Consider the following 288,358-nt stretch of genomic DNA (forward strand, 5'->3'; position numbering starts at 1 on the left):
CAATAGTTCGGCTTATTTTCTTTTTCAAATTTAACGACTAGCTCCATCATCAACACTTTAAAAAAACATGCCTCTTCTTTGAGCATTACATAATAATATTATTTTTATGTGATTAACATGTTAACAAACATTTTAATGTAATCAGTTAGTTACAATTACTTTATTTGATTTACTGGTACTCTTAGAAATAGAAAATAATAACAAATGTTTGGATTTATAATTGTAAGTTATTGATGTGTAAACTTAGGTAATGCATTGATTTATTTTATATAAAATCCTTTAGATTTTTATTCAGTTTTAGAGGTCATGGGCCCAGTGTACACATCAATGACTATGAAACAGACATAAAAATCAATAAAATATTTAAATTTTATAAATAGATGTAATAAAGAATGTACTATATTCCTAAAGATTTGCGAACAGTTTTTGCAGCGATTTCTTCAAATTTCACCCTATTTTCTCTCCACGTTTTAGCAGCATCTACATTAGCAGCACTTTCATCATTAGGCTCTGAAAACAAAAATAAGATATATAGATATAGGAAGATGTGGTATGAGTGCCAATGAGACAACCCTCCATCCAAATAAGAATTTATAAAAGTAAAACACTAAAGGTCAAGGTACGGCCCTTAACACGGAGCCTTGGCCCACACCGAACAGCAAGCTATAAAGGGCCCCAAAAATTAGCAATGTAAAAATATGCTGTTAAATCAGTATTTTTTAGGTGAACTAATTTGTTTTTATAATATCTTAAAGATTGTGAGTATTCCATAGTTTGTACACCACAATACTGCATTAGTTGGTAATTCACTATTTAGAATGTTCTTGCATTTATTTGTACTGTAGTCCTGTCTGTAATGTTGTCATTTTAATGTTATATTTAACATTTCCATAAAAGCGTGAGGTTTGGCTAGCCGTAAAATCAGGTTCAATACACAATTTTTTCTTAAAATGTCCTGTACCAAGTCAGGAAAATGGCCAATGTTATATTATAGTTTGTTTCTGTGCGTGTTACATTTTAGTGTTGTGTTTCTGTTGTATCGTAGCTCTCCTCTTATATTTGATGTGTTTCCCTCAGTTTTAGTTTGTAACCAGGATTTGTTTTTTTCTCAATAGATTTATGAATTTCGAACAGCGGTATACTACTGTTGCCTTTATTTAAAGAATCATGGTGTATGATTTTGAAAGGATTACCCCAAAAAACATAAGATTTTGAAACGTTCATTTTTTACTTGTTCAGTATTGTCAAAGGTGCAAATAATCAAAATGTATATTGAGCAACTGTTTTGAAATCAAAGAGAATATTAACCACAATGTGAAAAATAACGAATACACAAAAAAACTTTGATGTATATGGCATGAAGTGTAACTAAGGTTGTGCAATGCACAGGGCAAGTTATCTATTGCTGGGCTATCCACATGGGAAATTAATCAGATCGTGCAATGAGCAGGGTTAGTTGACTCAAACCTAGGACACGATAAGTATTTCTATAAATACAATATATACAGGACCTGTAGTTCAGTGGTTGTTGTTTGTTGATGTGGTTTTTAAGTGTTTTTTGTTTCTTGTTTATTATATAGATTAGACGTTTGGTCAGGGTTCTCGCTAAGGATTTTTGAAGGTGAGTCCAGGGACTCATCATTTTTGGCCATAATGAGTCCAACAGCAAGATGAAAATAATTTATTGCAATATTATGTAATATTTTAGTCTCCATTTCCTAATAGAGCAATGAAATGACATTAAATTCAGATCACTTATAAACTTTTGCTATAAAATATTGATATTTGTGTTTAACTGTGTTCAGTTGATACAAAATATTTCAATCTTGATGCATCTGTGGACTCACCAGTTTTTAAAATGGTGAGTCCAGAAAGATTTTGATGAGTCCAGGACTCATGGACTCGCCTTAGTGAGAACCCTGTTGGTTGTCCTGTTTATATGGTTTTGCATGTTGTTTTTAAGTTTTTTTAAGTTTACCAATTTCAAAGCAATGAATGAAAAACTGGTGTAAAATATATTCCATTTATTATAACAGAAACAAATGTGAAATGTATTGCAATTTACAATAAATAGTAGTTAAATATTCTCTATGTTATCAATTACCTATAAAATAACTTCTCCCCAGAAATTTTGGATAGCATCACATTTGGCGTAAAAAAAAATGTATTTTTTTTTAATGTAATTTGTCGCATTGTGGCAATACTCTATTTCCATTATGATGTATGCATTATTGTTTATTACAAAATGTATTATATTTTTTGTATGCTATAGGTCCTTATTTGGTGAATAAAATATTCTTTTCAACCCTATTCTTTGTGTCAATATTGTTGAATTCATAACTGAGAATACAATTAAACTATAACCATGACAACAGTATTCTCAGTTTATGTTTTCTATATTTATTTATAGTTCCAGAATTATTTTTTCCTCTTGGGCCAAATAAAAATATATGTGTGGTTCCAGTTACCCTACCTTCCCAGTTAAAAAAAAAAAATCTTTATCATCTATGAAATATATTGGTTCATGGTATTCAATGAATCAGTCTCAGTTGTTTCTTTTTATCAAAATGATATATATATTCTACTTTCTTAACAAAGTTATCTAACAAAAAGTCTGTTAAGGTAGCACAATACAAAGATTTTGTTACTACCCATCAGACAACTTTAAACTGATGTAGTTCATTTCATCCTTCTTTATATTTTATGAATAAGGTACCAAAAGAAAGAAGAAAGATTAATCTTTCAAATTGTGATAATTTCATTATGACATAATTATTACATAATTAATTATTATGTAATTAGTTGCTATATTGTGATGTCCACACTTGAATGAATTTAGCTTCTTTGTTCTTCATAGCATCCCAAAATATTTTATATATTCTTGTACAACACAGCTTGACCTCCAAAACTGTGTCTCAGATTTCCAAAAACATCAATAGAACAAATTTTATACCCAATTGAATTTAGTGGTCTCTTATGAATTGATGTCGCAAACTTCATTGAAGATTTATGAGAGAATGAAATACAATAGGAAAAATCTGAGACACAGTTTTGGAGGTCAAACTGTGTTGTGCACGAATCTATGAAATATTTTGGGATGCTATGAATAACAAAGAAGCTAAATTCATTCAAGTATAGACATCACAATATGGCAACTAATTACATAACAATTAATGATGTAATAATTATGTCATAATGAAATTATCACAATTTGAAAGATTGGTCCTTCTTCTTTCTTTTGGTACCTCATTTATAAAATTTAAAGAAAGATGAGTGGAATTACATCAGTTTAAAGATGTCTGATTGGGGATGAAAAACCTTTGTATTGTGCTACCTTAATGCTTAGTTTTCTCTTTTATAGGTATCATTGTTTTCTGTCTACTGTGCCATTTGTGCAAATGTAGTTATTATCGTAAAATACAGATTTTTGTCATATCTGGTCCGGTTCTGACCAGTAGTTTACACTAAAATATTAAATGTCGCCACAAGCAATGAAAAATACGAAAATAAACAATGTTTGACAAGAGATTTGGAATTAATATGGCGTTTTTAATGCATAAAATGGATGAATCATAAACTAAAGCCAATTATGATCACTTTCTCAAGAAAGACCAAAACATATTTAGCTCATAATCAAACTTTTCACTCTCATTTTACAAAAAGTGATAGGTAGAGAAAGAAAGTAATACTACTGTAATATTTTGCAGACCATGTGATATTAATCATGTCACAAATGACAGCTTGGGGTATTCCTATCAAAACAGTTATCCCCCAAAGAGCAATTAACACCTATTCGATCACTCTTAATTGTCTATTGTCCGACTTGAAGAGATTAAAGGTGATACATTTTTTATGATTATAAGCGGTAATTAGATGAAAGTTCAAAATTTAGGACATGGCTTTGCCATATAGAAACAAGAAAAATAACATTCTTAAAATAATTATAGCGTTGCAGAAATAATTATAGCGTTGCGGAAATAATTATAACGTTTCGGGAAGAAAATATAGCGTCGAGGTACCGCGACGCTAAAACAGCCTGGGGAGAACACTGTAACTAATCTGTGAAGTTATATATATTCTGAAGTTCGTTTCTAAAATCCAAATTTGAAACTGACTATAGTCGACCTAGTTAACAAAGTGAATACACAATTAAAGAGCTGAAAGCTCTGAGGAAAAATGACGCCACTGTCTCTTATATTGGGATATTTTTTATGCAAGTCTTGATTTTCACATACCGTAATTAGTTTAGCAATGCAACATGTCTCGTTAGCATATAATTGATATTCGTATATGTGTGTGTGTGAAGTGAAAAAAGACAACTGTTTTTATTTAAGACAAATGAATAGGTCAAGACTACCTGAATTGTACAAATAAATACTGTAGAAAGGCTTGTATATTTCTCACTGGTACATAGTCCGAACCCCCTTCTCCCCACAAAATTTTAAGCAAATAATCTTTTTGTTACTGTTATCAAAGGTCTAATGAAACTCAGGTAATTTCAAAGAATTCTAGTCAAACTGGCACCTGGTTAAATTGGCACCCGGTATAGTCAAATCGGCACCTGGTTAAATCGACACCTGATATAGTCAATTCGTCACCCATGTTAAATATATATTTTTAACAGTATTTTAAGCAAAAAGAGTAAAAATAAGAAAGGGGTTGCCAGAATTTTGTTCAGTATTTAAGCAAAAAAAGTTAAATACCTAAGGAAGGGATTGTCCAAAAATATTAACTTTCACATTTTTGGAGGTTCATGTACATTTTGTATATATTTATTTTACTCAACTAAATGTGTATTTTTAATCATATATATGAGGTATTGGATATTCTTTATGCATTTTTTAACCAGTTGAGCATTTTACAGGATTGTTGGTTTAATGCTGTATAAACTTTCCTAAAAAAAACACCTTAAATTTGCTAATTATATGGCATGAAAGTTTGATTTATTGAAAGGGACTCATAGTTTTCCATTTTATTTTTCTAATTGTCTCATTGTTAAAACAACAGGGTAAGGGCTTCCTTGTTTACCTTTATACACAACAGCATATTTTAAACTATGTACTTGGTAAAGTTATTAATCAATTGAATAGAAAATGTTATAACAAATACTATTGGATGCTGAATTGACTTCAAATAGGTGCCGAGTAGACTAGATGCCGATTTAACCAGGTGCCGAGTTGACTAGATGCCAATTTAACCAGGTGCCGATTTGACTTGTACATTTCAAATCCTTTGCGATCGTTTGCGGTATTTTCTTGAGAAAACCTGTTTTCAATCATCAAACAGAAGTAGAAACTGCTTTAAAATGATTCTAGAATGCTTCATGATTGTTAAAATAAGTTTAATTCACTTAAAAAAACAATTCTGAAACTTGCGATGTTTAAACAGGAAGTTTAAAAAGCATGTGTAAAAGAAGAAATTAACCGGTGAGAGTCGAAATCCGTACATGACAGATATCACTATAAAAAGACTTTGAAAGTAAAACAGTTCCATCCTCTTGTAAAACAGTCTTTATTATACCTATCACATTAATGTTTGAAGGGTCTTAAGCTTATACAAACCATAAAAGTCGGTATGAAACACCAAAACGGAATAAACAATAACCGATTACGTTTTGTAGTTTACAAAATCTAAGCTGGTTTACAGTTGTCTTTTTTACTATGTTTGATCTAGCAGATACCAGTTTATTTCAAATGCATTGAAAAGAAATGAGAAATTTGTAATGAAAGGTTTAGTTTTTATATTAATCAGTTTTAATTTGATATTAAATAGAAATAACTTATTAATATGGATGAGTTAAAATTATTAGTTTGAAAAATGATGAGAGCGCCCTCTACAATATCAATGATGGCGGAATGTAAACAACCACCTCGCCGCGAAATTGAACTTGTTCTCTTATTTCTTGCTTATTGTACTCTATAGTCCGCACCCCCTCTGAAAGGTCCAAATTTTGAGAATAAAACCGCGGACTATACAAGCCTTTCTATGGACAGGTCAACATTTTTTTTGTAAATAAAATAAAGTATGTAAACTGGTTCCCTTCTGACTACAACACTTTGTTCGAGTGTAGCGGAATACAAGCAGATACCAGTTAGTTTGTAAAATAGTAAATATGAAACCGAGTGTGGTAGGCGGAGGCAATAATCGACTTCCTGTTGTTCTGGTCAATGGTATCGGAACAATGCCGCTAAAGCGTCATTTTCCAAAAATAGATATTCCCTACTTCCGGTTAACGGTTACAATGTAAACATGAACGCTGTGTAGCAAAAGACTACATTTATGAAAGATTATCATTATAAATGAATGTTTAAAAGGTAATTCCATACAACTTTAACATATCTAAATGATTTGTTATGCGGTTCCTACGAAAATTACTCCGCTAAACATCTGAGTAGCGAATGACAACATAAAATGTGCTACGAACTCCCGGTAAAATTATTACAAAAATATTGCGGGAATTATGAAATTCAAAAATGAACTGTACAAACTATTTGCATTAAACAACGTAATAACTTCTATCATGAAAGTAAATTAAGTTAAATAGCTTTGGCACAACACATGTGATCCAAGGCTCTGTGGTGAAAGCCGTACTTTTAAGTTTACTTTTTTACAAATTGTTACTTGGATGGAGAGTTGTCTAATTGGAACTCATACCACTTTTTCTTATATCTATACAACAGATCCCTAAAAATTGAAAATTTAACCAAGATAATACTACCTGCCAACATGCTGACAACAGATAATAATATTTTTTCCACACTCTGTACCGGACTCCATCGTTCAGCACTAGATTCATATCCCATTGGATCATCTCCAGGAGCATGTAGTATAGATATGCATACCCTGCCATCAGGATAAACTGTGGAATAGATCAAAAGTTAAAACATGATTGTATAGTCAGTAATCACAAATATAGGTTGGTTCTTTAAAAGGGCCTTGATGAGAAGTGAAGCAGCACCAGGAACCACTACACATAAGCATGTCTGTTCTGTACTGTTAGTTTAACAGTGAACTTTAAAACCCTTCCAATCAGCAGTAAACATAATGGGATCCATGCAATTATGGAATAAGGTTAGAGTTTCATGTTATGCTTTTGGTAAGGCTTAAAGGGAAACTTCGCCAAAAAATCAAAATATGATATTATGTCCATTCTGTATAGAAACGTTCAAATTCATAGATATTAAAGTTTTATTCTGCTAGATAAGAGATCACCATCGATTTTAAATTTAGAGTATCAATTCTCTGCGTTCGGCCATTTTGTCATCTTGTCCGATTTGAAACCACGATATGTCTAAGGACCAAAACGACAGTAACCTGATGTAGTCGTAATTGCGTGTCGATATCTTGTCAATCGTACGGTTGTTTTATCCGACTTGTTAACTAACTTGATACGTAAAATTTTCTTATTTTTTTTAAAATAACCATGGTCTGTTATTTTTAAACTGTTAATATTGGAAATAGTTAAAAAGTCAAAGTTCAAATCATAAATAAGTGTTCCGTGAAAATTTAATTGTTTTCGAAAATCTAATTTGTTCATAATTCTTTTATGTAATAAACTTTATTCAAATTAATTCTGATCTTCTCTCAACTGATCACCCGCATGGCTAAAGGTATTACTCCCAAAGGTATTGTGAGGGGTGTGAGGTGACACGTCCAGGTATTCAAGCGATTTCCTGTCAGGCTTGTAAGTTCATGCATCGTTTCACTTCTAAGGGTATTGATCAGTGTACACTGCCGAGAACTTACAACTTTCCATTTTGAACTATTAGGTGTATAATATACATCTCTGTCTTGCGTGTCCAAAAGTGATATAATATACTAGTCATTACTAAACGCATACGCTTGTTTATAAATAACATTTCTGGTGTAAAGAATATTATTTATAAGAATATAAATAATACAAAAAAATCCCCAGATTTGATGAAATAAAAATCTATATACATATTTTTTCCAAGGGTAAATTTGGTAAAATGTAATATATACTCGTTGTCAATAGTGAAGGACAGATTGGAACATACCAGAAATATTGATTTAAAAAAATGTACGCACTTGTCGACCATTCGTTTATACGCCTGGATAATAAGTTACGGAACTATAGCACAAATTGAAATATATACATGTATACATTGAACATAAGAAAGAAACATACATTTTGTGTAAATTGGGGTAAAAGTTTTGTAAATAGACTAGTCCACGTATGCCAACAGTATGTAATAGACTATTGTATACAAAAAGAAGAAGAAGAGAGCCAATTTGATTTAAATACAGGTCGATATATAACTTGCTTTCGCTCATTGAAGTTATGGATATAGTAAAATCACAGATTTATATACTGGTATCAATTAGATCGTTCTCGAATAAAGGAAGAAATTTGTCATCATCACAATTGTTCCGGCATGCATGTAATATATATGCAACTGGGCGTACAATAATGATCCCCAAGGAATGTGAATATTTTCCAGGGAAAACTATAGAGTATCAAAGTTTCAAATCAATTTCAGGATTTATTTTCTTTCTTGCTAATATTCAATGACAGCAATTTAAAGAATAAACTGCTTGTCCGCTTTAGCGGCCCCCGCTTTAGGGGTATTCTTGCCATTTAAAACAGACTTAAAATTCGTTCTGGTTTTTTTTAAACATCGTTGGTCAAATAGCTAAAGTATATACATTGTGAGACGAAGACTTTTTTTAATAAGGACATTCCCGATTATGCATAAATTTTGTTGATGTTTTTCACACTTGAAAAGAATATCTTTTCGATTCCATTCCAAGAAGATCCTTTAATTTCCTAAATTTTTTAAAACATCTTTTTTTTTCATATAGCTGAAGTATTCATGCGTTGTGAGATTTAAAATATTTTGATGAGAACATTTATTCCTAAATAGGTAAATAAAGATCGCCTTGGGTGGACTAAATTATATAATTGCAATTGTTAATGATCTGTTTGAAATATTTAAGGTTGCCGATTCTAATTTAAAATAGTACAATTTTTAGTTCATACACTCGTGTTTAGAAGGCTATTTTTATTTATAATAAATTTATTCAATTTAAATAATTCAGTATTTCATCGTTACAAAAGTAATCAGAAGTCATAATTCATTTAAAAGTGATCTTGTGCAAAATATAAAAATATACAACAGCTATCCAGTTATTGTGCGACCTTATTATTCCCGTTAATTAATTTTAATTCTTTTTTTTTACATTTCTATGTCTAAAACTATACCATTCCGATGTGAAATGTTGTTCACACCTGAAATGCCAGTGAACCGTGACGCCTAGATTTCACTGACCGAAGATCAAAAGATTAGAATTACATAATGCTAATCTTTTAATTACCTTGAGTTTAACTACGCATTCAACATTCACTAAGTGTCACAAAACAATACACATTTTATTTCCACCGTACAAGCAAGTGAAAATTTTTGCTGGAATGAAGCAAAAAGGTCAGAATACAAACATGTATTTTTAATACACTATCGATCATGTCAGTTTCATATGTTTGTTTAAAGTATTTGTAGAAAAAAAATCATAAAAATGTTCTATTGTATGATTTACTTTTATTATTAAAATTCGTTTAAAAAAATCCACACGATCTTATTTTAAAAGTTGCATGGCTTTCACTTATTTTTCGTAGGTTAATAGCTACACCAAAAGTCATCGATGCGCTTTAAATCACGTTATCAGATGGTTAACGAACAAGACTTAAATGAGATTAATTTCACTCCCGGCATGCAAAAAGACTTAAACTACGTCACATAAGTCAGGAAGTTTCAAGAAATAAAATTAATAATTCCGTATTTTCTTCTTTATTAGTTTTCATATCAAAATAAAACTTGGTGAATATGTTTTTTATGGTATTATGAACATAATAAGATAAAAAGTGAAAAATCGTGAATTATCCCTTTAATGTTAAGTGTTCTGGGTTCAGGTTGTTGGCTTAACGTTGGATTTTGATTAGGCAGTGTTCCAGCTAGGATTTGAAAATAGAGGGGCGCGTTTTTAAAAAGGGCACTTTAGTGCGTTCTCACTGAAAAAAATCAAATACTTAATATTACCACATAAAGACATATTTCTTGATGCATGGTGGGTCTAAGATGAATTTGCAATGCGATGCGATGCGTTGTTTTGTAGAATTATTTTTATTACACTTGTGAAATGAATTGTGCATGTCAGTTTAAAAACTTCACATAAATCTGCAATACAGTCAGGAACAATACTTAACATTTTCTCTGAAGGCCAGCCTGGATCCAAAAGTTTTTTCAAGGGCCCTATAGAATTTTTTTAGGCCTTACCAGGTTTGTTTTTACTGTAGGCACATACATATTAATAGTCTTGAATGTTCTTATATAAAAGCCAAAAATATATGTTTGAAATACCTTATACATGTAGCTTGTTTCTTATTATGATGGAAATAATAAAGGAATTAAATTAATAAACATGAGTTTTTCAGAATTAAAATCCATTTAACCATGTATTTTCAGACTGGTGAACTTTATATATATTTGTAATATTATTGAAAAAAAACAGCCCCCCTTTCCATACCCCTAGATGTAAATTATTTTAATAAAAAAAGTATTATCAGTTTCACCCCAAGAAATTATTATAATTTTTCATGAATAAATCTTATTAGCAGTTGTAATCAAAATGATTTCCAAAATGAAATTCCAACTGTCTATAAATAACAAGGAAATGTAACTGTTTCCTGTTAATACGGGGTTTCCCGAATTTTCCCGCCAAAAAGCACATGGCTTTCAACAATTGTAAACAAAGCATTCAATTTGTGATCATGGATTACAGTTTTAATTTATTTAATTTGGATATAGATATTCAACTTAAGGTACAGTCAAGCAATGTTTTTACTTTCTTCTGGATTAAAACTAGTTTGAAAGATCAGTTTAAAAAATAAAAACATCAAAACAAAAACGATCTGAATTGTGAATATTCAGTGACCCATAAATTTTTTGAACTCTGCTACGGAGGTCAAAGTTACATCATGTTTCATGCATTTTGCGTGTTGACCTATTGGAATGATTCTTTTTAAATGACATAATAAATAACAAATACAATAGAAATGAACACCGTTCACATTTATTTTATAAATTATATTTTGCATCGTCAGGTGTTTAAATAATCAATTCATTTAACTTCGATGTTTGGTGCTTCAGGGTAAAGGGATTAGACAGGGTCGTAAATTTCATCTGATTAAGTAATTGACTCTAATCAAATAGGTGATTATAATCAGGTAACAAGTGTCAACAATTTTAATCTGTTGTCTTAATGAAGTGTGTGTATAAAGAACTCAACAAAATGGCGACAATATGAGGAAAACAGATTGTTTTTTAAACTTTTTTCAAAAGGGCACAGAGGGGCGCAGGGGCGCTTAAAAAAGGCAGAGGGGCGCAAAATTTCGGGGGCGGGGCGCGGCGCCCCTCCATTTCATGCTAGCTGGAACACTGTTAGGGTATGGGTTAGGAATTAGATTGGGGTGAGTCCCCCTGTTGTGTATTATAAAATGGCATTGTAACATTTTGTTTTTCCCTCAAGTACAGTCAAAACTGTTCTTATCATGTAATTTTAAAATTAAGCACATCTTTTGCAAAGTTCAACCTAAATGATTTTCAAATTTGTTTAAATTCCCAGAAGTTCATAATGCCATTATAGTTATTTCATCCTATCATCAACAATATTACTACTTTGCTGCTTCAAAACACTCCCTTTTTCTTGAAGCTAGTGCTGAATTTTACCTATTCTATTTGCTTTTAACCCAACAATCATGAAGTGTGTTCATTTTACACATTTTTTTACACTTCCCCTGAAATCAATTAACTGGGGAGACTTTGTGGTTTTAAAAATCTTTTAAAAACTTGAAATCATGTTTTTGCCAGCAAAATTATATCCCTGACCATGGTATTGTTTAATGAATTTAAATTTATGATTTTTGTTGGCAGAGGAAGTCAGAAGGAAACCAGCACCTAGTCATTTAGGATTGGAGTCAGATGCACCTGCCGAGTGCTCACAACCTTAATGATACAACAGTTAAACTGCTTATACAACTCAGTCACTGCCGTTTTGTCCAACTATTTACTATAATGTTGTAATAATGACTTACTATTTGGATGAAATAATTCACAAGTAAACTTCATCTTTGGAGGATTGAGAGGATAATCTGGTGGGAATGCTAGTCTGGCAGGAAACACTCCTCCCTCAAAACATGTATTTTCTGGTCCCCTGTAAGAAAATTATAATTTACACAATGATGAATCTGCATGACAATAGATCCTTCTCACCAGTTGTTGTCTAAAGTTTGGGACGAAAATTTCCTTGTTTTCTTACAAGACTATTAAACATCTGACTTTAAATGGCCTTAAAAGTTACTTAACTGGCTGTCAAATGACTGATCATTCATGGATTATTTAAAAGTTTGATCTCCCACACAATAAAACATCATTTATTGAAATTCAAATTTTGGAAAACAGAATAATCATTGAAACAAGGTTTGCAACTACTTCAACTAACATGACTTACCGACAATTAATCAAAACCTACTTTCTGTAAGAGTTTTTTGTTTTGTTTTCAACATATAAATTCTTTATGAGGTTTAAATGTCTGTTGTTGAGTTGGTGTCTCATTGTTTTATACTTTAGATCTTCTGGAACATTTATAAAAAGTAAAATCACAAAAATACTGAACTTTGAGGAAAATCAATTCAGAATGTACATAATCACATGGCAAAATCAAATACCAAAAACGCATCAAAAACGAATGGACAAGAACTGTCATATTCCTGACTTGGTACAGGCATTTTCAAATGTAGAAAATGGTGGATAAAACCTGGTTTTATAGCGCTAACCCTCTCACTTTGATGACAGTCACAACAAATTCCGTTATATTTACATTGATCCGTTAACTAAACAGACACAATAAATAAAATAGTAAAAATATGGGTACATCAATCATCATCGTATAACAATTTAAAAAGGAACAATTTAACAAAAACATCTACCTACAAACAAATTCATTGATTTGTGTGTTTGACGTCAGAAAATTTTATACGTCACATAGATTTGTCGTTCAATGTGCATACAAACATTTTAAAATTTACATAGGCAATGTTAGCATATAAGGTTAAAAAATCAAAAGTATGTAAGAATAACTTTCAGAAATAGACCGAGATTGAAAATAGTCCAAAAGTTATATATAGAATTTATAAGAATCAACAAATAGTTAATTCATTGTAATTCTAGTATGCGATTGAATGATTTTGATGTTTATGGTTCAACTTATTTTGTAATTTATAATAGAAATATATCATAATGACATAAACTAGAACAATATCATACTGACGGGATCTTTTAAAGTACAGAGTCATGTTATAAAGTGAACATGTAAATACATACATAATAAGAGCTTCCCATTCAAAGAAATTCTCCTCATTGACAGGTCCTGCTATAATTCCTTCAGGTGGATTTAGTGTCAATTCTGAAAATAAAAATCTCTCATCAATACATTTGATTCAACTGATCATGAGTCAGTCGCGAGACTACCTTAAATCATAGATTGGTTATTTCATGATATTTCCAAACAATTTTCATAGGATTCATCAACTAAAATGGTCTGATGATTTGAGAGAATAAAATGAACTACATTCCAACATTTTATTAGGCCTACTAAAATTAATTTGTAGATTTTCATACAACTGATAATTGCTGATTCAAAATCAAAGTCGTAAAAGCTGTTGTGTCAATTTCTGCCTACATCATTTTGTTTTTGCACATGTAGTTAATGTGTTTGTGACTTTTATTTTTCATCCACATGTAAAATAATTAAACCTGAGAGGAGTCTTGTCCAGTGAGAAGTAATGATGATTTAACTTTATAATAATAAAATACTTATTTAGCAGAAAGTCCTTAGAACTATTATTTTTTTCTCTTTGAACTTCACAATTTTTGCCAAATGTAGTGACTCTGCAGCTTTTGCTAATCTAACAGAAGATGATTATTTGTGTACACCAATTTGAAGCATACTTATTGCCTGGTAAAAAAATGACATTATTTTTTGTCATCGGTACGGCAGATTTTTTTTAAGGGTATTATCTCCCCCTTTGGCGCGTTTTCTTCCCTGGAGGAATCGTCTCTTTTCGGTCATATGGCAATAAGACCAAATAATTGGCATATTGCCCTTTTGGTATACCTAGTAAGTAATTTCTATTACATATAATGAATCACTGTTGAATAATTATAGATTATTTCAGGACAGTAAAGAGCATGAACAAGTTTGTGGCAGTAGCCCAACATCAAATATCAGCTCAGAAAATAACAATATTTCATACCACGGAAACTTCTGAGCAATGCATATCATTTTAAATGCAATGACTCTTTAAAAGAATACTATTTAATAAAAACATACAAGAAATTAAAGAAAAATGACTTACATAATGTAATATCACTCAGTCACCATCGAAACCAATATAATTACGCAGAGAGAAGTCAATATGAAGTGGGATGAAAGACATAACGAGACAAGAGTAGGAGATATTTCAAAACATATAAAATCAGTTGTCATATTGGCAATTATACCACATCTCCTTCTTTGTATCCTGACATATCCATTTTAAATATGGAATAAATAAATCATTCATAAACAAGTTCTGAAGCTATAATTCTGAAACCGTGCATGTTGCACCACAGCCTCAAAGAGTTGCTAACTTTCAATTTAATTTATATTGAAAAACCACAAATTTCATGTTTGCATGAAGTTTGAGTAGACCTCCAAATAGCTATTGGGATTATGCTGCTGGCTTGCTGTCTCATTAAAGTTTATCCCAATGCTCATATTTGAAATACATAATGAAGAAAAAAATAGATTTATTTCAATTTCAAGCGAAATGTTTATTAAAATGATGACTCTCATTCTTTTTTCACTGCTGTTTCTTCTACTTCTACATCTACATGATCTGAAAAAACACAAAATACCAAAAAATAAAATTGTTGAAATTAGTGTGTGCTGTTAGAGTTTCCATATTTAAATATATAAAGCTTACTGGTAGTTTACAATCAAGACAACAAATATCAAAAGGATTAAAAAAATGTTATGAGTAGCTGTTAGCTGTTTTCATAGATTTTATGTTTTTTCAACTGTGACTCTTCCATAATTGCTATCTTGCAATTTGTCTAGTCTGTTTTGTAAAACCTGAAATATTGATCATTTTTTTGCCAGTCAAATGAACTAGTAAATTACTTTCAGTATAATTCTACAACATACATGAATACATCTACTTAGTAATTGTTAAGGCCATTTAAAGTAATTTTTTAAAATATTACTATCAAATTGTTTTTAATTTTGATTATATGAACATGTTGTTTGGTTACTGTCTCAACAGCATACATGTATGACTAATTTCAATGTTTTCTCAATGACATATTTGTTTCATGATATGTATGAATAACCACCTACCTGATACATTTCCCAACCTAATCAAGATCTCCAAGTTCGACATCGGCATATCTATCATATCAGTAGAGCCTGGTCAACTAGGTAAGGATAATTCTCCATTCTACTTCAAAAATAAAAAAAAAATACTCAATTGAAATAATTCATATATATCAAATGACTTTCAAAAATGTATATGAGGTTTTTTTTATGTGCATGATTGTGTGTGTTCTCATATACATGCAGGTCACAAAAATAACCATATAAAAATAGAAGAAAAAAATCAATGATGGGTTAAATGATATAATACACCAGTAATTAAACAATACAAATCTAACAAGAATGTGTCAATAAGTACATGGATACCTCACTCACACTATCATTTTCTACATGTATGTTCAGTGACTGTGGACCGTGAAATTGGGGTCAAACATCTAATATGGCATTAAAATTAGAAAGGTCATATCATATAGAACATTTGAACTATATATTTCAAATTGCTTGGACCTCAATTTCATCAAAAACTACCTTGACCAAAAACTTAAACATGAAAAGGGACACACAGACAATCTATCAAACGGACGATCAGATCAGAAAACATAATACCCCTCTACTATCGTAAGTGGGGCATATAAATTCTTGGTTTTTTTTTCTTAGTCAAAAATAATGTACGTGCAAAGCACAAACAAATTTATTTAGTTTTTTGACACGATTAATCAGATTATTTTTATTTTTATTCTATATACCACTACTCTATTGTAATGGAAATGGGGAAAAAAAAGAAAAAATCGGAGCATTGAGAATAGTTTTTTTTTCAAATTGGGGATCAGTATACATTGTAAACAAAACACCCCCGCTTTCTTCAATTTAGTCAATTGTTCAAATTAATTTAAAGTTGATTTAGAAAAATATATTGAAGGCGATTTCAGAGGTTTTTCTATACTAGGCTGTTCTTGTAAATGAACATGGTTTAATAAATTGAGAATGTGTTTTTGGGCCGCAAATACCCGGCCTGTAACAATATGCACCAGAGGCAGTCAACTTCCAAATACAGATGCAGGATTAATTTCATTAAGGCTCTTATGTAATTATAAGCATTGTGTATAAATTTCATAACATTTAGTTGAAACAAACAAGAGGAAGAGAATTAAAGCAACATATTAAGTAATTGCTTCATTTAAAAAAGAACATACGGTAAGTCATGAATGGTAAAAGTGACGCCACCCAATTTTGAACATGATCTGGTTTTTGTGGTAATAGGCATTGTATACCTATTCGTTTTATAACATTTGTTTGCGGCAAATTAAAGTAAGAAAACGGAAACTCAGCAATTTTTTATTTAACTTGTGCTATAGATAAAGACTGCATGTTTTTCTATGACATATTGTTGTGTAACTGTTTCATTGCAATTGGTTTCAGTAGCCAAAATGGTCTTAAGTAAATAACTTCTCTATCACTATCCTGTCAACACAAAGGTTGTGAATTTCAAAGCCTTTCAGTTTGACTATAATCTTAATTGACTTAGTTAACCTGTCAATTTTACTATCTTGGATCTTGGTTCTCTTCAAGCATTATTTTCTCACTCAACCAATAAAAACCAACTACTACGAAATAGTACATAATGCTGAAAGTGGCATTAAACACCAATTAACCATTGACATAAATCACACATGTGACAGAATAATTAAAAATTTGACACCTTTAAATGTTGTGTTTTTTGCACTCTGGGACTTGCTTTTAATATAGTAAATATTTGATACATGTATTGACAAAAATATTTATATTAAGCATATAGTATTACTTAATCAAATAGCATCATCATATTTTCTTAATTCTTGTGCGTTTTGTACAGCAGCTGGTATTAAATCTAAACAGAAATTATAATAATTTTTTCTCAAGATTAGATTGATAGCATATGTAATAAAAAATTTAAAATCTAAAAGCCCACTTTTTCTTGTTATAACATATTAAAACTTGGCCTTTGTTTTCACTTGCTAAGAGCTATATATATTTGTTGGGTTGCTTTTCATCTCTAATAATCATACGACCATTAATTACTGGCTTATTGACAAATCATTAGTGTATCATTATACATTAAATGAAGTATTTTTTTCTGTAGCAGTATCTTTGTTTATTTGGTCTTTTTTTTTAATTTAGTTGTTTTTCTGGTCTCTTTTTAAAAGTGCACGTTTTTAAAATATTTCTTTAATCTTAGCAATTCATCTAATTTCTATAAGGATAAACAAATACTTGTTTATTTTATCAAAAAGGAGGACACTTCATGAAAACGAATGTATTTAACAAATACAGCTGTGTTAAATCTGAGTCTGATGATGTTTTCTTGACGAAAAAAAATGCCTTCAAAATATTTTTTTATATATTTCTTTTGTTGGTAGTTCTTTCTGCATTATCAGTGGCGCATCCAAAGGGGGGGTCCAGGGGTTGGAACCCCCCTTTGTTTGACGATTAATGCATTTGAATGGGAGCATATAGTTAGATTCACCCCCCCCCCCCCCTTTACTCTGGGTTCGGAACCCCCCTTTTTAAAATGGCTGGATCCGCCCCTAATTATATAGCAAAAAATTGAAGGTGGCATATTTAACTGTAGTGTGTTGTAGTATGAGGTCCAACATTCACGGTCTCAACTCTTTGGTGATTCTCGTAAAAATAACGCACATCCCCGATAAAGACTCGTAAAGTGAAAGTTAAATAAGAAATAGACTATAGTTTCTCGGGATATAAATAGACAGACCCTAAATAGACAGTCTGACAAATAACTCGGCCGTCTCCGTTTCAATCAGATATTACATAGGCTCATACAGTATGCTGTTTTAATTTGGCATAGATATTTCTTTATTACTTTTAACAATTCAAAGTAATACATATCAAACATACACGGCTTCTTTGGTGCCGGGCTGCCATACTTTTTGCGATGATTGTTTACATTTTTTGGCCAACACAAATGCCTTTCATTTTCACGGAATTACACAAATCGTCAAATGAGGAAACGTTACAAAGCACAACGTGACGTTGTAGACTAATTCCGTAAAAAGCATCAACATCTATCGTTTGCCTGGTTCGCGCTGTGCATTAGAAAGCCAGATCAAGCTAAAAATTTGGGATCATTTCAACGAAGTTCTCAAGTATGTTCTCTGAAAAGCTCCAATCTATTTACGTACGTTTTCAAGAGAAAGATAACATTTTACATTTTAAACGTACAGGGCTAATGTATTTACCTACCGAACGATAGGAGCATCAGACAGGACAATCTCTGAAACTTTTCCATCACAATAAGTCTTCTGCTATAAATATCTGTTGTTTATAGATGGCGCGCCAGCTTAATAAAATAAAGTCTATTCCGATAAAATAAACGAAAAGTGTAACGTCGTCTAAAAATTGCCGTTTTGTTTGACAGGACGCAAATTTCATTTATTGTGTATCAATAAATATAAAACCATGTAAAAATTCTTTAAATATTCATTTACGTTTGCATCTAATTTATTTCTAACTCAACCCAGTAATTCTATTTGCAATTACGATAACAAGTGGCAATACAAAACGAAATATTGTATGACGGCAGATCGCAAAATTACGACGTTACTTTAGGGGACAGAGTGCCTACCAAATGTCATGCATTTGCTTCATGAAAAGTTGGCAGAAGCCAGAACGGCACCTATAGCAGTGTGTAGGTTAACATGACAATATATATTATAATATATGTGTATGTATGTAGTGGTTAATGCCTCAGTTATTCAAAGAACCCCTTGAAAGATGCGATGGTACAGTGGCATCCATGTGCACTCTCTATCGGGATAAATGGAGATGAGTCACTAGCGTATATATATACTACAATTATTTTTACAAGGACATTCAATCCCAACCCAACAGAAAAGGAGTGCTAGGACACTGGAAAGTCTGTTATTGGGGTGGAGGAAGCAGAAGTACTCGGAGAAGACCACTGGGCCACTCGGTGGAAACAAACAAACAAGAGAGATATCAGAAGATTGATCTCCATGTCAAAGTAGGGGGCAACTTTGACCAACTGAGGCTCCAAAAGTACCTGTTCTAGTTTAAACTCCGGTCTGGGTACCAGAGATGTGTGGGAGAGTATGAAAATTACCATTCTGATGTACTGATATTTTTCGTGGGAATCAAACTTGGGACCTTCAGCACTGAAGCAATTGATCTTGACTTAACCACTAGACAATGAACTCATGTTTTTTTTGTCAATGCTACTGTATGTTAATCACAGCCCTGGGTTTGTTACAATTGTTGGGTTTTCTATCCATACAAACCCCTGTTTTTTAGGGGTTTGTATGGATAGAAAACACGGCAATTGTAACAAACCCGTGTGTTAATATGGGGACAAAGTCCCCAAAAACAGTAGAAAAATCAATAAAAAAAATTTTTTTTAAAAATTGGGAAAGTTTTCCTGAAAATTTCATTGTGCTAATGAACTCAAAATCTTTCACTTTTTTTTATGTCATGTTTTGAATTCCCGCATCTGTGCAGAAATCTACAATGTACTTCCTTTTTTCGGTCTCGTTTGTATGAAACTTTGAGTAAAATATATATTTATCAGTCTAGTATAAAATAGGAAGGAACACAATACCAATTTCATTTTTAATAATTCCTTGATATGAAAAAACGTTACCTCATTATAGTGTTTATTTGTTTACATTGCATATGAGGTCATAACTTTAGTAACGTCACAACTAAAATCCCTAACAATAGAACCAAAATCGGAAACGTTACAGTATTTCCGTTTCTTTTTTTTAACAAATATTTAAGTTACAAAAAAATAATTCATACAGACTTTGTCTCCATTTACAGGTAATGCCTGCCTCATATTACTAAACAGGTCAAATTAGTCAATTTGATATTATGAACCCTTAGAACAATAAGAAGGATGTGGCCGAAACAACTATGTCTATAGCCGAACTGGTTGTGTGGCAGAAATATCTCGAAAACTTTTATGCCAAACCGACACCCGAACAACAAGCTCTGTTGATTGAAAACACAATGAGATATTCATAAACATATCTGAAACTAACGTTTGTATTCTGCCATCAACCTTCTTAAGGCTGATCCTGCCATTTTGCATTATCAGTTATTATCAGACTTTTTTCAACTCATAAAATCGTGTTGTGATTCTTTTACGTGGAAGATAAAAACAGTGTTCGACTGAACGACGAAATAAAATAGATATTCATTGGTTAAAGTTTAAATTACATTGAATGGCGACCAATCAAATGAACTGTTTCGTTTTAGCAAACAATGGACATTTAACAGAAACCCGTTGAAAATATCAAACGATTCCGACAAGAATTAATATATTCTAGAAAACATGACATCTGGCTTTTAATTTTGGAAATATTTTCAAATTTAACAAATAGGACGGATTGCTGATTGGTGTCTTATGACAAATAAAAAATAGGGGCGACCGAAAAACTCTTTGCCAGTCTTGGATTTTGCGGATCGTTTATGTTAATTAGATTTTTATCATCTTATGTGCTTGAAGCAAGGCAACAATGGCACAGGCAAGCCTTGAATGGGTTGTAAGTATTTATGTTCCGATTAATCATTGACGATTTTTATCCAGGTAAAAATGACAAGTGAAGGGTCTGTGTTTATTTCATTATCTAGAGGTCATGAACTTCTAGACCGGTCATGTGATTGATCTATGTGATTTGATTGGTTGTTTTTAGCGCACTAGATTTAAAAGGAAAAGTAACATCACATTCAGCGGAGTGAGCTTTTAGATACCTCTAAGCCTTGCAATGGCTACAAGTCCTTTGAGGGTAAATTTATACCAGTCATGTCATACTGTTTCTGTTTTCAGATACATTTTGCAGTCATCTTTCATGCATGCAAGTTATATCCTGAACTTTGAAATATTTCTACTAAAAAAGGGGGGAGGGTTTTATAATGTGTTTACAAAAATTTAAATCATTAATATGAGGAATATTATATGAAGGCACATACAACTATCACCAGGTTTCATATGGTCGTTGATGATTTCCTGAGGACAGGCTGATTCTTTACAGTTTGAAATTAAGTTTTCCTTCAATTTTGATTTTAAACTATAGATTGTAAATATTGTTTCAGTGTTCTCCCCAGGCCGATATGACGCTGCGGTGCCGCAGCGCCTTCATAATATTTTCGTTAATCCCGCAGCGTCTTAATTGGTCGCTGTCCCTTACTACTTGATCCCGCAGCGTGTTAATTTTCACATTTTCATTATAAATTTGGTTAAAATTGTCAAGTTGCTGACATGCTGATCACCGCTTAGAGGTCGGTCAGTGTTACGCAATATCTGATAATAAAGTTTTACCTGAGCCACCCTTATCTCAGCCTTATCGGACTATGTTATCATGTAATAGCGTAAATGATCATCAAGAAGATAGATATTTTTAGAAGAAAATTAAAAAAATTAAAAACTTCAGTGCAGAAATTGAAGAAATAGATCACAAATACATTGTATTTAAGTTAGGCATCGTGTGTGTGATTACTTGACCATTTATATAACAAATTTTTTCATTGGTCGAGAAGAAGAATCTAAACACGACCAATGAACCTGTTCAATACCAGTCTTCACGATGAAGTATTAAATCTACAGACCCGAGGCTCAATTTTTAATTTTTTTTAGTTAGATTCTGTTGGCCTGTAGATATGATTTTTACAGGCCCGAGAGCAATTCTACTAGCCTGGGCTGCCAGGTCTGCCACTCAGCGTGAAGACTGCAATACACGTGATAGATTTGAATACACATTGCTAAAGATATTTACGATGAAAATTATGAATGAGAGTATTTGTAGTTGAAAAAATTAAAATAAACTTTGATTAAAGATAACGAGAAGTGATTTATTTTAATTGAAAGTGAAAAATGTTGCTTGCAAGGTAAATTTGTTTCAAACTGTCATATTTTTAGAAATAAAATGATCATTGAACATCGATCGTGAGTCCGTGCGTCGGGAACATTTTATGTGACAATCAACACGGGTACGGAATCGCCGCGGCTTCTGTATAATGTCACTAGTAAATAATTCCAATGGTCTTAACTTTAACGAAGTTTGGTTTATATCTACCTGCCAAAGATAGGTTTTAACAATAATGCACACGGAAGCGTAAATAAATGTCAAACTACGGAAACTTGTCAGCTGTTCATTAAAATATTTTTGTTTTAAAAAGTTGTATACCAACTATCTTAACTATATTCGATTTTATTAATTCTGAATGAACATGTTCTCTGCAAATAACAAAGGGTGAATTCTAAGCAAAAGACAGATGATGGAAGTAGAAGGTTTTTTTCCAGATCAATGACTTCTAATGAAAAGGGGAATTAATGCACCTCCCTCTACACTCAGCTGTCAGTATAAGCAGATGTTATAATTGCTTCTCCTAATCCCAACTGAGCTAAAGTTTTAGCAAGTGATAACAGCAATCACCATGTTTCTGGTTTCAGTGACAAGTGGCTGACTGAGTTTTCATGGCTTAGAAATGTAACTTTTGTTAAGGGGGGTATAAGCAAAAGTTATTATGAGAGGGGGTTTTCAACCCTGAAGAGGATTAAGACAACGTTGAGGAACAGATCGATCTAGACTGTCCAACAAAATAACACTATCTTGAAACAATATCCCTAGAAGCAGCAGAGAGTACAGAGATGAATATTTATATTTTGACTTCTTTAATTGACTGAATATAAATAGCTTTTGTGTTTAAAATCAATTTATTTTATATTTATATATATATATATATATGCTTGTATAAATTCATTAATACTCTGCATTATTAAACACATAACACAAAGCAATATTGCATGTTATGATTTATGACTGATTGATTCAGATCACAAAAGTTCACTATAAAAAAGGAGTTACGCGCCCTTGAATTTTGTGCCTTAAAAAATTCCTGGGGAGAACACTGTGTTTCAAAAGAATGACTTTAGAGGACTTTTTTTCTCAACAATGAACATCAAGACAAAAGGGTTACCAATAGTACTAAAGACTTATTAAATAGATGACAGTAAGAAAGATTAATTGTTCTTCAGCGTTGACAGTCATTGTTTACAGTTGGGGGGGGGGGGGGGGGGGCAAGGGGTTTAACTGTTATGCTGTTATGGGGCATTTTAATTCTTTGTTATCTGTTATTCTGAAAATATATTTACTGTTAGCTGTTATTGACTTATTCTTTGTTAGCTGTTATAGGACTATTATCTATTTTGTTATCTGTTATTGTGAGAATGTATTTGCTGTTAACTGTTATTGAAAACTGGAATGTTAGCATTTTGACAGCCAATCTTCCGTAAAATTTGAAGATAATTGAAAATTGTGATTTGAATGGATGATAGTCTCATTGGCACGCTTACCACATCTTCTGACAATGTATATCTATTGGGGTCTTTCTACTGGTAATATCGGGTGGCCCTGTATTTGCAGAAGAATTTCAGTAACATACATCACATAAACATATTAAAATCAATTGGACCCAGGACCATTCCAGTATATATTATTATTATACTTTGTATTAAATTCCATTGTCTGTGAACATGTAGCATTTTGTACAAATTATAATTCACTTATTACTTGTACAATAACTTATAGTATGGATTTTGTTATAAAAAAGCATTGGTACACCCTATAGATTATTTTTATTCAATGACCACATAATAATCTTTATGATGTACTGTTACACCACTGTCCCTGATTAGGGGAGGATTGGACACCAACTAGCATGCTAACGTTGACGCAATCACATTCTGTATGTGCCTACTTCCAAGTCAGGAGCCTGGATTCAGTGGTTGTAGTTTGTTACTGTGTTACTAAGTTTCTCGTTCACTATTTTGTGGATAAATTAGGCAGTTAGTTTTCTCCTTTGAATTATTTTACATTACTAAGTGGTATGGGTTTGAATTATGGCTTTTGAAATTATACAACATCTTTTTCTTTTAGCATTTATATTATAAGTGCTACTCCCTCTCTTTTCATTTACATAAAAGAGAACCCTGACCACCATATTTTTAAAAGTTTTTTAACTGCTTCACATGGCGAAAATTGAAGCTCTGAAACCATTGATGCAAATAAAGATGTGTCTTCAGTTTAATTTTTCGATAAATACCCTTTTTAAAATCCTACAGCTTCTCCCATGCTGTACCCAAATTTTCCATATTCTATAATTTCACATACATGTAAGAGGCATGATTGGTGTTTCACTTGGTGTCATCCAAATTTTCACTAGGTCCAAATTCTATTATACTATCAGAATTGTCACTTTAGGCAATTTTTATTATCAGAAGAACCATAACTGGCATGCATGTTTCAGTTACATGTCCTGTCTCAACTGATCTGGGTATTTTTGTATTTATAAGTAAGTTTGAACAGGAGGTCATTAAATAAAAAAAAATATATTGTGCATCAATTTTTTTTTTTATTACTTGTAAAGTATATCTACATGTATTGCTTTTCAGAAGAAAAAAATCTAAAAATCAAATTGATAATAAATTGTCACTGGCTGCACTATTTTCAAAAATTAAATAAAAAAACCGAAATCATTAACAATTGATCCCTCAAATGCCCTAGATTAAAAATATCCCTATATCAAAAACAGAAACTAGTAATTTCGTTCAGAAAAATTCAACAATCATACTATAACTTATTTAAAATTTTCTAGGTCCATACCACAAGTTATATACTAAGATCTACGAGTCATCTACTGGATTGGGTCTGGGCAGATTTATTTTCATATTTCATTTACTGTTATCTGTTATTATCCCTTTTCAATTCCTTGTTATCTGTTTTCAACCAAATCAATTCACTGTTTTGCTGTTATGGGGACCCCCATGCCCCCCTCTTTACACGATTGTCGGATTGAACTGTGTCTACCAGTGTAACTCATTCATGAAAAACACATCAAGTTTAGCGTATCCAACAAAAAGAGGGTAGTAACCAATTTTGCGAATAATTGTTTAGGTTTGATGAGGTGGGTCAGAGGGTTCCTGATCCCGAAATCTCGGGCTTAAAAACATTTAATCCTAAAGTACCAAATTTAAAGAAATTTAAATCCTGACAACCCTAAATCCCGAGCTTAAAAGCACCAGATCCAGACCTCCAGAAAAAGGTCCTGCCCTCCCCTCTTTGATGAACAGGTTAAGAGTTACCCAGGGTTCTCATTTAAGTAATTAGAAAGGACTTAACTTTTAGTCATGGCAGGTCCAGAAATTTAATTGTTATATAGAAATTAATATTAAATTCTTTATGACAAAGAAGAGCAAGGCAATCACGTAATTTATTTTACAGTTTGCTAAATGTTGCTACATGTATGTTTGCAAAATTCACCATTTTGATACATCTCTCTTAGGACCAGTCTGCACAGTAAAAGTTTTCATCTGCTAGTCGGCAAACTAAATATCAAAATTTTTCTCTATATGACTGTATAAAATTTTGAAAATTTCACTAGTCCGAATCAACATTTTCTAGTCTGGGGCATCAGACTAGTGGCTAATCGTGCAGAATATAGGACACTGACTTGTCTGTCAGATTTTGTAATTAGTTCAAACAAAACAACAGAAGTAATTATTAAAATGATATAGAATAATTTGTTTGAAGATAAATGTACATTGTATCTATAGTGTGTTTATATGCAATAGCAAAGACTATTAAAGTATGCTTGCTAAATACATGTATTTACTTTTTGTGTTGTCTGCAACATTTGTTCTACAAAAACAAGACACATGATAGCGATGCTGTTCAGCCTGTTGTTAACATATGTAATGTTAATGCTTCATTTAGGTAAACTCTGGTGAAAGTTTTTTTTTTAAACCTGTTTGGAAATTTATTAAAGTTGCTCAGAAGCTTTCCCCGATGTACATGTACCATCCCTGGGACTATTTTTAGCAGTTAAAACAAACTTTTAGTTTTAGTCACACTTATTTAATTCAAATTCTCAACATAACTTATAATTTTAAAATCCATTTTTATATCTTCCAGAATAAGGTCACAAAAAACTTCAACCTGCATATATGATACATGTAAAAAAAAAAAAGTACCAACCCTATAGAGTTAAGTACAGAAACTCTCAAAGATTATATTTTTTATTTTCATTTCTTGTAAATTTTATGTTTCAGACTTTGTTTGACAATATGAATTCTAAAGCTGATAAAAAGAAAATGGTTGAATCTGAGAACATGGACGAAATTCATTTGCCTGGTGGTGGAGATGCAGGCTCTAAAGCATCAAAGAAAAGATTGTCTGTTGAAAGAATTTACCAGAAAAAATCCCAGCTGGAGCATATATTACTTAGACCTGATTCATACATTGGTTCAGTGGAAACTTTAACACAGGTTTGTTACTTTAATGTTAATAATACATTGCTCCTTGGGAGAAAAGCATTAGGATATCATATGAGCTGCATCATGATCAATTACAAGTATATTTTCTGTTTGCTGAATATTCTTAACTGCCAAGTATTATATTGAAACAATTGAATATATTTAAGTCATTTTTTGACTTTTTTTAAAGATCTTACAAAAACATGTTCATGGCTATTGAAAGAATTTCCTTTTTTCAACAATATATTTTTATGAATCCTTTACAAATGTGAACACCTTTTTAATTTCCATTAACTCACCAAGAGAATGAGTTTAATTTGAACAAACGAAAAAATGTGGTTTTTTTTTCATCAAGATAAATAACTTATCAAAAAAATGGCAGAATGTTTTACAAATATTTTAAACAGATTGGATTACAAATATGTGTATCAAAATTGCTACAAAGATTCTTCAAGATTTGTCAAAGAATATATATGACATGCAATGATTTCAATGAAATGAATGGTTTTTGAAATAAATAAATTTTATAATGGTGTAAAATGACAAATTGAAAAGAGAGCAACATCTGAATATAACCTCATGATTTTAAATTTTGATCAATTTTATTACAGGCAATGTGGGTTTATGATGATGAAGCAGGGCATATGGTCAACAGAGAGATCACATTTGTACCTGGACTTTACAAAATATTTGATGAAATTTTAGGTAAATTTTCTGTAATTGCGCTTTAGTTTTTAGGCCCTACCTACGATAGTCGAGGGGCATTATGTTTTGCTGGTCTGTGGGTTCGTCTATCTGTCCCGTTTCAGGTTAAAGTTTTTGGTCAAGGTAGTTTTTGATGAAGCTGAAGTTTAATCAACTTGAAACTTAGTACACTTGTTGCTTATGATATGATCTCTAATTTTAAAGCCAAATTAGACTTTTTGACCCCAATTTCACGGGCCACTGAACATAGAAAATGAAAGTGGGAGTTTTAGGTTAAAGTTTTTGGTCAAGGTAGTTTTTGAGGAAGTTGAAGTCCAATCAACTTGAAACTTTGTACATATGTTCCATATGGTATGATCTTTCTAATTTTAATGCCAAAATATTTTTTACCCAATTTCACGGTCCATTGAAGATGGAAAATGATAGTGCGAGTTGGGCATTCATGTACTTTGGACATATTCTTGTTTTACTTCTCTTTTTGTAATTATTATAAAAACATAGATGTGGTATGATTGCCAATGAGAAAACTCTCCACAAAAAACCAAATGCGAAGTAGTTCACAACTATATGTCGCGCATTACTGAATTTTAAAGTTATCTCCTATAGCCCTTAAAACATTTATTTAAGGAATTTTAATAAATTTATCATGTTGTTTTTATTCTTCAGTCAATGCTTCTGATAACAAACAGAGAGATCCTTCAATGAACTGTATAAAAATTGAAATTGATCCGTAAGTATTAATTCCTAGAAAATAATGTCCGAATTCTGTAAACTGGTGATTCATTACTATTTGTGGATATGAATTCATGAACCACTAAATTAAAGTGTTCTAAGACACAAAAATGTTGAAGACTTGATGCAGAATTGGGATAACAATGACATCATGTACCCATGATAATACCATTCGTCTTCATTCCAAAATTATTGGTGCCAAAGACAACAATAATGAATTGTTCTGAAACTTAAAAAAAAAACATTTTAATTTCACATTTTATCAAAATTATTATAATTCCAATTTTTTAAACAACTATATTTGATTTTAAAAGATCTACTCTAATCGGAAGAGCAGAAGAGCCTCTTATTGAGACTTGTATGTCCCTTCACCATTGTGACCACATATACTTGACTTTGCTGTCAACAGGTATCTAAACGAGTATATCAAATATGAAGATGTGGTGTAATTGCCAATGATCAATATGAAGATGTGGTGTAATTGCCAATGATCAATATGAAGATGTGGTGTAATTGCCAATGATCAATATGAAGATGTGGTGTAATTGCCAATGATCAATATAAAGATGTGGTGTAATTGCCAATGATCAATATGAAGATGTGGTGTAATTGCCAATGATCAATATGAAGATGTGGTGTAATTGCCAATGATCAATATGAAGATGTGGTGTAATTGCCAATGATCAATATGAAGATGTGGTGTAATTGCCAATGATCAATATGAAGATGTGGTACGATTGCCAATGATCAATATAAAGATGTGGTGTAATTGCCAATGATCAATATGAAGATGTGGTGTAATTGCCAATGATCAATATGAAGATGTGGTGTAATTGCCAATGATCAATATAAAGATGTGGTACGATTGCCAATGATCAATATGAAGATGTGGTGTAATTGCCAATGATCAATATGAAGATGTGGTGTAATTGCCAATGATCAATATGAAGATGTGGTGTAATTGCCAATGATCAATATGAAGATGTGGTGTAATTGCCAATGATCAATATAAAGATGTGGTGTAATTGCCAATGATCAATATGAAGATGTGGTGTAATTGCCAATGATCAATATGAAGATGTGGTGTAATTGCCAATGATCAATATGAAGATGTGGTACGATTGCCAATGATCAATATGAAGATGTGGTGTAATTGCCAATGATCAATATGAAGATGTGGTGTAATTGCCAATGAGATAACTCTTCACCAGAGACCAAATGAAGTAGAAGTTTAAAACTATAGTCACCTGATTGAGCAATTCCCATAGCTAGCTGTAAAATGCCTCAAAATGACAATGTAAAACAATTTATTTACTATTTATCATGTTTATGTACTAAACAATAAAAGAATAACAAATACGATAAACAGAAAACAAATGACAAACATACACACACAGAATGTTGTGGAGTTATACATGTAACATGGGACACTGTTGTTACAGAACAATATATCAACATAAAATCAGTTGAAAAAGGCTATACTTGTCAGATCAATACATAACACAAAAAACAACTTAAAAAAGCGCAAACACGTAAAGCATCTCTCCAGTCATGAAAATGTTGTTATCATCAATTTTCATATCAAACATCTAACAAACAATATTTTTTTCTTTTTTTAGGGAAAACAATAAAATAAAAATTTGGAATAATGGAAAAGGGATTCCTGTTGTTGAACACAAAACAGAAAAGATGTTTGTACCCACTATGATCTTTGGTCATCTACTTACCTCCAGTAACTATGACGACACAGAGAAAAAAGTTACAGGTAAGATTTGGTCAATACAAAAGGGGGGGGTCCGGTTTTATTTGGTGAATTACTCTAAAATTAAATGACCAATGATTATAATATCCTTCAAATTAATTTATAACTTTGTTATATATTGTATGTCATGAACATGAAGACATCATAGTTTTTATTTTACTTTAGTTATTGTTTATTTGTGCTATCTTAATCTTTAGGCCAAAAAATAATTCCATGCTGGTTTTCCATCCCTGTTCTTCCCTCAGTATGTCTTTCTGTCTTATATATGCTCACTAGTCATGCTAACGACGAAAATGGGCAACATCTAAATGTAATGTTTTATTGATTTTAATCACTGGCTTAAAACTTACAGTATTTCTTTTGTTTTGATAGGTGGTCGTAATGGATATGGTGCTAAGCTGTGTAATATATTCAGTACGAAGTTCATTGTAGAAACATCATCAAAGGACTACCACAAAGCATTTAAACAGGTAGGTGTTTTACTTAATTGAGCACTTTTTCAAATTGATGCAGTTTTCAATACACCACACAATGTATATACTGAAGGATGCCAGGTTTTGAGTACTAGCATTATAAATTATACATTATTAAATCCTGGATTTTGAGTTTTCATAGAAAATGAAAGTTTGATACATGTATTAAAAATTATCATTTTATTTTAAATTCATTTTATTTTATTTTGTTTTTTTAGACGTGGATAGACAACATGGGGAAAACCAAAGAACCTACTATTACAGATTCCAAAAATGAAGATTTTACAAGTGTGACTTTCTACCCTGACTTGAAAAAATTCAAGATGTCATCGTTAGATAAGGATACAGTTGATTTGTTCACAAGAAGAGCTTATGACATTGCAGCAGCTTCAAAAGGAGTGAAAGTGTTCCTGAATGGCAAAAAATTACCTGTAAGTATCCGTCCAAGAACTCTAGCAATGTTGCAATGTCCAATATAATAACTCTTCTGGCGACTTATACTATTTAAATGGGGGTCCAATAGCATCTGGTTGAGGAATTATATATTCATAAATTTCTGGCAACTGTAATATTTCAGTTTATATTTTATTTTATTTTTTTTCTAAATATGTATTTTAATCAATATTTCTTGTGTGCACAATTTAATTTCTGTTGATTTTAACTTATATACTTAATCTGAGATCCACTGGAGAAATAGTGTTTCATTACTGACATGCTTTTATATACTTTTGATTTGTTTTTTCACAGATGATCATTTTGGGGAATTTTGATTTGTTGTTTTTGAAAAGGTTGTATATATACCAGTTTTATACTTTGTATCACACTTAAATTCTGGATCCTCTGTACTGAAAAAATCCCAAAGTTGTTATGGATTAATGAAGAATTCACATTCACAGCTGAAATAGATACAATCAAATGTCTTCTTGTAGGTTAAGAACTTCAAGGATTATGTAGACTTATATATCAAAGACAAAGTGGATGATAACAATATGCCACTTAAAATATGTCATGAAATTCCTAATGATCGATGGGAGATAGCAGTAACACTCAGTGAAAAAGGCTTTCAGCAAGTCAGCTTTGTCAACAGTATTGCCACAACAAAGGTAGGTGTCTGGTTATAGCTGATTTCCTAATGCTTGTAGAGTAAAACTTTGGTTGGCTTGCTTGCTTTGTTTGTATTAAGGTTTGCTCAAGCATCCAATAACATTCTAAAATCTGGAGCCCTGCCTATCTATTGATTTTGCAGATGGCAATTGTGATTATAATGCTTGAGCAAACATTTATACAAGCAAAGCAACCAAGCCAACCAATCTTTTAAAATACATGCATTAGGAAAATAGCTATAAAAACATTCTTAATTAATTATTTACAGTTGAGACATGGCATTGCAATTATTGCCAGGGAAGCCTTGGTCAATTTTGACTCAATTTGGGCACTTTCACACAAAAACTGGATTAATCCAGATTTCATAGAGCAGGAAATCTCTCAATCATAGCAAACCCCAAGAATTAAAAATCTAACAAATCTATATACGTAATATCCCTGCACATTGTAATTCTGAACTACATACATTTTATTAATAGGTTTAAGAATATTAGTTTTTAGTTTATAGTGTAAAATTTTTCTAGTCTAATTCAAATGGGTTCATGGAGTAGTTGATCCCTGAATATGTTGTATAAACTCTGATTACTAATATGAATTAAACATATGTGTGCTATTTATTTTTAGGGAGGAAGACATGTTGATTATGTAGCTGACCATGTTGTTACTAAGCTGATAGAAATTGTCAAGAAAAAGAACAAAGGTGGTGTAGCCATTAAACCTTTCCAGGTATGTGATATAGGAAATAAGAAATTTACCCACAAAAAGCACAGTCAAAATTGACAGTTCAAAATAACATTCTAATTACTAGATTACTTTTAGTTAATACCAAAATAACAACTGAGAGTTTTGCTTTTCACTCCCAGAGTATTGGAGGTAACACACATCTTATCTGATAAAATGGCTGCCCCACCTATAATGGTAGGGCAGAAATTTTGCCATATGTTTAGCCTGTATCAGATCAAAGTTTTGGTTACAGTTACATACAATGAAGTTGTTGTAACATCAACCTCAATTGTTGTTCATAAATAGATAATAAAGGCTATGTGATATGATTTCCAATTAGACAACTATCCACCAAATTTAAAATAAGGTGAATGCAAGAAATTATAGGCAACCATACGGCCTTTATTATTGAGAAAAATCCATACTGTATGGTAGGCTATAGAAGGTCCCCGAAATGAAGAATGTGGAACAATTCAAGAAAACTAATAACCTAATTTAAAACAAAACAATTTTCAAACGACAAATATGACAAACATAACGACAAGCCCTACAGGCTCCTAATTTGGGACAGGAATATAAAGAGCTGTTGAGGTTAAACATGTTTCTGAGTGCTCAAACCTCTACTTACCTGGTGTAACTGCTACAACAGAAGAAAATCTATAAAAAATGGTGAAGAATATAGCCATCTTGTTTTTCTTTATTCTTTGAACTTGAATAATTATGCAAACAGGATGTTTTTTTTGTCTTTCAGGTTAAAAATCACTTGTGGATATTTGTAAACTGTTTGATAGAAAATCCCACATTTGACTCACAGACAAAGGAAAATATGACTTTACAAGCCAAAAGTTTTGGATCAAGGTGCACATTAAATGAGAAATTCATTACACAGGTATGAATGTGAATATGTGTCCTTACAAGTTATAAGTGCAATTTGTACTCAAATTCATGCAAAATGAGAAGATTCATTGGTGAATTGCCTACATCTTATTATTTTGTATATTCTGTTCAGAATTTCAATTAATTTAAAACTTGGTTCAGAAGGGAAATATATATAATGTAATACAAAAATTGAGTTAAGGGAGATGAATTCATAATCTGCAGTGTGTTTATTTTTTTTTGTCATGGATTACAGATTTGAGTAGAATCCATTATCTGATCATGATGTGTAACCAATGGTCACTCAAATAAAAAAAAAAACATTACTAGTATATATACATCAGTAAGTTTGTTTTTTATGCCCCATCTACAATAGTAGAGGGGCATTATGTTTTCTGGTCTGTGCTTCAGTTCATTCGTTCGTCTGTCTGTCTCGCTTCAGGTTAAAGTTTTTGGTCAAGGTAGTTTTTGATGAAGTTGAAGTCCAATCAACTTGAAACTTAGTACACATGTTCGTTATGGTATGATCTTTCTAATTTTAATGCTAAAGTAGATTTTTTATCCGTTCACGGTTCATTGAAAATGGAAAATGATAGCAAGAGTGGGCATCCGTGTACTTTTGACACATTCTTGTTTAATTATGTGTTCATAGTGAATTAATTAAAAGTAATAATTATCTATTTAATAGGTTAGCAAGTGTGGTATTGTTGAAAGTATTCTAAGCTGGATGAAGTTCAAGGCTCAATCCCAATTAAACAAAAAATGCCATAGTTCAAAACATTCTAAATTAAAAGGCATCCCAAAACTAGATGATGCTAATGATGCAGGAACAAAAAATTCAAGGGACTGTACTCTTATTCTGACGGAAGGAGATTCAGCCAAGACGTTAGCTGTGGCTGGTCTTGGTGTAGTGGGGCGTGACAAGTATGGTGTGTTCCCACTGAGGGGTAAACTCCTCAATGTCAGGGAGGCTACTCACAAACAGGTATGATATCTTTTCATGTAATATTTAATGCAACCAAAGTATTTCAGTTATTCTTATATTTCTAAACTGCTTTTGTTGTATAGTGATTGCCATGAGCGAAGGAGTTGTTGCTTTTGATTATGCCAATTCAAACGATAGACTTGATAATTGGTTTTTGCTGCTTATCTGATAATATGAAAATAAGAAGATGTGGCCAATCAAAAAAGTATGTGTGTTTACTGTCACATGCTGGAAAAAACCAGAGTAAGTAGGTAGATAGGGATTTTTTATTTTTTACATTGAGTCTATGGGAGCAGCATTGTGACTTAAACAGTGCTTAATCAAAAATGGCAATACTTAAGGGTAGGTAAGGGTACAGTAAACACGCATACTCTTATTTTGGCCTTTGTTATATAAGCAAATGAGACAAATGACAAAAAATTAAACAACTATAGGGTTACCATAACGCCTTTAATAACAGGAACTGATATAACAAATGTTAAACACTTCTAACAAGAAAACTTACAAAAAGGGAAAACAAATATAACATTTAGCAAACATAATACAATCACTGATTTACAGGAAGTTGACATGGGACAGACACAGAATATAATAAGCATGTGTCATTTAAGAGTAAAAGTAGATGACTGCTCAAAGACCGAATGATATGGTGATGTCTTCCTTCAGACTGTTACCTAGTGAAATTACCTGTTTAAAGCCAGCTTGGGGTTACATGATGTTACATTAACAAAAATTTACAGACAGCCATCCATTATCATTATCATCATCTATATTTTTTTATAAAGTGAGGCTTTTTCAAGTAGTGACTTGAAATCAAATTGCCTGCATAAATTTAAAATCAACTTACGTATACTGTGGATTCATTAATATTCGTTGGATACCAATTTTCATGGTTTTCAAGAGTAAAGGTCAACCATGAATTCTAATGTTCAACAAATTACAAATTGTCCATATATAGAGTTTGCATGAAGAGATTAACAAAACCACAAATCAAATATCCACCTAAATGCTGGTTTTCCTCAATTCATGAAAATTGATGAAATGAAATGAATCCACAGTGAAAAAAATAAAATTGTGTTACTAGGGATAGTATTTGGATGAAATTTTCTAGATGTAGGGCAAAATTATTTTAATCTTGTATACACTTATTTAGATTATATATTTATTTGTTAGATTATGGACAATGCAGAGATCAACAACGTAATCAAGATCATGGGACTTCAGTTCAAAGAGAAATATGATAGTCCTGAGAAGTTAAAAACACTACGATATGGCAAGATCATGATAATGACAGATCAGGATCAGGATGGATCTCATATCAAAGGCCTTTTAATTAACTTTGTACACCATTTCTGGCCAAATCTCTTGAAGAATAATGTTGTGGAGGAGTTTATTACTCCGATTGTCAAGGTATGAATTTTACTAAATGATATTTTAAGTAAAAGTCTTAAAGGCTTCTGTGCATTTCCTGGTCAAATTAAAATCCGATCTGACAGTTTTGTCCCTTGCTACAATAGGTTTAAAAGTTTTGTTGAAAGGCAGTTTGATTAAAAGTTGGATAGATACGAACTACTTGTGTGAATTTTGTCTTTTTCTTTGTTAAGGTGGTATCCAACACCTTAACTAAAATTAATTTGGCTTAATTTTCATTAAATTTTGACAAAGTATTTACTTTGACCCTTTGACAAAAATATAAAAATTTCAAAACATTTTAACCAACTGTTTTATCAGAAAAATTACACTGGTTATATAGCAGTTTGACAAACACTTATTTTGATCATCGAGAAGCTTAATATTCCCTAAACAACACAAGGTAATTAAAATGTTTAGCTGATTTTACAGTTATCTCCCTGTAGTGTTAGGTACCACCTTAACAGCTCTTATCTTATATATAACTTACTAGATGCCATGGTATGATTCATGACTTGTCTATTGTGGAGTCACTAATGTTTGTTGGATACCAATTTTCGTGGGTATGGGAAACCATGAATTTAAATATTCATCATATTACAAATTTTCTAAGGGTATGTATACAGACTGTCAAAACCACGAAATTAAACATCCACAAACATTCAAGTTTGTCCTCAATCCACAGAAATTGATTGATCAGATAAAAACCAAACCACTATAAGAATAAGAAGAACTAAAAGTAATGACACCTGTTTTGTTTATATTGTAGGTGACGAAAGGAAAAGAGGAGAAATCTTTTTACAGTTTACCAGAGTTTGAAGAATGGAAAAGGGATACAGATAATTGGCACACGTACAAAGTCAAATACTACAAAGGTTTTTAATCTCTTAATCTTATGAATTAATGCTTGGTTTTATGCCCCACCTACCATAGTAGAGGGGCATTATGTTTTCTGGTCTGTGCATCCGTTTGTTCGTCTGTCTGTCTGTCCCACTTCAGGTTAAAGTCTAATAAACTTGAAACGTAGTACACATGTCCCCTATGATATGATCTTTCTAATTTAAATACCAAATAAGAGTTTTAAACCCAATTTCATGGTCCACTGAACATAAAAAATGATAGTGCATGTGTGGCATCCATGTACTATAGACACATTCTTGTTTTATTTATTATGAAAATATTTATTTTTATTATAAGAATATTTTAACATGTTTTTCAGTCTCAACACAGAATACTCACCCCATTTGGAGCCTTAGAGCTTGTATCCCAAACCAGTCTCTAAAATTGATAACTAATGTTTTTTTTGTAGAAGACTATTCTTATAGTTTGTTAAAAACTTGTTATTTCCTGTCCTGCAATTTTAAATTTTCACAAATATTTTTCTTTAGAAATAAGATATTGTCAATAATCCAGTAATTAATGGTTGTTCCATAAAAGCATTCATGGGTTAAGGTTGGGTGCCAATTGCTCTTTTGTAAAGTGAAAACGTATTGAGAAATTTTCTAGAAATTACCTTTATAGGTGGTTAGACTTTTGATTCAAAGTCTGGTCCCTGGATATGTTTTAATGGATCAGCCCTTACCTTTGTTAAAAACAAGTATCTTACTACTTCTAGGTTTGGGAACCAGCACAGCTAAAGAAGCAAAAGAATACTTCTCTGATATGGACAAACATAAGATTCCATTTAAATACCAGGGCACAGAAGATGATGCCTCTATTACATTGGTAAGCTATCAACATTGTGCATAACTTCAGTATACAAAGTCATTTAGTTTATTACAGCCGATTTCATTGAGTGTGTAGGGAAAAGTAGAATCCTTGGTTAGCTTGCTTGTTAGCTGAACCGTGAACTCATTATTAGGTTAGATAAACTACCTTCCTTTAAGAGTAGACTAGTCCAACAGATAACCAATCCATTTGTCTGTAAGGCTAGACTACTTGGAAAGGAGGGTAGTATTCCTTACCTTATATTGACTTCACGGTTCATATAACAAGCAATTTAACCAAGAATTCTATCTTTCCCTACACATCAATGAAATCAGCTGTAATCAATTCTACTGTTTTAGTGAGGAGATAGAGATGCCCATAAAATATCCATCTTGTAAATAAACTTCATGTTTTTGTGTTCAGTACTCTGAATTTTTGTGTAGTTTTATTTCAATACTATAAATGATATGCACAAGTTAACCGTAAGTAAATATAAAAAAAGAAGATGTGGTATGATTGCCAATGAGACAACTCTCAACAAGAGACCAAAAGACCCAGAAATTAACAACTTTAGGTCACCGTAGGGCCTTCAAGAATAAACAAAGCCCATACCACATAGTCAGCTATAAAAGTCCCCAAAATGACAATGTAAAACAATTCAATGGAGAAAACTAACAGCCTTATCAATGTACAAACATTGAACCAAAAACACAAAAGTAAATGTATATGTTAATTTTTCTATTTCAGGCTTTCAGTAAGAAGAAAATTGAAGAGAGAAAAGAATGGTTAACAAACTTTATGGTTGAAAGAAAACGAAGATTAGAAATGGGTCTACCAGAGGTAATACTTTTAACCAGCTTTGATATAGATGGTATTTAAATATTTTTATTTTTTGTGAGGAATATTTCAAATTTGACCATTGCTTGATTGAAGGATTAGCAATTCCATAGTAGCTCTAATAAGAACTTTTTAACTTGCTTAAAACATGAAGGCCTTTACATTCACTGAATCACACAAATGACAGATATTAAAACAATATAATTCAAGTGATGCATACAATAATGACAAACAAGAATACCTTTGAATCTTAGTACTGCAGCTTATATGGTAAATTCGAATTTTGCTGCATCAAAAAAAAAATTATTGCTTACCCCTGTTTTCATCTAAAAAAAAAATCCATAAAGCAAATAGCTTTAAAAGATACTATTTCTTTCATTATCCAACTAGGGGCCTCAGTGGCCGAATGGTCATAAGTAATTACAGCTGTCATCACTAGCCAGTCAACATTGAAGAACCCCACTTGTGTGGGAGCACTTGACGTCAATCATAATTGACTAGGATTGTTAGTTTACCTATTGAAGGTTGTGGTTTTCTCCGAGCACTCGGGCTTCCTCCACCAATAAAAACTGGCCAAAACGAAATAGCCCAAAAGTAGCGTTAATACACCAAAAATCAAATCAAATCATTATCCAACAAACAATCAAACATGACTTCATGATACATTAACTGTACTTGTACATTCTCAGACATATCAGCTATAGGAATATGTTTTTCATTCAGCTGTACATGAGCATTCTCATCCAGAAGAGCTGTAAATATATTTTTTTCCTTTCAGGTGTACTTGTATGGTAAAGAAACCAAACATATCTCCTACAACGAGTTCATCAACAGAGAACTGGTCCTTTTCAGCAATATGGATAACGAACGTTCAATTCCTTCACTCGTAGATGGTCTGAAACCAGGTCAGAGAAAGGTCATCTTCACATGTATCAAAAGAAATCTCATCAGGGAATTGAAAGTCGCACAGCTGGCAGGTTCTGTAGCTGAACAATCGTCCTACCATCACGGTGAAGTTAGTACTAATTGAAATATTTAAGTTTTTTATTTACGTTTTTGGGGGAATACTTATTAATTATTATTTTTTCAAAAGACCTAAATCCTGTTTTTAAACTTTATTTCACAAAAGATCTTTAATACTTGATACAATTAGAAACATGTTATAGGTTCTTGCATCGGAACTAAACACATTTATTTAAAAACCAGTTGTTGGCATGACACAGGTTATGTTCTTCTCATATATGTTATGATGGTATGATACTAAACCCCTAACGGGAAGGATTGTGCCTGATATTCATATGATGAAGACATAATCTTTCAATCAGTTTAATTGAAGTCTGGAGCTGGCATGTCAGTTAACTGCTAGTAGTCTGTTGTTATTTATGTATTATTGTCATTTTGTTTATTTTCTTTGGTTACATCTTCTGACATCAGACTCTGACTTCTCTCGAACTGAATTTTAATGTGTGTATTGTTATGCGTTTACTTTTCTACATTGGCTAGGGGTATAGGCCAGCTGAGGACGCCTCCGGGTGCAGGAATTTCTCTCTGCATTGAAGACCTGTTGGTGACCTTCTGCTGTTGTCTGTTCTATGGTCAGGTTGTTGTCTCTTTGACACATTCCCCATTTCCATTCTCAATTTTAAACAATGTAATGTAATGTATGAACAAATCTGTATACCAAATTGTATGTTGTTTGAAGGTTATATTATTACTAAAAAAAATACGCTTGTCTGATCCAAATTTAAACGAATCGGTGGAAAGGGGTTGATAGTCACTCAAATGGTTGAATTTTCATTCAAAATTTATATAAGTAGTGGTTGAAGTTTTAAACAAATGCCTCCAATTTGTAATTCTTCTTGGTAACAGAAGTCAGAAATTTTTCTGATTGGTCAATACGGAAAAAAAAACTGGCTTCAAAAGGCAGTTCATGATTACCATAGTTTAAATTGCATAAACTGTACATTAAATCAGGCGTAAGTATGTTAGAATAATGCTCTAAACCTAATTCAGATGTATATATTTGCCTTTTTAGACACAGATATAGATCTTGTTAACTCTCCTGTCAAAAGTGTTCAGGTTTAATTACAAAATATTTATACCCCCCGCTTTAAAAAAGGAGGGGTATACTGTTTTACCTCTGTCTGTCCTTCCGTCAGTCCGTCCGTCCCATGAATATTTTTCATCCCATTTTTCTCAGGAACTACAATACAAGGATTTCTGAAATTTGGTTTCAGGGTTTATCTAAGTCAGCTATACCGTGTGATGCGTTTTCAGATTGATCACTTGACAACTTCCTGTTTACCGAACACTTGTATGATTTTACACATGATAGCCAAGTTGAAAATTTTCGTCACATTTTTCTCAGGAACTACAATACAAGGATTTCTGAAATTTGGTTTCAGGATTTATATAAGTCAGCTATACCGTGTGATGCGTTTTCAGATTCATCACTCGACAACTTCCTGTTTACACTATTAATATTATCCACTTGCGGCGGGGGTATCATCAGTGAGCAGTAGCTCACAGTTTCACTTGTTCTAATTTTAGCAATCTCTCATGTCCACCATCATCAACTTGGCACAGACTTTTGTTGGCTCAAATAATTTGAATCTCTTGTTGCCCATTGGTCAGTTTGGTACCAGATTACATGGTGGAAAGGATGCTGCCAGTCCCCGTTATATTTTTACTGCATTAAGGTAATTATTGTGTAATAAATGTACCGGATTAAAGACAGATTAATGTGAGATGATGTTATCTCTATATACATGATATAAGCTAATGAACAGGAAGTCTTAAGTTTTAAAAACGAAATATTCAAAGAATATTTAAGCTGTTCATTGGTGATTTCAGACATATATACTTTTAGGTCCTGAATTTATTTTTGATAGAAAAAAATTCCAACATTTAAAAAAAATCAAATGTATCAAAAAGTCTAAAATACTATCCTTTTGTGGTTGAGATATTGTACATTTTTTAGAATCATATGCCTTTGGTGAACTCTGAAATTGTTTCATGTAACATTGTAATACTTTATTCTTGTAATTTTCATTAATAAATACTGTTTGAACTAAGATAATGTGTAATTGAGTATATTTTTATTTGCTGTACAGTTTATGCTTGGAAGGTCAGGGGTTCAAATTAACATTTGGTACTGGAAGGTCCAGGACCTTTGACACTTCAAACTGAAAGGTCCACAGCCTAAATTCCAGGTCCTACTTTTACTTGAAATATTTCATAACTCAGTAAGATACAAAATTTATGTGCTTTTGGTGTTAGGTTAACTTGTTTCATTGTCAGTAACTGTTGTAAAACATGTTTAATTATACATGTAATTGTCTAACAATTTATAATAAAATCACATTATCTTGTTTTTATATGGGGATGGTGTCACTGTTGGTGGGTGGGTGTTGTCTTGTAGTTTTCACTATGATATAAAGGGCTATATGTATCTCTTTTTTATATTGTTCATTTCGGAGTATACAATTTAAGTAGTAGTTCAACTTACGATTTTCGGTATAAAGATAGCGGTTGAACAAAATCAACATCGTTGTCATGAATAATAAAGATGAACATAAATATTGAGATCGTTTGGAAAACATTTTGGTTAAAAAAATCGGCAAAGTTAATGTTTACTTTCTTTCTATGCAAAGGTCCGTCGGGCGTAACTAGTAACCAAAACGAAGGTCCGATTGCAATACTGGAAGGTCACGGACCTCGGACCACCGCTAATTTGAACCCCTGAAGGTTAAAATTTTAAAACTGGTCACGATTCAAAATAGTTTTCTTGAATTTCATCTTGAATTTCAATTCAGAAATTTATCATTTCAGCCAAATGACTCGTCTAATCTTCCATCCGAATGATGATGCTCTCTTAGAAAGCAATTTTGACGATAATCAGAAAATTGAACCCGTATGGTATTGTCCTGTTGTTCCCACTGTCCTAATTAATGGAGCAGAAGGTATTGGAACGGGATGGAGCACAAAGATACCAAATTACGATGTTCGTGAGGTTGTGGCCAACTGTAAGAGACTGCTGTACGATGAAGATCCGATACCAATGGTTTGTTTCATTCTTTTATTTGACCACCAAAATAATTAGTATTGTCATTGTCTGCCTAAGTACTGTTCAATTAAAACATACATGGTACCCAGGGAAGGCACTTTGAAAACAGAGTGACCACCCATAGAAGCGATTTAGTCCTGCATAATTTTTAACCAGTTCAAAACAATATTTCGCATCCACCTAAAGTGGCAAATTTATGTTGCCTTCCCTGGGTCCCATGTATGTTTTTATGGAACAACCCTAAGGAAAACCATATAATACTTTGTCAGATTATATTTCAGTATCACATGGATGATGTATTTAAAGTTGTATAATAACAATTAACGCATCATAAATAACTGAACACCAACAATCAAACCTTATTTGGCATCTAACACCAACAATCAAACCTTATTTGGCATCCCAATTTGCTGTTTGCAGTGTGACAGGTTTCATAATGATGAAAGAAGAGGCAAGAAGACAAAGACAATAATCAAGTCATGCACTGTAAATTTAGAAATTTGTGTTTGAAACTATTATTGCTTTTATTGAATCGAACACAAAATGATTATTGCAATTTAGGGAAATGCTACATATAAATATTGCTATAAATTTTTTAACACAGGCTCTTATCCAGTCCATCACCAAACAAAAAAAATAGCAAAAATGTTTGAATTAACAAGTATATACCAAACAGATGTAAATTAAAAGGAAATTGAAATGTCCAACACCGTACAAATCCTACAAACAAAAAAAATGAGCATATAAAAAAGAAGATGTGGTATGATTGCTAATGAGACAACAAGAGACCAAAATGACACAGAAATTAACAACTATAGGTCACCGTACAGTATGTATATCATACTCTTAAAATCTTTTTTATAATTTCAATTTCTAGATTCCAAGGTACAAAAACTTCAAGGGATCGATAGAAGAAATCAGTGAGGAGAAGTACTTATGTAGTGGTGAGATATCCATTGTTGACGACCAGACGGTAGAAATCACAGAGCTGCCGATTAGGACATGGACACAGAACTATAAAGAAGAAGTCTTAGAGGTTATGTTGTATGGTAATGAGAAGACACCCCCTTGTATTACGTAAGTCTAATCTATTGACATTATATACTTTAAACCCAACTAATTTTCGAGAGCGCTTTTATTTTAGTGTTTTTTGCAAGTTAAAAAGTAACACGAATATGTGAAACTTCGATCTTTCCTCAATTAACTATAAAATAAAATCAAGCAAATTTAATCCATCCACATCATATACTGTAAAACCAAATAATTTTCGAGAGCAATTTATTTTTCGTGTCTTCACAAGTCAAAAAGTAAGATGAATATGTGAAACTTGGATGTTTCCTCAACTTATAATAAAATCAAGGAAATTTGAAAATTCCGAAATGAAAACACTGCAAAAAGGGGTAGTCAGGGCTAAACGTGAAATAAAGTATCCGCATCCGCAAATATAAGTTTCTTTACAGTACATGTGTACATCTTTTTAAAGATTTCTTAGGTAACCAGTGTTTGAATTAACCCAGAAGAGATAGGCAGCGCTCTTCTGGCCTGTTAGTTCTGCTTTATGCATTTTTGTTTTCTGATGAGGAAAATAAATACTTTTCAATTCAAAGAAAATCATTTAAACTCCTGGAAAAAAACCTTTTTATAACCCAACTAGTATGATAAATCCAGTAAAAATACATTTATTCAATCAATATACCCAGTCAGAGATATAACTCTATAGGGTTATTACAGAAAATAACTTGCGTGTGTTATTACAGATACTTTTCCTTAAATTTTCTAATTCTGTAATAACATATGTTTGTTATTTGTAAAATTATTTAATCTATAGTGGACTCTAGGGAACTCTTGAGACTTTACGCAGAAACTAAATGCATAGCCTTGATAATTAATTTTTAAACTGAATTAATACATTTTTGATTAACCATGGTAAATCAATGAGACAAGGCTATTAAGGAATTAACTTAGCTGTGATAACAAGGCTTAGTTATTAAAGGAATGTAACTTATTATATAAGACACTTGGGAATTACTGAGAAACTTGCGCAGAACCTCATTACATGCTCTGGTCATTATTTCTTACAATAAATTAAAATACATTGTAATTAAGCATGATTTATGTCTGAGCAAATGCTTTGAAGTGATATAGAGAAGCTGTGATAACACCCTTTAGTTATTACAGGCATATTTTTTCTGTAATAACATATAGGTGTACTATTCAAAATTGGAATACTATGAACTGTTACATCTTTCAATAGTTAAGTATACATAAAGACAATAGTAATATCAATAGAACTTGTATATATTTTAACTAAACTTATGGTGTATATTGTCCCTTTGAAACATGTAACATACGTATGTTATCACAGTTCTTTGATTTTTTAGTCCACAATGACAAATGTATGTCATTTTCCTGTAATAACCCTATAGAGTTATATCCCTGACTGATACCCTTGGGTTTTTTTTTTTTTAATTTAAATTTCTATCCTACTTTCAGAGATTACAAAGAATACCATACAGATTCAACTGTGAAGTTTATAGTGAAAATGACACCAGAGAAGCTTGCACAGGCTGAAGAGACTGGTTTACATAAACTCTTCAAATTACAAAGTACAATTTCTGCCACATCAATGGTAAGTCTCACTCTTTGTTCAGATATGTTTTATTAGGGCCCCGCCGACGGCGGGTCGCCCTATAGTGATCAGTCTGTCCGTCCGTCTGTCCGTCCGTCCGTCTGTCCGTCCGTCTGTCCGTCCGTAACACTTTCGTGTCCGCTCCATATCTAGAGAACCGTTATGATTTCATACTTAATACTTAACATGATTATTAACCAACACCAGAGGGTGTGTCATGTTGTATGTACAACTTCCTAGGTCAAAGGTCAAGGTCAAAAACTTTGGTTTCAGTTGACAACCCTGTGTCCTGTGGTGAAGATCGTGTCCGCTCCATATCTAGATAACCATTATGATTTCAAAGTTTATACTTGACATCCATTTTAACAACCACCAGAGGGTGTGTCATGATGTATGTACAACTTCCTAGGTCAAAGGTCAAGGTCAAAAACTTTGGTTTCAAGTTGACAATCCTGTGTCCTGTGGTGAAGATCGTGTCCGCTCCATATCTAGATAATCGTTATGATTTCAAAGTATATACTTGTCATACATTTTAACCACCACCAGAGGGCGTGTCATGATGTATGTACAACTTCCTAGGTCAAAGGTCAACGTCAAAAAAACTTTGGTTTCAGTTGACAACCCTGTGTCCTGTGGTGAAGATTGTGTCCGCTCTATATCTTGAGAACCGTTATGATTTCAAATATTATACTTGACATCCATTTTAACCAACACCAGAGGGTGTGTCATGATGTATGTACCACTTCCTAGGTCAAAGGTCTGTCTGTCTGTTGGTCTGTCCATCGCTAACAAATTTGATCCACATTATATTTTGAGAGGACAGCTGTTATTATTTCATACTTTATACCTGACAAACATTTTCAACTTAACATATATATTAACCAACACAAGAGAATGTGTCATAATGTATGCATCCTAGGTCTAAGATCAGTCTGTCGGTCTGTCCATCCGTTCGTTGTTCTTAACAAATTGTGTCCGCTCTACCTCTCGAGAACCATTAATATTTCATACTTTATACTTGGTGGGTCATAATATATTGAAGGCATAATTCTAAAAATATGTGACAAATATCAATTGGGCAGCACCTTTAAACATATTGTTCAAACATCAATCCATATATCCAGAAGTCACCTTAGAGTAGTAAACAATGAGTTCACATCATGCAGTCATATCACTATTATACTATGAAAGTAAGATGAGAATATTTATCAGTTTTAACTTAAAATCTTAGATCAAAATCACACATGAGACTATGTAATAACTTCAAATAATGCTTCATATCAGATTATCCATACAACTTATTTACCCCACGTTATTGACAGCGGGGCCCACAGAGATGGCTCCCATCTCAATGATATCTAGTTTGAATTTGAATTGGAATGTAAATTCTAGTTGCATTATTTGAATTGATATACAAAAAAGACTCCCTTATTTTCTATACACCATATCGCTATTTGTCCACCATTGCTTGATATCACACAGGTTCCCGTAAAATTTTGACGTCATAAAACAAAATATCTGACGCAACAATGGAAAAGTGATTGTTGTATGCGTCAAAGTTCAAGCAGCCAGGTCAGCCGGGATTAGCGATAAGGTGTATTAGCTTTGTATGCAGATATTGGCAAACCAGGAAATCAAACGTAAACAAAGATACAAGTTTTCTTCCGTCCACAAACATTGATATCCATGAATATAAATGAATCCACAGTATCAGTTTATATTTATTCCCAATTCATTTGATTTCAATTGAAATGAAAAGAAGTTTGAATATATTGAACAATCGCAATTTGTAATTTTGACTTACTAAATAATATATACTTATCTTATTATAGGTTTTGTTTGATCATCTTGGATGTATAAAGAGATATAATAATGTAGAAGAAATCCTCAGAGAATTTTTTGACCTGAGATTAGAATTTTATAAAAAGAGGAAAGCTTACTTGGTAGGCATGTTGGAATCTGAAGCTCTCAAATTAGACAATATTGCCAGGTTTATCTTAGAGAAGATTGATGGAACAATTACTATTGGTAAGGATGAGAACAAAATATCAGATAATTAATTAATACACCTAATATTTAATACTCTGTCTGTCTCGCTTCAGGTTAAAGTTTTTGGTCAAGGTAGTTTTTAATGAAGTTGAAATCTAATCAGCTTAAAACTTAGTACAAATGTTCCCTATGATATGATCTTTTTAATTTTCTATAGTTTTGACCCAAGTTTCACATTCTACTGAACATAGAAAATGATAGTGTGAGTGGGGCATCCCTGTACTATGGACTCCTTCTTGTTTAGGATTTTTCACGATAAAATTACATTGCCCTTCCTTTTTTGTATTTACTAATCAGAGGGTGTCAATTTAACTTCATGATCATTTGTTATACTCTTATTTTTTCCATCAATTTTTTGACAAATTTACTGAACTTGGTGAGAACTAAAGAATAACATGTATTAAATGTATGCTACCAGGTTTACTTGCATACAATCTCGAATTTTAAAATTTGAAGACGAGTAAACTGAATTTTTGGTATTATCTTGATCTGTCAAAACTTGCTGCATGTTTCCATTTTTCTTTGGTTGCAAGCTCTTAAAAAAATATTTTTTTACTTTTTTTTAGAAAATAAGGCAAAGAAGTCCTTGATTGAAACATTGATAAGAAAAGGATATGATTCAGACCCTGTCAAAGCATGGAAGGATTCACAAGGGAGAAAGGTAAGACTCAAGGGAGTTTACTACTCAGTTTCAAAATAATTAACTTTTCAAAACATTAGTATATATTTATAGGGGATTAATAAAGGCATCAAAAGAGCAAAAAAAATATATAAGTCAATATGCTTGTTTTCGAGATATAATCCATTGAAATTTTGGCCAGGAAATGTTCTCTCTTGACTTTTCATAGCTTCATCATTGACAAGTTTAAGTTCTCAAAAAACTATTAAAAAATAATTAAAATTTAATTAGACTTTTACAGATGGCTTTAAATCATTATACATGTGAAAGATTTATATAAAGAAAAATGAGGGTCAATGGGCAAATATTTTTAAGGCATTCAAATGGATTACGAATATCTGACAAAAATACCAAAACATGACAAGGGAACATCCTTAAGTACCTGACGTAGAAGGTTGTATTATAGTATTGTGGGAACACTGTCAATTAAATGGTTTTATCATGGTTGAATTTCTTACTTGAAAAAAAAAATTGTCTTATGAGTAATAAACAGCTAATTAAATACCTCTGAAAATAAAACTGTGTGTTCAGTTATTTTCGTTGATTTAGGAAAATTGTGTTTCATGGTTTTGCCACGAAATCCACAGAATATGACTAAAATATAGATTTCAAATTGAAGGCAGAAGACGAGGAGGTTGACGATGCAGATAGTGACGTTTCAACCAGCTCAAGTCATGATTTTAACTACATTCTTGGTATGCCTTTATGGAATCTGACAAAAGAAAAGAAAGATGAACTGATTAAACAGAGAGATAACAAGGTAAAGGAGTAATCGGTTGGTTTGGAATTCTTTGATAGTTATTATACTTGCCACTCTGGAGGCTTAGGGGGCTGGCTTTCATCTGTCCTTCAGTATGCCCATGAAATTATCAGGGTTTCAAATGAGTGCAAGTCAGAGCTACGGAACCTGTCTTTTCTTGGAGGAGACTTTTATTTTAAAATTTTAAATTACAAAAGTGCAAAGACCTAGCATTCTTTACACAGACTTGAATTTCAAATGGTAGAGCATCTTTCATTATCTAATGCAAATTTAACCCCTGAATAATGTCCTTTTATCATCAGGAATTCATAATAATAAAATTGGTCATCTTAACAGTCATTTTAGGCATGAATGCATAGATGCCAACAATTACGATTTTTCCGTAATTTTTCTGATTTTGCAATCAAAACGACGCTATTACGGTCAAAGTTGAATAGTTAAGGATTCCCAGTCATCGCCATTCAATTTTGTAAAACATGGATTTTTATCATTACTTTTCCGGCCTGGTTCGGTATCAAGAAAACGCCAATGTAATGCTTCCGGTTTCTCAGGAGTTATTGACCTATCGTTTGGTAACTAACTGACTTCCGAAGAGGCAAACTTGCATTTTATGAAGTAGCATTCCCCCTTTCTCTACATCTCCTTGACAAAACGAAAATGTACGAGACGAGAATGTTGGAACAATTGAATAATACTACAGATAAAATGTTAACGAATCATGTTGGTGCACATCAATTTGCAACCACTCGTCAGTAATTTTTTTTGGTAAATGTACGTTTTTAAATGATTACTGAAAACTTTTCAAAATTATGGAAAATTTGATAGATTGTTACAGATTGTGTCAAAAGGGGGTTGGCATCTATGTGAATGGCTTAAGCTAGGTTTTCATCAGTTAAAGTTCATATCTAAGCCACTTACCGTAGAGGAAACAATTGAGCCCTTTATGATAATATTTGTATCCTTAAACTATAAAAACAAACTTATTATGGATATTAATGAATAACTATTGTGTATGACTATTTATGTATTCATTTTGAATTGTTTGGTTTTTTGGTGTAAAAGAATTGGTGTAGCTAAAATTTGATATTATTGCAGAAAGACGAGCTAGAAAAGTTGAAGTTAAAAACAGACAAGAATTTGTGGGAGGACGATCTAGAATTGTTCCTGAAAACACTAGATGTAAGTAAATGTACAACAATGCAAAAAAAAAAAAAACGGATTGAGTTCCATATCTATGGAGATATTTTACTTTATCATTTTCATCATTTAGTCTTTCAGTTTACATTCAAGAATAAAATTGAGAATGGACGTGAGGAACATGTCAGAGACAAAAATTGAACAAAGTGCAGAATACAGCCAATGGCCACCAACTTGTCTTCAACAGGGCGAGAAAATTCCCCATCTGGAAGGCAGGTTTCCGCTGAACCCTAAACAAAAATGTGTACTAGTTCAGTAAAAAAATGAAGACATACTCAACTAAAAAAGAAAATATACATGTAAATGAACTAAAATTTAAAAAACCATAAAAGATCCAATACATAAGAATATACACAAGGCAGAAGTTTTAGGATTATTGATATACAATATTTTTTTTGATTTGGAATTATTTATTTCTGTTGAACAATCCCAAAAATAAATGCACAAAATCGTCTGATGAAAAAGTGTTCAGTGTTTTTGCCAACAGCTTTGTTCCTAAATACTGTCAGAAACTATAGTGGCTTGATGTTACAATGAATTGAACAAAGAATGTTAGACATAATATAGCTGCATTATACAGATTAAATTTCATTGAAATCTAGGGAAGTGAGCAGAAGATAACTGTCTAAATAACATATAATAAAATTGACAGTACCATCTATCTACTATTCGCCTTTTCAGAATCTTAAGGACTCTGGGTAATCTCATTGTTCGTACACCATAGATGCCAACCATTACGATTTTTCCGTATTTTTTCCGATTTTGCGATCAAAACTACGCTATTACAATGAAAATCGAATAGTTACGGATTCCAAATCATCGCCGTTTAATTTTGTAAAACATGGATTTAAATCATTACCTCTCCCTCCTAGTCCGGTATTTAGAAAATGCCAATGTAATGCTTCTGGTTTCTCGGGAGTTATCGACCTATTATTGGGTAACTAACTGACTTCCGAAGAGGCAAACTTGCATTTTATGAAGTAGCTTTCCCCCTTTCTCTACTTCTCCTTGACAAAACGAAAATGTTCGAGTCGAGAACATCTGAACAATAAATGAATGGAATACATACTACAGACAACATGTTAAACAACACATTTTAGTGCACATCACTATGCAACCACTCGTCAGTAATTTTTATTGGTAAATGCACGTTTTTTAATGATTACTGAAAACTTTTCAAAAATACGAAATATTTGATAGTTTGTTACTGATTGTGTCAAAAGGGGGTTGGCATCTATGGTACACCAAAAATGAAAATAATGTTACGTCATTGGATGGATTTCCATTGTTTAAAACGTTTTAAACCAATCGCAATGTTTTGGTGTACTCTTTAGAAAATATTACCCAGAATGCATTAGATTCTGAAACAGCAGATTCTTATACTTTATACAGGAAGTAGAGCAGAAAGAAATAGAAGATGAACAGGTGTCTTCTAATAAAACAGTGAAAGTAAAAGGCAAGGTGAAACCTAGAAAGGTCATGCAGTTACAGACAATGCCTTCACCAATGGGTAGGCGTGTTGTACCTATGATAGACTCCGCCATCCGTAATAAAGTCCAAGCCGCAGCTGCAAAGAAGATCAGGGATAAGGTAAACAAATATTTCCATTGATGATTATTTTAATATTTAATAGATATATTTTGTTTATCATGTATAAAATTACTAATAGTAAACTACACAGTAATCGGGATATCATCAGTAATAATCCACAGTATATGAAAATTCACATGGTTCTCTGTGGTAAGAAGGGGAAGGAAATTAAACCGGAATCATTTCATCCTCATCATCAGGTATTTGATTCCAATTTTAAACATTTGGGAAAATTGAAATGCAAACCTACTTCATGTTATGCTAGAAAAATACATTTGTTTGTTAATATTTATGATTAGAAGTTCATTGTGCATAGTTTATACCAAGCTGTGTGTACTATTATAAAAGATTTTCTCAATTCCAGATGAAGAAAGAAGGGAAGAACCTTAATGATGATTTTATTAAGAAGGAAGAGGTGGACGAAGAAGAACCAGAACCTATGAGTTTGTTTGACAGACTGAAGAAAAAAGACAAAGACAATAAAGTGTTGGATGAATTGTCAAGTGCAGAGAAAGCTGCTCCCAAGGAAAAGAAAAAGAGAGGTAACTAGAATGCTCTGACCTCTGCAAAAGATACCAAAGGGACATTAAACTCTCAAGTCTTAAAATAAACTGACAATTGTCATGACAAAAAAAAGAAAAAGAACAACAGACAAACAATAGTACACAAAACACAATACAGTAGACTCCACCTAATCGGATATCGGTTAAACGAATATATCGGCTATTGTAATATTATTTCAAAACACCGAACCATTCCCTATACATTTCAGTCAAAATACATCGGAAAATCGAATATCGGTTATTAGAATATATCGGCTAATTGGATAGGAATATTCATGAAAAATGTGTGAAAACCATGTACAATCGAATATTTTGAAATAATTTCGTATTTTTCTTCACAGAAAATGAAGCCGGAAGTTGCGCCATTACGAAGTTTAAGAAAACTTCTGTACAGAAATGTTTCATTTTATTAATAAAAACGATCTTTTATAGACAAATAAAACATATTTTTTCTTGTTGTCTTGTTTATTTTATGAATCTGATATTATATTTTGCCTTAGATGTGTTTGTTATGTGTTTATCCAAATGTGGTCGTTATCATTTACTTCACAAACAAGGACACGACAGAAATGATAAACTGTGCGTGATGTTCATCAATGTTTATTAAATATGAATGAAATGTACCTCTTTCTCAACAATTTATTAAAATATATATAGAAGTCCCGTGTAAAAATAAGGATTCGTGTGTCAATAGCATATCCCAGGTGAAATAGAATTATGTAACTTGTACACACGTACGCCATTTTCCTAATTTACATAATATTCAGCCTTTTATTTTGAGCCACGACAGATAAGATAGAAAAGCAAATTAATTTTACTCATCTTGATGTCCAATTTTATAATCATAAAAATAGTTGTATTACTCGAAATTGGAAATGTGTTTCATAAATAAAAAAACTAGAAAATTAGATCCGAGTTCGATTATAGTTTAGAGAATTCGTAGCTATTAATAGATTTACCTGTGGCCTACTTCCGAGAATTCATAGTTATTTTTAACTTTTACCTGTTTTAACACACAAATGAAACAAATCACGCAAAAACAACAAGTCTCATTATTTAAGAGGTACATATTTTATTCAGATAATCAACACATAATTAAAAAATCAATAGACTGACAGATAAACAAAATACATTATAATCAACTGATCGATCTATTTACTCAATCAATCGAATTATCCGAACTTGTACCTGAAAAAACATTGAGATTAGTTACAAATTTCCATTAATAAAGCAGCTATAATAGCTATTGGTATCTTAGGGTTGTGCCTGTCAATATTGAAAAAAAACTTGGAGGAATATACGTTCATCGGCTAATTGAATATATCGGACAATCGGATATTTTTAGCTGACATTTTGGGTATCCGATTGGCCGGAGTCTACTGTATAGAAAACTAAAGACTTATCAACACAAACCCGTCCAAAAACTATAGGTGATCTCAGGTACTCGGGAAGGATTTAAAATAGTTTTTTACTATAAACTGTTTACTGGTTTTGTTAGTAGTTAAGGTCATAACCCTGTGTTCATTATTCATGTTTCATTACCTTGCATAGTGCTTTTGAATAAAGAAATAAATGTTCACATCAGACTAACTTTCCTTGTAAAATGCCAACCCCCAAAATTTCCTTATATACCATACAATCCTGTAAATGTTTTTTTCTTTATTTTAAAGCCCCACGGAAGCCAAAAGATATCGACTCATCCGGATCACCAAAGAAAAAGAAAGGAGGGAAGAAGAAGAACCCCTGGTCTGATGATTCTGATGCTTCGGAGGACGATATATCGGATGATGATATGGATGGAAGCTTCTTAGAATCTGTAAAGACAGAAATCAGAATGCCTAAAAGAGCTGCTGGTATGATTTACATTTTTTTGTCTTTGCTCTTTTCTTTTGCAGTTCTAAATCATTTCTGAATATTTTAATTAGTACAGTATTAGTATCATACTCTTTTTTCAAGAGCTGGGTAATCCCGACACGCTGGGGGACCAGAAAAAAATGTCAGATTAAGCAGGGTGTGGGAATACTCGTTTTTTTTCAGCAAGGATTGGCATATTTTGGGACCATGAAAATGTGTTGGTTGAAGCAGGATGTTGGATTACTCAGGTGTCAGTTTGATTAGACCAGTTACACTGTAGATGCAAATTAATAATATTATTTCTGCAGAACCTAAGTATAACAAACAGGAGATAACTATCATAAAGCAGAGGGGAATAAATTTCTCTGTCAATCAATCTCTGACAGTCAAATGTCATTAAGGATGTACTAATATTCAATAATTTCAGCCTATTTTGTTCCTTAGCTTGTGCTCTTCTGACCTAATACAGTAATTTTAAGTTCTTACTCAGGGTTGTTGGCCATTTTTGATTTTATGTCCATTTAATACGAAAATATATTGGTAGAAAGTCTGATTGTTCAGGGTTTATGTTGTATGACCGACTACATCTGTTTAATGGAACCTCCCTTAAAATAGTTATTTGTTACTGTCAATGATATGGAAGTTCTAGTTTAACACTTTTGAGAAGGAAGGGAAATAATCTGTTTTACTTTCGTTTTAATTATCTTGATATTTACAGCTCGTAAAGCACAGACCCACTTCAAGTCTGATTCTGATGAGGAAGCAATAAAGTCTGATGATGGCGTGGATGATACCTTTAAACCAACAAACTTAGAAAATGGTGGATATGAGCCAGAGAAGATATCAGACAATGATTTTGGTGCTAGTGAGGATGATGATGATGATGACTTCACTGCTAAACCACCACCCAAGTAGGTTGTTGTGACCTGTGTGTTGTTTTTGTCGAGCCTGCAACTTTTGTTGCAGAAAGCTCGACATAGGGATAGTGATCCGGCGGCGGCGGCGGTGTTAGCTCACTTCTTAAAAGCTATATATTTTAGAAGGTGGAAGACCTGGATGCTTCATATTTTGTATATAGATGCCTCATGTTACGAAGTTTCCGTCAGTCACATGTCCATTGTCCTTGACCTCATTTTCATGGTTCAGTGACCACTTGAAAAAAAAGTTCAGATTTTTTGTAATGTTAAATTCTCTCTTACTGTAAGTAATAGGATAACTATATTTTGTATGTGCGTACCTTGCAAGGTCCTCATGCCCGTCAGACAGTTTTCACTTGACCTCGACCTCATTTCATGGATCAGTGAACAAGGTTAAGTTTTGGTGGTCAAGTCCATATCTCAGATACTATAAGCAATAGGTCTAGTATATTCGGTGTATGGAAGGACTGTAAGGTGTACATGTCCAACTGGCAGGTGTCATCTGACCTTGACCTCATTTTCATGGTTCAGTGGTTATAGTTAAGTTTTTGTGTTTTGGTCTGTTTTTCTCATACTTTATGCAATAGGTTTACTATATTTGTTGTATGGAATGATTGTAAGGTGTACATGTCTAGCGGGCAGATGTTATCTGACCTTGACCTCATTTTCATGGTTCAGTGGTTATAGTTAAGTTTTTGTGTTTTGGTCTGTTTTTCTCATACTTTATGCAATAGGTTTACTATATTTGTTGTATGGAATGATTGTAAGGTGTACATGTCTAGCGGGCAGATGTCATCTGACCTTGACCTCATTTTCATGGTTCAGTGGTCAAAGTTAAGTTTTTGAGTTTTGGTCTTTTTATTTAATACTATATGTCATAGGTGAACTATATTTGATGTATGGAAATATTTTATGATCTATATGTCAGTCGTGCAGGTTTTATTTGACCTTGACCTGGTTTTCATGGTTCATTGCTCAGTGTTAAGTTTTTGTGTTTTGGTCTATTTTCTTAAACTATAAGCAATAGGTCAACTATATTTGTTGTATGGAAGCATTGTTAGCTGTACATGTCTGCCTGGCATATGGTTCAACTGACCCTGACCTCAATTTCATGGTTCATATTAAGTTTATGTGACAGTCGTAATAAAGCTTTATATTTAGGAGTATCAACATATAATATCAATGATTAGTAAAGAAGGCGAGACATTTCAGTGTGTGCACTCTTGTATAATTTTCTTGTCATTTGCAAAATACCTGTAGCTGTCAAATTACATTTCTATGTTGCTGTTTAAATTGATTTATAAGCCTACATTTATATCTACAGATATCTTCATCCCCCAAAAATTGTATATTTTTCAATTTCCTTCATTAAAATTTTGCCTTTTTTTTCATTTTTTCTGTAACTAATAAAAGTAATACTTTTGTCAATATTTTCAAAGTAACCACCCATCTGAAAAAATGTCGAACTGTGATATATTTTGAATTTTATTTACAGAAAAGTATCTAAACCTAAACTCAAACCTGCCATTTCATCAGATGAAGATGATGCCTGGGATAAAATGATGGGAACAAAGAAAGAAACAGGTAAATATGCTTTTATTCACACACAAATGTATGTCTGATAAAAGTTTTACCTAAACACTTCGGAATCAACATTTACTTTGAACACTATGTATTATGAACTTTGTCATTTTGGGGCCTTTTATAGCTTACATGTGGTATAGGTTTTGCTCTGACATTACTGAAGGTCGTACATTGACCTATAGTTGTCAACTTCAATGCCATTTGGTCTGTGGTTAAGAGTTGTCTCTTTGGCAATCATACCACATCTTCTAATTTGTTATATGAAAATATTTCTAGAAACATTTGATGGCACACTGTTTTGGTCATTACGTGTTATACTTTTCTGCAAGCTTTTGAGCTTGACCATTGTTAATTAATGAACTTTGATTCAGCCAGTATTATTTTGGTAAAAAGTCTTGTTATGATAATAGTTTCTATTGTAGAATCTCAGCCAGTTACATTAGACAGTGGTAGTGACAATGAATTACAGGTAAACAAGGCACCAGTCAGTAAACCAGCTGCTAAAACAAAAGCACCTCCTAAGAAGAAAGCCCCTGCTGCAAAGAAAGGTGAGTGCTCTATTAAAATTTTGTGATCGGGAAAAATAAAGTCTATACAAGAGGAGGAATATTATCTTTGAAAGCATATTTTCAGAAACATCCATGGACATTTTATTATATGCTGAATCCTAAAAAAATAAATTTAGATGAACCTATTTAGAATTATGCATAACTTTTTTTTAATATTTTTTTTCTTAATTTTTTTACTGCTGTCTTTTATCGGGTATCACCAGCCCAGTAGTCAGCACTTTGTGCTGACATGAATTATCATTGATATGGTTATATTTATAAATTAACTGTTAACCAAATTTAGAATTTTTGACATACTAAGTAAGGCTTTTCTACCTCAGGCTTAGATTACCTTAGCTGTATTTGGCAAAACTTTTAGGAATTTTGGTCCTCAATGCTCTTCAACTTCGTACTTTATTTGGCCTTTTTAACTTTTTTGGATTTGAGCCTCACTGATGAGTCTTTTATAGATGAAACGTGCGTCTGGCTTATATACAAAATTTAGTCCTGGTATCTATGATGAGTTAATTTATATAGGTGCCAGATTCAAATATCTCTCAGATGCCACCAATTTTTACTGGATTCATTTATTTTAATATTTTGTTCATTTTTAATATTTTGTTCATTTTTTTTTAAACTCTGCATACTAATGTATTGAAAATTATATATCATTTACTTAGGACTATTCCAGAAAAAAATGTATAAAGGGGGGGGGGGGGGGGGGTTGGAAGGCAGTTTTTTTTCAGCACCTGCCACCCAGACAATTGTAATTGAAAATTATAGTGCATTATAGTGTGAAAAGTTGCTCTGATACCCATCACCCATGTATTAATACAATGTGCCTTCAAACATCCGACCACCCCACCCTACATTTTTTTCTGGAATAGCCCTTATTCCAATGAAATCCCTGAAAATAGGTATCTAACGAATAATATTGAATCCATAGTATAATTGGTTAATGTTCCAGTGTCTAAATCTGTGTTTTATTAATTAAAAAATGGAGGGATTGGGAGGTCATTATATGCAGTATATTTTCTGAGAAAATACCCCCTGATATGATTAAAAAAGAAAAGGGAAATTCTGAATATATACATATATATATTCTCCATCTCAAAGTATTTATGACTACAAATTTAGTTCATTGTGTCTGTCTAGTATACTGCAGAATACATACTTCATATCACATTAACATGTCCTCATACTGAGTGTATTTAACTTGTATATAGACCTGTCATCCATCACCAGTTGTTGCTAGATCAAGAGATTTGACTGTCAACTCTCACTTTTAGTTATTTTATTTGGATAAGCCTTAAAAAAATATTTATATCTGGTCATTGGTACATATGTGTATAAGAAGAACTCAAAATGTACGTTTAAGGCAGAAAAGTATACTGCATGACAAATATCTGTATAGCATCTATCACATATCATTTCTTTTCATTATTTATTTCCATTAATCAGTAGATCCAAAACAGCCGTCGATCTCTGATGCTTTCACAAAACCAGCTGCTAAAAAAACTAAGTTACTGTCATCCAAGGCAGCTAAACCTCTCATGATTGATGACTCTGACGAAGATTTCCCTATCCAAGGTGTGGTTCTGCATGATTTATTGTTATCTTTTGTTATCTCAAAATCTCAATACTTACCATTGTTACTTTTTGTTATCTCAACACTTCAATTTTTACCAATGTTACTTTTTGTTATTTCAAAATATCTGAATTTACCATTGTTACTTTTTGTTATCACAAACTTTCAGTATTTACCATTGTTACTTTAGTTATCACAAAATTTAAAATTTTTCCATGTTTTTTTTTTTGTTATTATAAAATTTCATTATTTACCAATGTTACTTAAGTTATCACAAAATTTCAATATTTACCATTGTTAGTTTTATGTCACACAATTTCAGTTTTTACCATTGTTACTTTTTGTTATCACAAAATTTCAATATTTACTATTGTTATTACTTTTTGTTATCACAAAATTTCTATTTTAACTATTGTTACTTACATTTGTTGTGTCCAATTATTATGAGTGGTTTTGGTGGTCTAGTAATCAAAATAGTTCATCTACAGCAATCACTAGCCTGTCAGCACTCAGATTGTAAGTTTGAAATTCCTTTTGACAAGTTGCAATCATTGACTGAGATTGCCCTGCATAAGGTCAGTGGTTCTGTCTGATTCCTCCACCAATAAGAACTGATCCCATGAAATAGCTGAGAGTGGTGAAAGCAGTGCATACACAACTCATCAATCTATTATGACATTGAGTCCCATTACAAAAAAATAATTCTGAGGCTAATTAAAGTGACCTGTCTTTATCACCCTATTTATTTATAAATCAAATTCACATTTGAAAATTGGATTTTTTTTCTCTATCGATTTATGAATTTTGAGCAGCAGTATACTACTGTTGCCTTTATGTAAAAGATAGTCTCTTAATTTTCACCATACCTTTTTTTTTTTTTTTTTTTTAAAGTGCTATTCCATGTATGTGGGAGGTAGGAATGGAATTCCCTGCAACCATGAGTCAATTTTTAGATAATTTTACGTTATGGTAATAGATGCAAACTGAAAAAAGACCCATGACCCACATTCAACAATTAAACTTCCCTTTCTAACCTCCCACATACATTTTAATGGAATAGCCCTAATGATATATTATAGAAACAACAGCATGAATCTTCTGATGAATTATTTATAAAACTGATTTTTGTATCTTTGCAGAAAAAGCTCCAAAAGAGAAAAAGCCAAGAAAACCAAAGGCACCACCCAAAAAGAAAAGTAGCTCAGATATGGATGATGACGATGATGATGTGAAGCCTAAGAAAAAGAATGTGGCAAAAAGACCTAAAAAGGCAGCATTCTCGGACTCGGATGTCTCAGAGGATGAATTTATGGCTGAAAAGAAACCAGCAGCCAAGGTAAGGGATAGATAAAGGCAACAGTAGTATAATACTCTTCAATTGTCATAAAGCAATAAAGCCAAAAATAAACCGGGTCACAAACCAATTCCGAGGGAAACACATCATCTTTAGGAGAAAAAAACCAGAAACACTGAACTGCTACAAAAACAAACGCCAATATACAGGAAAACAGACTAATTGACAAAAATCTTGAAATTCTCTTTCTCTGTGTTATAAGTGTATCAAATAAGAAGTCAAAGGAATATTGTTCAATTTATCTGCAATAGAGAACTGCACTTTATTGTCCTGTTTACAACAACATAAGTTTTAAATTTCTTAATTGGTATAAATACTGCTTGATTGCAGTAGAAGTGTTTGTTAAGAAAGCTTGTTTGTTAAAATATCACCCATGCAGAATTTTTTGATGTCCATAACAACATAAGAGTGTCTGGATGGGTTTATCATAATAGAGAAAACAGGCAACGGAAAAAAATCACCAAGAAAAATGACCAAAAAAATAAAGAATTTAAAAAAAAGCTCAATTGTTTAAGCAGACAGAAATGACAACAACCCCTATTCCAGACCCTCATAAAATGGCCCTGGAAATGATATTTTGTCAGTTTAATTTTGATAAGATTTTTTTAATTTTACTAGAAAAAGAAGACAGAAAGTGATGATGATGACTTTGGCTTTGATGATGCAGACATAAGTACTGAATATGTACCAAGGGCAACAACTGGCAGATCAAGAAACACTGTTAAATATACATTTTCTGATGAAGAAGAAGATTTTTGACCCTAAAACTGTTAATTGAATACAGAAAAATATATATGGAGTTAATACTTCCTGAAGATGTAATATTCATCAAAACTTGGGACAATTTCTGGTGAGATAGGTATAGATTTCAATAGGAGTGAAGCCAGTTGAAACTGAACACTGAAATGCTTAATATTTGTGTACTGGTAATATATAGTTGCCAAAATGACGAAGGTTACAGTGAAGTTTGAGTGTATTTATTGTATATTTGTATATGATTTTTTTCTAAAAGGAAAATTTTATTGTCATCCAATTTTTTTTAATTTTATTGTACTTGTTTAATTTTTAATGAAAACAAATATCATTTTTACATTGTATTGTAATATATTGTTATAAAAAAAGTCAACATATTTTGTGATGATCATACAATGACAAATGACAAGGTTGTAAATAGTCAATTTATCAATAACATTAAATATTCAACACTAAACAGCAAGCTAAATGTGCAAGTATTCATTCATAGGAAATTGATAATTTTAAGGTGTGAACATTGCATAATCTATAACGATTTTGTTTGTCTGAGTCTATTGAATGAAAGTGATTACAATTGTTTTGAAAGACTGCATTATCATCTTATGTCTACTTTCACTTTACCGACATTGTTTATCATCTACTTTCACTTTACCCACATTGTTTATCATCTACTTTCACTTTCTTTTCATTATGTATAAATCTGGAATGTGTGTCAACAATCATTTTGTAACATTGATGTGAACATTAAAGCCATTAAACATAAAAGTACCATTAAAACTGGCTTAAAAGATCTTTTTATTTGTCTTTTTTTATACTTAGAGTATGATGTATGACAGTAGTTGAAATTATATAGTCCAAGACTGGACTGTCTTTTGACAGCCTTGTAAGGACTTTTTGGGGCTTTTGGATAGCTTGACATCTTATGGTGCTCATATATCTCAACTTGTTTGATATGCTTGGGTATTTAAAGTTTTTGATTTCAAGGAAAGAAATTTCTGTACTGCTGAAAAAAATTTACACCGTGATTTGCGTTGTTACAAACTAGTCTTAAACTTTTATTAGTTTTATAATCTTAACAAGTTCATCATTTGTAAATATAAATCCACATGAATTCATTACACATTCAGGTATTTCGCTTAAAATTTTTTATGGTAACATTCTATTCAAAGCACAAAAATGTTATCATTCATCTTAAAAGCTAACCAAATCTTTAAACAGACTTATTAAGAAGGTATATAGTTACAATACTGTTGTCAATTCATTAAAAGGGCATATTTAAGAATTAATATTGATTCACACACAAGTTATTTAAATCCGTAATAAACCCATTTACTCTAAAACCAGTTTTTGGCATGATATGGGTTTTGTTCTCATATAGTTGATGATGATATGATACAAAATACCCAACAGGAGGGATTGTGAATGATTTTCACATTATGAAGACATATTCTTTCGATCAGTTTAATTGATGAATGTATCTGGCATGTCAGTAACTGCTAGTAGTCCTTTGTTGATTTATTTGTCATTGTCATTTTGCTTAGTTTCTCCTGTTATATAATCTGATGTCAGACTGGGACTTATTTATAGCCGAGTTTTACTGTGTGTATTTCTGTGTGTTTGTTTAGTATGAATTGGCAAGAGGTATTTGGGGAGGGTTGAGATCTCACTGAATATGTTTTAAACAACACAGCATGTTTGCGTCTGTCCCAAGTCAGTGGCCTCTTATCTATATTTGTCTTGCTTTGTTTGTTTTATTAGTTTTATTTTGTATATATGTTTTGAAGTTTAGAGTGACATTAATTTTCACAGAACTAGTACACAGCTGTGACAGATTTCTCTCTGAGTTAAGGCCCCATTGGTGGCCTTGTGCTGTTTTAATGCTCTTTGGTAGAGTTGTCTTAATGACACATTCCCCATTTCCATTCTCAATTTTACAGTTTACCGTACTGAAATCGATTGACTCCTTTATAAAAGTAAAGAATGAGTAATGACGTGCAACAGGGCTTGAAAAAAAAAGTTTTGTATTGCCTGGACAAAAGTCACTAAAAGCAAGGCAATTGGAAATTACAGTGCAGCAGAGTAAACTATTTAGCTAGAGCTTTATATTTCTAAAAGGTAAATCACCTAGATGATTTATATGTTGTAATCCAATACCTTATGTTACGAATTTTCCGTCTTTCATATGTCCATTTTAATGGTTCAGTGACTGCTTGAAAAAGATGGAGTTTATAGTTTTATCCAGTCATTTTCATTTCTCGATGCTACCTGCAGTATTTTGAACGCATTGTAACCATACTAGGACATTTGGTCATATACATGTATATATAGAGAAAAAAATCTATGGTTCTTGAGGTCACCAAGTTACAGGTCACATTTACTAAAGAGGCCCCTCATAGTGGTGTTTAAGTAAGCATGTAATCATTAATAAGTTTTTTAAACAAGATAATAAAAAACACAGTCCTAGATTATGATAACCATGGACTGTATTTATATCAAATATTGATGAAATGCGGCTTAAAGCATACAAAACCACAAACTTGGATATGAAGATATACACTACACAATATACATTAGGTCACTGCATGGAAAGGGAAGGTTGAAGTTACTTAAAGTAGCCTGAAAGATATGCAGGATAATGTTATGAGGAAACAAATTTGAGGTCAGTATTAATATCTAAGGTAAATATCCTACATGTTTGTACTTCATCAAAATGTATGTAAATTAATCATAATTATTGGTCAGTCAGGATGTAAACATTTTATATCACATAACCATACTAGAACACGAGATCGCTATTTATTTTGAGTTCCTTACATCGAAGGTCAATGTCATAGTAGCTACAAAATAGAAATAAATGTATGTGAAAACTTAATACTTTTATCGAATCGTAACCATACTTAATAATATCTGTTACAAAGTTTAAGGTTAAATACATTTTTGGAGCCCTTTATAGGGTGCAGTTTGGTGTGATCCAAAGCTCCGTAATAAAGACTGTATTTTGACCTATAATGGTTTACTGTAACAAATTGCGACTTGGATGTAAAGTTGTCTTATTGGCACTAATACCACATCATCTTATATCTACATATTAGTGGGGTCTGAGACATACATACACATACATGTCTCGGAGGGGGAAAATGTTTTTTTAATGCCTACTCCAATACCTCATATCAAGCTGTAACCATACACAGATAGAGTAACGAGAGAAAGATCCTTTTTGCTTATAGCCAACTACTTTAAAGGTGATAACCACCAAAAAATCTTTTTTAATTATAGAAGATACTATTAAATTATAAGCAAAAGATCATTTTCTGTAGTTACAGAATTCACATCAATCCCTTGAACTACAACTATTGTGAATGCGAAGTAAACTCTCTTAGGAAGAGATAGCGTTATACATAATCAGGAAATGTCATTTTCTGTTATAAACTCATTAGCCTTTGACTACTTGGTTTCGCTCCTGTTGTAGTTCTGGTCGTTATCAAATTGTTATCTGACATTGATTTTTGTCTTCATAATGGATTTGGTGTATGTAAAAATCGGCAAACTAATCGAACCTCTAATGTTCTATTGTCATGTTAGTGTAAAATCGGCAAACTAATCGAACCTCTAATGTTCTATTGTCATGTTAGTGTTTTGACGTAATTTACAGGAACCAGTAGTTTACTGATGTTTAATTTCGTCTATTATTTTTGAATATACCAACCAAGTCCATGTAACTGAACGAATCACATGAACTTAAAAATAGCCGAACATGGTGCATCATCAGGCGATGGTCTCCAGCTCATTTAAACTGTTCAGCCTTTAAACGAAAGTTGAAGACAATTTCAGAAGATAATTGGTTTTGAAACACTTGTATGCGAATGATGAAAACAACCAATGAATAATGCCCTAATTAAAATTTGCAATGGCTTACTAGTACTATAAAATTTCGTGTAAAAAACTTATAAAAGAGGCAGGTTTGGCATGCCATAAAACCAAGTTCAACCCACCATTTTTACCTTTAAAAATGTCCTGTACCAAGTCAGGAATATGGCCATTGTTATATTATAGTTCGTTTCTGTGTGTGTTACATTTTAACGTTGTGTTTCCGTTGTGTCGTTTGTTTTCTCTTATTTTTGAGTGTGTATTCACAGTACTATAAGACGTGTCACGGTACTTATCTATCCCAAATACATGTATTTGGTTTTGATGTTATATTTGTTATTCTCATAGGATTTTGTTTAATGATTAGTCCTTTTCTCTGTGTGTGTGTGTGTGTGTGTGTGTTACATTTTAATGTTGTGTCGTTGTTCTCCTCTTATATTTAATGCGTTTCCCTCAGTTTTAGTTTGTTATCCCGATTTTGTTTTTTGTCCATGGATTTATGAGTTTTGACCAGCGGTATACTACTGTTGCCTTTATTGCACATTTGAAACTCACTTTTTTATATTAAAACCTTTTCTATAGTGAAAATTTCTTGACAACGCCATGGCTAATAAAGAAAACGAAAAACAGACAAATAATAGTACACAAGACGCAACATAGAAATCTAAAAACTAAGCAACATGAACCCCACCACAACTGGGGGATGATCTCAAATTTTGTATGAGTTTTTGACTTAGAATAAATCGTTTATAAAAAGACCCCTTAAAGGATTTCAGTGTCACAACGGGATTCTTGTGTGGACCCATTTACAATAGAGACACGATCACAGTAGAACAGGAAAACAATATGTCTCTCGAGTTCCACATAACACTGACCATCAGGTAAGAAATCTACTTTAGGAAAAGTTATTGCAATCATAAAAACAGATTTTTCGCGAAACATAAGATTGATTTCGTCTACTCAAGATTGAAAAATGGCACTCAAAACAAAAAAGATGGAGGAGTAATCAAATAAGAGTATTAAATACCAAATCATATTCAAATGATGTGTGCGGTAAAGGCCATTTATGACTGTATTCGAGAGCAGATGCAAAAAATCATATAAAAAACAAGAGTAATAATATGTATTCGGTAAAAATGCATTCGTCGCCATTTCAAATTTAACGATATTTACCTTTTTTTCTGCACCAGATGTATATTTCGACAATCAATGTCTCTTCAGTGATAATCAATGCCAAAATATTTGTAACTCCAAAGCTAATTAAAAAAAATAAAAAGTGAGGAGCTTTTAATAAATTAAAGAGGACAAATATACTAAAAGGCAGGCCAGGAATCTTAGCTTTGCATGAGGGAGATATGTTCCTTATTTATAAAAAAATTTGTTTCAGAAAATTCTAAATACACACAATCCGTATCCTTATCCTTATCCCAATTTAGGAAATACCATAAAAAGCTAAATTTAGCTTCATGTTTCAATTAATTTCAAGTCATCTACACTGTCAGTTATAAAAGTCTAAATGGAATACAAATCTATTCAGAACATCAACACACTGTACTAAAGTACACACGAATTAATATTTGATGAGCTTTAAATTGAAGATATGATTTTCATTGATAAATTGTTTTTTGTATTGACGTCAATGAGCGCGAGTACAAAGCATTTTGAAAATATATGTTGTAATTAACCAAATCGCTATGCAATCTAAGCTATGGCACTAAAGAGAAACGATGCAATAAATTGTTGTTGTTTAGATAACTATCTACCAGAGTTAAAACCAATTGCATGTAAGCAACCATAGATAACCGTACGGCCTATTGTTATATTATAGTTCGTTTCTGTGTGTGTTTCATTTTAACGTTGTGTTTCTGTTGTGTTGTTTGTTTCCTCTTATATGTGAGTGTGACTTCACATTACTATAAGAAGTGTCACGGTACTTTTCTATCTAAACTTAATGTATTTAGTTTTGATGTTATATTTGTTATTCTCATCGGATTTTGTCTAATGCTTAGTTCGTTTCTGTGTGTGTTACATTATTATGTTGTGCCGTTGTTCTCCTCTTATATTTAATGCGTTTCCCTCAGTTTTAGTTTGTAACCTGGATTTGTTTTTTTTTCTATCGATTTATGAGTTTCAAACAGCGGTATACTACTGTTGCCTTTATCTATAGCAATGAGTAAATTGTTAAAGTCACAGATTTGTTTAAATTTGGAATATATAAAATATGTTCGTTATAAACTATAAAAAAAAAAAATAAAAAAAAATAAATGCATTATTATTTTTCTGATCTTTTTTCAAAATATATGAAAATGTGTATAGAAAACACATAAAATATGCGAAAAAGGCTCTTAAATTTGTCCTAAAATCATTTCAGGATGTTCGCTTGTCATGTTTTGGGATTTTTGTCAGATTTTTTGGAATCCTCTGGTTTTATCCATTTGAATGCCTTAAAAAATTTGCCCATTGACCCCCATTTTTCTTTTGACAATTCTTTTATATGTATAATAAGACTTATCTGTAAAACTCTTATAAAACCCTTGTTATTTTTTAATAGTTTTTGAGATCTTTAACTTGTCTAGGATAATGCTATGAAAAAACGAGAGAACACATTTTCCCGCCAAAATTTCAATGACAGTCAAATTGATACCGTTAATGTTATTGCTGGACTTGTATGGGTTCCTTGTTTTCCTAGAATACTAAAATAAACACATATTTCTTATAGTTCATTATAATATATCTTATGTTCATTAAACTAACTTGGGAAAAATTATATGTTGCCGTTTTTCGATTTTGATTTCATTAAAATAAAATGCGTTAGGGTGAAAGTAAAATAACAAAAATACCGAACTCCATGGAAAATTCATATCGCAAAGTCTTTTATCATTTTTTTTCAGTTTAGTACTTGTATCTCATAGATTTCAGTGAACTTGAGATGAAGGATACAACCATAAATAGAATGTATGCTGTCGTTTGTTTATGTGTTACATATTTGTTTTTCGTTCATTTTTTAGTACATAAATAAGGCCGTTAGTTTTCTCGTTTGAATTGTTTTACATTGTCTTATCGGGGCCTTTTATAGCTGACTATGCGGTATGGGCTTTGCTCATTATTGAAGGCCGTACGGTGACCTATAGTTGTTAATTTCTGTGTCATTTTGGTCTTTTGTGGATAGTTGTCTCAATGGCAATCATACCACATCTTCTTTTTTATATTTGTATATTTATCTCTTCTGTGATATTGAAATTGACAGGACGAATTATAAGTAGAATATATGACAGCATGACTATTTCAATTTTCAAATTCTCAACTTCGCATTTATCAACACTAGTATACCCTCTATCTCATTATATTGTGTTGATATAACACAACTAATACACACTTTGCTAACAAGGGTTGCTCCTAGCATCCCCCCCCCCCCCAACAACAACAACAACAACAACAAAAAGCCGTTCGAGCAGAGTTATGAGGAAGAATAACTAAAATCGACACAAAAAAGTTTTAGTCAACATGACAAATTGGGTGACCGATACCATCATTGCATTGTTTATCGAATTCATATTCACCGATTTAAGTCAAATCATCATGTTTCATTTTTAACCTACTAAAATGTATATCCAAATCATAAAAAAATTTAAATAAAAAAATAAAACTTAAAGGGATCTTTTATGTTATGTATCAACATTTTGTGTGTATTTCAGTCAAGACGCCATCTAATTAATTATGTTAACCATCGAGATGACCTCAGAAGACTGCCGACTGTAATACATAACCTGATTAAACATAGATACAGACACGAATAGATAGTGAACTCGTGGAATTATATTTCTACGTCTGTTTGATTTCATATTATACGTTAAAAATTATGTTAATCATCGTTTTTACCTATATAAGATTACGTTTTGTGGATCGAATCAGTCATTTAAATGGTTTACCCTCGTTTCACTTTCAAAGTTGACGTTATTTTTCTGTTCATAACTGAACACGCATATTTCATGCGTATCCCATTTTTAGCTTAGGGGTTAATTTGAAGTTCACATGGATACGGATTTCAAGTGAATAATTCATCATCGATGTATTTAACTGATTTTGCAAATTGAACAAAACAGGCTTCTAAAAGCGAATTGTTCTTTTACTATTTTAAATTCATAAATTATTTAACAAGAAAAAAAATCACATTTTTTATATATCTCGTAGCTAATGCCCATTTAATGCTTGAAGTAACTAAGTTCTTTTACTATTTTGCCTGACTGCGAAAACTATGAATGACCATATCTCACATATATAATGACTAGATATGAGAAGGTGGTACGTTTTCATGATTCATGACGTGCACACATTTTTTTTAATAATAAATATGATTGTAAAGCAGACAACAACTGGTTTCCAGTTTCAATAGATAATTCAGTAAATCAATTAGGGACCGGAGACGAAATTATCGGAATCGTCCTTTGTTCTATTATAAACCTACAACACATGAATGGTTACTTTAATGATTGCTATTCCACGTAAATAATAGGTAGAATACAATTCGATACTCAATACATATGTGTTATAATGGCTTACTGATAGATTACATAATTTGAATGATTCAACATCAAGTTAACGTTACTTAAGAGCCACGGAAACGAACAACATCAGATTTTTAACTTGGTTTCTTTTACTGGTGGTGAAAATTCGTTTTTAAAAAGACGTTTATGTATTGTTTAAAAAGTTCAATGTAAAACAAACAACAACATTGGAGTATAGATGGAAAATGAAACAATTAGAACTTTGGATGAATTTAATAATGAAGTAAGGATAAACCTGTTAGCTCCATTGGTATATCTCATAATACTAGCAACTATTGGAATTCCGGGAAACTTCTTCGTCATAGTCATTTTCCGATCGTACAAGACCAATGTTTACAGGACAATTATTTTGAATATAGCAATCATAGATTTGTTATTCTGTCTTATTGGGATACCGTTTAACATCTGTAGAATTTTATTTTATTATACGTTCAAAATAACATGGATCTGCCAAATATTAGCAGGAGTTCTTGATTTTGGTATTATGTATTCCACTCATTTGTTGATGCTGATTGCTTTCCATAGATACAGACAACTTTTCATGATGTTTAAACCACAAATTAGCACAAGCAATGTCAAATACTTCATCTTCTGTTGTTTTGTTATAGGAATAGCCGTAGCGACTTTCCAGATTGCAGTTTTACAACCTCTAGAAGAAATTCAGCTTAGAAATAATATTACAGGAACTATTTGCGCTGTTACTTGGAAACATTCGCCATTTTACTGGAAGGTGTACAATTTCTGTCTCACAGGCTTGTTTCTAACTTACGCTGTCATTTTGTTTGTAATTTATGGTCGGATAGGAAGGAAAATTATCGTTCGGCGTATTTTCGGAACAAAACAAAACTCGGGAATGAACGTTACTTCAATGCCATGTGGTCTGTCAAATAAAATGACAAAGATTTCTTTTGCTGTTAGCATTGTCTTTATTCTAAGCTACTTACCTCTTTATATCAATGAACTACTTTCTAAAGTTATATATGAACCTGAACTTAGTCCAATAGAATTTAGTGTTATGAAGATAGTGGAAAGATCGTATATTCTAAACCATGTTGCAAATCCATTTATATATGCCTTCTTTGACGTACGTTTTAGACAGAAACTATTTAAAGTTCTCAAATCATGTTGTTTAATCTGTAAAGACCGACAAGAAAATCAAAGGGGAGACGATGTTGAAAATAATATATATTCAGTTCAGACTTCCGAGATAACAAGCACTCCATTATAATGTAAGACATTTATTCCCGTATCAGTGGAAAGCACAAATGTATGATGTATTATATTTTCGTAATTATGGCAAGCAAACTGTAATATATAGTATTTTTTCTTATTTGTGACAACCACATATTTATGATGTATGTTATTTAGTATATGTGGCAAGCGCACTTTTATGCATGATGTTGTTTCTGTATCTGGGTCATCTTCAAATTTATGATTAATCAGAGTCTTGCATTTTCTCGGATTAAAACAACGTGTGCATATGTTGACCTATGCGTTTGTACTGCTGTTATAGCTATTGTATTATACTCATGGTATGATGTGATTTGTACATACAAATGTAGAACAGCCAAGAAGGGACAACCTTTAATTGATTGCTCAGATATTCAATTTACAATAAATGATCAGCTGTTCTTAAAAACATTAATGACAGAAATTAGGGGTAAACAATTTCCTTTGCATCATATAAAAAAAAGAAAAAAAGAAATTGGAAAATTCTTTAGTAAATGAAAATTCAAAAATTAGAAGAAAATATACAAACCACAGAAGCTCTTGAAGATCTCAATCAAAAGAAATCTGAATTACAAATTTTAAGACACGAGAAAATGCGTGGTCATTATGTACGCTCAAAAATAAAATGGGTAGAAGAAGGAGAAAGATCCTCAAAATATTTTTTCAACTTAGAAACTAAGAACTTTGTAAAGAAAAGAATTCCAAGACTAGTCAATAATGAAGGCTGTTTAATAAACAAACAAGAAAATATTTTATTGGAAGCTAAAAACTTCTATAAGGATTTATATTCAAAGAAAGATACAATAAATAGTGTTGATATAAATAAGGAAATTCCATTTTTAGACGTTCCCAAGTTAACAAATGAAATAAGGGATACCCTTGAGGGAAACATCTCCTATTCAGAATTAACAGCTGCTATTAAAAGAATGAAAAGTAATAAAAGCCCAGGATCTGATGGGTACACCAGTGAGTTTTTTAAATTCTTTTGGATAGATTTGGGTAAATTTGTTCTTAGATCAATCAACTATGGGTATAATATGGGTGAAATGTCAGTATCCCAAAAAAGAGGGATAATTACTTGTATACCAAAGGGAGATAAACCAAAACAATATATGAAAAACTGGCGACCAATAGTCTTTTAAACACAATATATAAACTTGGGTCTAGCTGTATCGCAGAGCGTTTCAAGTCTTTTTTATCACTTTTAATAAGTAATGATCAAACAGGGTTTATTCCTGGAAAATATATTGGTGAAAATACTAGACTGATTTATGATATTTTATTGTATACTGAAGAAAATGATATACCTGGTATTCTCCTCCTTATTGATTTTGAAAAGGCGTTTGGTTCAATTTCTTGGGAGTTTTATTGAAAATGTATTAGACTTTTTTAATTTTGGACCTTCTTTTAAACATTGGGTCACTACTTTTTATACCAAAATTCAATCTGCAGTAACTCAAAATTGCCATCTCTCAGATTTTTTTGAGATTCAAAGGGGCTGCCGACAAGGGGATACCCTGTCACCTTATATATTTTTACTGTGTGCAGAAATACTTGGTATACTTATACGGAATAATGACAAAGTTAAAGGAATCACTATAGATGACTCAGAGTATCTCATCTCACAATATGCAGATGATACCTCTCTTATACTTGATGGATCACCTGAATCTTTGGATGCATCTCTTCGTACTCTAGATAACTATGCAGATTTATCAGGTCTTAATATAAACTTAGACAAGACCAAGGTTGTTTGGATTGGGAAGAAAAAGTTTAGCCAAGAAACTATGTGTGTTAAGTGGGGATTGGAGTGGGGTTCCAGCAGATTTACACTTCTTGGTAATAAATTTCTCAGTGGATATTAGTGAAATTGAAAATTTAAACTATAACCCCAGGTTGAAAGAAATCGAAAACATTGTAAAAACTTGGACTAATCAAATACTCTCACCAATTGGAAAAATAACAGTGATAAAAACACTTATAATATCAAAATTAAACCATCTATTCCTGTCCATACCTAGTCCAAATAGCACAAAGCTTAAAGAATTTACTGAAAACATATTTTCCTTTATCTGGGATAACAAACAAGATAAAGACAATAGAGACACCTTAACCAAACCACACTGTTTAGGAGGACTAAAAATGATAAATATTGAAAACTACATAAAAGGTCTTAAGTTAACCTGGATAAGAAGAATTATTAGAAATAATTCAAAACTGGTGAAACTTTTCCTCTTTTCAGAAAATTTGAATTTTTTGGAAATGCAGTTTCTTGGTCCTTATTAAAAGTTAAAAAATCCATTTTGGAAAGAAGTGTTTGATGCTTGGCAAGATCTTAAAAATGTACAAAATAACTCTCAAATTAATACATGCCCTTTATGGAAAAATGATGAAATAAAGATTGTAACCATTCAATTTTATATAAAGATTGGGCTAAAAAGGGGGTTTGGCTGATCAATGACTTGTTACAGGAAGATGGAAACTTTATGACTTTTGATCAGTTTAATAAAAGAGGAACGAAAGATACCAAAGGGACAGTCAAACTCATAAATCTAAAACAACTGACAATGTCATGGCTAAAAATGAAAAAGACAAACAAACAACAGCACACACGACATAACATAGAAAACTAAAGAATAAACAACACGAACCCCACCAAAAAACTAGGGGTGATCTCAGGTGCTCCGGAAGGGTAAGCAGATCCTGCTCCACATGTGGCACCCGTCGTGTTGCTTATGTGATAACAAATCCGGTAAATAGTCTAATTCGGTAGGTCACATTCATGAAAGGGAAGGGGATTGTAGTTACGACGTAAGGAACATATCCGATATCATTTGTGAAACGGTTATTCCATAACGGTCAACCAACTCGTGATGGCGTCCGTAAAATTTTTACGAAGAGATGATTTCAACTTCACCATTTGGAACTCTTGGTTTTATAGCTTCCTTGTGAGCAGCAACCCTCTATCAAGAAAATCATGATAGGAAATGCAAGCACGGGAATATCGTATCAATTGGGAGATATATACCCCGTATGCAGGTGCTGCTGGAATGTTGCTACTTAGAAATGGAAAGTTCACAATTGGAAAGCTGAAATCATCTCTTTTGTCGTAAAGTTTTGTTTTCCATCGACCCTCAGTGTCAATTTCTAGATGTAAGTCAAGATATGAGGCCGACTTAACTGTATCTGTAGTATCCTTTATCTCTAGCTCGATTGGATAGATGCGTTCCACATAGTCACAAAATTTTGAATTATTTAGTGAGAGAACATCATCTATATAGCGAAAAGTGGAGTTAAAGGATATTGCTAACTTCTTATCTTTTCCTAAGAAGTTTCTGCATGAAGTCAGCCTCATGATAATAAAGAAACAAGTCGGCAAGTAGATGGACACAGTTTGTTCCCATTGGAATGCCGACAGTCTGTTGAAAAACACGTCCTCCGAACGTAACAAATATGTTGTCAATCAAGAAATGAAGCATCTTGATAATATCAGTTTCAGAGAATTTTTTGTTGGAATCAGAGTGATCCTTTACAAAGTAGGATTTATCCCTCCCTAAAACAAGATACTTGTATCTACGTTGGCCATTCTTTTTTACGAAGCAAAGCAATACCAACTCTTTCAATTTGTCTTTTAGTTTGGAATGTGGAATACTGGTGTACAGAGTAAAAAGGTCAAATGTTTTAATACTGTTACAAGATGAAAGAGAGTTAGATTGTATGTACTCTAAAAGATCTTTGGAATTTTTAAGTATCCACATCTGATTCACTCCCCCTCTAGAACAGGCAGTTTCACAATAACTTTGAAGGCCGTCTTTGATTGCTGATAAAATAGATGTTAATAATTTAGAAAGAGGTTTCGTGGAGCACTTGGAAGACCCAGCAATATACCGTTGTTTGTAAGGACACTTATGTAGTTTAGGTATCCAATACAGTGATGGCAGATCCAGTTCTTCATCTTTGGTTAAAATTCCAAAGGAACACAGAACAGACCTATGATTATCCAGGATTTCCTCTTTGGTAAGTGTCGTGAGGGTATATGTTGGGTTTCCAAGTGAATTGTCAATACCTAATTCGTTTATCAAGCAGTTAATGTGATGAGTTTTACACACAAAAACGATGTTGTTTGGGGCTTTATCTGCGGGGACAACAACATATTTGTCATGGAGGTAAGATAGGTGTTTTGCAACATTTGGGTCTTTAAAGATTGGCGTAGCATGGGCATTGATAGACCCATTCAGTTTCTTAATTATGATTTGTATCAACGACCTCACTGCCTTAATCCATTCGGAAAGAGTGTCTTCCTTCTCCCGCTTAGCCCATTGCCTGGCATAATCCTCAACTGAATCCATCAAAATTTTAAAGTTGTATTTCCAATTGATGGATTTAGGCTCACGATATTTCGGACCTTTCGATAATACATTTCGTAGAGAAGTGTAATTAACAATGTTGAGGTCACCGGTAATAACGTGGCCAGCAGGATTATATGTAAATTGGGAACTAGCACAAGTGAAATCAGGAGGTTTAGACTTGAAGTCGTCAATATCGAGATCCTGCAAAACGTGTTTGTAATTGAAAATTTTAGTTGCAATTAATAATGTATACAATATTAAAACTAATTTTCTCACATATCAATGTCTAATTTCGGCAATAAAAAAGTATTTAAAAGAATATCAAGTATGTCCAAATGACTTAAAGAGAGAAAACGGACCAGTTTTGCCATCAGTGTTAAAGGTTTTTTTTAAATCTCAGAAAGGTTCAAAAGATATGTATAATATTTTGAATGGTAAAAAGTCAAATCCTAAACAAAAATGTGAACAAATATGGTAATTAATTCTCAATGCAAATTTCAATTGCAAAAACATCCATGTATTGCCCTTTTATATAACAAAAAATTCAAAATTGCAGTGGTTTCAATACAGAATAATACATCGAATCTTAGGCACGAATGAACTTCTTCTTAAAATAAAAATTAAAGATACAAATATTTGTAGTTTTGGGTGTGGCGGGGTTGAAACAATAGAACATATATTCTGGGAGTGTCCATATATATTTAAATTATGGGAAGACCTTAACTCCTGGATATTTGAGAAAACAGAAATAGAACTAACTTTAAATATCGATTTGGTTTTATTTGGTATTCTAACAAAAACAGATAAAAATGATATAAGAAACTTCTGTTAACAAAATTCTACGTTTATAGAAGCAAACTATCTATGGAACAAACCAATATAATAGCACTTATTACTTAAAAGAAAACTTGTTAATAGAAAAAAATATATTCTATAAAAATAAATTACTCAGTAGAGCAGAAAACTGCTGGAACCCCTGGACTCCTTTACTTTCATAAAAACAAAAAACAAAAAACAAATAGACTCCATATATAATGTATACGAGTGCCTGGGTGAGGTTAACAGCAAAGATTATAATTTTTTTGTTGTATATCGTACTTTTTGTTCGTTTATCAGTTTTTGCATTTATCGGGACGTTTTTTTCTTGTTTGAATTGATTTTCAAGTGTCATTTTGTAGACTTTTATAGATTGGTATGCAGTATGGGTTTTGCTTAATGTTGAAGGCCATACAATGACTTATAGTTGCTAACCTTGTAAGTCATTTGATCTCTTGTGGTGAATTATCTAATTGGCAATCATACCACATACTACAATGATGTCTACTAGAAGGCGCACTTACTTAAAAAATGACCAAACAGAGAAACACTCTTCCAAAAGATGACATCAAACAGGGAGACCCTTACATGCTACAGAAACAACACTTCATTTGTCTCACTACTTGATTTTAAAACATCGTTGTGAGGATTCGGGTACATCGGAGGAAAATTAAACCACATCAAGATACGAATACCAGTCAGGCATAGGACAATCATTTCCATGTGCATTAACTATGTTTTCTGTTTTTTGTTAGATTTTTTTTTATTGTCGACAAAATCATATGGAAACGTGAGTTTTAGTTTAATTCAAATTCCACATTAAGTTAAATATAATATACCATCGCAAAATTTGAAGACATTGTTGATATGGTAATTTTTATAAATTAACTGGTTGCAAAAGTATGATTTATTCGAAATGCTTACGATTACATTAGCCGTATTTGGCTCTTCAACTTTATACTGGTTTGGCTTTCTAACTTTTTTCATCTGAGCGTCACTGATGAGTCTTATGTAGAGGAAACGCGCGTCTGACGTATCAAATTGAAAGCCTGGTACCTTTGATAAATATAGATACCAATGTTTAGTAGCGTTTGAGTCCTGGATTCTCTATTAGATATTGTTGTAATGCTTTTTCGTGAGCCCAATTCAATGTATATTTGGTCGCTAACATCAAACTAATTATCAAGCGGCTTTAAACATTTATGACATGTCAAGTTGGTGATACAATAGTTACAATCTACATCTAAATGTTTTAGCTAAATAGAAAAAAATATGGCATGAACAATTTATTTTGATCTGGAATATAAAATAAAACATTTTGAATTATAGAAAAGTGTAGTAAAAAGATTAAAATTGACCATTTCAAAAACTTTACTTGAATTAGCTGTTCTAAATTTATCTTTCTAAATTCTAAAAGTTTCGTGTGTTGACTATTTCAGTTTTAAAAGTAATTATTAAAGGGTAAGGGCGATATTTGAAGATTGAGAAACTGAAGTAAGTCGTGTTAATATATGAGTGCTTCTAAATGAATATCGCGTCATTTGAAATTTAATTATTTAATTATGAAGAAAAGATTCATTTGAAAACTATGACGCATTGTTTTATCTGATACGACAGTTTGAGAAATTAGCTGACTATAAGTATTTATTTTAATTAATTCACACTGGATACTATTAAAATTGCTGATTTACAATGTATTAAAGGAATAATAATTTTAGGTATTCTCAGAACATTTCAGGGTTCTTTGTCATAAAGTTTTGTGAGTTTCTGTTATTAATTGTAAATAAAGGAAATTAGAAATTTAAACTATCTCAACCATGCTAGAATGTATGATACACCAGGAAATAATTACTGATTAATATTTCGAAAGCTTTTTAAAAACTCATTTATAGAAATGAGTTCCAAATAGTTGTCCTCAATAAAACGTAGGTAAAAATGGGATGAACACTTTGAAGATGTCTGAGCGGGAGAAAATTAAACAACTAAACAAAAGAAAATTGAACAACTAAACAAAAGAAAATTATGGACTACACTAATGTATATAACACGACATTGATATCATCGGGAAATATTCTTATCTTGATGATATTTGATCGTTTCTAACTATAATGCCGGCATTTACCCACAGGAACTAACTTTGAATAAATCATATATTTACACCAATAACTGTTCTTTCCCAGATTAACATATTTCAGCTTTACACGAGAAACGTGACAATTTACTACATCAATTCGTTTGATTTGTTGGAGCTTTTGACTTTGCCATTTGACTAGGGACTTTTCGTTTAGAATTTTCCTCGGAGTTCAGTATTTTTGTGATTTTTACTACAAAAGGGACGATTTTTTTCCCGATTGTTAATTATCCTTTTTATGACGCTGATGTTCCTATCGCATGTTCTTATGGTGTTTATATATCACAACTTGTTGCTACGACTCTGTCTGTAATGACGTTTGGATTTCAGTGAGCTTAATACAACATATGCAAATGTAAGACTGGTTAATTATTAAATCAGGGATTATTTAATTCTTCCATAGAAACAATTTGAGTTGTAACTGGATAGAGCCATTACGTTTGTTTATGTTGTTTCATTGCGTTCCCATTTGTTATTTAAACTATTCGTTGACAGTTTTTAAATGTTTTTTTGTATTTAATTTGTTCTTTAAGTTATTATTATTTTTATTTACCTGCAAGAGCACGTGTGTTTACATTCATTCATCACGGCTTTCTCCCCGCATCTTCGCTGTGCGGTGGCCGATGTTATCATGAGCCGTCTCGTAATTAAGGTCAATGCATACAGGAAAATATCTGCGAAGAAGTGTCTGGGAAGTCGAGAATTCAATATTGGTATATTTATGCAGATTTTGATACTATAAAAGATTCTCTTTTAAAAAAGAAGCACGTTTGCTTGTTTTAGAGTTAAACTTAGCAATTCAAGTATACATGGTATAAAACATATTGATTTTTTTTTTAAAGATTTAAGTTTCATTTAAGAATTGAACGCTTCTTTTTGTATATTCATTGGGGGTGTGAAAGGGTTGACCGAAGTACATTTTGTATGAAGCGCGAAAGCCACATCTACTGAATTACATCTTCTTGTGGAATGGATTCTATTAAGTATTTATTTAATTTTCATGTACACTTTATTGTTGGAGTTCGTGTTATCATGAATGTTACATTTCATTGTGTAATGAATGTTAATTTCAGAAGGACGCTAGCTTGCAGTTAGCCAATCACAATAACGTACCAGAATGAAACATACATGTAATGTATTTGTTAAACCTTAATTGTTTGATATAAAAAGATATATGTCAATAGTAAGTTCAAGAAAAAAATCATTAGTACAATTAGGGCAAACGGGCATATTATAAAGACAAACAAGTGAACCCAAGACTGTGTAGAAAGCTAACAACAGAGCAACACAACTCAAATCAAAATCAATGGTGACTGTTTGATTGAAGAATTAAGAATACAGAAAAATGTGTAATGTAAAGAAGTGTATAGAATATTTAAAATAGAAAACTCAATTATTTTTACTAACAGTTCTGTGTTTGTTTTAAGAATGTAAAACTGCCAACAAAAAAAGTTTTTAATTTACCTTTTTAATACTTCTAAAGTGAGAATTTACAAAGATCATAAAACAGAGGGATATCATACACAATTTCAGTCTACAATATAAAATATTTTAATTATAATGGATATTTTCGAAGTTACATTAGAACAATGACAATTTTCTCATAAAACTGAACTGTATAGAATGTGAAGGGGGAAATTAATCTATTGAAAAAAAGATATAATGGCACAGATTGATTTAAAACAAGAGTGCACACGCTGAAATGTCTCGCCTTCTATACTAATCATTGATATTATATTGATAGTCTTAAGTATAAAGCTAAGTTTTATTACAACTGTCACATAAACTTAATATTAACCAAGATAACTAAACAAAGACCAATGAACCTTGAAAATGGGGTCAAGGTCAGATGAACCATTCCAGGCAGACATGTACAGCTAACAATGCTTCTATACAACATATATAGTTGACCCATTACTTATAGTTTAAGAAAAATAGACCAAAACACATAAACTTAACACTGTGCAATGAACCGTGAAAATGAGGTCAAGGTCAAATAAAACCTGGGCGACTGACATAAAGATCATAAATATTTCCATACACCAAATATAGGTGACCTATGGCATATATGACTAAAACTCAAAAACTTAACTTTGACCACTGAACCATGAAAATGAGGTCAACGTCACATGACATCTGCCCACTAGACATGTATACCTTACAATCATTCCATACAACAAATATAGTAGATCTATTGCATATAGTATTAGAAAAACAGACCAAAACACAAAAAATTAACTATAACCACTGAACCATGAAAATGAGGTCAAGATCAGATGACAACTGCCAGTTGGACATGTACACCTTACATTCCTTCCATACACCGAATATACTAGCCCTATTGCTTATAGTATCTGAGATATGGACTTGACCACCAAAACTTAACCTTGTTCACTGATCCATGAAATGAGGTCGAGGTCAAGTGAAAACTGTCTGACATACATGAGGACCTTGTAAGGTACGCACATATCAAATATAGTTATCCTATTACTTACAATAAGAGAGAATTCAACTTTACAAGAAATTTGAACTTTTTTTAAGTAGTCACTGAACCATGAAAATGAGGTCAAGGACATTGGACATGTGACTGACAGAAACTTCGTAACATGAAGCATCTATATACAAAGTATGAATGCATCCAGGTCTTCCACCTTCTAAAATATAAAGCTTTCAAGAAGTGAGCTAACGCCGACGCCGCCGCCGGGGATCACTATCCCCATGTCGAGCTTTTTGCAACAAAAGTTGCAGGCTCGACAATTACAAATTCTAAAGACTTGAAGGAAATAAAAAAACATTAGAATAGAGTTATGTGTAAATATCTCCCAATTGATACGATATTCCCGTGCTTGCATTTCCTATCATGATTTTCTTGATAGAGGGCTGCTGCTCACAAGGAAGGAATTAAATCAAGAGTTGGTGAAGTTGAAATCAACACTTCGTAAATTTTACACACGCCATCACGAGTTGGGTGACAGTTATGGAATAACCGTTTCACACATGATATCGGATATGTTCCTTACGTCGTAACTACAATCCCCTTCCTTTTCATGAATGTGACCAACCGAATTAGAATATTTACCGGATTTGTAATCACATAAGCAACACGACGGGTGCCAGATGTGGAGCAGGATCTGCTTACCCTTCCGGAGCAATTGAGATCACCCCTAGTTTTTGGTGGGGTTCGTGTTGTTCATTCTTTAGTTTTCTATGTTGTGTCATGTGTACTATTGTTTGTCTGTTTGTATTTTTTATTTTTAACCATGGCTTTGTCAGTTTATTTTCGATTTATGAGTTTGACTGTCCTTCTGGTATCTTTCGTCCCTCTTTTATGGTAAAAACCAAATAACAATGGCACTTTACGAATTGAATAGGATTTATTGATGTAATTTTGACATATGGACTTTTAGCAACGGTGTTAAAATGATTGAATTTTACTCTTTTACATCATGACATCTCTTTATTTGATTATCAGGTCTTTCCATCTTTTCATGGAGAAACGTTTCGATTTTCTTCTTATTAATGTCTTTAATATTCCAAGGGAAATACCTAATTGTTTTTCATTTTTTTTCCCCTGCAAACGTTGACGACATTATTTGCGTAGATTATATATCAATTGTAAGCCCTTTAAATACTCGATGGGGAAGTCTCAATCTCAATCTTAAATACAAAAAAATATATCAAATGTGTTCCGTCGAAGTTTTATTACAAAATTATTAAAATATCGACAAATTTTGACATGGCAAGCAATTCTCTTTATACCGATCATAGAATGTTGTAACTTACTTTGAAAAATTCGTTTTTTGTGGTTCAAATTTATAAATAGTTTCTCTGGAAATGAATGCATTTTGTTGCCAAGGAAACCTATGCATACGATTTAAATGTTGTTTCTTTTTCTTTTCTGTAAAACATGTCAACATTCTTGGTCTCATTTACTGTAAACCAACATATTTTCGCGGATACTTTAGAACTTTCTTTTTCACTTCGCAGCGATTTAATTTTTGCGATTTTCTAAATAACTTGAGGTATTTAAATAAGGAAAGACCCAAGTTATACATATTCGACATATTTTAATAGTGCGTGAACCTTTGGTACGATAGCTTCCGATTGTCAACAAACCTCCTTTAATGAAATCTTGATAAGAAACGCAAGCTATGAAGTATCGTATAACAATGGAGATATATAATCCACATATTCAGATGCTGCTGGAATGTTGTAACCTAGTTCACAAGTGAGAAGCAAATGAGAAGCTGAAATAGTTTATTTCGACGTATTGTTTTTCTCTCAACAAACCCTCATTGTCAACAACTAATTGTTAGTGAAAAAAGGCAGACTTCGGTATCCTTTATTTCTGAATAGAGTAGTTCGTCATAGTCACCAAATATAGATTAATAGAGAGAAACATCATTGATATAGCGGAACGTAAAATTAATCATAATACTAGTACTAGTTTTTTTGTTTAGTATTGTTTGTCTGCTTGTCTGTTTCCTTTTTAGCCATGGCGTTGTCAGTTTATTTTCGACTTTTGAGTTGGAATGTCCCTCAGGTGTCTTAACCTCTTTTTTCCACTGGAAACAACAATTAGTTCTCTTGCATGTGTGGTTTTAAGTCTTTACCGACATCTTTGATATAGATTGGATATTTCCTTTTTATAAGTGGTTGAAATAATTCGTTATGGTCTTCACTGTTTAATACGGACCCTGGGTTTGTTCTTATAGACTTTTGATAAACATTATCTATATCTTCCCACCTTTTAAGGCTAATTTTAAGCTGTGTATTTTCAGATATTTCTTCAAATTTGGGAGTGCTTGTCAATCTCGTAAACGTTTTTCGAGATGCAAAAGCAATGCATGCATTCAGGTAGCCGTTTAATTTGTACTTCTCTGCTTCAAGAATATTTATGATAATTTGTACTGATGTGATTTGATCTGATTTTGACATAACACCATTAATAAGGAACTTTTCAATCCTTTTCTTTAAATGATCAGTTTGATATTCATCAGCTAAAGGCAACATATGATGAACAGTGTCTTCTGAAACGATAATAAAGAGAGTGACTAAATGCAATTATGGCTATCAGACTTCATCATTATAATACTCGTATTTGAAAGAATGAAGAAACATTATTTTTCGAAATTTTTATCTTAAAAAAAGAACCCATAAACATATTATTGTGAAAACGATATGATTAACGTAGGTCTGTCGAGCATACGCAAATCATACAAGAAACCCGTCGACACAAATTATCAAAATACATCTCCTAGACAACATTAGAGTTTTTATAAAAGACAAGACTTAGTGTCAACCTCTTAGAGAAAGTTTAATTACATGCACTGACGTTTTATTAATTCTGATTAGTTTTTTGTTAACGACAACCGCCATATTCTTTACTTTAATAAAACTACAACTGGTTGTAAGAACCAAGTGATTGCTTTTACATTTTCCTAAGTATGTTGGCCAGGCGAGCAAATTGAGCAAATCGATTTTCTGTACTTACCATCTTCGGATTTGAAATGTTTGGCTTTGAGCGTTCCTGATGAAGGTAAATCCAGAGAAGCGTTTCGGACGCAACAAATTATTAAACGTGTTGTTTACCATTTTTTGACAGTCTACTCGTGTTTACCTGTTAGTTGATCTTCGAATCCTGGAGACAGATAACGTAGGAACTGAACAAAATGGCTTAGTTTTTTACCAGGTAGAGGTATTTCTTTTAAAGATCCTTCCAGAAATTTAGAACTGAACATTGCTTCAAACACAGGCGAAACGTCTATAAGATGGGCCCTTTGTACATAAAGCTTACTTGTACCAAAAACCAACGTGATATTTGGTTCATTGAAAGGTGAGGCTAACTTTTTCTCCCGACTTGTTAACTTTTCTAAATCTTCCACTGAGTCAGTCGACAATTCATCGTCACTACCAGATCTTGAGCTATCAAAAGGGGGAGGTATTCTGATGGGCGAGCGAGGCACTTCTTGTTTGGTTGACGAAGATCCGAAATTCATGGTATATTTGTTTTACTTTTGTGACAGATTACGTTACATATAGCAAATATTAACCATTCAGACTCGTTCTTGTAAACGACCTACAAAACAAATGTGTGGAAGTAGTTATAACACAAACATCGATGATAACATCATAGATTGTTGTCCTGTGTAATACATATATGAAGATCAAGTAGGAAAACTACAAACTGGAAATCAACGTAAACCTTTAAAAGAGGTATAATCATTTAACAAAGTACAAAGGCTGAAAAATAAATCAGAATTTTAATTGAAAAATATCAAACATAGATATTATTATACATTATATGAAAATGCAAATATCTAGCACAGAACATGATAAAAGGAAGTCGGAGTCCACGCGCAAAGGTCAATTGATTATAGCAAACCCAAATATAGTTCATGGATAAGTTAATGGAGACAAGTTGGGCTGTCATAGCTGCTGGTCCTCGAAACAGACTTTTATTCGTTCAATGTATATTCGCTTGTTTGTGTTAAGCCAATTCAACTGATATTTTATAGTGTTTCTCTTTATGTTGTGTTGTTTCATTATTGTTTGCACCTGTCCTAAATCAAGAACCTGATGTGCAGTGGTTGTCGTTTGTCTATGAGGTTCATAAGTGTTTCTCGTTTCACGTTTTTTATAGATAAGATCGTTTGTTTTCACTCATGGAATTGTAAGTGACATGGAGAGTTGTCTCATTGGCACTCATACCACATATTCTTGTATATATTGCAGTAATGTATGTCAAATCACACATTTTCTTTATCTCAAGAAGTGCTGTTGGCATATTTTTTTTTTATCTCATTTGTTAACAGGGAGTCGAACATTCTGCAATCAACAAGTATAATATATACTTGAAATATTTGTTACGTTAAACACTAATGATAGAAAGTACAAACATGCAAAGAGCACATTTGTTTCAGTGGAAAACATGTGGAAGTCTTTCCTTGTCTATGGTATTTGTGGAAAGGAACAGAACACACAGAGTTTGGGAAAATGAAAAACTTAATGTGAAGAATTTAGAAAACTTATACTTTCATAAATTAATGGCCGCATACAGACTTAGCTTATGCATCTTTATCGACTGGAAACTACCGTAGAAAAACAAATAGTGTACTGCTGTAAATGTATTAACGAACCATTGAATAAGGTATGCAAGTTATAAGTTTCAGATCCTTCAGATCTACCTGTAAAGTTTAAGAAAGAAAAAAAAAACCAAAACAAACAGATATACATCCAATCATTATTTGCATTGTATAAACGGAGAAACAACTATATTACAATTTGATTTCATGGATTTGTACAGCCTTTTTACTATTTACTTTTTTCAACTGAAATATGTTGCTCAACAGTTATTTGAAATATGCCTTTGGCCACCAATGCATAAGAATCTCAAGAAATGATTGATAATAATCTGCACAAAAGCAGAAATACAAAAGTCTTATGCCTAGTGACATTTTGTTCTGTGACCATCTGTCCGTCTACCTGGAGTAATAATTCAGACTTTTTTTTCAATTGCATTGATAACGATCAGACAAAGGCCATGTAAATTAATCATATCAATTTAAAAATTCTATTATTTTCATTTATTTAAATATTTTAGTTTGTTCGTATTTTGTTCTGTTACGCCACTGTCAGATTAAATAAGTGTCTTATAAGACACTTTAGTGTGTGGAAGGGTAGGGGTAACACCAGCAAAGTTATAACCCCGCCACATTACGCCTGCAATTCAGTGGTTTCGGTTTGCTGCTGTGTGTAATGTTGTTTTTCATTTATTGTTTTGTATATTAATCACCCTTATAGAACAAAAATGTTTGTCGCAAACTTTGAACATTCTATATATTTGCCAGAACATTGCAAAAGTGTCACGATATTGACTGGTCATGCCTAGTTGACACTCGGGTCATGTTGATTGTGTTTGATAATTGTTACATATAAGTGATCAAGGAGGCATTTTGGTTCAATAGTATTGGATATTTTTTAAGTACAAATTATTCATGGAATTATTGATTTAAAGAAATAAGTATGTCACCATCATACATACTAGTAATTAAGATAACAAATATGTTTTTGAAATACTGATTAAATGTATACTGTTAACGTTTAATCAATATAACTTCAATTCTGTAACGCAATTTTTACCTAGCTTTATACTCGATACACATTTCAGATTTATCCTTTTTTTTTTTTCTTAATTCCGGTATACGATAACATTTTGGAATGAGCCCCTTCCTTTTTGCAAGAATAAAATGCACGTATGTATTATCTTAAATATCATAACTTTGTATGTTTTCTTTCAAAAACTGGTTGTATATAGACAGGAAGTTCATTTTCAAAATTTGGATGTGTAATTCGAAAGAGTTAAATTGAATGCGTCTACACACATGACATTGGCATATGTGTAGTTCCTGCAAGTGTAACGCAAGTTTGCAGGAAACATTTGCGGCAAGTTTCCAGCAAACAATTGTCGCATGTTTGCAGCAAATCTAGTTTACATAAAAATCTAATGGTAGCTTCCTTACGAATTTTGTATTGTCCCCTTGGATCAGATCATTTGACGGGATAGGAAGCATTGTTTTCACATAGTAACAATCCAAACAAATTATTGGAGAACAACGAAATGATAAACATTATAGTATTGCTTGTACTAATGATGAACTGAAGCAATTGTACATAAAAACCAATGTTTTGAGCAATATACATGTACAAGCCTTATGTATTTTTTAAAAGCAATCAATACATATGTTAATATTTACCTCCAGAACCTTTTAGTCATTTATATCTGGAAATGTATTTGTTGATATGACACGTAGCAACAAACCAGGATGTTGAAAACATACCATATTGATTTTTACATCTTTTGTGTGGGAGACACTCACGAAGAGGAGACCCTGTAATAGCGAGTAACGAATACATTTGATTTACTCACCTTTTCTTTTGGCTGTGAATAAAAGTCAAAATATGTAAATTTTAATTTGTTAAAAAAATGCCTTGTATATATCATCTATAAAAATTAAGTAACGATCTTGATATTTCGATTATTTATTATCACATTCCGTACTTTTCCGAAACACTTTACTCAGCGTTCAAGTTTTATAACTATTAAAGAATGGCGGGAACATTCAATTTATGTATTATGCTGTAATGAAATAAAACTTCACGAAATTAAGAAACATTTAAAATTAACATTAACGACGGTGTTTTGAATCATACAAATATTTTAGATCCCGGTCAATTCATATGTATCATCTTCACAATAACATACCAAGTCGTATAATATATGGGTAGGGAACAAGCACAGGGGGTATAGATTTGACATCATCAATATTGAAATCCTACAACAAATGTCTGTAGTTTTAGTCACAATATGTGTGGTATAAGTAAACACGAAGACGTATCAAAGGATGACTTTTAAAGTAAGTAGGTATATTTTGATTGAACTGCTTTATTACCTAAATTAATGGCATTGCTACATTGGTTGACAAACGAAATTGTTATACATGATCGTCTCTCTGTTTCATCTTTTTCAAAGAAAACTGGTCTATATAGTGTGATGGACAATATTCGACATGATAGATTTCAGTTGGTATTGGTTTGATTTGAAATTTATTAGTATCCTTACATGACTTGATGAGGTCTACAAACTGACATAGTAATACATTATTTTCAAAAGCTTTTGATGTAGTACTGCACCACAAACTACTATCACAAATGGGAGAGTATGGAATTCATGAACAACTAAACAACTGGCTTAATTTGTTTCTGAACCGGTAGAAGGTGAAGGTTGTAGTAGAAAGAGAACAATAAATGTAGATTCAGAAGTCCCACAAAGAACTGTACTTATACCGTAACACTTTTTATGTCACATAAATGACCCCAAGGACACTGCAAAATCTTCAGTACAGCTGTTTCAAGTGGTATATATACTAGTCCTGCTGTTGACCTAAACAAAAACCTTAAATCTGCAAGATCAAGAAGAACCATTTTAGCCGAAAGTTCGATGAATTTCAAATAACACACAATGAAGAAAAAATAATTCAGACACTATACTAGGTGTTTTCACATTCCCACCTCAACATACTAACTCATTGCTTGTGTCCACGATAAGCAACATGAACCATCTAGTAGACACAGTTGTGTGCGCACAAGCACAAACATTTAAATATGCTATCTCAAACAGTCAATAAAATAATATCTACCTCACCCCGTTGTATGAAAGTCATTATTTCTTATGCAGCAAATATCCTGCAATCTGATTGGTTAATTACCCCCAGTGTAAATAACACCCCACCCTTGTTCACCCGGGATATATAAAATTTTGCCAAAATAAAAAAAAGATAAATAAAAATGTAAAAAAAAAAAAATATAATGTCAAAAATAAAAAAATTGATAAATTTGAGGACAAAAATTTAAATTTTTTTTTTTTTTACCTGAATATTTAAAAGAACACAAAATTTTTCTGAATTTTCCCCAAAAAGTTTTAATTTGACAACGCGCAGCAATATCGAAGTTAAAAAAATGTTACACTGGAAATTTTTAATTTTACATCCTGGTTTAAAAATGATTAAAGGAATTGTTCCTAAGAAATAGGCTGCGCCTCAGGGTGCATGAATTTTCAACATGGGTGTAACTTCTGTACACCCCTGATTACACCAAGATAACTAATAGTATTGGTTACTATGGTGTATACATATAGGTACAGATTTGTAACAGAGGTTTATCAAACACAACTTGCACACAGAATGACGTTTCTGAAGGAGCAGTAATTAAACTTCGTACAGTTGTGCACAAACTATGGTCTTTTCAGACTCTGAACTGTTTGTAGTGCAATGGGATATGACTGAGTGGTTTCATACCTAAAAGGTGTTTATACTATGACTGCTGTAGGACAAATATTTTTATTATATAACAACTTTCAGTTACCATGGAAATAGTGAGAAAAGAGAAAACAAGAAGACTATGGCTTGGTTATGTTTTAATAAATAATACTGATCACTAATTAAAACAAACATGATAATCAAAGAAATATGTAGGTGGAAGCGATACTACAATGTTTAGAGAAGGACATACAGAAATTCATTTACTGATCTCAGTATAATATGTGCAATTGTACTTGTTTCTATTTTTTATTGTTTTATAGAGCTCCAACTTGATGCCAAAGTTTATCTGTCATGGTAAAAGTGAACTTTCAATAATAGTTAAAATACTGTGAGCTATCATTAAGACAGGACAATAAGATCTTAAGTCTTAAAGTCTAGACCATAAAACATAATTGCACATAATTTTCACACAATTGCAAGTACCATTAAATATACATTGTTCTTGGGCAAATTGTCTTTCAGACCTTTTTTTAGATGCTTTTTCATGCATTTAAAAATGTAATTCCTGTAATGTCCTTCTCTTTATAAAGTCATGAGAAAATCTTCATATTGTTTTACACTTCAAGTCAAGTCAAGGTAGTTCAAGCAAAACAGGACAAAAAAGTATTAACATTTTTGGGGATAACACTTTTAACACTGTAATAAGTAACCTTTCTGAAATGATGTTAAAATTCAAACTTATACAATTATGTAACATAAAGAATGTAATTAACATGGACAGTCCAGTTACATTGCAAACACTGGTGTTACATCAGGAATTGTAGTCATAAAATTTTCAAGCACAATTATTGTACTCGTCCTCAGAAATCAACCAATCAAATTATTGGATTTCGTGTTTCGACCACAAAATTTGTACTCCAAGTACAAAGTAAAGTTTTATGACTGAGAGCCCTGAATTGTTGTCCATAGTAATGATGATAAGACACTACAGACACATATATATTATATTTCCAAAAAGACACAGGTGCAATTTGTCTCAGTTCAATAATGCTGCACAAAAGGCACGACCGTCATATTATACAATTATGTAACCCAAAAAATATTGGTGAAACAATACAAACAATGATCTTTTATGAATATGTTTTGCAAATTATCTAATAATAAATAACCATTACACTAACTAACTCTTAACAATAAATAATTGATAAATAATTAAGTTATATACATTTTAAAGTACACACATATTGTGGATTATAAATATAAATTAAGTCTTTTTAAAATCAACGATCACAGACAAAACTTTCCAAATTCCAATGACAGAATAAGAAATCACAGTTATAAATTGTAAAATTTGTATTTTATAAGAAACAGTTGTAATAATAAATACTTAAAACAACCAATCATACGATTTCATATTAATCATAATAAAATATACTCTAATTTAAGAATTGTGAACTTTCCTTATTACTCTTTATAGTGATATAGTCATCCGTTGAACCAATAACATTTGTTTTAATAATTTGCCAAGTGAATACTGGTAAATTAAAATCATATTTTGCTCTACATTTACTTGGATGTTTTTCTTACTTTATGTCTTCTTTTTAATTTTCATTCCCTCTCTTCCATCAGCAAGAGGAAAAGATATTGATAGGGTAATTTTAAGAGAAACGAAATGTAAGCGACTCACAGAGATAGATAAATACATGAAAAGTAACAAATGGGGTGATGTTTACATTGACATGGATGGGTCTAAGAAACTAGTTTCTATGTCATATTCAGGCTAAGTGTAATTTGTGTTTATAATGAAATGAATGAGCCTAAAAAGTTTCTACAACAAACTTTTAAAAAAGCAGGGTATTAAGGAATTTATACCTTATCTGATCATATGATCCAGGACATTAATTCCAAATCTATAATTAACCCTTTCATTCCTAAACACTTTAGATTTCCCTTGCAAACTTAACATACAGTATGCAACTAGAATACTTTAATAAAAGGTTTTTATATGCATCATTGCATATAGACATACTATTGAATGTAAACAATTCTAAAAGTAACAAAATAAAATAAAAATTCGCCCTAGAGTATCTATTTGCCCTTTCTCATCTCTGCAAACATGTATCAGACCCACTGCACAAATCTTGTAATAAGCAAGTCAATTGTAATTTACATGTGATTAAATCAGATTAACCTTTTTCAACGTAGCAAAATTTATCTCAAGAAACATAAATTAATTATAAATGCTCGTTCTTGGGCAGTAGGTTTGCAGAGATGAGAACGCACAACAATTAGTTCTATAACTCCATATTTTATGTATTTCTTTAGTTCAATTCTTTGCTTTTAAATGCATCTTCCATAGCATCTGTAACCACAGTCTCAGCTACTTTATCAATAACATTTTGTTGTGACTCAACAATGTCATCGTCTTTTTGTGATGTCACGGGGCTACTGTCCTCTTGTGATATCACTTTGATATCATCTTTTTGTTTTTCAGTTTTAATGTTTTCCTTTGTATCTGGTACCGTCTCTGTTTCTGTCTTTGTAGGTTCTTCTGTTTTCTACAAAATTATAAAACAGAAGGAAGTATGTAAACAATTCAAAGCCAATTTTCATGTATATCACCTCTTTACCTTTGCCAAAAAGTGGCACAACCTTCCATACAAATATTCCAGCATGTAGCATGTTTGAGGTCTCTGTTTAATACTTTATAATCTCATTGTTTCTGATTTGACAAGTAAAACAATGTGGTGTGTATGTCATTGTCTTTATTATCGTTTTAAATAACACAATTGATAAATTGTGTTTTCTCCGTACTTGAAGATGACCACTGAAACTGCAGTTACTTTTATGCTATGTTTTTGTTTGCAAATTTAAGACTGTCTTATAACCCCAAAATGTCTTCTTTTATCAAAATAAAGTGCAGGTTTTTTTCTGAGGGCAAAAATCAAAATATGATTTTAATCAAATGAAACGTTTATTCTATTTCGTCCTGTTTTAACACAGATAAACACAGAATGATTTGTCACTAAAATGTATGCACCTTTTCTTTTTTATCTGTATTTTCATCACTTTCTGTTTCTGTTTCTGGTAGCTCCTCTGGCATCCATATTCCCAGAATTCCTCTTTCTCTGTAAAGGTCAGCAAATGACCTCAGTTTAGCGGTAGTAAAGCTAGCTTCCTGTCTAGCCTTTACTGTTGTATCTGCTACCAGTAACCATTTGTCTTCCAAACAATCTTCTACTGACACACGATTACTGTAAATAATCAATTAACCAATCAGCCACTTGTTTAATAACAGAACTTACCTTACAAGCATGCCTTTTCTTATAAATGATATCATTTCATAAAGAGTAAACTGATCGAGTTCTATTGTCAATAAGTAAAACTAAAGGGTGGGTAACATCTTCTTGGTTTTTAAAAAGGCTTAAAAAATTTGTCCTTTTATTTTGTTTACAATCAAATTATTATAGTCAATTTAACTGTTAAACTAGCTTTATGGACATCAATGAATCAGTTTTGTCATATTTTTTCTGGTTATCACAAAACTGTCAATAAATATAACTGTTTAACACAAATTTACAAACTACTTTACCATAAGAGATAAATAGATCGAAAAGTCTGATCTATAACTTTGATGGTCAAAAGATAAACAAATTTGATATTTGAGGACAAAATTATTCTTCATAGGGGTTTATGTTAAATTTTTTTTATCATTCTTACCTTGGTATTCTTTTCATTATCCTGTTCACAAATCTAAGAGCATCTCTTGTTATGTTATCATAGAGTGAATGGGCATCATATCGACTGTATGCTATGTTGAAATATGTCTCTTCTACACTTGAGGCTCTGAACGGTGAATCTCCACTCAATCTGAAATAAAACAAAACAAAATTCAAATTTATTTATTAAGGTTGATGTTAATTGACTTTAAAAGCACAAAAAAATAAATATTGCAAATGAGGGGAATTCACCATTATAATGTTAGACCAGAGTCAATGGAGCTTTTATAAATTTTTTATGGAAGTGTGATGGACATTGCAAAATATTGAGTTTTGTTGTTGTTAAAAAATAGATATAATCCACATTGGAACTTACACCGACATGTATATTCAAGTTTCTTTTCAATGTACTTATTTTGTTTTAGATTTTAAATGTTCAGTAATCATTCTCCTGCCAAGAATTCAAATTTTCGAATGTCAAATGAAAAGGATATATTCTTATTTGATGTGTAACACATTTGAACAAATTTTTATTTAGGGGCTCACTCCATTTGCCAGATTTTCTTGTATTGTTGAAGACCCATTGGTGGTCTTGTGCTGTGTTCTGCTCTTTTATCTGGTTCTTGTCTCTTTGACATATTCCCATTTTTCATTCTCAGTTTTATTACATAAGACAAATTTTATACAAAATTCTCAGAAATGATCCTGAATATGTTTAATTGTCATTTGTTCCATGTTTGCATTGTGTTCTGATTCTTTGTAAATATTTTTCGGGTAAATCGATTTCTGTTTGATGTGATGCTGTTCTAATCTTATTTTAATTGTCTGTTATTTATACTGTATCTTTTCTTTGGTAATCTGTTATGTAATAGGGAAATGTGTGTTAACACCTGAGCAAACATCCAACCTCATATCTTTTGCAAATTCTTTGACCTGACAATTAAACCATCTTGATGCAACTTTCTGCCCTATATTTTCAATTTTGCTAATAAATGTGTCAGTGAACAAAATCCTCAAAGTCACACATAATGAGTTCATAGTAATTTCATAGTAATTTAAATAATTTAATTACCCCTGATTTCTTTCAGAACACACCATTTGAACTCATGATATGTAAAATTAAGGATTTAGTGCTCACATTATTATCGACCTAATTTTTCCTGCTATAACCTATCTTGTAAATAAACTCCTGGGAAATACTGTGTAGCAATGCCATTGGTATCCATGTTTGAATTAAACATAAATCATAATTTAATTACAACGTTTATTTTATATATACATCACAATTATAATTTGGCCCTTGGGGAAAACTACTCAGCTAAAAAATTTAATTTTTTGCTCCATGCCTAAACCAAGAGCCTAGCTATGTGCATACTGAAAGTAGCAAAGTATAGACCCCTGGCTTGACATCACACCAATCCAATTGGAACGATGGTTCAAAATAAATGCATGAGGCTATTAGGAAGCCTATGAGGCTATCATTCCTAGAGGCTATCATGCCTATGAGGCTATGAGGAAGCCTATAATGAGACAATGAGGAAGCCTATAAGGAGCCTATAAGGAGGCTATGAGGAAGCCTAGTAGTGTTGATGTTGAATTGGTGTTGGAATGAATTTGTATGAAATTGACAGTTTATCCCCAGAAATTCTTGGGGGATGAGTGAAATTTTTGAAACAACCAGTGATAAAATTTCATAAATGTCCATAACACAGATGGTAACAGCTGAGTGTCCCCAAGGATTTGTGAGGTAAGGGAGGGGGTACCTTCAATAAAGCCATGAAAAGAAAAAAAAAATAATAATAAAAGTTATCACATAATAATAACACAATATCAAAATCAATTGTCAAACAAAAACAATATCATCCAGAAACTCTGTAAAAAAACATGTGTATGGAACATTTGAAAATAATCATTCCCTTAAGTTCTACCTAACCTACTTTGAGCTGTTTTAATAGATGCTGGAGTTACCCTAATGAATCTGGTGTAACTATCTGAAGTCCAGCGCCCTAATGTTTTTATCAAGTGATCTTCTATTTTTGCCTTACCAGCACTAGTAGCTGCCCCAATTCTAAAACTATGACCATTATAATGACTTGAGTGAAACCACATATATCCAGTACTTTTTTAATACAAGTGATGAAATATTGTCTCTCCAGAGGTTTCTTATCAATGGTTATGAAAAGTGGATCAGTTTGATTAGTAGGAGATAATTCTTTCCTTATTTGTATATATTCTAACAAAATTGTGTAAGGGCAGATAAGCTGACCTAATTTATGTAGCTGTATATTTATGCCTTTTCTAAAAGGATCAGTTTTTGATTGTTTTAATTTCAAAACTACCAAGTCTGTGTGAAATACAACATCTTCAATACATAAATTTATATGTGGATCAAATTGTGAGGCCTTTGACACTGTAAACTCGCCACATCTCAGAAATCTATAAAATGCGACAATGCATGCAGTTCTTAACATTAAATCAGTAAACTTGGAACAAAGGAAAATTTGAAGTATTATGAAATTAAATTCAGACATCAGTTAGACCATGCTAATGTGTACCATACTTACAGAAGAAAACTGAGGACACCAACAGTCCAGGTATCAGCTGAATATGAAGCTGTCTTCCTTGTCACAATCTCTGGAGCTAAAAATAAAAATAAAGAAAATATACCTTATCTGTTACTTACTTGAAAATATTACACATATCTAGCTATACTTTAAGCAGTGCATTTGATGATCATATATGTAAACTATGTCCAATTATAGTCGATCCTGTATAAAAAGTACAAGAAAAAACTGACACTTATTTACATTGGCGGAAAAAAAGGGTTAAGTGTTATGACAGGTTTTCTCTTAAAAGAAGTGATCTTTCTTGCACATTACAACATGTGATATATTTTGATATGAATGTTTTTCCTGTAATAGCATTTTTGAATTTCTCATAAGAGTATCTAACTTAAATGTGGATAACACAAAAAGCTTTAATTTTTCCAAAATGAGACATTTATACAACCAACCTTGATAATCTGAAACCCCCTTCTTACTATTTGAAATATTTACCAATAAAATCAGGATATCCTTCACAAGGAACCACTTCTCCATTGCCAGACAATTTCCTCGCATGACTGAACCCACATATCTTCACATCCAGATGTCGTCTGCTCCTCATTACCACACTGCTTGGTTGAAGATTCAAATGGACCACACCCATGTGATGTAAATACTGCACACCTTCCAAAATCTGACGTATCACTATGGCAACCATGTCTTCTGAATATTTTGATTTGAAAGCAAAATGCTGCAAAACGTTTACTCCACACAAATATTCAGTGATGATATAAAGCTTCTCACTGAATAAGAATCCATCATACAATTTGATGACTTTTTCATGGTTCATTAATTTCAAGATTTCAAATTCTGTTGTATTTTTGTCTTTGACACATGGAATTATTTTTGCAGCATAGGATCTCTTTGTTGAAATATTCTCTGCAATTTTGATTTCAGAGAATTTTCCACTGAAATAAAAGAAAAGCAAAACCATTGCATGAATGAAGTCATCTAGCAGCACAAAATTGTCTGAATTTTTTTTTCTATCCAATGCACTGCAAATTTCATTTTTTGCCTCTGTTCATTGTGATTTTGAAACCACAGCAAGTGTTCAATTAAAATGCACTTTTTTATTCTATATATATTTCAATGAAAACAGGAACTCTTCACAAAAAATTCCATATAAATTTATTAAAATTTCTAATATTTTTTAATGTAAGGTTTCTTGTGAAAAGATCTACAGGGTTTCAATTATCTTAAAATTCAGTTTAGATATTAAGTTCTCAATTTTTATCTAAGATAAAGTGTAACTGATTGAGTTTAGATCTCAGTGTCTATTTCTAAAAGTTTTCAGTACATTGGGCTTTTAAGTAAAGATAATCTATCAATTTTTCTTAAAAGTATGTATGAAAATGACCATTAACAAGAATGTGTCCTCAGTACACGAATGCCCCACTCGCACTATCATTTTCCATGTTCAGTGGACCGTGAAATTGGGGTAAAAACTCTAATTTGGCATTAAAATTAGAAAGATCATATCATAGGGAACATGTGTACTAAGTTTGAAGTCGATTGGATTCCATAATATAATGGATTTTCTATAGTCTTTACTCAAAGAAAAGTGTATAACAAGTTACTATGCAATTAGGAGATAACTGTATTGTATTTTAAGCTCCGACGGCATCAATCGGGGATATGATGGTCGCAAATTAAGTTTACTGGCGACACGTTAGCGGAGACAGTAAACAGGTATTTGCGACCATCAAATCCCCAATTGATGCCATCGGAGCTTAAAATACATTATTGTTATCTTCATTCTAATGAAACTGACAGAAAACAACGTTAAAACATGTATTTAAAATCTGTCATATGCCGTCTGCGCTTGCGCGTACGTCCCATAGCATCAATTGTGAATTGATGACATGTAAATAAGTGACGTTATCCAATCAAAATGAACGTTACAAACGTTGTTGCATTAGAATACATGTTTTAACCCACTAATTATATTCTCTATTGTCTCTTTTTTCTTGCTTCATATTATCTCTTTCTCTCTCTCCTTTCTAAATATTCAAACTATTTCACTCTAATGAACTGTTATATAACACTACCTATAAACTGTTTCTGTAAGGTTGTATTTGTCACTGAAGGATCCCTCAGTCAATTGTACTGGACCACTAGATGGCGGTAATGGCATCAGGTGAACACCACTTTGTCTTGCCAGAATTGCACTGGTGTACTCATCCAATACAATTTTATCCCCATCTGAAATTTAAAAAAAAAATGTGAAATTCTGTAAAAACAGTTGGTAAGGCAACAGTTAGATTTTAAAGTTTTGTGAAATGATTCACATAATTGTATGACGTTCATTATTAGGAATGTTAAAAAGCAGGACTTTAAAACTTAGGTCAATTTAAGTAACAGTTAATTTAAGTAACAGTTATTTATTTGATTTGGCGTTCCAACTGATTTTTTCTGGTGCCATTTGAGAGTATAATAACCTGGGAGTAAATATTGAAATTGAAGTGACTTGGCTACATGATAGTTTCTTTGGTATTTCATATTTCACTATCACTGCCATGACTGGATATCAACAATAGGATTTTTTCTTTTTTAACTTCTCTGCCTGGTATTAACCAAAACATATTTGCCTTGAATAAACTTCTTTTTTTTTGTGTACTGTATTAAATTCCCTGTTTTTGCTGTGATTTGAATATTTAGTAAACACGTTTTTTTTTATATCCACAGATATATCATTTTCAGGGGTAGTATTTTTGAATAACACTAGTTTTATAATAAAATTTCTTTGGAAATCTAATCCACTTTCACCAGGTATTTTTTCCTAATATTCCCCTCCTAAAATTGTAACATCTATAAACCTCAGTATTTTTGCATATGCAATTCAGAATTTGAAACAGAATGCCAGTGAAATACATATATGGATAATTTACCTTCAGTGGTTACTATTTCAGGGGAGGCTACACTGTAAGCACTGAATCCAAACTGGTTTACAGCACAAACTCTGAATCTGTACGATGTATTGGGTGCCAGATCTTTTACAATTGTACACTCATCAATGGGGTGTGCAACAGTCAACCAAGAATTTCCATCTGTAAAGAAAACAAATGTAAAGTATTAAAACAAGGTTCAAAAATCAAATTCCTAAGCCTATACTACTTACAGCAACTCAAAACTTAAAATTTTCTAAAGGTTCAAAATCTAAAGATATTTAACATAAGAGTTTATAGATAACTTTATAGAGTGTGATGAATTCAGAATTTCCCACATGATAGCCAGGGCTAAATTTAAACATATCTCAAACAAAAAGTTTATATCGAATATATAAATTTTTATTTTTCCATGGAAACTCAATATTCAAACTTTTCCTTATCAACAAATTGTAGACAATACTTGCCATGTATTATGAAGATTTGAAAGGTGATACAAAATACATACTATAGTTACAAATGTGACATTTTAACCACATATTTACCAAAGGGAGATCCCCTTACACATCCTATCTTAAATAGTGATTAATAAAATTACTTGTTTTTCTGCAGTCAACTCTGTATCCTGTTATATAAGAGTTTCCATTGGTTGTTGGCGGTTCCCATAGCAACAAAGCTTGTGTTGATGATACTTGTGTTGCCACTGGTCTGCTTGGCTGACTTGAAACATCTTAAATAAAAACAATATTTACAAACATGGTTCAATTGCTTCATCAATGGAATAACAAATGTGAGAAAAAATAAGAGACATATAAGATGAATCTGTATGCTATAATTATAGATTGTCGCTGGTTATCTCAACGAGAAAAGCAATCGAGTTGAGATGACCAATGATAATCTGTTTATCGTTATTTTACCTATGATGATGTTGTCAATTTCATGTCAATTTCGTTAGCAACGCCACGTGGCTCCTTAGTTTCTAGCGATAATTGTCCATCTCAAGCGAGTAGCATGATATGAAAAATTATCACAAAAAAAGATCAAAGGAAAAATGCACAAATAGTGATAATATGATTTACATAAAACCAACAAGATCTTTGATCAGTTCAGAAATGATTTTCTAAGTTTAAGAAAACTTAGAAATTTACCCGTTAGTATCAGAACTGTCATAAGGTTTAGAATCTCTGACACGTATTATTGTAAATTTTTGAAATTTAAAAACGGATAGGTACAAAAGTGTAAGATTAAAGAATAAATTGTATGTACATTTTGTTTATAGTTACAATTAAAGTGTCAAAATCTGATTATTGCCCATCTCATAAAGAACACATTGTATTTCTTTCTATAATTAAAGAATGGTATAACAACAAGAAATAATTGTAACAGGATGCTGTTACGAAGTCTCCCAAACAAAGCTCCCAGAATTCGTATTTCCCATGGTTGCCTGACATTGATCAAGGTCCAGTACAAATTTGGTTTAGTCTACTAAAGTGATATATATATGCACAAGTGACGCCTAGGATTCTTCATGGTTAGACTCAAAACAAACTAAGCACGTTTGTCAACCTAACTAAACATGTTTGTACAAAGCATGTTTGCCAACAATTAAAATTAAATTCCCAATAATATTTTAAAAGAACATTTTCACTTTTTATTTCATTAGAATTGTTTTATTGTCCCATACAAGAATATATATAGTTTAGGGGTGGGGATCTCGACCGTTTACGAGTTTGCAAACAGAAGGGGGTGGGGGTGACCCCCAGGGGCTCCCAAAATAGTTCATTAGATTTTTTTTATTGTCCCATACAAGAATATATATGGTTTAGGGGTGGGGATCTCGACCGTTTACGAGTTTGTAAACAGAAGGGGGTGGGGGTGACCCCAAAGGACTCCCCAAATAGTTCATTAGATTTGTTTTATTGTCCCATACAAGAATATATATGGTTTAGGGGTGGGGATCTCGACCGTTTATGAGTTTGCAAACAGAAGGGGGTGGGGTGACCCCTAGGGACTCCCAAAATAGTCCATTAGATTTTTTTTATTGTCCCATACAAGAATATATATGGTTTAGGGGTGGGGATCTCGACCATTTACAAGTTTGCAAACAGAAGGGTGTGTGGGGGACCCCCAGGGACTCCCCAAAATAGTTCATTAGATTTGTTTTATTGTCCCATACGAGAATATATATGGTTTAGGGGTGGGGATCTCGACCGTTTACAAGTTTGCAAACAGAAGGGGGTGGGGTAGACCCCCAGGGACTTCCATTTAATTATTTAATTTCAATAGATTTGTTTTATTGTCCCATTCAAGAATATATATATTATAGATAATAGCATATTCTCAAAATGAAGGGGTGGAGATGACCCCCCCCCCCCCCCCCGGGACTTATCCTATATTTCATGTCATTTGATTTAGTGTCCTTTCATCATTTCTGAAGACTGCATGTGTCTATCACTTACAGTTTTCAAGTTATATTCATTTGAAAATTTTAGAAAATAAAATCCCATAGGGTTCTATAGTAAACCCCTCCCTTCTTTCTGCCCCCCAAAATACCCCTTAATAGACCCCAATGCACAAACGAAAGATTGATGGCTCACCTAGACATATTGGTCTAACATTCTATGAAACCCTAAGTTAATCTGACCAGCGGTTTTGGAGAAACGCTGCGGACAAGTTCATTTTTAAAGAGGTGGAAAAAGAAAAAGAAAAAGAAAAAGAAAAAGAAAAAGAAAAAGAAAAAGAATAATAAAAATAATAAGAACTGAGCAAAAACAATAACTCTCCAAACTTTGTTTGGGAGACTTAATTACCTCCCACCAAGACTCTAGCAGCAGCAGTGGCTTTTCCTCCTTTACTCCTCACAACACATTTGTATATTCCAGCATCGTATGGTTTAGCAGAGACAACTGTAAGCACAGTACCATTGTCTATTACTTTTACGTAAATACGACTACTCTCAGAGACTAGCTCTTCATTCCTGTACCATGTGACTGCTGGAGGTTCGTCAATATCCAAAGTGCACCATAGGACAATGTTTTCTCCAGGAGTAAAGGCAAGATCATGGAACTTGGACACAATCTGTGGATTTTCATCTGAAATTAAATTTCATTCAATATTTTGAGGTTTCAAATACATTTATCAGACTCTGAGACTTTAAGTAAACACACGTTGTGAGCAGGATAATAAACACATATGCACTTTTAAATCAAATAGGTACTTTTAATTTCAGCTTATTTTTCCAAGTATATGTTCTTAATTTGCAATTTTTCAAAGGAGGTGACACAATTTGATGAAATTAGATGCAAAATATCAATTGATTATGACTTTTAGCTGCTGAGAAAAATTTGACAGAAATGTGTAATGTACAAATTCAAAGAACAGACAGAAGCAAAACCAGTATATCCCTTACTTTGAAGCATTTGTATAAACATTTTTCTAAAATAAAGAAAGGTAGGAGTAATTCTGTTATTATTTCTTTTATTACAATGACTTTTGTATGACTTGTAAATATTGAGTAGCTTTTCTATTGTATTTCAATAATATTTCTAGGTATTTGAAGGTTCTTAAATTAGGTTCTGAATTTGTCAACAATTAAGAACGACCAATCAAAAAGCATCCATACCTTTTGTATCATCTTTAGGAAACAGATCTTTTGATGCTTTCTTTCTCTGCTTCACATCATCAGCGACTACCACATATCGTAATTCTTTCCGTAAACAGGGATCTTCGATGATATCCCTATCTGCTTCCATCACTGACATCTTCCGTCTAACTATTGTCTCCACATCCTCATCATCCACATCCGTCATCCTGCGTGTAGTTCTCAATCCAGGAACTCTTGAAAGATACTCAGCATCAGTCAGTGGCACAACTTTAGCCCCTGGACCTCTGTGGTATCTGTTTTGCCAGTCATACCAAGATTCTTCATCTAGATATTCCCCAAAGTATTCACAATCAGGGTATGTTTGATTTCCTGATTCTTCTTCTTCGGCTGTTGTGAATGGTGTTACAGGAACTGTTTGCTCCAGGACAGATGTTAGACAGTGTAATCGTGGTATGGCTCTTAAACTTGATGCTTTTCTCTACAAATAGGTAAAGCATGTACTGTTATATTAATTTTTATGGTGTTTTGCTTTTTACTATTTGCATGATTTACATGAATAGACAAACAAACAAAACACCTAAAAAAATGTGACTATATATGTCAGTTATCTACTATACAGTAGAACCTTGTTGTGTCAAAGTCGAAGGGACCAGACCAAAGTATTCGACTCATCCGAGGTTCGACTCATCCGAGGTCGAGTGTGTCGTCATAAATTTTGAATGCATGAAATACGGTATGAGATTTGTGTTAACTAGATTAGTTTAAATATATTTTATTTGCATAAATGTGCAAAAGGGATGAGACACAAGTTAATCAAACTTATAAAGTCTTCTCCCAGACTAGATACAATGAACAGTGTGCCTTTTCCATTCAATCTCCATTTTTGGTCCTTCGTAATAATTAAAAACACAAGTATAGATACAAATCATGAACAAATAAATTCTCTTTTGAAAATGATTAGTTGACATAAGAAATACATCAGACTTAAATTTTTATCATCATGATCATTAGGTCTGCATCTTTCGAAAATTCTTACTTTCGAAGTTCGAGACATCGGGGTCAATTAACATTAATTTTACTTTGACGGGACTATAAAATTTACTCGACTTAACCAAGTATTCGAATCAACCTAGTTGGACTCATCAGAGGTAATTATGCATTGATCAAACAGGAATTTTACTTGGACAGTGAAATTACTTCGACTCATCCGAGTTTTCGACACAACGAGGTTTGACTGTATTTTATTTGCAATATAAGTAACAATGTATTTAAGCAGTGGCTGATTAATTCTTCTGTCTTTTGTTCTCACAGCAGATAGCAAAGATACAGCATTTCAAACATAAATATTTGGTTTTCAAAAAATAGACCATTGTGCTGCCATAGGCGGATCCAGGGGGGGGCCCTGGGGGGCCCGGGCCCCCCCTTTCGTGGGAAAAATTTGGTTGATTATATAGGGAATCACTGAAGCATGACTGGAGCGGGCCCCCCTTAGGTCAGTCAGCGGGCCCCCTTAGGCAAAGTTCTGGATCCGCCACTGGCTGCCTTTGTGAAAAATTTTCAAATCATCATGTGATGGGTAAGCACAATTTCTACAGAAAATTACAAATCTCATTCATCTTTTAAAAGGAATATTCTGTTTAACTTTGTCCTTAACATTAATGAATTTTTTGTGAAACTTATCTAGAAGCAAATGAAACCTTTTAACCATGATTTAGTTGAATTTTGATGAAACTGAGAATAGAAATAGGGAATATGTCAAAGAGAGATTCAGCATACCATTAAGTGACACATACCTGTGCTAAATCTCTAGCTTGGAATGATACAAGTGGACCAAGATCAAGTGGACTGTTGCTCTTATCTGCTGACTCTTTTATCCAAGGATGTATTAAACATTCAGCGGCTGATAATCTATCGCTTTAAACAAAAATAATATCTTACTTACACCAAGTCTCAAATATCAGTTATTGTTAATAATAAAATTGAAAAACATTCTTTTAAGGATGTACACCTCTGAGAAGCCAAAAATTTCCAGAATTCAACTTTTTTTTCTTAACCTGATTTTTGGGTTTATATGACTGTAAAAAAATAATTGGGGAAGAAAAAATCATATGGTAGTGCACTACTTTTTTGGCTACGGCCCTTTGAAAGTACCCAATTTTGTTGATTTTCCCATTTTTAATCAATTTAATCTATTTTTGGGCTATTATCATGAAAAAAATCACAATTCCACAATTAAACTTTTTGTCATACTTTCAATAAAGATGAAAGGGACCAATCTGAATAAATTTGTTTTATCATATTTTGATTCTTTTTGTGTCAAATTTTCCATGATGTTAATTTTATAAATTTGTGATTTTTCTCAGTTTTAATTATAAATTGCATATTTTTTTCAACTTCTTTGTTATAAATGATTGAAAAAATACATATATATATAAAAAATTTGAAAAGAAAAAAGGGATGTGGGATGTACATGTTTCTGGTAAAATCATTTTTTGTATCCCTCCCCCATTTTGTCAAGATTTTGGCCAAACCAAACACTTCCATCCTTACCATGGATCAACTACTAAAAGTTCTGCCAAGAAGTCAATAGCATCTTCTGAAACATGTTTGAAATTCTCCTCCAATGGGTTAATTTTACCTTCCATCACTTTCTTCAATGTTTCTGAGTTATTGTCTCCCCTTAATGGAGATACACCACTCAATCTGAAATAAACACAATTACATACTTTCAGATTCTTTAAGCTGCCATTATAACAGGGACATACAAAGTTATCATATCAAAAAGCATGCTGATTAAATATTTTTTGAAAACAAGTTTTTGAAATTGTGTGGATTTTCTACTATCTTTATTTTTAAAAGAAAAATTTCAGACCATCACTTTTTTAAACTAAGTTTAGAAAAGTTTAAATAAATTCAAAACATCAACAATTTGGAATGCTTACTATCAGAAGTAGAAGTTACAGATTAAATGTAAATCAGTGAAGGGAGGAAAATAATAATATCAGAACTATTAATGAGATGTGACAATGTTAACAAATAGAAGAACAGTGCCTTGATATTCAAAGTAATATATACTGAAGTTGCAAAAATATTCTTCATCAGGGGATATAACTATATAAATTTGAATTATTAAGGGGAGATAACCATATCCATAAAATATAAAAAAATATTGCATCTCAAAATAGCAAATGCCAATAATATGATTCAAGGCAGATAATTACTGGTTCCCAAAAATAAAATGCTTTTATTTTATTGGTTGCAATGAATTATGAATGCTTAGAAAAAGATTTAGTTCCTTACATTTTCCACTTTAGTTTCATAAAAAAATCATTTGTCAATGTAATAGAAACAATAACTAATCAAAGAATTAAAATATGGAAAAATATTCAACTCGTGATCGAACAACACTGATAATTAACTCATGCGCTACCTGCATTCATAAATTAATGTGTAGTTTGGTCACTCGTTCAATATTTTTCTCTCTTTGAATTCTTAAACTAGTTATTCTATAAATGTGATCATTATTTTAACGTACAAAATATAAGTGAGAATGCCAACACTCCACATATCTGAAGCCGAGGAAACTGTTTCATTCTTAATCTGTTCAGGGGAGGTAAATTCTTCTGTGCCATAATTTAACTTGACATCATAATCCATAGACATGTGACGAGACAGTCCAAAGTCTATCAGTCTGATCTGGTCTGAATCAGGGCTTGAGAGGAAAATGTTTGATGGCTGGAATAAAACATAAATATTTTATCAGAATTTACAAAGTTTTGGTGGCAAAATAATATAGAATTTTTATTTAAAAAAATTTCAAATGTCAAGTTGAGAGTTATAAGTAGGATAAATAGTAGAAAAAACACAATATACTGCCATATAATAAAGAAATTCAAAAATATTTTTACAGTAATATTCTTTTTACAGTGTATCAGGAAATATTTCAAGTGTTTAAAACACACTTTGCTGACATACATATTTTCATGCGTGTCTACATTTCACTTTGTTACTGGTAGGTTTTTTTAGAAATGTCAAATACACACTATTTGAAAAGAGTTTTCATCAATTACCTTGATATCAAGATGAGTAATGCTTGATGCATGGATATTTCTGAGTACTTCCAGAAGCTGCTTGACATACTTCACAGCCTCAATTTCAGTCCATTTGTCTTGGGACAAGATGTGGTCTACCAGTGATCTCCCTTTGACACTGATTAAATTGGTTAAGGAAATATTGTTTATAAAACAATTACATAACGCGTCATTAGCTTCATTAGAATCTGAAATTTTGATTGTATACACATTCTTGAGGCACTCCAATATCAAATTTCATTTCCATATATGAGACTACACTAGCTACGACTACATTTTCTATCCATGATAATGTTGAAACAATGTATAGGGGAAACAAAGGTAGATATGACTCTTAATGTGGTACCTAACACTACAGGGAGATAACTATGTAAAGTCAGCTAAACGTTTTAATTACGTTGTGTTGTAAAAGGAATATTAAGCTTCTCAATGATCAAAATTGGTGTTTGTCAAATTGCTATATAACCAGTGTAATTTTTCTGACAATATGGTTGGTTCAAAAAATTTTAAATTTTTATATTTTTAGTAAAGTCTCAAAGTAAATACTTTGACAAAATTTTATGAAAATTAAACGAGCCAAATTAATTTTAGTGAAAGTGTTGGGTACCACCTTAAGTTCATGCTTGTGGCATAAAATTGTATTTATATGAATTAAATGTTTCTTTTTATAATTTTGTATGTTGTAAAAGCATTGAAAATGCACACATTTTTAAAATTAAGTGCTTTCGCAAAATCTTATTATGAAAGTCTGTGCCCTTTGCATTGTTCTAAAGTGGTTTATTGCTATTTTATAAAATTTTCTGAACCGGCTCAAGTGACCAAAATCACTCTCATTGAGATGACCAATGATAATCTTTAAGTATAATACAAATAAATATTTTTTTAGAGATATGAACATAAAACAATCAAATAAAATAATTGGACATGCAATCTAAATTATTAGTTATACATAGGATATGGCACACATCAAAAACTACACCATTAATTACAAGTTACACTACACACTCCAGTACTAGTACATTGTTGTAATACTGTAAACACCATGCTTCTTTACTACCATTCAAATTTCATGCATTTAGCTGCAATAAAAACACAAAAGATTTTTTTAAAGAAAGATCGATAAAACATAATTACACATGATTTAATACCCACCCCTTAAAAAAGCATTAAAAAAAAAAAGTTCTAATCTGAAATATATTTTTTGAGAATTCCATAACCTAAACCAACAGAAAATTAATCTTCATGAAGTCAACTTCCTCAATGCAAGCATACATTTTCAAAATTTCATAGAACAGCAACATATTACATGTATACAGAAATTTTCGTTAGAATTTACCCAATATTCACCTTTTCAAATGTGTGCTGAATCTTCTAAGTTCATGCAAAAATCATTCTACCATGCAATCGTAAACCATTCATGCAGATCATAGGATACAGTTCCATGACGATAACCAGCTGTCTCTCTGACTGGAACGCATCAATGACAGATGGAACACGTTGGTTATTAATACGTCGCATATTGTTCAATTCATGTCCAAAGAAAAATTTCAGTTCCTCATTGCATGCTGGGATCATTTTAGCGGCATATTCCTTTCCCGTAGATTTCTGTATAACTCTTCTGACTATTCCATGCCGACCCCTGCCTAACTCCTCAAGTGGATAGTAATAATCTTCAAACACTGACTCACGGAAAGATATTTGTTTGGTTGTGGTCTCAAGTTCTACAAATCAAAGTATAATTTTAACAACTTTGCTGATTCTACCTATATACATATATAATGGGAATATATATAATAACTAGGTCAGTCAGCGCCCCCCCCCCCCCCCCCCCCCCCCCCCTTATGAAAAGTTCTGGATCCTCCACTAGTCAGGTAGCTAGGAAAACTCCATATGATGTGAACAAATATGGTTTTCATGACAATAGGCTAATGTTTTGAGGACTGATGATTTTTTTTCCTCAATTTTTTTCCTTATTATAGTTTTGCCTTTGTTATTCGACTTATAACTTTTGATTGTACCCTTTGCACTCTTTTTGTGTAGTCTTTTGTTTAATGTTATTGTCTGTCCGTCCTTTTCTTTTTTTAGTCATGGCGTTGTCAATCTATTTTTGACTTATGAGTTTGAATGTTACTTTGGTATCTTTATCCTCTCTTTTGTATATTGTTTCTCTCATTCTACAAAACAGATAACTAAAAGCCAAATAATGTAGAAATCAAGAACACTTTATCTTAAACAGATAACTAAATGCCAAATAATGTAGAAATCAAGAACACTTTATCTTAAACAGATAACTAAAAGCCAAATAACGTAGAAATCAAGAACACTTTATCTTAAACAGATAACTAAAAGTCAAATAATGTTGAAATCAAGAACACTTTATCTTAAACAGATAACTAAAAGCCAAATAATGTTGAAATCAAGAACACTTTATCTTAAACAGATAACTAAAAGCCAAATAACGTAGAAATCAAGAACACTTTATCTTAAACAGATAACTAAAAGTCAAATAAGGTTGAAATCAAGAACACTTTATCTTAAACAGATAACTAAAAGCCAAATAATGTTGAAATCAAGAACACTTTATCTTAAACAGATAACTAAAAGCCAAATAATGTTGAAATGAAGAACACTTTATCTTAAACAGATAACTAAATGCCAAATAAGGTTGAAATGAAGAACACTTTATCTTAAACAGATAACTAAATGCCAAATAAGGTTGAAATGAAGAACACTTTATCTTAAACAGATAACTAAAAGCCAAATAATGTTGAAATCAAGAACACTTTATCTTAAACAGATAACTAAAAGCCAAATAATGTTGAAATCAAGAACACTTTATCTTAAACAGATAACTAAAAGCCAAATAATGTTGAAATCAAGAACACTTTATCTTAAACAGATAACTAAAAGCCAAATAATGTTGAAACCAAGAACACTTTATCTTAAACAGATAACTAAAAGCAAAATAAGGTTGAAATCAAGAACACTTTATCTTAAACAGATAACTAAAAGCCAAATAAGGTTGAAATCAAGAACACTTTATTTTAAACAGATAACTAAAAGTCAAATAATGTTGAAATCAAGAACACTTTATCTTAAACAGATAACTAAAAGTCAAATAATGTTGAAATCAAGAACACTTTATCTTAAACAGATAACTAAAAGCCAAATAATGTTGAAATCAAGAACACTTTATCTTAAACAGATAACTAAAAGTCAAATAAGGTTGAAATCAAGAACACTTTATCTTAAACAGATAACTAAAAGTCAAATAAGGTTGAAATCAAGAACACTTTATTTTAAAGGGAACTTAGAAATGAACTCTCTTTCATAAAGACAGGTTATGAGGCTTTTCAAAATACTTTTTTTATGATAACTTTTAAAAAGTCATTACATGTAATGATGTTAAAGTGTCTAAGAAACCTTCTAAATATGAGCTGTGTCAGTGTCAGTGCATGTAGACATGTAAATGGATAAGTCTTTGACTTAATTTTGAACATTTAAATATGACATAAAAGAAGAATGTTGTTTTATTTGGTAGGGTTCTTACAAAAACTAAAATTTCAAACAGTTATTATTAATACTTCCTATAGAGATATTTTCCCACACAAAATAGGTAAACAAATATATTGATATATATACTGCAGCTGTGCTATTTGAGCAGTCAAATTGCATTGACCGTATATTCATATTTGATATACAGTCACTGACCGTATATCACCTTGTTTATGACGTTGACAATGTGATTCCGTAGAGTTTTATTTATGACGTCAATAAAACATACAGGTTCGCGGAAATTTTACTTCTTCTGCACAAAATTAGGAAATGATGTTTTTTACCCAAAATACTTCATTTAGAACAGTTTTAAGAGTTGCAGTATATAAAGAATAACCATACGTTGTCTCGAAATATCAATGTTATTTGTACTCGGCTCGAAACAGGTAGAAATGCCTGGCACAGCCTCGCTTTCAACCTGTTTCTAAGCCTTGTACAAATAACATTGATATTTCGAGACAATGTATGGTTATTCTATATTTCATTTGCATAAGGTTGATTTCTATCAGGTCCAGTTCATATGAATATAACTATAAACTGGGGAAAAACATGTATTATTATACCTTACATATTTCAAACAATTCTATTGGGCGAAACGTTATCACGTGACATGGAATAATATAACTATAAACTGGAAAAAAAATGTATTAATCATGTTGTTTTTATAGGTAAAACTAGAAAAACAGTAGTATACAACAAAATAAACATGGAATAATACTGAATTCACTGGAACATAAATCAAAATATAACAAACATTAGTAAGAAATGTATTTTTTCAAGTGACCGTATTAAATAAATATTTTATATATATTGGTTTGAGGTATGATGGTGGAAATTATTTATTTACAACTGAAAGGAAAAATAAAGAACTATAAAAGAATTTTCTAATTGGGAAATACAAAATATGTGTAAGTGAGTTCAATGGATTGTGCAAATGTTTTAAAATGTAAAAATAATATTAACATGCTTGCACACAGAATGAGGTCATTATGAAAAAGGGATATTGCTATGGAAACTGATTAAAAAGGGATGTTACTATGGAAACTGATTTTCTTCTACAGGAGTTTTACCTTCATTATCACTATCATCTGAAAATGGTAATAATTTTGTCAGTAAATATTTCTGTTCTTTGACTGACAATAACTTACATTCTCAATATTTCTGGTGTTACTCACAAAATTGAGGAATAAACAAATAAATTAAGTCACCATTTACAACAATCAAAATTTTAAAGAAAAAATTAACTGGAAAAGCAAAATATAATATAGACTGATAGATGAAATTTCACTTTTTACAAATCTTATATATTATAATTACACCTTATGTAAGAATCCGGGGTTTTGATTGGTTAATAGCCAGTGTATTTTTCACCAATTTACTGTTATCAAATGAATATCGTTCATTTTTAACGCCGCCGGGGTATTTGCTAAAAGGATATGCCTTTTTTACCCTCTCTGTCGTGGTATTTGCCAAAAAATACTCTATCCGACTGGACGCTTGTAACGTCACGATCATCAATGCGTTTTAGTACATTAACATTCGGTGTAATTAAACAGATATTATACAATTACTGACTTTTGATGAGGTAAATATGCGGTTTTATTGACTTTTGAAAAATGATATTCACTGAGGCCGACGGCCGAAGTGAATATCAGTTTTCAAAAGTCAATAAAACCCCATATTTACCAAAACAAAAGACAGTAATTGTTTTATTCCATATTCCGAGAGAAGAAAATGTATTTAATGACAAACATATACCATTTTTTTTACATGAAACATTTTACCATAACGTTGCATGTAAAAGCGCGTGACGTTAAGCGCGGTGAATAACACTTTCTCAGGTGAATATGCTTTTTTATTCAAAATCCAATTCATATAGAGAAACCTACTAAAATAATACCAATATGGAATAAATCATGTTATTGAGGGGTATTTTCGAAAAATACCAGTCTTGAGAATGTCAGACTCGTGAAATTTAACATTCTCTCGACTGGTATTTTTCGCAAATACCCCTCCTTAACATGATATATCTGTTCATAATTCTGGGTTTTGTTTGGTTTGTATGAAATGAATGTTTTACCTCCGAAATAATGAAATAAGTTAACATTTTGAAACACAGAAGATACATAATAAGCACAAGCAACAATTGCTTAATTCAAATAACTTACCATCAACAAAAAGATTTGACGAAGAAATGGATTTTCCCGCCACATTTTCAGCCACACATGTATACAAGCCACTATCCAATGAAATGACATCATTCAGACTTAAAGACCATTGGTTTGGTTTGGTGTGTTGTATTTTCAATCGGCTTGTTTCAGTGATTGGTCTAGTATCTTTCATCCATCGTATCTTTGGATAAGGAATACCATCAACTTTACACTCAAACCTGCCACTCTTGTGGCTGTCTAGATACATGTCTTCTGTTGGTTCAATAAATGTTGGTGCATCTAAAAACAAAATTAAACATGAAGATTACTTTGGATTTAATATATTTGTTTCATCTAATCCAGTGTTCTCCATAGGCCCTTAAAGGACTGTGAATCCATTGTAGTACAATTTTTTAATGTGGTTCTATCACTCTTAGCTTGGTGGTATAATTTTCAGTTTAAAAATGGTAATCTGTAAAATATTATATGATTGATAAATGTTTTCCATGAGGTATAAAAAGTTAGATGAAATTTAACCAATATGTTGATTGTTTACACCAAATAATTAATTTACCTTATGAAATTAACCTTGTTGATAGGATTTAATTGATGAAATTAACACTTTCAACAAAATTATTTTGTGTTTTAATTGACGAGGAGATAATTTATGATAAAAAATAACAATTTTATGTGAATTATGACTTCTATATAATAAATCTATTAATAACAATTTCTTTCCTATAAGTATTTTGCATTACTTGATATCATTAATGAACACAACAAGTTACTGACCTGCATATTCTAATTGTACAATTATAATTTTAATTCCATTGTCATTTTCTGCTGTACATTTATACTCTCCAATATCATCCAAACAGAGGTTAAATATGTCAAGGGTGATAACTCCACTTGGTGTGATGATAGATTTATATTTATTTTTATCAGACAAGTTATTTCCCTTGAATGTCCATTCTATAACAGGAAGAGGGAAACTCCTGACAGCAAGGTTGATTCTGGCTGTTTTTCCTAATACACCATACTGTAACTCCTCAACTGTTGATTTGAATTCTGGGGGCATACCTGTGAAAATAACAATTAAGGAATGAACAGGCTTCTGTGAATGTAAATTAGATAACAATCATACCATATCTTCTTTTTTTATATTCTATAGTTGTTAGCATCTATATCTGTCATTAAGTACTTTATAAACAATTGTCTCATTGGAAATCTTTCCACATATCAGAGGTCAATCTGTATTATAAAAATAAATGATGCAATAGATCCTTTTCATAATGGAGAAATCATTAATAGCTTTTATTTCAAAATCACACCTGACTGATCCTGAATCTGCCATTGCCACTGGTTCTGATCCAATCAGTGGCGGATCCAGGGGTTGGAACCCCCCTTTTTTTTGGCCGATCAATGCATTTGAATGGGAGCATAAAGTTGGAACCCCCCCTTTACTCTGGGTTGGGAACCCCTCCCCCTCCCCCCTTTTTAAAATGTCTGGATCCGCCACTGCCAATGCATAGACAAACCAAAGAAATAGACATGTGGAATTGCTTTTTCAACAATAAAGTGTCAGATTGGAGAAGGATCAATTCTGATTGGGTCTAATGAGTATAAACACTACAATGTATCTTCCTTCAGACTTTAACCTTGTGAGGAAGCACTTTAAAGATCTAACTTATTATTTTTACATAAAACATAAACAAATTGTCAAACAAACTTTAAAAATGGGAGATAATCTCATAATTAAAGTTTACAGTGCAAAATACATACCACTTCTATACATGTCATCACTCTCATCCAGTGATATTTGTCTGCTAAGAACTAGTGGACTCTCTATGGAAGATCGTCGGGACATCCTTGGTGTTCCACTGTCACGGGACTGGGATCTGCTGAATACTGGAGGTACATAGTCATCTAGAAGACCAAATAAATTCTACACTTCAGAATTATGATTGTAAAAATTAAGGAATATGGCATATTAATTCCCAACAGAAAATTTTTACTCTCCCAAAAGCAAAGGAAAAGGTCTATTACTTTATATCTAAAAACACTCATCATTTTGTCTATACATGTAATATTAAACAAAGATGAATGCAAGTTTTTAAAGTATTTTGTAATATAATATTATACTATGAATATGTAGTGTTATGGCAACAAAGATTTGTATTGACTTGAATTGTAATATTATATTTTAGTGCCTATAAGTACAATAGAAAGAGTCTTACTAATTCCTAACAGGTAAAATCGATGCAGAAAGACAAAAACATTTTCTGGCCATAACCATTTAAATTCAAAATTTTCTCATTAAAAGAAAAACATTTATTCAGCATACCTCTGACATTGATAACACTGCAAGGCATTGTGGGATCACTAGCACCAAACTGGTTCTTAGCTCGGATTCTAAACATGTAATCCCGCTCTGGATTCAATCCAGTCACATCGTATTCATTATCTTCTACGTTATCAGCCAGAACCGTCCACGTTGAATGTGGTGGCTCACGCTTTTCTACAGTGTACTTTAATGAAGAACCTTTAACATAGGACGGAACTCTTGCTGGACCCCACGTCAACAGCAAGTTTCCTCCGTAGTGGTTGGTAATTAGAGGTCGAGAGGATGACATCCTAGGTGGCACTGACAAAGGGAAAAAATCATTAGAAACAGTTTGACATTCTTCATTTCAGTTATTTACATTTAATTTCTAGGTTTTAGTCTAATAATTAAACACCAGCTACATTTTCTAAATATTCAATATTCATTTCCTTAAAAAATAAAATAGATCAAAACCACTCATGCATTAATGAACCCACCTCAAAACTCATCATATAATCAACGTAAATAAGTTTCATGGTAAGTCCCTACTATATGTAACCTCTGACCATTAACCTTTACTTGAACTACTCTTTGACCTTTATACTAACCTCCTTTGGGAGCAGCATCTCTCATTTTCACCTGTGGAATTTCAAGGTCCTCTCTTTTCATGTCTATCAGTGGTCTTTTTACTTTGTCTGCAAAATACCAAAACCAAATTTTAAACTATAAAAATAAGTTCTTTACCCATGCCTTGTGGAAATCTGACCTGAGTTTATCTCATAAAACATCACCTACAGGAAATGTGTCTACATAAGTAGAGAGTATGAAGTATTTCTGTTCATTAGTACTGGAAAAATGCATGACATATAGATTCCATAACTGCAACTTGCTACATGCAGTGTGTTACAATATTTATCTATTTGAGGCAGTTAAATTATATTATCTAAAGTGCAAGGCTTGCTGAGCTTTTAAAATAATCAAAATTTAACTATTGAAATTGGAGAAATATTGTAATACACTAGTTGTAGTGATGAAATCTGATTCTCTAAGGATTTTTATCCTTCATTTTCAAAGTTGCCATTTATCATGACGTCACAATAAGAAAATTCATAAAAAAAAAAACAAGAGAACTTGATTAATTAAATTTTGACCAATCTATTGCTGAGAACAGATATTTCACCAGTGAGGATAAATATTTTATCTCACAACTATCAAGAAATGTGAAAATAGCACAAAAGTTAGAGCAATATCTCTTCATGCGGGAATTAGAAACAGGCCACATCTGTAAGATAATATTTGTTAGATAATGGTTTAACACTGTGTAGACTTACATGGGATATATGAGGACAAAGAAGGGTTGATTGATTGATTCAGGTTTAACACCATGTCAAAACACTTTGGCTCTGCAAGGGCATTGAGGAAGTGGGAATGTGGATTTTCTGACAGTGTTGGCAATAAACAAATAGAGGAAAGTGCTTTTGGAAGGAAACAATGCATTTATAAGAAGGCATTATCTGTTGTTTTAAACTTTTCAAGGAGTGCAAGAATTGTGATATTTTGGTGTATCCAAAGATACAGGAGGGACACTTTACATACCCTGTAATGTTTGTATAAGATTTCGTACATCCTCTAGTTTTAATTCTGACTCCTCCTCCTCTGTAATCATAGACATTCTTATACATTTGTAATTTTTCATTGGTGTATTTTTGGAGGAATACTTTACATTTGGTATGTTTCAAGTAAACAAAAGTTCATCACATATGTTACCAATATGGTTTTTGCTATACCCTCTTTTTATCCACCAGGTTTTTAAAAGGTTACATTCTATCTGGCATTTGTCTAAGTGCATGTTTTTATATAGTTTATATTACAATACTTGATAGCTTGTTTTAATAACCTTGAAAAATAGAGATGATCAAAATTTTAGTTCATATAATTTGTCAAAAGCCTTATTAACCATCAGTTGTTCAGGACACACAGATCTACAGTTTACTTTAGATTTATCTAGCATTTGTCAAACAGATTTTAACTTTTTTTTATTAAACAACACTATAGGATTTCTACAAAAGACTTTTTCAGTGAATATATACCACGCAAACTATGGTGCAACTCTTGTACAAATGGGAGATAACTCATTATTTTATAAAAATTGGAAAAAATATGAAGTTTTTTAATGCCTATACACACTAATTCCTGTCAAAATTTAAATGCATACACTTTCAGTTACTGATTTGTTTCTAAATTTTTAAGTTTTTCATGAAATTTATCAGTTCAACATTTTACCCAATAATTCATTAAACTTTACCATGAATACAAATGGTTTACTTTTATAAATTGTGACTTAGATGGAGAGTTGTCTCATTTGCACTCATAACAAATCTTCTTATATCTATCTACAGACAATACCTTTATTTCTATCCAGGGAAACTGCCAATGTAGGATCACTACAACCAAACTGGGTTTCTGCCTTTACTCTAAACTGGTAACTCATATTAGGATTAAGTCCCTCAATGAGGAATTTGGGATCAATAATGCCACTCTGGAAATGTGAGAAACCTGGCATATTGTCTTCTTTAATCTCCACAATGTATGTGATGGGAACTTTCTTGGCATAGGCTGGTATCCTCGCAGACAACCAGTGTAGCATTGCTCTCTCCCCTGTCACGCTGGTCAATCGCGGTGTTTCCATTGGTAACTTAGGTGGAACTGTAAATCAGAATAGATTAAGTCAGAAAATGTTTATTCCAAGAAGTATTCCAAAAATAGTTGTTTCAATAACTGATCTTAACTCTAAGAAGACACTTTTGTTTAACCTATAATGATTTCTTTGAAGAAAAAAAATGTCCTGTGATTTTTTTAAATTAATGTACAGGTGAATACCTCCTAATTCATATATATTTATTTTTATAATACATGTACAATGTAGTACCATATTTTAACTTCTGGAAGACCTCCACATGGATTGTATTGTAAACTAACTTATTTTCACGAGCCCTATTTACATGTCTTTTAAAGTAGAAAAATTTGTGCATATACCACTGTTTGCATTTTGTACCCTTCTGTGATGAAATGAATGTGATTATGACAAATTTGAAGTGACAGATTACAAGTTCAATACACTGGCATCACTCATTCTGTAGTTTGAAAGAAATTTATTAAAATTATTATTATGATAGAGTGTACATATTTTACACATATTTGTTTCCTTATCATGTAATTCATTAACTATGACCTGAAGATGAAATCGGCTATTATTAGGTTGTGTCAAGACCAATCAATGTTCCTGGTACAATCAAGTAAAATAATAAAAACAAAATCCAAAATCTATCATTTAAAATTAATTGTGTCTCAAACTGTTAAAAATTAGTGGATTAAGTTTCAATATTACAAAAAGTCAAAACAGTTAATCAAACTTTTCTATTTTTCTATTGATTCAAATTACTGCTATCATTTAATACATAAACTTTAATAAGGTTAATGATGATAGACTAGTTATCATAAAGAATTACTTATGTCTATTTATAGAATCTACAGTGTTTCTAAAACTATCATAACTTATATTATTAGTACAATTTTTAATTGAATTCAAAAGTGATTTAATAATTTTCCTTTTACACCAAGTGTAAATATTACAGTTATAAAAATAATTTCTCTGATTTAATCAAATCTTATATTTATTATCTCCCTTAAATATAAAGGGGAGATAATTTGCTATTTGTTTTCAATGGTTCTGTCTTATGTTTTTAAAACTTTTAATACAACAAATATAGAAAGGATACAGTAGATTGTTTACTTCAACAACACAAAACAGAAAGGCAGAGATAATACAACAATGAACACCTCTTATATATCGTCTTAAAAATTAGGTACAACACAGAAAAGAACATTTGGAAAGATATTTGCTTATAAATAGAACACATTTCAACGTGAGTTGTCAGTATAATTCATGCTCCGATGTTATTCTAACTCCAAAAAAGTAGTCCATGTAAACTGCAATATAAGAATTAGCGGCTCACACCATGCTGGCAAATAGTGATTAGAAAAGTGCTCTGAAACAGTTTTAAAGAAATGAAGCACCTCTACTGAATAAAGCAGATTCTATAGACTTTTTTCTATAGATTTTAATGGAGGATTTTTTTTCTCCAGGAAACAGTATGCAAGAACTTTAATTTAGATCTGCTTTACCAGATAGAGGCAATGTATTAGCCAATCAGATGGATGAATTTGTGTAAAATTCAAGTAAGTTGCAATTTGAATTTGAATCAGAAATTATTTCTACGTAAAAACAGAAAATCATATTTGAAATATTAGTACAACTGCCCATACATTCCCCCCATTTTTTTAATTTGTCTAAAACCAGAAGTTACTAGAAATAAACTGATTCAAATATGTTAGAACTTTGGAAAATCTGATAGCATATAATTTAACAGGAACAAGGCACAAATATAGTTCGAACAATATTTCTAAAATTAGTTTTCACAAAAACCTAAATCCTTTGAATCTTGGATTTCCATTTCTTTTCACAGCTTTGATATTATGAAAATATTTTGTTGATAATTTTATAAATATGTTGTGCCTTGTTAAAAGTTTAGAGTCTGGTAATTTTGTCAGTACCACTGTACCTTCTTCAATAGGAGCTTCTGAAATACAATGTAATTATCTTTGTCAGTCTATAAATATCAACAATCAAACATTCTATAAAGCAACACCATGTTCCTCAAAATCTTTGTTTGAATCTAAGCAGTCATCTCTTCAAAACTCCTCAAGGATGACATTATACAGTTGAAAAATTGAATACTCACAGTGAATTCAGAAATTATTGTGAGCATTTATTATTGCGATTTTTGAAAAATGGACAAAATTGTGAGATTTATCAGATATAAGAATTTACTCTGTCGCATTATTTGCATTAATAAAAACCTCACAATAATTTCTAAGTTTACAGTAACCCTCTATGCGTGATAATTTAAGTCCTCAACAATCAGATTTTCACCTTTTTTAAAGTTCTATATTTTTCTTTTTTTTTTGTTTTGCTGATTATTCTCTTTTCTTAATATTTTAGCACTACATTATTCTCTAATTGAAATTTTTTATAATTTTCTTTTCTCCCCCTCCTCTTCTCTGACTATTCTATAAACCCCATACACACCCTCATCATGTACTGTTTAAGCATTGGTGAAGAATACATATTTTGAAATCACAATATTGAATATATGTATATACTATAATTGCAAAAATTTATATTTATACACAAAAATGAGTCTAACAATAAAATGAAATTCCAATATGGTTACTTTTTAGACCCTATGCATAAAAATAATCAATCTAAAAGGTTATCCTGTCCACTACTTTTCCTAATTTACCAAGTATTCTGGTTTTAATTCCTTCGTTTAAATATAGTTTCAAATAGCAGTAGCATTGAGCATACAAAAAAAAATTTAAAAAATGATTTCCATAATTCTGATGATTTTAAAACTTATTTATATACATATATATATAGCCTCTGGCCTTTGTTAGTCTTGTATTATTTTAATTTTAGTTTCTTGTGTACAATTTGGAAATTAGTATGGCGTTCATTATCACTGGACTAGTATATATTTGTTCAGGGGCCAGCTGAAGGACGCCTCCGGGTGCGGGAATTTCTCGCTACATTGAAGACCTGTTAGTGACCCTCTGCTGTTGTTTTTTATTTGGTCGGGTTGTTGTCTCTTTGACACATTCCCCATTTCCATTCTCAATTTTACATGTACATGCATATCTTTTTTCATGAACCAGTAATATCAATTGCACTTTTGACTCAAAAGTATGGTAAACTTTGACCTTACCACAATCTCCAAGGGTAACAAAGGGAACTTCATAGTCTGAGTCGTATTCATCATCATAATACTGTTCTACCTCTGAAAATACATATAAATCAATAAAAATAAATAAGTTTTTCCATTTTTAAATCTTTATAAGAAAGCAAAACTTTTAAAACTTGAGAAGATATTTAAACAAAGAACTTAGGGTTATTTTGTAGCGTTTGAAATGTGGTACTAACATCTGTCTATTACTGAAGCTGTATTTTGACCTCTAAATTATTTTTGAAAATCTTAGAACAGTTAGACTATGTGGAACGCATCTATCCAATCAAGCTAGAGATAAAGGATACTACAGATACAGTTAAGTCGGCCTCATATCTTGACTTACATCTAGAAATTGACAATGAGGGTCGGTTGAAAACAAAACTTTACGACAAAAGAGATGATTTCAGCTTTCCAATTGTGAACTTTCCATTTCTAAGTAGCAACATTCCAGCAGCACCTGCATACGGGGTATATATCTCCCAATTGATACGATATTCCTGTGCTTGCATTTCCTATCATGATTTTCTTGATAGAGGGTTGCTGCTCACAAGGAAGCTATTAAACCAAGAGTTCCAAATGGTGAAGTTGAAATCATCCCTTCGTAAATTTTACGGACGCCATCACGAGTTGGTTGACCGTTATGGAATAACCGTTTCACAAATGATATTGGATATGTTCCTTACATCGTAACTACAATCCCCTTACCTTTCATGAATGTGACCTACCGAATTAGACTATTTACCGGATTTGTTATCACATAAGCAACACGACGGGTGCCGCATGTGGAGCAGGATCTGCTTACCCTTCTGGAGCACCTGAGATCACCCCTAGTTTTTTGGTGGGGTTCGTGTTGTTTATTCTTTAGTTTTCTATGTTGTGTCGTGTGTGCTGTTGTTTGTTTGTCTTTTTCATTTTTAGCCATGGCGTTGTCAGTTTGTTTTAGATTTATGAGTTTGACTGTCCCTTTGGTATCTTTCGTCCCTCTTTTAGTCCATTTTTAGCAAAAAAAAACAAATTTTAGTCATAGCATGGTGTAAATTGAACTCGGGTAACCCATTGCTCTGGTCAAAAGCAGAATAGTTCACAACTTCAAAATACATAAAGGAATATTTTGCTTTGGTCCTTACATTTATATACTAAAATCTAATATTGGCCCTAATTTTGAACATATAAGGAATGCAACCTACATTATGATGTATAAGAAGAATATTTCAAACCTATAGAAACAGGAAGTGTTGCCTAACTACTTTCAAATTCATTGTGGGCCCTGTTTCTGAACATATAATTATGCACCCCTAGTCATGTATAAGAAGAACACATGTATATCTCACCTATAGTTCTGTATATAGAAACAGGAAATGTTGCCTCACTACTTCCAAATTCATTGTGGGCCCTTATTCTGAGCATATAATGTATGCACCTGCAATCATGTATATAAAGAATATTTCTCACCTATTGGTCTGTATAGAGAAACAGGAAGTGTTGCTTCCCTACTTTCAAATTCATTGTTGGCCCTGATTCTGAACATGCAAAGTTTCAATCTTAGTCATGTATACAAAGAATATTTCTCACCTATAGGTCTGTATAGAGAAACAGGAAGTGTTGCCTCACTACTTCCAAATTCATTGTGGGCCCTGATTCTGAACATGTAATCCACATCAGGATGTATATCTTTCAGTGTATGTGAGAGACCAGTCAGACCAGATTCAACATCATTCCATTCAAAATTAGGTGGATTCTTCACTTCAATACTGTATGTGATTGGGTACTTGTCTCTGGTTCTTTCTGGTACCTGTGCAGGTCTCCACCGCAGGGATACAGTTGATGGGCCATCCTCTGTCATATCTGGTTTATCCAAGGGTAATCTTGGTGGAACTAGAAAGAAATTAATAAGGAAATAATTTCCAATAATTCTTTTTACTTAGCCCTGTGTATTACTGTGAATAAATTATTTTTGTGGGTACCAATGTTCATGGATTGAGGAAAGACTTTCACTTTCATGGATATCTGATTTTGTGGTTTTACCAATTACAACCTTATAGAAAATTTGTTATTCTATGAAAATTTCAATCTGTGGTACACCTGAACCCACAAGAAAACCATGAAAATTGATATTCCCTTATTGATAAGACTTAATCCACTTTTATCATTTACAAACAACTTTTAACTGTCAATGGACATGCTTTGACAGTCATAAAACTTTTCAGTACAATTATCTTACTCAGGTGCATATTTCAACAAATATATTGGATTTAGTGCTACCAGTCCAAATTTTGTTCCAGTGAGTTTTGAGAAAAGTTTTATGATGGAGATTCATGCTACCGTAATCCCTTAGTTTTCTTTAGGTTTTATTTACCTATTCTTTTACCTTGATTTGTATCCTCGTAATGGGATAATAAGATTTAAACACCAGTAAATTACTATAACTAGTTTATCTTTCCAGGCCATATCATTTTACCTTATGTTTGCAGTGATGTTTTGTTGCTATACCTCCCGTGTATAATTGAGTAGAACATTTTTTTCACACTTTTTTTGTCATTCCAACTTAATTTTTTTAGACCCCTTTTGTATCTATTTGAAATAAATAACTTCAGGTAAATATTAGTCATCAAATGTTGAAATGCTGAAATAATGTTTTTACAATAATCAATGAATTTATCGGTAATTCGTATATTTTCCCTTTGATCTTACTGCCTAATATTTTCAAGTATCAATGTACTGGCTGTATCACTGAAAATATTAGGCAATACCTTATGTAACGTCATAATTACCGATAAACAGAATAATAGGTAGTTTCGTTTTTGATACTGACTATATCATGTGGAATATCTTAACTCGCCCATATTCCACATGATATAGTCAGTATCAACGAAACAACCTATTATTCTATATTATATATTTTGGGTTTTTTTATATAATATTTAATCAATCAGGAGATCGTGTACAAATCAGAATACTGCTTTTTAAAATAATCTTTAAAAAATTTGAATTTTTAACTTACTTTTATTGGTCATTTTAGAAACATTTTTGCAAATATTTTTGAAGTTTTAACTTACTTTTATTCAATATACGGATTCAATATCTCCTTAATTTAATCATGCCCATTTTATATAAATCTTATTGTTTATCAGTGCTATATTTTTAAAATCTGTTTGTTTTAGAATTTTTTTAACATGGGCTTTCATATTTTATTGTAAATACTTATATATGTGAATGGATATATGTTGTAAAGCACTTAGAGTAATTTTAATATTATATAATGCGCTGTTTTAAATACTGTATAATAATAAAAATAATAAATGTGTACAAATTAGAAACCAGATGAAGACATCTCTTACAGTAAATATAAGAGCCTTATAATTATAATTGAAAATAATTACATTCTGGAATCCCCCTGAATCCACCACTTTGTACTTACTGAATGTAGTAAGGTGATCAACATAGCATCTAGATGGTACTGAAAAGTCCTGTTCAAACATCTTATAATCCACAGTCTTCCTGGGAATTCTGGGTGATGGTGCTGTAAATATCAATTATTTATAATGAGATTGATGATTAATTGAATAAGCCATCTAAAAATGGTACATCCATAATGTCATTTACAATATCATGGAAAGGTAGCTTGCTCTCTGAAAATTTGTGGAAGTTTTGTATTTACATGATTTAAGATTTTGATGTCCAATTTCAAGTTTCTGTCCTTGATAGGAAGTTGAAATATTATTAATAAAGCTCACATTCAAAAACTGCCATTACAATACTACAAATGACTTTTCAAGGTCATCTGAGTAAGAAGCATTAACAAATGAGCTGATAGAAATCGACCTTATGCATGTACACAGCTACATATATAAAATAAACTCATCATAGATACAAGGACTAATTTTTTTATATACACCAGACAGGCGTTTCGTCTACAAAAGACTCATCAGTGATGCTCAAATCCAAACAAGTTACAAAGGCCAAATAAAGTACGAAGTTGAAGATATTAGACTTTGATCGATTTTGAACTAATTAAGATTAAAATGATGCATTTTGGTTTGTTTTAAAGGGTTGTCTTCTTATGAAAACCTACCTTTGGAACAATTACAGACTTTCCGTAGAAATTATTTCAACCCAAAATAGGTTAATAGAGGTATTTAATTTTCGTTTGCATAAGGTCAATTCTATCCGACGCAGATCAAATCATGCATAAACTTTTTTTCAAATTGGTTAGTTCAATAAAACAATTTGTAAAAATAGCTACCTAAGGTGGTACCTAACACTACAGGGAGATAACTCTGTAAAATCAGCAGAACGTTTTAATGACGTTGTGTTCTTAAGGGAATATTAAGCTTTTCAATGATCAAAATAGGTGTTTGTCAAATTGCTATATAACCAGTGTAATTTTTCTGATTAAACAGTTGGTTCAATTTAAAAAAATTTTTTATATTTTTGTCAAAGGATCAAAGTAAATACTTTGTCAAAATTTTAAGAAAATTAAACGAGCCAAATTAATTTTAGTTCAGGTGTTAGGTACCACCTTAAAGGTTTAAATTTTATAATAACCAGGAATAGATATACAGTAAGATTCCAAATTTGACCTTTACAGCAGGTTTGACTGTGCATGTGAACTGAAGGTTTATTAAATCAGTGAATCACTCTATATCTATCAGAATTCAACTTGACTATTAATAAGGATTTAATGCCAATATTTTTGTTACATGTCTCACTAGAATAAAAACAAAACCAACCACAGTAAAACAGCATTTATGCCTCATGCTTAAATCTGCTAAAAAAATATTCTTACTATACTGAACCAAAAGTGCTGAAATAAGTAAAAGAAAAGAAAACAACATGCTTAAAGGAAAGTAAAATAATGACGCCAAAAATAATTAGTAGACTAAAAAATTAAACTTCATGCAAGCCTTTACATATGAGAAATTAGTGCATCATGTGAAGATGTGAAGGTCGTCACTTATCAATTGTTAAGACTGTGAGGTCAAACACTTTTAGGGTGCTATTGAGGTCAAAAGTCGTAACTTTGTTTGGAAATGGACAAGAAAAAGTTATAAATTGCAAGGCTAGGATCTGTCATTAAGACTGTAAGGTCAAATAAGTTTGTGAATGAAATCAAAAGTTCAGGGATTGAGATTTTTTTACCTTCAAAATCATTTTCATCAGTATCAGAATCAACAATTTCATTTTTGTAAGAGTTACACAAATAATCATGTGATAACTCTGAATCATCATTGTGTTTAACATTATCTTCTTTCATATTGGTCTCCATAGCTTCATTATTATTCTGATTATCAGTGTCATTTGACCTAACACTCTTTTTATTTTCAAGGTTATGACTCTGGGTGGATTGAATGTCATCTTTGACACAAATGCCATTTTTGTTTGAATCTAAGCAGTCATCTATTTCCCTCAAATTAGTAAAAATTTCATTTTCTAATTTCATTGGTAAATTATTCAAATCAACATTTTGGTTTTCAAAGTCAACTTCATTTGCTGAAAGAAAACAAATACATAAATATAACAGAATATAATATTATCAAACTTAATCAAACAAAAGCATTAAACGCAGCAGCCAACACATCAAACAACTAGATAAGCAATAAAGAATATATAGTTACTATTAGCTACTATAGCAGTTAATTGCATAAGAGATATAATATACATCTAGAATAAAAAAGTAGAACAATCCAGTAAATCTATGAGGACAGCTTTTCATTTAATGTTATTTACTATAAATATAATATTATGTTGTCCCTTTTGAATTGTTTCACTGCTTCCATCAACAATCAAACACTAGAAAATTTTGCTAAAATATTTTTGTTAGAAATGTGTTTAAAATGACAGCTACTGTAAAAGCTGGGTCTTTTCAACTATCATGACTATTGGATTCATCTATTTTTCGTGGATACCAATTTCCCCATTACTGTAGAGTAAAATTTTTAAAATATTTGATTTTGTGATTTGGCAAAAGTTGTTACAGAAGCCTATAGAAAATTTATACTTTTTTTTATGTTTGTTGAAGATCTAAATTTGTTATTTCCTTATAAATATACACTGTACCCATGAAAATCAAGAAAATCATGTATGCCACGAATAATGATAAATACTCAGTAATAAAAACCTACTTGGTGATTTGTAGTATGATATTGGTGGAGTTGGTGCACTGATGTCACCATTTTGTGACTCCGCCCTGATTCTGAACAAATAGTCCTTCTTGGGCATGAGGTCTGTAATTGTATGTTCAGTCATGGTTATTCCCCTTGCTAGAGGGCGCCAGTTTCTGTGAGGTGCTTCTTGTTGCTCAATCTGGTAGCTGATTGGTTCACTATGACGATATGGTGGTGTGTAAACTCTCTGCCAACGTAGTCTGGCACTGGTTGCGTCTTCATCAATAATCTCAGGGCGTGTAATAGGTACTCCAGGGCGAACTGAAACAAAACATAAATTTGAAAATTATTCAACAGGATTTAAGATACTCTTGGACTCTTTCTATAAGAGTTTCTGTTGAGAAAAATGCTTATCATCTTACTTTAATAATTTGTAAAACGTTACTGTTTTGTGTATAAATTTTATTCTCAACAAATTTGCCTAAAGTGTCAGTATATGAAACCAAAATACTTTTGTTTAGGCTAAAAGTATTAAAATTTCTCAAAGAAATTCAAAGAAACTTAAAAATGCACATATTAGACATTCCAAAAAATATAAATTACACATATCCATTAGACCAGCACTCCGACATCATTGAAAAGATATATATAATTACTAAAGTTAAATATATTGAAGTCATCAAAGGTCTTCATCATTCATTGGACTTCAATGACATAAAATGTGAATCTGATAATAACCTTCTAATTTTCCAACTGAAAAAAAACCTGTTTTGTGATAATGATCCCATGCCAAAATGCTTTTTCATTGTCATGCAAATTATTGATAAAAGAAAACCTCAATTAACAGGATTACAATTCAAAGTGAATACAAAGTGTCTTTCAGTAGTGATACATCATACTTACATGTTCAGTGCCAAGAGAGATATTGTTTATATATATATTACATGTGTCAATCATTTTCAAACTCGAGATATATTTTCCTATTCCATTCTTTTTCAAAATCTTACTATAGATAAACTTACCTTTCAAGACACTATATCAAGCTAAAACTTATCTTATCTCAATAATTTAAACTTTCCAATTTCCTCATTCATAATTGTTGCCAAAACATCACTTTAACTTTAAAATTAATTTAAAACAGATCTTTGAAATGTCCGGTTACTAGATGTATCCATTATATACACTAAACAGCTTTTATCATTTCAGCAATCTGTTATAAAGGGGTGGGATGCAAGAACATATAAAATAATTAAATTTCAAATTCTGTTTATTACATGCTAAAAAATAATTTGAGCAACAAGAAACCCATCAAGGCAGGGTGAAGTAGATTGCTCCCTAAGGGTAAAACAGAATATTTCTTCAACCAGGAACAGATACCGGTATTATGGAATTTCCAGGGGAATTTCCAGGGGAACTTCAGTTGGGCTGAACTAATATTTGTTGAGACAATGAACGAAACCTAAAAAGACAAGCAGGCCACAAACATTATAAAGAAAAGCTAAAAATTATGCAACACTAAACCCATGAGTGGACTCAGGTGCTCTGAAAGGGTCAACAATACAATTCCTATTCCATTAGTGCTACCTGTCGTATTTTTCCTTTTACAACCAAACATCAATCTGTGATGTCATAAACATAAACAAGGAAAGCATTTTAGTAGCTACGATAATTGGTCATTTTTTTCTATGATCATCCAACATAACATTGGTAAGTAGGTTGTCAATCTGTTTTTAGTCGTTTTTTGTCTACAGATCCGTTGCTAAATACACATGATATAAGAAGATGTGGTATGAGTGCCAATGAGACAACTCTTCATCCAAGTAAAAATTTGCAAAAGTAAACTATTATAGGTCAAAGTACCTCCTACAACACAGAACCTTGGTTCACACCGAACAGCAAGCTAAAAAGGGTCCCATAAATGACTAGTGTAAACCCATGGTCCAATCTATATAAAAATTGAGAAACGAGAAATACCATGAATCACATCATCATATGACAACCACTGAACATCAGGTTCCTGACTTAGGACAAGTGCAAACAAATCAGCAGGTATAAATTTTAATAGGTGCCAAACTTCACCCAATCCAGGACTAAATTTTGTATAAAATCAAGATGTCTTTGAATTTTTCAGTGTTTTTAGCTTGCAGGTGCTTTTTTTTATTAGAAATCTTATGACTATAATTGATTTGAACAAAAGTTATACTGAAATGTTTATGACTTAGACAAGTGTTTCTATTCATAAGACATTTGTAAGATTTTTTGTGAATTGAGTCTCTAAATGTAGAACAAAGAAAAAACACAGCTTAATAGAATAACTACATGAAGCACAATAATTTGGTTAACCTGAGTCTGTATGACAGATAAAACAAAAGATAAAGGTGGAACATATGGTGATAATTATCAATAAATAGTAACAGGTACTTATGTACTACCTTCACTACACATTACAATACAATCTGCAATACAACCCGTCAAGTCTGACTATTTACTCCAGAAACATAACTCAATTTACCAATAGGTGCAAATATTTAGATACTGCAAAGCAGGAACTCCCTCTTACGTGAATTTTCATACAGATTTTGTGTAAAGATAATTCATAGAGCTGAGCATTGAATATGTCATCTACAAAATATCATAAGGCTCTCTTATCTATTTTTTTTGCAAACAAAAATGTTAAGTAGAGATAAAATATGTACTTTCAAATATATACCAGTTAACAAAAAATCATACATTGACATAGTTGTGGGTCCTGTACCAAAAGAAATGAAAAAGAGGCCATGCAGTCAAATTTTCTATTCAATTTTTCCAATATCCAACATCAGCATGTTCAGCATCAGCAAAATGTTTATTGTTACTGGTTGTACAATGTATATGCTAAACATGTATTTATAACTCACTTTGATGTGGGAGAGATAGATAAATGTAATCTTTGATACTTATAATGACTCTGATGAGGTAAATAGATTGAAGTGCAAGCCTATTGTAACAATCAGAAGGGTAAATTACAATCAAATACAATAAACCACTTTCAATAGACGAGAGCATTTAGGAAAGCAGGTATACATGGTATAAAAGCACTACATGTATTATTGCCACTGCCATGTAATACTTGACACTGGACATAAGAAACCTTTTCATCTTTTATTGTAATATATTATTACCATTGTCATTAATCATGTTTTAAATACATATGCAATAAAAGAATAATAGATTCCTTATGTCCAACGCCAAATTTTACATAGGTATTCAGTATGACTACAATTTAATGTCATTTTGAATATAAATGGATAGAAAATGTTAATACCATCCAGTGTCAAATACTTCATAAATTAGAATGAGTATGTCATGACATTTATGTGTTTTAAATTCAACATTGTGCTGAGCCAAATGGTAATTTCCTTAGAAAAGGGGGTATAAGTGCACTACAATCAGTATGACTTCAATTTAATGTCATGTTGAATAAACATGGTTAAAAAGGTTTACCATCCAGTGCTTAATACAACATGATATGTTTTGAATACAACAATGTACCTCATACACACTGACACAGTGACTGAGACAAATGTTTAAAGTGCAATCAATTTTTACTACTAGAACTTTGATGATAATGACTTATAAATTTTTACTACTAGAACTTTGATACAACATTTGAAAAATGTCTATGATGTAAGAGGACAATGATTGGAACCTCTTGCTAACAATGTCAAAGGAAGGGTAAAGGAAATTAGAAAATGAAATTGAGAATGGATTAATGGGGAATATGTCAAAGAGACTACAACCCAACCAAAGTGGAGATAAAAGCGAAAGGCCACAAATGGGTCTTCAATGCAGTGAGAATATCTCGCACCCGGAGGTGGGCCTCATCAGGTCTCTAAATAAAAATGTGTACTAGTTCAGTGAAAATGGACGTTATAATAAACTCCAAAACATATAAAAGACTGTTTGGTTGGGTTGGTTTAATGTATTTTGTTTTTCATTTTTGGTTTTAGGATATCCTGTTTTTTTTTTTTTTTTTGATTTCGCAAATTTTATATACACAGACATAGCAGAAGACATTTTCTAGATTTGATGGAACAAAAATAAATATTTCACTCTCAGTATTTAAATAACTTTAAAAATAAAAGTTGAGGTAAGACAACACTCCACAAGAGACCAAATTGCACTGAAATTAACAACTATTGGTCACTGTACTTGCATATCCTGTTGGAAATTTCAGAAAAAGTGATGAAAATTATAATGGCCTAGCTGTTCACATATGAAATAGCATCTAATGCCAACAGGTCTCACCAAATAATTAAAGAGCATCTGAAATGAAAATCTTTTGACATGCTTAAAGCACATACATTTTTGACATACAACAAGTATCATAAGTAAATTAACATATAGTAAAACTTCTGATTCAAGGGTTTTTGAAGGCGAAAACTTGATGAACTTCCATGTAACTTTTCCTTCTTGTTTTTGTAATCTTAATTGAAAATAAACTCATCACCATGAATCATCCTATAGGAATTGTTGCTTTATGAATCAACAAACTTTCCTACATTTAAGAAAAGAAAGCTACAGTTTTTGATGGTTTTTACTCCTCTTCAAATTTTCAATGCTATAAAAGATTTCATTCAAATTCAAAAAAATGCATTAAGACGGTTAATAATGACATTTCCTGATCGTTATAAAAAAAAAAACTTTACTTTTAGCAGAAAATTCTACTTGTCATACAAAAAGTAATTATACCAAATTGATTAATTCCCCCGTAAAAATAAAGGTTGAATGCCAATCTCCAGAAAAATATTAATTATAAAAAAGAAGATGTGGTGTGATTGTTGATGAGACAACTATTCACAAGTGACCAAAAAATGACACAGACATTTTCTACTTATAGGTCATCATATGGCCTTCAACAATGAGCAAAGCCTTTACACATAATCAGCTATTAGAGGCACCAGAATGACAAATGTAATACAATTCAAACAAGAAAACTAACATCCTAATTATTGTACAAAAAAAAATAAATAACAAAAAAATATATGTAACACAGCAACAAACAGCAAAGCATTCTTTCCTGAATCCCAAAAAACTTAATCATTAATTGATAAAATTGAGAAAAGAAATGAAACATTGTTAAAAAGATCACTTCGTTACATTTCCATCACTAATTCCCAAGAAACTAATAGCACAATTATAACATTCTGCAAAATTTTTGTCATTCTGTCACTCATTTAATATATTATGGCTGCAAAGGGGGGGGGAGTTTAAAAAAAAAGTCAAAACTTTTCATCATAGGAGTATACAAATGATTAACCTTCAATATCCAGATAGTATGGAAGAATAAGGATAGATGAATGGAAGGACATCTAGTGTTTTTTTGTCTACCGATGTTAAATTTATTCATGTCTTTTGAAGATTGTTTAAGATTTAGAGCTTGACATATTGTTTCTGTAGACAAATTTTCGTAATCTCAAAATATTTGAGTTTACCTCTATTTTTTTGTAGAGTTTCATGTTGTTGGGTTGCTGTTTCCTTAATGGTACCCAACATCTCTTCAAGTACTTCAATATTCAAACTTCTTTTCAAAATACTAAAATGTGTTTCAATCAGAGAGACATTACATAATAGTTGCAATTATTTGTCAAGTTCGTCAAGGATAACCAATGCAAAATATTATACGAATATTTGATTTTTGACCCCTTGTTTTCCCCATCCAAACCAGTAATGGTCAGTAGTAGGAATAACATGTATCAATGTTCTTTGAACTACTTAGAGCAACAAGTCGAAAATTAAGGAGGTGTTGTATGAATGCCAATGAGACAGCTCTCCATCAAGAGTTAAAATCACATGGATATAAGCAATTACAGGTTAACATATGTCCTTAGAGAAGGCATGTTTTAGTTTTACCTTACACAACAAAGTCTGTTTACCTTACGTAACATTTGTCCATTAACTACAGCAGACAATCAGTTTTGGCTGGACTGCCAAATGGCATGGTAATCGTGGTAATAGCAATAAGCACTATAAACTACATGTACAAGAAAGCACAACTTGACCAATTTACCTTAGATTAATGGGTCATTTTGCCAAAAAACAATAAACAAAGGCAAAAGAGCCCTTTTTTAAGGATTTCAGGGTTTGGTGTATAATTTTTCGGAATTCTATCATATCCATATGTGATGCGTAAAAAGACTCATTTTGATTTCTTTTTTTTAATTTGGATGAAAACTACTCATACCCCCTTGCCCCTTCTCCCTATGCCTCCTCCTCTCAATTAACCATGCTGTAAAAAATATAATCACAAATCATAAAATCTATAAACCATGTGCTAATGAGACCAACCACACTGAATTTGTTCATTTATGCCTTGATGATGTGACCAAAAGCTGCTTTCTATTACACACATGCAATCAATCTGTCAACTTGTTTATCAGTTATAAGTATAAAACAATTAGATGAAAGAGCATTGTCTTTGTTGAAACATAAGATACTGTTATGATGCAATTAAAACATGTGGGAAAGCTTGTTTTCCAGAATAATTACTTACAGGTGTGTTTCATTAAGACTTTCAAACTAAACTTGTTTTACCTGATGCTTGTCCATAGGAATATTTCAAAACAAACATGTCATAATAAACGATATGACACTCTTTACTGGACCGCAGGCAATGGAATCAATCATAGTAAAACAGTGGCGGATCCAGCCATTTTAAAAGGGGGGGGGGGTTCCCAACTCAGAGTAAAGGGGGGTTCCAGCTATATGCTCCCATTCAAATGCATTGATCGGCCAAAAAAAAAGGGGGGTTCCAACCCCCCGGAATCCCCCCCTGGATCCGCCACTGTAAAATATGTTTTATAAAAAACTCTCTGCATGGAATTTTTTAATTATTTTTTAAATTCAAAAATTTTACAAAACTGGATTATCTCCCTTTCTCAACAAAATCACATAATATATGATGTCAATAAATATGGAGCTTGCCCTGTTTACTAAGTTCCACAGAAAATTTTTGTTTCATTCCATTCAAATCATAAAGCATATCATAAATATCTAAATTTCACAGAAATAAGTCAACAGAAGGTGTCTTAGTCATATTGACTGGAAAGGTTTATGCTTATGCCATAATTAACTTATAAAATTAAGATACTTAAATGTCTCCCCCCTTTTTGCATGTTTCTTTTTTGACGCATATCAAGATTGAAATTTTCAATTGATACATCATCATGTAAATTGCACAATCATATAAATAAAGGGTCAATACCTTAACCAATCATTTACTAGCATAAACATGATTATTATAGTGAGCATCCTGCAATCCAAACAAATAAAGCACAGAGAAGAAAATACGTCGAGGAAAACGCACCAGAGAGAAAAACCGCACATTGGGACAATTCGTGCCAACAGGCCTTTAGTTTGAGAATTGAGGATGTTTGGTTTGGAAATAGGACCTAAAATTTCACCAAAATTTATGGAAAGAAAGTAAAACCAAAAGAATTTGATAAAAAATATGTAGAAAATATGTATAAAGTTATGAATAAATAAACAAAATATGACATCCCCCCTCCAAAAAAAGAATACAGACAAATGGTAGGTGCATGCCTTTAATAGATATGTTAGAGAAGAAATGGAGTCTGTTTTTCAATGAAACAAAACAGAAAATGTCTGTATAAATTAAAACAAGAGTGCACACGCTGAAATGTCTCGCCTTCTATACTAATCATTGATATTATGTTGATAGTCCTAAGTAAAAAGCTAAGCTTTATAACAACTGTACCATAAACTTAACATTAACCAAGATAACTAAACAAAGACCAATGAACCTTGAAAATGAGGTCAAGGTCAGATGAACCATGCCAGGCAGACATGTACAGCTAACAATGCTTCTATACAACATATATAGTTGACCTATTACTTATAGTTTAAGAAAAATAGACCAAAACACAAAAACTTAACACTGTGCAATGAACCGTGAAAATGAGGTCACGGTCAAATAAAACCTGCACGACTGACATAAAGATCATTAAATATTTCCATACACCAAATATAGTTGACCTATGGCATATAGTATTAGATAAAAAGACCAAAACTCAAAAACTTAACTTTGAACACTGAACCATGAAAATGAGGTCAAGGTCACATGACATCTGCCCGCTAGACATGTACACCTTACAATCATTCCATACAACAAATATAGTAGACCTATTGCATATAGTATGAGAACAACAGACCAAAACACAAAAACTTAACTATAACCACTGAACCATGAAAATGAGGTCAAGGTCAGATGACACCTGCCAGTTGGACATGTACACCTTACAGTCCTTCCATACACCAAATATACTAGCCCTATTGCTTATAGTATCTGAGATATGGACTTGACCACCAAAACTTAACCTTGTTCACTGATCCATGAAATGAGGTCGAGGTCAAGTGAAAACTGTCTGACAGACATTAGGACCTTGCAAGGTACGCACATATCAAATATAGTTATCCTATTACTTTTAATAAGAGAGAATTCAACATTACAAAAAATTTGAACTTTTTTTTCAAGTGGTCACTGAACCATGAAAATGAGGTCAAGGACATTGGACATGTGACTGACGGAAACTTCGTAACATGAGGCATCTATATACAAAGTATGAAGCATCCAGGTCTTCCACCTTCTAAAATATAAAGCTTTTAAGAAGTTAGCTAACGCCGCCGCCGTAGCCGCCGCCGTAGCCGCCGCCGCCGCCGGATCACTATCCCTATGTCGAGCTTTCTGCAACAAAAGTTGCAGGCTCGACAATAATACTTCTACCCTTCCCCCTTAAATATCATTACTAATTTTACGAAAGGATGTTTAACATAAACCACTTAATTGTTTTATAGTTCATTAAAAAATCTAATATAGAACATAATGATAAATATTCAAATATTCTTTAAACTGATTTTTTTTTGGAAATAAATCATAAGAGGAGAGGATTAAAACACACACACTTTTTACCGATCTTCAGAAAATCAAATCCCAATCAGAAGTCAGCCATATTTCTGTGTAGCACATGTTTCACATCTAAATAAAGAGTGTGCATCCATAGTAATAACAAAGTTCATCTGATACAGAGGATCACCAGGGGGTATTGTGTAATCACCAAGGCTTCATGTGGGGTGTAATGGTTCCATCACTACTGCTAATTAAAACATGATTTTTGTATCATGTCAAATAATCAACTTATATTGTCACATCCAATTCTCAAAATACATGAACATGAATGTACCTCTTATGCCAACACATTTGTTTTCAATTTTTGAAGGCATTTGGATTTTTTACAAACCATGTGAGGTTTTCAATGATTCAGAATAGTCTAAATTCTATTTATTTATTTGATTAAAGTTTTGTCTCAACTTGTTTTTGTTTCCCCTAGTGTAAACCAAGCTTATATCATATCTTTTTAATGATTTTATTTCATTTTAAATATATAACAATCAAATTACTAGACAATAATAAGTACAATTTAAATAATTGAAAAATCAAAAATTTAACCAAATATTTTAGATTAAAAATTATTATAGCAAGGTTTGGTTTTCCTATAAAAAAAATTGTATAACAAATCTTTTTGAATAAAAGACAACTTTACTTAACAAAAAGTTTTGACACAAATTAACAATATGTAAAGCTCTAAATTGTATGAGTAAAAAAAAATTGAAAAAATTAAACAGAAACTATCTACAATTCCACTAAATTTGGGATACATAACACTACAGGGAGATAACTCTGTAAAAATTAGCTAAAGTTTTAATAGCACTCTATGTTAGGAAATATTAAGCTTTTCCATGATTTTTTTTTCGATAAAATGCGTGGTTCAACTTTTTTAATATGTTTATATATTTGTCAAAGGGTCAAAGTAAATATTTTGATAAAATTCTATGAAAATTAAAAGAGCCAAAATAATAAAAGTCGAGGTGTTTGATTAAAAAAATTTAGATTTAAAAAAAAAAAAAAAGATTTTCCAAAACTTAACTAATTCACACAAATGTAGCCTTTACCTCTCCCCAACCACTAAAGGTCTTTCGGGGTTTAAATTGAGAAATCAAAAGAAAAAAGAAATATGAAATGTATTTATCATTATTAAATATTTGGGTATATGTTTCATAACTTGGCTAAAACATCTTTATCCCAGACATGCAATTATACAATTATTTACACAGAACAGATGTGAAATACATCACATACTAATTATAATGTAGATAAATCATATTTGACCTTATCTGACCTTGAGAAGTCTCATCAGACTAGAGGAGAGATTATATAACATGGAAAATACAACTGTAAATGCTTTAAAAATCTGATATCATGATTGCTACATTGTATTTGTGTTGGAACTTGCCAAATTACCAGTAATTGTAATTATAATGTAAGTCATTTTGTGCAAACATTAACAGATTAATCTATTAGGCTTTGTAAAGAAATTAACAATGTTTGTAGTAGCCAAGGATTTAAAAAAAATTTTTTTTATATAAAATTATAATGTGTTAACAGAGGCGGATTTAGGGGGGGCCCCCCCTTTTTGGGAAAAAATTTGGTTGCTTATATAGGGAATCATTGAAGCGTGACTTGAGCGGGCCCCCTCTTAGGTCAGTCAGTGGGCTCCCACTTATGTAAATTTCTGGATCCGCCACTGCTTAATTCTCTTTCTATTACTAGAAGCCTCCAAATATTAATTAAAAAGATGAAACCTCCTTATGCAGACCGTCTCCTGAAATGTCAAGGTCAGTTACGTCCAAAAGCTACTTCCATGAAGTCATGACAACATATAAACCTTTCTCTCAATGAGGAAAAATTTCCAAAGTGCTCTTATTTTTAATATTTTTTTCTTTTCTTTATAGTATTCTCTCCTATAAGAGTTGACAGTTGAGTTGTCAAACATAACTGTTCAGTATAGCATTGCATGTCAAACTTAGATTATTTAATCCTACTGCCTGCTTTAAAGGAACATAAGATGTCAAATTCAAGTTCACAGATTTGGATGAAATCAAATTTTAGTTGTCTTAAAACATATTGTTTCTTTAATTTTTTTTATACATTGTGGTAATTTGATTATACCTATCATTCTTATACCAAAAGCCAAATTTGTTTTACTTGAATTAATTCTCATGTTTGATTTATAACATACTAAAATGTAGATCCAAAAAGCTTAAAATAACAATTTATGATGCATGGACTGTATAATATGTATCAGCATCAGCATTTCATGTGTATTTGAGTCTATGTGCCATCTAATTAACCATCAAGGTGACCTCTGAAGACTGTTGATGGTCATATAAACTGATATAAACTTCAATATAGATTTAAATTGATAGCCAATAAGAGCATTATTATTTCTCTTGGTCTGTTTGATATCATATTATAGGTTAAAAATGTTTGTTAAGCATCAATTTTAATTCAAAGTCTTAGCTTGATACAAATGCCCTTTTAAAGAATTTGAACTTTCAAATTGATTCATTTGTCTGAGAAACAAAAATAAGCAGCAATACTTTAATTGCAATGAAGATAAAGTATTAAACAAATATTAATTAACATTTTCAGCCTACAAATAAAATTGTCTTCAAGAGTAAGATTTCTCACTAATTTGATAAGATTTAAAAAGTTTAAAACCAATATTTTAAAAACAGAACTACTTTGTTGGTGCAATACAATCTTTTAATGAATGTACCTAGTTTTGTTGAAAAAAGGTAGGGATAAATTTACATTACTTAAATGATCTTCAACACTTTAACTTAATAAAAAGAACAAAAGAAGATATAGAATATTTTGATAACTTATTTAATAGTTTTTGGTTTTGGTGTAAGGATTATAAATATATTTAATTTATCACCATGTATAAACAAGAGCTGTCTTGTAGAACTAGCGCCTAAAATTGAAAGAAGAAAATATGTTTTAAGACGACTGAAATTTGAGATGACAAGCAAGTCCACTAAAATAACAATTCAAACACAAATTTCTCTCCTATTAGTTTAATGTGAATCTTGAACTCAGTGTGGTACTTCTGACATCCTAAAAGTTAAACTGTTTTAAAAATTAAACCATAAACAAAGAAAAAGCAATGATATCTCCAAGTCACAGTAAGCATGGTTAGGACATCCCCATATATGATCAAATTTTACATGATCAAAAAACAGGGTAGATCATGACATTTGCTTTGTACGCAAAGCTCTTTCAAGTTGCAAAGGGAACAAAATGTGCAACAGGAAGGGAGATTCAACCACCCTTAACTTACCAAATGTAACAGTACATTAAAAAAAAGACTACTTATAAAAAGAAGATGTGGTAATGATTGCCAATGAGACAACTTTCACAAGAGACTAAATGACACAGAAATTAACAACTATAGGTCACCGACTCACTGTACAACCTTCAACAATGAGCAAAGCCTATACTGCATATAGTCAGCTATAAAACGCCCCAAATCACAAAGGTTAAGCACTTCAAATGAGAAAAAACTAACGTCCTTATCAATAAGCAAACAAGACTGCACACACTGAAATGTCTCGCCTTCTTTACTAATCATTGATATTATGTTGATACTCCTAAATATAAAGCTTTATTACGACTGTCACATAAACTTAACATGAATCATGAAAATGAGGTCAAGGTCAGTTGAACCATATGCCAGGCAGACATGTACAGCTAACAATGCTTCCATACAACAAACATGACAAATATAGTTGAGCCTATTGCTTATAGTTTAAGAAAATAGACCAAAACACAAAAACTTAACACTGAGCAATGAACCGTGAAAACCAGGTCAAGGTCAAATAAAACCTGCATGACTGACATATAGATCATAAAATATTTCAATACACCAAATATAGTTGACCGATGACATATAGTATTAGATAAAAAGACCAAAACTCAAAAACTTAACTTTGACCACTGAACCATGAAAATGAGGTCAAGGTCAGATGACATCTGCCCGCTAGACATGTACACCTTACAATCATTCCATACAACAAATATAGTAAACCTATTGCATAAAGTATGAGAAAAACAGACCAAAACACAAAAACTTAACTATAACCACTGAACCATGAAAATGAGGTCAAGGTCAGATGACATCTACCCGCTAGACATGTACACCTTACAATCATTCCATACAACAAATATAGTAAACCTATTGCATAAAGTATGAGAAAATTAGACCAAAACACAACCAGATGCTCCGCAGGGCGCAGCTATATACGACCGCAGAGGTTGAACCCTGAACAGTTGGGGCAAGTATGGACACAACATTTAAGCTGGATTCAGCTCTAAATTTGGATTGTGATTAAATAGTTGACACAGCATAGGTTTCTGACACAGAATGAATGTGGTCTAATGAACTTAAAATATTTTTTTTTTCCTTTGAGCAATTCACTATGCTGTTGAATATTAATCCTCTCAAAAAAATGTTTGAAGAAATTTTCTTTTTATTTATGAAATCTGAAATGAGAAAAATTTAACCCCCCCCCCCCCCCCCCCCCCCCCCATTTTTTTTTCACATCCCCCTTTCCCTTTTTCCAAAACTGATCTCAATTCAAATTCCTAATGGAGTTTGCAACAATAACTACTCATTTAAATACATCATAAAATATTAAAATGTAAAATAAAGTGCTTGTTATCACTGAATGGTAAAGATTGTTTTAATTTATCAGTTGGTAGTAAAAGTGAATATACATTGTATATTGTATAAAACAATGATTTAAGTTGATTCAACTACTATTCTGGACAAAGAAAGATAACTCCAATCAATTGAAAATTTCTTGCTATTGCACAATATTGTGCAATTAGATATTTCTTGCTATTGCGCAATACTGTGCAATTGAAAATATTTGCTATTGCACAATACTGTGCAATTGAAGATTTCTTGCTATTGCGCAATACTGTGCAATTGAAAATTGCTTGCTATAAATTGCACAATACTGTGCAATTGAAGATTTCTTGCTATTGCTGAATACTGTGCAATTGAAAATTTCTTGCTATTGCACAATACTTAATATAATAATTTTGGATCCTGATTTGAACCAACTTGAAAACTGGGCCCATAATCAAAAATCTAAGTATATGTTTAGATTCAGCATATCAAAAAAGCCCAAGAATTCAATTTTTGTTAAAATCAAACTTAGTTTAATTTTGGACCCTTTGGACTTTAATGTAGACCAATTTGAAAACGGGACCAAGAATTAAGAATCTACATACACAGTTAGATTTGGCATATCAAAGAACCCCAATTATTCAATTTTTGATGAAATCAAACAAAGTTTAATTTTGGACCCCGATTTGGACCAACTTGAAAACTGGGCCAATAATCAAAAATCTAAGTATATTTTTAGATTCAGCATATCAAAGAAGCCCAAGGATTCAATTTTTGTTAAAATCAAACTAAGTTTAATTTTGGACCCTTTGGACCTTAATGTAGATCAATTTGAAAACAGGACCAAAAATTAAGAATCTACATACACAGTTAGATTCGGTATATCAAAGAACCCCAATTATTCAATTTTTGATGAAATCAAACAAAGTTCAATTTTGGACCCTTTGGGGCCCTTATTCCTAAACTGTTGGGACCAAACCTCCAAAAATGAAACCCAACCTTCCTTTTATGGTCATAAACCTTGTGTTTAAATTTCATAGATTTCTATTTACTTATACTAAAGTTATGGTGCGAAAACCAAGAATAATGCTTATTTGGGCCCCTTTTTGGCCCCTAATTCCTAAACTGTTGGGACCAAAACTCCCAAAATCAATCCCAACCTTCCTTTTGTGTTCATAAAACTTGTGTTTAAATTTCATTGATTTCTATTTACTTATACTAAAGTTATTGTACGAAAACCAAGAATAAAGCTTATTTGGGCCCTTTTTTGGCCCCTAATTCCTAAACTGTTGGAACCAAAACTCCCAAAATCAATCCCAACCTTCATTTTGTGGTCATAAACCTTGTGTCAAAATTTCATAGATTTCAATTTACTTAAACTAAAGTTATAGTGCGAAAACCAAGAAAATGCTTATTTGGGCCCTTTTTGGCCCCTAATTCCTAAAATGTTGGAACCAAAACTCCCAAAATCAATCCCAACCTTCCTTTTGTGGTAATAAACCTTGTGTTAAAATTTCATAGATTTCTATTCACTTTTACAAAAGTTAGAGTGCGAAAACTAAAAGTATTCGGACGACGACGACGACGACGACGACGACGACAACGACGCAGGACAACGACAACGACGCAGGACGACGACGCCAACGTGATAGCAATATACGACGAAAAATAAAAATTTTTGCGGTCGTATAAAAACTTAACTATAACCACTGAACCATGAAAATGAGGTCAAGGTCAGATGACACCTGCCAGTTGGACATGTACACCTTACAGTCCTTCCATACACGGAATATACTAGACCTATTGCTTATAGTATCTGAGATATGGACTTGACCACCAAAACTTAACCTTGTTCACTGATCCATGAAATGAGGTCGAGGTCAAGTGAAAACTGTCTGACGGGCATGAGGACCTTGCAAGGTACGCACATACAAAATATAGTTATCCTATTACTTACAGTAAGAGAGAATTTAACATTACAAAAAATCTGAACTTTTTTTTCAAGTGGTCACTGAACCATGAAAATGAGGTCAAGGACAATGGACATGTGACTGACGGAAACTTCGTAACATGAGGCATCTATATACAAAATATAAAGCATCCAGGTGTTCCACCTTCTAAAATATATAGCTTTTAAGAAGTGAGCTAACACCGCCGCCGCCGTAGCCGCCGCCGCCGGATTACTATCCCTATGTCGAGCTTTCTGCAACAAAAGTTGCAGGCTCGACAAAAAACCAAACAACATGTAACAAGCAATAAATGACAACTACTGAAATTCAGACTCCTGACTTGTGACAGCAACATACAGAATGTGGCAGGGTTGTGTGTTTATATATAATTAATGCACCAAGAGAAACATAAAGAAAGGGTAACTTGCATTTAAATACTTATGAAATAATAATATTTCTTCCTAGGCCTGTCATCAACAGAATTGTAGATTATGTTTTCAAGGTAAAATGGTATAAGGAAACTGGAGCAATTTTGGGATGCTACTAAATATGCAGAACCCCAACGAAAAAATAATTTAAATTGCATGAGGACAAAATATGAGGGTAGAATAACTGGATGTAAAATTAGATAGAAAATATGAGGGCAGAATAACTGGATGTGAAATAAGATAGAAAATATTTGTAATAAACACTGGAGCAACTTGGGATGCTTCTGAACCACCATGAAAAACATACAAGATATTCTTACTTCCTGTCAATGACAGAATTACAGATTATGTTTTCACGGCAACATTGTGTAAGAAAACTGGAGCAATTTTGGATGCATCTGAACATGCTGAACCACCATGAAAAAAATACAATTATATTCTTCCTGTAATTATATGAAAGAATTGCAGATTGTTTTTCCTAGATAAAATGGTGTAAGAAAACTGGAGCAATTTTGGAAGCTTCAGAACCACCATGAAAAAAATACAAGATAATATTTCTTTCTGTCATAAAACAATGTCAATATGTTGGGTATGTTAATATAATTATCACGACAAAGGGATAACTTACCATGCTGATATCTAATTATCTGTATATGTCTCATCTTGTGTGTTAATAACATGAGGAGAAATAAACGAGGGTAGAATAACTGGAAGAGAATTTAGATCAGAAAATTTGTAACCAAAACTTTTATTTCCTCTCCCCCATAAAAAAGAGACAATATAAAAATGTGTAAAATTATCATCATTTAGGAGCAATAACTTTTGTTATGGAATGGAATAACCATTTTCACTGTTGTAGATCTTTTTCTCTTTATACATATCTATCTAAGTTTCCAGCATAATAAGAAAACATGCATCAAATTGGTATATACAATTGATATGTCTTTTCTCAATTTTGTAAAGTTATGGTACACGGACAGATTAAAGCTTTTAAGGTGGTACCTAACACTACAGAGAGATAACTCTATAAAAATCAGATAAACGTTTTAATTACGTTGTGTTGTTAAGGGAATATTAAGCTTCTCAATGATCAAAATTAGTGTTTCTCAAACTGCTATGTAACCAGTGTATTTTTTCTGATAAATTGGTTGGTTCAAATTTTTTGAATTTTTTGATTTTTGTCAAAGGGTCAAAGTAAATACTTGGTCAACATTTTATGGAAATTAAACGAGTCAAATTAATTTTAGTGAAGGTGTTGGGTAATCAAAAAGAAAATCAAAGAAATGAGTCATCTATGCAGAGTATCACACTTTTTTATTTTGAGTACCCTCTCGAGTAAAAAATGGTGATGATAAAATTCAAACAAATAATTGCACTTTTATATTACTCAAATATTTTACTGTCAAAATAATTTACCTGGTTAATAAACTAATTCCAATGCTTTTTTATTTTGAGTACCCTCTCCAGTTAAAATTGTTGATGGTATTTAAATTATAAAAATAATTGCACTTATTTAAATTCAAGGTCAAATATCTTGCTGTCAAAATAATTTACCTGGTTAATAAACTAATTCCAATGCTGAATATACATATCAAAAGGATGCAAGAACTGGATAGAAATAGCCCTGCATCAAACATACACACAAGATGTTATGGACAAATGTCATATCATTAACAGATGTTTAGGTGTTAACTGACCATAGTTATACTGATAATCTCTAATTAATCCTGATTAATAAGTCAAGGTCGGGACTGTAAGTCTATTGTTATGTTGATCTTTGGTGTAACATTAGTGGTCAGATGAAGATGAGCATGTTCTTTGCAAATAACTGAGCGAATGCCAAAAATTGCTATATCAGCAAATATCAAACAATTGCTAAAAATAATAGAGTACTCTTGTTATTATCAGTTTGATTTTTACAGATATGTATACAGAGTGCCAAAAGTAAAGCAGCAGTCGTAGCCCCTGTGGACACTTTTATGAAAACAATACAACTTTTTCCTTTTTCTTGGCATTCCTTAATTGAACACTGCTTATAATTTTTTATATACATTTTTCAAAATGGTTCACATCAACTTTATTTGCAGTTCCAATTTTTTAAGTACCCACAAAGTGATGGAAATCAAAACTCACAGGTTTTTATGCAAATTTGATCAAATGGAAACAGAAAAATAATGATTTTACAATATTTGATATAGTGGTTCATTTTTGTTGAAATTTCCCATCCGATTGGCAAATGAAGCATAAAGAAGTTATTGTCCGATAAAACCTGCTCAACAGAAATTTAAACCTTACAAAAGCACGATACATACACAAAATATAAAGCTGATCCATTAGTACAGTATTTGCATAACAGACCAAAATACAGAAAATTAATATTGACCAATGAACCATGAAAAAGAGGTCAAAGTCAGATGAAACCTGCAATTCAGATAGTACACATAACAATCATTCCATACACCAAATAAAGTTGACCCATTGCTTATAGTGTGCGAGATACAGCCTCGACCTCAAAAACTTATGTCCATTAAATGAAGTTGACTGGACAGTTTAACCCTGTCTAATCTGTGACCTATAATTGTTAATTTCTGTGTCATTTGGTCTTTTGTGCAGAGTAAATGTCTCATTGGCAATCATACCACATCTTATTTTATCGGTAATTCGTATATTTTCCTTTTGATCTTACTGCCTAATATTTTGAGTATCAACGTACTGGCTGTATCACTGAAAATATTAGGCAATACATTGTGTGACGTCATAATAACCGACAAACAGAATAATAGGTAGTTTCGTTTTTGATACTGACTATATCATGTGGAATATCTGAACTCGCCCTAACGGGCTCGTCTAGATATTCCACATGATATAGTCTGTGAGTATCAAAAACGAAACTACCTATTATTCTATATATCTTTATGTGTAGACTTTTTTGTAAAGATCCGATATACCAGTACCAAATATAGTTATCTTACTGTAAATTCAGAAATTATTGCGAGGTTTTTATTATTGCGAATAATACGACTGAGTTGTAAACGCAATAATTAAAACTCGCATTTTGTAATATTTTAACTGAATTAAGCATGACTTTTCTCAAAATCGTAAAAATTAGAATCGCATTCAAGTGTAAAATGAGAAAATCGCAATAATAAATGCACGCAATAATTTCTGAATTTACAGTATTACTCATAATATATGTAATGAAATAAATTTTTTGTATTGTCTTTTTTATGTAATTTTGTCTGATATGAAGTGCATAGAATGTTTATGGATGTTTTGTTTCCTGCTCTGCATTCTAAATTTTATTGTGAGCTAATACGTATACACTATTAAGTTTCAAGTTTCAAATTACAAGTTTCAGATTTAAATATCAAAAGTCTGTTGAAAGATTGAATACAGTAAAATATTGAAAGCAGATGTGGTATGATTGCCAATGAGACAACTGTATAACCAAATCAAATAATGTGATGCAACTTATAGATCACCATACCCGTAGCCAGGGGGGTTCAGGGATTCAGACCCCTCCCCCCTTGAAAACAAATAAGCACTGTTAAAGTCAACATTTTGTTCGAATTCAGAATGTTAAAGTCGAGTTTGTGAGTCCAAATACCCCCTTGGAAATTCCTGGCTATGGGCCTGATCACCATAAGACTTCCACTATGAGCAAAACCCATACTGTCTAGTCTAACAGCTACATTGCTAAAAGGCAATGTCACCATGAACAAATGTCAAATAATTCAAACATGAAAAACAACAGCCTGGTCCATCCTAAAACAATTAACCAGAAACAAATATGACAGAAATTAAAGAAATGTTACCATTGAATTACAGGCTCCTGACTCTAGTATACACCCATAAAGAATGTCACATGTTTTGCCATTCAATAGAAAGCCACATAATCCATGTGGCAGAACTCCACTGAATTTATTTTGTAATTAAACCCTTTAAGGTCATCCAGAATTTAGCCTGTCAAGGTCATCCAGAATTTAGCCTGTCAAGGTCATTCTTTTACATGGTATTTAACTACTGCAGCATCGTTATTAAATGATGAATTGGGTCCAAGCAGCACATTCAATATGGAAAATCTACACAATGAGCAAACCACCAAATATAAAGTGAAAATGATGAAATAGTATACTAAATTCTTGTTTTGAAGTATGCTAAATCATGATACTTTCATAAAACTAACATTTAATATCTAAATGATATTGACTTCATAAGCAAATCTCTTGTATCATAAATATATTCTATATATAAGTAAGTAGATGTGGTATGATTGCCAATGAGACAACTATCCAACAGAGTCGAAGGATGATGACATATATAGTCATATTTGTTTTTCGTTCATTTTTTTACATAAATAAGGCCGTTATTTTTTGCGTTTGAATTGTTTTACATTGTCTTATGGGGGCCTATTATAGCTGACTATGCGGTATGGGCTTTGTTCATTGTTAGATGTACGGTGACCTATAGTTGTTAATGTCTGTGTCATTTTGGTCTTTTGTGGATAGTTGACTAATTGGCAATCATACCACATCTTCTTTTTTATATAGGGCACTGTACAGCCTTCAACATTGATTTACCGTAGGTATGGCTTGTACTAAACCTGCTCCTTAATTGTCAAACATGGCTAATATCTGATTTTTTTAAAAATTTCTTATTCCATTTGTTTCTTTATCAATGTACAAATTCAACGTATTGTAATGTCCTCTATACTTCCAGAAAGTGCAAAAATTTGTGCCCCCATGCAGGCCCTTTATTATTATTCTTTGGTATGAATTTTGCTCTTTGTTGAAGGCCATAAAGTGTGAATCATATTTGTGAAAATCCTTGTCCCTGGTAGATAGTTATCTCTTTGAAAAAATTCCCATACAAATGCACATCAAATACAGGAATTGATGACAGTAACTTCCCTTACAAATAGCAAGATTTTATGATTCCATAACTCATCAACTCACTTACAGATTATACCCTACAACTGTAAATGCTTATTGTAGATTTTTTACTCAAACTTTATAATAAAAATAACAGTTGACACAATAAACATCGCTCCTTATTCCTCAACTCAAAACTATTGCAATTTTCAAATAAAACCTGTAGGATGTATATATACTTTAAAACAATTGTAACCTCAAATATAACACATCTGAGATACAGACAGCAAACAGTTTAGACATTTTAATTTTCTAGCAGGATTTTCTTAGTAAAGAAAATTAATAAATGTTTTTTTTCTTCTCATTTTTGAAGGCTGTACCGTGACGTAAAATTGCTAAAATTCACGTCACTGCGTAAAAAAAACCTCTGGTGAACAGATGACTCAATGGCAATCAAATGACATCCCATCTTTATGAAAGTATTCATTTTATGGTCCTTTCAGGGGTTTACTGGAATGAACAATCTGTTTCATAAACTATGCTAGGTTGTGTCTTGAACAAAGAATGTAAAACCTCAGAAACAACCATTTGTCTTAAATCCAAAATGGCAATATCTTCCATCTCAGTTATGGAATATCCATATAGGTGTGTAAATTGTAGTTAAAAGGAAAAATGTTCGACAGATTTTCATATTAATATTAAACAATAGAATATAATAAACAGAATTTCATGTGTTGGGTTTAGTGAAAAGTATAGAAAATGTAAACAAATGTTACAAATTAATAAAGAACTACTTAAAACATAACCAACAAAAAGTGCTGTCAAGGTCTTTCGTAAGCTTAAAGAAGAGAACATTATTATATTAATTCAAATGTACAAATATGATGAAATGATAGAAGAATGAAGGAAGAAGGCAACATTTAACCATTATCTACAACTTTTACAGGGGCAAAGAAGGGGAGAACACAATCATCAGCTTAAAAAGTAGGATTTCTTTTTGATTTACTTTAATTTATTAAACATAATCTAACATTTGTTTGATACTGTGAACAAAATTTACATAAATTATCTCCCCTTGATCAACTCAATTGCTAAATTATCTCCCCTTGATGAACCTAAATTGCTAAATTTATCACCCATAATTATACACTTTGCTAAATATACCTAACTTGGTAATTTCATTCATAATTTATCCTTCTTAAATTAAATAAAGAATAGTAATAAAAGATATATGTAATGATGAAAAAAACATAATTATGAAGACAAAAACATCTTGAGAAAAATCAGAAAAAATATAAGATTATTATTCAGAAATTAATTAATTCATTTGCAAGACTTTTAAACTTCATTATTTACTACAAATCATATTAAAATTGAGAATGGAAATATTAGTTAATGATGTATTTTTTAAAATTAATTCAAGGGGTACACTAGAGGGAAAGTGTGGTAAATATATAGTTAATTTAAAATTATGAGAAAACAGGTAATATTTCAGAAAACTTTGGAAATATGAAGTTTTAAAAACTGAGGAATAAGTTAGAAATATTCAGTATTAGGATTGATCATTATTGTTAGGCTATGAGAAATTGTAATTTATTTCATTAAAAAAATCATGCTCATATGAAAAATGAGGAAATTGAAAATGTGAGAAAAGGAAGAAAAGAATTACATGCGTCCTGCAATTCTTGCATCATTTCATTATGCTTGTAAAAGTCAGTCATAAACAGAAACTTGTCATGTATTAAACAACTTAATAGGTATCCAACTCATTGCATATGGCTATTTCAAAGTTGATATACAGAGTCATTTCCCCTTCTCAATTTTTATTACTTTCTGCTTTGAAATAGTCATACTTTCAATTGAAGAAAATCACTTTCCTGCATAATAAAGATTGGAGAAATATTTCAAAGGAGAGGACATCTGTATTGTAAAAAGCGTCCTAAAGGCCAAAATGATTTTACCTTTTTTAAATATACTTGTTCCCTATTTAATTTTTTTTGTCTGTTTCTATCCAAAATAATTTTGTCTTCTTTATCTGAAAAGGCATAAGAGTTAAATAGATTTGCAAATTTGATTTCAATTAATTTTGGGTAACTGCCTTTTTTTTATTAGAAAGACTGGAATCACTATTTCGAAACTCTACACTTAAAAAAAAGTGAGATTCAACATATTAGACATAAACAAAATTTCAGAAGGTGGTCCTTTCTTTGTTGGGAATGGAAGATAGATCGGAGACATTATCAGGAAAGTGATTTTCTATAGCATGTTAGCTTAAATATATTCAAGCTTATTTTAAATCAAATTGTCAACACTCCATTTAATGTTATAAACTCTTTCTATGATTTAGAATTTATTTTTCCAGATCTAAAAAATCTAATACTGAATAAAAATAAGCTTGAATACAAAGAGTAAAGAAATTATTTTTTTTAACTTAGAAGCCATTGAAACAGGAATTCATGATCGAACAAATGTTTTACCATTTAAGTCTGCCAGCAGTTGTAAATAAACACCTGAAAGATGGAGATATATATTAAAACATTAAGAAAACAACAAGTGGGGTTCAACTTTTATTGCAAACAAAACTATAATTGTATAATTGCAAACAATTCTATTTTGTACTGTATTTATCACACACGAAACATATTGCGCTATTCTCGGTATACTTCATTGCAAACAATTCTATATTGTACTGAATTTAACAAACACGAAACATATTGCACTTTTCCCAGACTAATTGCAAACAAAACTATACTGCATCGCACATATTGCAAAATTAAACTAGAACTGCATTAACTTATTGCAAACAAAACTATTATTACACTGATTCTTTTGCAAACTAGATTTGTCTATTTATAAGATATATGAAAATCATTGCATTCCAAATACTTAATTGCATAGTAAGAAGTTAAGTACAGACATTTTCAACAAACATTTATATAGGATAAAAATAACAAGTAAAAATAACAGGATAGATAAAAAGCACCATTTTTTAATATAATATTAGTATCACAGAGTTTAAGTTCATTCTCGTGCAAAAGGTAATTATTTAACAAAAAATTAATAAATCACTTTTTTTTAACAACATTTTACTCATACTCATAAATTTTTATGCATAGTTTTCTTTGCATCATCATTTATCAAATTTAAACATAATCACAGTATTTAGTATAACATTGCCATGCTTCCAAATATCTTTTCCTATAACAAAAATCACCTTTCTTGCTTTTTTCCAATTAGTATTTTTTTTTTCGATCATCATCAAATTCTTCTTGAATTCAGCATTTATCTGTATATCCTTGTTGCTTAATTCACACAGTTGGCTAAATATGTATTCATAACAGTCAAAAGATTTCAGAATTAACATGGTTTGATGTTTTATCACAGAAACTTAGTATAACTACTTATAAACATCCATTTACAACTTTTATTAATTTTAAAATCTACTCATCACTTCTCTACAGCAAAACCTTATAAAAACTTGTTCAATTACTTATTCATTACAAAATACATTATTAATAATTTGAAAAACATCACCTCTTTTCCAAAACATTTTCTTGAATAAGCAAATTACGAAAGTCTATAATTATCTTTTTTTTTCTACTTAATGCCAATTAACTACTTTTTACAAAAAAGTATTTTTGATGTAAGCAATCAAAATTAAGCCATAAATTCCTCCTAGTCAAAAGGTTCCAAAATTCTATATTAAAGGTTTTACTGTAGTTCAAGAAACAAATCAGGATAATAAGAAGACTAACAAAGAAAAGTAAGACCTGAGCAAAATTATAAAAAAAATATGGAGAAATAAATAAATCTATTCATAAATAATAATCTGTACACTACAAAATTATATAAATTTGGTTAAAAAACTTAAAATATACAAGGACTCGAAAACAGCAAAGCAGTTGAACATTTTAAGACAGTGCTTTTTATTCAAGCATGATAAAAGTATGATATTACACATTTCTGTAAGGTTACATTACATATTTCTATATGGTAAGAAAACATATAACTTGAAGGCATTAAACTGAAAAACAGAAACTTTATCAGCTCTTAATCAAATCAAAATAATTTTACAAATTTTAATTCCAAAAGTTTCTGTACATATTTTTTGACTTTTTGGGGCCTGGAAGTCCTTACTCAGACTGAAAGTGTCTTAAAGTCAAAATAAAATGAAATTTCATGGTCAAATATATTTCTTTTATTGTCAAATTTCCAAAAGTATTTAATAGAACAGATAAAAATACACAAAATGCATATAGATAATTGCATTGGAATTACAGTTTCCACCTATTTCAATGATACAACACACACTTTAAACAATCACAAACAGGATGGAATATACACGTAGGACACATTATTAACAAAATACACATAAATATACACACCAAAAAAATTAAATAAATACAAAATCACATGACACTCGGAAGAAATATACATTATAAATCCAAACCATCTACATTACAAACACTTTTTAATGACCTCTGTATCACAACATTCCTGACAAAACTGTTCTATTGAAATATACATGCTTCTTAAGTGATGGGACTTCAACCATTTTAAAACATTAACAACCCTCAGAAGCAATTTTTAAACAGAAATGATATTTGTGTAAAATTTCATGAAGAACACCCTTTCAAACAACTATCAGGTTTTTTAAAATCTGACACCATGTTACCAAACGCAAGTTATCATTATGTAAAAATTTGCACCCAAATGGTTTTAACCTCAAATATGTAAAATTTCTTAAAAAAAATAATTGAAAATGGGCCACTTTTTGCTCATGTCATGACAAAACAATCCTTTAAATAAATACATTTGCTGTTAACAACAAAATGTTGATTTTGAATTATCTCCCCTTATGAGATTATTGACCATTTTTCAAAAACAAAAGTAACAAAACATGAAAAAAACAGTACAGACACATAAAAAGTATGATAAATATAACTTGTATAATATAACAGCACCAACTTTGCATAACATTTTATATCACAGCACCAACAGCATAAGTGTATTTTACATGTATATATACATTTGTCATCAAAGTACTAAATAAATTTTGCCGACCATGCAAGGGCTTTATAGCCAGTGAAGGTCGTTAAAAACTTCCATTTGTTAAATAAATAAATGCCACTGATTTCAAATCTATAGATTTTCCAGTAAGTCCAGATATTCAGTTCTTCAGTAAAATAATTGTTCTTTCTACTAAATAAAGTTCAATTAGAAAAATGATTGATTCTACAAATTTCAATTTCTATTTTTTCAGTTTGAATGATATTTATTGAATGTGTCTAATATTTGAACTAACTTAAGTAAAAGAAAAATAGAATGAAAAGAATGAAAACTGATGATCGTATCATATGCTATCATAAGCTGTATAAAACTTTAAAGCTAGTAAAAAAAAGGCATTGAAAATATTCTCTACATCTTTTGTACATTGTGATAACATTTAACAAATGATTTTTTTTTGTTGTGTTCCAGGTGATAGTTATTTTGCAATATGATAGTTATAATATTTATGAATTTGATCTTTCTTCTTCATATTCATCTACATCATAGTAATTTTTTATGGGTAATATAATATACACAATCCTTTTCAAGTACAAGTTTGTACCTTTGATTGTCCATATATTTCACCAACTTTTATCATTTCTAAATGATTTATAAATAAATATATAATTATCACTTTCAAATATTATCAGTCTAGTTAATCGATCAAGCAATATGTTTTTTGAATCTGTCCACAGTTGCTCTAATCCATGCTGGGGTTCCCTTTTGCAAAACATCTGAGGGTTTCCGAATGACATCAGCTGACCCAACACTTGAGATAGACGAAGTCCTGTGTCTAAAGCCAGGAACCATTGGATTTCTGCTTGACCCAGCACTACTAACAGACGACGTTCTCATTCTGATTGGCATATTTTGTCCTGTACCAACACTACTGCCGATAGAAGATGTTCTATCCCGTACAATAAAGTAAGTTTCTGACGGAGCAGGACTAGATGCTTTGGATCGTGCAGGGGAGGAAAATCTAGCAGGGGTAGCCCTGGATGGACTAGATTTTCTAGCAGAAGGTGGGGTTCTAGGAATGGATCGAGCTGGTGTAGAGCCTCTGCTCATTGGAACAGGAATATCACGGAAACACTTGGTATTTGGGGTATAGGTCGTGTAAGTTACATTCTTCTTAGGTTTAGGCATAGAATCAGAAGACAGAACAGACGACCTCCTTGGGCGCCCCATACGTCCACTCTCTGCTATAGAGCCTCTATTTGAGACGGAAGGTGTTGGAACAGAACTTCCAGATGTGTCTGGGATACTGTCCATCATTACTGGGGTAGAACCTCTCTGGAACGATGATGATCTTCCTGTAACTGATCTACTTCTGGATCTGGAACTGAAAGTTGATTTGGTATCCACTCCTGGTTTGTGGAACTTCATATCGGTCGAAACTGAGTAACTCCTACGTGGATTGCTGGTCGATAAGTCTGAGAGACTTCCTGTTCTGTTACGGTTGACTGACTGCATGAACTTTGACATGGTGCTGGATATTCCTGATGATATTCCAATAGGAGGTAGAGATGGAGCTCTACTGACCGACCTTCTGTTTGATATACTAGATGACCGTGAAGCTGCATCATGGTAGACTGCTTGACCAATCTGAGAAAGTGACCTATGTCGAGAGTCTGAACGACTTCTCTGTGATAATTCTTTGTTGTCTGTCTTTTTAAAGATGTCTGCTTCTCCTGTGTCAGAGTCACCATGCCATGAAGAGGACCTTCTTTGTACTTCCTGTTTTTTGGGCGGTGATGGTTTACGTACTGGCTTATTCTCATAAGTTATAGTTGGTTCTCGTTTAGTGTACATTTTGCGATCCCTGAACTTTGACATTGAACTTGATCCTGTATACCTTTTCATAGGAGATGGACTCTCCCTTCGGCTTGAAGCAAGATCACTTATCCTTGACCTCAATGTTATGTCATCCAAAGTGTAACTGCTTGGTCTTGGTCGGTAAAGTTCGGACGAGGATCGTTTGGGTGTATCTCTAGTGTATGGTGAATCATATCTGTAGTCTTTTAATGGTTTGATACCAAAAAGTTCTCTGCTTGGAGTTCTTTCAAATGTCTTTGTACCAGCAGAGTAGTCTTTTAATGGTTTGATAGCAAAAAGTTCTCTGCTTGGAGTTCTTTCAAATGTCTTTGTACCAACAGAGTAGTCTTTTAATGGTTTGATAGCAAAAAGTTCTCTGCTTGGAGTTCTTTCAAATGTATTTGTACCGACAGAGTATCTTCTTATACTTGTCAAATCTACCATACTACTACTAACATTTGATTTTGGTGTTTTTGGCGATGGTGTGGTTTCTTTTTTACGGAACTTTTCTAAAGTGCTCATGAAGTCAGGTTTCTTGTTTACAGCTACTTTAGGCTTGTTCTGTTCTGTCATGAATTTATCTCTTCTAGACCTAGGACTGAGAGGTGGTAGATCAACTTTTCCAAAATTTTTCAGCCCTTCTTCAAATTTCCTGACCTGTTGAAGCAAAGCATTCTTTCTCTTATCTAAATTCTGTATATTATCTAAGAAGTTTTGCTGTTTAGATCTAAGATTGTTAGTACTAAGTGGTGCAACATTCTGGCTAGATCGTGCTACAGTGGGTGCACTTATAGTCGTGCTACGATTACTGCTATGGCTACGATTAGGTATATATGAGGATAAAACATGGGACTCACTTGGTCTGCGGTAAACAGGGACATGTTGGGAGGGTTGGGACAGGCCGGAAGGATATTCTCCACGGATTCTGAAGACGTAATCTTGATTCCGCTGTAGGTTCTTCACACGGTATGACGTGTCTGATATCCCACTAGCAACAGGAAGCCAGTCATATCTTGGAAGCTGTTGAGCCTCTATAAGGAAAGCAAGTGGCTTGTCGTCAGCACTGTAAGCAGGGATGTCAACCATTCGCCAACTTAAATCAACGTAATCATCATCAACATTGACTACATCAACACCGGCTAGTGGCATCCTTGGAATCACTGCAACGACAGAGAGAACAAAATATATTTCATTGAAAGTACATCCCAATGCATTTTGCTACAATCCATGAATTTTTTTAGTTATTATAAAACTTCATAAAAACTTATATTACATTCTTTTAACAAAACATCATCTTGAAAACCAGAAAGCAAGTAATGATTAAAATCATTTAATCATTTTATACTTCACAATTAAGCAATAAAAGTAAAACTATGTATCAAAATGATTCTTTTACCTAACAGTATGAATCTGGTAATGCTAATCAGACATTTGACTAAAGAATGGAACCGAAGAAACTGTAAAAATGGGAACTATTCTCTGAAACCCCCTAAAATTTCCCTTAAGGTTGTACCCAACACGTTCACTAAAATTAATTTGGCTCGTTCAATTTTTATAAAATTTTGACAAAGTATTTACTTTGACCCTTTGACAAAAATATGAAAATTTCAAAAAATTTGAACCAACCATTTTATCAGAAAAACTACACTGGTTATATAGCAGTTTGACAAACACTAATTTTGATCATTGAGACGCTTTATATTGCCTTCACAAAGCAACGTAATTAAAACGTTTAGCTGATTTTACAGAGTTATCTCCCTGTAGTGTTTGGTACCACCTTAACATTAATAATCACAACAATTGAGACATATTTAAAATTTAACTGATCAACTCTTTATTGAGCATGATTAATGAATACAATAGATATGATCTTAAATCTTGAAAAAAAGTTTTTTTGAATTGATCAATTCTTATTGATCGTAACAATTGAATATGATTGAAGGATCAGGACATGTAGCCAGCTTTGTGATATTGTAAAGTCAAGGTACATACAAAAGTATACCGATTGAAAATTAAAATAGGATGTGCTTTATGCAAGTACTGAAAATTCAGAAATATTATAAGTATTTTTTTTACACAAATAATTGGACTGGATTAGCACAATAATAAAACTCACATTCTGATATCTGATACCTACATCTGTGTCCAGAAGCAAAATTAAAAATGGCCAATCTATGTAGCTTATAATTGTTTTTGGCCGAGAGGTGACATTTGTTTCTTAATTGCTTTTGGTTTAAATGTGTTTTCAAAATAGATTTTTTTATTTTTATTGAAGTTAAATACACAATGGTTAAATTTTCAATAATTGATGGCCGTATTGAAATTTAACCAGGAATTTTGCATACCACTTATGCAAAGTCTTAGATGCAAGATTTTTTATTATTTGTTAGTGGCGTTGAACTAGCTGTCAGTAACTGTGAGTACTCTCAGATCTGTACTAAGTGTCTATTTGTTGTTTGGATATACATGTACTCAGCCACGTCCACTCTGTGATTTTGTAAGATGTATTTCTATTTGTATCCATTTGATAAGTTCAGCCTTTTTCAACTAATTTCTATAGTCTATTCTTATTTTGTACTGTTATACCACTGTACCAGATTAGGGTAGGGTTTGAATCCTGCTAGTAACGTTTAACCTTGCCACATTCTCTGTATGTGCCTGTCCCAAGTCAAGAGCCTTTTATTCAGTAGTGGTCATTTGTGGCTGAGTCATATATTTATTTTTTGTTCTTTTTTTTGTACATGAATAAGCTGTTAGTTTATTGGTTTCAAATTTTTATGCATTTGTCATTTCGAGTCCTTATATAGCTGACTATGCAGTATGGGCTTTGCTCATTGTTGAAGGCTGTATGGTGACCTATAGTTGTTAATTTCTGTGTCATTTGGTCTATAGTTGTCACATTGGCAATCATAGACATATCTAGTTAAGAGTTGTCACATTGGCAATCATAGACATATCTTCTTTTGTATATCTAAATAGTCTAGTACTTGGAGGTCTGTATTTTTGTTCTGACTTTGTTTTTCATTTTTTTCATTCACTGCTTACCTGATCTTCTGTGTAGAGGTACAGAATACACATAGTCTGTAGGTCCTTTCTCAGTGATTCCACGAACACGGAACTCATAGTCCTGTTTAGGTTTCAGTCCTGTGACTTTGTGTGTAGTACCGTAAATATCTGTTGTCACTGGTCGCCAATCTGGTACTGAAGATTCTCGCAGTTCTAACCTGTATCGCCTTGGAGTTATGGTTCCTGCATAGGGTTGCCATGACAACCTGACAGAGTCAGAATCAACATCAAACAGTTGTGGTCTAGTAATAGGCGTCTTTGCTGAAAATTCATATAATTTTGTTTTTAGAATAGAATTAATGTACTGTAGTGGGAATTGTCTAAGGGCAATTCCATATTCAACCAGATGCTCCGCAGAGGTTGAACCCTGAACGGTTGGGGCAAGTATGGACACAACATTCAAGCTGGATTCAGCTCTAAATTTGGATTGTGATTAAATAGTTGACACAGCATAGGTTTCTGACACAGAATGAATGTGGTCTAATGAACTTAAAATACTTTTTTTTCCTTTGAGCAATTCACTATGCTGTTGAATATTACAGTGAGTTGACTGTTAGTGTTGCTCTCCACCAATTGCAACTCATTCAAAATTTTGACCAAATTGCAATTTGTTTTATAAAATCAAATTGTTCAACTGGTCAGAAATTTGAACCAACTGCTGTAGAAAACCACAGCCAAGTCATGAAAGTGCAAGGTGATAAAATAAAACATACTTACAATCCTATAAGACTTTAACTCCACTTTAATGATGTTGTGACAAAATTAGTTTATCAGTTTGTATAGTTATATTATATTCATTTCCATGCTGAAGGGGAACTGTTTATTTTGAATTGCTATTAAATTGTCCAAACTAAGCTTTCATATAGTTTTTCTTTCTAAAAGTATTCTATATTTATAAGAATCAGACATTATGTGAATTAAAACATTTCATATTCAGTAAAATATGTGTAAAATTGCAATATATGTTTGTAGGAAGTTTCCATGGGGGAGATAATAACTTTTCTTTCAAAAAGTCTTTATTCAAAAGAATAATATTTTAGGTTATCTCCCCTGAAAACTTATCAATAGCATATTGTTATTTCACACATATTTTACTGAATATATGATGTTTTATTTAAAATGATATCTGATTCTTATAAATATAGAATACATTTAGAAAGAAAAACTATATGAAAGCTTAGTTTGGACAATTTTATAGCAATTCAAAATAAACAGTTCCTCTTCAGCATGGAAATGACTATAATATAACTATACAAACTGATAAACTAATTTTGTCACAACATCATTAAAGTGGAGTTAAAGTCTTATAGGATTGTAAGTATATTTTATTTTATCACCTTGCACTTTCACATTTTGACTGAACAATTTGTTCAATATTCTGACCAGTTGAACAATTTGGTTTAATAAAACAAATTGCAAATTTGGTCAAAATTTTGAATGAGTTGCAATTGGTGGAGAGCAACACTAACAGTCAACTCACTGTAATCCTCTCAAAAAAATGTTTGAAGAAATTTTCTTTTTATTTATGAAATCTGAAATGAGAAAAATTTAACCCCCCCCCCCCCCCCCCATTTTTTTTTTCACATCCCCATTTCCCTTTTTCCAAAACTGATCTCAATTCAAATTTCTAATGGAGTTTGCAACAATAACTACTCATTTAAATACATCATAAAATATTAAAATGTAACAAAAGGTGCTTGTTATCACTGAATGGTAAAGATTGTTTTAATTTATCAGTTGGTAGTAAAAGTGAATATACATTGTATATTGTATAAAACAATGATTTAAGTTGATTCAACTACTATTCTGGACAAAGAAAGATAACTCCAATCAATTGAAAATTTCTTGCTATTGCACAATATTGTGCAATTAGATATTTCTTGCTATTGCGCAATACTGTGCAATTGAAAATATTTGCTATTGCACAATACTGTGCAATTGAAGATTTCTTGCTATTGCGCAATTGAAAATTTCTTGCTATTGCACAATACTGTGCAATTGAAGATTTCTTGCTATTGCTGAATACTGTGCAATTGAAAATTTCTTGCTATTGCACAATACTTAATATAATAATTTTGGATCCTGATTTGAACCAATTTGAAAACTGGGCCCATAATCAAAAATCTAAGTACATGTTTAGATTCAGCATATCAAAAAAGCTCAAGAATTCAATTTTTGTTAAAATCAAACTTAGTTTAATTTTGGACCCTTTGGACTTTAATGTAGACCAATTTGAAAACTGGACCAAAACTTAAGAATCTACATACACAGTAAGATTTGGCATATCAAAGAACCCCAATTATTCAATTTTTGATGAAATCAAACAAAGTTTAATTTGGACCCGATTTGGACCAACTTGAAAACTGGGCCAATAATCAAAAATCTAAGTACATTTTTAGATTCAGCATATCAAAGAACCCCAAGGATTCAATTTTTGTCAAAATCAAACTAAGTTTAATTTTGGACCCTTTGAACCTTAATGTAGACCAATTTGAAAACGGCACCAAAAATTAAGAATCTACATACACAGTTAGATTCGGCATATCAAAGAACCCCAATTATTCAATTTTTGATGAAATCAAACCAAATTCAATTTTGGACCCATTGGGCCCCTTATTCCTAAACTGTTGGGACCAAAACTCCCAAAATCAAACCCAACCTTCCTTTAGTGGTCATAAACCTTGTGTTTAAATTTCATAGATTTCTATTCACTTAAACTAAAGTTATAGTGCGAAAACCAAGAATAATGCTTACTTGGGCCCCTAATTCCTAAACTGTTCAGACCTCAACTCCCAAAATCAATACCAACCTTCCTTTTGTGGTCATAAACCTTGTGTTTAAATTTCATTGATTTCTATTTACTCATACTAAAGTTATTGTGCGAAAACCAAGAATAATGCTTATTTGGGCCCTTTTTTGGCCCCTAATTCCTAAACTGTTAGAACCAAAACTCCCAAAATCAATCCCAACCTTCCTTTTGTGGTCATAAACCTTGTGTCAAAATTTCATAGATTTCTATTTACTTAAACTTAAGTTATTGTGCGAAAACCAAGAAAATGCTTATTTGGGCCCTTTTTGGCCCCTAATTCCTAAAATGTTGGGATCAAAACTCCCAAAATCAATCCCAACCTTCCTTTTGTGGTCATAAACCTTGAGTTAAAATTTCATAGATTTCTATTCACTTTTACTAAAGTTAGAGTGCGAAAACTAAAAGTATTCGGACGATGACGATGACGACGACGCCAACGTGATAGCAATATACGACGAAAAATTAAAATTTTTGCGGTCGTATAAAAACATTAGGGGATAGGAGACACTTTTTAAGACCACAACTACCAACAATATAAAATTTCATTTTTTATTAAACTCTTGATGTTTAGTAACTCTATTTATAAACAATTATGTCATTTTGTCATTTTACAATTCTTACATCTAAAGAAACTAACCACATATGTTTTAATCTGGAACAGCCCTTATAAATCTTCTAGACAATTTGCAGTGTTAATAGACTGACTACAAGAAATAGTTTTATAAAATGCCTCATCCAGAAAACCTTTAGATGGAGAATACATCAGAAAACATAATTTCTTTGATTTAAGATCATTATTACCAGTTAGATCTTCAGATATATCCCCTTTGTATTAATTACTCTACCTCCTTTATAATAATATTTCCACCAAACCTAATGTGTACATGTAAAAATAAAACATGAAAGTTCAGTTAGACCACTTTCTGTAAATGACCTTGTACAGCATAATAAAATTTAGACTTACTTCTATATCTGCTTGTAGAGATTGGATAGGAAGGTTCACTCAGTGCACTTTCTGCCTGTGCCCTTACTCGAAGGATGTAATCATTTTCTGGAGATAACCCAGTCAGACGGTAGCTTGTATCTGGTATATCCCTGGCTAGGGATCTCCAGGTGCGTTTGACTGGTTCCCAGCTCTCAATGTGGTATTTCAATGGTTTGCCAGCAAATGGCGCCATTTGTTTTGGTTTCCAGCGCAACATAAGAGATGATCTGGTATCATCAAATTCAGAAATTTCAGGAATATCAATTGGTGATCTGAAATCTAAAAACAGCAAAAATATGAAGTATTATCATTTGTTCATGCTACAAACTAACTGATATTAACAAGGTTAAATAAAGAGAGTTTAAAAAATTTCTTAAAATCTTAAGTGTCACTTTTCCCAAGATTGAAATTGCCAGGCTTCCATTTCCAAAAATTAAACTTTTCCCAGGAAAAGAAAAAATAAAGTCTGACATCAAATTTGTACAATGGAAATCTCTACTCAAGAAAAACATAATAAATAATATTTGCACAACAGTATCATATAACATTCTATAAAACTTCACTGAGATCTATCCTTTGCCATGTAGTTCACAACATTAATGCATTTAAATATCATTAGCTGTTGTAAAGGAAACAGCTTGTATCTAATGACTTTACCATAGATTAGAGAGGTGCCAAAGCAATTCATATGTCAAGGGCTATCAATATAAGAATCAGATGATTTTGTATGAGTGCCAATCAGTTTTTCTAAATTGCTTTTGATAAAATCTACCATTAATAGATAGGTTAAATAAATGGGGAATGTGCCCCCGCTTGCATATCATTTAAAGTTATAAAGGGACATAACTGAAGAAGGTTAAATGTGACACTACTCAAATATGTACTTATTCTGAGTTTCGTGGTAAGTGTAGTGTATATTTTAAAAGTCTTATAACACTTTCTTGAGGCAAAAAAAAGATAGCTGAACAGAAACAATAAAAATTCCAATATTTTTCTATTTGTAAAGTTTAACTCTAGAACAGTAAAAGTTAGACCACCAAAATATAAACTTTATCTGTGTTTTGTGGTAATAAACATTGTGTATAAGTTTCATAACATTTGGTTTAGGCAGACTTAATTTAAGAGAACAGAAACCAAATTTGTGACATACATACTGATGGATTGAAGGACAGATACGGGTAAAATTTAATGCCCCCTCCTCTATGGCAGGGGCAAAAAATAGGTTACTGCTGTATAGTGATGACTTACCTGACAATCTTGTCAGTCTGATTGTGTTAGTTGGCTGACTGACACCATACTGGTTTTCTGCCTGTACACGGAAACAGTAGTCCCGATCAGGATTTAGGTTGGTCACATGGTATGATGTGTATGGTATCCTTCTATATAATGGACGCCATGTTGTTGAGTGAGGTTCCTGGACATAGATTGTGTAGGTCACAGGTGATTCACTAAGGTAATGTGGGACGTCTGCTGGTCTCCATGACAACATCAGTGAGCCATGACCAATGTCATAGATCATTGGTTCGTCTTTAGGCATTCTTGGTGGAACTAAGTAAAATTAGAATAGAGAGACATGTGTTATTAATTAAATTTAAAACCCCGTATTTCTTGCATACCGCTGTAAGCTGATAGACTTATTATTTTTTGAAGAAAATTTATCTGAAAAAGCAGCTGTCCAAAGAAATTTGAGGAATTTTTACTTTGTTTCAATCGAAAAATTTATTTGAAATTAATCATGAATTTGGTGTTGAAGTCTTCTTTGCTTTTGTGTTTTTTTATTGCTGTTTTAATGAAGTATATATATAAAAAAAGAAGATGTGGTATGATTGCCAATGAGACAACTGTCCACAAGAGACCAATGTGACACAGACATTAACAACTATAGGTAACCGTACGGCCGTAATGAAGTGTTCCCAATATTTTATTTTTTCAAATTGTCTTTATTCTGTGTAAATTAATTTTTGTAATTAGTCCTAACATAAGAAATTGTTGATGTTTAGTATTTTTGTCATTTTGTTATTTTGAGAATTTTAGTTCCACCCTAGAGGCATATTAGAGAACATCTCGGATGGATCTTTTAGTGGTATGTTCTCATTATGAATATGTACTCAATGGATAACAAACAACTATATATGAATCATATTCAAAACAATATGTTATGTAAGGTGTCAGAAAAAACAAATAAAGAGGCTCCCACAGGTTACTCCCCTCAGGTCACATTTAAATTCGTCGAGAGGTCGTTTTTAAGGTAAATGTACAGGTCGCAGGTCGTTTTTTTCCCAACACAGAGGACGGAAGTCGGTCGGAGGTCGTTTTTTCCAAATTTTACAGGTCGCAGGTCGATTTTAGAAGGCCCTCAGGTCGGAAGTCGCCTCTAAAAAGCCCATAGGTCGCAGGTCGTTTTTGACCCTGCGGGAGCCTCAATAAACAGTGGCCTTTTGTATGGTATGAAATAAAATATTGATAGATTGTTTATTGTTGGTTGCTTGATGTTGGGTGGTAAATATTTTATGCATGTTCAGGACAAGAACAAATTAACAATAAAAGAAAACAGTCAACAGTAGTAGGTTGCACAAGATGAAAGAACACCTACCAGCACGCCTTCTGATTTGTACCAATGGTGTAGGCTCACTATAACCGTACTTGTTAATGGCTCTGACACGGAAGTTATACTCCCGATCGGGATGTAGGTTTGTTACATGGAAGTCAGTGTGTGGTATACCATCGACCAGGATTACCCAATCAGATCGAGGGAGCTCCTGGACTTCCAGTCGGTAGGTGACGGGAGCATAGTCTGTTATCTTTGATGGTAACTGAACAGCTCGCCATTGTAGATGGACAGAGTTAGGATTCATTTCTGATATGTAGGGCTGTTCGTTTGGCATCTTTGGTGGTCCTAAAAACATGAAACATGGAAATATTGAAAAATCTATTTTAGGGTCTTACACTCATGTATTAAAGGTAGGTTCCTCTGCCTCTTTGGAAGTCCTACAAACATTAAACAGGAAAATATTGAAAATACTAGTTTAGGTTCTATCTAACATATAATAAAATTTGGTTCTTCTGAATGTGTCTAAATTTATCCCTCATATTGTTGGTTTTTGTAAATGTTAAGAGGTCAAACATTGTAAATATTAATAAATTGATTGCAGTGTATATACGTAAAGCCCACATTAATAAGACCAGAGAAAACAGACCTTATAAGACTTTTTTTGTCTTTTTCATTTTTTGTCCATTTGCCAGTTTTCTTTGGACTTGTAAATTTGAATGTGTCTCTGGTATCTTTCGCATTCAAAAATTGAGGTTAAAACTCCATAAGTATTTCTATAGCGGAACAAGACAAACTTTTGTGGAATAATCTTGACCTTCAAATCAGGTGTTACTGTATTGGTGTTACTCAATGTAACTCATTCTATGCAGACATTAATCTATTACACTTGATCTCTTAAGGTTATTGTTTTCAGATAAATGCATCAGCATTGTTCCTAAGATTAATCCCAAGATATGGAAATGGTCCCAATGATGAGGGTCCTTCATTCCTGTATATTTTTAATAACTTTTAGAGTATTTAATCTACAGTAATTCATAATTGAAAAGCTTTTACATATGAAAATTCTAATAATTACCAGCTCTGTGTGTCAAGTACACGGGTGCTGATGGTTCACCGAAAATATCACCAACGTGACCTCTGACCCTGAAAAAGTACTCCCTATCAGGTCTTAGTCCAGTCACTTGGTAATTTGTTCCAGTGATACCAGTCAAAAATGCAGTCCATGGACCAACTCCTGGCCTGTCTTGCAGCTCTATGCTGTAAGTCACCTTTGGTGGAAATTTGAAGTCACCTTGAATCTCTGCAGGTTGCCATGACAACAAAACAGAATCACCATAGATATTCGAAATAATTGGCTCACGTCTAAGCATTGGCACTGTAAAGCATGAAGAATTAGTTTATCAAAATCATAGACACTTTGTGTTAGCAAGTCATTTTAAGACCTTTTATATGTGTTATTTTGAAAATTTCACAAATAATCTAAAATCTAAATTTAAGATGGTTTAAACCATTGATTTTTCTTACGATAAAATCACTGATAATAAGAAGAATGAAGAATCTACAATAAGCACAAGTTTATTATTATTACAAGAACAAACTTTCAAGGTCATACTGTTACAGTTTGTTAATGCCTAATACTTTTCTAAAACTGTGGTGAGATTTGTTCTAGCCATGTAATTCTTATGATTAAACTTGGTATACATAAATGCTTAAATATAGATATTTTTCTTTCAGGTAATTGACTTCCAAATGAAAAAAATGAAAGATTTTATTTCAAATTCATTCAAAAATTGTGATGGCATGCAATATCATATACAATATAATTATTCCGCATTCCTTAGTATGCTTAAATTATTCCAGTTTGTCATATTAAAATCTACAATTTACCCTTGCAAATCTTAAGATACAATACAATTTTTCCCTATTCCTCAGTTTGTTTAAACTTTTACTGTTTCAGATTGTAATTTCTTTACCAGGTTTCCTATAAAATGTAACAGGCATGGTAGGTTCCCCAATGCCATAGTCGGTCTGAGGTCTAACACGAAACTGGTACTCTTTCAGTGGACTCAGCCCCTTCACAATGTACGATGTGTCCAAGATGTTACGTGTAAGTGGGGTCCAGTCGTAGCTTGGGAGTGTCCTCATGTCAACGATGTAACGTATTGGTACTGGCGTCCTTTGGTACATTGGGATATCTGCTGGTTTCCATGACAACTTGATTGAGTCATCTCCGAAGGGAGTAATGGTTGGTTCATGTGATCTGAACCTTGGTTTTACTGCAAGATATAAATTATATAAATAATATAAATGTGTTGGTCTTACATATTTCTTTTGTTACATTGTATATCTTAATAAGACTAAGTAATCACAGTTTCAATTTGTAAAACCGCAATTTCAATTTAAAAGTTCTTTAAACTTGATTTCAGAGGGTAAACTTTACAGTCTACTTTTCAAAAGGTAAGTTGATACCATAACCATTAAAAATTTATTTTGCTGAAATAATTTTGTCTTAGTATATAAATACATCTGATGTCTGTCTAAATTTGTCTATTCTTAATATTCTATTCCTGAAAAAAATATAAGAAAATCAATTTGTAAATGTTAAATTTCTGACAATTTAGTCCTTTCATTTTTCATTTTCAAAGTGCATATGAAAAACCTCTGCTAGGAGAAGTTTCTGTCCACTATAGACAGGGATCTTACCTGGCATAGAGGTAAGTGTAACAGGTGGCAGTGGTTCCCAGTAATCAGAACCTGAGTAAGGAACAATTCTGAAACTATAATCTCTGCTTGGTTGTAACCCTGTCACATGATATCTAGTATCTGCAACATCTGACACCACAGGGCGCCAATCCAAACTGGGAGGTTCTTGCATTTCAATACGGTACATAACAGGTAAGTGTGTGTCAACATAAGGTCGTCTCCATGACAACATGAAAGAGTCTGGTTTATAATCAAGGATTTCTGGTTGACTGGGAAGGAAAGTTCTAGGAGCTGAAAGGATGGGAGGCAACTCATCATAAAGGATTTTAAAACAGATCATGCATAAAGATAATGTTCAATACTTCAGATAAACACAATATTTTTTTTATTTTTTTTAAACTATAGCACTAGTTATATAAATAATTTCAGATTTCTTATAAAAAATATGTGGAACTTGTTTCTTGATCATAAAAGATTCTACATTTTTAGTTTAAAGGATACACAAAAAGGACAATGTACTGTATGGAAAAATACCAATTTCATATAAGTATTTGTTATTTTGCCATCAAACATGGAAAACTTTATATGACAGGCACAGTAGAGAATTTTGTCAAGGATAAAAGTACATGCTCACAACACAGAAAAGTAGAACAGTGCCACAGGAAGTAAAACCAACATTGAGACCTTTATATTCCTTTATATATTGAAGAATCATCCTTGAAGTCTTGTATTCAAAAGTTAATCTAACTCATTTTCTACTGAATATATTCTACATACCTGGCAGGGAGGTGAGAGACACTGGAGGCAAGGGTTCCAAGGTTCCTGCTCGAGTTTCTGGAACAACTCTGAACATGTAGTCCCTGCTTGGTCCAAGTCCTCTGATTGGATATCTTGTATCAGGAATACCAGTAGCCAATGGTTTCCATGCCAAACTAGGTGGAGCCTGAAGTTCAACTCTGTATCTGATCGGCTCATGACTACTGATCTTTGGTGGTTGCCATGCCAACTGCAGTGCATCACTTTCATCATACACAATCTGTGGATATTCTGACAAAACACGGCTTGGACCTATGGGGAAAAAAAACATTTCTTAGTCAGGGACAAAATATTAATCAGGATAGTAATAAAAGAAGGGAATTTGCAATAAATTAACAAGAATGTGTGCATAGTACACGGATGCCCTACTCGCACTATAATTTTCCATGTTCAGTGAACCGTGAAATTGGGCTCAAAACTTTAATGGAATTAAAATTAGAAAGATAATATCATAGGGAACATGTGTACTAAGTTTCAAGTTAAAGTGAATCAAAAACTACCTTGATCAAAAACTTTAACCAAAACTTTAACCTGAACTTTGCACTATCATTTATTATGTTCAGTGGACCATGAAATTGGGGTCAAAACTATAATTTGGCATTAAAATAAGAAAGATCATATCATGAGAAACATGTGTACTAAGTTTCAAGTTGATTGGACTTCAACTTCATCAAAAACTACCTTGACCAAAAACTTCAACCTGAAGTGGGACGGAAGGACGGACAAACGAACGGAGGGACGAACGGAGGTACAGACCAGAAAACATAATGCCCCTCTACTATCGTAGGTGGGGCATAAAAATCAACATTTACACAAAGCTGTAAATTGGGTTGAAATTAAAGTAATATTTCACAGAAAGATGTTGTTTTTTTTTAAATACAAATATAATATTTTATATTTTTTAAATAACATAATTTCTTCTAGCAATAAAGAAAGGAAAGAAATAAAAAAAAATCAATACTATAACAAACACCCTTTTCTATAGTGAGCTTTCAATAATATCAAAAAAATTGAATGCAAATGAAAAACAATAAAAAATTTAAAGTTATAGAAGATATGTCTCACAAATTAATTTACCTGGTAGAGGTCTACGATAAGAAACTGGTAATGTGTATGATGGTGGACTAACTCCATAAGAGCTGAGAGCTCGGACCCTGAAATGATAGTCCCTATCTGGTACAAGGTCTGTCACTCTGTATCTGGTAGTTGGAAGACCACTTACGATTGGACGCCACTCGTCCAATGGTGGTTCGTTCATCTCAATCATATAGAGTAGAGGTTGTTCATCAGCACCGTAGGAAGGTATTTCTACTCTATTCCATTTTAAACGTATTCCGTCAAAGTCAACATCCTGGTCTTCAAGTTCGAATGAGTCAATTGGTGCCCTTGAAGTTGCTGAAATATAATTATGCATGGTATAAATTTTACCGATCAACATCACAAAAAATCTAACAAGATAAGTAATTGTTATCATAAATACTATAGTATAACTTAAATGCTCATCCTAAGATTTTTGTGTGGACCTTTTTTTCATATATCCAGTTGGAGTAAATTTTTACATAAATTTGTCTGTTCTTCTCAACCTAGAAACTATTGTTGAGAAAGGTAACACATTTTTTAAAAGTTACTGCCATATAAAAAAGAAGATGTGGTATGATAACTAGATAAATCTAACACCTATTTTTTTGTGATTTGATTACTGTGGATCTATTTATTTTCTTGGACACCAATTTTTGTGGATTGAGGAAAACTTGCATTTTTGTAAATATTAGATTGCATAGTTTGCCACTTCGCGTACAAATCCTACAGAAAAATTGTAATTCATTGAACATTTAAATTTGAGGTTCACCTGCAACAATGAAATCCATGAAAATTGTTAACCAATTGCAATGAATAATAATGAATCCAGTCACAAACAAGAATGTGTCCAAAGTACACAAATGCCCCACTTGCATTATCATTTTCCATGTTCAATGGACCGTGAAATTGGGTAAAAAATATAATTTGGCCTTAAAAGTAAAAAGATCAATTAATAAGGAACATGTGTACTAAGTTTCAAGTTGATTGGACTTAAACTTCATCAAAAACTACCTTGACCTAAAACTTTAACCTGAAACTCACTCTTTTAATTTCTATGTTCAGTGGACCATGAAAATGGGGTCAAAAGTCTAATTTTGTTTTAAAATATGAAAGATCATATCATAGGAAACATGTGTACTAAGTTTCAAGTTGATTGGACTTCAGCTTCATCAAAAACTACCTTGACCAAAAACTTTAACCTGAAAATCACACTTTTATTTTCTATGTTCAGTAGAGCATGAAAATGGTGTCCAAAGTCTAATTTTGTTTTAAAATAAGAAAGATCATATCATAAGGAACATGTGTACTAAGTTTCAAGTTGATTGGACTTCAGCTTCATCAATAACTACCTTGACCAAAAACTTTAACCTGAAGTGGGACGAACGGACGGACAGACAAAAGGACGGAAGGACGCACAGACCAGAAAACATAATGCCCCTCTACTATCGTAGGTGGGGCATAAAAATTAACATTTTCCACTGTTAACTTACCAACAGTTCTATAAACTGATGTCACTGGTGAAGGCTCAGACATCTTACCCAACGGAGTACGGGCCCGGACCCTAAATTTATAGTCCTGTCCTGGTTCCAAGTCTGACACAACATAGACTGTGCCTGGTATGTCCCTGGCAACAGTGGACCAGTCTCTGACAGGTGGCGCTTGCATTTCTATCATGTACATAAGTTCTTTGTCATTGGCTGAGAATGATGGCACATCGACTCGTTCCCATCTTAATTTGACCATGTGTGGTTCAATTTCTGTTATCTCTGGTCTTGAAATGGGGACACCTGGGAAAGCTGGAATCAATAATTGCACAATGAAATAATGACATAATGACATATCTAAATTTTTGTATGTTTCAATAAATTTTTATTAAATTTTGTGAGCATGAAATTGTTTATAGATAGTTGTATAACTATTTATTCATGAGCTTGTATGAAGCATCTTGTTATACTCATTTGGGAGCAAAATACAAATTTATGCCAAATCCCAAAGTCCATCATATTTACATACTAATTTCTCCATCATGTCTATAAATATATGTTTTCTTTTAAAATTTGACAATCAAGTGAATAACTGTCTTTCAACTAACATGACTAATTATAAAAAAATCCTATCTCACTGCATCTTTCAATTTGGCCTTGCTTCAATGAATTTTTTTTTATGGACTTTAAGAAATGAAAACCTGTTTAATTTGTATAGGTAAAGATTCTACTGGTTCTTAAATTTTCCAACTATCACCTGTTTTTTTTTCATTTAAATCTAGATCAAACACAACATTAATTTTACTGTAGCAGAAAAATTGATGTTATAGCAGTATTTGATCACAGTATCATAGTGTACCTTTTGCCCTTGGAATCCAAATAGAGTCTGTGGGTTCACTGAGACCATATTTATTCTCAGCACGGACCCTGATATTGTAGTCCCTGTCTGAAAGGAGGTCTGATAAATAATGACTTGTGTCTGTTAGTCTGCTACTCAGAGGCAGCCAATCAGTTGCTGGTAATTCTTGGGCTTCCAAACGGTATGACACTGGGGGTGCAGTCTTCACTGCAGGTGGTACGTAAGCTGGTTGCCATGCCAACTTGACTGAATCTGTTCCAAAGTCGGCTATCAATGGTTTTGATTTTGGAAGTTCTGGTGGTCCTATTTATAAAAAATGAATACAGTTATGAGTTAAAAACAAATTGTTGATTTAATGAAAAGCTTGCTATTTCATCAAGTGACAACATCTATTCATAGAGCCATATCACTGAGTAGTTCATATAGAGACCAAACATCTAATCCATAGTTATTTTAACCAAACATGGTAATACTGCATTTTGTATTGTGTTGTTACATCCTGTCTATTTTATTTTTACCCATCTTCTATTTTATTGATATAAATTTATAAAAGTTATAAAAAAAGAGAAAGTAAAAAAAACTAAATCTATCTTTCAGTTTGTAGAAAGATTTAAATGTTACTTACTCCTAAACTGGGGTACTTTTGATTTCATGCTGTCAGCAAAGTCATCAACTTCTGAAAGAGAAATATGAAACTTATGATAGCAGTGGCAGCATCATTTTTATTTTACAATTATATATTGTTTGATTGGTGTTTACTGCCACTTTCAAAGCAATTGTTCTATTTTGTGGCAGTCATTTTTTCTTGGTGGATAAAGTCTGAGAGCCTACAGAAACTATTTGAATTCCAAAACAGAACCATTGACTTTGGGTAGAATAACTGAAAACCCTAGTGAATCAAATTTGGAGTTCAGTGCACCTGCCATGTGCATTGAAAATTGTAAAAGAAAGCATAGTGTCGTTTATACCTGTTCTTGGTCTTTCTAACATGGCAGGTGTTGTGGCATCACTGACCCCAAACTGGTTCTCTGCTCTCACTCGGAAATCATAGTCTCTCTGTGGTCTGAGGTTTCTCAGCAGATGAGTGTTTCCATGGATACCAGATGCCAGTTTTCTCCAGTCAGCATCAGGAAGTTCTCTCCCTTCAATGAGGTATTTGATATTTTTGCTGTCAGGTGAGAGAGCAGACGTCAATACTGGTTGCCATGTCAACCTGGTGGATTCTGGTCTTATATCACTGATGGTTGGTTTTTCATATGGCATTGTAGGAACTACAAATAAAATGTACATTTGTACAAAAAGCAATATGGTGAATACACCTTATGGCTATTAAGTCCAATATGGAAAAAAAAACCAGTTATTTAGACAACTTCATAACTTCTCAAATTCAGATCAGAAATTTATTAAAAACTAAATGGAGGTTATTCTAATTTCTATAAACCAGACAACAAAGTTTCATGAAAAACATTTCAAACAACTTTTAAAGTATTGTCCAAAAACTGCAAATCCTACTTTTTTAATGAATAAAACCCCATAACTTTTTAACATTTTGTAATAATTGCCTTATTTTCTATTAAAACAGGAATAATCTCTCTTATTCATTGTCTGCATATACATAGTTTGCTAAATACCTTTTTTTTTAAAAGAGAGACTATCCAAAATTCAATTTTTATAAATAGACTAACCTTCTCCTGTTCCTTTTCTTATAAGTGGTGCAAGAGATGACTCCCTGTCAAAATGTTCTCCTGGTTTCAAAGCTGAAAAGTTGAATATCACATAAAGCCATGTTTCATAAGTTTATTTTTATTATGAATAAAATTGAGAATGGAAATGGGGAATGTGCCAAAGAGACAACAACCCGACCATAGAGCAGACAACAGCAGAAGGTCACCAACAGGTCTTCAATGCAACAAGAAATTCTCGCACCCAGAGGCGTCCTTCAGCTGGCCCCTAAACAAATATATACTGGTTCAGTGATAATGAACACCATACTAAACTCCAAATTGTACACAAGAAACTAAAAGTTAAATAATACAAGACTAACAAAGGCCAGAGGCTTATCAATGCAGTGACAGATCCAGATCTTTTGATAAAGTGGTCCACTGACCCACTCAAGTCATACTTCAGTGATTCCCTATATAAGCAACCAATTTTCACAGCTATGCAATGCAATATCAAGTTTTTAAAGAAACCCATAGACCTGTGGCCAACTGCTAATTCCAAACTCTTAAATGTTTTTCAATTCAATAAAAACTCATGCAACAAATATTTAATGTAAACCATTTCAATATCTTTGGTCCTGTTTATTTATATTTCCATCTCAACACCATGGAATGTTTTTTTAGTATTCAAATGAAGGCTCATAGCTAATGAGAATGCTGCAAACTTCAGTTGTTGACAAATTTTAGATCTTACTGAAAATATATTTCATCAAAAATATCACGCATCTGGCATAAATACAAAATTTAATCCTAGCATCTACAATGAGTTTATTTACTGTTATATTTACCTTCAGTCAGTTTCATGTAAGCTGTGCATGTGTTTTCTCCAGCAGCATTGGCAACAATACATGTATAAAGCCCCTGATCACGATCTTTAGCACCTCTGATGGTCAGATAACAGTTACCACCGTCTTGTGATATTAAGTAATGACCATCATTTGTCAGATTTCTGCCGTCTTTCTTCCTAAAATGAGATAATTAAAATTCATCAACTATATTCACTGAAAATTAAAAGACAATGAGAAGATCACCACAATAATACTTGGTACTATCCATTTGTTATTATCAATACTGTGGATTCCATGGATTTCCTTGATATCAACTTTCAACAATGAGGCTGTGAGTTCTAATCTAATCAGAGTTCGCAAAAAGTGGCAGTCCTCCATAGTTTGGCATAGGACTGACACAATTTTAGTATTTTTCAATAGAATTAATAGTGAGGACCAACAGATTTCTGCAAGGACCACCAAGGAAAAAAAGATTTCGCGAACTCTGATCTAATGGTATCAAAGTGCATTTGACTCTAATCTTAACTAAAAAGAAGAAAAGAAGTAACACTTTCCCTCCTGAAGGTCGACAGTTCTCTTTTGGTACTATCTTCTTCTACCAATAAATACTGGCCACTGACAAAAGTGACTTTAAGAATCAACAATCTATCAAAGTACATTTTTTGACAATTCTTCATTTAAAAAAAGGTTTTTTTTCCCAATGATTACTTATCTCTGAAAAGTGGAACTTGGCTGTTTCAAAATCAACATTAAGTTTAAAAGTTTCCTCAATCTTTTCAGTTACTCCTAAATGCTGCATGCTTACTGAAAAAACAGCAAATACCAATTTTCAAGTCTTTGGTTTTATATGGATGGGATCACAACCCCTAGTACTTGCTACAAAGAAACAAGAAAAGATGATAGATGAACAGTCGATAACTAATCCCATAATTCCAATCTTACCATGTGACAGTTGGTTCTGGAATTCCCATCACTCTGCATTCAAACTTTCCATCTTTTCCTGTAGGAATGGAAGTATCTTCTATTTTCTTTATAAATGTTGGTAGGTAGCCATATTTAGCATCAAAGTCTTTCTGTGTGAATCTAAAAACAAAAGTAAAACGATAAAAATGTGTCAATATAAGTAAGTATAAGAAGATGTGGTATATATACGAGTACATGTACTATGTTTACCTTTTTGAAAAACTATAAGCAATAAATCTTACATTTCAGCAGCAATGAGCATATTACCTTAATTTCCAATTGGAGCATGCATTTATTGTTGCAACTGTTGAACAAAATTGAAAGTTTAATTGTTGCCTTTTCAACATAAAATATTGTATAAAATAATGCTCAAATTAAAACTTAATATGTGATTTTCTTATTCATGCACAAATTATTTAATTTGAACTTTTGCATCAACAAAAAAACAAACATGGCAAACATTTCTGAATTCAAAGAATTTGTTTAACACTTTAGGTCAAAACTTGGGTCTAACGTGTGAGATCATTTTATAGAATTTGCAGGTATTGAAACCAGTATTACACAGCCAGACCTCAGTTTTTTAAAGGGTAAAGGAACCTTACAATGTTTTTAAATTGCTGTTTATAACAGAAACAAGTTGCCATATAAAATTAAGAAAGGTTAACTGAAGTATTTTTTGTGCTGATGAATTTAACAGCTGTGATAGATTGCTATGCTGTATGGGTATAATTGTTTATTTCTGTTTCATTCGGTCACTTTTGGAGAGTTGTCTTATTTGCAATCATACCACATCTTCTTTTTTTTACATAAACTTACTTAGGTTCTTCTGGTTTTTCTGATCCTTTCCTGGATTCTCTGACGAGGAGGTTTCCACTGGAGTAGACTTCTCCCTCACTGTTGACGGCTTTACATGTGATCTTACCATCGTCATCCAGGATCAAATCTTCAATGGTCAGTCTATAGACATCTCCATCCTGGCTTATCTTATATCTTCGGCGAGTTTCCTATAGACAAATTTGAGTTCAATGCATAAACTATGGAAAACATAAATTATTGCAAATTAATATTATTTTTGACTTAAAATTTCCTTTTCTGACTATTATAATTTCTTGATGCAGAAACAAGACATTTGGAGTAGTATATTCAGCAATTTAAGGAAATCAAATTACCAAATCAATTCAGTTTCATACCTCTTTTACATCTTTAAATGATATCACCACAGTAAAATGTCCCTGGGCAAAATAATAATTAACAAAAATTAATCAAACCAAGAATCTCCAAAATGACACCTTTTCTTCAAACAACAACAATTTGACATCTAAAAAGTTAATAAATCCACAGTATACTGAAATATCAGTTTAAATTGAAACTTACCGATATTGGTTTATGATTAAATAACCATGTGACTTTTGGCGGTGGTTCACCTATCACAACAACTTCAAAGGTGACACCCTCTCCGGTTCTAACATTTTGGTCAGATAGTTTCCTTAAAAATTTGGGCAATACAGGAACATTCTTGATCTTTTCACTGAGAACATTTAATCCTGCACTGCATTTGGCCTCTCCAAGGGCATTCTTTAGATTACATGTGTATGTACCAAGGTCATTTGAGGTCACTTCCTTTATACATAGACCAATCAAGTTTTTCTCTTGTAAAATGTGAACATTATCATTTGGTATGATTTCACAGTCATTAAACAGCCATTTGATCGTGGGAAATGGACGGCCATCGATGAGGCATTGTAATTCCGCAGGCACACCTTCGGTCAATGTTTGGTCGTAGAATCTTGTCAGGAACTGTGGTGAAATGTCACCTTCTTCTTGCTGATCATGAAAAGCTGTGAAAATAAAACAAAATGATAAATATTCTTTTTGAAAAAAAAAAAAACATGCATGTGGAATAAAAGTCAAGGAAATAGAAACCCAATTGCAACTGATAGAGATGTCTATATAATTAAGGGATTGATTTTTTTTTTAGACATCATATGTTTTAAGCTGACCAAAACTTACATTCTAAGCACTTTTATTAAAAATCTGATATGAAGTTGCAAAGCTATAGCTGTTAAATAAGTATTTTGACTTTTTTGCTCCTCTAAGATGGCCAACAACTTGTCATTTTTTATCAAATAGACACAAGGCCTTTTATAGCTGACTAGGGGTACGGGTTTCGTTTATTTTATAAGGCTATACTACAATCTATAATATGATTTGGTCTCTGGTGGTGGTTGTCTCATGACAATCATACTTGAATAAAATAAATAATATGACTCCAGAGTCAGCCATTGATAGCTCTAATGACTTACCAATAACATTTAGATAAGCTTCTGTCATGGCCTTGCCATATTTGTTGTGGGCCCAGCCATTGATAGCTCTAACTACTTACCAATAACATTTAGATAAGCTTCTGTCATGGCCTTGCCATATTTGTTGTTGGCCCAGCCATTGATAGCTCTAACTACTTACCAATAACATTTAGATAAGCTTCTGTCATGGCCTTGCTATATTTGTTGTGGGCCCAGCCATTGATAGCTCTAACTACTTACCAATAACATTTAGATAAGCTTCTGTCATGGCCTTGCCATATTTGTTGTGAGCCCAGCCATTGATAGTTTTAACTATTTACCAATAACATTAAGATAAGCTTCCGTCATGGCCTCCCCTTATTTGTTGTGAGCCCAGCCATTGATAGCTCTAATAACTTACCAATAACATTAAGATAAGCTTCCGTCATGGCCTCCCCTTATTTCTTGTGAGCCCAGCCATTGATAGCTCTAATAACTTACAATAACATTAAGATAAGCTTCCGTCATGGCCTCGTCATATTTGTTGTGAGCCCAGCAATTGATAGCTCTAACTACTTACCAATAACATTTAGATAAGCTTCTGTCATGGCCTTGCCATATTTGTTGTTGGCCCAGCCATTGATAGCTCTAACTACTTACCAATAACATTTAGATAAGCTTCTGTCATGGCCTTGCTATATTTGTTGTGGGCCCAGCCATTGATAGCTCTAACTACTTACCAATAACATTTAGATAAGCTTCTGTCATGGCCTTGCCATATTTGTTGTGAGCCCAGTCATTGATAGTTTTAACTATTTACCAATAACATTAAGATAAGCTTCCGTCATGGCCTCCCCTTATTTGTTGTGAGCCCAGCCATTGATAGCTCTAATAACTTACCAATAACATTAAGATAAGCTTCCGTCATGGCCTCCCCTTATTTGTTGTGAGCCCAGCCATTGATAGCTCTAATAACTTACAATAACATTAAGATAAGCTTCCGTCATGGCCTCGTCATATTTGTTGTGAGCCCAGCAATTGATAGCTCTAATAACTTACCAATAACATTTAGATAAGCTTCTGTCATGGCCTTGCCATATTTGTTGTGGGCCCAGCCATTGATAGCTCTAACTACTTACCAATAACATTTAGATAAGCTTCTGTCATGGCCTTGCCATATTTGTTGTGGGCCCAGCCATTGATAGCTCTAACTACTTACCAATAACATTTAGATAAGCTTCTGTCATGGCCTTGCTATATTTGTTGTGGGCCCAGCCATTGATAGCTCCAACTACTTACCAATAACATTTAGATAAGCTTCTGTCATGGCCTTGCCATATTTGTTGTGAGCCCAGCCATTGATAGTTTTAACTACTTACCAATAACATTAAGATAAGCTTCCGTCATGGCCTCCCCTTATTTGTTGTGAGCCCAGCCATTGATAGCTCTAATAACTTACAATAACATTAAGATAAGCTTCCGTCATGGCCTCGCCACATTTGTTGTGAGCCCAGCAATTGATAGCTCTAATAACTTACCAATAACATTAAGATAAGCTTCCGTCATGGCCTCCCCTTATTTGTTGTGAGCCCAGCCATTGATAGCTCTAATAACTTACCAATAACATTAAGATAAGCTTCCGTCATGGCCTCCCCTTATTTGTTGTGAGCCCATTCATAGATAGCTCTAATAACTTACCAATAACATTAAGATAAGCTTCCGTCATGGCCTCCCCTTATTTGTTGTGAGCCCAGCCATTGATAGCTCTAATAACTTACAATAACATTAAGATAAGCTTCCGTCATGGCCTCGCCATATTTGTTGTGAGCAAAGCCATTGATAGTTTTAACTACTTACCAATAACATTAAGATAAGCTTCTGTCATGGCCTCCCCTTATTTGTTGTGAGCCCAGCCATTGATAGCTCTAATAACTTACTAATAACATTAAGATAAGCTTCCGTCATGGCCTCGCCATATTTGTTGTGAGCCCAGCCATTTATAGCTCTAATAACTTACCAATAACATTAAGATAAGCTTCCGTCATGGCCTCGCCATATTTGTTGTGAGCCCAGCCATTGATAGCTCTAATAACTTACCAATAACATTAAGATAAGCTTCCGTCATGGCCTCGCCTTATTTGTTGTGAGCCCAGTCATAGATAGCTCTAATAACTTACCAATAACATTTAGATAAGCTTCTGTCATGGCCTCGCCATATTTGTTGTGAGCCCAGCCATTGATAGCTCTAATAACTTACCAATAACATTTAGATAAGCTTCTGTCATGGCCTCGCCATATTTGTTGTGAGCCCAGCATGTATATCTTCCCATGTCTTCCTTGACAACATTCTGGATCAGAAGGGAGTAGATTTCATTGTTAAAGTTTAGGAGTTTGTATCTGTCATTTGGTTCTACTATCTTTCCATCCTTCATCCTGTAAAATATATTTATATTGATGTCATCTAATGTTAAACACTATGGATTCAATATTATTTGCTGGTTTATGGATTTCCAGGGTATTAAAAGGTGAACCTCAAATATAATGTTTAACAAAGTACAAAATTTCTATAGGTTTGTCTGTAAAATCTAGCAAATTCATGAAATTAAATATCCAAGAAAATACAATTTACCTCAATCCAAGAGACACAGCTTATAACAAAATTCTCATAGTACAATAGTGTATTTCATTTTATTATAATAATTGTATAATGATATGACAAATTTGACTTTAAACTTCAAAATATTTCTATTGAATTAAAGACAAACAAATAAATATTTTTTTTGTGTGGCAATTTGTTGAATACTGTCAGGACTTGTGGGATAGGATGTATAAACAAATTTGACAATAGAAATGGGGAACATGTCAAAGAGACAACAACCGACCAAAGAGCAGATAACAATTGAATGTCAAAATTCATAAAAAAATTTGATAACATAGAATTATAAAGAAAAACATAAAAAATCTGATGGCTTTCAAAAAGTATATTCTTACCATACAATTTCTGGTTTAGGGTAAGCTACCACACGACAATCAAAGCGAGCCAAGCGCCCTTCTTCTACTTGACAACTGTTCATCTGGAAGAAGTAAGCTGGGGTCTGGTACTTGGAGTCTGATAGTCCTTCTTTATATTTATTCAGCAAGGATGGTTGGACTAAAAAGTACAAACATAACTCATCATTTTTTTTCCCAGAAAGACAGGGTCCATAAATTAATTAATGGTTTCCATATATTGGTTGGATTAAAGATACTAAATTTTGGAAATTGAGGGTTGCAACTCCCTCAGGCAACTTCTTTTAATTGGAGTTTTCTTCTTTTATCTATTACTTAAACCAATTTTTTTTTTCATAACACATGCACAGCGTATGTAATTTTTAATAAATTAGTTCTTTTTAACAGTATAGCTTTCCACATACAAGTCATTTGTATAAACTTGAATAATTTGAGTATACATTACTAATCAATTGTTTGGCATAGGACAAGAATTGATCTGAGAAATATTAATCTCACTGCACTATGTTGTTTGATAGATTGATTGGTGTTTAAACTCATTTTTAAGTGCCACTTTTGGCTAATTAATGGTGGCCAGTTTATATTGGTGCAGGAAGCCGAAGTGCCCAGTGAAAACCACTTAACTGCAATAGGTTAACTAGTCAATTAAAATTGTAGTTAAGTGCATTCCCACAGCAAGGTTAAAATTCAACTCAGAGTTGACTGGCATGTGAGTACAATAGTAGAACTTCTAAGTCCACTTGGTCCCTCCCAAAGGTAAATTTAGACTTAGATGTGGCTATCAATCCAAGGACATTATGGTTTTCATTATTCATGCAATTTTTTCCACAAATTGACCTACCTTCTCCAACATATAATTCTGCTGTGCTGATTGTGGACCCATTAACATTCATAGCTCTGGCCGTATATAGGCCTGTGTCCCCTTTCCTGATGTCTGTAAACTCGAGTGTGTGTGTGGCCCCATCTGTAACGACCTTGCAATGATCTGATTCAAACAATGGACGGTTATTCTTCAACCAGAGGACTTTTGGTTGAGGTATTCCTGCAACTTCACATTCTAACTTTGCTGTGGAGTTTTCTGCAAAGAACATAACAGTATTTATTAAGAATGTCCTTAGGTGAAATTAAAAATCTAGAATTTAAAATTGATACTTAAGTTGGAAAAGCATTTGTTAAAGAACAAAATAAGCTTAAAATATTGATAATTTAATTCAAAATATTCAAGTTTTCAAAAATGGCAGGAAAGGCCATGAAAATGAATTTGTTTACAGTCTGCAATCTGACATTATTTTTTTTTATCATTAATCAGGCTAGTAGTTTTCTCACTTGATTTGTTTAAGGTTTGGTGCTATTATAGATTACCATATGATAAGGGTTTTGCTCATATTTATCTAAAATTAACAAACCTTCTACAATAGTTTTTTGTAGTTTCCTTTTAAATAAAGGTCTTGTTGTTCCATCCTCAAATTCAGCTGCTACATATCTGTCTCCAACTAGGTCCTTCCTTGTGGTCCCTAGTATGTTAAAATCTAAAAAAAATATAAAGTTCTTATATACATTAAACTCAAACAAGGCCAATCCTGGAGGTCCGTAGAATATTGAAAAACAGTCCCTCTTAACTTAAACGCAATAAAGTAATCCTGTGTTAGAATGATAAAGGACCCCAAATTCTTGTTCTGTTGTATCCATGCTAACAGCAGCCATTTCAAAACTTCAAAGTCCCTAAATCCAGAAAATTCAGTCAACTATTCAACAAAATTTGCTTTTGTGGTTGGATACCAATTTTTCGTGGATTTCACAGGAACAGTTGAACAACAAAATTAAATGTACAAAAAATAACACATTTTATATAGGCTTGTATGCAAACTTCAGCAAATCATGAAATTAAGTTTTCTTTAATCCACAAAAATTGGTACACACGAAAATATATAAATCCACAGTAGTCAATTTTATAGAACCATGAATTTAAGAATCAATCCATATTGAAGGATAACTGAAGACATTTTGTTCAATCAAGATTTAGACCTCCCTAGTTGCAGAAATTTCATGTGTGAGCAAGCAAATTAAAATGTGAGAGTTTCTCCTTGAATTGGCGAGCCTGAAAATTAACTTAGTATAATTAAAGACAAAATACCAACCATCAGAGCTTCTGTCTGATTCAACTTCCACTGAGTCAATATTTTTTACCAGTTTGGATTTTTTTGGTGTGGATGTTAGGTTCTTCCCCTTTAATTTCTGTTTGAATTCTGGCATGGTTAAAGTTTCTTCTTGTAATTCTGAAAAAGATAGAAGGAATTTATGTATACGATACAAAATAAATAATAAAACAAGAGGCTGTCAGAGTGACAGCAAACCGGATTTTCCTGCAGAGGTCGAAACCCTGAACAAATAAAGACACTATATTTGAGCTTAAAACACTGAATTTGGATTGTGTTTGAATATTTGACACAGCATAGGTTTGTGACACAAAATAATTGTGGTAAAAGAACTGAAATATTTGAAATTGAACATTGAGTATAGTTACATCCCTTGTCTGTCAATCTCTTTAGGGTTGTGTCAACCTTCAAGCTTAAAGGTACATGAACAGAAAGCTATAAAACTTTTATACTTAATAGTAAGTTACCTTTCAGAACCTCTTATTTACTGACGGAATATCTAAAAAAAATTCCCCAATCAGAGCCTTAAACATGTAAACATGAATGAAGACCAGACTGGCAGAGGTTTTACTGTACAAATTACATTGCACTGTCTGTGTAATCATAATCTCAATTTGGAAAATACTTTGTAACCATAGCAACATGTACATCATCAGAAAGAAAACAATACACCCAAAATCAAATTTATGCCAAAACATCAAGACATAAACTTCAGAATATCTGTACAACAGATAGAAAAGATAAAAATCTACTTCAACAAACAAATTGTCTTCACCAAAAATAGTTCAAAGCCTTGAATCTCTGCTGGTGAATGTCTTGTAAATCAAAATAACTCCTGGTAATTCTGACACATCTTAATGATTTATAATGAGACATTAATTGTCCTCCTGGATACCTGTTTACCAGCAGGTTAATGTCTTGTAAATCAAAACAACCTAGCAATTTATAATGGGACATGAGGTAAAATTTTATGCTCTTTAAAATTGAACAATTTTAAAATAACTTTTCAGTTTTTCATAGACACTCTTTTTTCCATTATAAATGAGAAAAATTTTAGAGTCTAGAAAATTTCTATTTTTTCCACCATAAAAAACTGAGTGCATAATGATCATTAACCAAACTAAAACATCCAATAAATGATATATGATATTTTCAAAAGTCAAAAATTTATAATACCATGTTTTTTTGTGATTATTTCTAGTGGAAAGAACTTCTATATTTTTTTTTAACTAAGCCTAAAAGAGTGTCAGCCAACAATTATCAATAAACCATGATTTCTGCAGGAAATGATTCAACATCAATTGACAATTTTTTTTATAAATAATTAGGGAGGAAATGAACCACTTTGGCAGACTTGCATATAAAATACAAAAAAAATAAAATAAATAAGATTCCTTGAATTTTTAATTCTCTCCATTCCTTATTCCTCAGCTGAACACAACTATTTTTCTGTTCTTATTATGTGAATTATGTAGAATAATGATGACAGGTTTTCTATAAGAGTACCTGGTACCTCTACCTACCTGTTACCTATGATGTATAGCTCACCTTAACATTAGCATCATACTTCAATGTCAAAGTGAATTATACAGCTTGTAGGAGGATAGAGCTTATATCAGTAGCTAACTGCTAACACAAAATCATGAAAGACATTTGGGAGTTTTTTGTTTATAGACATGGTATTAAGGATACACTTGATTGCTAATTGTACAATATTAATTTTGATTATGTTTCAAAAATCTATGTTTTTATGCAATCTTTCAATTACTTAATTCTAATCCTTAAGGATGTACTTAGGTGAAATTTAAAAAATCAAGAAATTAAAATTGATACTACATTTTGAAAGAGTACCAGTTAAGGAACAAAAAAAAGCTAAAAATATTGATAGGTCATGGACCTCCTTTTCGAGATATTTGAGTTTTTAAAAAAAGCGGGAAAAGGCTGACTCGGACTTTTACCTTACATTTGCATTGGTATTATTTGGGTCTCAAATCCAAAGAACAAAAATTACGAAATTGCTCAAATTTTGGAAAATGGCCTTTTATGAGCTATTGAAGTCTTTTATACAAAGAAAAAGGGGTGCTATGGGGCAAAATATTTTACCCTGTATTGATGGAAAATTACCAAGGAGTCCGAACATTTGACACCATTTCCAAAACCTCACCTACGTACATCCTTAAGTCAAAATATAATTTTTACTTCATAAGTTAAGAAAGGAGAAAGTTCACGAAGGGTTAAAATTGGCCCTGATTTTTTTATGTTTTTTAAATTGTGGCAAAAAATTACAAATGTCACATAGAAATACTTGTGATAATACTACTAAGACAAAAATATTTTTTCTGGCACTTTCCTTTACTATTTATGGAGCAATGACCCCTTAAATGAGCATAATTTGTACTAGAAGGTCAATTTTGGTACTTTTTGTCCATAATTTTAATTGTTTTTGGCATAATTAACCTTGGACTCCATCTACAATCCAAAAAGTTTTTATATTGATGAAATCTATATCAAAATTGGAATCTTTTGGTTACAACACATTCTGGATCGTAGGTGGCGGCCAAGGTGTTTCAAAAGCTTTTAGCTCTGAAAAATGCACAAAATCATCATATTTTGACAAAATGTCCAAAATGGGCTTACTTTGGCGAATATCTTGTAGTCTTATGAAAAGAACTGACATATTTAGCATTTACACTTTTGAAATAGACCCATTTATGAACCAAATTGAGACCTTTTTGGTGTTTTATGATAAAGTTGATATTTTAGGCCATTTTGTGCCATTAGTGAACCTTGTCCTTTCTCGCTCTGTATAAATTATCAACATTTCCTCAAAGAAATATTGTCTAATAGCATTTAAGAACAGCAGAATATCTTTACAATTGTATTCTATTGTTAAGCTGCTGTCCTAAAACTTCTATTGATTCTAAGTTTCTTAAACTGAATTTTGAGGTGAAAAATTACTAAATATGTAAATGTAAATTTTCTTAAATTTATCCAGTTTTTAATTTATATTTTTTTTTAAATCAATATATTTTGATAAAACAATTTGTATGCCTTTAACAAAAACAAATAAGGTTACTAGTATATGTGTAATCAGAAAACATGAAATTATTATAACCCTATAACTGAATTGTATTCCAAAAACCCCTCTAAATTACAATTCTTACTTATTATAAAGGTCCTATGTCAGATCCCTGAATGTGCATTATACCGGGTAAGCAATTTATAGTAAAATGAATAACTTCTTTATAAATTGCTGAGTTTAAATGGATCAACTACTGAATTTATATGAAGACATTTTTTTCATTCAAAGCAAAACTAAATTTTCATCCAAAGCAAAACTACATAGCAACATAAAAAACAAAAATGTGTGGTATGATTGCCAATGAGACAACTCTCCACAAGAGACCAAATGACATAAAAAACTGACAACTATACTTTACAGCCTTCAACAATGAGTAAAACCTTTCACGTCCATTCATTTTAAGAACGCCTCAAAGTATAAGTGCTGGGCTATCATTATAGTAATTTAGTTTAATTTCTTATCTTTAAATATGAGATGGAAAGTTAACATTCTGCTACTGTAAAATTTCTGGATATCCTTATGGAGCCCCATATAACAGCTGATCAGAAAAATCATAACAAGTAATCATCACTAATTGTAGCTTGTAAGTATCAGACAGAGAGGTGTTGTTAGGAATTCTTTTGACCTTGTCAAGGTTATTCAATGTAAATAATCATTTGCTTCTTACCATTCATTTATCAATAATGTTAATGGTATTTTGAAAACTTGAGTTATTTTACTATTTTTGCAATTTCATACACACGATAGTGGTTCTTATCATCTATAATAATTAAAGCAGAAATTTTAAATTTCTAAAATAACAAAAAATACTACCACATGATAAAATTTAAATTAAGACTTCCACTAATAATTAGGTTATTGATGTGGTATATGCACAAGTTACACAAGTTTAAACTTTTCATGTAAATTTATCAGAACAATCATCATAAATTTATTTTTTTTAAGTCAGAGTGACTTAACATAGAGTAATTTTGCATAACTTAAATGTTTTAAAGTACAGCAGCAAGTAGTTGATCAGGACTTTCAGTTTGCATGTAGTACCGTATAGCAGGTTATTTTCGTGGGATGTAAATTTTTGTTTAATTTTGTGGATAGAACAAAAAGGCCAAAATGAATTCCGCCAATTTAAAAGTGAACATGCAAATGTATTGATGAATGTTTTGAATCCGCCAAAATAATAACCGCCAAAATATTTCATATACATTATTCATTTCCTATCATGATTTTCTTGATAGAGGGTTGCTGCTCACAAGGAAGCTATTAAACCAAGAGTTCCAAATGGTGAAGTTGAAATCATCCCTTCGTAAATTTTACGGACGCCATCACGAGTTGGTTGACTGCTATGGAATAACCATTTCACAAATGATATCGGATATGTTCCTTACGTCGTAACTACAATCCCCTTCCATTTCATGAATGTGACCTACCGAATTAGACTATTTACCGGATTTGTTATCACATAAGCAACACGACGGGTGCCGCATGTGGAGCAGGATCTGCTTACCCTTCCGGTGCACCTGAGATCACCCCTAGTTTTTTGGTGGGGTTCGTGTTGTTTATTCTTTAGTTTTCTATGTTGTGTCGTGTGTGCTGTTGTTTGTTTGTCTTTTTCATTTTTAGCCATGGCGTTGTCAGTTTGTTTTAGATTTATGAGTTTGACTGTCGCTTTGGTATCTTTCGTCCCTCTTTTATTCAACGTGAATCGCTAAATTTTACACCAGCGAAAATAACCCGCTATACGGTAATATAAAGTATTCAAAGATACAGCAATTTCTTATAGTGTTCACTTATAGCCATGTCATACTAAATTTTGAGATTCCACACAGATCTGATCAAATGCATCACTTTATAAGAATTTTTTGCAACCTGAATATTTATAAGTAACTAAATTAGACATATTAATCATTAAAATGACTGATCTCCCAAAAGATGTGACCCAAATAGTTTTGATGAATCATTTGATTATGGTTACAGTAGCCTAATTAATTCACCAGTTGAGTTCTTTATGGCTGGCTTCATCTTGCAATGTTTCAGGTTCAATTTAGTCTCTAAATCTATCAATGGTATATTTTTTTCTTTTTTTTCCCTTTTTTTTTCAACTTTAAATATTTTATTGCACTAATAGTTGTGAACAATGTCCCTTAGCACTACAACAATGACGCTAAGGTTTCTTCCTGTGTTATTAATTGCTAATGAAACCAGGGGATTTGATTAGCAAAATAGATCATATATTTATAATCTGTCTTAGTTGCATTTTCCAAATTATTCATACATATTGTTTTTTTTCTAAAACTTAAAACAATCAATCATTTTGACAAAATGCAGAAAGAACATTTTGATCCGGTTTTATAAGTTATGCCCTATTTTCTTTGCTCAATTAAGTGGTCTGATATTACCAATGTTATTTCAACTGATCGGGCGGAGCTTACATTTTAATTTGCATAAGGACAGTCTATTTAAAAATGTGTGTGATTAGGATGATTGCTGTTATAATTATCAGTGATTTATAATCATCTATCAGTGTCATCAAAGGAATTTACAAAATAATGACTGGACACTTCATTGATGAGTTTATCCTAACCCACCTATCTATAGATGGACTGGTTTATTATGAGCCAACGGGACAGCTCCGCCCAGTCAAGTGAAATAAATTGAGTAATAATCATGTTTGAAACTGCAATGTGCATGTTTTCATATTCTATGTTTTAGTTTGATATATAAGGTTAAGATAGGCAAAAGGGAAGGTTTTGGAGTAAAAGAATTGTCATGTTCTAATCCCACTTAATTTTGTGTCTGTCTTTGCTTGTATCTATTTTTAAGATGAGGAGTCAAGATGTTTGTGGTTCATACTGTTTGTTTTAGCATTGTTCCTATTGAAAGGAGTAAGTTCAGTAAGACCCCTTTTTGGCCCCAGAATATAGTTTTTTGACAAAAGTGTGCAAATGTAATCTTTTACTTATTTATTGGAAAGTAGAATGCTTCTGCTACATAAATATGGCCTGTTTTTGACAATACACTGCACACATATCGGGTACTAGCATCATTAAGTCATGCTAAATTACTGAAATCTTCACAATTTGAGCCTTTTAGTTAAATTTTAGACGGTTTCCGTCTAAAATGAAAGTGGCCGCATTCGTGTTCATTCATAATATTGAAATGCAAGTTGTATTTGATGATAATACATAACATATATAAAGGTTGAGGATGAACACGGATGCGGCCACTTTCATTTTTGACAAAGACTATCTTAACAGTGACGTTTTTTGGCATATTTGATAGATTTTTCATATTTAAGCTTGAATTGGAGTGTTTTTAATGACTAAATCAGTTAAAATCTTTTACTTGAACTTATTGAATCAATTTAAATAGACACTTAAGTGATTAAAAAGTGTCCAAAATCTTTCGTTTGATGAACCTGAAATTTGAGGCCAAAATCGGCCCTTACCAGACCTACTCCTTTGTATTTTTTTGTTTTTGTTTAGCTTTAGAATACATTTAAGGCCTTAATTTAAACATTGCCATTTTCAAAAAAAAAAATTTCCATAGACATAGAAAAAAAAACACTTTAAAAGAAACATGCAATGTAGAAAATTTTGTCCGAAATCAACTTTTGAAGTTTTAATAACTCTGATGCAATAAATGTTATTTTAATTCTATGTACAAAATGTGCAACAGGTACACTTATAAGCATGGGTTAACCAAAATCCATCTACATCAAATTATATAACAGACGTTTACACTGATAATAAGATGTGTATTGGAACTTATCAATGATCTGAAAAGATATCAAAACAGTTACCATGGAAACAGATGATACATCTATCATCATGATCAAATTCCACAATTTCTTTTAAAATTCCTAAACAATGAAACATCAATATGTAGGTGTGGTAACATAAAAATAAGAAGATGTGGTATCACTGCCAATGAGATAATTGATTGACGATTGCAATGGCATTCAAAAGAGATGACAAAAGACCTGAAAATTTCTACTTCTTACTTATTACAGCATGATAGAATTATTCAAGACCAACTTAAATTTGTAATTACTTTTTTTATTGTATAGAGCCCTTGAGTCTCAATTTAACGAACGAATGATCTTCTTTTTAGGCGGATCCAGGGGAAAAAATTTGGTTGATTATATAGGGAATCACTGAAGGGTGACTGGAGCGGGCCCTCCCTTACAAAAGTTCTGGAGCCGCCACTGAGCATATTCCTAATTTATTTGACTAAGTAGATGTATATGTATGTTATGACAAGAGAAGATCATGTGACAGTTTAATAGTTTGACATTTTCTCAAACGTTTTTTTCAGGTTATTTTGATTTTAGTAAAAGTTTGTTTTTTTTAAAGATTAAACTTACTAAACTGTTATAGGCTATAAACGCCCTGGAGTTTTTTTCCTTTTAATTCATAGGAACGGATGAGAAAGAGGGTGTAAGCTACATATAATACACCTTCATGGCCAATTTTTTTTTTATCTAGAATTTTTTCAACTTGAATTGCTCTGCCGAAAAAATTCAATTGTCAACAAATATGCTCCCTTTCAAAAATCCTGGATCCCCCAAAGGGTAATATGTCAATGATATATACAGCTTCTAAGCAAAATTATATTACCTCAAACAAATCTATCAAATTTTGAAATTATGTTCAGATGAGAAGATTTTTGCAAAAGTTTACCACTGTGAAGGTAGGCGAAAAGTTTTTTTTTAAAAAACAATTCCATAGTAGCAGGTGCACAACTGTCAGTAAATTTAAAGAATCCAGAGGAGGATTAAGAGGATTAAGAGGAAGCAAGGGGCCCAGTCTCCCCACTTACCCACCTTTGTGGAAAAAATTTTGTTTATTATATAAGGAATCACTGGAGCATGTCTAGAGAAGGCCTCCTAGGCAGTCAGTGGGCCTCACCTTATGAAAATTTCTGGATCTGCCAGTGGAATCTGGGTTGAAAACTGTAAGAGAATTTTTACACAAAATAGGGACCCACTTTTACCCACCTGATGTAAGTTTTGCACTTTGTGCATTCCAGCCAAAAAACTATGCTGTCTTTAACAATTAACAAGTATCTTTATGTTATTTCAAATCTAGAAGAGTTTCCATAAAGTATGTTTTAAGAAACTTACAGTTCATTATAACACTACTGTCTTAACTCTTGATCTAGTATAAGTACACAATTGTTCAATATAAAAATAAGGGGATGTGGTATGATGGATTACCAATGAGACAACTAATAATTCCACCAGAGTTCAAATGACGAAGACATTATAGCAGAACACGTCACAGTGCAGCCTTCAACACTATGTGCCATTTACCCTATTCTTACTACAATTTCTTCATGTGATTGATCACATATTTATTCTAGAAATACATGTACAATGCACCAGTCATACATGTATGTAAAGAAATGTGGAGAAATTCTAGACTGATGACACAGTTATCATTGCCTGAGTAATTCATATTTAAGGGAAAGGAATGATATTGTGACAATTCAACATTCACAATAATCTCAATGGTATTTTTCAACCTGTAATATCTTTTTGCTATTATTTTTTTTGGAGGGGAAGGGGAGTTGGTTGGTGACTATTGGTGTCACTGTGCATATGCATTGTGTGGTACATCAGTGGCGGATCCAGGGGGGGGGGGGGGGGTTCCGGGGGTTGGAACCCCCCCTTTTTTTTGGCCGATCAATGCATTTGAATGGGAGCATATAGTTGGAACCCCTCCTTTACTCTGGGTTGGGAACCCCCCTTTTTAAAATGGCTGGATCCGCCACTGTACATCCAGATTATTAAACTAAATGAAAGATGAAATCTTCAGTGAGGAGAAAATTTAGAAAATAAATAGGTCAGCATTTTAACAATTTTAATTAGTCTAGGTAAAATGCATGCCATTGATACAATCCTCCAAGTCAGATATCTAATGACATGAAACCAGTTTCATATTTCAGAGATATCCATAGGGTGGTCTTACCAGACAAGACTACTTTAGCAATTAATCTACTAATCTTGGATCTACTGCTAAATGAAAATTCAATTATTTTAGTTAATCATCATAAATCTATTATTAACTTCAAAATAAATTGCAAAGACTATCAAACAAAATTGTTTTCCTTTTCACTTGATGTAACTTTGATTTGTTTATGCATAGAATATATTGGCACTTAAATTGATTGCATAATATTTAGACCATATGTTTTTAATAGTTGTGTTTTATTAATACCAACTGAGAATTGCATAAAACTAATAGTTCTATAATGATTATGGGTGTGTAATAATGGAAGGTATCTGTTTGATATTTATTTGCATTTGTTTTACACCCTAATTTTTATGTGTATTAACCAAATTTCAGTCTGCATGTAAAACAGTCTATTGAAATTTACTTTGTTGAACCTTCAAATTTGTGGTTCCAATTTGAACACCAAAACACAGAAATCTGTATCCAACAAATAATAAAGAATAATAAGAATTCTAACGTAAGAGCTATATAAAAGAATTGTAAGGAATTTAATTCAATATTTTTGGACTACATTGTGGCGGCCAGTCTATATTGGTGAGGAAGTCAGAGTGCCCGGAGAAAACCACTGACCTTCAATAGGGAAACCGACAATCCTAGTCTATTAAGATTGGAGTTGAGTGCACTAATACAAGCAGGGTTCAATCTCACCACCCAAGTTTTGACTGGAAAGTGATTATGGTAGTAGAACTACTTAGACCACTTGGCCAACCAATGCCCCTTGTCCATATGCATTGTTAAGGTTGTTGTAGAGTTTGTATTATATCTTGAATGCTGTTGAGGTAAAAAAAAAATGGTCATATGTCTGGATTTTATGACATAAACAGTACTTTTATCTACAATAATATTTTGATCTTATTATATTTGACTATAGAATCTCAATTAATTACAAGTCTTAGGTTAAAAAATTAATCCTTGTCAGAACATGTTGATAGTGTCAATGACTTTTCTCAGCATCATATGAACTCAGATGGCGGATACAACAGGTCAAGGGTTAAACAGTATTGTTGACACTCAACAGGTGGCGAATTTTCAATTTTTCCTAGTGATCTATCAGACTTGATAAACAAATATTTCATCAATTTCATTACTCTTGAAATCCACCTTTAAATTAAATTTTTTTAATTAAAAATATTATGATGTGCTTCATATTTAACCTTTAAAATGAGAAGGAGGGGTGACATAGGGGTGCTCATTTCCCAAATCTGCTTTTTTTTTTTTTTATTTCCCTCCCTTCCCTTTTTTTCTTTTCTTTTTCCCAGATCCTGCCTTTTTACCCCTATATCTCACATTCCCCTTTTTCTAATCCCTTACATCAATACTCCTTAAATTAGACTTGCTGCAATTACCTTTTTTTTATTATTTCTTTCCTACCAATTAATATGTTTATACTGCGAACTGCCAGTATACTGATTGCCCTTGGAGAAATGTAAGTGTAATGGTAATCTCTTAGTTATAGCAGTAAAATTGTTAAAGAGGCAAAATTGAAAAAAAATAATAAGGAAAGGACATGTAGCAAGTGTTACCAAAGTTATATTTACTTCAAAAAGCTTACCTAGTTTTTTCTTTGCCTTTGTATATATGTGTCTCACCCTAGCTTGTTTTGCATGAATATCTTGTACTTGTAGCTCACATCCCCCCTTTTTTTTTATTCCCTTATATCCAAAATCAAAATTTTTTTTACCCCCTAAATCTACATTCCAAAAATATTATTACCCCATCATATGAATTTTAAAAAGCTTACCTAGTTTTTTCTTTGCCTCTTGTATGTCTCTCACCCAAGCTTGCTTTGCATGAATATCTTGTACTTGTAGCTTCAGCGATGGTGATGCACTTAATTCCAACGATTTGTCTTCCCACAATTCAATAGTACATGATGACGATCCATCTGTTTCCCTTTGTTTACCAACAGATAAGTCTTTTAGCTATTTAAAAATAGATTTCTATGACATAATAACATTAAGAAGGCGGAATCAAAAATATTTTACGAAATAGTTGAAGACATGCAGCAAGAATCTGATATAAAGTAGCACACACAAATTATAAGATATACCTGTTAGAAATTCTGGCATACAAGCAAGAGAGATAAGGAATGCTGATATACAGTAAAATCATAATTATCTAAACATTTAGTTACAGTGTAATACTATTTATCTTAACTGAGATCTGATACAGTGAGATCTTGATTATTTTAAGGTAGATGTAAAGAATAAACATTTATTTATAAATATAAAGGAAAGGAGAATAAATATTTTTATTTGAATAGCAGTTTCTGGTTAATAAAAAGTTTTTATCTGATGACTAAATTGGAAGACTGCCAATGCTTCCTGTTTGTGAAAACATTTATTTTCTTAATGTGGGGTCAAATTAGTTTATCACTTGGCAGTAAAAATTGTATACTTCAACAAAGTTAATCTAACCCAATTTTATAAAACCTTCATAAAAGATTAATTGTTATAAATCTTGTTTTCCTTAAATATGCAAGAAATGATTGCCACTGAATTTTAAACAAACATCTTTCAACAAAATCATAAAACTTTACAAACATGTTTTTTGTGCTCAATATTTTTTTTTTCTTATAATCTAAACAGTATAAATTAAAGATTTGCCTGGGATCCAAGAAAATAAGTTCACAACTGTACACATTTGGTTGTATTGTAACAATGTTTTAAGCCTATGTATACGTATAGATGAACAAGTTGCTTTCTTTAAAAAAAGAAAAGCAATACATGAACCTATGACTGCTGACTGCCGGGTCACCAAAAGATTGTTGCTGAATTTGTGTTTGCTTTTGAATTGAAATAATTGACTGTGAATAGAAAAAGCCAGATGAAAGTATATATTTACAGCTTCTGTTTGAATGGTTATTTTAAAGCTCGACTATTCTATTTATTACTTAGGAATGTACATAATTTTTCCTATTATAACCCTTTGGCAAATCCTGATTTCTACTAACCGGATGACTTATGCAAATTGCACAATTTAACTATCGCAATTTAAATTTATGCACTAAGTTTGTTTTATAATCTGGAACTCTAGATGCATTTATTTTAACTATCATATCTTTATATTTTGTTTCCTACATGAATGTCTATATGTTCTCAACTCGTATTTGAAGCTGTCTTTACTCATGGTAGATGTTGTATGCGGTGAAACCTGTGGCATGCAATTGATTTGGAACTCTTATGAAGAGACTTATTTTGGTCTCATAAAACATCCCAAATTTTAAGGTTTCCTGATTTTACAGGGAAACTTAGTTTTGCTGAAGAATTTATTAATTCAGAAGTTTAGGAATACCTGTACACACTTTTAAAATAACCAATTTATATAAAAAGGTATGCAAATATAAAAAAGATACCAGAATTAAAATGATGTACGCCAGACACGAGTTAAGTCTACAAAAAAAGCATCAGTGACGCTCGAATGAAAAAAGTTAAAAGGCGGCCAAATACATTACAAGTTAAGGAATCTATTCCTTGGGTAGACAATCCTTAGCTTTTCGAAAAGGTCAAAGTTTATAATAGAACAGTGACTCAAAAAAGAAACAAAAGAGAAACAACTCGAGGTTAGAATACAGTTAGTAATGATGACCGTGCTTGAAAGTCACATGTGAAGCTCTTTCTACCTTGTCATCAATTTATAGATAACAAAAACGAAAATAAGCTTTAACGAGTGAGTTTTAAAATAGGATTGCATGCAAGTAGTATTTCAGCGCACGAAATAGTAAATAGAAAGCATCTCACTGATACTCAGGAAAAGAATACGCATTTGCGTCATCACATATCTTAAACTTATTGTTGAATTCCAATGTCGAATGGCCTACATTAAAGGTTTTGACTCCGGATTTATTGTCATTTTATCCAGATTTTTTTAGAATGCAAAAATAGTTTGCTTTTGGAATGTGATCTATAATGTGAATGAATCAAGACGTGAAGGATAGTTGGTCAACACAGTGAATGCAATTTTCAAAACAGTACCATAGTACAAATATGTAGATGCTATAAGGTTAAACTATCAAAACAAACAAACAAAAATTGAATTAAAATTTTATAATAAACTAACGTTCCTGTTAGTATTTTTTTTCAAATTCTTTTGAATATATATAATATCCATACAAGAACGTCAAGTATTTACGGATGGACATTTTATTTATCGATTGAATCTATTTTTAAATTCTAACATTCCACTTTGTGAATATATTACTATACAAACTATAAGCAAAGACTTCTAAATCCATACTAAAACAGTATAGAACAATCAGCATTAAGGCCACACCAATTTAATTTCTTGTTCTACGGATTTTTGGACTCCAAAATTTGGGGCGAGCGAGCGATTTGAAAATTTTAATAAAAAAATATTTAATTTGCAAATTTTTGAGGCGAAGCTTGAAAAGTAAAGGCGAGCGATTATATTTTTTTTTTTGTAAACATAAAATAGTAGGTTTTGACAATAATAAAACTTGATTTATAACTTGTTCTTTTACATTTCTTTAATTTCTGAAGTATTTTTTCCCTGTTCACCAAGAAATAATTAAATCTGGTCTATGTATGTGTGACTGACAATGAAACAATTCTCCATCCAAGTCATAATCAGTTTGGGGGCAACCCCTTAATGTTATAAATATCCCTTTTACATGTTTTATGAGGGATCAATATAAGTTATAATATATTTGTTTGTACAAAAGGGCTCATATTTTCTCAAAGAACTATATATCTATCTAGTTTTAAATGGTCAAAACATGTCCAAGAATTTTGTAATATTCCTGGACTTTAACCATGTTAAATTAACACATTTACTTTAACAGTTTAATATTATTCAAAATAAGTGGACCCCTCTTTTAGAAAAAGTTTAAAATATGATGTAACTCTCCTCTTTTTGAGTACAAAATTCTAAGTTTTCAAAGGTTTTGTATAGAAGAACTATACAAATCCTTGGTATTTCTATTTTCTTTTCTACATCAGTAAAATGACCCCTTGTCTGAGGGAGGGTTGTTCTCAACCTGACAATAACAAACACAGGTCAAAGTACGGCCTTTTACACAGGGCTTTGATACAGACCAAACAGCAAGCTATAAAGGATCCCAAAATTATAAGCGTACACAATTCGAACAGGAAAACCAACGAGCTAATTTATATATCCAAACGGGAAAATACCAATGAACAACACCAACAAACGATAACTGCTGAACGACAGGACCCTGAATCAATCAGGACAGGTGCATAAACATGCAGCGGCTATAGATAGTTTTGTTTTGCCAGCATACAATATAATTGCAGCTGAAGGCAAATCCTTCAGAAGTTCTTTGTACTTTATTCTAACAACGAACATTTTTTGATAGGGAATATAAGTAAGGGGGAAAGAAACCAAAGTTGATATCTTTTTATAATATTTACAAAAAAACGGTGCGGGAAATAGACATGATTACATTTCCGGATGCGGGAAGCGGGAATATAAAAAAAATAAAAAAATTCTGTTTTGAAAAAAATAGGTGCGGGCGGGTCCGTCGAACAAGGAATCAAACTGGTGTGGCCTAATATAATTGTAATTAAATTTTGTTGTTATTATTGTAAATCATTTTACGGTTGTTGTGAGGTGCCAGGATTTAAAATCATGCTTTATGATTAGAAAACACACAAGTATTCTTATTCACGACCGTTTAAAATTTAGATATTGAATAAATTTACCTTTATACTTTCCGTTTTATGGATATTACAATACAAAAAAATAAACAATAATTACTCATAAAAGTAAATACTAAAATGGTATGAAATAATTAACGTAGAAATATAATAATTATTTTTTATAAACATTTTTTTTTGTAGGATGCAAGAATTTATTTAGATTTAATTTTTATGTTTCCTTTACAAATGAGTATTTAAAAATACCAAAGCAGAGTATATTGTCATATACAATACTTATTTCTTAATTGCAACTCTGAAAATATTCTGATTTCAATTATTATTAGTTTCTTCAGAAACATAAATACAGTATATATTTCGTATATATTTCTTTGATTCCAATTGAATTAAATACTTTTGATAAGAATATTATCTTTCTGTTTTCTGATCTAATATTAGTATTTTAACCAGAATGTTCTCTCTCGTAAGTCTATGATGAAATACACAGTATCCCGTGGTTAAATCTTCAAACATAATTAGTTTACATGTTATCGAGTCAACAGGCAATACCACGTTATAATTAACCTAGATACACACAGTGTACAGCGGTTGTTTTAAAACAAATATAATTGCGTCGTCAAGGGACATCAAGGAATCATATCAAAGACGTAGATAACAACCTGTTAAGACCTGTATAAATGACCGAAAAATTTCGAGACATTCCGAGAATTTTATTTTGACTTCCGGCCGAGAGATATCGAGTGGCCCATAGACACATCCAAAACTCGCCAATATATAAGCATGAACCCCTCAGGGGGTTCATGCAAAAGAGTGAAAATTAGAACACCAAAAAATTGACTTATTTTATTTCGTAATGTATTTCCTTCTTTGTATAGCAAGAATTTCCACCGATATTTTATCATAATGTTTCTATTTAGAACAAATGGACAATCAGTTGTTTTAAAAAACAAAGTCATATATATTAAAAGCTATGTTAAACCTTCTCAAATAATCAATGGGAGATAACTCAATTCTATATACTTTCCAATAAGTTTAAATCATAATCTTTTGCTGCAGTATAAACTGTCTTCTAAAAGTACAAAAGTACTCAAGCAAAATAATATCCAATGACGAATTTTTCTTAAGAGGAACCATGAGAAGTAAATGGTAAAGAGATAAAATAGAAAATAATTTTTAAGTGTAAATTCAGAAATTATTGCGATGTTTTTATTGTTACAAATATGTGACTGGATCTGTTTGCAAAAATAAAAACTTTGATCTTAAATTTGTATTCAGTATTTCCCAAAATTACAATAATGTATCTCCAATTTGTGTCCATTGTTTGTCAATTGCAGTAATAAGTGCACACAATAATTTTGGAAATACTGTAAACCAAAAAGCCGAAAACTGCATGTATACCAAAAATCATTGACCTATCATTACTCCTTCTCTTTAAACATTGTTAAAGTTTCAAAGTTAAAGAACCATGATGAGGGAGTGAGGCTATATAATCTCTATGGAAATGATACTTACAAATGCAAATTCACTTGCACACCATATATCACTGACTTAATAATTTGTGGTTCATCTTAAATAAACTGATCTAGTCCCAAACTTAACCTGAATTTATGCAAAACATTTAAATTGGTTACATCTTCTGACATCGGACTCGGACCTCTCTTGAACTGAATTTTAATGTGCGTAATGTTATGCGTTAACTTTTCTGTATTGGCTAGAGGTATGGGGGAGGGTTGAGATCTCACAAACATGTTTAACCCCGCCACATTTTTGCGCCTGTCCCAAGCCAGGAGCCTCTGGCCTTTGTTAGTCTTGTATTATTTTAACTTTCAGTTTCTTGTGTACAATTTGGAGTTAAGTATGGCGTTCATTATCACTGAAATAGTATATATTTGTTTAGGAGCCAACTGAAGGACGCCTCTGGGTGCGGGAATTTCTCAGTGCATTGAAGACCTATTGGTGACCTTCTGCTGTTGTCTGCTCTATGGTCAGGTTGTTGTCTCTTTGGCACATTCCCCATTTCCATTCTCAATTTTATAAAGTCAATAGATCATGACTCAAGGACAGGGCTAAATTATCAGCAAGCAGTCCTTTTGTGCCAATTACTGTTTTTCAGGGGTATCATTTCCAGCAAAAAAATATTTTTTTAAATGTATCAATTGCGCCATTTACCTGTACACATATATACTTATTATAAATATTAACGATTTATTTTTATTCTTTTTTTTTTGCTCAAAAAGTATCATATGTTCGGAGATATTTCACCATGAAGATGAGCATCTGGAGTGAAATGACTTGTAATGCATTAGACAGTCCATGTACAGAGAGAGAAGAAAACTTATTACTTTGCTGAATATTTAATACAAGATATGCCAAAAGAGAAGAAAATAGAAGGTTTTGCTGATAATGTTTTAGCCACATATGTTAATGACACAGTGCTCTGTTCCCACAATCAGTATAGACTGAATCTCTATTTACAGCAAGACGCACCAGTATTTGAGCAGAAGCATTCCACAGGAATTATTATGAACTGTTTTTATGCACTTCATCCTTCAATGTTTGTTTTTTTGGACAATAAAGTGAAGTTACAAGCTACTACATATATTAAATTGGGAAGTAACCATGCAGCAGAAGTAAGAAGAAAGTATGTTTCAGAAAAGAAAACATTTGCAGAATAAAGTAGGAAGGAAATCATTTTTCTTCTAAGTGGCGCAATCATATGCTTTATTTTTAGTACAAATGATACCATGTAATTTTAAAACAGGTGGTGCAAATGTAGCATTGGAGGAAATAAGTTGTGGCGCAAAAGGACACATTTTTGGCGCAAACGGATCTCCCAAATTATCTCCTAGGAAATGAGATGTGCTTATTCTAATTAATACAACTGCATACCAAATATAAATATCTTTGAAATACCACTAATGGTTCACCATGAACTAACCTAATCACAAACTTATACATTGTTGACAATGCTGCTTCCAATGGAATCAGCATTGATATAGTATATGTCTCACTTTTTGATTCCATCAAGGAAAAACAGGTCCTGGCAGCCACCAAGTTTTGAAAATCGCTAAAACTCGCTGGCTGACTGACTTCATTGCGATGTCTAATTGCTATCAAAATTGGTATAAGGAAAACAACTTGTAATTTATAAGTCGCTCAGGTTAAACTCAGGAACTGATGTTCTGTATATCTATGTCACATGCTAAGTATAATTTATAAAAAAACACCATCTTACCTCAATAATCTTTTCAAATTCTAGCTTGCCCTTTGGGTCAGAGGTCATTGGCTTGGTTACCATAATCTTGTCTTGAAATAGTATAACATGTCTTTGACCTTCAGATTCAGAGTCTTTGTCTACTTTGACTTTGACATCTTCCTGTTTATAAAATTTAAAAAAAAGTTAATATGTAATGATAAAATAGCAATCCTTAAACTAATACTACCTATTTACTTATTTTCATGGATATTATGTTTTCCCAAAGTCTCTTTACAACCATATAGAAAATGTGTTATTCTTTGAACATTTGAATTCATGGTTTACCTATGCAATGAAAATTGGTAACCAACCAATAATGATGAATAACAGTAGTAACAGAGAAATAGGATTTAGCAGGGAAACTTAATTTTGATGCTAAATTAACCATGTAAGTGATGTAAATGTCAGGCCTCCCCTTTTATATCCATGAAATACAACTTCTTAGGAACTTTGAAAATAATGACTGAAAACAAGAATCCATGAAAATTACTGTAAAACAACATGTTACTGACGATGAACACCTAGGGATGAGGATACAACAGTACTGCTAGCCTGAAAAAAAAGAGGTTGTCTACCTTTGCTCAAGAATTGAGACATATAATAAAGTATTGTTGGGAATTGGATTCATTGCATTTAAAAAGAGGTGTCAAAGATTCCTGTTAATACAATTTTTCTCTCACGTTTATCAATAATAAAAAATTATATAATTAAAAATTATAATGGGATCATCACTATAATAAAGTCCATTCTTTTTCAACTTACATGTTTCAGGACAGGTCCTAGTTGTTTGACATCACCTTGGTAACCTTCAATTTTATCCAATAAGACAATGTCTTCCATAGTTCTGCAGATCTCTGTTAACATCTGTACAGCAGCCATTAACCCTGAACAATCTCCTCCAGACTGGGCGGTCAGTTTTATCAGTGTCTGTTGACAGAAAGTAAAACCTCTTTAATTATAAACATATTAAGTACACAAGTATTTTGATTTCTAGAAACAGTACTGATTGGTGAATTTTTTCAGGATTCTGTTTGAAAATTATTTATTGCAGAATCCCCAATAACTAAAGCATCTTTATAAATAGAACATTAAATAACTTCGATTAAATTTAATAGTACCAAGATTATATAAAGGGGGTACCCAACACTTAAGAATAAAATAGATTTGACAAATTTATTTTCATAACATTTTTACAAAATATTTACTTTAACCTATTGACAACAATTTTTAAATTTCAAGAAATTTGAATGTTAAAATTAACAGGAATAACTTTATTGGATATATAGCAGTTTCAATCGTTGAGAAGTTTGATTTTCCTTTAATTATGTGATTACAACTTTCAGCTGACTTTTCAAAAGAGTTAACTCCCTTTGGTGTTCTGTAACCCTTTCAGAGGTATGTTTTTTTGTATCTATTATATGGCATCTTTTGTTCTTGTAATACTTGAAATAGCAAAGATTCTCTTGTCACATATCATTGATTGATGGTGCGCTTTCAGCACAATTGGCTATTTCATTATGGCCAGTTTTAATAAGTGTAGAAGCCCGAGTTCCCCTAAGCAAACACAGACCATTGGCGGTAAAGATTTGCTAATGAACATCCTGTTAACAACAATCATCCAATCACTTATATTTTCCTAGTATATAACATATAAAAGTAATAACTTTGTATAATTAGTACTACCTACCTTGAGAAGTTCTATATATTCATGAATTCTTTCCAGTGGTCTGTTCATCAAATCTTCAAAGGCATTAGCTGGATCACCCAAGATCAAACTGAATGCCTATGAATAATATATCAATCATTTATGAGACCAATAATATATATGTATATATACCTATACACACAAATGTACTTGTTTCCTATTCTTGTACAGATAAAAACATGGTAATTAATTTCTTTTTTTTAAATTTCTTTTATAAGAAAAATTTAAAGTCCATTTTTTTAGGTTTATACTATACACACACATATATCTACCAAGGTATCTTTAAAATAAAATAATAATTATTTCTAATATGAACCCAAATTTTTTAATCAATTAAAAGTGACTTAAGTTAACTAATTTAGTCTTTTTTGGTCATGAAGTCAGAAAAATATATTTTATCATATTATTATCAAATGATATCCTACCTCCATCAATGCTGCTAATTGATCTGGGTCAGTATCCTCCATAACTTTGTCATGGTCAGATACAAACGGTACATACTCACAGAAACTTCCACGCTGAAAGGAAATTATTTGACATTCAAATATATTTCTTGTTAGAGATTTTCAGAATCTATTGTACAGTTTATAATTCAACCAAATACAACTTGATATACAGGGCCAAAATAAAAAGATTGTATGTTTGCCCAAACGCGACCGACCCAAAATAAACCCGCCGACTCAAATTCTTTTTTTTGACGTTTTTTGGAAGAATTTTTTTTTTTTCGGATTTATTTTGGGTCCGCTCCGTCATCGTACAAAACTTAATGTTTTTTGTCTTTGCGTTTGAAAGTAATTGTGAATAAGATTAAAGAAAGCGTATAAGAGACGCAGTTAATCGATATTCGATGTTCTCTGTTTTTATCTTCTGATTTAACGAACGTAAAAAAGTAAAACAAGTGAAGTGGCACAGTTTTTTTACGCTGTAGTTGTTTGTACTACCAAACCCTTACCTATATGCTCAATGTTAATTTCATCGTGTTATCGAATATCTGATAAGAATATTCAGGTAGATTTGTTCAAAACCATGTGCAATCGAATATTTTCAATGTTATTCTGACAGGAAAATGGATCCGGAAGTTGCGAATTTACAATCTTGCAAGAAGATTTTGTTTTTACTGAATAAAAAGGAATTATTTCTTGATAAATTTTTGTCTTTAATTATAATCTTCCTTTATCATGTAAATTAGATGCCCTTTTATTCAAATGGTTCAAATTTACAAGTCTCATAATTAGACAGCCAGTACGTTGCTGTTTGGGAGAATTTGATAAAACTATAATGGCTCACAGAATCAGAAATATAATCTTAACTGAATGTAACTCCTTCTGAATAATTTATTGCAATATAAATATAAATCCCTTTTGACAAGAGAAATCTGACTTTTGTCAGAAATATTTTTTCACATGTGCAAAAGTAAAAACATGTTATGGACGCCATAATGGATTTTGTGACAATTTGTGAGGAAGCCCCTAGAACCAAGGATTTGTATAGTAAGAATGAAAAATGCCATGTAATAATGTAAAATATAAATTTGTTTTCAAAACATAAAAAAGACCCAAACTAAGGATGGTAGATAATAATTCATATAAATATTTTAGGACATTTAATCTATTTTAATAGAAATAGGATTTAAAAAATGCAAACAAATATAATCATTACATAATCAGCTGATATTTTTTTTACACAAACATCGTGTTGATGGAACTGTTGAAAATCACTTCACAAATCCAACAGCCCTTTCACACAGTTAGCAATTGTCAGGGTTATAAACATCTCAGGATACAAATCATATAGTAGACTAATTTATTTATAGAGGTTTTAAATTCATGGCTTTTGGTTGTCTCTACAAAGGTTTGACAGAGAAAAAAAGATATACTGTTTTAAGATCTTTTAATATTTTCATGCAAATTCGGATAAAAAAAAAAAAAAAAAAAAAAAGAATTTGCCTACCTACCTACCCATACCCAGTCATCATGGGTCGGGTTTGGGCAAACTGAAATATTTTTAATTGTGGCCCAGAATCTAGACTTTTCTGAAGTTTTCATTTTATAAAAGAAGTAATGATCTCTTACCAGACATGCTTGTACCACATGATAAAGTCAAATAGTTTAAAGTCAAATAAGAAAATCAAGCCATTTTGCTCCATGACTTGGAGGTCAAGGGCAACTCCAACTTAAATTACATCATTTATGATACATACTTATCAATAGGGTCTTACTAATCAAGTCCAGAACAAATATATTTCACAGCCAAAACTTAAATCAAAATAATAATTGTATGTCCCATCTCCCAATGTTTCTTATGGGACATTTGTTGAAAATACTTACCCTTTCAGTAAATAGGTCACCAACAATTTCAGCATCATCTTGTGTTTGCAGAAGGCTTGGCAGCAATGTTCTGAATAAACAAATGCAGAAATAAGTGTCTATTTTCAGTTGACTCTTTTTTATTGCAATTAAGATTTTGTATGTGTAAAATCAACATATTCATTCTGATATGTTTTACAACTTCAACTAATCTCATTTCAGCTGAAGCATACATAGCAGGTAACACTTCCTTTACTATGTTGAAACATCCAAGTCCATTTTTCTTTAACATGTCCAAAATACCAACTCTCAGAATAAGAAAGAACATTAAAAGAGAGCCACAGCCAGTTTGGAATTCATGCAATTTTTTGAACATTTCCATCTCTTGGTTGGTATATTTAAAATTGAGTTAGAAGTACGGAAGATTGTAAACACTGTTGCATGTTATTATTCACATGATAAAACCTTCTTTAATACAAAACAATACTTTAAATTAATTACTGTAAATCAGAAATTATTGAGAGGTTTTTATTTTAACTCGCATTCTGATATATGTATGAAGGTTTTCCTAAAATCACAAAAAATAATCTCACATTTTAGTTCAGTTTCCAAAAGTCACAATAATAAATGCACACAATAATTTCTGAATTTTGAATATCTAAATTGACATTAGACACTTCAACCCTTTAAACATGTTTGATTAGACATTTGAATTCAGATTTTTCCATAAATATCCATTAAAATATTTTTACTTACTCCTTATGAAACTGGTAAAGCTTTGATAAATCTTCCAATATTTTGTCTTGCTTGTCTGCTACAGGTTTCTTGTTTGAGATTTTCCCTTCCTTTATATTTTTCCTGTCTGAGACTTTCCCTTGCTCTCGAGACTGACTGTAAGTGTCTATAAGATCCTTTAGATCACAAATATAGTCTGTTTCTGATTCCAATAACTCAGCCAAAACTTTCCTGGAAGTAACAATGGCAGTTAGTAAATTTTTTTTTAATTTTACTGTCAGGTAAATAGCAAAATCGCTGTGTCTGAATTGGAGCTCATTTTAAAATAATATCATACCTCCCTCTTGATACACTGAAGTATTTTTATTTAAATATGTGTTGTACTTATCTGAGTGGAGGTAGGACCTTTTACTGTTAGTCAGGCTATAGGGGGACTCAGAAACAAATCTTTATTCAAAAAGGCTAAAAAAAACAAAACATAATGACATTGAATTTATATGACAACATTATGGTAAACTTTGGAGCAGGGGATGGCATTAATCTGTTGAATTTCTTACATATGATTTTTTATTGACTCACCTTATTAAGTTTTTACTTACTTTGTTTTAGTTTGTATTTCTTCCTTCGATACAGCATTTTTCACTTGACCTTGATTCCATGCAGGTACGTTCCCAACATTGTCAACATCTGTGTCAATCAACAGGTCTGGAGGAGCATAACATACCTAAAGAGTACAAATGATTCAGTGAAATTCAATCAGATTGAACTTTTTTATCAAAGACTTAAAATGAACACCCCTAACACCTACATTTTGCATTAATTGGAAAACCTTTGAACATTTTTAACTTGACATTAAGTTTAAGATAAGTCAATAAATAAATATGATAATTACCATTGCAAAAAATGTCTTCATATTTTAAGTTATCAAAAGATTAAACATTTAATGGATAAGAAGAATGTCTATAAAAAAAAAACCAGTTTCAAATAATTTATAGTTGCTACTGCTAGCTGCTCAAATCTAAAAAACAAGATTTGTTTTACTTTTTTTTCTACTGGTGAAATTGGGGTCAAAACTTTAATTTGGAATTAAAACTAGAAAGATCATATCATACGGAACATGTGTACTAAGTTTCAAGTTGATGTAACTTTAACTTCATCAAAAACTACCTTGACCAAAAACTTTAACATGAACTTCGCACTATCATTTTCTATGTTCAGTGGACCATGAAATTGGGGTAAAAACTACAATTTGGCATTAAAATTAGAAAGATCATATCATGGGGAACATGTGTACTGAGTTTCAAGTTGATTGGACTTAAACTTCTTCAAAAACTACCTTGACCAAAAACTTTAACCTGAAGGGAACAGACGCACGGACGAACAGAGGCACAGACCAGAAAACATAATGCCCCTCTACTATCTTAGGTGGGGCATAAAAAACCTACAACAATCTTTGAAGATTCAATTTTGGTAGATATGATGTAGGTTTATTGAGGAAATAGAGTTGATATAATTTAATAAATCATGTCATAATTTGCACAATTTGCAAATTATCTTCCGTTACATAGCAATTAGTTATCTTTGCTAGAAAAAAACAAAGATATAATAGCAATGCAGAGAATATGTGCTATAATTGAGGTTATTAAGAATGCACAACTTTTATTCCTAAAGAAAACAATAAAATCTTTAGACAAGTTCATTTAAATTGGACATTATTTAAAAATTATTGAAAATTCAAACTTCTACCTTATTATTCTTAATTTGACAGGAATGATGCATGCATAGCAGTGCCTTATTAATTAGATATATATCAAGCTATTTAAAATATAAACCTTTGTATGGTCTTGCATGGATTTGACCAGCCAATGAGATTGTTTAGATCTGTCCAATACTTCAATTATCTCCCCTTCCTGTAGGTCAATATCATTAAATTCATCATGGTAGTCAGATCTAACTTCATATCTTCTAGAAAAACATTCCTGAAATTTATAAATGTAAGTAAAAGTATTGCACAACATTGGTTGAAAGGGATGAGGGATGATAAAAAAAAGACTTAATAAATCCTCTCTTGACTAAATACTATACTGGAGATATTAAATGGACATACAATCAGAATTATTCATATCCAACAATAAAACTTCCCTACCTTATGCACAATATCTTGTAAACAGTCTTGGTTGAAGCCATGAACCCAAAAACCCTCAAATGGTAGAAGTCATTCTGTTCAATATAATACCAGAAATAAAAGTGATGAAATTTTGTTTGACATCATACAGAATATAGGCTTCTCTCCTAGAATGGGATATACTTCCATGGATGGATAATAATATGAAACATAGAACATTTACAGAAATGTCAAACTGTATACAGGAGCATGTCACTTAATGTATTTAAGGTATTTACACAAACGTACATCTGATTCAGACATATCAAGCTGTATAACGGGAGCAGTAGGTTTGTGCACTCTTTCAAGACTTGATACCAGATTACACTCAGCTTTGTCATGACCAGGTACCATGTTCCACTTAGGCCTGTCTTCATCATTGTTTATATTTGTAGCTGTCTGTATCTTATCACCTTTGAAATATAATGCATAGAAAAAATGAAGAAAGTTGCACCAGTAAAAAGTAAAATAACAAAAATACCAAGATTTGAGTGAGGAAAATTCAAAATGGAAAGTCCCTATAAACCAAATGGCAAAATCAAAACCTCAAACACATCAAAGGAATGATTAAGTGTCATATTCCTGACTTTGTACAGACATTTTCTTATGTACAAAATAGTGGATTAAACCTGGTTTTATAGCCAGTTAAACCTCTCACTTGTATGACAGTTGCATGAAATTGCTTTTTATATTGACAATGATGTATGAACAAGACAAACAGGCATGTTGTTTTTTCTATGGTCGGGTTGTTGTCTCTTTGACACATTCCCCATTTCCATTCTCAATTTTATAAGTAAGTAAGCTAAATTATCCTTTTAAAGCAGAATATATTCTAAAGGAAAATAACTTTACTAGAGCCACCAGAACATTCTATATTAAGTTGTGAATATATTGTGACTTGACGAGTACTGCAACAACAAGAAATCTCTTTTTGAGCCTCTACATACCCTGATCTGTGACACAGACAGTAAACTGTACTTGATTAACACCAACAGAATTGGAGGCTCTACACATGTATATTCCAGCATCTTCTGGTTCAGTATGTTGTATGATCAGTTGACACTTTGTAGACTCTTGTAATATCTCCACTCTCTCCTCTGGGTAGAACAGTTCTCCATTCTTAAACCAAACAATCTGTGGACTAGGATCACCTATAAAAATAAGGAGATGTAGTTATAATTGCCAATGAGACAAGTATGACAGTTAGTAAGATGGGATGTAGTTATGATTACCAATGAGACAAGTATGACAGTTGGTGAGATGGGATGTAGTTATAATTACCAATGAGACAAGTATTACAGTTGGTAAGATGGGATGTAATCCCAAATTCAGGAGGAAATAAAGCATTCTTTCCCAGATCTTGAAAATCAATGTTTAAAACCAGAGTTCCAATAGTTGTTACTGTGGATTCATTATTATTCTTTGAAAACCAATTTCATTATTCACCTTTACCCAGGAAATCCACAAAATTAAATGTTAAACAAATGACAAATTTCCTATAGGCTTGTATGCAAACTTCAGCAAAACCACAAAATAAATATTCATGAACATGCAAGTTTTCCTTAATCCATGAAAATTGGTTTAGATGTTAGCAACTAAATGTCACTGAAGGGCCTTCAGTAATGAACAAATTCCATAACATATAGTCAGCTATGAAACAATTGTTGCAGAAGTTTTTCTACAAGAAGGGACTCAGTGGCTTATTGTAAACAATTGCTACCAGATATAAAGTCTCTTTTCATCTTGACGTGAATGTATTTTATGCAGCAAATCCAAACAGTCCCTCGGTGGATGCCCCCTCAGCATGGGTCTTAGTGTCTATACTATATGGCAAGCTTTAAGTCAACAAAACTATAGACTGATTGATTAGTGTTTAACAACACTTCCATTACTATCATTTTGTTGTTGTCAGTCATGTCAGTTTTTATTGGTGGAGGAAGCAGGACTGCTTGTAGAGAACCACTGACCTTCTGCAGGAGAACTGACAACAATAGTCAATTTATATTGGAGTTGAATGTACCTACCTTGTATGGGATTGAACTCACAATCTCAGTGATAACAGGCTAGTAATACAGTAGTAAGACTTTTTATATAACTGATGCACATAAGGGCCCCTCCTAAACCGAATAATTTCAATAAACACATTGCCAAAGATCTGACATCACCCAAACATCAAACTTCTCAATATACAAAAAAAATACCAATAAAATAAAACAAAGGAATCATCTCTTAAAAAAGTATAAAAAAACAGGACATATATTAAATTTTAATATTTGGCGGTTACAAATGTATAAAATAGCAAATTCTTATCTGCAATGATTATCTCCCTTTTTTTAACTTTTGGCTGAATGACAAAATGCACAGAAAAAAAATCAAAATTTTAATCTTGATGATCTTAATCAAAGTGTCCATAAACTTGTGTGTTGATTATCTCCCTTGATCATCTCCCAATTTTAACATTAAACTTTACTACATCAGATTATATGCCAGTCTGATCTATTTAGATCTCAACATTAGATAATTCTAGTATGTATCAAGCTATTCAATGGTATAGATCAAACAAAAATACTTCTTGAAACTTTTTTAAATTTTCATCATTCACATTGGATTTTTTAAGAGTTTAACTTGTTATTCTTTAGTTAGCAGAAATTTCATTCTATTTATATCTGCAAACTATATTTAAGGTTCTGTGATAGGGATATTCAGGGGCGGGTACAGCCATTTAAAAAAGGGGGGGTTCCAACTATATGCTCCCATTCAAATGCATTGATCGTAAAAAAAAGGGGGGTTCCAACTCCCGGAACTCCCCCTCTGGATCCGCAAATGGATATTACAGCATTGTGTACCATTTTAAATGGCATGCACCAAACTGGCTGCTAAAAGCGAATAATTATATCACTATAATTTCACTTTCATTTAAGATTGAACAAAAAAAATTGTGTTTTACATATTTCTTTATTTGTAGCTAAATTCTAAGCTAATATCTCTTTAATATCTTTGGCTGTTTGCAAATTCTTTTTTGAAGCAGTGTCCAAAATTTTGCAAGGAAACCAAGCTTTTTCTACTTTAGTTTAAAACATAGTAAAAGTTTGTGCAGGAGTTTCACTTACCTGTTATTTGACATTCAACATGGATTATGTCCCCTTCTATCACTTCCACATTGCTTGGAGATTTTAGGAATTCTGGGACACCAGTTTGCTCTTCTCTGCAATATTAGAGATTGTCCTAATTTATTTGCATTTTGATACATGTATACAACTTTGATGCTTCTATTACTGAATACTCAACATGTTTTATTCTTAAACCAGTTGCCAAAGTTTGTCAAGGGAAAACATATATTTGTTTTATCTTACAGATGTTCCACTAGAAACTTTGTTATAAACAACACCATTGTAATATCTGTTCCTGTTGGAACAAATATCTTTACCATTTCTTCTGTAAGCATGGGTAGGAACATATACTGTAATATTTATTTCACTGGATATAATATTCCAGAAAACTTTTTCCATTTGGAATTTTTACTATGAAAGAACTACTTTTTCTTGACAATATGACTATTTTTCTTTATTTTGTCTTTTCACAGTGTTCAAAAAACTGTATATTAAATATGAAACATAAGCAAGTGGACAGCTCTTCATTCATTTCACAAATACAAATCAAAGTTTAAAAATATTCCCACAGGAATAGTTAAAACAAAGCAACAATATTGATGTTTTTAATTTTATAATCTTAATAAATGTACATATTAAAAATTTAATCAAAGAGTTGAAGAGCTCTGAGGGAAAAGACGGCCACTGTTTCAATTTTTAGGGGGGTATCTTTTGATAGTCTACATACAAAGAATGAGCAAAAGAACAGCTAGAACATATAGAAAGGCTGACAATAATGAAACTAATTGTTGTTTATTGTTATTTAATTTCCTTAGTCAGGGATTCATCATAGAGACAATTTGGACCAATGAGATCTGCACCTTCTAAATCAAAACATTTGATTAAAGTTGGGAGTTAATTATCAAAAATTCAATTGAATTTAACAACTACTACAATATATTTTAGAATTTTAATTATGTACAACTGAACGGCAGGCTAAGACCATTCTCAATTTTTTGTGACAGTATTCTCAAGAAAGTGAGGACTGAAAAATCTATTCAGTTTTAATTTTCCATTGATAAAGTTCCAAGTTACAACTCTCATCACAGGGATACATGTACTTATAAAATCAAATATGATTGATATAAGCTGTGTGAAGTTTGTTTCCAGATCCCACATTTTGATATATCTGTAAAATTCATGAATAAATAGCTTTAAACTACAAAAAAGCAATATTTAAAAAAAAAATGAAAAAAAAATGACCACTACAGTAATTATGTTGGTACGCAAAATTATTTTTTAATTGATGACTACTTATCATATATATACTTAATGTGACATTTTTAGTGTTCAGATACATTAACTTTCATTTTAGTGGGTAATTACTTATCAATTGAGGTGCTCCTTAATTGGAGAAACATTCTAAAAACATAACTTTACAGAAAGAATGAAAACTGCAGTTGCTCTCCCCAATCTCAATAGGTATAAACTACAAAAAGCAACATTTAATTTTTTTAATTTTTTTTTTAACCATTTCAATAATTATGTTGGTACACAAATTTTTTTTTTATATAGAAGACTACTTATCATATACTAAATGTCACATTTTAAGTGTTCAGAAACATTTACTTTGATTTTAGTGTATAATTACTCATCAAATGGAGGTGCTCCTGAACTGGAGGAAGATTCTAATCAAAGAGCTGAATAGCTCTGTGGGGAAAGACGGCCCTTGTTTCTATTTAATTATTTTTTTTGGAAGGGGGGGTATCTTTGATAGTCTTCATATAAAGAATGGAAAAAGGAACAGCTAGAACATGTAGAAAGGTTGACGATATTGAAATCAATTGTTGTTTAATGTAATTTCGTTTCCTTAGTTTAGGATTCAATTTGGACCAATGGAAGAGATCTGCATCTTCTAAATCTAAACATATGATTAAAGTTGATATTTAATTATCTAAATTTCAACTGAATTCTGTCATTTCACAACAACTACAATATTTTTTGAAATCTTAATTGTGTACCACTGAACTGCAGGCTAGGGCCATTTTCCATTTTTTGTGACAGTACTCTTAGATTTTTAAGTTTTTTTGAAGAAAGTTTGGACTGAAAAATCTATTCAGTTTTAACTTTCCATTGATAAAGTTCCCAGTTACAACTCTCATCACAGGGAAACAGGTACTAACAAAAAAAAACAATATGATTGATGTAAACTGTGTGAAGCTTGTTTCCAAATCCTAAATTTGAAATATTTGTAAATTTCATGAATAAATAGGTTTAAACTACAAAATGCAACATTTTTTTTTTTTTTTTTACCATTACAATGATTATGTTGGTACACAAAAATTCAGTTTTAATGGAAGACTACTTATGGCAGATTTTACAATAAGAAGGAATTATTGTTTTTTTGTATCCATCAAAAAAGCAATTGCTGAAACTGTGAAACAGACTGTGTAATGGAGTAATGCATTATGTTATTGAATAAAATGTGTCTTTCTGAGTAAATAAAAATAAAAATTACTCTGTGCTTGTGTTTTTTGTTAGAATTAGAGGGTTTTCAATTTCAAAATATTGGACATGGAATAGACATCATGACCTACTTTACTGACATCCAGCTTATTTGGAGTGGAATTTTGAAGTATTATTTATAAGTTGAGCCTTATCACATGGACTTATATTTTAATAAAAAGTCTTCTTTTGTGTTTTAATCATAACTTTAAGGCAGATTTTTATTGGTAAAGGCTAAAAAAGGTAATTTAATAATATTGTTGCTAACGTCACGTCTTTTCCGTCCATTGTGGTATGTCACGATCGCAATTTTCTTGTTGGTTCTCAGACAGGTAATTGTAGTTATTTTTATCCCGGGTTTTATAAATAATTGAAAATAGCAATCATATTAAATTTGGATGACGTAAGGGGGTCAAAGGACTTGAGGAATCAATATCATTGGCTGTTTTATTTTTTGCGAACGTTACTACTTGAGGTTTCCGTCCAAATCAGTGTCACGTGAGCAACATATATTTAGATCTGTAACTCTCCTGTATAGGAGTTACGATATCGCCCTTTGCAGAATTAGATTCGGAGTCAGTTCCTTCACATGATGGGGTAGCAAAGAAGGTTAGTTGTATGTAATATCGTTACAAGAGGACCTTAAATGTATTCCGTCCATCAAAAAGACGTTCGCAACAAAACGTAATGTCATGATAGTAGATGTTGCTAATGTTACTATTACGAATTGGTTTCATGTGTATTCATTTGATATAAAGTACACCTGCAAATGACATTCTGTATATTTAGAAATTCTAAACCAGACTGTACAATTTTATTACTTCAGGCATATATTAAACATCACTGTGTGCATACATTTGAACTTTTAAAGATGTTGTTGCTCATGTTACATGTCCAAATGTCGCTAACGTTACTTATTTTTGTCTCCGTCACGTTAGCAACATGAAAGTAGGAGACAGAACACAATACTGTAAAATCTGCCTTATCCAATGAAATGTCACATTTTAAGTGTTTAGATACATTAACTTTTATTTTAGTGGATAATTACTCAACAATTGAGGTGCTCCTGAATTGGAGGAAAATTCTCAAAACAGAATTTTTACAGAAAAAAATGAATAAAATCGTTTCTCTCCCCTATCTCATGTATCCCCACGATCTTTGTTTACTTTGAAAGTTGTTCACCTACAAATTAAAGTATTGCATGTTGATGTTTGAATCATCTACAGCAAACATTATAATTATGTTTAAATTTAACAAATACCAATGTGTAATTAGTGCACGATCTCTGAGAATGATTTAAATAACCAGTGAAGGATATCCCTGCTTCTGCGTAGTGTGGCATTCCAAGAATGACGTCACTATAAAATACAATGTAGGATGGATATATTTAGAATATCTCGTCATGCTGATTTTTCCGGATTGTAAAAGAAACATAAACAGTGTAAAGGATAGCTCAAGATACGATAATTTCGTAAGAAACAGAAGGGAAATGTGTAAATAAGTGTTTAAAGTCAAACTATTCATTTCTGGGTCTCCTTCTCTTCAATCTAAGTAAGATTTGTTGGGGGGTTTTCCACACTATAAAAACAAAATGAATGATGTGAGGGAAGGTCACTATGGTCAACCCCATAGGGGATTGACGGCTTGAAGACGTCTTCCCCAAAAACAGAACTTTACAGAAACAATGAAAACTGTTGTTTCTCTCCCCAATCTCATGTATCCCCATTGACATTGTTTACCGCGAAAGTTGACCTACAAATTATCTGATTATAGCCTCAGATTAAAGCATTGCATGTTGGTGTGTGAATGATCTACACTACAGCAAACATCATTAGGTTTACATTTAACAAATACGGATTTTAAATTAGTATACAAATACTGTGACTGGTTTTTATAATGAATAAAGGATATCCCTGTGTGGCATTCCAACAATGACGTCACTAGGTTAGATATATTTAGAATATTTCGTAATACTGATTTTTCCGGACTGTAAAAGAAACGTATATAGTGTAAGGGAAAGCTCAATATACGATAATTTCACGAGAAACAGAAGGGAAATGTGTAAAAAGTGTATTTAAAGTCAATCTGTTCTCCTTGTCATCAATTTCAGTATGACATTTTGAGGGGGTTTCCAAACTATCAAAACAAAATGATTGACGTGAGGGAATGATACTCTGGCCAACCCCATTAGGGAATTGACGGCTTGAAGCCGTCTTTCCCCAAAAACAATGCATAAAATCCCAAAATTGCAAAATAGAACACCCTAAATTCTTGTAAGGTAAATGTGTAACTTTTATAAATTACACTAGCTTATTAATGATGATAATGATTAACACAGATTTTGAAAATTTCACTAGAAAAAAAAATGCCAAATTCACTTGGAAAAGTTGGAGCAATGTATTATAATCACTTTACCATATATTGTTCAAACAAAACCAAGCTCTCTTTTGCAGTAAACTTTCAAGTGCCAGTTAATTTATTATTGTAAAAAGTGATGCTTTCATTTCCAACAGAATCTTAGACTACAAAGAGCCATATTAAGAAAAAGTCAACAGGTTGAAGAGAATTATTTTTGTAGGCATAGTGAAACACTACAAAAGGTGAATCAGTTAAATTATTTGTTGATGATTCACTGTAATAATATGAATATATTTGTTGGCGATTCAGTATTATTTTCTAACTGTCTTGGCATTTGTATTTTTACAATTTTACATTTTCTCATTTTGACACATTCAATGAGAAACATTAAAAAAATCTAGAAATCCAGAAATACTTTTTACTTTTTTGAAACATAATATGCATTTATAAACATTAAATCATGTCTGAAAACTTTACCCTAGCTGTTACCAGGTGCACAGGTTTGTATGTACTCTTTACAATTAGCACATTTTGTGATATAAACCATTCTTGTCAATTCCTTTTTGATAAACCTGGTGCTTTCTTATATATTTAATTTGTTTGTCATCTCTTATTTCTAACTCCTTGATCATGTTGATAGTTTCTTAGTTTAAAGACGTGCACTGTCATGTGTTCAGAGATTTCTTGGAATTTTGGGACTGATAGGGATTGGGGAGAGAAACGGAGATTGGTATCTCAAAATCAAGGAATTATAACTTGAATAAGTCTTTATACAAACACTGTATTGCAAATATTTCAGCCAGGGGCGGATTCAGCCCCATATTTAAGAGGGGTTACCAAAATATTTAGTATGTTAAAAGGTACACAGTGGCATTATAACATGTTATAATATACAGATTATCATCTGTCCGTTTGTTCGTTCGTCCGTCTACTGCCGGTATTATATAGCCATTCTTCCCTCATGCCAGTTTTTCCCCCGGGGCAAAAACTGTCATGAGCCAATTTTTCCCCTGGGGAAATTTTGGATCATTGCCATTCTTCCCCCGCGGAAATTTGGCAATACGTAAACATATTATCACTTTTCCCCCATGCCAATCTTTCCCCCATAGAATAGATTTCACTATATCTATATCAGTCTGAAAATTAAACCCAACAGAGTTGAGGGGGTAGGACCTTTATCGGGACTCCGGGATCGGGTGTTTTTAAGCTCGGGATTTCGGGATTGACCCTTTCGGGATCTGGGAATTCTTTTTTTCGGATTTCGGGATGTCGGGATTTACTTTATTTAAATTCGGGACCTCGGGATTTCGTGTTTTTAAGCCCGGGATTTCGGAATCAGGACCCATCCTATCCCCCCTCAGAGTTGGAATTAGATTTTTATGCTGACAACTATTTTTTGTCAATGTCGACATGGTCATCAGCCTGTCTATGTGTCCACTCGTCTGTCTGTATTTTCCTCAGTGTTTTCTAATAGTCATCTAGTCGGTTTACATTCTCAACAGGATATATATTCACAAATCTGTCTACATGTTTACCAGTCTGTCTATTTCCACTAGTCCGTCTACATTTTCATCGATCTTTCTGTGTGTCTACTTGTCTGTCTGCATGTTTAACAGTCGGACTTCATATTCACCGGTCCGTCTATGTCTACTTTTATGTCTACAGGTCCACCAGCCTGTCTCCGTGTTCACTAATCTATCTACATGTTTACAAGTCAGTTTACGTTTCCATCAGTACTACATGTCAATATGTCTGTGTTCATGTATATCAGTCCGTCTATATTTTTTTGCCGTCTGTAATTGCATTTTTTTGGTATTATTTTGTCTAATCATCCGAATTTTTAATATGCTGACATTTATACATGCATTCTTTTGACCTGGCAACTTACAACTTACTTTTATTATTTTTATTTTTTACAAGGTGTATACTCCATACTAATACCATGATCCTTTGAACTGCCAGCTGAAGTTTTCATTGGGGTTTATTATAAGCCAACGAACATACTATCCCCACACAAATGCACGTTGCACGTTTAGTTTTAATGATTTAGCTTCACAAATTGAGACTTGGATGGAGACTTATTTGTCTCATTGGCACCCATACCACATCTTCTTATATCTATTATCATTCTCGGGGTAGGGAGGGGTAGGAAGGGTCTTGATTCCGAAATTCCGGGCTTAAAAACACGAAATCCTGAGGTCCCAAATTTAAATAAATTTAAATCCTGACATCCCGAAATTCGAAAAAAAAATCCTGGATCCCGAAAGGGTCAATCTCGAAATCCCGAGCTTAAAAACACCTGAAATATATAAATCAAATGAATATTGATACGATGATGGTTTGGTACCGCTTAACTAATAAAAATGTTACTATTCTTTTTTTTTGATAAATATTTATAAAACTGACTTCGCCGACGTTATATTTCAAGGGGGGAAAATTAGATTCTCGTCCTATAAGGGAGAAAAACTGGTCTGATCCTGTTTTTCCCCCAATCTCACTGAGGGGGAAAAGTTAGATCGTGCCAATTTTTCCGGGGGGGGGGGGGGAATTGGATCGATCCAGTTTCCCCCCTCCCCGGAAAAATTGGCATGGGGGAAGAATGGCTATAGGACACCGGCCAACTTTTGTAAAAAAATGACAAAGTTTAACTATCTCCAAAAAAAGCAATTATTGATAAAATTTAAAACCCTAACCAAATTCACAAAGGAAATTAAAAACTTGCTAGCCTTCAAACTATAGGAGCAGGCTAGCAGGTCCGTAGCCAGGAATTTCCAAAGGGGGGTTATTTGGACTCACGAACTCGACTTTAACAGTCACAATTCGAACAGAACGTTAACTTTAACATGCTTATTTGTTTTCAAAAGGGGGGGGGGGGGTGTCCGAACCCCTTGAACCACCCCTGGCTACGCGTATGACCAGTTATCCGGAAACGCTATGCACCTCTTATTATGCAAGTAATTACTCAAACAATTTCGACTATCTCCCATAAGAGTAAATTTTTTATATCATAAAAATCAGAACTCTGACTTCATGCACACCTTCAAGATATGTTCACAAAGCCAGCAAAGAGAAAACTTTCCAGCACTTAAACACTCAAAAATGACAAAATTCAACTATCTCCCAAAAGAGCAAATATTAATAAAAATCAAAAACCTGACTACATGCACGCCTGCAATATATGTAGAAATAGCCAGCAAAGTGAAAACTTCCTGGCTTTCAAACTGTAGAAAGAGTTATCTGGATAACTTTTTACCAATTACTATAATTGGGTAGGCAGAAGGACGGACGGATAGGGCATAAAACAATATGCCTCCAAACTTATAGTTGAGGGGGCATACAAACTGTTGTTAAAAGTCGGAACAAAAAGATCAAACATGCTACACAGATGAACAAGTTATCAGTAGGATGGACTTTCTCATTGACAGCATAATTGTTGAATTTGGACGGATCTTTCAATAAATTGTGGGCATTCCTATAGCCGGAACAAACTGCCGGTGAGTCTCTTATTTTCATATGAGTCGTAGTTTCTACAGAAACTTGTCAAAAACAGGAAGACCAAAGAAGCCAGATCATTTAAATTAATTTCACATACTGTGAGCACACGGCGACATATAAAAAATCGAGGAGCAAGTGATGAGAACTTATTTTAATAAGATTGTTTCACATAAAGATATGTTGATGATGTTCTTTCCATTAACAATCCAAATTTTTCTGATTGGGTCATATTGATATCCTCTAGAACTAAAAATTAAAGAAACAACATTCAGTTTCCTCCGCCTCATTTTAAGACGTACAATTTATACCCCCAATTTGTCATCTCAGTACCAGAATTTATTGAATTTATTTTGAAATTATAAATTTCCCACACTTAAGACCAATATAACAACTTATACATTTCACAACTCATTCAGAATTAAAGACCCAACAGCTGATACCCGGACTTTATAAAACGTCACCAGTGTCTGAGTAGACAGTTTATGAACCATGGTTATGATGTAAAGAACGTCTCGACAACATTGTCTATCGACGGTAAAACCATGGAAACAATCTAACAGACTAATCGAATTCAAATATTCGTAGATATGCAAATCATATATGAGTTATTTAGAATATTTGCAAAAATATTTACCTTAGATCATTGTTAAATTCGTCTTCTCTAACTGGTGAATTTTTGGCACTTTTAACATAAACCCTTGTCTTTAGGATGTCATTCCCAGATGAATTGACGGCACATATTTCGTATAAACCAGCGTCATCCTTCATACCATACGGGATCTGCAGAGTCCATGTGTTTTTATCATTTTCGAGTGTTATTCCATCACATATATCCAATGTTTCTCCATCTTTGAAAATAACAACTTCTGGTTCAGGGAAACCTAGATGACAAAAATGAATTTATTGATTGCAGATTATGTGCCATTTAAAAAATCAAAATTGTGAAAACATCAGTTGAAAAAAAAAATTTAAAGTTATAAAAAACATGAAAATTTAATGACCGAGAAACACACATCCTACCAATAACCACATATGATAGCAGGTTCCCCTGCAGAATAAGCGGATCCTGATCCTCATGTGATACACATCATCTTTCTCATGAGTCATGGTAAAGAAAACGGCGTTTTACGTTTCCGCAATTTTGCTAGATACGTTTCCGCATTAAAATTCCTACGTTTTCGCAATTTTGTAGTACTCTTTTCCTCATTTTTTTACATTGATTTTGTTAAAGGTTGTTTACCTTTCCGCATTTTTATTTTTAATGTATGTCTCTTCCGTTTGCCAGGTAAACCTGGAGCGTGTTTTATTTTTGTTCTTCAGTAGTGTTTGGTGTTTAACGCTACTTAAAACACTATTGGGTTATTCTGGCATTATTCGTCTTAATATGTCGCTAATGCCTATTTTTCGTTTTTAATTGTAAATTGATTGATTGTTTGTTTGTTGCTATTTGGTTTACGCCCAATGTTAAATATTTCATCGGAATTCAAATCAGTGTGAAGTGGATGTAAGCAATCATAGGCAACCTTAAGGCAATGACAAAATCCATACTGTAAAGTCGTCAAGAGAAGGCCTGACACGAAAAGTCAACAATTCAAACGAAAATTATACGTATTAACAATACATTTTATAAAATATCAAATATGAGTAGAGACATGAACCATCAACAACCACTAAACTATTAGAGACCAAATCACACAGAAATTAACAGCTATATGTCACCGTTCGGCCTTCAACAATAAGCAAAACCCATACGACATAAAGGCTTAAAAGGCACCAAAATCACAAATGTAAACATTGTAAAAAAAAACCGAGAAAACTGTCCAATATCTTCGCTTTATACCAAAGAAATCCATAATAAAATTCAAATCAAGAAAAAATACTATAATAAAATAAAGTCTTATATATCATTATTACCATTTTTTTACATGTAAAATACAGGTAAAAATGCGGAAATGTAATATCTATTTTTTTTTTTCGGAAAAGTAATGCACGAAAATGCGGAAACGTAAAACTGGATTTTTGCTAAAATTGCGGAAACGTAATACGCCCAAAGAAAAGCATGATGATGAGATTGATTTGGTGATGCCAAATCGGTTGTTGTAACACCTACTGGAAATTTAATATAGGGACTTTTAATAATAACATTTAAAGACTTTGCGACCATTTTACACATACTAGTATAAATTAAATTTCGATGTTATTCAACGCTATATGTAGCAGAACAGATTTGATACAAACTTGCAAATTTTGCTTGTTTATGTAAAAAGTGGCATCCTTTACCAATTTGAATTATTTATATATAAATGACAAACTCATCTTTACTGTGAACAGAAGTTTGCTTGTGGTAACATTGTGTCTCTAATTCCCTTTTACGATAGTTAAGAAATTCATCTTAATGTTGTTATATTCAAAGTTCTCACATAAAAGTGTGAAAACAAATTGAGATTGCTTTAAAAAAAAGTAGTAGTATGACATAAATAAATGGCGTTGTAATTTTATTTTCGATCTATAAGATTGAATGTCCCTATGGTATCTTTCGTCCCTCTTTTAAAGGTATGCATGATCTACCACCTTTGAATGATATATTTTTAATCTATATATTTACCTGTAATGGTCCATTCAAGAATAATTTCTTCACTATCGATTGCTGTGATGCTACTTGGTCCTTTCACAATTCGTGGTATTTGTTCCATTCCAGTTTCAATAGGTTGATCAAAATTACAAGGCTTGCTAAAACTTTGAAGGACATCTATATTTTGAAGGTTAATGCGTTCCACAACTCCTTCAGTATCTGTAACAGTCAGATCAATCAAAGATGGTCTCTTTGGTTTCCTAACGGGGTGTTCTTCCACTGCCTCTGGGCTTAGAGAGTCGATAGATTCTGCAATTTGAGAAACGGTTCCCTCTTCGCTGATTGGTGACAGTAAAATACGCGCATCCTTCCCAGGAACAACCGCCAGTATGTTAACGAAGTCAGTGAAATCCATATCTTCCAATTCTGGTGGGGATGCATTCTGCTGTGTACTTGTTTCGGCTGCAATACGGCCCATTAGGGACGCCAATGACTGGTTATCACCAATGAATAAAGTATTCGGTAGTGCGGGTCTTGTATCAGATAAACTTTCTAGACCAATACTTTCGTCATATATTTCGTCAGAAGAAGACATTGAATGCAGCTGTTGTAATGTTTTAGTGCCATGTCTTTTCTCAAACTCTTTATCGTCGCATGTGATACCTTGTTTTTCGTTAAAACTAGTGTCATTCATAATAACTTTACCCTTAGATATCTGTTTGTCATTCGTGCTATTTTTGTTGGTTTCTTCATCTTTTATCTTACTGTTCATTGATGTATCTGATACGAAGATTTTATCATCATCATCGACTGAGAATTCTTGGGACGTATTTTCCTCTAAAACCGGTAGTTGTTGCTTTCTTGATGCGTCATTAATGACATATGTGCTAAGATCCAGTTGTTTCAGAATGTCACATCTTTCTTCCTCAATTTCTTCTACTGAAACATCAGATTCGTCGTCTATGTATTCGTCGGAGGAATAAGGCGTATCTCTAAGATCAACTGCTAACAAGTCTGATTCTTCATTCTCATTTGGCTTTCCTTGTTTTTTAGAACTGTCATTTTCTTGTTCTCCAAGTGACCTAAATTTCTCATTATAATCCTGAATGATTTTGTTACTTTGTTCAACATGCCTTTGGTCATCATCGAGAGCAAAAAGCTGTTCATGTTTATCTTTACTTTTCTCTAATAGTGGCTCATTCTTTTTAAGTATATCACTGTCCTGATATTGATTGTTATCAATATCGTTATCACTCAATATCTCATCCATTTTATCTTCACTATCAACCGATTCAATGATATCAATGTCCGTCAATATTTTCATTTTGTTGTCTTGGTTAGAAAGAGATTTGTCGATATCAACATCAACCAATAGTTCACCCACCTGGTCTTTGTTAGGAGATTCATCAACATCAATATTCACAACAAGGCAATCAATTTTATCCTTTGTGTTGGTTGTGTCTGTTTCTATATCCGACAATATCGCACTTGATTTGTCATTTTTATGAAATTCATCGATATAAATATCGGACACAAACTCACCAATTACATCTTTGGTAGGACATTTATCGTTATCAAAATCTGCCAATATACCAAATCTTTCATCCTTGTTAGACAAATCGTCGATATCAATATCAGACTCCAGTTCACCAATCTCATCTTTGGTTGGAGATTTGTCGTTATTAAAATCTGACAATATACCTATTCTTTTATCATTGGTAAGAGAGTCTTTAATATCGATATCGGATACCAACTCACCAATTACGTCTTTTGTAGGATATTTGTCGTTATCAAAATCCGTGGAAGTTCCCATGCCTTTATCATTGTTAGGCGATTTTTCAATATCGATATCAGACTCAAGTTCACTAATCACATCTTTGGTAGGAGATTTATCGTTTTCAAAATTCGTCAATATACCAATTCTTTTATCCTTGTTAGGAGATTCGTCAATATCGATATCGGAAATCAGTTCGCCAATTTCATCTTTGGTTGGAGATTTAGCGATATCAATTTCCGTCGAAATACCAATCCTTTTATCCTTGTCTGGAGATTCATTGATATCAATATCTGATATCAGCTCAACAATCTCATCTTTTTTAGGAGATTTATCGTTATCAATATCCGTCGAAATACCGATTCCTTTATCCTTGTTCAGAGATTCTTCGGTATCAATATCAGAATTCAGCTCACCAATCACATCTTTTTTAGGAGATTTATCGTTATCAAAATCCGTCAATATACCAATGCCTTTATCCTTGTTCAGAGATTCTTCGGTATCAAAATCAGACACTTTTTCAGAATTTAAACCCTCGCCATTCGATTCCTTTTCTGTGGTTTCGTGCGATTGACGGGAATCTTCATTCTTAATTTCATTTTCTTGAATTAAGCTCGATTCTTTTCCATTTTGAATATCTTCGATGTGGTTAGTAGTTTTAAGGTCGACAATCTTGCTAGGTTTCTCTCCAAATTTGCATAAGAAAAAATTCTCATCATCTATATCTTGATACGAGAGAGCGTCCAAGTTTGTCTCGGAAAGGCTATAATCGTCACCACTTTCATACATGGACCAGCTTTCTGCCGACTGCAAAGAAAGTGTGTTACTCCTAGTTTCATCTAACATAGGTTTCTTTAAATGTAAATTCGGACGAATCTCTGCTAAGATCTGTTGCTCTTCTTCGTCTGAATGAAACAAATGTTCTCCGTCATTGCTTCCATTGTCATTGGCCAAATCAACAATGTCTTCTCCTGTGTTTTCGTCTGATTTAACGAACGTTATGTCCTTCGGTTTTTCGAAACTCTTTTCCGCTAGAGTAGTTTTTTCGATGTCACCACTACCTGTCTCTCGTAAGAGGTCAAGTTTTTCATACCCTACAGCATTGATTTTATCATCACAACTCAAGTTTTTGGCAGTCTGGTTGTCTACCATTTCATCTTTTCCAGCAGGTTCACTAATTTCATCTTTTCCAGCAGAATCACACATTTCATCTTTTCCAATGCTGTCACGAATACCATTCCTGGCAAATTTACCGTCATCTGTTTTGTCTACATTCTGGTACGGAAAAGCATCAAAATTGGACTCTGAGAGTGTACAGTCATGACCACTGTCATAAACTGACCAACTTTCAGCCGAAAACGCGTTACTTGTGGAATCATCAAACAATTGCTTTTTCATGTGTAAGTTTGGACGAATTTCTTCCAGGATTCTGTCTTCTTCTTCGTCGGAATGAAAGTTTTCCTCTCCATCATCCTCGCTGTTACTGTTTTCTGCTTCGAATTGAGTGTTCTTTTTTTCAATTGCATTTGGCTTCGGTTTTAAATGACTTTTGCTACCATCTTTTAACCTGTCGTTTATATTGCTGGTTTTGGGGTTTTGTACGAAGTTTTCAACCTCACTTTCATTCTCACATATTTGGATAGATTTGCAGCCAGTGTCTGTTTTATTGTCAACACCGGGACATCTACTTTTGTCAATGTAGTTTGAAGGTTGGTCGACATCCGATGTGATACTATTTTGATCTTCCTTTTTCGAAGTACTTGAAGAATTTTTGTTGTCAAAAGGTTCACCATTTCTACCAGATGGAGATACTTTATCATTGGGAATATTTCTCGTTGATTCAAGCTCTTGATCATTTATTTCACGTCTTATAAATCTATCATTTAAAGGTTCATCACAAGAAGGACTCTTTTTAGCACGTTTTTTATTATGATGATCCGAATGTTTTCGAGATGCCCTTCGTTTGTCTCCCATATGATCTACATCTTCATCTGATGAAGGAGGAGAATAATCATCGTCTGCGATTCCGCTATCTCCTGTTAACCTCCTCGCGCGGTTGAATTCGTCGTCTGCTTTAAGAAAACTTGCTAGCTCCTCCACAGTATCTACCAGTCCGGTATGAACATCTTCATCGTCACTCACTTCATCGATAGATATTGTTATTTTACTTCCTTTGTTTTCATTTTGCTGTTTTATGGAACTACTTGACGAAAAATGGCCGCTATCTGTTTCAGCTGAATCAACGTCTTGTGCTTTTCCACTGTCAGCGATAACTTTTCCGTCTAGATTATCGGTTTCCAGCATGGTTTGATTATTAGTAATATTATCATCTGACATATCAGTCTCATTCGGTTCAGAACCAAGAAAGGAGATATTTCTCTTTCCATTTTCGACTGAAGCACTTCCTGTAGAAAGAACCTTCATAGATATCTGGCGGATACCGTTTGCCGATAAAGAGCGATCAATTTGATCTATGCTAAGAAAATCATCCAAGTTTTCTGTTTTATCCAAGTTAGACAGAACCAATGGTCTTTTGTTGCTATCTTTTCTGGAACCAGATTGATCGAAGGTCATTCTGTGGACTGTCAGTGTGTCATCAGTCTTGTCAGTATCTGTACCTACAAATAAGTGAATGCGTCAATTAAATGTTTTGTTGTCTTCAAAGGTCATTTAAACAATGGAATTACTAAAATGTTGTTTAAAAACTAATTTCATTGCACTGTCCAAATTGTCCGGTCATAGTAGTATAAAAAAAAAAGGCAACAGTTGTATACCGCTGTAAACTCATAAATCGATTGAGAAAAAAACAAATCCGGGTTACAAACTAAAACTGAAGGAAACGTATCAAATATAAGAGGAGAACAACAACACAACAGAAACACAATATTAAAATGTAACACACACAGAAAGAACTATAATATAACAATGGTCATTTTCCTGACATGGTACAGGACATTTTAAGAAAAAATGGTGGGTTGAACCTGTAACTTTTTCGAAAATAATTGTTCTTGTGAAGCAGGGAGATGTTGTAAATAATAATCAGTTCTGTTATTTATAAGCATGTTCCACTTTAAAGTTTAATAAAAAAAAAATGTATAAATGCTAAATATAATTTTGTACAATTTGCAAATTTCGTAATGTAATTATATTTTATTTTCCAGTTCACAGAAATTAGAAAAATGCTTTCGAAACATTCCATAGAAAACTAGGTACAAGTACGATTAAAATATAAATATATATATTCATGGTTTACAATTTTGCAGATAATAACTTCAAAAGACATGCCAGAAGATTGAACCAAATAAGTTAGAAAACCAAATCTCTTACAACGTTGGTGATCATTAAAACAATTTAAAAATTCACAAAAACAATTAATAACATAAATGGTACATATTTAAATGCTCCAGATACTAATCTCAACAGTAGTACTCTATTTTGCCTGGGAATAAAAATCCCATAGTTATTCGTATGATGTCAAACTTTATGAACAGTTGTTATAACAGATCCCATCAATGATATGTCATGTCAACATAACAAATAACAACTTGGACAGTAATTCAAAAAGAGACGAAACATTTTCCAGCACATGTGACTCAGTGGGTATTAAAACGAGGTTCATAAATTAACAAAAGCTTGCTAATAAACTCATCAGAGATACCAGGATTAAAATTTTATAGTTACGCCAGACGCACGTTTCGTCTACAAAAGACTCATCAATGACGCTCGAATCCAAAAAAATTAAAAAGGTCAAATAAAGTACGAGGTTAACGGTAGCTTACACAAATCTTTTCTTGCAAGACGCATAAAGGTCATATGTTTTTCGATGGAAATTGAAAAAAAGTAAAATAATCGTATTAAGACCTGATGATACAACTTGTTTCCCTCACAAGCCATGTATATTATTCTTCTTTGTAAAAAAAAATATTAATTTCCAGGCGGTTGGGCCCAAAATATTTCTCAATCAATAGTAAAATTTCTTTTCAGGCGTCGTGCTGTCTTGTCATATTTACCTTAAATCAAGACAACAGTAGTATACCGGTTTTCAAAAATCATAAATCGATTAAGGAAAAACAAATCCGTGTAACAAACCAAACCAAAACCGAGGGAAACACAGCAACTACATGTATAAGAAATTAAAGGAACAACAGGAACACAAAAATTCAACAAAAACAAACGCCAACACTCATAGAAACGAATGCCGATCAAATTATATTTTCAAATTAAAAACCTTTTGGTTTAAAATGGCAAATCATTAAAAAGGGTAATATATTTATATATATTTAAATTCAATGTGCACTTTTTTAACGGTATGTACTGATTCACCACCAGTTAAGTTTCAAGCGTGAACTAGACACAACAATTGTTGTGGGCATGCACTGAAATTGATATTCTCAAGTTGCGTAAAACTGACAAATACTGTATAGATATAGAACAAGATATATCTTGTAGGTCAGTTATCAGGAAAAAGTTCGTTAAATGATTAAATGTCGATAAAGAATTTCTTAAAAAAGATTGTCTGAGTCATAAAGTATCATCTTTGAAATTATCTGATTGATGCTGCTATATAAGTGTAGATTTTAACTTGATTTTAACTTGATATATTACTGTGCTGTTAAACTTTAGCTAGCATTATGGGTTTTTTCTTGGTATATTACTATGCAGTTTAATTTTAACTAACATTAAAGTTTATTTTCTTGGTATATTAATATGCAGTTTAATTTTAGCAAGCATTAACGTTTTATTTTCTTGGTATATCAATATGCAGTTTAATTTTAGCTATCACTAATGCTTTCTTTTCTTGATACATTACTATGCAGTTTAATTTTAGCTAGCATTAACGTTTTATTTTCTTGATATATTACTATATGCAGTTTAATTTAGTTAACATTATTTTTAGATGAAGAATCGAATCAAATTTAAACGCATGATGTGACCAATCTCATATAGAAATAGATAGATAGATAGATTGGTGTTTAACGGCACTTTCAGTTCTATTGTGATATTAGTGAATGCCAGTTTTTATCGCTGAAGGAAGCCAGCGTGCCTGGTGATAACAACCGACCTTCGGTGGGAAAACTGACAAACCTAGTCAATTAAGATTGAATCGAGATAGAGAAGATAGAAATAGACTGTCTAAAATCTATGAGAATAAGGTATCAATTGAAACAGGAAATAAGATATATATTTTTATGGAATATTATTTTTTTCTAAACTATTAATACTATGCACAACAAATAGCTTTTGAACAGAAAATTTATAACACAAATCATTTATGAATTAATCAATTTCCATTTGTTTTAAATGCAATTAATATTGCGTTTTAGATTGACTATGACGTAGTTCGACTAGACGGGTGGTACATTTAGGCCTCACAACTCAACATCTTAATAAGTTGATTAAATAGCCTTATTGTTGATATTAAAAGAGGGTTGATTAACATTAACTACAAAAATAACATTATGATTAAAATAGAAATTGGATAACACAAACCATAAGTTATGCATGTTATAATAAGTGCGACAATATATAAAATCTAGTTCTTATACTGCATGGTTTAACACACTATATTGCCTCTGAGAGTTCTTTAACAGTTCCAAATCTTAAACTCTAAATAAAATTGAAAATGGCAATGGGAAATGTGTCAAACAAACAACAACCCGACCAAAGAGCTGAAAACAGCCGAAAGCCACCAATGGTTCTTCAACAAAGCGAGAAATCCCGCACTCGGAGGAGGGCTTGAACTGGCCCCTAAACAAAACTGTGTACTAGTGTAGTGAAAATGTCTGTCTGTGTGTCATACAGGAAAACTGGCATTTGATTTATGAAGAGTGTATCTTTCATTTCGAATTGGCTTTCTAATAACACTAGTCTTTGTATGGTTTTTGCTTGTTTTTTCGTAAAAGGAAGAAGAAAGGCTATCAAAATCAAAGCAAAAGAAAAAAAGAAAAATAGTCAAACAACGATCATCAAAAATCTGCACAGATAAAAAAGAAATTAACACGAGCGACACAAACACAAAAAGAAAAAATAATTTATCCCTATCTTCCTACACTAGAGTTGCAGGATGTGATTATCACCGTTTATATTTTAAATAGAACTTTCAAAACCACTTTTTTTATCGATATATATATACATATATATTATTAGAATTTACCTTTGACCTTTAAAAGGGCAGTTGTCGAAGCCCATCCCTCTGAGTTCACTGCCAAACATTGGTAGCTACCGACGTCAGCATATGTCACGTTCTCTATTTCCATGGTAACATAACCGTCGACAGAAAACTCAAATTTATACCGATCACTTTTTGTTATGTTCATGTCATCTTTCAACCACGTGATTCGAGGTGTTGGGTAACCTATGACCCTGCATTCAAACCGTTTGCTGCTCCCAAAGGATGCAAGGGTATCTTCAGGCATGGTTCCTTTTCTAAAAATAGAAGGCATATGTCGTTCATGATTTGATAAATTTTACATGTTTATGTATTGTATTGATCGTTTATGTATTCTTTGTTCTTTGTATCAGTTATAAATGTCAAAATAGAGTTTCAATAGGTTGGTTTCTGCTTGCTTTACGTACAGTGTCAAATATTTCATGCATGTTCAGGACGATTAACAATCCAAACAAAAGGAAGGATGAATGTTGGGAAATTTTAACTGCCATCGTGAAATTAAGGTAGGTTGTATAGGAACAGAAATTTAGTTTTGTAACAGGTCACCCAACTAAAGTACCCCTCAAAGAGTTGCCACAAGGGTTCTGCACATGACACTCTATCTACACAAAACATATGTAACGTCATCATTCTGACCGGACGTGGCTGCGTATCTATTTATACCAGACAGTCAAACGGACTACCTATTTTGGCAACCGTATATTATCCGTGGAGACTCGTTTAACAAAGAAACCCATATAATTTTCAGTATGTCAAATCTGAAACAGAAGCATTGAATTCTTTAATGAATAGTACAATTGACGATTACAATATTTAAAGTAATTTTGGAAGTATTTTCTGCAGTTTATGGATTATGGAGTGGTTCTGAATGATGATTATTATCTCTGATGTGTCCCACTTGGTGTTACTCTTTCACATAAACAGCTATTAGGTAGTAAATGTGCATTTGCAAAATTCAACCATGTTGGGACCTTTTATAACTTACTATAAGGAATATTTTCCCCCATTGTTGAAGTTTTAAGCCACACGATGACCTATACATGCTAAAATTGCCAACTTCTTTTAGTCTCTGGTATATGGTTGTTTCGTTGGCAACTGTAATTACATTCTTCTTATTTTTTTTTTTATACAATATTAGTTTAAAAAGATAACTTCAATCAGACTGGACGTGCCTGCATATTTAACAGGGAACAGATTAGATACGAAAGAGTGCAAACAATAATCAAAATTCATATATCGATTGAAGTCAAGCAACACCATGACCAAAATAAAAGACAACGACAAGACAAACAACTGTTCACAAAACACTGCACACAACTTTGACAATCTGTATTCCGAAAAGCCTTGGCGGGAACTCACGTGCGATAAATTAACGAAGGTATGATTTATTGAGAATTATCCAACTTGTCTAAATCGTTTTAAATATGCGGAGAATTAGAGATAGAAGTGTGAATAATTCATTTTCTACGTTGTTGATTATATATCACATACACTGACAGCCATCAATCAACGTATTAATGCTGGGGTAGCCGTTAATATTTTGATATTAATAACACAGGCTATGATATAGATCGATTGCCGGTTTTTCTTCTTCTCTTGAATAAAGGTAGTTAGGTCGTTTTCAAGTGAGTTCGAAACACTTTTCTTGATTGATGATGAGGGTGGTTTTTAACAACCTTGACTATAACTACCCATGAGGGCTAAACAAAAAACTCGATTCAGATTTAGGTAATCATTAAACAAAATCATGATCAATAAAATTGAGAATGGAAATGGGGAATGTGTCAAAGAGACAACAACCCGACCAAATAAAAAACAACAGCAGAGGGTCACCAACAGGTCTTCAATGTAGCGAGAAATTCCCGCACCCGGAGGCGTCCTTCAGCTGGCCCCTAAACAAATATATACTAGTCCAGTGATAATGAACGCCATACTAATTTCCAAATTGTACACAAGAAACTAAAATTAAAATAATACAAGACTAACAAAGGCCAGAGGCTCCTGACTTGGGACAGGCGCAAAAATGCGATGTATGGACACAAGGGAAGTCTTAGCTTGTATACTAAAATAGTGAGACTGCAACCCAGCAAAATGCTGAATCAGTTGATGTAATATGCTGATTGCACACTAGACAAGATCTGAAAAACAAACATAATAATTAGGAAAAACATTACATTGACTAATGAACCATGAAAATCACGTCAAGATAGGTGAACCCTACCAGTCAAATATAGGTGACCTATTGCTGGGTCATTGCTAATAGTTTTTGATCAACAGACAAAACCGTAGAAAATTTTAAATTGACCTTTGGACCATGAAGTTTAGTGTAATGCAGCCAAACGAAAACATACATATTACAATTATTCTTTCAACACCAAATAAGGTTAACGAATTGGATGGTACTGGACAGCTAAAGCAGATCCGAGAGAGAAAAAACATTGACCACTGAACCATGAAATGTAGGTCAAGGTCAGATGAAACCTGGCAGTCAGACATGTAGACGTTACAATCATTGCATACACCAAATATAGTTGACTGATTGTTTATAGTATCTAACATATAGACGTTAACATGACACAAAACACTATATATAGATATAGGAAGATGTGGTGTGAGTGCCAATGAGACAACTCCCATCCAATTAACAATTTATAAAAGTACACCATTATAGGTCAATGTACGGCCTTCAAGACGGAGTCTTGGTTCACACCGAACAACAAGCTATAATGGGCCCCAAAATTACTAGTGTAAACATTCAAACGGGAAAACCAACGGCCTAATCTATATAAAAAACGAGAAACGAGAAACACGTATAAATTACATAAACAAACGACAACTACTACACATCTGTTTCCTGACTTAGGACAGGTGCAAACATTTGCAGCGGGATTAAACGTTTTAATGGTATATATTCTTATCAAGTAGTCAATGAACCATGAAAATGAGGTCAGATCAATGGACAAATTAATGACAAACGGAAAAACTCGTAAAAAAGCTTTCACATACAATGTATGTAGCATCCTAGCATATAAAGCTTTAAAAAATAGTTTACGACATATATATAACCACCAGAGTTTCGTTGCACATATTTAGTTTAAACAATATTTATTCAGATAAATCAACATTAAACGATAATATACATTGAAATAATATTAAGGATTCAGAAACAAGCAATTTGCTTTTACAAATCTGTCTCCTTTACAATACACTTATTGAACAATACATATATATTAATACTGGCATGCTCTGTAATAAATATATGAATATGAAAAAGGTGAAAAAAGAAGAAAAAAAAAGTAATGAGAAAAATAAAATAAAAATAGTAATAAATTAACATGAATTATTGTCATGTATACAGTGTGGAATGCTTGGGTTCCTATTGAGTGATGAAGCATTAACATCAAGGGTTAAAACGTTTACTTTTAATAATTTATGTTTGCACCAAACTAAATAAAATACTATTTTGCTCATCTGAGAGTACCGTTGATCCAAAAAGCAAAACTTTTGTGTTTAGTTGGACAGGAAGAACTGAAATAGAATCTAATAGTTCACGTCTTAAATTAGTGTATATAGGACAAGATACACATATTTAAAAGAAGTCAGAGACATTGAATCATATGTCTCTGGTGGAGCTTGCTAAATATGGTTTTCATATGATAATGTGGAAAATTCCTAATATATTTCTAAGATTAGTGAGTGCTTTTGATATAGTTAGGATGTATACGTTTACAGATGTGGATATTGTCTACCATATATATATATACACGTATACATTTTGTTTTTAATGAATGGTACAACAGACACTGTTTAAAGCTTGTTTCTCCCAAGATGGTACTTAGAAACAAAATGTTTGTGAATCCAGATTCGATTGCAAAGTCCGCTTGCGGTATTGATAATATATTGTATCAGAAATATAGGTCTCGCTGTTACTTTTTGAGATCAAGAACGACAATTAAGGTGCCTTTTATCGCTGACTATGCTGTATGGGCTTTGCTCATTGGTAAAGGCCTTTCGATGAGCTATAGTTGTTAATTTCTGTGTCATTTTGATCTGTTGTGGAAAGTTGCCTCATTGGCAATCATTAAACAAAATCATGATCAATAAAATTGAGAATGGAAATGGGGAATGTGTCAAAGAGACAACAACCCGACCAAATAAAAAACAACAGCAGAGGGTCACCAACAGGTCTTCAATGTAGCGAGAAATTCCCGCACCCGGAGGCGTCCTTCAGCTGGCCCCTAAACAAATATAGAATCTAATAGTTCATGTCTTAAATTAGTGTATATAGGACAAGATACACATATTTAAAAGAAGTCAGAGACATTGAATCATATGTCTCTGGTGGAGCTTGCTAAATATGGTTTTCATATGATAATGTGGAAAATTCCTAATATATTTCTAAGATTAGTGAGTGCTTTTGATATAGTTAGGATGTATACGTTTACAGATGTGGATATTGTCTACCATATATATATATACACGTATACATTTTGTTTTTAATGAATGGTACAACAGACACTGTTTAAAGCTTGTTTCTCCCAAGATGGTACTTAGAAACAAAATGTTTGTGAATCCAGATTCGATTGCAAAGTCCGCTTGCGGTATTGATAATATATTGTATCAGAAATATAGGTCTCACTGTTACTTTTTGAGATCAAGAACGACAATTAAGGTGCCTTTTATCGCTGACTATGCTGTATGGGCTTTGCTCATTGGTAAAGGCCTTTCGATGAGCTATAGTTGTTAATTTCTGTGTCATTTTGATCTGTTGTGGAAAGTTGCCTCATTGGCAATCATACCACATCTTCTTCTTTTTTTTTTTTTTGTTTTTTTCTTTTTTTATAAAATTAAGGTTGTATCTTTGATTTCCCCCCTGCGCATCAGGGACATTCTATTCTTTAGTATAGCCCGGGCATGTGTGGATGTGCTAATTTTGTGCCATGGATGGAAACTTTTCTTTCTTTTCTATTATAATCCCTGTGAAAAGTAAAATCACAAAAAAATTGAACTCAGAGGAAAACTCAAAACGGAAAGTCCCTTATCAAATGGCAAAATCAAAATCTCAAACACATCAAACGAATTCGATTGATATAATTAACTGTCATATTCCTGACTTGGTACAGGTATTTTTAAGTAGAAAAGACACAACTTCTGTACAGTCGTTTTCTTTGGTGTTTTGGAAATGTCGAAATTATACATAAATCATCTAGCTTATTTATTGATTAACGATTATTTCCACATACTAGGTAATCAATCAAAACATGAATGTTTCTTGGTAAATAGTTTTGAATATAGTGGAAACCTGACAGATTTTGGTGTATATCTTAAGTATTTATATTATAAACGTCTTGTAGACAAACATTGACATTTGAGTGTAGGAACATGGGTGGGTTTTGATACGCACTTTCTTTGGCTATTCTGTTTGATTTATACCTGACTGGTATTGACCATGCTAACTCTGGGCGATTTACAGATGGGCAGACCGATGAAGATACATTGTATTAATATCACTTAATATTTTATTCTGTCCTTTAAGTCTGTTGTTTGATTACTGTCTTTTTGTACAATATCTGAAAAATCGTTTAATTCATAAGCACAAATAGTTTTTTTTTAAATTGAAAATCACAGGTGAGTTTCATTTTTCCTATTTGGGGAATGGTTAATTACATGTATTGTTTGTCTAATGTTCAGTGGCAAATAGTTCGTGCGTATTCAGGACAACAAAACTTGAGGAAACAATGCATCAAATTAAAAGGATATGCTTATTATAGTTGGTCGGCATAGATGTTGAAGTTGGATGACAGAGAATTTGAACTGTCAGTGAGAAGATTTTGCCTTGTCGGACCAATAAAATGAGCATCCCTTTTGCAGCATTAAGACATTTTCAACTCAATATGCGCTCACTTTCCTGTCAGAATTAGCTGTGTAGCGGGGACTAATTCTCCTTAATACATAGATCATATGCAGACAATACAACTATAATGGAGGAGTCTATTAATTTAAACTTTATTTTTTCATCCGTCCCGCTTGTGGTATTTTTTAACTGATTAACGTATTGTAATGTGCATACTACTAGTAGATTTGCATGGAAAACACATACAAATAATAAATTCGTGTTTTCTTCTTGAAAACTACTACCATTAAAATATGTATCTCTCTTTTCTCCTTCTTTTTTTTTAATAATAAATGCGGTAAGATGAGTATGATGAATAGCAACAAAAAAGTAAAAAACAAAAAAACGTTTATTTACATAAACCGATAGAATCAACATAAAACAGATAATCTGAAGTCTATACAGTGTAAGATGGAGATAAGAAAGTCCGAAAATAGATAGCGTAAAGATCTTTGATGAAGATTTCCGATCACAATCTGGTACTATGTTTTTTTTTATAATTTTCTGCAAAGCGCAAAATATTTTCACAAATTTTAATACACATTTTAATTTGTCTTTTGTACATAATTAGGATTTACATTTGAAACATGCATGTGTTTTCGGAATATCATTTCAATAATTTGATATACTTATATTGTCAGCTTCAATGTCATTTTTTACTATTATTAAATATATATAATGATAATTTCTTTTTTTCACAAATGTGTTAATGAGCTAACGTGAGCAATCCAAGTTCTGCTCATGAAAGTAAATTAAACTTATTAAGAAAATCAATCTGATCTTTACATTTTTATCTGGCAAGCATGTGCGCAGTTCATTATAAAGTTGTGTTCAATGTCTTTTAATTCTTTTCCACCATTAGCAAATAATTTTCAATACATGTACATATATTTCAACTTCATCAAAAACAAAAGCAATTTATTGACTTCAAATTGAGGCGCATATGATATCGATCATCAATATCAGATGTTTTAAATTATACCTTATCTCTATGATAAGAAATCATGATTGTTTGAAAACAGAAACATCCACAAGAGATCCACCAAGTCAATTTATATGTAGTAAATTACAAAATAGTAATATGAATCAAAATACGTAGCTTTCTCGGTAATTTGGTGCAAAACAAGTTTTGAAAGCGTCAGAAAAATGCTAATAATCGCTAATTAATTTGATTATTCAATGAAAGATCTTTGATTCCAATACCTATCTGTTATATTAGCTTGATCGTTATCTCTAATTGAAGTTCCTCCTTTCACTTTTATAAATACACCTGTTATTTTGTTGTTGGATGAGGGACTGATTGGGAGGGTCCTTCAATTTTTTAATACTATAATTTTTCAATCCAATTTTGTCTGTTTTTTTTCCAGTTTTGCCTATTTTCTCATGTTTTCTATATTTGGCACTTCCATGTTTGCCTATTCTTTATATTTTAGCACGCCATTATTTTCTTTTTACTCTGAGCCTTTTTTCACTATTCCTTATCCCCCCTTTTTTCTCTAGTATTTGCCTATTATTCTCTTTTCTATGGACCCCATCCAGACCCCTATTTCTGTACATACCAGTGTGCTGTATGGGTTACCACCGGCCTACACTACACAAATATTAAGAACGATTTACATGCCAAGTCATATTCTACTAATTCCATGTTGTATAATTTCTAGTTTAGACCAATCTAGATCGTCGTATATTTTAGTCACAATTTAGGCCCAATATTATTTAGATATAAAAAAAAAATATGTGGTATGAATGCCAATGATACATCTCTCCTCAAGAGACCAAATGATACGGAAATTAACAACTATATGTCACCATATGGCCTTCAACAATGAGCAAAGCCCAAACATGCATACATGCAAATACATGTAATCACATGATTGCATAATTCAAATCATCAGGTTCTGTAGTTTAAGAGACATATAAACACACGTTTTTGTTGTTGTCTGCTCTATGGTCGGGTTGTTGTCGCTTTGACACATTCCCCATTTCCTTTCTCATTTTTTTTTTATCTATTATGTTTTTAAAAACAGGATTTTATCTATCCTTGTACACTACCACCTGACAAAATAGTAAACAGATAGAAAAAAAGAATTTAAGACAGACAAATCATCATGCATGTGTTTGTGTGGATTACTGCATTGTAGTTATTATAGTCATGAAAGAACTCGAACGATACTGTCGAAAAATTGCAATCTTAAGCGACATGAAAAATTCAAGACTGATAAAAATATAAAAAAAACCACCACAGTTTCATATAAAAAAGCGACAAGACATAATACACATGTGTGTAAAATAACTCAAATTATACGCCTTAATTTCATGCTTATTGAAAATATCAAATGCAGGTTTGAATGTATACATACAACACAAGTTATTGGTAAATAAGATAAAATAAAATGTCCACCACATATTTTAACCATTACAACTTTCCGTACATGTCCAATAGGATCTCGATGGGTTTTGGGTATCTACAGAATAGAGAAAAATGGATAAAAAATAGAATAAAGGACAAAAAGTAACCAATAGAGAAAATATGTCAAACAAATAAAGAATAGAGAATAATAGGGGGGGCTTCATCTAGATTCTCATTTAGCTAAAGAATCTAACGGTTGATATAGGTTGAACAGTACATGGGACTCCATCTAGATTCTCATTTAGCTAAAGAATCTAACGGTTGATATAGTTTGAACAGTACATGGGACTCCATCTAGATTCTCATTTAGCTAAACACTGCTAAAGGATCTAACGGTTGTTATAGCTTGAACAGTACATGGGGCTCCATTTAGATTCTCATTTAGCTAAAGGATCTAGCGGTTGATATAGGTTGAACAGTACATGGGGCTTCATTTAGATTCTCATTTAGCTAAAGGATCTAACGGTTGAAATAGCTTGAACAGTACATGGGGCTCCATCTAGATTCTCATTTAGCTAAAGGATCTAACGGTTGTTATAGCCTGACCAGTACATGGGGCTCCATCTAGATTCTTATTTAGCTAAAGGATCTAACGGTTGATATAGCTTGAACAGTACATGGGGCTCCATCTAGATTCTCATTTAGCTAAAGGATCTAACGGTTGATATAGCTTGAACAGTACATGGGGCTCCATCTAGATTCTCATTTAGCTAAAGGATCTAACGGTTGTTATAGCTTGAACAATACATGGGGCTCCATCTAGATACCCATTTAGCTAAAGGATCTAACGGTTGTTATAGCTAGAACAGTACATAAGGCTCCATCTAGATTGTCATTTAGCTAAAGTGTCTAACGGTTGTTATAGCTTGAACAGTACATGGGGGTTATTTCTCAGATGCTGATAGACCAGAAACTAAGACGAAACAAAACAAAACAAACAAAACAGCGCCATGTTAACAATATACTATTATGGACTGACAAACACGCGTATCGTCAAAGTTTAGTCTCTTAGATGCATGATTTTTTTATTAGTTGTTAGTGGCTTTGAACTAGCTGTCAGATAACTGCTAGTAATCTCAGATCTGTTCATTGTGTCTTTTTGTGTCGGGATGTATAAGTACCCGGCAACGTACGTCCACTTGTATTTTTGTCCATCTGATCAGTTAAGCCTTTTTCAACTGATTTTTATAGTTCGTTCTTTTGTTGTACTGTTATACCACTGTCCCAGGTTAGGGGAGGGTTGGGATCCCGCTAACATGTTTAACCCCGCCACATTATTTATGTATGTGCCTGTCCCAAGTCAGGAGCCTGTAATTCAGTGGTTGTCGTTTGTTTATGTGTTACATATTTGTTTTTTCATTCATTTTTTTTACATAAATAAGGCCGTTATTTTTCTCGTTTCAATTGTTTTACATTGTCTTATCGGGGCCTTTTATAGCTGACTATGCGGTATGGGCTTTGCTCATTGTTGAAGGCCGTACGGCGACCTATAGTTGTTAATGTCTGTTTCATTTTAGTCTTTTGTGGATAGTTGTCTCATTGGCAATCATACCACATCTTCTTTTTTATAGTTCTAAACAAATCAAAGTTTACCCGTTTGAAATTTCTTTACTATCTTACTATGATGCAGTTTTTAACTATACGATCTTATAATTCAGCATTTTTTGTACTAAAATAATATAACTACTGATCTAGTAAACTGCTTCAATTGTATTACAGTATTATAATACATGGAGATTTGTACTATTGATATATTGGTTGGTGTTTAATGCTACTTTCAGCACGTTTGAGCAATTTCGAGCACGACTGCACGTGTGGGGATCGAACTCAGAACGGTCACAGTAGATGAAATGAGTTACTTAAACCACTCGGCCAGTGAGAACACCGTCCAGACATGAAGATCTAACAGGCTTTTGATACAGTAGATGAGATAAACTACTGATACCACTCGGCCTGCAAGACCCCGTCCAGATAGGAAATTCTAGTGTCAAATGGCTTAAAAGAAATAAAGTAAATAAACAAAATATATGAATGAAGTAAATATACTTACGTTCGTCGAAACTTTATCCAAAATTCATTATTCTGAAATTACATCCAACGATGACGGCGTTGATGCTATTTACTCCTCATTAACGGATATTGAATGTTAATACAAATGTTGTGTTTATTCCAAATGTTTTGGTGTTTATATTTTTCTGACATGAATCTTGACTTTTCGACCTTATTAATTTTTCTCTGTAAGCAAAGATAAAGATAGCAACGGAGTTGATGCAGCAATGAGAAATAGTATGTTTTATCTACTTTTATACAAAGTTAAAATGTTATCATACAGATGATAAGGTATACTTAATGACGCAATAAGTATCTTTCTTTTATTTTACATAAAAATATAAAAATAACCATCTTTTCCTTGATTTTTGATGTTGTAAGAGTTCATTTAATTAGTTAATTCTTTTTGTATCATATCTTTTTGATACAAGTTCAGTCGCCATGTTACATGTATATAGTTACATGTTCAAGTAGTATAAAGGAAATCCAAAGATTGAAGTACAATTACGAAATCATTAGCTCATTTTACAACACATAAAGCGGACGCTTGCTGTACTTAAATAAAAATCAAAACTGGTTTTTTTTCTAGATAGAATGATGCCAAGTTTTAACAGATAAACATCAAACATTTAAAAAAAATAGATAAAAAATAAAAATCTTTGAATATAAAATATGAAGAAAATGTTCACAAACAGTAAAAATAAAACCAGAGATATGAAGTTACAAGTAAAACACTGAGTACTGATTATATAAATAATGACTTATGCAGGTGATTAACATTTTTAATTGCAGGTATGGGGAGGGGATACGCAAAACGATTTTCTTGCATTAACGTTATTATTTGTCATATGAATATTGTCCAATGAATATGCTGTCAAATTGACAGCAAACTGGGGTTTCTGTATTTTAAAATGTGAATCATGCTTTTTTTTAAACCTACCACATACTATGTCTATTTTTCAATTCAAATACCAACCACAAATTCTGAATGGCAAAGCAAAAGTTTAACCGTTATAAACCGTTGCGAACCTTGATATATTAATTTTATATTTGGTATGTTTTTGTTGTTCATATTTTGTTTCGTTATAATGCACTCCCGCCATTTCAATACAGATCTACTGATCAATTTCAAATGACATGATTTGGTAGTCGACCAGTTGCAAATATTACATGCGCATTTTAGACAAAATGATACGTATGTCATTTGAGGTAGAGCGGGAATATTGTGTTACCGCTGTCGGGCGTGTGTCAAATAAGTAAGTTCCCCCTCCCCCCCCCCCCCCGTAAATTGTTACATATTATATCCTCGAATAGTTTGCGCCAGGGATCAATAAAGTGCAGTATTAAAATCTAGTTACCAGGTGCACGTAATTTAGAGGTAACGCCGGTTAGTTCCCTTAGTTAAGACTTCATTTGGTATATATTTTATAAAACAATATTTCACGTACTTCACCCCAGTTTGAGTTTCTTTGTTATGCATACTTTCCTTTGTTCTGTAACATTTTTGCGGGAATGTCAAATCCACTATAAAACTTATAAGTAATTATACGGAAAAGACTATCTATCAAAATTAACGTAGAAAAAATCCAGTGGATATGCTGGGTTTCGAACCCAAGACCTTTAGTATATCAAGCTACGACACATACCACTACACCAGGACGACTTGATAAGAATTAAATGTAATTTGACATACTTAAAGGAAGCAAAATTTTTTTATAAGTGGGGCGAGTTGTCAGACCTTTATTCAGTGGTGTTTAAACCTTGCTCGTTAATAAATGAGTTTTCAGACTGATTGTTCAATTTGATCTTAACCTTTTTCAAAAGTGGGGCGAGTCGGTAGACAAGAGTGGGGCGATTTTTTTATAGGGCGATATAGTGTGGGCCGATTGACAAGTGGGGCGAGTTGACATTGTTTGATATCTGCTCATCGTGTTTGGTAAACTGGTCCGCCGTTCTATCTATAGCTTCGCACCGATAGTGTAGCGATAAGTGAACACAACAGGGGTCCAGTTTACGTGTTTGGGGGTCATAAAGGATATACATCATATAGTAATATATAAAGTATATTGTAATCGTTGTGTGGCGTTCTAAACTAGATTTTATGAATGGTTAATGGTAAATGGTTTTTCGTCTAATCTAAAAGAGCTTGGATGTAAAATAAATATCCCATAACTAATTATAGGTTAGACAATACTTGGTCATGTTTTATGAAGATTTAAGCCCAAGGCGAATTGTCTGACCAATTTAGAACATATTATTGTATAGAAAGGTATATACTATGAAAATTAGAGTGAGGGGCTTTGCCCCAAGCTCTTTTTTTCATAGTATATACCTTTCCATACAATATCCAATTTAGCACATATTTACAACTTGAGTAATCCTGTAATTAGTCTATTGATATGTTTTGGCTGACTGGATGTAGCTCATTTACGTAGTTTCGTAAATCTACTCACTATAATATCATTGTAAAAATGGGATTTCAAAAGGCCCTTGATTTTAGAATGTAAAGAAGGTAGCTGCTGGTGTAAGTATGTTATTGATATGAACGAAGCGTTGTTTTACTATACATGTACTTATTTACGTGGTAAGATGACAAAATGAATTGACCAAGAGCAGACAATTCTTAAATTGCAGTGAAAGCTTTACATTCTTGAAAACATTTTTTTAATTTCACATAAAACCTAAAACTAGCTTTTGAATGAGTACAAACAGTTGGATCCCCCTCCCACATCTTTGGTTGAGACACCTTTTAAAAATGGCTGGATCTGCCTCTGGTATGTACCCATAGGTAGTCTAGTAGATAGTTTATATGCATGAAATATTTGTCACTGGAAATTAGGCAACCAATTATCGACCAATTTATGACTAAATATATCAAATTGCTTTATTAATAATTTCCCTTCAAAAGATTCATGGTTGACTCTTTTTGTGTACAAAGTAATTGCATGGAAGATAAAGGATTACACATTTTAGATTGAGTTGTACTTTAATCAAGGTATAAAGCACCATTAGTATTACTCTTTATTTAAATGAAAAACTTTTTTAATTGTCAAAACAAAATTTAGATCAAAAGATTGATTAGTAGGATGTTAAAAATCTGTTTGAAAACTAATTACAAACTATTTAGTTAAATTTGGAACACATCATTTATTTCAAAATAGCCAGTAGCAATTTTTGTTCTAATTTCTTGATTACAATACAATGAAATCTTACCCTTGTGGTCATTCATGCGTAGTTACTTAGTACACGGAAAAAGTATGTACTATGAAAATTAGAAGGCAAATTCAAGCAAGTTGATTGGACGAGAAGTTGTAAGTATGTGCTAAAACCGAGACAGACCGGGAAAAACTGACTTTTCTTTGGACGAGAAGGGGTGAGTAAACTATGTTCTAATTAAGAATGTTCGTTCCTAATTATAATTTGCCCGTAAGCTGTTTTTATTTCTCGAATGAACCAAGAGTTAATTAATCAACAAGGCTAATGTTAAAAGGACTAGTGGGTAGTTTTATTGCTGAGAGTGTGTATTGTTTTGTGGGTTTTCATTGTTTTGAAGTTTTTTGACCCTCCGTGTTTGGTTAGAACTGAACGTTAAACAAAAAATAATCAAACATCAACCAATAAATAATCTCCGGACCACAGGAGATATGCAACCTCCTACCAAAATATAAAGGCCAAACAAAAATTGATAGTTTCATATATATTACTTTTTGTTATGTTTTAATAAAATTGAGAATGAAAATTGGGAATATGTCAAAGAGACAACAAACCGACCAAAGAGCAGATAACAGCCGAAGGCCACCCATTTGTTTTCAATGCAGCGATAAAATTCCGCACCTGGAGCTGGAGGTGGTCCTTAGCTGGTCCCTAAATAAAAAATGTGTATTAGTTCAGTGAAATGGGCGTCACACTAAATTCCGAAACATAAATGAACTAAGAATAAAAAAAAAAAAAAAACAACACATAAAAGACTAACAAAGGGCAGAGACTCCTGACAAGGGACAGGCACAAAAATGAGGCGCGGTTCAACATGTTTAGAGACATCTCAATCGTCCCCATATACCTCTAGCCAATGTGAAATAAACACACACACAGTATACACACAGTAAAGCACTGTTTAAAAGAAGTCCGAGTTAGTTTCTCTTGCGACAAAAGTCGCAGAAAGCTAGACATAGGTGTTACAAAAAGTTTTGATACTTGTGATAACTATGAGGTTGCATTACATATATCAGTTCAATTTAATTGTGACATTTATTTTGATGCCCTGTCCCAATAGGTCATTGTCCAGAGACTTTGAATTTATTAGTAATGTTGCTGTCCATCAGATTGTATTTTTTCGAATTTTCTGACGACAGGCGAGACATGCATATCTCTATCAAGTTTATTTGTCTCGCCTCGACGGCATCTAAAAGCGAGTCTAAGGTATGATGCTTTCGAAAGCGATGTCAATTTATTTAAGTTTGTTTTTGGTCAGTTTATGGGGAACACCAAAAGGTAAACCAATAATACTTGGTATGTAGTTATTTAAGCATTGATAAATATCATTTTTCTTGTAATTTATTTAGTACCAGCCCTTGATTGGAGACCTTTGCAAAATTAGCATGTAAAATTGTGATAGGCCAGTTTGAGGGGAACAACATATGGCAGGTCAATTATATTTGAAGTTGTACTAGCATTGACGTGTCTTATTTAAAGGAAAATTATATAGCTTTGTGCCCTGCGTCATGTGGTTTACTTTGAATATTTGCATATTTCGTCATGTTTCGTTGACTTTGAATATTTACATATTTTACAAGTATTGCTATTTTTAATTTCAACATTTGCATTTCTGTTTCTAAATTAATAGGACCTGACACATATCTTTAACTTTTATTTTAATAAATATTTGTTAATATTTGAACTTATTTGAACTTATCTAAAATGATCTAGCGCATATTCATCCTTATTCCTGGTAAATAAGAGAAGACGGGTATCAAGTTATAAACTACTGTTATTGTTATAGTGTATGTTGGGTAAGAGCTAAACACATTCAATGAGTGAAAAATAAAAAAATGAAAAAGTTCTTTGATTGTTTTACATAATATAGATACGATGGTCTAGGTTGAGTCCGAAGATACTGCTATTTGTTATTTCAGATCGTAAAACTATATTTAGTCAGATCTTTTTCATCCTGTTTTTTTTTACCTCACGTCAACATATTGTGTGTCATTGAGAAGGCATTTGGAAATTTATAAGTTGCAGATTTTGATTTTGAATTTTGTCCTTTATGATTTTTGTCAAGCCTGCAACAAACGTATATATATATGCTTTACGAAACGAAGGTTTCGTCTAGCATATGTCCGATTTCCTTGACCACATTTCATATCAGTGTCTGCTTGAAAATAAATGGACAGTTTTTTTGTCTTGTAAATAACTTACTTATTTTGAGTAAGAGGCTAACTATATTTGATTGATTGGCTCCTTGCAAGGTCTACATGTATGTCAAATGAGGTTTACCTGGCCTCGACCACATTTTATGAGTTATTAAGATACGTTTTCGTGACCAAGTTCGTATCTCAGATACTATAAGTTATAAATCAACTATTATTGGTATATGAAAAACATGATTGTCTGACAGGATTCATCAGACTTTGAACTAAATTTCTTGTTTTGGCGCGTTTCGTTTGCGGAAATTCTTGTTACGTTTGCGCGAAATTAACCTGTTGAAAATTCGCTATGCTTGCAAGGATTAATGATTTATTGTTACAGAAAATAAGATGTATACAAATATTACAGTTAAAGGTTGTCGTTTTCGTCTTTGACATGCCTGGTTAAAAAAAAACAAAAATTAGGCTTAGCTAATGCGCACATATAAGTCAAATGAAATAGGAAAATGGTTTACACAGATTTTTGGATTGATATTTATTCCGGCAGAGGAAGTCGAGGACAATTTTGCAGACGATATAATATAAAATGGTTAAAATGAAAACATATATATCTTACGGATGCCATGAATAATTTCTTAAGTTACGAAAATACAGTATGATTGAAAAATATGTTTAAAACAATAAATGAAAAAAACCCAGATATCATAGACAACAACCAACGAGATAACTCATTTTCTTATTAAAAAACAACACGTGAAATTCAGGTTATTCTCACAAATACATCACATATGAATTCTCACGAAAACGTAATACTTGTTTTATTCAAATTCTCCCAAATGAAGGTCACTATTGGAAAAGGTTAAGCTTTTGTTGTTTGGTGTATTAATAAAATTATACTTATATGGTCTATTTTTGAACAATATAAGCAATAGGGCAATTATATTTGGTGTAATAAATGGTTTTAAGGTGTACCTGTCTGACTTGCAGGTTTTATTTGACCTACACCTCATTTGCGTGGTTTATTGGACAACTTTTAATTTTTGTGGTTTGGCCCATAATAGTAACTAGTAGCAATAGTGTCACTACATTTGGCATTTGGAATGATTGTAAGATTACGTGTCTGTCTGTCATGTTTCAAATGACCATGACCTCATTTTAAGTTGTACACAGAGGCAGATTCAGAGGAACAGAGGGCCATATTAGCTTTATATATGATAGATGCATAGACTATAAATGTTTTTCTTGTAAGTATCAGTCCAAATGTTGGCCTGTTAGCAGCTCGTCTCCTCCCCGAAGGATTCCAGCATGATTTTAAACATCCTTCCATCAATCAAAGATTGAAATGAATCGTGTAAAAACAATGAATTATACAGATAATGGCTTTGAAAGGAAAAACATTTGAATGATGAAATTTCCTGACATCTATATTATGTTTTGTTATTTGTAGGAACTTGCAAATATAGTACTGTTTTGGACGGAATTAAAATAAACAGTATGATCTGATGACAAAAGACAACAAGCCATGCGGCATAACAGATTTATTTGTAGGAACTTGCAAATACAGTACTGTTTTGGACGAAATTAAAATAAACAGTATGATCTGATGACAAAAGACAATAAGCGATGCGGCATAACAGAAAGACACTTGGTTGCTGAATGGTGATTAAGCTAAATTAAAATATATATAGTAATTAACTTATTGCATCTCATAGAAGGAATATCATTTTTTTTCTTGTTACATCTTATGACCCTAACATTTCAGGTACGCTGTTTAGCACTGAGTAAATTATTATAGAATTTAACTAAATACACTCTTATAGCATCGCATTAAGTACATTGTTTTAGCATTCTACAAAGTACATTACACTAGCATTGCATTAAGTACACTATTAAAACAAAAACTAAGTCAATTCTTATAGCATAGCAATAGGTGCAATGTTACAACATAAAGCTAGGTCAATTCTTATAGCAAAGCATTAACTATATTTTTATAGCATTCTTATAAGTGAATTCTGATAGCATAATGCTCAGAACATTGTTAAAGCATAGAACTATATCAATTCTTAAAGCATAGCACTAGATACATTATTATTACATAGCACTTGTTGCATTATTATAGCTTTGTATTTAGAACATTCTAATAGCAATCAAATAATTACTCGTTCAGATTTTTGAGAAGCATTACCCTTTCGCTATCAAATGTAAAAGAGACTAGATCAGTCATCTGTGTTAGCGAAGCTGTACCCTTACTCAATCACATGCATATGAGACAAGCTTGGGTTCTTAATCAGATGCATATGAGACAAGCTTTGGTTCTTTACCAGACTGAGAAGACAATAACAAACAAAACTAAGGAGTAAACAAAGACTCAAATAGCCAACGGAAATTTACATCAACAGTTATAAATAATAGATAAGAAACAACACGAACTCCAATAAAACCGGGAGTGAAATCAGGTGCTTATAACCTATCCAACTAACGGATACACCAGATGCATATAAGTCTGCCTTATATCTTGACTTACATCTGGAAATTGACGACAAGGGTCGGTTGGTAACTGAGTTGTACGATAAAATGGATTCAGCTTCATAATTGTAAACTTTCAATTTGTATGTAGCAGCGTATTTATCTCCCAGTTGATATGGTATTGCAGAGCTTGTAATGCCAATTGTATTTTTCTTAGTAGTAGGAGTAGGAATGCTGCTCACAAGGAATCTATTAAACCAAGAGTTCCAAGTGGAGAAGTTGAAATCCTTCATTTGTAAATTTAACAGACGCCATCACGAGTTGGTTGACCTTTATGGAATGTCCGTTTCACAAATGATAGCAGATATTTTCTTATTTTCTTAACTACAAACTCATCCCTTTTCCCGAACATGGCCTATCGAGTAAGACTTATTACTGGTGCTGTACTAATATGAGCAACACGATTGATGCCACATGTGGAACAGGATCTGCTTAACCTTCTGGAGCACCTGTGATCACATCAAGTTTTGGTATAGTTCGTGTAGTACTTCGTCTTTAGTGTTCTATGTTGTGTTTTGTGAACTATCGTTGGATGTTTGTCTTTTCTTTCTTAGCCATTGCGTTGTCAGCTTATTCTCGATCTATGAGTTTAAATGTCCTTTTGGTTTTTTTTTTGCCTTTTTTCTACGATGAGCAAGCGCTAATTATGATATTTCTTTTTTGCGTTTAATCTATGTCGATTTCTTTGAAAAATCAGAGGCAATTCTTTTGATTAAAACAGCTAAAGCTTCAAGATCCGTGTGTAATTTGCAACCTACAACTACTATATGCTGATTGTCGGAAATATAAAATGTACTTGTGCTCACTACGAAACTGCGAGTTTCGTTTCTCATCATGTTTCATATGCAAAAATTTCTTTAGTTTAGTAATTATAATATATATATCAGTTATATACGATATTTAATTCGATATATATTTCTTATAAGTTTTTATGATTAGATTGAATATACTTTTTATACATGTTACTAATTTTGTGTATGTAATTCATTTCAATTTCAAATGCCAGCCTAGAAGCAACTTGAATAATTGGAATGAGAATACTGCAAATACAGTCAAGTCATACTCAAATCTTGACTTACATCTAGAAATAGACATTTAGGGTCGGTTGAAAACAAAGCTTTAAAGCAAAAGAGATGACTTCAGCTTTAAATTTCTATGCAGCATGTAGCAACATTCCACCAACGCCTGCATACGGATTATATATCTCATAGATGATACAATATTCTAGGGAATGTATTTCCTATCATGATTTTCTTGATAGACGGTTGCAGCTGCTTATAAGGAAGCTATTAGACCAAGAGTTCCAAGTGGTGATGTTGAAACCATCCCCTCATAAGTGTAACGGACGCCATTGTGAATTGGTAGACCGTTATTGAATATCCGATAATGGATATGTAAGTAATCTTGTAACTACAATACTGTCTATATTTCCCGAATGTGACCTCCCGAATTAGAATGATTATCGGATTTGTATTAACATGAGTAACACAACTTGTGCTATATGTGGGACAGGATCTGCCTACCCTTCCAGGTTGATGTTCGTGTTGCTCAGTCCATAGTGTTCTATGCTGTGTTTTATTTACTATTATTTGTCGGTTGGTTTTGTTTTCCTTTTTTACCATAAGTTGTATCGATTACCAACAAATCAGATATAATTAATTCTTCTAAACACAAACATAAAGTCAATCTGTATTATTTCATTTTCTAAACACTAACTTTAATTTATAAGAATGTAACAAAAAAGTAAACGAAGCATATTTAAATGCGGATATATAAAATTGTTTGCCTAAAAATTGTTTTGATCACCATAATTTGGTATTAACTTGAGGCTAATTTTGCAACCAATCATATGTTAACCAAAAATCATCTTTAATGTATATATTGTATGTTATTTGCTAACTCTTAGAATATCCATGTGTATACAAAGAAAGACATTCAACATATAAACAGGAATTAAAGCAAATCGGCCAAAACGTTTTCAATGATTTTAATATTTTTGCCAATGTTGTTGAAAGCCTTGCCAATGTCTCTCAGAGATGGTCGGATATTATGTAAAGAGCAAAAGTTAGACTTCCATTCTTGAAGAATATGGCGATTAAGTTTCACTAAATCTCTTTCTGCTTGCTTGTATTTGATCTCCTCCCATGTTTGGAATTTCATACCAAGCTCAACAAGGAATGACAGCGAGTTATTTCCCACCAACGGAGCGACTCTGTCCAGATGCTCCTCTGTAGGAACCAAGTCCCATTTTTCTGGTTCTTGGTCTATGAAATACAAATACAAATGTCAATATTATTGTACAATACAGTATTGACTGCTGTACCCCTATTGTGAAATCATTACCTTTTAGGCATTTTTGTCAACACTATTGAATATTATGCGCCTTACATGCAAGTGAAAGGTTTAGCTAGCTATAAAACCAGGTTAAATCCCCAAATTTCTAATTAAGAAAATGTCTGTTCCAAATCAGGAATGGGACAGTTGTTTTCCAATCGTTTTATGTGTTTGAGGTTTTGATTTTGCTATTTGAAAACAAAATTCCTTTTTAACTTTTCCTTTGAGTTCGGTATTTTTGTTATCTTACAATAACAAATGAATAATGTCGATGTAAATAGTATTCGCTTGTTTTTCATTGTCTCCTTTTAAATTACATCTGCACATCATCACGATTTAAGAATAATTTATTCTATAAAAAGCTAGTACAAATTATTTACAAGTAATACATAGAATTAAGTTAAGTGAAACCCAACATTTCCTATAGACACGGGCATAGAAATCAAGTTTGGATATCTTAACACCGTACGATGGTGTTAATGGAGCACCAGCTACCATAAAAAAATCACAACAAGAAATGAAAATTTTTCGTTTTGGTGTAAATTTGTGTTACATTCGTCGTGTTAATCTAAAATATCGACATTTAAAAGCGGACAGTTATTGCTTTTAAGTGCATTTGGAGAACTTCAGGAGTATAATATACAATTATGGCCCGATGAAAAGATGAATATCCAAAATTGTCAACACGAGAAGGTTATTTCATTGAGGGCGTAGCCCGAAGTGAAAACAATTTTAAGGGTTGACAATTTTGGATACTCATCGATTGTAAAGGTCCACAATGGTTTTATTATACCGAACTGTGGAAGGGCATTTCGAACACTTTATACTAGTGTATATTTTTAACATATTAAACCCACAGACTGACGTTTGAAAATACATTTGTGTTCGAATTTCTCGAATTTACAACATAAGTAGAATCTTTTTGTAAAATATTGATGGCCCTGAAAAGCACCGTTTATAAGAGATATCACCGGCTGTAGGCACTCTAAGCTCTATCCCTGTCCAATGCCTTATTTACTCTTCTCTCGATGGGCTTCCAGTGTAACGTGAACGCTGCTATTTTGTTTATTTACGTCTCTAACGTCATTTTCGTTAGAACAAATCAACAAACTCAAAAGGTTATTCACCGGTGAATAATAGGGTTAATTACCGCCGGTGTAAATTTTTAGGGTTATTCGTCCTTCCTTGCAATTGAAAGAAAATTAACTGACTTATTCCATGTCACGTGATAACGATTCACCGAATTGAATTGTTTGAAATATATGTAAGGTATGATAATAGGAATTATAAATTATTTGATGAAACAATATATGTCATGAAGAAAGTGTTGTTGAATTTAATCGTTTAAAACATTGAACATGTTGAACTTATGCTAGTCTTTATTAAGTATAACCGTAATCTGCGATTCAAAACAGTACAGAAACAAATTTGCTTTCAAAGAGGCGGAATTGGTGCCTAAAGAAATACTTACAACCCGTCGATAAACTAATTTTGAGAAACTTACATTAATGTTGGCATCGAAAAAAAGAAGCGTTATAATTGTTTTTTTGGCTGCAATATATTGTTCGAATGTTTATACTTACCAAAGTCTATTGGGTTGCCTCTGACCACCTAAATAAATGAAAATAAATAAAAAAAATGTCAGAAAAAAATAGTGTCTGGAATTTTACTGGATTAATAGTCAGATTAAAGGAGTAAGCTCAGTAAGGGTCATATCTAGTCTCAATTATAAAGTTGAATGCTACAAGATAAGAAAATGTTCAAATTTGACTAAAAGACATGTGATAAAGTTTTATAGAACAATTTCTGTCATAGTTTAATTTCAAAGAGTAGATTTTGACATCCCAGTTAGGTCAACATAAAGGATTTTGGTGACATTTGTCAAAATTGGCAGGATTTCATCTCAATTTAAGATCAGAAAACATAGAGCGCAGTCGTTATTGTGAAAGATCTTTTTTGTCGACGTATGCGCTCTATGTTTCCTGTCCAAATATTCAATGGAAATTTACACATTCTCATTGTTTCTCGTTGAAAATAAAAAATAGTTTGTTACTATGTGTGACGTCATGAATAAAAGGCAAGAACGTAAATTTGCAACAAAATTACTTATTTCTTATTTAGTCACAGTATTTTTCATTGTAATTTTGGTCCAGAAATCCCAATTTGAAATTTAATCTAAGAAAGCAAAGCAAAATTTCTTAAAAAAATTGTCTTTAAAAAGACAAAAATGATAGGATACTAGTAGTTACAAAAAGGTCTTCAAATTGAAGAACATATGAATGACTAGAAATATACCCTGTAATTCAGTGGTTGTCGTTTGTTTATGTGTTACATATTTTTTTTTTCGTTAATTCTTTTTTTTACATAAATGAGGCCGTTAGTTTTCTCGTTTGAATTGTTTTACATTGGCATATCGGGGCCTTTTATAGCTGACTATGCGGTATGGGCTTTCCACGTTGTTGAAGGCCGTACGGTGACCTATAGTTATTTATGTCTGTGTCATTTTGGTCTTTTGTGGATAGTTGTCTCATTGGCAATCATACCACATCTTCTTTTTTTATACTAACCTTGCAAAGAGAGTGAATGGTCCGTATTTTACCAATTTCGACTGCTTTTCTGATGTCATTAAATGTTAAATGGGTACCCACGACGGTTTTGTGCAGTGCTTCAAATTTTAATCTTTCTGGTTCTTCTCCAAATGTAACATACAGATCATCCCATGTTTGATAGTCCATCCCAAGATGCATTGCCAACTCTTTAGTTTCATTTATGCTGTACTGCATTGACAATCGATGTAGGTGAATATCTGAGGGAATCTGTTCTAAGAACTCAGTATCGGTCACTGAAATGTTCATAGAAAAAAATATTATCAATATTTGAAAGGAATATTAAAAATATAAGGAAGTAGATTTGAAAAAATTCTGAATTAGAAAACTATTCACAAGAAACCAAAACTTGCACAGATATTAACAATTATAGGTCACCGTAAGGCCTTTAATAATGAGAAAAAAACACATTTGATAGGATCTTATAATGTCTAATAATAAAATGTTGGACTTTAAAAAAAAAAGGTCTATACCAAACAAGAAATATAACAGCTGTATTCCAGTTGATACAGTAGAGCATAATAATGATGGTTTTTCGCGAAAATATCGACTACATAACATTTTGTCAATTTTTTACTTGTTCGGTATAACCCTATTCCTAAGTGCAATTAAACACCGATTTATCAAGTCTTCAAACTTTTTCACCATACACAATGTGATCGCTTTATCCACCTTCAACTGCACCGATTTTCAAACTAGGACTGTCGACATAAATTGATAAAAAAGGATACACCTAAAGAAAATATATATAGAAGTAGTGCATTATGAACTAGTGTGATGCCTGCGTTATGTCACAGCATTTTATCGCATTATTACAGATAACAAGAATATAAATAAATCATGCAGAACATTTTTTCTCTCTCCTTTGACTGAAAATACATTTTTCTTCAAAAATTGAGAATGATGATCAATTGATATAGACTCTTCCTTCATTAAATAACGTGGTTTTGTCCTAATTTAAGATTAAATTGTTTAATAGCTAAATGTGTAAACGGTATAAATGTAAAACAATTTTCACGAAATAGCAAGATTGATAGGATCTGCGTCTAGATCGGTGAGCTTTGTCTGCATGCGATTGATGGTTCTCAAGGTTACGGGTAAGAACACCATTTTTTGGGGGGTTTAAATGATCTTTACCCAGGGATCGATAGCGGGGGGAAAGTTGTAGATAGTGGACTGTTGGGTGCCGTTTACGTAGCTTCCATTGATGATGCTACTGTTCACCAGGATGCTGTTAAAGCTTCTGATGCTAACATGTATTCACCCTCTTTGTAACCGTGCGTTGCCCGATCAAATTGTAGAGCTGTCGCTTAAATCCCAATATGGTGTTCAATTCCTTAAATTGTAGATTGCAAGTACATATGCTTCGGTGTTGGCGGGAATATTACGCTCGAATTCCGCTCGAATCTGGATGTTCACTCGGACTGATGACTTAAATCGATGACAAACAGCGACTATAGGTCAATGAAATCAGAGGGGTTGACGCCACCGTTACTGAGGAGGGTGTCAATGTTGTAGATTTTTTTCTGAAGTCTACAGCCTCTTTGAATACTCTGGCAACCTTGTTTTGTGAAAAACCGGCATTTTAGTCGACTGCTGAGTATCGTACAGCTTTGAGAGTGAATGGATATTTTGCAATCGACAGTGATTGAACACGGAAGCATTATGAGTTTTGTCATTATCTCTGTCGATTTTAAAGGCAACGATGATTTATCTAGGCTTCGTGACCACTGTGAGGCTTGGGGAATGGCTATGAAATCGCACCGTCTCATGCGAAATCCACAGTGGATCTTGGATTTATTCTGTTTTGTACAGTTGCATCTTGTTTTCGTCTGCAGGAGTGACGTGATGGAGGAACCAAGAGATCTCACTAAGGGTTATTTTTGCAACGTTATTGACGGCGGCTGCCTTAAGATGGCATTTGCATCTGAATTGCGAACGAGTGGGAGTTAGTGCCGGAACCCGTACACTATTTTGTTGTAATCATCCCAAAATATGTTTCAGGACGAGTACGATCCTTTGTTGGTGTGCTTGGTGATAATGTATCCATGACAGGCTGCAAACCAAGTGTTCTCAGCCTCTGCATCGGTGGAACAAGAATCCTTCTGCCACAGTTTGTTGAGACCCTGTGATTTGGAGAAGTCGTCGGGGTAGGTTAATATTCCCAGCATAGTGGTGGCGATGCCGGGGTCGTTAATGTGTTCAATCTGCTTGCCGGAGAGTCGATAACAGATAGTTTTAAAGAGATACATGATACCATTCTAAATGAGATCAACGTCTGCATATGCAGTGCTGTCTTTCTTTTGAAGTCGTCCTTCTACCAAGAGATAACACTCGGTTGGGTGGAGGAACAGGTTCTGCGTTTCGATGTTGATTTGGATCTCCGCTCCAGAGTTGGTTAGTTGGACGCCGGCTTAAGGTTCGAATTCGTGAGCCTGGTATTAATATTTTTGAAGACTTTCATCGAAGGTCAACCCTTCTGTGATTGTAAGGATGTCAGACATTATGTATTTTTTAATAGCGTTGGAGGAAGTCGTTAATAGTAGCGATGCCACGATCAGAGATGAGATTGTTTAACTGGGTTTGGTTGTAGGGCTTACTGCGTTTAACACTGAGTTGTTGATTGGGCTTGCTGCGTTGGACACTGTGTTTTCGAGGGCGGGTCACTTTGTCAACGACATGGTCGACGAGTTTGGCTACCACCTTTTCAACTCCTATCTTGGCTGCATTGGTGGCAGCGCTCATAGCCTTACTTTCCAAGATCTTGGCAGCAGAGGAGGTGTACATGCGACAAGCGATACCGGCAATAGTGTCAAACAAACTTCTACCACCGGATGCATACTTTCGAGCAACACTTTTCTTAATTCTTAACATTTATTTACAGGAAATTACGATGGAGTTGCTTTTATTCCTTAATGGTGATGTGTTCACCTTTCTTCATGGTATCGAGGATCGCCACAATCGCGTTGCGCACACCATTGTTTCCAGCACGGTAGGCAGCGTGGAACAGATCCAAGCGATAGATGAGCTGGTTAAAGTCGGAGGGTAGAAATACTGTTTGAAGTCCGCTACAATGCTTATCTTGCCTTAGATGTGAGATACAATCTTCGTCCACTTGTAACTCTTTATTATTTTCGGGATCTCGAGGGGGTTAATTGCATTGATACATAGCACCGGAACTGTTCAGGATCTCTGCATAGTCGACAAGGTCTTAAAAACGAACGTTTCTGGTTTCTTTTTCAACATGAGTTCCCAGAGGTGAAGGGTTTTTTGTACCTCACACCATCCACGATAATATCATCGCCGTCAGAAGTAACTGGTTAGCTTCAGATGAAGATACCATCGTTTTCAGTTAGCAATCCAAAGGTGTGGTCGGCGGAAGGATTGTTACTGAGCTGCAAATACTGCTGTGCTCGAGGTTCAAGGATGGTGCCTGTAGGTGGTGCAATAGGTAGTGGGTAGTCAAACTTGTGGAGGAGGGAGGGCTGTCACTGCTGCAGGAAGGTATACGATCGTTTTGGTGATCGGTGAAGCTGTCTCTCGCTGATCCTCAACCACAGGCTTAACACCTTGCTGCATGTTACTGGCTTGAATCTTCCGCTTGATCTCTTGCAACTCCCTGGCGAGCGCCTCACACTGTTTAGGGTCTGTAATCTTTATAAACGTCATTTATTTATAGCGTTGACGTGAACCCCCCTAAGCGATGGGTTGAACACCTCTAAGCATTTGTTTGAACGCCCCTCAGCGTTGGTTTGAACAATGGTACCTTTCCTGAAACCATAGTCATATATCTATCAAAAGGTCCAACAAAAAAAAAAAAACACATGCATTTCTACACTTTATTCCATAAAATCGAATTGAAAAGATCGAGCGATAAATCTTTGTTGATAAACACTACAATACTTTATGGACCTATTGGTGGTACGGATAGGAAAATACTGACTGTCAAACAGATAAATGCCATATAAAACATGCTAAAAACAATCTAAATGTTCATATAACCCCACTAAGAAGGCTATATTATTCATCAATTATCTAAAAAATCTATTTTTTTGTACAAAAACTTTCATATTTAAAAAAATCACAATGGCCATAATGCGAAACTAAACTATTCTAACTGTGTACTGCTACCTTAACGTTTTTGGTTTCAACCTTATCAGTAAATTAAAGCACTCAAAGTCAGTGTACACCACAAAAGAGACTCTCATCGAGTGGGTGTTGTTGACAAAGGTCAGCTAGTATGTCCCTTCTTTGGGCAGCTCGATCTTTACTGCCTTGTGGTTGACGCAAAAATCTTTGTTGGTCTCCAGGACTTCCTTGCTATAAAAGTGGTTCAAGTACCTGTAGCATTCGATCAGCAGTAAGTTGAGTTCACTCTCCCATTGGTCCGAGTACACAGTTATTTCGTAGTGCATTTCTTTTAGACAATAAATGAAAATTAAAAAAATCCCACCTGCGCTTTCTCAATATTTTATGTTTGAGGGGGTCTTGAAATCTTTTGACAGCTTCCGAAGTGCTAATTTTTGACCTTTTTCAGCTAAACCTAATCACTACTTTACACTAATATTTATGACCCAAATTTTTTTACAGTGTCATTTCCCCCCCCCCCAACTTGCAATATGAGGCATAAAACATGGAGAAATAAATTTGGAAGGGGTATAACAAACATTGGCAAGTAACACACTGTCAACACTAAGGACTATATTCGTGGACAACGAAAATCAAAGGACGATAACTGTGTACTCGGACCCACTGTTCACCAACGTTTGAAATGCGCAGCGGGTATACTTCACTATCATCTATTCTAAATATATTAACCGCCAGGTTGGAATTGGCCTAATAAAATTTATTAATATCATTAAGGCTAACCAGATTGAGCTCTGTGTAACCCTGTCCTTTTGTTTGAGGTCTACCTCGTTTTGGTGCAAGGCCGGAAGTATGGCCCACTTGAAACACTCCTCGTCGTTATTTTTCACATTGATTACAGCCTTCTTGGCTTATATCCACGCCGGCTAATTAATGTACTGTGACCCACCCAGCGGTCAATTTTGGTAATATTGACTTGTTTTACAATTGCCTTCGATGTCCAGCCGCTTTTTTCAGAGGTCCACTGTGTAATCTTTTCTCCGATCTTTTCATTCATCTCCTCAAGGGTTTCAAGCAAGTCCGTGGTTGAGGTGAAAATCTGGTTTCCCGAGAGAAAGTATCCCACGTTCTTATCATCCATCTTACCTGTTGGGTTAATCTTCACATCTTTCGACATTCTGCTAACCTCTTTTAATCCATGCTGTTTGGCCTGGGTGATAATATCTTTGCTTGTATAGGCTTGGGACAACGCTAAAAAAATGTTGGTCTTCGTTCCGATCAACTGAACCAACTGATCCTTCCTCATCCGGGAATACCATCGGAGGTGGTTAATTTTGGCAATGCCTCTCAGGGCTTTGACGTTTTCAACAACTACTTTCAGCTATTTTAAGCTATTAGATCCATGTCTTTATCCTAAGAATCTTAGCTGAAAAGTGACAATATAAACCCTCCATAGATATCGAATATGACAATATTCTGGGGAATCCTTCTAATACAACCTTTTTATATACAGAGTCTATGATATAATCAAATGTTACGGACATTAAAAGACCAGGGGGGGTCTCACCTTCATTTAAGCGGTCTCAGGTAGGTTTTCAGTATATATTTTGAATATCCAACTGGCACTTTGGGCGCTCCGTAAACATGAAAGACAGGAAGTGTACCCAATTTCCTTTTATTCACGTTTGTATCTATCTGTTGAATAAATATCTGCTTAATATTAGGCAGATTGAGAGATCATGCGGCTTTCACCATTGCCCTGTGCCCTTTGTCCTAAATTTTTGAGAATTTTTAGCTGAAAAGTGACAATATAAGCCTTCCTTAGATATCGAATATGACAATATCCTGGGAAATCCTTCTAATACAACCTTTATATATACAGAGTCTATGATTAAATTAAATTTTATGGACATTAAAAGAACAGGGGGTCTCCCCCTCATTTAAGCGGTCTCAGGTAGGTTTTCAGTATATATTTTGAATATCCAAATGGCACTTTGGGCGCTCCGTAAACATAAAAGACAGGAAGTGTACCCAAATTCCTTTTAGTCACGTTTGTATCTACCTATTGACTGAAAGTCTGCTTAATATTAGCCAAATTGAGAGATCATGGGGCTTTCACCATTGCCCTGTGACCTTTGTCCTAAAATTTTGAGAATTTTTAGCTGAAAAGTGACAATATAAGCCCTCCATAGATATCAAATATGACAATATTCTGGGAAATCCTTCTAATACAACCTTTATATTTACAGAGTCATTATTTAATTAAATACTATGGAATCAAAAGACCAGGGGGTCTCACCCTCATTTGAGCGGTCTCAGGTAGGTTTTCAGTATATATTTTGAATATCCAACTGGCACTTTGGGCGCTCCGTAAACATAAAAGACAGGAAGTGTACCCAATTTCCTTTTAGTCACGTTTGTATCTACCTATTGATTAAATGTCTGCTCAATATTAGGCAGATTGAGAGATCATGGGGCTTTCACCATTGACCTGTGCCCTTTGTCCTAAAATTTTGATATTTTTTAGCTGAAAAGTGACAAATATAAGTCCTCCATAGATTTCGAATAAGACAATATTCTCGGAAATCCTTCTAATACAACCTTTATATATACAGAGTCTATGATTTAATTAAATTTTATGGACATTTAATGTTTTCTATAGTTTTTGTTTTAAGAAATATCTTGTATAAAAGTAAATCTTTGAAGTTTTTTTTTATTGAAAACAATCTATATTACATAAAGACAAATATGCAACTTAGCAAAGGGTTTATATTCGAGGACAACGAGAACTTACAACAGCTTAAAGATGTCATTTTACGATTTCCTACGTATCTTATCAGTCCTCTTAACTATGAAAATCATGTTTTGAATGTTATCAAGTATTTCTTTTTTGAAGTTTTCAACAAAATTTTGAATATCCAACCGACTGCTAGCTGTATTGAATATCAAATATCGAATAACTAACCGGCTGCTTATTTCACATACATATCACATGTCCTAAGACCATCATAAGACATGTCTTAGTCATAAGGTACTTTCGAAAACCAGGCCCCTGGGGAATAGAGGCTTTTTCCCAGGAGAAGAATCCTAATTTGACAAAAAAATGGCTTAACAATGTTCACAAAAAGACAACTTTTTCCCCAAAACAGAGAATGAGATCAAACTAAAAAAAAACACTAATTTAAACATTTTTCATACTTAAAATGACTATATGTGCAGATTTGAGGGTCTATTTATGTAATATCACTGACAATATGGGGTCATATTTCAAATGAGGGTTAACCTCTTGAAAGAGGGTCTGAAAATTGAAGTTCCTGTCAAATTCTTGGTTTATTATAGATTTCCCAATTTGATAAAAATAACGCATATTTTCCCTATAAAAAGGGTACAGGTAGTTTTGAAAAAAGTAAGCAATATTACTGTAATGTTGTTTTTTGTTGTAAATGTTATATGTCTTTGAATACTGAGGAGAATAAATTTAGACCACGGTAGATAATACTTATGAAATCTTATGATAGCCTTTCTTCAAATGTACATACACGGATGTTTCTTACGGATCCTTGCGTATGGTACAGATTCCTTAAAGTATACGGATCCTTACGATTTTTTTAAAATGAGCAATTCAATAATAAATGACCATTTACGGTTTATAACGAAATACTACAATGTATTTACGTCAATAATCTAAGATTTAGTTCGCGTTTACACGGATAAATACGAGCAAGTTACGACACTTCAAGAGTTTTTTATAGATTGCGACCAGAATATTACGGAATCATTATGTTTCGATTCATCAATATTTTTACTTGTGAATTTCGACCTTTTAACGAGCTGTTTATGTTAAGAATAGTAGTCAGATATTACCAAAAAGAAGATGTCCCAAGTTAGTAGTTCAGTGGTTGTCGTTTGTTTGTGTTATATATTTGTTTTTCGTTCATTTTTTTTATACATATATTAGGCCGTTAGTTTTTCTCGCTTGAATTGTTTTAAATTGTCATTACGGGCCTTTTATGGCCCACTATGCGGTATAGGTTTTGCACATTGTTGAATGCCGTACACTGGCTTATAGTTGTTTTCTTGTGCATTGTTGTCTTATTGGCAATCATACCATATCTTTTTTTCTATATATAGTAGGATCCCATTGGCGGTCTACACGATTCCTCTTTATATGTACATCATGTGCATCTACTTTAAGACATTCTACAGGATCTCATGGGCGGTCTACATGATCCCCCTTTATCTGTACCAAATCATGTATCTACTATCGGGCGTTGAAATTTGGCATAAATGAGCACAAATAAGTCGTGATTGACAGAATGAAAGTATTTCTAGAAAAAAGGGGTTGACTTTGGATAGGCACAATATATTTTGGCGGGGTAATCAGGGGCGGTTCTATCCATTTGAAAAAGGGGGTCCCAACCCAGGACAAAAAAGGGGGTTGTTCCAACTATATGTCCCCATTCAAATGCATTGATCGGCAAAAGGAATAGCCAATCCCCGCCCAAACCCCACCCCCCTTTTCCCTGGATCCGCCAATGGGGTTGAACTAGTAACAGTTCATTTGGTACTCAACCCTCTCTCTTATACTAAAGAGAAAACTATCAATACTGTTAAAAACTAAAAATAAGACAAGTAAATAGGTAGAAGTAGTCCTGAAAAGACGCAATAGTAGGTAGTAGGCAGGCGGGCAATCGTCGATTCTAATTTTGAAAATTTTTCATATGAGATTGTGTAAAATGAAAAAAAGGGGACGAATTCGAAAATAATTCGTTTTTTGGCTGATTTTACCTTACCATTCCTCATTTGTTCAATAATCTTTTGTGAAACGCGCCATCTCTTCAAAAAATCCTCCATTTCTGTTACCGTTTCCCGCGTCTCATACAGCATCAAATGACGTCATTCAAGTGACCACAGTTTTTATATACTCAAATATAATCTCTAAAATTCGCCTTAAAAACTTAAAATTTCTACTTTTGAAAACTCGAAATATCGAGTTTTACTCAATTCTAAATTTCGAGTCTGTATAAAGTCGAAATTTTTAAAAAGTAAAACATTCGACTTTTCAAAAATTCGAAATTTCAAGATTTTAGAAAGTCAAAATTTCAAGTTTAAGTCAAAATTTCGAGACTCGAAAAGTCAAAATTTCAAGTTTAAGTCAAAATTTCGAGACTCGAAAAGTCAAAATTTCAAATTAAAGTAAACATTTCATTTTAAAAAGTCAAAATTTCGACTTTGAAAAAAAATCCAGCTAATTTTATGTTTCTATGTCCCTGATACGCATCCGTAGTTATTTGTATGGTATATTTGAAAAAAGGCTATTTTAGTGTTTGTGCCACATTTGTAGATTTCGGTCTGAATGTTTGTTATGACATTATCGTAAAAAGAGGGACGAAAGATACCACTTGGACAGTCAAACTTATAAATCGAAAATAAACTGACAACGCAATGGCTAAAAATGATGAAAGACAAGCAGACAAAACAATAGTACACATGACACAGCATAGAAAAATTAAAAATAAGCAACACGAACCCCACCAAAAACAAGGTGTTATTTCAGGTGCTCCGCACAGGTTAGCAATTTCTGCTTCACATGTGGCACCCGTTGTGTTGATCATGTTATAACAAATTCGGTAAATAGTATAATTCGGTAGGTTACATTCATGAAAGGGAAGGGGATTGTAGTTGAGACGTAAGGAACATATCCGATCTGTGAAACGGTTATTCCATAACGGTAAATCATGCAACTCGTTAAGTTTACGAAGGGATGATTTCAACTTCACCATTTGTAAAGTTATCCTGGTAGTGCATGATCCACTTATATTCTCAATCTAGACAAGACTGAACGTCAACACGGTCTACTTGAAACGAGAATAACAATCTGTATACGTGATAGGACAAACGACTAATTTGGTTGATTCAGAGCGCCTTGTTTTTAAAATACATACACCTCGGGAGGGATTGTGCTTGATATTCATATGATGAAGACAACATATTTCAATCAGTTTAATTAAGATTTGTGAGTTGACACTGCTATTCATCCTTTGTTATTGTCATTTTGTTTAGTTTCTTTTGTTACATATTCAGACATCGGACGTTGACTTCTCTTAAATTGATTTTTACTGTGCGTATTGCTATTTGTTTGTTTTTCTACATTGGCTAGAGGTAAGGGGGAGGGGGGAGATCTAAAAAACATATTTAACACCACAACATTTGAGCCTGTCCCAAGTCAGGAGCATCTGGCATTTGTTAGTCTTGTATGAATTTGAATTTTAGTTTCTTGTATATAATTCGGAGTTTAGTTTATCGCTGGAGGAGTATAAGTATTTGTTAAGGGGCCAGCTGAAGGACTCCCCCGAGTGCGGGAGTTTCTCGATGCACTGAAGACCCATTGGTGGTCTTCGACTGTTGTCTTCTCTATGGTAGGGTTGTTGTCTCTTTGGAAAATTCCGCATTTTTCATTCTTAATTTTATGCTTAACACATCAGAATAAAAAGCCTGGTAATTTCGCTGCTGATATCCGCAGTTTTTGTATGACTCAATGATCAACTCCTACTCAAAGGGAAAAAAGTTCATCCACTGTACAATAATAAAAGATTTCGTCTCCTTTGCGAATGAGTTTAATCAATTACTGCTACATTCAAAACAATACTCTGCCTTATGAAATATCTTTAAAGACCTCGTGCTGTCTGTTTTGGAACTTAATTTATATAACAATGTTAATTGTTAGGTTTTAATTAACTGATAATCAAATCAATATTCATACAATAAAACATTCAAAGGTCCAATAACACTGTTAAATTGGTAACCTTCTAGAATACATTGAATAAAAGGATCGATAAGTTTACCCAAATTGCATCACATTACCGGGGTTCGGTAACACATCTGCGTTAAAATTAGGATGTGCTGCCTACGAAATAAGTGTTCAACAAGTGGAAACAAATTTACAGACCATATGTGTGTATTAATGAAGGAATTAAAAAAAGATTAAAAAAAAAAAATCCCATCATGTGTGGAAACGAAATCCTTGACTTGATAGATTACCAGTAAAAATAGGTTACGTTCATTGTTATATATAGACACTGGAGCATGGTTTCATAGGAATATCAATATCCGGAAAAAAAAATAACAATGGAGAAAGAAAAATCATCCCTTTTGTTGAACTTTTTTGTGTAGAGTTTTCCCTGGTAAGCTCAAAATTCTTAGGATAGGAAATAACCGTATTTACCGTTTATAGACTATTGGCATTCCAATGACAACGAATTGTGCCCCTCTTCTTGCCGACTTGTTTCTTTATTATTATGAGGCTGACTTCATACAGGAACTTCTTAGGAAGAAAGATAAGAAATTAGTAATATCCTTAAACTATACTTTTCGCTATATAGATAATGTTTTTTCACTAAAGATTTCAAAATTTGGTGACTATGTCGAACGCATCTATCCCATTGAACTAGAGATAAAGGATACAACAGATACAGTTAAGTCGGCCTCATATCTTGAGTTACATCTAGAAAATGACAATGAGGGTCGATTGAAAACAAAACTTTACAACAAAAGAGATGATTTCAGCTTTCCAATTGTGAACTTTTCATTTATAAGTAGCAACATTTCAACAGCACCTGAATACGGTGTATATATCTCCCGATTGATACGATATTTCCGTGCTTGCATTTACTATCATGATTTTCTTGATAGAGGGTTGTTGCTCACAAGGAAGCTAACAAATCAAGAGTTCCAAATGGTGAAATTGAAATCTCTTCGTAAATTTTACGGACACCATCACGAGTTGGTTGACTGTTATGGAATAACCGTTTCACAAATGATATCGGATATGTTCCTTACGTCGTAACTACAATCCCCTTCCCTTCATAAATGTAACCTATTGAATAAGACTATTTATTTTTATCTCATAAGCAACACGATGGGTGCCACATGTGGAGGAAGATCTGCTTACCCTTCCGGAGCACCTAAGATCACCCCTATTTTTGGTGGGATTCGTGTTGTTTATTCTTAAGTTTTATTTGTTGTGTGTACTTTTGTTTGTCTGTTTGTCCTTTTCTTTTTTAGCCATGGCGTTGTCAGTTTATTTTTCGATTTATGAGTTTGACTGTCCCTCTTGTATCTTTCGTCCCTCGTTTATAATTGATTTATCAATAGTAAGTTTAATTGGATAAATCCTGGAAGTATATTAAGAAAATTCTTGATTATATAACGAAAAAATATCATTAAGATAACCGTTAGACTAGTGTTGTTGAATTAATCAATTTAATGCAGATAAGATGGATCTTTAGCCATTTACTGTAATTCATAACAGTACAAGAACAATTCTGTTATTGAAGGGCGCAATTGTTTCCTATAGGCATACCTATAACTTGTCGATTCCCTTTATTGTCGAAACGTACATGAATGTTTTCAAATAAATAATTAACATTTAGCTCGTTTTTTGCAGTTATTTTAGGAAAATGTTGAACGTTAACCATTGATATTTGGGAGAGAATCCAGAGTGGAACCATTTGAATAAGCAATAACGTCAAAGTATTAATTGTTTTATTGACTTACACTATACATTTTATATAACTGCTTACAAAAGATTTAGAACAATAATTGAAGAAAAAAGTCGGTTTTGCAAAGAATTCATGAAAGCCATTCCATCATTGCTTAAGTTAATATAAAAATAAGAAGATATGATATGTTTGCTAAGACGACAATAATTATCGATAAAAGTTCAAATGACGGTTGAGCAAGAAAGGCCCAAATAGGCGTACATATAAAATTCCAATCCTGGTATCTATGATGAGTTTAAATTATAGTCGGCTACTAAAGGCCCTGACAACACAAATAAACATGTTTTCCTGTTGATTGGTCGGTGGAAATGTATATTGCTTGATCAGTTCATTGATTTATTCGTAAAGAGAAGATTTTACATTTTTAATAATTCATTTGTGTGTCGTGTACTTTATATCAAAAATGGATTTTTCCTGTTGATTTGTCGGTGGAAAGGTATATTGCTTGATCAGTTTTGAATTTTCCTCTCACATACATTGTATATATAAATACTAGTTTGATCACACAGGTGTCTGATGTTGTCTTTCTCAAAGACACTAGCCTATATACGATGCATACCAACTTCATCATGTTTTCTCAAATGCAAGTATAGCCTACGATTCGTACCATTCATTATATTGATATTAAAATCAAAAGAAAGGATGAAGAGAGCAATTATATAATTATATATATATAAAAGGTTAATATAACTATAATATGTATTTTGTTAAGAAATTATTAACAAAACAGACCACGATTATTTAAATGATAATAGACATTTAACATAAAAAAAATGAAGGTATACATTATAGCACAATCAAAATCTGTAAATAACACTTGTAATTATATTCAGTTAGACTGCATCGTAACAAACGGTTAAATATTTTGTTCCGTTAATTCGTAATTTAAATTAGAATTTAAGATTGACTGTTGACTATATATTGATATATATATACTTTTTCAAGATAAGTAACTAAAGATGATTCTTTCTTCAATCAATTAGTTTATATATGTTAATATATTTTGAAATAGTTTTCAAATAAACAACGACAAATCATTTAACAGTACAAATAAAATACAAACTTAATTATTGTTCTTTGTTCAAGAGGAAGTCGAAATTATTACTTAATAATATGAATTCATTTAAGCTTGGTACATGTACAGATGTATGTATAACATTTATGAAGCAATTCTGGAAATGGACATACAAGTTTTATCTACTAAATAGAAAACCTGATTTCAGGTAAATTGAGGTTTTTAACTAATTTCCGCGAATGACGATTTTTCTAAGATCGGTTCTTTATTTACCTTTAATAAGTTTTCTTTTTTTATGTCTGAGGAGTGTTTGTGCTTGGTTTAGATATAATGAGTCAAGTTATTCTGGGCAACTTAAATGTGTTTTTACTGCCATTATAGTACTTAGAACGTATGTGTTGACATGATATATGCTTGACATGTTCATTTTATAAATTAATTGTTTACATAACCATGAATCTCTCGAAAAAAGTTTTTTTTACGCCAGGAATACATCACAGTAGAATTTGGCAAAACCTTTTAGATCATCAATGCTCTTCTTGATTTTGACATTTTAGCGTATTGATTAGAGCGGAGCCGATGAGTCTTTTGTTCATGAACTGCGCGTCTGAATTACAAAATTATATCATCTTATATGAGTCTATATTTAAGTTTTTTTTACCACAGTTCAATTTTCAATTTTATACCACATACTCAACACACCTATGTTTATTTTACCTTGCATTTGCTGAATTTATCAACTCTCATACAATTCCTTAACTAACTTTCCATAACAACAAGGCAGTAAACTCGAAGCCATTTTGCTATAAAATTAGATTCCAATTCCATAACTCATGCATAAACCTTAATATTAATGTTGCATCTTGTTTCTTCCCCTAACATATAGAAATAAAAACTTACAAATATTATATCAGCAGTGTATTATGTCACCTAAAACAAGCATACCAGCGTATATTAGACTATATTTAAAGTTATACGATGCATACAAAGTTCATTAGCCATTTCTAAATTGAAAATTAATCTTACGTATCGTGCCGTTCACTAAATTTAATTTTTTATTTTAAGATTGGATGTCGATACTGACTTAGTATTTAAAAAATCTCACCATAATTTGAATTTCCTTTTGAAATGATGAACAAAACAGATCACGGATATTTAAATGAAATTATACATAGAAAGATAAAAATATGAAGGTAGGGACCATACAAAAATGCGTACATTTCAATTAAAAAGTGTAAATACCATTTTTAATTATATTCAGGTTAACGTGACTACATTGACACAAACAGTACTTGTTTACAGCAATTCGTACTTTAAAGTTAAAATTTAGATTGACTAAAAGTTGAAATAGCCATACGTTTTTTAACATATCTAACTTTCCTCAATCTTTTATTTCATATATCCGTATACGTTTTGAAAGATTTAACAAACAAACAACAAAAAATCATTTAACCGTAAAAATAAAATACAATGATTGTAATCTGAATACAATTTTCTTTATACAAGTATTTTTCCCTCTTACGCAGAAGTGAAAATTACAACTTGCATGATGGTTTTTAAAGTTTGAACAAACACTGATATATATGTATCAAATTCATAATGCACTTATGAAAATGGATATATGAGATTTTGTACTAAAAACGGTATAGAAAACATGATTTTAGACAGGTAAATGAGGCTTTTAACTTATTTCTGGTAATTCAAATTAAAGCAGACACTATAACAATATCAATATATAAATAAATGCAGGTTAAATACAGATGATTTTTATCGGTCCTGTAATTATTGAAGTACTGACTTCTGAGCTGGTGATACATCCGGGGACTAATAGTCCACAAGAAGCGGCGTCGACCAAGTGCTGTCAAAATTAAAAGCATTTAAGTCGAGGACTTGTATATTTTATGTCAGCGTTTGAAGTTATGTTTTTCTTCCTGCTTAGAATATTTACTTCCGGGAATTTCAAATAAATACCAGTGCAACGTCACGTTCGTCATTCTTTGCTGTTTATTTCAAGCCTGCAACTTTTGTTGCAGGAAGGTCCACATAGGGATAGTGATCCGACGGCGGCGGCGTTAGCTATCTTCTTTAAAGCTTTATATTTTAGAAGATTGAAGACCTGGATGCTTCATACTTTGTATATACATGCCTCATGTTACGAACTTTCTGTCAGTCACATTGCCAATGTCCTTGACCTCATTTTCATGATTCAGTGACTACTTGGCCTATACCTGTTAATGTCTGTGTCATTTTGGTCTTTTGTGGAAAGTTGTCTCATTGGCAATCATACCACATCTTTTTTTTTTTTTTTTTATATTAGTACGGTATACAAGTACATATACAGATGAAAATTATACAAAATGATATGAATCGTAATTTTTTGTTCTACATATACATCATTCTTTGTAATTCATGTACAATCATTGTAAAACTCTTTCCTGTGAATGTTCTTATTAGTCACATGTTCATTGTACTTGGTGTCAGCGTCGTAACAAACATTTCTGCAATGATAAAACAACTGGTTAATCTTTCTATGACTTTTGGGGTTTATGATGAAAAATGCTATAATGTTGTTTTGTCGTAACGGGTCTTTGTCTATGAAACTCCTCCAAAATTAAAAATGTTTGAATGACGGTGAATTATATGAGGTCAAGAATAATTTCAATGAAATCCCACCAAGTATTGGAAGTTTACAGGAAAACGGTCTCGGAGCTACTGGTATGATCGTTTTTGGTACAGATATATGAGCTATGCTTCAGAGACTCATGTGGCAGGGGTCAATAAAACTTAACCTGAACTTTCAGAATGAACTTATGAGCCTTTTTTTTCTTTTCATTATAATTATTTTTTTATAAATCTAATTATTGATTCACTCTGTATTGAAGTATTTCTTTTTTCATACTAACGTTTATATGTTTCAATTAGTGCTACCTTTTTCGATTAAATCTATAATTTGCTGACGGCTAAATTCTAAGGGCCTTTATCAGTGGAATACGGAACCAAGAGAAAAAAAAATATACTATAAGTTCAGACAAACTGATGCATGTAGGAAATTTAAAAGGCATGGCAGGAACTATATATATAAAAGTTATAAAATGTCTCTGTTTCAGAAAATAAATTACTTACCTAGAATTTGACCTGGATTTTTTTCCAGTCAGCAGAAGATAGCAGAACTTAAAGGATGTGTAGGACGTTTTGTAAACAATAAACGGCAGCTGATCATAGAAGAATAAGTGAGCATTATATGTTTAAAATTTTATCACAAAAATCTCTGGATTTTCGACAGAAATGTTTGGTTTTATTTTCACCGAATTCCCTTTCTACCAAATGGAATAAAACTATAACTAATAATGATTGCACGAAGTTTCCCCTTAATTTATGTACAAAATGGTCCATCTCTATTATTCATTGTCTTTGGTGTTTTGATACTATTGCAGTTTGAAAATTTCGTAATTGACAGGCCACAGAAGGGGGTCATACACCTTCTAAACGAAAACTTGATATGATATTGAAATGTCTCTCTTTCATTTTGTTTAGTATACGTTTCATCAATTAGAATGAAAATAAAAATTGATTTGATAAAAGTAAATCTTTTCTTAATCAGTGTGATGTATATGAGACTGCAATCAAGCAATACAAGCTAAACAGTTTTTATTGTCCTTATATCTTTGCTTTTGATTTGTGATACTCCTTAGTCTGGACCACACAAAATATTATCATTGACGATCATAACAGTATTGTAAACGTTTGTAAAATAAAAACAAAACTAACAAAGCCATTTTAGACGACACAATGTACCAAATTCTATCCTATTGGAGAAAAAATAATTATATAGGACAAAATTTACCCTAAGGGAGAACAGGCTATCCTACAGGACAAACATACACATATACAGGGAGAGAGAAAAAAAAACGATAAGAAAAGAATTATCCTACATTTATGATAGAGAAAACATACCACAGGACAAATAAATCCACAAGGAGAAAAAATAATCCAAAGCCACAACTGTTTCCGAGAAAAAGTCGTTCATGATAATCCTATAGGAAAAAAAAAACCTCTGGATTTAACATTTTGTTTTGAGAATATTATTTTAATCCCATACGAGATAAATTTTCCTATAGGATAAACAATACCGATAGAATTTAAATAATCCATATGATATCCTGTAGGATTTTAAATAATCCTATGGGAGAGAATAATATTCTAAATAATTTTGTAACCGTTTTCACTCCCGAAAACAAACTAGGTGAGTTACACCAAATTTCTTTTTCAATGTTTTGCGTTGTTTCAGCTGTCGTTCAAACTCGATTCTAGAGTCGGAAAGTTGTACAATATAATTCCAATTGTATGATCATTTTGTACTACTACTTGTGTAGACAGGGTCACACTCCCCGCGAGTTTAAGAACCATTACAACAACTGTAAGAGGTCTGAATGCGGAGTTTACACGGCAACTAGTAGTACCTTTCTAACGTAAAAATGTCTAGGAACCAGCTTAAATGTCATTTTGTTTAAGCAAATTGACACAAGACTCCGGCTGTCCATGTACTTATTGTGTTAATTGTTTAAAGTTTGTTGCATTTAATTTGACATCATAAGGTTAAGCAACTACCAACCAATCAATCGAATAAGTATCCTTCGTATGCCAAAGTAATCAGTATCATTATGTTATAAAATATTAATTTGATTTCCTGTTTAAATCGAATTCGGTTATTTTATTACGGCAACATTTTGCAATTATTTCATAAACATAGACACATTTTATATATACACATGCAAAAAAGTATTACAACACCTTGATTTTTTAAAACTTGAAAAATCAGCCTCTCTTTTTGGATGAAATATAATAAAATATGTGTATAATATTATTGAAACATAGTTTATGATAACATTGGCATTGAAACGAACAAAAAATGTTTGAAAAAAAAAGGATTTATATAACCACAATTTTAATAGCAAAATGAAGTGTGTTTTTGTCCAAAAAAATTCATTTTACAACTTTTACTGTAGTCGAACTAAACAATGTCAGACATTTCAAAATTATTCTTCAGACGACTGTTCACATCATGGTTGATCGTGTTACGCCAAAGAATAAGTACTTTGTGTGCAGCCTCCATTCAAACGGATAACCGCATCTTAACGTCTTCTGATTCCTGCCATAAATCGACTAATTTGTTGCTAAGGTAGCAGCAACCATTTTGATGAAGGGCATTGTTTATTTCATGATGCGTTTGAACTGGGGTGTCCTTTCGCGTACTTTCCGCCCAATTGTTTCCCATATATGCTCGATATGGTTCAAAGCCGGGCTACGATCGGACCAAGGAAGATGAACCAAATTCCATTTGAACATTGGATCTTCCTCCACGATGCTAATTTCCAACTTTGACGAGCTCTGCGCTACATTGGATACGGAAAACTGTGTGTCTGTTCGTAAGCAAAGGTCTCCGAAATGGTCTTATCGCACGATAACCAGTAGCGATGAGTTGATCTCGAACAGTTCTCGTTAAAGGCTCCTGTATGGCCACCACTCTCTTTTTAGGATTGTCTTGTTTGTAATGGGTTTCCTTCTGACCATCCTTCATAATGCTTGATTTTCTCTAGCAAATGGTATAGGGAGTCTGCATTATCTCGGAAGGTCTTTAACAGCGTTTTTTGCCTAATTTTTATTATCAAAACGACTTATAGTGGAATGGTGATGACCAACAATACGTGCAGTTGTTACAGCGACATCCCTGCTTCTCTTATGCTGATATTCTGTCATCTTGCTGCAGTTAAGAGTTTTCAAGGACCCATAACAAGGTGACAATCACATAACTTTAAAACCTTGGTTATCTAAAGTGTTGAAAACAATGTTGATAAAAACATCTATTTTGCTGTTTACGGGTACAGTAGCTGCATGTGCAGATAAAAACTTATCGAGTCGATATTTATTGATTAAACTCAGGTGATACTTAAATAATGTTTAACTAGTTCTATTTTACCAAATTATATCACAAAAAAATAAAGAGTGTTTTTTTTTAATTTCAATTTCAATTTGGTGTCGCAATACTTTTTTTCATGTGTATATGATACGACAATGAGATGTGGTATGATTGTCAATGAGACAATTCGCAATCCAATAAAATTGAGAATGGAAATAGGGAATGTGTCAAAGAGACAACAACCCGACCAAATAAAAAAACAACAGCAGAAGGTCACCAACAGGTCTTCAATGTAGCGAGAAATTCCCGCACCCGGAGGCGTCCTTCAGCTGGCCCCTAAAGGTGAATGTACTGCTTTCAAAACGTTCACTTGGTCAACACAACATAGCAAACTGTATTGCAATCAGGAAGTTTAGTTGAAGCACACAGAGATCGCGTAAGTCGTGGTTAGGTCTTATGATACGGTTGCAAATCACGTAGTTTGAAAATTTAATGGACCGAAATACCTCACGGCTAAATTTGGTCTTATTTTGTAGGTAAAATATGATATCCTTTGATTAAGGCATGTCGTAGAGTGTCAAAGTGGTGCCGAAGTTTGAAAACTGCGGTCAAAGGTCAAAAGGGGGGATTTAAAAAATATGAAAATTTTAGACATTTTGGACAATTTCTCGGTAGTCTTTCATGTTGAATGAGATTTTTTGTCGATAGAAGCATGCGCTAGACATGCTCCACAAATACAGCTAGTCATTTTTATGTCTGATTACTAGATCTTAGTGATACATACCCTCGCTTGTAACATGTAAGAAAATGAAACAAATATTTTTATCTACGGAAATTATCGACAAAAAATGTTCATAATAAAGATTTACCTATGCGATGACATATGGCCACCTATAAAGATATTCTTGGGAACATTTTGATAAAATGCCATAAAGAACAGAGAAGAAATAAGAACTGTAAAGTTAACACCCGGTCCATGATGTTATGAAAAAATTATGAAAATTCTTGGCTGATTAATAACACTTAAAATGATGTTAGAACTATAAAAACATGTCTTCATGTTCATGACACTATAGTATATGAGGTTTGTTTTAATATTAATAAATAAATCAGTACTAGACCAATGTCACATTGAGAAGATGTGTCCCCCCTTTTTTGTTAAAATAAAAACAACGACAAACATGGTTGTCGTTTGTTGATGTGGTTCAAAAATGTTAACTATTAGTTCCCGAGGGTATCACCAGCCCAGTAGCCAGAACTTCGGTACAGGCATGAAAATACGGATTTTTTTTGTTATTAAATTTGCTCTTCTTAAATCTGTAACAATTGAATAAATGGCAGACTTAAAAGCACGATATATATGTGAATAAGATTCACAGGGATATTACACTTCAAAGGTTGCTGTCTATGTATAAAACACTAACACTAGACATTAATATACACATCAATTTGAAAAGGCTCCGGAATAATAGGAAAAAAAGTCGGTTGTCATTGTATGGTGCCGACATTACTCATGAGTTTATTCAGACCACCATGTTCTGATTTATCATTGCTTCTGTGGTCATTTTGATCCGCGGTGAACTGATTGTTACTGCAACATACAGTAGAGATCACTTCTAACCTTTCCTTAAATCTGTCAGAATCTTTCAGGAGAACTGTTCTAGACCTGTGCGTCGAACTGTCAGCCTGACAGCTTTTAGTCAGTTATAGCTAGAACAGTTCTAACCTAGAACTGATTTGGTTTGGTCAGTTCTACCTAGAACTGATTTGGACAATTCTACCGAGAACTGGTCATTACAGTTCTACCCTAGAACAGTTTTAGACAGTTCTACCTTGACCTGACCAAATCTTTGGTCAGTTCTACGACTAGAACAATTCTACGGTTAGAGTTGATTTATAAATTTTACGGCTAGAATTGATTTATTACTATGATTCTATGTCTAGAATTGATTTATAAATGTTACGGCTAGAATTGATTTAAGAACGCTTTGTATTGAATATATTAAGGCTTCGGCAAAATAGCGATTTTTATAGAGTTTTGATATTTTGCCGGACTTATTTCAGATATTTAATCAAGAGATGTGTGTGCCGGTTCCAAGTCAGGAGCCTGTAATTCAGTGATTTTCTTTTGTTGACGTGTTAAATAAATTATGTTTTTCGTTAATTTTTGTACATAAATTATGCCGTTAGTTTTATCATTTGAATTATTTTACATTTCTCATTCCGGGAGTCGGGATGACTCGTATAACAAAATTATTTGACTCAGTAACCAAATGTAATAACTTGTTTCTCTATTCATAATTATAAATAAATATGTTTTTAAATTAAACTTAGACTGACCATATTTGCTCTTCATCATGTAAATCTGTATAAATGTATCTGCACGCTGCATTAATACAGTTATATTTTTAGGCAAGGATGGATTGTACAAATGAAAGTAATAATACGTGTATTGGAAAACAATGACAAAGTTGTTTGCATTAATTTATCGTACCAGCATGCCCTCTTTTTATTCAAAATATTGAATCGTAAACAAATATTATGTTTACGAGTAGTTTTCATACCTCTGACGGACCCATTTAACAAACATCTTTTGACTGCATCAACCTAAACTGACATTATTTGCTGTTTTTTTTTCTGAAAATCTATATAGCTGCACAGTAATCCAGTTATAAATTTTGGTCAAGAGGGACTGTAATATAAAGTTACAGCAATATTGGAAAACAATGACCACACATTTTTGTTCGCATCAATTTATAGTGCCAGCATTTCCTCTTTTTATTCAAAATATTGAATCGTAAACAAATATTAGTAGTTGTCATACCTCAGGCTGACTCGTGTAATAAAATGGTTTGACCACATAAACCCAAACTGACCATATTTGCTTTTTTTTATGTAAATCTATATACATTTAGTTGCACAGTAGTTCAGTTATAATTTTAGGTCCATAGGGACTGTAGTTCTCTTGAACTGAATTTCAATGTGCATACTGTTATGCGTTTACTTTTCTACATTGGCTAGAGGTATAGAGGGAGGGTTAAGATTTCATAAACATGTTTAACCCCGCCGTTTTTTTTGCGCCAGACCCAAGTCAGGAGCCTGTGACCATTGTTTGTATTGCATTATTTTTAATTTTAGTTTCTTGTGTACAATTTGGAGTATGGAATGGCGTTCGTTTTCACTGAACTAGTATATATGTAAGACTCAGATCGACGTCCGGTCTCTAATCGACGTCCGTTCCTCAAATCGACGGATAATTCTAACGTTACAATCAAATAACATTTCAAATCGACGCCCAATGTTGTGTCCCTGTAATTGACGTCTTATATTTGGCCACTCTAATCCACGTCCAATTTTTAGCTTCTCGAATAGACGTCAGCTTTATGGGCATATGCAAAAATCCAAAGCGCCGACATATTTGGACCGACATGCCGTATTATATAAAATATCCAAAACAAATGAAAAACTGCAAATGAGGACCGAAAAGGTTATAACAGAACTGAAAATTGTCCGATAAAAGATGCAATAGGTCAATATTTTTACAACCAAAACATACATTTATTATGTGTGACAATAAAATATTTTAAACAATAATTTTCTAAAATTATTATTACCGATGTTTACAGGTTGGTAAATCAATTTTAAGTAATTTAATAGATTATTGAGAAAAAAAAAAAAAAAAACCGGCGAGATGTGGAGTGATTGCCAATGAAACAACTTTGCATTAGAGTTTAAACGAAGTGGTGTAAGCAATTATAATCAATCGTACGTCCTGCAACAACGATAAAGTCGGCAATTAAAGGCCATGACATGAAAAATGCAAAACAATTGGAACTAAACACTAACGGTCTTACTTATATCAACACAATTCCGAAAAACAGATAGGACAGACATAAACCAGCGACAACCACTGGCCTACAGGCACATAAAATGTTTGGCTAGGTTAAACATGTTTTAAAGCGCGTAACCCTTTACTGGAACAGTGTTGTAACAGCTCAATTTAAAAAACATAATGCCAATCTATCTTTTTGTTTCACTGCAGGTATAAAACTATTGAAAAATATTTTAAAATTGGCCTTATACTTCTTCATTTTGCCCATTGTTGAAAACTGAATGCTGCCATCTATATGTCGTTTTGTTTTTCTTTGTCGTTGATTTCTCATTGATGTATACTCCTATGCCATTTATCAATATGAATATGAACGAAATTCGTCAACGTAGATCGACTAGATTAGTTTCTTTTAAGATTAAAGAAGAAAAAGACGTGGTATGATTTTCAATTAGATAAATATCCACCAGAGTTAAAATAAAATGAATGTGAGCAATTATAGGCAACCGCATGGCATTCAACAAACATAACAAAAAAAAAAAAAACCCAACATATGGTAATAATAATTATCAAAGGTACCAGGATTATAATTTAGTACGCCAAACGCGCGTTTCGTCTACATAAGACTCATCAGTGACGCTCATATCAAAATATTTATAAAGCCAAACAAGTGCAAAGTTAAAGAGCATTGAAGATCCAAATTACCAAAAAGTTGTGCCAAATACGGCTAAGGAAATCTATGCCTGGGATAAGAAAATCCTTAGTTTTTCGAAAAATTCAAAGTTTTGTAACAGGAAATTTATTTAAATGACCACATTATTCATGACTACTGGGCTGGCGATACCCTCAGGGACGAAACGTCCACCAGCAGTGGCATCGACCCAGTGGTGTAAATAATGCTAGTGATAAAAAACCACATGAAAAATGTAAAAATATTTTAACTATAAAGTTAAGGGCTTATTTAGTGTTCGTTTGGTAATTTATTATTCATTGATATTGGACACCGATTATGGACGTCAGTAAGGGGATCAAATTATTAGACGTCGATTTGAGAATGTGACGTAAGATTTGGACGTCGATTTGAGAATTTGATGTAAGAATTGGTCGTCGATTTGGGGAACGGACGTCAATTTGAGACCGGACGTTGATCTGAGTCTAACATATATATTTGTTATGGGGCCAGCTGAAGGACACCTCCGAGTGCGGGAATTTCTCGATGAATTGAAGGTCTGTTGGTAACCTTCTGCTGTTGTTTTTTCTATGGTCCGGTTGTTGTCTCTTTGACACATTCCCCATTTCAATTCTCAATTTTAAATAACCGCAATATTGGTTAAGAATTGGTCGTCGATTAAGGGAACGGACGTCGATTTGAGACCGGACGTCGATCTGAGTCTAACATATATATTTGTTATGGGGCCAGCTGAAGGACACTTCCGAGTGCGGGAATTTCTCGATGCATTGAAGGTCTGTTGGTGTCCTTCTGCTGTTGTTTTTTTATGGTCCGGTTGTAGTCTCTTTGACACATTCCCCATTTCCATTCTCAATTTTAAATAACCGCAATATTGGAAATCAATGACCAATTTTCCGCATCAATTGAAAGTGCCAGCATTTCCTCTTTTTATTCAAAATGATGCATCAGAAACAAATATCAACAGTTGTCATACCTCAGACTGACTCATGTAACAAAATTTGTCCGCATCAATGAAAAGTGACCATATTTGACAGCCTCAACCAAAACTGACCATATTTGACTGCATCAACCAAAACTGACCATTTTTGACTGCATCAACCAAAACTGAACTCATGTGCTCTTTTTTTTATGTAAACCTTAAAGTCGCATAGTAAATCCGTAATATTTTTATGTAGGGATTAAAATGATAGCAATGCTGTTACGGACTTGTTGGTCAATAATGTTCTTAGTTACAAAATTGTTATATGTTGTACCACTTATTTGTCGTTTGGGTTTTTTGAAGAAGGCAAAGAAGAATGATAGATTTTGTTTGTAGCCTAACGTCAAGGGGGGAAATGATTCATTCATGTTCAGATCATGTATATTTTTCAGACGTCCCAGACTCCAAGATATCATTTATAACCGTTATGGATAAGTCTGTCGTAATTGACGAGAATGTGCAAATGTACTGTACATAGTTTTATAAAACCTGCGTAAAGATATGTTGCAAATATCAGTATTTATCAAAATAACTATTTTATTAGAAATTATGAGTAAATAAAATATAAAATACATTTATTTACATGCCATAAACCATATCCACAAACTTTTTTCAAATATAACACAAACATTTGACAGCATTTACATTGGTTGTAAATGTTGTATAAACTGCGGCCTCTAAAAACTTTGCATATCTTCGTAAAGATGTGTTGCGATTTTTTTTAATATTTATTAAAATAACTATATAATACAAGAAAGTATGAGTAAATAAGATACATCCATTTACATACATAAACGATATCCAAAAACGTTTGCAACTAAAACACAAATATTCGACAGCATTTACATATGTTGTAAATGTTTTAAAAACCACAGTCTCTCAAAAACGTTGCATACCTGCGTAAAAATATGTTGCAAATATCAATATTTATCAAAATAACTTTAATACTAGAAAGTATGATTAAAGAAAATACATTTCTTTACATATATATATAAAAGAAGATGTGGTATGTTTGCCAATGAGACAACTGTCCACAAGAGACCGAAATGACACAGACATTAACAAGTATAGGTCACCACACGGCCTTCAACAATTAACAAAACCCAAACCGTAAAATCAGCTATAAAAAGCCCCGATATGACATTGTAAAACAATTCAAATGAGAAAACTAACGGCCTTATTTATATACAAGAATGAACAAAAAACAAATATGTCACACATAAACAAACAACAACCACTGAATTACAGGCTCCTGACTTGGGACAGGCACATACATAAATAATGTGGCGGGGTAAAGCATGTTAGCGGGATCTTAACCCTCCCCCTAACCTGGGACAGTGGTATAACAGTAACATAAGAACGAACTATAAAAATCAGTAAAAAAAGCCTTAACTCATCAGATGGACAAAAATACCATGTCCACAAACATTTGAAAATATAACACAAACATTTGACAGCATTTACTTTTGATGTAAATGATTTATACACCGCGGTTCCTGAAAACTTTGCACACCTCTGTAAATCAGTTATGCAATTTTTTAACTTTACATGTATGTCCTTTTCTTTGAAGATATGTTGCAAATATTAACATTTATCATAATAACTATGATACTTGAAAGTATAAGTAAATAAAATACATTTATCTATACATATAAACCATATCCACAAACGTTTGCATATATAACACAAACAATTGGCAGCATAAAACTAATAATTGATACATTGATTGTAAATGTTTTATAATCATCGGTCTCTCAAAACTGCCCACACCTCTGTAAAACAGTTAGGCAAATTTTTAACTTTGCATGCATGTCCTATCCCGGAAAGTGCATGCAAACATAAGGCTTATCTTTACATACCTTCGGAATATGAATAAAGCTATGGAAATAAAAAAAAGTAATCTTTAGCATATCTATGAGGACGTATGAGGACGTTCTTAAAAATGGCAAAGGAATAACATAGGAATTTTAAATAGTGATTATTTTAGTCTTCCTCAAGTTAGATTTTATGAGACTTTTTTCTGTGTATATTTTGGGTAAAATGCTAAAGATTAAAAACTTAAAAATCTTCTGTTGCAATTACTTTCAGGTTAGGATAAAATTTGTGCTAGATTGGCTGGACTAAACATCAATTAATCAAAACATATAACATCAATCTAACAATAAACATAACATCATTTAAACAATAATTAAAACATCAATTAAAAAATAAATAAAACATCAATTAAACAATAAATAAAACATCAATTAAACAATAAATAAAACATCATTTAAACAACAAATATTAAATCAATAAAACAATAAATATTTAATAGTTCAGTAGTCAGTCCTCATTGTTTCACAATTTTTAACCTAACAATCTTGTCTTTAATGTTACTCACGATAAAAAAAACTGGTGTCTTGTCTTTGTACGGTTTGTAGTCTTTTTGACATATTCACCATTTTCATTCTCAATTTTACATGTTCAGTTTAGTACAGGAATAGAATAGATGGACCACTTAACATATTACTATGAAGGTTGGATTACTACGGGGGAGATAAAAAAGGCAAAGCATTAATATTAGAGAACCATTGGCAATAGAAATATATTATAGCGAAAAATGGAGACGATCAACAATAACGAATATATATTTAAGGAAAACATATGTAATAAGGAGAAAATTGACATAACAATTATTATAGTACATACATGAATTCCCCCTTCCATGTCCTCTTTTAAATTGGCAACCGGAAATTCATTACAAGTGTTTTTCATTGAAATTTCTCCCTGAACAAAGGTTAAAAAACGTTCATTTAATATGCATGGGAAAAATTTAACAATAAATGGAAATAAAGAAAGAAACTGAAATCAACATTGCCATTCAAACATCAAGTTTTTAGGACATGTCAGACAACTCTGATTACAAGGTAAGATTTTTTTTTAAAATTTATATTATAATAATATGTAAATTCAAAATTTTTCAGAAACCATTGTTCAAACTTACTATGCAAAGTTGACTTCAGTCTATTGTAAAGTGGAAAACACGTTTTTCTTAAAAGAAAGAACTGGTAGTTGTTTATGCCGGTCCATGGTAACGTGTTTCTTTTTAAATAGACTTTTGAAAATGACTTAAATGAATTCGAAATAGTTATATATAGCTGATGATTTCATCGCGATACAAACATTTTATATATTATCCGAATCCAACTATAAATATGGTTTTTTCTTACACTTAAGGATATACTTAGGTGAGATTTTGGAATGTGTGTGAAGGATGTTTGCTTGTCATGTTTTGGAATTTTTGGCAGATTTTCGAAATCCTTTGGTTTTATCCAATTGAATGCCTTAACAAATTTGGCCCATTGACACCCATTTTCTTTTCATAAATCTTTCACATGCATAATGATAGACCATCTGTGAAAGTCTTAAATTTTTTAATTTATTTTTTAATAGTTTAACTTTAACTGGTCAATGTTAAAGCATGAAAAATCAGGAGAGAACATTCCAACGCCAAAATTCTTAAGGGTAATATCTCGAAAACAAGCACATTGACATCTATATTTTTTAGCCTTTACGATTCCTCAATTAATCCCCTATCAATATATACAAGTGTTATAGAAAGCTATTTATTTTGAAACTGAGCAGCGAACTTCCTTTAATGTTCGGACTCCTATTTTTCCCCCATACATTATAAGGTAAAATATTTTGGCCCATAACATCCGTTTATCTTTACAAATAAGAATTAATAGCTCATAAAAGTCCATTTGCCAAAATTTAAGCAGATTCTTCATTTTTTCTTTTGATTTGAGACCAAAATTATACCAATGCAAATATATAAAGGTAACAGTCAGAGTCAGTCATTTCCCGCTATATTTTGTAAATCAAATATCTCAAAAAGGAGCTCTTTGACTAATCAATATTTTTGCTTATTCTGTTTCTTAACTAATTAATAATTTATAGTATCAAATTTAAATTCTATTTTTTTTTTTATTTCACCTAAATACATCCTTAAAATATCAAGTAATGAAAATCACTGTTTCATTTACAGTCACCTTTGTACATATAAACAAACCAATGATTAAAGATTGCCTTCAAATGCAAGCGGAGTAAAATTATACAAGATAGTAGATGTTTTTGTGTTCTGTTAAATTGTCCCTTTTAAAATTGTTATACGATGATGACTGATGTACCCATATTTTGACCATTTTATTTATTTAGCGCATCAATGTAAATATAACGGAATGTGATAAGACTGTCATTAAAGTGAGAGGGTTAACACTATAGAACCAGGTTTAATCCACCATTTTCTACATTTGAAAATGCCTGTACCAAGTCAGGAATATGACAATTCATGTCCATTCGTTTTTGATGCGTTTTGTTATTTGATTTTGCCATGTGATTATGGACTTTCCGAATTGATTTTCCTGTAAGTTCAGTATTTTTGTGATTTTACTTTTTTCTATCTGAAACAGTGTTAGAACAGGCGGAAACCCGGTTGTAATAGAACAAAAGAATCGAAGCTCTTTGCTAGACAAGGCGATAAATTCTTACTGTAATGTTTACAATATTAACAAAAAATTAAAAGTTAATAGACACAAACAAAATGACAATCATCTTCTCAATAACGATGTGTTCTATTATAAAAACACCATTTGCATAACGTTTCAATTAATCTATTACATAGTTAATCAGAACAATTAGATATCAAGTCGACGACCAGGTTATCTATCAAGTTGGATGTAGTAAATGCATAACCTCCAAATTAAAAAAAAAAAACTACGGACGGAGAACATATTAATCTATTAGTTCGATAATTTTCGTGTCTGCCCTTCCATTATGTGACTCAAGAAAAAATTCCAAAAATGGGTAACAATTGTATCGAAAAGAGAAAATCGAGTGTAACTTTTAATGTTAGTGCGTGTTTGAGTTGAATATTTTGTCTTGAAAACGTACAACGCAAGAAAATTTGATACATCATCTCGCTTCAGATTCTATCAAAGCTACAGGTTTACTTTATAACATAAAAAAATGACAGAACAAAAAGATGAAATATATGGATCAAGTGAAATACCTTTCTAATGAATCATAAAAACACAGTAGGTGTGTGTTCGAATAGCTATTTTTTTTTTAACTAAAAGTACTTGACGACAGTCTTTCAAGTTAGATGATGAAAATGCATATCTTCGAAAAAAAAAATTTTTGTGTGTAATAACTAAAGATTTATAGTCTTCAACCACTAAAATTCTAGTCTGCCCTTCCACGAAATATTTAATTATAACTGTTTTAAATGTTTATGAACTTTCAAAATTTCAACCTGACAACCGATTAGACAATAGTTTTAAGTTGAGTCAATGTAGATAAGATCATTAACTGATGCTCATTAGCTAGTAGATACATTTGTCTTTTAAAATACAACTGACATATAAGTATCGTAAGGGTGCTATGCGGACAAATTTATCGGTTTTCAAGAGCAAAATTGGCAGCGCGTCATCCATTCAATGGCTTCCATTTTTACGATTGTGAAAATCAACTGGCGTAATGGGGAGATGATTTTGACGAACTTCAAGTGGAATCCTGACTATATTAAAAACATGTGTTTTTTCTCGTTATGACTGTAATAGTAAGTAATATAACCTAAATGTGAAGGACTACACGGAGTCGAACAACATCTTTTCATTTATCCCATTTCGGGCCAAAGTTGTTAATTTTCTTATCCAAAATCTTTCCCGAGCGAGTCTTTCCTCCTTAGACCAAACAGAGTTGTGGTCGATGATTTTAAGGCGAAGTGTACGTAATTAAACTACACAATGGATTTTTTTTTAAATTTTACATGTAGAGTCTGCTTGTAAAAATAAATCGGAAAATAAAATAAAAAAAGGGGGTAACCGTTTTCGTTTTTGAGATACGAGCTGTTGAAGTTAACAGCATCATACACCAAAATTACAAAGGATATATAGGGAAAATCGTGAAATTCGGCAGGAATTGTTACATTTTCAAGATTTTCTATTATATTAGACAATCGATTTTTTTTTAAATTTATGAGACGATTCTAAAATGTCTGAGGAATCGATTGGTGCAAAGAAAGTCCTTAGCAACCGTGCTACTTTTCAAGCTATACCCTGTTAAAGTTGAGTCTTGAGTGTAAAAAAACAAAAAAACAACGACAACGTCATTGACGTCGCCGCAACAGTTACGACGCTTCATATATTTTATGCATTGCATGCGCTTTTTTTTTTATCACAATCCAGACCGGCTAGTAACCGTTGTATAACTTTACACGTCTGAAGACGAATATTTGAGTGAAACATTTTTGTATGATTTTTATTTCTTGAAATCAATCTGAAATCTACAACAGTCCATTTCCGAAAGTCGGGCTGGACCTTTACTTTTATGTGCATTCGGGATTTACACAAGTTGTAACCCGAATAATTCAGTCGTATTATTCAGCTGATGTACGAATGCTACATTTCTCGTGTGGGAGAAAATCGGACATGGAAAGTGCTTGAATTATTCGAGTTACTCAAATTGAAACTCGGGAATATATTTTTAGCTGTTCGGAATTCGCGGAAACAAATGATTGTTTTTCGGCATTACGGTATTGAATCAATAGAGATACCAATTATTTCTTTTAGCAAATTCGAATACCAGTCAGTTTATAGGACTTCAGTTTGAAATAGGGGCGGCAATCCATTCATTTTATCCAATCAATTGGAAAAGGGGGGGGGGGTGGGGGGTGGGTCAACATTGATAGTCAAAAAGCCTTGAAATATTCGATAAAAAACGTTAAATGTAAATTATATGAACTCCAAAGTCTCATATTATAAGACTAGTAAACCACAGGCTTCGCAATTCTTGTATGACCATAAACTAGGTGAAAACTTACGAGTGCGAGATTCTCATGGATAATCATCGAGGTCGTTAAACACCCCTTGCAGTAAACTTTGGTTCAATTAAAAAAAAATCGAAATGTAATAGTCTGAACACATTTCACCTCTCATTCCACTAAATATTAAATTGCAGTTACAAGTATCACAAAACTTCCCTGACCTTTTTTCTTTAACCATAATAGAGGGAGGAGGGAAGGATGGATCCAGATCCCGTAATCCCGGGCTTAAAAACACGAATTCCGGCGAGGTCCCGAATTAAAAAAAAATTTAAATCCCGACTACCCGAAATTCGTAAATAGAATTCCCGGATCCCGAAAGGGTCGATCCCGAAATCCCGAGCTTAAAAACACCCGATCCCGGAGTTCCGACAAAGGTCCTACCCCCTCCCCAGCCCCATAATTCTATATTCAATTCATTCATAATCTTGAATTGAGACTTGATACTTCAATATTACATTCTCTAATTTTGAATGATGCACACAGGCACAATAATGTATATCTCTTCGAAATTGGAATTTGTGAAAGAAGAAATGACATGTTATATTTTATCTTACATGTGTACTTTCAATTTCAATATGGTTCTAAATTTAGATTTAGTTTTCCCATAAATTGCGGACGGAATAGAAGACACCTGTTTATTTTCTGCACATGTAGCAAAAGTTGAAAACTGGGAGTTGAATGACATAATTGTTACTTTTTTTAAGATGAATGTTAGAGTAAGACAATTTTTAAGTTACCGAGTAATTTTTGGGGCATAATTTGTTTATTTTTTGTTTGTTTTCCGTCTTTGTTCTTCCGACTGGTAAGTTTTGCACTTGTGGTCAAATAAGTCTCTTGGTATCGTCTGATTTCTTATATGAATATAAATTATGTCCTTAAATTTTCAATTGCACAAAATACGAACATTTCAACGTCTTTTTAATTAAAGAATTAAATGCACACGTCTTTCATTTATTATTTGTAACCTATTATATAACTTTACGTTGAGTACTGTGTTTTTCGTTCAAGACTACGACTTTTTAAAACGATATTGTTGGGTCAATTCAGGTTTCATTTTAATTAATTTGATATCAATAGAAGAAAAATTGTTACATGTTTATTTGTTTATTTGTTTATAATTTTGTTGTAAGGCGTTTTTTTCTTTCTGTTGATATCATAAACACGAAATGCCTTCTCCTACGCGTCTAAAACAAAAAAAAAACAGTGTTTTTAAGTCAGGCTGCGCACAGAACAACGTACAGAATGCTGTGATTTCTAATTAGAGTTATTTAGATAATTTCTATGAGGTTTAAGACAGCACAGGCGTGCTTGGATTCATTATAGACCACCCTCTTGTTGACCTTTTTGATTAATATTGTAAAAGCTCATCTCGGCTGATGTTGTTAGCACGAGAAAAACCTTTATCAATGTCTTTTCTTTTGTAGCCCCGATGTTTAAGATGATCGCGAAGTTCTTGTAGACGTTTTTTGCAATATCGTTGGTGGAGCAAATCCTTTTTATTCGTATGGCCTGGCTGAAGGGAATGCTATTGGTGCAGTGTTTAGGATGACAACTCAAAGGAGATAGATAATGATGTTTGTCTGTGGGCTTGCAATACAGAGACGTAAATATGTTTCCATCCCTCAATTGCGTTGTAGTGTCAATAAATGTGATCTAGAGTCAGAGATTTCATATGTGAATTTTATTGAGGGATGGGCATCGTTGGCATGATGAATGAACAAATTTACTTCTTGTTAAGTATTGTCCCACTTCATGTCAATATCGTCGATAAATTGGAACCAAAAGAGGGGTTGATGAAGAGACGAATTGCGAGTTCTCTGTTCTAATTTCTCCATAAAAATATTGGCATAGACGAGGCCAGATTTGTTCCCATTGCTGTTCCAATAACTTGGAGTAAGAGTTCACAATTGAATGTGAAGTAATTGCATTTTGATACCAAAGTTAGAAGTTGGATGAGAAATTCAGTTGGTGTATGTAAGGGTTTACGAGAGTTCGAGACTTCCCTACAGGCTTAAATACCATCGTCATTGGAGATGTTAGTATAGAGGGAGTTAATATCAAGCGAGACAAAAATCGTTTCAGGTGGGAGAGGGTTCAGAGATTCCATTTTCTTAAGATAGTGTGTCGTGTCTTGTATATAGGATGGTAAATTTTCTACATGTGGTCTTAGATGAAAGTCAATAAATTATGATATTTTCTCTGTACGGTGGTCATTGGCAGAAACAATTGGTCTACCTGGATTATTTGCCTTTATGTATTTTGGGCAGAAGATAGAAACGGGGCTTTGATATTTCAGGTTTAAAATATTGAAATGTGTCTTCATTAAAATGTCCCTGTTCACACATGTTTTTCGGGTTTGATGAACTGAGGGGTGGGGTCAGAGTCTAATTTCTTATAAAATCTCTCTTCAGAGAGTCGACGTTCTTCCTCTTGAATTTGTCCATGACGACAACAGCGCTACCTTTATCAGCTGGTTTTATTATAATGTCGTCTCTGTTCTTAAGTTTCCGCACAGCTTCATTTTCTTCAGACGATAAATTGCTGAATGTTTGGGAGGTGGCAGTGGACAGATGTGTTATGTCGGATTTTATTTTGTAATTATATGTTCCCAAGTAGCACATTTACTGGGTTTTGGAATCCATGAACTTTTTGTCCTTAATCTGGGAATATCGACATCTTCATGGTCGTCATCTAAGTCGAGATCACTTACGTCACTATCAGTGGTAATTTATGTGATGTCCTTAGATAATATTCCTTTATTCTGAGGGATCTTGTTAGCTTGTATAGGTCATCTTCAAAAAGTATAGAATATATTTTGCTCGGCGTGGAACAGTATAAAGACCTTTTGACAGTACCTTGGTCTCGGTCTCCGACAAAGAAACTGAAGACAAATTGACTGCAGTGTTTGAAGAGTTCATGCAACTTTTTTTCTTTTTTCTCCTGAATCGGCGATTCCGGAAGGCGCTTGCTGATGGTGAGGAGTTCAGGACCGGAAAGTTCTTCGCGTGATTTGTTGTTAAGGTGGTTATAACTACGTTGTAAATTTAAATGCTTAAGCGTGTAATAGATCCATCAATTTCACGGAACTAGTTTGGAGAATATTATTCCATCTATCCATAAATCTGATAGATTTTGCATCGGAGGTAAGAGCTGAAGCTTTCAAAATAAGCCCCATCGGAACAATAACCTGAGACAAATAAGTTTTTAAATTTGATACATGATGTTCGGTTTTAACTATTTAAAGACTCAAATCTCTAAGCTTTTAAAAAAAAAAGACATAGTTTGCCTGATGGTAAGGTTGTAAGAAAAAATCGGATCGCGTAAGTACGAACCAGTGACAACTCTACAACAGATTTATCCATCGGATCACCAGCAGTGATGGTGAAACATGACTGTTTACATTATGTATACACAACTCGTCGTGTGGTCTAGTGGGACGGCTACAGTGCAGGTGATTTGGTGTCACGATATCTCAGTAGCATGAGTTCGAATCCCGGCGAGGGAAGAACAAAAAATTTGCGAAAGCAAATTTTCAGATCTAACATTGTTGGGTTGATGTTTAAACGAGTTATATATATATGTTTAACAGTCATAATATTAAATAACATACCAAAGTTTTCTTCGTGTGAAAAAAATGCCCGAAAACTTTGCCTTTTTCATTAAAAATATTTCCTGGATGTTTTTTTTTATGCCATAAACATGTATTGTACGTGTCTGTTTTAAAATCAAGCCATCATTCATTTTAAGTCATTACTTTGCGTTTTATGATTACAGGTATTCCAGGAAAATTATGGAAGATAGAAAAGAGCTAAACAAGGTACTATGTATAGCAAGAAAAATATTTCTAAAATTCCACAATGCACTTTTTTAAAACCGTGTGTGCTACATTGTTCAAACCAATATTTATATATAAATGATTATTTCAAGTAAATATCAAGTGACCATTCTAGTTTTGTTTGTAAATTTTTTTTAAAAAAAGTTTTTAAATTTGAATTTCGCGGGCAAACATTTCTTGTTTTAGTACGCAGAATGTTTTCAGCAAAATATCGGAAGAAATTTTTTTTTGGCTAAAATATTAACACTATATAAAATGTGTGTTTTTTTAATTGTGTCCTTATATCTGTTAATTCTGACTATCGTAAATAAATAAATGACTATATAGAATAAGTAAGCGGGTGACAGAAGTATCTTCCGACGTGATCATCTCAAGTAACAAAGAAAGTTTTGAACTGCAATGAATACAATAATAGTCCATAAAGGAAAATACCTCCAAATTATAGAACGTCACATCCGGTTGCATACGAAAAAGTGTCGAAAAAAATATTCCCTTGGATTTGACAGTTGTAGGAAATTAATCCTACATTTTATTGCAGTAAAATATTTCTGGGTCTTAAATATTTTTTGGCTGTTTCAAATCACAATTAGTTTATATTTGGTGTTTCTAAAGAATATTTTTGAAAACTTACAGTTACATGGTTACTCAAGCTTGTACTCGGGTAACAAAAAGAGGTGACACTTTAATTGGTTAACTTCCAGTGATCATTATTTTCGTATATGCATTTGAAATGTTATGTGAATTTTTCTTTATTTGAAATAAAAGTATTTGTTTTTTTTAAAGTACAAATTTAAGAAGACTTATACGGGAAATTAAAAAGGGTAGTGCACCTAAACATGTTATAAACAAAAGACTTCCTTCACAGTCTGTGTTTTTCATAATCTATTATCTATAAATCACAGATAATTACTTAATATTGAAGATTGCTGATTTTTTAATTTGTTTTTATGAATATAATAGTTACTATAGCAACAAATATATAATCTTCATTAAACACTGAAAATAACTATTTGTCCTTCCAGAATCTACTACGTGCTGTCAAATTTTCGAATGAGAGCGAAGTAATAAAATATCTGTTTTTAGGAGCTAATGTCAATTGGATAGATGTCTACACGGTAAGTCAAAGCTTTGGAAATAAGGAGTAAGTGTTCATTGACCTGGTTTCTTTCTGTCAGTAGATTTAATCGTTTGCACTCATTTATGTTCACATCCACAATTTTATTTTCTATTTCTTCAAGTTTCAATTCTAAAATATTTTTTTGGAAAATTTGCACAAGAAAGATTATAATACTGATGCAAACTTATTTCAATTATGTAAATACACATGTTTAAAAAAAAAACAGTAACCAAAATACCGAGATCCAATATCATTCAAAAGGGGAAACATTAGAATAATAGAACGTTTGACTATTTCATCTAGTGGAACGAATGGAAGACTACTGTCATATTCCTGACTATTCAGAAGAAAATTGTTGGTAAAAAATAATAGGAACAAAAAACTAAAACTTTCACCTGTATAATGATGCGTAATAAATATTTATTATTTCAGTTTAAATTATACCATCCTGGGACATCCATTATACCTTATTGATAATACTCAGGGAATAGTGTATACCTATAAACCACAATAGGATTATTAGACCCTTTGACAGTCTAACGGTCGATATTTCTTTTATACAGATATAATTTTCTTAAACTTTGTGAAAATGAAGATTTTCCTACACTTTTTTTAAAAAATATAATACAAAGGTTTTTTTTTTAAAGCTTTTATTTGTTTTTCAATAGTCAGGATTTAACATACACGTTCCCCTACACTACCACCTGACAAGAGTATCAAGGGGTTACATATAGAAAAAATTCAGTATACAATATATATTAAGACTTTGGCTGATGATGCATGGACCCCTACCTGTTCAATGATGTAAATATAAGAAAAATTAAACGAGAGGAAAATGTTGGTGTTAACAAGGCCTACCCCATCAAAGACAAAAAGAATAAGCACATTGCGAAATTCTTTCATTTTACTTTCCGATATATTGATGATATTCTATCATTGAATAACCCATACTTCAGCCAATACTTACATCTTATATATCCCAGTGAACTTGAAATTAAGGATACTACTGATACTAGAAGGACTGCTTCATACCTTGATTGTTTCCTCAATATTGACAAAGATGGACGACTTCACACGAAAATCTATGATAAACGGGACGATTCCAACTTCCAAATTTCCTATTTCTCAGCAGTAACATACCCTCTGTCTCTTCGTATGGTGTTTACATATCTCAATTGATACATTATTGTCGTGCTTGTTCACACTATACGGACTTCATATACAGGAGTGTGCTCCTTACGCAAAAACTGCTCCAAACAAAGTTATGAGAATGTTAGATCAAAAATGACACTCCCTAAATTTTACGGACACCATCACGAATTGGTTGATCCGTACTATGTGTTTTTGTCCTTACTAACTAAGGACATTATTAGCACGTGTTAGATTGTGTTTTTTCATTACTATGTCTGATCTTTTTATTACCTAACGTGACTTATTACCGATTGTGACTGTTTTGCTGAGTGTGAATTCGCATTTCTCTAAGACGTGTCACGGTAATTTTCGATCCCAAATTCATCTATTAGCTTTGATGTTATATCTGTTATTCCCATAGGATTTTGTCAAATCTCTTAACGTCTTTCTGTAATTT

At 32.4% G+C, this 288,358-nt stretch overlaps 6 protein-coding genes and 2 long non-coding RNA genes across 17 annotated transcripts; 1 reads left to right on the forward strand and 7 right to left on the reverse strand.

Moving 5' to 3' along the window:
- Window positions 1-264: 264 nt before the first annotated feature.
- On the reverse strand, window positions 265-20,957 carry LOC143059761 (ubiquitin-conjugating enzyme E2 G2). The gene is made up of 5 exons (XM_076233319.1): window positions 20,484-20,957; window positions 13,398-13,479; window positions 12,110-12,228; window positions 6,719-6,859; window positions 265-510 (listed from the first exon to the last, which is right to left on the reverse strand). Exons 1-5 carry the CDS (start codon window positions 20,524-20,526, stop codon window positions 398-400), a joined length of 498 nt encoding a protein of 165 aa, XP_076089434.1. The 5' UTR covers window positions 20,527-20,957; the 3' UTR covers window positions 265-397.
- LOC143059762 (uncharacterized) lies at window positions 14,848-18,759 on the reverse strand. The gene is made up of 3 exons (XR_012973598.1): window positions 18,670-18,759; window positions 15,454-15,556; window positions 14,848-14,953 (listed from the first exon to the last, which is right to left on the reverse strand). It is a non-coding gene; the product is annotated as an uncharacterized LOC143059762 (long non-coding RNA).
- Window positions 20,840-60,992, forward strand: LOC143059760 (DNA topoisomerase 2-alpha-like). Of its 4 annotated transcripts, none has more exons than XM_076233316.1 (33): window positions 20,840-20,987; window positions 26,552-26,767; window positions 27,367-27,460; window positions 28,127-28,190; window positions 29,812-29,957; window positions 30,327-30,424; window positions 30,646-30,858; window positions 31,357-31,530; window positions 32,156-32,257; window positions 33,006-33,143; window positions 33,819-34,115; window positions 35,289-35,525; window positions 36,295-36,400; window positions 37,141-37,250; window positions 37,980-38,072; window positions 38,848-39,084; window positions 40,620-40,768; window positions 41,901-42,132; window positions 43,013-43,212; window positions 44,629-44,764; window positions 46,597-46,792; window positions 47,380-47,474; window positions 48,112-48,252; window positions 49,348-49,431; window positions 50,842-51,039; window positions 51,404-51,581; window positions 53,273-53,455; window positions 54,175-54,367; window positions 55,869-55,957; window positions 56,380-56,505; window positions 57,970-58,095; window positions 59,233-59,429; window positions 60,066-60,992. In XM_076233316.1, the coding sequence occupies exons 1-33, from the start codon at window positions 20,961-20,963 to the stop codon at window positions 60,204-60,206; spliced, it is 5,016 nt and encodes a 1,671-aa protein (XP_076089431.1). In that variant the 5' UTR covers window positions 20,840-20,960; the 3' UTR covers window positions 60,207-60,992. The 4 variants fall into 4 exon arrangements, with proteins under 4 accessions (XP_076089431.1, XP_076089433.1, XP_076089430.1 ...); XM_076233315.1 differs by having other exon boundaries at window positions 20,841-20,987; window positions 57,967-58,095; XM_076233317.1 differs by lacking the exon at window positions 20,840-20,987 and adding an exon at window positions 21,128-21,230 and having other exon boundaries at window positions 57,967-58,095.
- A 29,285-nt stretch (window positions 60,993-90,277) lies between these two features.
- Window positions 90,278-173,385, reverse strand: LOC143059765 (twitchin-like). 7 transcript variants are annotated; one of them, XM_076233328.1, is made up of 48 exons: window positions 173,204-173,379; window positions 172,367-172,507; window positions 171,425-171,600; window positions 170,601-170,672; window positions 169,884-170,186; window positions 169,541-169,591; window positions 168,916-169,218; window positions 168,063-168,368; window positions 166,570-166,887; window positions 165,454-165,744; window positions 164,677-164,967; window positions 163,947-164,249; window positions 163,049-163,348; window positions 162,016-162,318; window positions 160,671-160,970; window positions 159,402-159,701; window positions 155,608-155,889; window positions 153,420-153,722; window positions 148,176-148,208; window positions 124,877-125,179; window positions 123,894-124,244; window positions 122,173-122,274; window positions 120,327-120,629; window positions 118,734-118,805; window positions 117,531-117,548; window positions 115,315-115,614; window positions 114,505-114,564; window positions 113,517-113,603; window positions 112,930-113,229; window positions 112,368-112,511; window positions 111,378-111,665; window positions 110,604-110,885; window positions 109,506-109,523; window positions 106,316-106,601; window positions 104,860-104,998; window positions 104,325-104,524; window positions 103,340-103,492; window positions 102,583-102,703; window positions 100,808-101,267; window positions 99,996-100,277; window positions 97,784-97,915; window positions 97,189-97,347; window positions 96,349-96,502; window positions 94,754-95,208; window positions 94,262-94,337; window positions 91,699-91,848; window positions 91,019-91,232; window positions 90,278-90,536 (listed from the first exon to the last, which is right to left on the reverse strand). In XM_076233328.1, the coding sequence occupies exons 2-48, from the start codon at window positions 172,393-172,395 to the stop codon at window positions 90,300-90,302; spliced, it is 10,110 nt and encodes a 3,369-aa protein (XP_076089443.1). In that variant the 5' UTR covers window positions 172,396-172,507; window positions 173,204-173,379; the 3' UTR covers window positions 90,278-90,299. The 7 variants fall into 7 exon arrangements, with proteins under 7 accessions (XP_076089443.1, XP_076089440.1, XP_076089444.1 ...); XM_076233325.1 differs by lacking the exon at window positions 148,176-148,208 and having other exon boundaries at window positions 173,204-173,385; XM_076233329.1 differs by lacking the exon at window positions 123,894-124,244 and having other exon boundaries at window positions 173,204-173,385.
- Window positions 173,200-198,744, reverse strand: LOC143059385 (myosin light chain kinase, smooth muscle-like). Its single transcript, XM_076232876.1, has 10 exons — window positions 198,585-198,744; window positions 197,802-197,942; window positions 190,672-190,852; window positions 179,817-179,954; window positions 179,085-179,207; window positions 178,520-178,756; window positions 177,661-177,820; window positions 176,927-177,102; window positions 173,762-174,225; window positions 173,200-173,391 (listed from the first exon to the last, which is right to left on the reverse strand). Exons 1-10 carry the CDS (start codon window positions 198,699-198,701, stop codon window positions 173,200-173,202), a joined length of 1,929 nt encoding a protein of 642 aa, XP_076088991.1. The 5' UTR covers window positions 198,702-198,744.
- A 1,230-nt stretch (window positions 198,745-199,974) lies between these two features.
- Window positions 199,975-202,793, reverse strand: LOC143059767 (uncharacterized). Its single transcript, XR_012973599.1, has 3 exons — window positions 202,590-202,793; window positions 201,855-201,924; window positions 199,975-200,045 (listed from the first exon to the last, which is right to left on the reverse strand). It is a non-coding gene; the product is annotated as an uncharacterized LOC143059767 (long non-coding RNA).
- A 224-nt stretch (window positions 202,794-203,017) lies between these two features.
- On the reverse strand, window positions 203,018-222,499 carry LOC143059386 (uncharacterized). The gene is made up of 8 exons (XM_076232878.1): window positions 218,785-222,499; window positions 216,814-217,060; window positions 207,843-207,937; window positions 205,680-205,883; window positions 204,982-205,145; window positions 204,401-204,547; window positions 203,168-203,292; window positions 203,018-203,030 (listed from the first exon to the last, which is right to left on the reverse strand). Exons 1-8 carry the CDS (start codon window positions 222,497-222,499, stop codon window positions 203,018-203,020), a joined length of 4,710 nt encoding a protein of 1,569 aa, XP_076088993.1.
- A 24,141-nt stretch (window positions 222,500-246,640) lies between these two features.
- On the reverse strand, window positions 246,641-250,108 carry LOC143059486 (uncharacterized). Its single transcript, XM_076232990.1, has 3 exons — window positions 249,837-250,108; window positions 248,853-248,880; window positions 246,641-247,199 (listed from the first exon to the last, which is right to left on the reverse strand). The coding sequence occupies exons 1-3, from the start codon at window positions 250,050-250,052 to the stop codon at window positions 246,889-246,891; spliced, it is 555 nt and encodes a 184-aa protein (XP_076089105.1). The 5' UTR covers window positions 250,053-250,108; the 3' UTR covers window positions 246,641-246,888.
- Window positions 250,109-288,358: the final 38,250 nt, after the last annotated feature.

This window comes from Mytilus galloprovincialis, chromosome 14 (genome assembly GCF_965363235.1).
Source record: "Mytilus galloprovincialis chromosome 14, xbMytGall1.hap1.1, whole genome shotgun sequence".
NCBI lineage: Eukaryota > Metazoa > Mollusca > Bivalvia > Mytilida > Mytilidae > Mytilus > Mytilus galloprovincialis.

Bases quoted from the DNA above. Each gene is read 5' to 3' on its own strand.
- LOC143059385 (XM_076232876.1), bottom strand. From the start codon at position 198,701: ATGGCTGCTGTACAGATGTTAACAGAGATCTGCAGAACTATGGAAGAC. The intron at 197,943-198,584 runs GTAAGTTGAAAA...TTTTATAAACAG, and splicing joins TAGGACCTGTCCTGAAACAT to GAAGATGTCAAAGTCAAAGT. The intron at 174,226-176,926 runs GTAAGTTATTAG...TTATTTTCACAG, and splicing joins AGCTTATCTAAATGTTATTG to CTTTTCATGATCAGCAAGAA.
- LOC143059386 (XM_076232878.1), bottom strand. From the start codon at position 222,499: ATGGGAGACAAACGAAGGGCATCTCGAAAACATTCGGATCATCATAAT. The intron at 217,061-218,784 runs GTAAATATATAG...TTTGTCATCTAG, and splicing joins TCTTGAATGGACCATTACAG to GTTTCCCTGAACCAGAAGTT. The intron at 203,293-204,400 runs GTTTATATTTTA...TGTACTCTTTAG, and splicing joins CCATGCAAGACCATACAAAG to GTATGTTATGCTCCTCCAGA.
- LOC143059760 (XM_076233315.1), top strand. From the start codon at position 20,961: ATGGCACAGGCAAGCCTTGAATGGGTT. The intron at 26,768-27,366 runs GTTTGTTACTTT...ATTTTATTACAG, and splicing joins CAGTGGAAACTTTAACACAG to GCAATGTGGGTTTATGATGA. The intron at 56,506-57,966 runs GTGAGTGCTCTA...TCCATTAATCAG, and splicing joins AGCCCCTGCTGCAAAGAAAG to TAGATCCAAAACAGCCGTCG.
- LOC143059761 (XM_076233319.1), bottom strand. From the start codon at position 20,526: ATGGCAGGATCAGCCTTAAGAAGGTTGATGGCAGAATACAAAC. The intron at 12,229-13,397 runs GTATGTATTTAC...ATTTTCTTACAG, and splicing joins GAATGGGAAGCTCTTATTAT to GGGACCAGAAAATACATGTT. The intron at 6,860-12,109 runs GTAAGTCATTAT...TCTATTCCACAG, and splicing joins TGAATTATTTCATCCAAATA to TTTATCCTGATGGCAGGGTA.
- LOC143059486 (XM_076232990.1), bottom strand. From the start codon at position 250,052: ATGCAGTACAGCATAAATGAAACTAAAGAGTTGGCAATGCATCTTGGG. The intron at 248,881-249,836 runs GTTAGTATAAAA...TCATTTATTTAG, and splicing joins CCATTCACTCTCTTTGCAAG to GTGGTCAGAGGCAACCCAAT. The intron at 247,200-248,852 runs GTAAGTATAAAC...TGTATTTCATAG, and splicing joins AGGCAACCCAATAGACTTTG to ACCAAGAACCAGAAAAATGG.
- LOC143059765 (XM_076233328.1), bottom strand. From the start codon at position 172,395: ATGGGAATTCCAGAACCAACTGTCACATG. The intron at 118,806-120,326 runs GTGAGAAATATT...ATGTATTTTCAG, and splicing joins TTCTCTATACAGACCTATAG to AGGTAGAACAGTATTATGAT. The intron at 100,278-100,807 runs GTATGGATGCTT...ATTTAATTTCAG, and splicing joins TCCTAAAGATGATACAAAAG to ATGAAAATCCACAGATTGTG.